At 36.8% G+C, this 288,358-nt stretch overlaps 1 protein-coding gene across 5 annotated transcripts; it reads left to right on the forward strand.

The window, feature by feature from the left end:
* The first annotated feature begins 98,036 nt into the window (after positions 1 to 98,036).
* On the forward strand, positions 98,037 to 220,842 carry LOC129237001 (proton channel OtopLc). Of its 5 annotated transcripts, none has more exons than XM_054871351.1 (11): positions 98,037 to 98,691; positions 104,784 to 104,917; positions 109,462 to 109,512; positions 179,607 to 179,791; positions 182,052 to 182,197; positions 188,793 to 188,846; positions 201,732 to 201,843; positions 202,091 to 202,251; positions 212,159 to 213,630; positions 213,691 to 214,039; positions 219,263 to 220,842. In XM_054871351.1, exons 1-11 carry the CDS (start codon positions 98,560 to 98,562, stop codon positions 219,401 to 219,403), a joined length of 2,937 nt encoding a protein of 978 aa, XP_054727326.1. In that variant the 5' UTR covers positions 98,037 to 98,559; the 3' UTR covers positions 219,404 to 220,842. The 5 variants fall into 5 exon arrangements, with proteins under 5 accessions (XP_054727326.1, XP_054727324.1, XP_054727325.1 ...); XM_054871349.1 differs by lacking the exon at positions 109,462 to 109,512 and adding an exon at positions 169,073 to 169,180; XM_054871350.1 differs by lacking the exons at positions 109,462 to 109,512; positions 188,793 to 188,846 and adding an exon at positions 169,073 to 169,180.
* The last annotated feature ends 67,516 nt before the right edge of the window (positions 220,843 to 288,358 follow it).

Genomic DNA, 288,358 nt, shown 5'->3' on the forward strand with positions numbered 1-288,358 from the left:
GACGCATGATAAATGTGTGTAATATACAACTAATAGCGCACTATTATTGTTAATTATCACTTTAAAAAACCGGTTTGACATCGAAACAACGACATTTCGAAACTCCGAAAGTGGGATTCAAGACCATTCTTACAAAACGACGCTACGTACCTCCTTTACCATCTGAAACTAAATTCTTCCAGCGTATATTCGATGTGTTATCGATCGGAACTCCACATATTCTTGATCGGATTTACGTCCGGGTGATGATCACTTTAATACTTGAATCTGCTTCTCCCGAAGTCAACGCCAGGTGCCGTGTGACGCAAGTATGACAGCTTTACCTTGCTGAAATATAACATCAGGTCATCGATAAAGTTAATCAAGAGCCTTTCCTACAAATTTATTATTTATCTGAGTTCCTACGTTCGGAAACTTTGCATAATAATGAAAACAATAGGGATCAACGAGATTGATTATTTTTATAAAGGTGAAACTAAAATTTCCGAAAAAAATTAAAATTTTTTTTCAGAGTATTTAAAACTTTCGAATTTTTTTTATAACTACAGACGATTTAAACCTTTTTAGGGCAATTTGGATGATTAAAAATTGGATAATTAATTTTGTGCCACCTGGTATCTGAGTACTTTAAATTTTCGAAATTTTTTTTTATATGCAACGATTTAAACATTTTTAAGTCAATTAGGTTGATTAATAATTAGATGATTAATGTAAAATTTTCGAAATTTCCTTATTGATGCAGACGATTTAAAATTTTTTAGATCTGACTATTTTAAACTTTCCAAATTTTTTTATATATGCAGACGATTTACAATTATTTAAATCAATTTGGATAATTAATTTTGCGCCACCTAGTATCTGAGTATGTAAAAATTTCGAAATTTTTTATATGTGTAGACGATTTAAACATTTTAAAGTAAATTTGGTTGATTAAAAATTGGATGATTAATTTTGCGCCACCTTGTATCTGAGTTCTAAAATTTTTGAAACTTTTTATATATGTAGACGATTTAAATATTTTTAAGTCAATATGGTTGATAAAAAATTCGGTTATTAATTTTGCCCCACCTTGTATCTGAGAATTTTAAATTTTCGAACTTTCCTTATTCACACAAAGGATTTAAAAATTTTTAAATTTGACTATTTTAAATTTTCCAAATTTTTTTATATATGCAATCAATTTGGATGATTAATTTTGCGCCACCTTTTATCCGAGTATTTTAAATTTTAGACATTTTTTTATATGTAGACGATTTAAACATTTCTAAGTCAATTTGGTTGATTAAAAAATGGATGATTAATTTTGCTCCATTTTGTAACTGAGTATTTTAAATTTTCCAATTTTTTTTTATATTATATATGCAGATGATTTGAAAAATTTTAAATCAATTTGGATGATTAAACATTGCATGATTAACTTTACGCCACCTTGTATCTGAGTATTTTAAACTTTCGAAATTTTTTATATATGCAGACGATTTAAAATTTTATAAATCAGTTTCAAGCTTTTCCGACTTGCAAAGCTCCAGTCAGATTACAATAACGACGCGGTTTGGTGTGATAAAAATTGCCTTCACCTAAATTTTAGGAAATGCTTTCAGATATCGGTTTCAAAGTCTAGTCAGTTATTTGCTATCTCATATTTAAAAATGAACGGAATGGAATCTCGTCATTATGAACGAAGTTTCTGTACCGACTGTAATTTTTGATTCCATATTCCTATTTCTGAATCACTTAATTTATTTAATTTCTGACTCATATTCTATGCTTGCCTTTATTCGACACTTTGGTTGAGACTTTATTGATCCATATACGCTAAAGTTACTATTTACCTCACTTGTGCGAACTTAGTAGGATTATGGTGTCTTTATATGGGGGCCGCATCACCTCTGTCATATTATTAGACCTGAATGAATTCAAAAACATTTTCTACGTTTCGTTCACAGATCACTTAACTTTTTTTGATCCGATTCCTTTGTATGTTACAAGATCCGTCTTAATAAATTTAAAGTAACTAAAAACTAGCAGAATTATTCTTTTAATCTCCTCTATCTCTGGTAACATCAGTGATGTAATACACTCAAGGATGATGGATTATATGGTTTGACCGTTTGAAGCAAAATTCTGAGAGTAACTGAGAGAACCCCACACAATCGGGGATTCGGCAGCATAATTCTGCCCGCTGATTTCACACGTATTCTTACACTCGTTGAATCAGTCTTCTTACAAAGGGCAATGAAGTTTTTTGCGCTTAAGCCTCCAGAACGGCCAGTTTTTGGTGTGACAGTCCGTTTGCTATACTCGAGAAAACCAGTTTCTTCAAATTTTTTCACCAAGCTTTGAATGCTCGAAACATTCGGACGATTAGTTCCACCAAAAAAATTATTTATTTTGCGAATGTTTTTCCTAAAGATTGCTCATTTTTATAACATCTTTCGATAACTTTACTGCGTTGTTCTATCCTGTGAATTTGTACATCTGTCTACTTTACAAATGGCAAAGATTACATATGAAAGGAGCGACAAGGAATTATTCACTACTCACATCTAGTCGTCACTTTTGAAGAACTTTTGCTAGCGAAAAATGCTTTTTTTAAAGAACTTATACTAGCTAAAAATCCGTTTTTGTTTTTTGTCTGTAGGAAGTCATGTATTTCTACATCTATTAATAATAAATAGAGAAATAAATGAATACTATTCGAGCTCTATATGGAATAGTGCATTAATCTCTTTTATGCACTCCATCACTTAAAATGCTTTAATTTTTAATACAACTTCGTTCTCCTTTTCATACTTTTATGCACCAGAGCATAGTTGAAAATCCTCTCCTATTTCATAGCAGGCATTTGCCTCAGGGACTAGCAGCTGGCCAGTAGAAGGGAAAAACGATAAAAAAAGTGCTCGCCCCTTATGAAAGACACTTTTTAATTACATTTAAGCGTCATGAAAAATAAAAGTTAACTCCCCTTAGACAGTATTTGTCAATTACAGGGATTCATTGAATTAAATTTAACTGCAATCATTGACAAATTAAAAAATACACATTTACACGCATTTACATACTTCCATATGCATAGAAACATAGTTCCATAAGCTGAGGTGAAAGTGGCGCTCTAAAGGACTGCACACTTTGGAATCACTTGAACCAGCAATTAGTGTGACTGGAGCAGGCGACTTGCAGTGAGGATGTGCATATGTATGTATATGAGTACACACAAACACACTTACACATGCAATCTATAGTACATATATAGCAATTTCATAATAATATTTCATTTACCCAACAACAATAAAAACCAACACTGCATCAGCAGAAGTCATCATCATCATGCATAAGTAAATAAAATGGCATACAACACCACAGCTATGCAGAAGAAATAGTGCTAAAGTAGTACAGCACAGTCAAGCAAAAATATTTGCTAAGAACTTTGGTGCAAAAAATGTAAAATATCTGAAAGCTTTCACTAGCTAAATTATGCTTTCACGACAGCAGTATTTTGTGGTGCTGTGCTTGGCTGCAGTTGTCTGTTGGCACACATTACGACTACCCATTCGTATTGATGTCACTTGCAATTGCGCCATGGGTCACAGTGGCAACTGTGTTTTTGTGGTGAAAATAAAATTCATATAGCAGTTACTCGTACGAACACGAAGGAAGGAAGGAAGGAAGAGAGTAGGGAAGAAAAAATGAATTAAATTGAAGTTGTGCGGCATGTTTGTGACGTTTTATTTTAGGCTCCCTAAGGAAGCGTTTAGGATGTGCCAAATGGTGACAGGCAACGGAAGATTGAGAAGTGCAGTGAAGAAGCGAGCGCAAAATAGAGTACACTGTGTGTGTGTGTGTGCAGTTGCTGTATGTACATACAATACATACACATTTGCCATATTGTGCCATTTGGTGGCGCACCAGAGTTAGTCAAGCCTAGCAGCAAATCCAATTATCAAGTCGCCAGCAATGGTGAAAGCAGCCACAGGACGAAATATAAGCGCTGTAGGTTTATTAGTAATTGTACACTCATACGGTGGGGGATCTAAAAAAATCACTCTGAGTGGTGGTCTGTATTTAGTTAGATTTGGTTTGTGTGTGCTTAGAAAAGATTTTATTTCCACTAGACTGAAATACGACAGGCTGTCTTCGCAAAATTTTATTTTATTAAATTTATTTATGTATTAAATTTTTGACATTTTTTTCAAACATTGTAAAAACACAGATCGTGGAAGTTAATGGTATCGGGACCATTTCCCTCTGTCATGGCTGAGATTTTGGAGTGGTCACTGGCTGACTCAGTCGCTGGACTGGCAGCTGCGGCTACAGAGTCAACTCTAACAAAACGGAGCTGGTGCTATTTACCTGAAACAATAAATCTCCATACTTTAGACTTCCCAAATTAAACAACTATCGTTCTACTGCTTTCATCGAAAGTTAGGAATCTTGGAGTGTTACTTGGCTCCAAACTCCATTGGTAACTACACAATGAAAATCGAGTAAAGAAAGCCAGTATAGCTTTCTACTCTTGCAAATCTACGTTCGGAAAAAAATGGGGACTCAAGCAAGCCACAGGTTGTGCTTCGTACTACGTAGCCGTACTGCCAATTTTAATGAATGCCTGGTAGGGTGAGAAGCTCTTCGGAAGGGCAATAATATCACTAAACTGGCAACTGGCGAGAGTGTAAAGGACTGCATGTATTGACATTACTGTAGCACATAGAACTTGCCGCAGCCTGCCCTGAATATCGTCTTGCACTTACTACCTATCGACTTTTACGCTATTTGCATCGCTACTCAAAGTGCAATAAGGTAAAGGAGGTTGGCCTCTGGAGGCGAGGCAGTCTCTCAAGGGAAATGGTAGCATTTTTGGGCAGTTAACACTGTATTTCTCTGAACTTCGTACAAATCGCTCTATCCGCAAACTAGAGTTTGAGGGTCGTGATAGGGCAATTTTTCCAAGTTGGCAGGATTGGAACGAGGAAAAAATCTGCACCGAAGCTGGTACCCTTGTCTTCACTGACGGCTCAAAATTGTAATCGGCAGCCAGAGCAGCGGTTTTCTCTAAATCAGCCAATTCTTATATTTCCTTAATCTTGCCGAATACTGCTAGTAGTTTTTAGGTAGAAGTCTTTGTGAGCCTACAGGCATGCAAAATGCTTAGGTAACGTGGGAGCGAGGAAGATATTAACCTTTTTCTCGATAGTCAAGATGCCATGGTGCACATCCACACTAGTCAACTCATGAAAGGAGGAGATCAGATCTCTTGCGTGTGCAGGTAACACTTCTCTGATCTGGGTTCAAGCGGTTTCTATAGCTTTGTTTAAGTGATTATAACTTCCCTATTTTCAATCCCATTTTTCCAGAAGTGACTTATTTTCTTGTTAAAAGGCCATACTTTGAAATAATTTTTTGTCAAATACCACAGGTACAAATAAAGTAAGCAATGTGCAACTTTTCCTTGACGTAGTTAATGGTCAGTAAACAATCAGCCTACGAAAAAATCTGCCACCTTCAATCCCTTTGATATGCTGTTCCAGTTACAAGTATAAGTAAAAGGCGGCGCAAAATTAATCATCCAATTTCCAAAAAAAAATTTTATTTATAAAGTTTAATTTTTATTAATAACTCTTTTACTAAATTAAAGAATTAAAGAATTAATCATGCAATTTACAATTTTTTTCGTTTTAATTTTTTAATAATTATATATATATTTTTAAAATTATAAATTTAAATTTATAACAACAAAAAAAAATAATTTTTTAATATTTTTTTTTTTAAATAACTTTTTTATTAAATAAGAAAAGTATTAAATTTTTTTACTTTTAAATTTTTATTTTTTTAAAAACGTTTTTACTACAAAAAATTATTAACAAATTAATTCCTCAATTAAAATTTTTTTATTTTTATTTTTTTAATTTAAGTTTTTTAATAACTTTTTTACAAAATAAAATAAGGATTTAAGGAACTAGTCATCCAATTTACATTTTTTTTCATTTTAATTTTTTTAATAACTTTTTTTCTAAATAAAACCAAAATTATAAATAAATCATATAATTATAAAAAACTTGTTCAAAAAAAGTTATTTTTAAATTTAAATTTTGTTTTATTTATTAAAATTTTTTTTTTTTTTATTTTGAAATTTTAATTTTTTTAATAACTTTTTTACTAAATAAAAAATTAAATTATTAAACTTATTTTATTTTTAATTTTTTTTTTAAAATTATTTAAAAATTATTCATTCAATTTAAACTTTTTTTTTAATTTTAATTTTATTTTTAATAACTGTTTTATTAAATAAAAAAAAAAAATAACTTTGAGTGATGAAAATCTTTATTTTGATTTGCATAATGTTTGTATACTCCAGCAGTCTACTTCACAAGTGTCAAATATGACTGACGTACGACACCATTTGCAAAAATTATAAATTTTCTGTTCACGTGACTAATTTTGCGCCACCTTATGTATAACATAAAATATCCATACAAGCCGCCATCATGTGGCAGCCTTCCATTGGAAACACATGCCCTCGCGTATTTGCTGCAAGCGATTTCTTGTGGCACGTCGTTTACTTGTTAGCTTCATTTATTAAAACGCTCCAACATTTTTTCCCCCATTCAAACACTTAGACTGCATATTCCTTCGTGTGCACATTCAGTTATTCCTTGATTTGTGCGCTCCTCCATTCATTCATTGCTCGCAACTGCAGTTTATTCTCCTCCTTTCCTGTGATTCGGTGTTTTTTATTTTTTCCCCCTTTTTATTTCTGATTATTTTTCCCTTCTTGTTTTTGTTTTTTATAGCAATATTTCTAGCTTTTTGTTATGTGTTTCTAGATAATAGTTTTCCCACCATCCGGTGCCTGACGAAAGATGCTTGTTGTCTCGTGTTGATGACTGCCAGCTATCAACAGGATAACTACGGCAATGCATGTCACTTTCTAGTATTTGATGAATGCACTCATGTCCATGCTAGGGGATTGTGTGTCCTTTTGGTGTGCATTCGCTTGCTGCGTCGTCTGGCTTGTAAGCGTGAAAACAATTTCTTCTTGCTTCTTAAAGAATTCGTCCTAGTTTTCCTTTGATTTGCACACTTCTGGCTTTTTTATCAATTTTTGTTTTTTTATTTTTTTTAATTTTCTTTACCTTGCACATTCGTCTTCGGCAGGGTGCATTGTAAAATGATTATTGCTTTTAAATCCTTATTATTTATTCCGTTTCATGTTCTTCCACGGCTCTGCGTATTAATTTCTGTCGGTTGTAAATAAGAAAATGATTTATGTGCTCGTCAGATTGCATGCAGCAGTGATGTGTAGCTGCTCGATGTTGCAGCAATTTGTTTGGCTTACCGCACTTAAGCCTCCTCAGCGAGTAGTAGGATAAGAATATTGCGAAGAAAACAAGAGAAAATTCTTGAGTAACTTCAGTTTATCCCTAAAATAAATTACCTTTTACGCGAAAAAAAAAAAAATAATTTCTTAGTCTCACTTACTTTCTAACAATCCTTTAAATCCCGAAATTCGGGGGCAGGGTGGAAAGTTTCCGTCTTGATCCAGAAGTCTAGTGTCAACTGTATGTTTGATTTTTTATTGGCATTCCATTACAACCTTCTTGGCTAGATTGCATGGCAAAATTCAGATCGATTCGAATACGTTTGATAAGTTATTAGCGAAAATGCCTCCGGACATACGTGAAATTGAAGAAATCCGGTCATAACATACTTTGACTTAAAATTTTATTTCAAAACAAAGCAGAAATGGTTTGTACACTGAAGTAGACTTCCACATCATATTAAATAGTCAAATGCAACAGGTTTTCAAATAAAACAAAAAAACCTAATGAGGGAGTCCCGTATGCTTGAGGTTATAATGGTAGACTTTATTGAAAAAATGATGAAATGCTATTAAAATGAGTATTTTGAGGACGTTGACTCTACTAACTTACTATAATGCATTAGATATCCGTTATGAGAAATATAATAGTCTTGATGGAAATCACAATAAAAAAATAATAATAATAAATTTAAAAAATTAATAACTTTTTATCAGAGTCAAACTTCCATGTTTTGAAATAATATTTAAAAAGACATTTAAGAGAGTTTTTCTTCATCAAATTTGTAAAAAATATGCGAAATGAAAAATTTCAAAAAAACAGTTTTCTTTATTAGGCGCAAATCTTTTATTTAGTAGGTAAATAAATTTAAAAAGATAATTTTTTATCATTCCGGAAACTTTTATATTGAAAACAAATTTTAATTAAAAAAAATGCATATCTTTTATCAGACTGGAGAAATATCAAAGAACGGGTTTATTAGATAGCTCGGAAAATTTAGTGTTGAAAAATTAAATGAAAAAATCCAAAACAAAATTTTTTTCTTCGTTAGATCAGAAACTTCGATCTTGAAAAGTGAAGTGAGAATAGGAAAAAATGTATATCACCTTCGAAAAAATTCCAAAAATATGGGTTTCTTTATCAGCCACGAGACATTTATATTAATAGTTAAATGAAAAACAGCCAAATCATCCAAACAACTTTAACCGGGCAGAAACTCAAAAGTGGGAAAATAAAATGCGAAAATATAAAAAATTGTCAGTTTATAAACTTTCATATTGAAATATAAAAAAAATTCTTTTATCAAACAAAAAAACTTTTGATTGGAAAAAATCAAATTTTTTAATTAAAAAAACTGGGGTTTTTATTAGCCTGGAAAAATTCTAAAACAAAGGTTTCTTTATCAGACCTGAAACATTTTTATTGAAAAATTTAATGAAAAATATCCAAAACAAACATTTTTTTCTTTATCAAGTCGGAAACTCAAATGTTGGAAAAAAAATTAAAAATCAAAAAAAGAAATGTTTTCTTTATCAGGTTGAAAACGTTTATTTTGGAAAGTAAAATAAAAAAATCTTAAAAAAAATGTTTTTTTCCAATGTTTAAATAAAAGAAAGAAATTAAAAAAAACTATCAAGTTGGAGCCCTTATTATATTAAAAAATAATGAAGAAAAAAATCCAAAGAATTTTCTTTTTATTTTATCACATTCAAAACTTTTATATTGAAAAAAAGTAACAATAAAAAATAAATGTATTTCCTTCTTCAAGAAAACTTCCTAAAACAGAAAAGATATTCTTTATCAGACTAGACTAACTTACATATATTGAAAAGCAGAAAAAAAAAATCCGAAGAAAAACTTTCTATCAGGTTGAAAACTTTTATAATGAAAAATCAAATTAAAACCACTCCGAAAAAAAATTTTCGATATCACATTGAAAACTTGTATTTGGAGGAACAAAATGAAAGAAAAGTAATTGTTTTCCTTGATCAGGCTGCACATTTTTATATTGAAAAAAAAAAAAACATAAATGTGTCTCCTTTATTAGGCTGGAAAACTTTAAGAACAACTTTATTTATTAGGCTAGAAATATATGAAATTAAAAAACAAAATTAATCAGGCTGACAATTCCACATTAAAAATTTAAATGAAAACAATTCCAAAAGCGTTTTTTTCTATATCAAATTGGAAACTTTTATTTTGAAGCATAAAAACAAAAGAAAAAATGTGTCAGTTTGAAAAAATTAAGTTAAATTATTCCAAAAAGCATTTTTTTCTGTTCAAATCAGAGACTTTTATTTTGAAGCACAAAAATAAAAGAAAAAAAATTAAAAACGAAAGAAAAAAATCTTTTTGTTTATCAGGTTGCAAATTTTTATCTAGAAAAAAAATATGTCGCCTTTATTATAGTCTCGGAGCTGGTAAGCATTTTTGAGCAGGTATTTGAGGCACAATGAAAATCATCTAGAATACTGTTTTATGTTATCTAAATACAGAAACACAGACCTGGCTAAGGGGTAGCGGGGCTAAACCAACCCTTTAACTAAAAAAAATATATTTTGTATGCAAAAAATGTTTTTGAGGCACTTTGAAAATTTAATATGTTAAAATTGAATGTTTGAAAAAAAAATAAGCCAGATTATTTGGTTGGGTCTGAAACTTTGCCAGGTGATTGCACAATAAGTTTTTAAAAAGTGAAAAAATGTTTTAGAGGCACGTTGAAATTTTTACCACATATTATTTATAATAAAAAAAAAAAATATTGTCGAAAAGACAGAGTGCTCTGATGGGACTTTCTACCTACCAGGTGTTCAGCTAGGAAACTTCAAAATAAAATTTTCTTCTTTAAGCTAGAAACTTTTATAAAGTGAAAAATTAAAAAAAGAATCAAATTTATCAGGTTGATAACTTTTATATAAAAATACATTTTGAAAAAGATCCCAAAAAGCAGTTTTTCGTATCAAATTGAAAACTTTTATTTTGAAGCGCAAAAATTATAGAAAAAAATTAACAAAACCAAAAAGAACATTTCTTTATCAGGTTGGACATCTCCAACAAATCCACGTATTTGTTCGTTTTTATTTGTTCCTAATTTGATCTTGCTCTGCTTTTCGTTTATCGCTCAATAATCTCCCTTTTTCTAACAGAATTTGAATAAATTTCCATGCAAAAATTTTTTATACATACCTAACTGTATTATTTGCTCAATGATTCGACATTTTTCCACTCCTACTAAAATGTTTTTATTATTATTTAATTTTTTTTTTATTTTCTACTTATTTCTTATTATTGCATTATTTGGGTGTTTTCTGTTCGTGTGTGTGCAAAAGCTGTACACTTTTCGATTACGCCCAAACAGCAAACAGCGCTTCGTTGCCTTCGTTTTATATCCTTAGCTCATTTTACTAGGTGTATTATTGCCCTGAGATTCTTTACTAAGAGTATTTCACCTTCTTGCCACCCACAAACCGGCACACAAATTCTAAATAACTATTTTGCGTGCACAGTTCCTTCAACTATTTTGGCACTATAAGGATTCCCAGCCTTTATTTACTTACATATCTATTTAAGGTATTTGGTAAACCTGCATTTTTACGTCGAATCTTCGCTTGCAATTTTAGGCGGTCATTGACTGTCTGTCACACATTTTGTTTGTGTGCATTTTTTCCTTCAGCCAGTACGAGTATGTGTGTACGTCTATACATAACTTTGCAGGCTATGAAGTGAATTTTATTTAAGGTCACTGTAGAACCACTTATTGAATAATAATCTCCCCACATTATGGTTGGGCATGAACTTGAAATTTTTATGCGGGCGTTTTGTGATTGCATAATATTGAGGAAATAAGGAAAAAAGGAAGTAAGATGGAAGAAAAGACTTGTTCGATGTGAACTCAGCAATAACTTTTGAAATTCCATGGAGAACGAAAATCAGCAAATTCTTAAAAATACTGGGTAGTAAAATCGTTGTACTGAATCGAATTATGTTATATACCAATTTGTATCTTCAAAATGAGATCTTACTCGCTTAAAAGTATGCAGATTTCAATCAGAGTACTTTCAAAGAAATTTAGTTTTCCGAATCAAGTCGGTTGGATTTGGATTGCCTTTAAAATTGGTTGGGAGAACAAATCCGATTTTCTTGTCACTTATATATATTTGGGCAAAATAGATATTTCAAGCCGTAATGATAAATCTCCAAATAATAATAGATATGTCTACCTATTAAATTTAAGGTCAAAAGGATAGTCTCGCTACTCCTCTTCAAGGCTCCCAGACTACTCAAGAAATATGGCTTTATTAACATAATTGGCCCAGAAATGTGATACATGAAAATAGCCTAAGAAATACTTTATATTTTCTTCTGTCGCTTGATAGAAGACGCTTGTAAGACCCTTTATAGTCATTCGTTGTCTTTATAAATCTTAGTTCACAATCTGTAGTACCTAAACCTAACGTAACTTTTCCAATATGGGTGTGAGAAACCATTTTTCCATTTCTATTTCTATCCTGTTGAGAAAGATCTCAGCTCTTTTTGCACCAATGAACCTCATTAGCTATTTTGTAATTTCCCGTATCCTACCGATGGTCTCTTCATATTTTTTTCCGATCTCTTTGAATGACTCAGAAGTCGCTAAAATTGTCTATTCTCAACAGTGTCCAAGTAACATACAGACATAGTGACATAGTGATATTGCTGGGATCTGCGAAGCCGACGACCTGGCCAGACAAGGGACCTGTGAGGCAGTGTACCTGCAAAAGGAGAGGATCGGGATCCCCTTGACAACCTGCGCTCTACTCCTGGAAGCATGAGCTTTGCACCAACTCAGCGAGCGCTGGGCAAGTACACGAACGTGCAAGGTCGCGAAGTCCTTCTGGCCACGTTTGGATTGGAGGCGTTCGGGGGATATTCTGAGGATGACAAAATCTCATCTTTCAAATTTCGTGGGCATCCTCACGGGGCACTGTCCTCGAGGTACACATGCCGTGAGACTCGGAATTATTTCGAGTCCTTTTTGCGTCAGCTGTATGGAGAATGAGGTGAAATCATCTCAGCACCTGCTCCTTAGCTGCCTAGCTCTCGCGGTACTAAGATTCAAGCATCTTGGCTGTCACTTCTTTTCGGCGCCTGCTAATATAGCAGGTCTTGATATCAAAAATCTGATGAACTTCATCAGCAGCATAAAGAGGCTAACACAAGCGCAAATTAGTCACCGTTCATGGTCTACACACCTCTTTTTTGCGGGTTTTGCAGCCCATTTTTCTTTGAAAATGGTGATGCGAACCCCATTTCGGTCAATGGTGAGCGCTACAGAGGCATCATAAGCGATTTTTTGTGATCGGAAGTTTAAGACATGGCCTTTGGTGGTCTTTGGTTTCAGCAGAGTGGTAAGCTATCTTACGCATTCTATGCTACCATCAATTTTTTTTGGCGCCAAGCTCGGTAATCGTGCCATCTCGGAGTTGCGATTTGAAGCGGTTCGACTTTTTTTGGGGGTGTTGCGAATACCCGTTACGACTATTAACGAAGGTCCATGAAGGTGACGGACTATTAACCAGTCAGTCGCTAAAGGTGAACATCGAGCAAGCCATTTGAGAGATAGAATCAGAAACCGTCATCAAGTTCAGTCGAGGTAGTCACTTGAATGAAATCGTGTTCCATAAAAAATGACTCAATGAGTACGACCACGAATACAAAGAAATTAAGATCGATGAAAAAAGCTGACAAAAATGTATATTCTTTATTAGGCTGGAAAACTTAAGCAAAAAAAACCGTTCTTATCAGGCTAGAAGCACAAAAAAAAATTTAAATTGCGAAATAAATAGAAAAAAATCGAAAACAATTTTGTTTTTACCGAGTCGGAAACTTTAATGTTGAAAAAACAAAGGGAAAAAATAAAATAAAAAAAAAAAAACAAAAAAAAATCAATAAAAAAAAGTTCTTTTATCAGGTAGGAAAATGTTTATATTGAACAAATAAATTGAAAAAAAAAAAAATGTATATCTTTATCAGGCTTGAGAAATTCCCAAAAAAGGGTTTCCTTTATAAGATCGGAAACTTTTATATTGAAAAAAAAATCAGAAATTCAAATAAAATGAAATGTGTATTTTTTATGAGGCTATTGAAGAATACATAAAAGATATAAGCAATATTTCATTTTTCCTAAGAGTTGTTAATTCATGAGAGGCGTTGAAATTGGTCCAGCATAGACTTCGCACATAAAAAACGTTACTATAAAACTTACCTCCAATTTTTCTAAACAAGTCAGAGCTGCTGGTTTTGCGATACAAGAAATCTGAAAAATAGTAAGAATAATGCATAAAACTTTTTCTAATAAATCTTTACTTATTTTTTTAGTTTTACAAAATTTATATAAGATAAATGTAATTATATAAATTGTATAAAAACGCAGCACAATAGCTTAGAGCCATGTAAAGGATGAACGCATTCTGGAATGAACTTCGCCTACTTCTAGCTTAACCTGAGTTGAGCCGTTTCGCGATCCACAGTTCTTTTCCAGGTTGCCCTTGGCCTGACAGGCGCTCGCCCTCTCGCTGTGAGTGGGTTCCATTTCATTGTCTTCTTCGCTATGTTACCGTCTTCCTTGCGTAAAGTCTGATCAATCGACTTCCATTTCTGTCTTCTAATCCAAATGTCTAGCAGCTCCAGGTTTCCTTTGCCAACATAAAAAAATAAAAAACTTTGCTAACATTCAAAGAGGATAATTACTAACAGCACCAAAGGAAATTACTATGTAATTAAGAAAATAAAGCTTAGGCATAAACCTATGGAAGACTTCCAGCCGTAGTGAACCGCAAGCGTATTTCGCTTCTGATTTTTTACATACACGAGGGGACCGATAAAAGGTCGGTAAATCGATGGTATTTTTAATTTTTTTTACTTTTTTGAAATAATTGCTGCAATCTCAATAGAAATTCTGCCACAGATGCAGCAGGAAATTTGTCACTTAATACTTTACGGTTTCGTCGCATGTGCATATTTTTAATGAGTTCCAAACTGCACATTACACAGACAATCCATCTCTTCAGACTATTTGTGAATGGTATCAAAGATAACTTCTGTGGAGGGCAAGAATCGAGAAGAACCGACGAAATCGCTGACCGACGAGACAAATGTGGCCCTGGTGAAGCGAAAAATTGACGGAGACCCAGGAATAACACAGAAAATGATAAGTAGTGAATTGGAGTTCAAGGCTATGATAGTATTGCGAATGTTGCATGATCACTTGAAATAAAAGAAGAAATTTGCTCGACGGGTTCCACAAATTTTGAATCAGGGCCAAAATTAAGTTAGAGTAAGTTTTGCTTAATATTTTTTAAGGAAATTCGAAAACAGCGAATCTCCCAATGTCATCATAATAGGTGAGGAAGCTTTGTTGGCTTTAATATGATCATACTAGGTGACGAAGCTTGGTTTTTTTAAGTATGGCCCTGAAACTAAATAGCAGTCCATGGTATGGAGGTCGAAAGGATCAAAGACGCTTGAAAAATCCAGGCCGCAAATGTCAGCAACAAAAGTGATGATCTCGTTTTACTTCACCGGAGCAAAAATAGTTGGTGCTATTCCTCTAGATTCTTCTCAGACAGGAACTGACAAATGCTGTACTGAAAACTGCTTACCACAAGTGTTCCAAAATGTACTTGAAAATAGGAAAAACGAGGAATTGCGTCGCTACTTCTTACACCACGAGAATGCGCCAAGCTCGCACTGCTGCCAGCTCACACTGCTGAAATTATACGGTTCATTCCGGTTTTTGGCATTGAAGAAATTCATATATCGCCATATTCTCCGTATCTGGTGCTGTGTAATTTCTGGTTATTTCGAAGAATTAAGAAAAATTTGGTAGGAAGTCTACCCGACCTTCGAAGAAGTCTGAGTAGATCTTGTGGTGCCAAAGAGCCAAGGTGGTCGCTTCTTAACTCATCAGTACAAAAGACCTCAGGCCTGATTCGAGCTAAGGCCAGGCAGATGCACAGAAAGTCCGCCATCTTATCCTCCTCTCCACACGCTGGGCATAGTGCACTGCCCATAGAAAGTGGAACGTTATCAGTCCAGCCAGTTGCCTACATTCCCTTCTGATTAATGACAGGAGAATCAGTTTTGTTCATCTTCAGCCTCTCTCAGCCTGCCAAGCTCGCTTGTGGGTTGAAGTAACCCGTTTGCTAATCGTGGCTTTGATGGCTGCAAAAGGGAGTGGCAGAACGGACTGCGGGTCAAACAAGTTAACCTAAGACCGCAACCTAGCTAAAGAGTGAGAGGTCTCGCTGATCTTAAGAAGCAGCAAAATCGCGATTTCGAGAACTGTTTTCACTAGTGGAATTACAGATTAAAGAAAATGCATTGAAATTAATGGTGATTATGTGGAAACATAAAAGAAAATGAAAAAATATGTCCGTCCCTTTTTCCAATTCTATTTACCGAACTTTTGTTAGTCCCCCCATACACATAATACAAACACACCTATGTAGAGTAGAAAAGCTGACACTTTGTTTCTCAATGCGCTTCCGATACGACGCAACAAACGTGACATTTCCACTGCTGTGACGCAAACACTCACATGGACACATCAGTTCGCCCGTATGTTTGTAGGTTTCTATGCTGCCGATTTCAATGGGCATTTGACACCAGATACCCATGCAATTCATGCGTAGTTTCCAGCAGTTACATGGATTGGTAATTGTCAGAAATACTATTATGAAAAACCAACCGTGGAGCAGCCACACATGCAAGCTTTGCGAGCAGAAGAACGGCAGACTACTCGTATAAAGGTAGACAGGCGACGAAGGCAGACAACCTGACAAACAAACTTATCAATGCAGCCAAACGACAAACGACAACAAAAGATGTGCGAACAACAAAATATTGTAGACATAATTCATAAATGAAATGAATGGCAAAGCTGAGAAAGTGTGTTGCAAAGTAGCTGGAGCCACGAACTAACATACATACAGGCACACATACATATGTACATGCATACGTACGCAAAGCAGTGGCATAAAGCACCTTTGTATAAGAAAGAAAAAAGAAAAAAATGTGTAAAAAATTAGATACGTCTGAGCACAACAAAATAAGCGCAGAGGAGGGCAACAAAGCGCTAAACTGCACGTAGCAATCGATTTTGTGTGAGCGCAAAACAGCAGCAAAAAATAGAAAATAAAAGAGATGTCTCTTAGCAAAAGAAAAATTGGAAATAAAGGCAAATGCAGCGTTTGTTAAAGAAAAAGCGTAATTCAAGAGAATATTGAAGAAATGGAAAAACTGCTTATAAATTCAACCACAATTGAAGGTAATTTTCGTCTTGCGAATACTTAAAACCCGTTAACACAAAGTTGTTTACCATTCGAGTATTTGCTAGGGCAATGGGTTGCACGATGGCAGCGGCACAGGTTGGCTGAAAAGTAGGGACATGAAAAAGAGAAAATGATTGTAATTATACTGTTTGTGACAGGAAAAAAAGGAACCGCGATTATTCATGAAGTATAAAAGATATATATTTAAAATATTTTTACACAAAACTAAGAGTCGCAATGACTCAATAAGCCGTGTAGTCTCCATTGTTGACCGGTATAGCCTGGCCTCTTCTCGGCATGCTTTGAACCAGCTTTTCTGCGTAGCTCGTCGACAAAGAGGATCAGATTTTGCGAACTTGACGCACGAGTTGCTTTAAATCAAGGTTTTCATAGTTCCCCACACATTTTCAATGAGGTTGGCGTCTGGGGACTGGGAAGGCCAGTCCATTACTGTGATGCCATTTTCTTGTTTCCTGGCCTTTCAGAGTGTTTTTCTGAGAGTAGTTTTGATGATGTGGGACAGTAGGAATGTTCGCCTCCTTCAGTCGTCGTTCGATGGTGTAGATACTCACATCTATTCCCTTTTTAGCAAGAACTGATTGTGCTTGGCGTAGTCGCAAAGAAGAGTCCCTCTTAAAATGTTGGACGATAACTTTATGCTGCTTTTTTGTCGACATTCGCTTCAAGCCGCGTTCGGAAAAGTCAGTAACATTTTTGTACACTTTTTATCGCTGATTCCACATCAAAACAAACTTTTTTATTTTTTTCAACTACTTTTGCAGTCACGGCGTAAGATAATTTCGACCCTTTCGAATGCGTGCATAAAAATACCGCCTCGAAAAGTTTCGCCTACTTCTGCACTCATTTTTGTTCAGTTGCGTTTACGGGAAAGTTTCGAACGGCACTAACCTGAGTTAGCACTGGCGTCGTAGCCCTTGAGTTGGACTATTATGCAGCAAAAAGCAGAACGAAATATATTTTGAAGTTTTAAGAAAAACACCCATTCTTTTCTTCAGACTGTATAAAATATGGTCCGAAAGGGCACGGACCTAAGACATAAATGGCACTAGTTTTATTACATTCACCTCTTCTTTAATCAGTACTAACCTTAAAACGACAGCTACTAAAATTTCACGATATTCTACTTATTAGTTCGTGAGTTATTGTGCTAAAAGTGACGCTACTTTTGTTATTTTCAAAGCAATGGATCAAAAATAATTTCGTATTTTAATTTTACACTGCTTGAAAAGTGTTATGAGGAACCCGCTCCATCAGAAATAACAATAAAGTGGTTTGCTGACTTCAAGCGTGGTCGTGGTCGTAAAGGCACCGAGGATGCACAACGCAGTGGACGTTAAAATGAGGCGGTAACACCAGAAAATATAAAAAAATCCACAAAATTCTTTTAAATGATTGAAAAGTGAAGTTTCGTGAGTAAGCTGGCATCAAAAAGATATCAAAAGAACGTTTTGGCTTTATATTGCATGAGCATTGACTATGAGAAAGCTCTGTGCAAAGTGGGTGTCGCGTTTGCTCACTGTTGGCCAAAACCCAGAAAGTGTTGATGATTCTGAGCCCAATTGCAGAAGCTGTGGAGACCTTTCAGAGAGAAATAATGTCTCTGTAAATGTCCGGGCTTGGCTACTAGACGAGTAAGATCACTGGGTGTTCCTTTCCTCGACGGCATGCGGCAACCAAAATCCCATCAATCTTCTCCATCACAGCAGCTGCTCTCTGTTTGACTGTAGATATTTGCTCATTGGAGGTTTCAAAATAGTATCAAAACGGCTACTTGGTGAGTGCCCGACTGATACTTCAACCATTTCACCCACCTATAAATATTGACACCTCTACAGGTCAATGCTCGTAGTCATCTTTTCCAATACTTTTCAACCAATCTGTAAATGGGGGTATCTGGTCGGTGGTACTTGCAACAGCAACATTTATATGGCTTTATTGACACAATTTTGTGCTGCCGCAAAATGCAAATGGAGATAAAATTAAAAGTAAAAGGAAAAAAAGGTGACATGAAAATGTGCTAATTGCGATAGTTATATGAAATGGCAATGACATTTTTCAAATTAAATTAAGAAAATTAATGTATCAAAGTGCCCCAATACTTCTATCACCTGATTATGTTTAAGTAAGTGAAGAAAGGGCACTTACGAATAACTGCTACCACAACAACAACATCGAGTTTTAGTTCCAGATGTAGAGCACTTTCGATGGGGATTTGAAGAATTGCACCTCACCTTTAACATGGCAGCAATTGAAGTAAAATTTTCTAAATTGTATAAATTTTTATAATAAATATAACTTTGCTTATATATTTGCATAAACTCACAATAGTCAATATTAAATTCAAATCGAAATCAATTACATTCAAACCGCCCAATGCGTCTGGACAACAGCCATCAAGACCGCAGTTTATCGCCCATTTTCGTCTTGGAAAACTTGCCGTGTTCACACCCACAAATACTGTGTTCGTATTGGATTTGGCACTGCCTTAGTGGCGTATAACAAAAATGTAAATTGTATAATAAATTTAAGCGAATGCAAGTTTTTATTTGATTGCTTTCAATGATAATATTTGCTTCGCTTGAGAGTTTCATTCACTTACAATCCGCCAATTAAGGCGATTTTATTGAAAACGGGCTACCCACTGCAGAACTGTGCAGCTATGCAAATTACAATGTTAGGGAAAGCTGCATTTTTTATTATTCAATATTGCGGTACAATAACAAAATATGCACAACAGTGGGCAGGTTAAGGTAACCAACCACCAGTGATGGCATGGAAAAGGAAACAATGAGAGATTAATTGCAAAGAGGCGATGCAAGAAATTTTGAATATTTAAAAGCATAAAAGTTATGCCCACAAAATACGAAAATGTTGGCCTTAATGATTGTTTGACGATTGTAAGTAAAATAAGTTAAAGCGTGAAAGACGTACTAAAGAGAAAAATTGGAATTTTCTTTCTTTATTGTGAAACGATTGTTGACAACACGGAAAGACATGGAAAGCTATGAAAAGCCTCGTACTTTTGTATATACCACCGTCACCATTTTTCTGTGGCACTTAAGACTGAACATATATTTTGAGTGGCGCCTAGAAATTTCAGAACACTTAAATAATTTATAAAATTTCTAACACTTTTAAATTTCACGTAGTAATTTTTTTTTATCTATTAAAAATTTAGTTGCAAATCAAATAAAAAAATAAAATAACAAATTTATAAGGGAAATTAGTAGGTGCCGAAAAATTAATCATCCAATTTTGTTTCTGAATTCTTTCTTTACTACATATTATAAAAAAAAATTATTTTGAGCAATGGAAAAAGCAAGAATTTTAATTAAAAAAAAAAACAAAAAACAAACAATTTTTTTTTCAGGTTTTCTGGTCTATTTCATTTAAGTCTCATATTCATATTCGAACAGTGTTCAAATTTTTGACAAAAATCAGAAGCATTTTTTCTTACATTAAAATTTTTTTTTTCGAAAAAAATTAAGCAAGCTGTTTTAAGTTAATAATTTTGAGTAAGTAATTAAATTTTAAACATTTTTTTAATTTTTTTTTTCTGAAAAATAAATTTTTTTTTTGAAAAAATCAAAGGCTTAGGTTTTTGTTTATCATTATTGAAATGAAAGTAAATATTTACCTCAGCTTGTTTCAAAATTTTTTGGGGAACAGTGTTCAAATTTTTGCAAAACGTAAAAACAAGTTTCCTAAATTAAATTTTTTCTCCAAAACAAATTTTTTCGCTAAATTAAAAACAAACAATTTTTGAAGGTTATTTTTTTTTTAAACATAAAAATGTTTGAAAACGAAATGCTTTTTTTTAAATAAAGTTTTTTCTTTTTGATAAATTAAAGGTTCAGGTTTTTTTCACTAAAGTCTCATATCCATTATCGAAATGAGGATAAAAATTTAATGCTTTTCAAAATTGGCGAACAGTGTTCAAATTTATGACACAAATCAGAAACTTTTTTTCTTACATTAAAATTTTGTTTTTCGAAAAAAATTAAGTTAGCGTTTTTAAGTTAATAATTTTGAGTAAATAAAATTTTGAAAATTTTTTAATTTTTGTTTTTTTTCTAAATAAATTTTGTTTTTGAAAAACATGCTCTTATTCATTATTGAAATAAAAATAAAAATTTACCTCAGCTTTTTTCAAAATTCTTTGGCGAACAGTGTTAAAATTTTTGCAAAAAGTAAAAAAAGTTTCCTAAGTTAAAATTTTTTTTCAAAAACAAATTTTTTTACTAAATTAAAAACAAACAATATTTCAAAACTAAAATTTTTTTGAAAACATAAAAGGTTTTTTTGTTTAAAAATAAAGTTTTTTTTGACAATTTAAAGATTCAGATTGTTTACACTAAAGACCCATATTTATTATCGAAATGAGGATACAAATTTGCTTTAGTGCTTTTCACAATTGGCGAATAGTGTTCAAATTTATGACAAAAACCAGAAGCTTTTTTTCCTACATTAAAATTTTTTTAGAAAAAGTTTTAGTTAATTTTTTTACTCTACTCCTTCAGCTGTTTTCAAAATTCTTTGGCGAAAAATGTTAAAATTTTTTACAAAAAGTAAAAAAAAACGAAACTTTACTAAATTAAAAAATTTTTTCGAAAACTACATTTTTTTTGCTAAATTAAAAACGAACAATTTTTGGAAATTAAAAATTTTTTTTCTCTCTTTTGGTCTTAACGCTCAAAATCAGTATCAAAATGAAAAGAAAAATTAGCAGCACCTTTTTCTCATTTTTATGGCAAAAAGAAAAAAAAATCTTTCTTTTAATTAAAAGTAAATCGGTTGTTTTGAAAATTCATAATATTTTTTTATTTGATCTAAACTCTCAAAATTATTTTCGGAATGAAAATAAAAAAATTCTTTAAACAGTGTTCAAATTTATGTCCAAAAATCAAAAAGTTTTGATAGTTAAAGTCAAAATTTTTACTTAATAAGAACCAAAAATGTTTTTATGTAATGGAAATCAGCATAATGTTTTTTATTGAACAATTTAATGTCTTTTTTTTAATTAAAATTTTTTTTGAAAAATTAAAATTTTTTTTGAAAAATTAAATTTTTGTTTTTGAAAAATTAATGGTTCAGGGTTTTGTTTCTTTAAACGCTCATAACAATTATCGAAGTGAAGAAAATTTGATTCAGCTATTTTCTCAATTTTATGGCAAACAGTGTTCAAATTTATAACAAAAAACTTTTTTTCTTATTAAAAACAAAATTAAATAGTTTTTTTTTCTTTGAGAAAAATGAACTATTCGCGTGTTTTGTTCAAATTTAAGACAACAAAAAATTTTTTTTGGCAAATTAATTTTTTTTTTAATTAAAAAATTTTTAATTTTTTTTAAGTTAATGATTTTGAGTAATGAAAATCTTCAGAATTTGTTTTTTTCTCATTTGTTTTTGAAAACCAAGTTTGAAATTTATGAAAAAAACCGTTTACTTAAATTAAAAACAAAAAACAATTTTTGCAAAAGTTTAAGTTAACTTTTTTAAGTTAATGATTTTGAGAAATGGAAGTCTTTTTTTTCTGAAAAATAAATTTATATATTTTTTTTTTGAAAAATCCAAGTTTTAGGTTTTCGTTTCTTTAAACGCTGATAATCATTATCGAAATGAAAAAAATAATTTCCCTTAGCGTTATCCACAATTTCTTTGGCAAACGTTGTTGAAATTTATGAGAAAAAAAAAAGAAGACATTTTTTTTTCTAAATAAAATTTTTTTTCGAAAACTTGTTTTGTTTTTTCAAGCAAATAGTTTTTGAATATAAAATTTTTTTTTTAACCTAAAGGCTCATATTTTTTGATCTTCAAGGGCATACTCATTATGGAAATGTATTTATTTTCCTAAATTAAACAAAATTTAATTTTCAAAGAAAACTTAATTTTCAAAAAATAAAATTGAAGAATATTTAATTATTAAAATACATTTTTTTTTTAATTAAGGGTTTGCGTATTTCGCTCTAAAAGCTCATAATCAATCACAAATCTCATGTGGCAAACAGTGTTCAAATTTATGAGAAAAAGGATGTTTCATAAATAAAGAAAAAAATTTTGTTTATCAAAATTTTAATGTTTTTTTGAAAGAAAAAATAAAGACTCATGTTTTTTGCTTTAAGCGCTCATAATCATTAAATCAAAATTTTATTCAAACAGTGTTCAAATCTATGTCCAGAAGGCACAAAGTTTTTCCCTAAACAAAAAAAAATTCTGAAAGTTAAAATTTCTTTTTTGTAACTAGAGGTTCAGGTTCAGGTTAGTTTAAAATGTTCCGTTTTTTATTAGCTTAGGTCACAAAAAATGTAACGACCGGCACTAGCGTTACCTCAGTGTACCAAATGGTGATTGCACGCTTCGGTTCACGCTTCTCAACATAGCCCAGGCCGTTGTTCAAATCCAGTTGGATCTGAGAAAAATAGAGTTAATGAAAATTGGAGCTCTCGAGTCCGTGCCGTCGTGCGAAGCCACACTTCAACATTGGGTTTCACATATAATGACGTACATGGACCTTTCAACTAGAAAGGAAATTTTGTTATTACCTCACACACAGTTTGTTTTATTCCATTTCAACACCCACCCTTATGGGGAAACCCCTTTTTATGTGACACTTCCGTTTTATTTATTAAGTTTTATATTTATGTAGAGTTTCCACGGCAGAAGCAAGAATTGTTTTTAAAAGGTGTGTGAGGCCTAGAAATTACTTAATTAGCTTTAATTGTTAAAACATTATTCACTAAATCATTCACCCATACACACACACACAATATCGGTACACACCCAAATAGCCATTCCACTTAAATGAGCAGCCATATGTTGCAAGTATGCGGGCATTAAATTTCGCCAAAGCATTGAACGCGCCATTAAGTGCAATGTCCTTTTAATAAATTTACCGCACACCCATACACATGCACTTACACATGCATATGTGCGTTTGTTCGATTCACCACCCACAACAACCCACACCTTAGCCACCAAGCGGGGCCCAACGGCGCTATACAAACCTACTAACTAACTAACTAACGGTTAACATAATTGTTGACTAGCCTCCTCCGATAAAGCACTCGCAAACTGAAATATGTAACCAACAATTTTCAACGGCACTCCACTCCATGAACGTAAAACGGAACTGGACAAACATAAAGTTGCACTTTTAGTATTATGTTGCACGCAACAAATGCATAAAGGCATTCGCTACAAATAAAGTTTCCAATTAATAAATAAAAAATGAAAAAAAAAAAAAATCCAAAGCAAAAAGTAGAGAGGAATGGGGCTGAGCGAAGATCTATCAGTGTAGGTGGGTGGCGTCATTTGCCACATTTTTTTTTTACCTAGAATTGAGTTGGTTTTGCGCTATTTCGCTGGGGTAGTGAAAATTTGTGTGCATGCGTGTGTGTGGCATGCGCTATGTTATAGCGTCGATCGAACTGGACATTTCCGCGTTTGCCGCGAATTTCCAGACAGCTTAAGTGCGACTTTTTTAAGGACAGTGGATTTGGTTCCGTACACCCACATTTCATATCACCTACAGACAACTACATATGTGCGCACGTGTGTTGAATGCGGCTTGACCGGAACTTTTCTATGGGTTGGGCGATTACCGTGGGCTGTGTGTGGCCTCTCTATGAGCCGCGGCGGCAGCCAATGCATTATTGACGCGTCATTAATGTGTGTGCCTCAAGCCAACGCATATCCGGCTGACCCAAACACAAAACTATTCTGCTTAATTTCAGGTGGTGGGTAACTATTAGTTGTCACATTTTGCGGCAACCTTCTTTGCACCACCCGCTTATTGCAAACAAATTTCTAATGTCCGCCTGTCATTATGTGTTGGTTGCAAAGCTTACCATACAAATTTAGTGCGGTGTTCAATGGCGAAAAGGCAGAAAATTATTGCCATATGCCACAAATGGCAAAATGTATGGAAAAAAGCTGAAATTTAAATAAATTATTGGCCAGCCGCCACCACAAGTATTTTGTAAATATTATGTGCAAATAATATGAATATAAATGTTGCATGCAATATTTAAAAAAACCACAACAATTTGTTGTGTGTTGCTTTCATATTCTGGCGGTATTCACATATTTATGCAAAAAAAAAGAGCTGCAACTTTCGAGAATTTTAGATTTAAGTACATCTGAGAATCGCTGTGATATTTTTTGCTTGGAGATAAAATTGTAAATGGAGTCTACAACAGTTAATTATCACCTTGTAACACAAGTTTTGGAGGGTGAAAAATTTTCTTTGAAGGACGAGCCGTTGCACTGTGGTAATCCTCCCTATATCGACGTCTTAAAAATGATTTCTTTGAAAATAGGTTTTCCCGAATTTCTTGATGAAGATCAATAGTTAATTGAATAGGTAATTTAATTTCGTTATTAATTTTTTTGTTTATAAGTAAAGAAGTAAAATAAGTTCCGTTTCATTTAGGTGGGTCCCCCTATGCTTGCCGGCTTTCTATGCTGCGTGTTTTATTTGGGCCCAGAAAGTTAGTCTTGTGTCGTCCAGTCTTATGCTTAGGTGCATTTAAAACCTCTTTTGTGGGTAGTGTATTTGAGTAAGTTAGCATGCTAGCTTCTAACGGGATATGCTTCTTGGTTAGAAATATTAACTCAATTTTCTCTGTGGCTAATTTGTGGACAGGTGAATCTAGTCACGTTTGTGTCCGTATCATGACTTGGTTAAGTTTTCTACGGGCTCTTTCAGTGTTTCGTGCGCCGCAATGACTGCGGCTATATCGTCTGCTTATCCGATTAGAAAGTTACTATCGGGAATTTCTATATTGAATATCTCATCATAGCTGATCTTCCACAAGTCGGAAACCAGAATTGATCCTTATGCCGTTCCTGGTGTTACGTCTACACATGGAGAAGCCTCTGTGGTTTGACAGTCGAGTTTGCGGTCTCGCAACTAATTCCTCTTTATGCGCTGTAGGTATGCCGGAATTTTGAACCTTAGCTCAAAGACAGCTAATATGCCCGCCCATCTTAAGCATTTGAAAGCGTTCCTGACATCTAAAGTGGCAAGGGGGACCGCACTTGTGGATTGGATTTCGCCCTGTTGCGCTGCCCTGCGCTGTTTATAACAGTTTTGATCGCCCCTATTGTAGATTTTCGGCGTCTAAAGGCGTGCTGTCTTGCTAATAGTTCTCCGGCCTTATATATGGCTGTGACCAGTTGAAATTTTACATAGATGTCAGTAAGAGTATTCTATTGCTCAAATTGGTGAGGTCACATACAGTCAAATTTCTATATCTCACCACCATTACTACACAAAGAAGAAACGCCATAAAGAGAAAATATTATTCGCTTTACAAATTCATAAGTACTTCCCAGAATACACTGAAACAGAAAAAAAAAAAAATTAAACAAATACATAATTCGGGTTTCCTGCCAAATAATTCGACTTAGAGAAGCATGTGCATGCACCAATTCTTATTCGAATTAGAGAAGCTCGAGTTATGGGACTAAAATTGAGCCTATATTGCTTTTTAAAAGCTATTGATTCAATTCAGTTCCAGTTATGGAAAATTCGAATTTAAGAAGTTCGAGTTGTGGACTTTTAATTGTATTTTAAATTTAAAATTCCAAATTGCCTACTGGCTTTTTTGTTCGTAGTAGGAATGCACCTATTGTCTAGTACCATCCGCGAAAAAGTGGTGCAATATTCGTAGACGCTTACATATTCTCGTACATACACATATATACATACACATGCATGCAATAGGATGGCCCAAAATATATCCTTTTTTAATTTCTCTTCGCAAGTGCAAAAACAATTTATGAAAAAATTATGTTTTTAACAAAATCTTTTTTTTTAATTACTAGTTTTTTAATAATTTTTCTTCTGTTGTAAATAATTTTTTTTTTAATTTTTCGGGTTTCATCAGACGGCACGAAATTTGTGTATAGATTTTTTTAATTAAACAATCTGTTTTGTTTTCATTCTCATTTTTGAGAGTTTTATCAAAAGGCATTATATTTTAATAAAAAAAAATTTAAGTCAAATTTATTTTTATCATTTTTGGATTTCTCGGCTAAATTGGCCCTTTTTATATATATATTTTTAATATAATATAAAATATAATTTTTATACATAATTCTTATTTTTGGGGGTTTTATTAAAAGGCACAAAATTTTAATAAAAAATTTTTTTTAAGCAAAGTTCTTTTGTTTGTTAAATTTTTTTTTAATTTTTCGGGTTTCAGCAGAAGTCAAGAAATTTTTGTATTTTATACATTTTTTAATTAAACGATTTTTTTTTGTTTTTCTAAGAGTTTTATCAAAAAGCATTAAATTTTAATAAAAAAACTTTTTAAGTCAATTTTTTTTTCTTTTTTTGATTTTTCGGCTAAATTGGCCCTTTTTATATATATTTTTTAATATAATATAAAATATAATTTTTATGCATAATTTTGTTTTACAAAATTTTATTAAAAAAAAAATTTTTAAGCTTCGTTTTTTTTGTTTTTGAGTTTTTATTGAATTTTTCGGGGTTTCATCACAAGGCGCGAAATTTGTGTTTCTCGTCTAAGTGGGTCCATTTTAAATATAGTTTTTCATTAAAGAATTTTTGTTTTCTTTATAAAAAAATTTTTTTTTTTCATTTTCGTTTTTTTTCACATTTTAATAAATGATTTATGATAAAATTATAATAAAAAAAAATTTTAGCCAAATATTTATGAGAAATTTTTTTTTTAATTTTTCCAAGTGAGTCTGTTTTTGTTTCTTTAGTTGATAAAAGCTTTTACTTTCTGTTAACAAAAACTTTTACTTTTTGTTAATAAAAATTTTACTCACTTACTTTTAATAAAAAACTTATTTTTTTAACTACAAACATATTTTTTTGAAATTTGTAGATGCTTTATCACAAGGATCGAGATTTTCGTTTCTTCTCCTGGGACCTTTTTTCTTAACTAACCAAATTTTTTCTTAATTTTTTATTTTCTATTAAATATTATTTTTTTTTTATTTTTTGGAAATTTCAAGATAACTACAAAATTTAGTTAAATTTTTTTTTTTATAAAACATAGATACTCATTCTTTGGATGCTCTTGAAGAGAAATTAGAAGATGACATTTTTTTAACATTTTATGCCAATTCGACAAAGAAATTAATTTTCTCCTATGCAAATTCAATTTTCAAAGCATTGATGCCACGGTTAAATAATAAATTAAAAATATATATATGTCGGTGACACAGTTTTTTGGCCACAGAACAAAATCAGAATGGTAGCATTTTGAAAAAAAAAAAAAAAAAAATTCTTTTTTCTGTGCCATCCTAATTTACATACAAACCCGTTGGTATGTATGTGTCAACATGCTTACGCCTTATACGCGTTCTAGCGGCAATAAAAAGTTGTTGAAGTCATGGTAACCACCTGTGGCAAGCACAACCGGAAACCCTCTGCCACTTTCCCCTCCCCTCTCTAGACGCCATTATGCAAAATATGGCATTGGTCACAAGTACAATACTTTTTGTTGTTGTAGCTGCTCTATAAGTTCATAGCGGTTGTTTACACTGATGTTTATTATGTTTTGAAACTTCCTCTACAACTCCTCATACTCGACACCCACAGGCATACAAATATTTTACTACTTTCCCAACCCGTTGACTACCCCTACCGCTGCGTCCAAAGGAATAGTCAGAGAAACGTGCCGCAAATATATTTTCTTTATAACCAGGTTGCATGCATTAGGCCACCGCTCGTGGCATACCCACAACTACATATGCAAATAAGCTTTAATCCAGCTGCGAGCATATGCCTGTATGTGTGTGTGTGTACGCATGTAAATACTTACATGTCAATGGCCGCGCGTGCACCTTTTAGTCGCGTTGACTGACAGCTCCACACAGTTGACTCCTGACGTACGCAGTAGAAAGTTAGTGCAGCTTTAAGTGAATGTGTTGTTGGTGCTGTTGGAAAAATCATCGTATCTGCTGTTAGGCACTGTTGGTAATTGCATAGCCGGTGTTGTTGCAACGACATTTTACTTTGTTTTCATTGCAACGGCGAAGTTTTGTGTTTTTCCAACCCTAAGTGCCATCGCGGCAGCCTTCAAGTTCAAGTCCTTTTATAATGCATTTGCCTGCTGCTTGAAATGTTCATGTTGCATATCCCATTCTGAAGTTTACGGAGTGTGGCATGCCTACCACTGCAGTAGGAATACGATTTAATGGGTGTGCGCTTGGTGTGGGCGTGGGAGTTGCGAAAGCTGCTAAAGTAACTGTGTAGTGGTGGAGCATTTTATGAAAGATTTGTGCTTCTGCTTGAGTTGTGAGCCTTAAAATTTACATATTAAATGGAAATGTTGATAAAATATGCAGAAAAAAGCCTCTTTCTTAAAGCCTAACTAAGAATTTTTTATTATTTTTGTAAGTTCGCTTGTGAGTGTCACTTGGGGGGGCACGGAACTTACTTCAAGCGAATGACATTAAAAAGCAGAAATCGATTTTTTAGCAGTGAACAACAATCGGCAGATATGTGAAAAAAAGATTCGAGCTGTACGAAACAGTTTTCAATAGAAGGAGGCATAAAAAATTCCTTCACTTTTAGTAAAATTTTCAAAGACTTACGAAGCGATGTAACTAAGTCTTCGATGTAACTAAATTATGTGTCTGTGCCACTGCATTGGAAATTGTAAAAAATCTGGGACCAGATCTACCAAATTTAACAGGCTGGGGGAGAGTAAGCATACCTATTACAGAAGAGACACCCTTTTATCTATTTTTTTTTTTAATTTTCTATTTCTCAATATTTTAAAAACTGGCCAAAGGAGTAGTAAGCACATGAGATACGCTCTGGTAAGCCAATTGTTGAAATCGTTGTTGAATTCATCTAAATCTGGTAGTCGGACCGGTCTGTGTGTATATAATCCATTAACCAGAAATTGAAGATTAGGTCGAAAACCATTAGGTACTTCTTCTTCTTTCTGAGCATGACAGTCACACTGCTTCCATCATCATTTGGTACCACCCTTCTAAAACTACTTGAGAAGATTTTCCTCGTTCGGAGTTCTTCTATGTTGGTCTCTCAAATGTCTTTATGTTGAAAATACTCTTATTAATAGAGCCTGCATTGAATTTAATATAATCTCGTTGCTGAGATTAATTTTTCGTTCGCCTATTGAACTTTTTGGATATTTATTATACCTAAATATTGTAGTTTCATTGTACTTCCTTTTTTAATGCCTATTATCCATAAAATATGTTTACTCAGCCAATAAGAATCTGTTATATTCATTGGCTTAATAAATAAGTAAATAAATAAAAAATTAAATAAATAAACAAATAATAATAAATTAATAATAATAGGAACGAAGAGATTAGTCTCGAAGAACTAATATTTCGGAAATAATCACAAGCAAGCTGGATAGCAGAAGTGGAGGAAAAGTACCCTAGTATCCCAATACTCGGTTTCTCAGCCGTAACACCTGAAGTGGTTGCGAAAGCTGGTCGAAGGCTCCACAATTGGAAAACTCCGGGCTGTGACAACTTACATGCTTACTGGTTCAAAAAGCTCACATGTAAACACGACAAACTTACAGTCCTCTTCACCAAGATAATAACCGGCGAAAAAAATTTGCCAAATTAGGCAACGCTTGGTATAACATATATGATTCCAAAATGTGATGAAACCAGCGAATCACCTATCTGTCAGTTATTTACAAAATACTCACGTCGTGCATAACTAACATCTTTTATGAGCATATCGAGACACATAGTCAGATTGCAGAGGAGCAGAAGGGATATATACATGCATCACAAGGTTGCATGGAGCAATTGATTATATTTAGATCAAGTTGTTCTTGGGCAATATAAAAAGAATAACAGAAACCTTTATGCAGCTTATATTGACTGGATGAAAGCATTCGATTCGGTTCCACACTCTTGGTTATGAAGTACTTCGTATTTACGACTTCAATCCCAATATCATACTCTTTCTAGAAAAAATTATGCAACGCTGGAGGACACGAAAAAAAATGATATCTGGCTCTGAAAGCTATCAATACGCAACTGAAATAAACATTCGAAATGGCATCTTTCAAGGTGACTCGTTGAGTCCACTCCAAAAATTGTCGCACTTACGACTTACCAACAGGTCGATATTAGCCGAAACGGAGGGTACCATTTTCGCCATACAAGATGGTGTGATTCCAACAAGAAATTACATTAAATATGTCATGGTTAATGGTTAATGGTTGTAAAGGGTTAAGGTATGGCCCTTTAGCACTGCGACCATATTGGTCTATTGTGCACCCTATGCTGTCTATTGACTGTTAAGTATGCTTATGAATTGTACCAGCTCCTTCTGAGGGAGTGACTGAAGGTCTTCATCTGTAAGCATGGACTTGTTTAAAAACCGTTTCCTTCTATGCGTCAACCCCGGACATTCGATAATGAGATGTTCTATAGACTCCTCATCTTCGCAGCAAAATCTGTAGGTGCTGGTGTTAGTTATGCCTAATTTATGTAAGTGTTTGTTGCAGGTGAAGTGACCCGTGAGGGCGCCTGTGAGAGTGCGAATGCTCTGTTTGTTTAACATAAGGGCCATGTTAGATCTTTTAGCGTTGAAACTTAGGAACTTTTTGGAGTGTGTAAGACCCTCTACGTTGTTCCAATGCTGATTTAATAGAGTATTGGCCCAGTATTTTACTTTTTGTTTCAGGTTGTTTTTGTTGAATCCGAACATAGGACTAGGTCCGATGAAGTTTTCATCTGCCCCTTTTTTGGCTTGAAAGTCTGTCTTTTCGTTGCCGTCATATCCCTCATGTCCCGGTACCCAAATTAATGACACATTGTTTTTGGATGTCAGGTTATTGAGTGCCTTGTGACATTCTAAGAGGATTTTTGAGTTGAAGGTATAGCTATCTAAAGCTTTTAGAACTGATTGGCTGTCCGAGAGTATTTTGATCTTTACTCTCTTGTGGTTTCTACGTTGCATGATGTTTGCTGCTTCCATTATTGCGTATAGTTCCGCTGGTAAGATAGTTGTGTCCCTGGTGAGAGTGTATGATTTGTGGATTCTGGGCCCCATTACTCCTGCTCCTACACCGTAAGGTGTTTTTGATCCATCAGTATACCATTTTTGTGAATCATCATTCATCCATTTCGGGTTTGTTTTCCCCTCGATCCTCTCCGGAAAGGTAACTGTGTATCCTTTTGTGAAACAGAGGGTTGGGTCAATGTGGTCTGAAACTTGAGCCATGCTTATGGTGTTTTTGATTTTATTTAGGATATTTAGGTGACCAGTGAGGTTGCCCAATTTGAAATTTTCTTTCATGTGTAGCATGAGTGCTTGCGTAGCTGCTTCCTCTTGGATTGCTATATGAAGTGGTGGGAGATTAAGGAGTGCTTCCATGCCAGCTGTTGGGATAGTTCTCATAGCCCCTGTGATGCATAGGCAAGCAAGCCTTTGTATTTTTCTTTGCATTAAGTCTGTTAGTGTCCTTTCATGGTTGCCTTTTATTATAACAGATATGTCATCTGCATAACCAATGGTTATAAATCCCTTATTGTTTAGGTGCTGCACCAAGTCATCATCTAGTAAGGACCATAGCAGTGGAGAAAGAACTCCTCCTCCATCCCTTTACTGTTGTGACATTAAGTTCATCTTGGCCTAACGAGGCTTTAATAATCCTCTGATTAAGCATTTGGCTTATCCGATGTGTTAATATTGGGTTTGCACCTCTTTTCTCGAGTGCTGTTTCCATGGATTTGTAATTTGCGTTGTCGAAGGCTTCCTCTATGTCCATAAAGGAATGCGAGATCCAAATGTCGCTGCAGACAGATGTTGAGATGCAATACACTGGCAAACTCTATGTACGTGGAGCGACACAATGACATCGCGAAAATAATCAATATAAAACTGAGCAGTCAATGCAAAATACTGTACTTCAGATACACCCCAGAACCTGTTCCAGAAGACTCCAATTACCTTTTGTATTATGACCGAACAGTTTTAACGAATGCAACAAGAGACCACAAGAGCCCAGACATTTTCCCGATCGATAAATATCAAACGACTGGTTATATATATTAGTTGATATTGCTGTTCATCTAAACAAAAACATGCAAAAACATATGCAGAAAAAATATCAATTAGGGATTGATCTCAAACGCCAGTGGAAGCTAAGGAAGGTGTACATACTACCAATTATCCTCTCAGCCCACGTGCATAAAAACTTAACAGACAACGTGATAACTCTTCAACTCCAAGAATCTTTAATTTTCGGCCTGCAGAAAGCAGCTTTACTCAATTCTTGACATATAGTGCCAAACAGCAGAAGTGATCAGAAGGAGTTTTGTCTTCCACCAAGACCGATCATTCAGGTCGCAGACATCCGAAAGCTTGGATGAGACACAAAAATGTATAGAGTATTTTCTTGATGTATTTATATAACTTGCAATAGGGATATCTGTCAATCAGATATTATTTCTATATAGTAAAACCTGGCAATTTACCATGCAAAGGCAACAATGGAGAAGTTCGGCCTAAAATTTTGCCAGGAATACTACATTTATTATAGGGATAATTTTTGCACCAACCAAACCAAGGTGCTATTGCCAAACATTTGAATTATCCCACAGTTTCCCACAATTTCTGTACCAAACGGCTGATTGTTGACTCAGACGGCCGGTTATGTTGACTAAAAACTCTCGCAATGCGCGAAATGAACTTCTTGCAGAATGACCATTTTTATAAAATGTTAGGTTGGGGGAAAAAATAAACCTACTAATTTTCTGGGTAGTTGGCTGTAGTGATCGATATCTCGAAAAGTATCGATCAAACAGGTTAAAGTTTATGCTCGTTGTCAAGGTGACATTTCAAACTAGAAAAATGTTTTGCTCTTCTTTTCCTTTTTTTGTTGCATTCAATTGTGAGTTACAGGGTGTTAACAATGGAAGTCAACAAAGAGAAAATTCCGTACGTTTCGCAGTTTTTCTTTGATAAAGGCGAAAATGCAAGCCAGGCTGCTGAAATTGTGAATGGTGCGTGTGGTGCAATTAAGTGTAATGTTAGTTTTGTCGATTCCACTTAGGTATTTTTATGATGGCATGTTAAATATGCACCTCGCACGTGCAGGCCCGCCATCAAAAGTGTTGATAAAATCAGAGGAATAATCGAAGTTGACCGGCAGTTAGTAGTTGTAGCATCGCCCGTAGATCGGCCGTAAAATAGTTTTAACCCATTTGCGCAAAAATAATGGATTTCTTTTGCTATGAGAATTTTATTAGAAATTTTGGAAAAATTTCGAGTATGCACATAATTAAAAAAACCAATTTAATGTGGCTTAAAATTTGCATTGATTTCAGCGACAGTGATTTTATACTTTTATGGAGACCTAGTACAACTTGTAGGTATAGTAAAACTAAGAAAAATGGTATAGGAGAAATTTCCAATACACCCCCAAAATCTCATTTTATGGCCATAAAACCGTTTTTCAGTAGGTTGATGTGAAGAATCTCTCCTAACTTCGCCAATTTCCATCCGATTTCGAATTTGTTTTTTTAGTTCGAAAGAACAAAAACAAGCCTTTTTGACAGTGTGTTGACAATTTTTCTGAAATGACAACTGACGAGACTGTAGACGGAAGCATTTGGAATTTTTTTATTTTTTCTCTATTTTTTCAACTTTGACATAATTTTTGCGATATTATCCGATATTGAGGATTTTTTTTAGTACACTACTGTTATAGTAAATTTAATTTTGCGTGAATGAGTTATATTTGACTGTAATTGAATTAAAATTAAAACAGTTGTGTGAGTTTTAAGATTTTATATATATTTTTTTTTCTAATTTGGTATGTAGGTATAGCTTACGCTAAATGGGAATAAGGACGTGTTTTGATGCGTTATTATAGATACGTAATATTTATTGGAGTATATATGTATGTATACATAAGAGTACACTGTACTGCATACAACAGAACTGGTTAGAACTTACGAAAATATCTGACATATTATAGCACTTTTTTTTCAATAGAAATATGAAAAAGCTCCCAAGTGTACCAAAGTTCACACTGTACATTGATTAACAAAAGAAGTTTGTTATTATAATTTAACCTTATTAAATCGTTAAAGTTTTATTGTCTGTTTCATTGAAATTCAAGAGATATAAATCAAAACGTTGCCAGAAAAGACGAATTTCTCAATATTCTCGGATGATGTGGCATCATCAGCCTTATCATAAACCAGATGATTGTTATTTTTATAAAACGGACGTGAACGGTCATCATTATAAAACTCGAAAGCACATAAAGTATGCTGATGTTGTAACTTTTAAGAACCCCGTAGTCTTGGACGATATGATTGACTCAACTGCAGGTCATGAACTGAAGGAAGTTCAACTCGTTGCTGATGATGATCAAACTGATAACAATAAACCCGATGATGAAGAGTACTTTCCGTCTGGTTCTAAGTCTTCAGAACGACACATTGTATCAAATTCAGATTTTCAGGATCTTTCTCGTGATTTACTTCTATTGGGAAGACAATCTGAAACGCTCGCTTCTCGATTTAAACAATGGAATTTAGTTGATGACGACTTCAGATGAATGATGATGATCGAATTTCTTACAGAGAAGTATTCAAAACTGATGAAGAGAATGACAAATGTACCGTACCATACTAAACTCCAAAGGGCCGTTTCCAATGCATTTTTAAGTTAGGAACAAGTTCCGTTGTGTACTGCACCGTACCATACCGTACAATGCTGCACTGCACAATACTCCAATAAATATTATGTGTTTATAAAGACACTTGTTATCATTTTCAAGCTTTGATGCCTACATACCAAATTAGTAAAAAAAAAAAAATAAAATCTTAAAACTCACACAACTCTATTAATTTTAATTCAATTACAGTCAAATATAGCTCATTCGACGCAAAATTAAATTTACTATAACAGTAGTGTACTAAAAAAAATCCTCAATATCGGATAATATCGCAAAAATTATGTCAAAGTTGAAAAAATAGAGAAAAAATAAAAAAATTCCAAATGCTTCCGTCTACAGTCTCGTCAGTTGTCATTTCAGAAAAATTGTCAACACACTGTCAAAAAGGCTTGTTTTTGTTCTTTCGAACTAAAAAAACAAATTCGAAATCGGATGGAAATTGGCGAAGTTAGGAGAGATTCTTCACATCAACCTACTGAAAAACGGTTTTATGGCCATAAAATGAGATTTTGGGGGTGTATTGGAAATTTCTCCTATACCATTTTGTTTAGTTTTTCTATAGCCATAGTGTTTTTGATAATTCTTTTTTTGTTAGCATTTCTTCCACTTCTTCCTCGAAATTTCAGAGTTGCTTTTTCTGCTTTAAAAGAGGATTTTCTTGTCTTCATTTCATATCTTTTGTATGAAATTGCAAACTCGGAATTGTAGGCAAAAAATCCCGAAACTTTCGGGATCCCGAATATACCGAAATGTCGGAATACTGGGATTGGCATCCATAAGACGAAAATTTCTTGATTCCGAAAATATCTCAATATCGGGATCCCGGGATTGACATCACTAATACGTACATATGTAAGTATGTGCGTGTGAGCATTTAACGTGCGTCAAGATTATTTTTGCATATCTTTTACGTTTACCGCAAATCACGAAGATCGTAAAACAAAAACACTTCTGATAATGAGTAGTTTAATGAGGACTCTTGAAATTACATAAATTAAATTCACGCCTGATCGCTTCGACAAAGACAAATGGCAAGACAAGCATTTAATTAATTTTCCACGATTTTCGACGCAGCGCAGCACGTACGCGTTTCCCATGAATATCAAATTAAAGAGTTTGCCCCGCATTTGCCCATTTCCGTGCCTATTTGTCTACTTTGCCTATTTTGCTTGTGGTCAGCGAAAAAAAAATGTTTTAAATTACCGAAATAAAATTCAATTCGAATGTTTGTGGCGTTTGTTGTTGATAGCTTGGCAATAAAGAATATGCAACAATATGGAACAACAATTACAAGAAGAAAAACAAAAACAAATACAGCAAAAATAATCAATTTAAAAATATTACCCTACTTTGCCGTGCTGGGCCGAGCGCAGCAAGCAATTAACGTTGGCAAGCAATTAGGTCAGTTGCCAATAGATTAGCATCCGCATAATGAAGTGCGCGAACTACATGGCGCACACACACACATATACACACATGCGATTAATTTTGCACAGTTACAACAAATAGCAGACACAAAAGCCGAGAATGCGAGTGCCAGCCGGCACTTGGAAGAATGGAAATAATGTTAAGGTAGAGAAGAAAAATCAAGTACAGAGGTGAGCACGCATACATGCACGTACTTACATATGTACAATATACGAGCATGTGTCAGAGCCGAGACCCCATTGACAGTGAAATTGCGGGAGAAAGGGTGAACGCGTGTGAATAATTAAATTAGCAAAGTAGAAAACTAGCAAATCTGTGTGAACTTAAAATGTAATGGAAATTGAAAGGTAACACTGAAATCATCACAAACACTACTCATGCCTTTCCCCGTACTCACTCCCCACTGCGCAGACCTCAAAGACCAAGTTGACGCGTGGTCAGCTGAGGTGATATAATCTTTTTCAAAAAGTGATCTAATATTATTGGATCACCGTTAAAATATGCAACAACGTTAAGTTATACATAAGCGAAACTCCGTAAGTCGAACAGAAATGGACAATGGGAAAATGGTTTATCCATAAAAGTTGGCGCACGTAAAGCTACGCGCATGCGCAAATACGACAAGTTGTAGAATGGCTGCAAAGCGTCTGAAAATGTTTTACTGCCGAGATAAGCATTTTTTTCGCACAAATGAACTACGCCAGTCGGCGCGAACTTAAACATTCAATTAGTCAAGTTGCGGTGGTCAAACATGGATTATTATTATTTTTTTTTGTTTTTAATCCAAAAAAGGAATATAGAAAAATAATGTAGAAGAGTGCGGCATGTAAATACGTATGTATGTAGTTAGAATTAATTTGTATACCCTTGGCATGAAAGGGCAAATACAGTGAAGCTCTATCAGGTGCCTCCCGCTTTGAAGGGACATTTTTTAACAACATTATACAAAATTTATGTGGAAGATAAGTGCGAAATGAAACAAAATATTTTACGATATTTTTATGTTGAAAATTCTACAAAAAATTATATGTAAAAAATTAAAACAAAATCTAACTTTAAATTTTATTTAACTGGCGTACCTTTTTGTTTCTTAATAATTTATGTTACGTAAAATAAAGTAAAATGTATTACAAAAAATGGGATGTAAAGAAAAAAATAAAAAATATATTAATTATTTCCATTTTTAATACTAAATTATTTTTATTTAAGCATTTTTTTAATATTAAGATATTTTTATTAAATAATTTTGTTGTATATACAAGAAAAAAATTATAGTAAAGTCTTTTTATTAAATAATTTAAATATTTAATTACTTATTTTTATTTATGCTTTAAGATTATACGGAGTGAATAAAAAATAATCACCCTATCGGAAGAATACATCAATCATATTTGACACTTGTGAAATAGTCAGCTCAGTGCCCAAACAGACAAGCAACGGAGCGAGTAAAGGTCAAAATAAAGATTTCCATCCAGCAAGATCAGTTTGTTTATTTATAAGTAGTAAAAAAATTATTCAAAAATCAAATTGGGTGATTATTTTGCGCCACCCTGTATGTTTCTCTAAAGCTATATTATATTGAGTGCCATGCGATACAACTGGAGTTTTTTTAACATTATTTGTTACTTAGGATAAAATAAAAAGCGCCTGCTTACACCAAAAAATGCTCAATGACAAAAAATTAATTAAAAATGTATACAAAATAAAAATAATAATTTTTTTACGCAAGCCATGATAAATTAAATAAAAAAAAAACAGCAGCTTTTTTATTTTATTAAAAATAAGAAATATATAATTTTCCACCAAAATTCACATTGATAAAATAAAAAAGATTAATTAATTAGAAAGTAAAAAAATGTTGGAAACTAATAAAAAAATTAAAAATGAAAGAATTGGAATAAAAAATAAAATTAAACTAAAACAAAAATAAAAAATTAAATATTAGAAAAGCATTATCTCTTTTATAATTCATAATTCATATAATTTATAAATATTCATTGTGCTTCACACTCTTTACACAAAGTTTAATTGACGCAAGGGACTAATGCGTGATAAAAAAAAAAAAAAATAAACCTTAACATTTAAAACTTTTTTAAATTGCAAATTTTTTTCAAAGTAGCCGTTCAACATCTATGACTTCCTTTATGATTTAACAAAACTACTTCCACGCAAAATACACTTTCAAGAGCTGATGCTTAGCAGAAACTGAAATCGCGAACTGGCAAACTAATTATTGTAAGATAATTTTTATAATTGCTTTTTAAAAAATTAAGTTTTTTAGCTAATTTTTTTCTCGAATGCACCAAATTATATTGGGATATCTATGAACGATTTTACTTAGCGCATACTCGGCACACAGCCTTGCCGTTGGGATATACAACTTTTGCTTCACCTGCATTAGACTCTGTTGCTTATCTTCGTATGTTCATATTTGCAACCCTTGCCCAATTTAGTTACTCGCCAAAACTCGTACAGAAAAGCCATAAAATTTAAATAACCACTGGAAATTCAAAGCATTATTTACGAATTGTACGAATGCACGTTTGTGTGTTTGCATGTGTTAGTACTCGCCAAGGCAAGTGATTCTTAGCTTCCTCTAATGAATATCACCGCTTTACGTATATTATATAATAATGATGTTGTTACCAGATTTGCAATGCTTATTTTTTGTTTTGCCTACCTTATTAGCATTCCGAAAAACAAAACAAACAAAAAAAAGCAAAGCAGTCAACTGCCAACTAACGCAAAATAGCGAAATTCACTCTACTGCCCATAAAGTGGCCGTTAGGAACCGGTTTCTTAGGTCATACAATGCAAATACTTCTGGCTACAAAATCAACTATTTATCATTAATTCTGGTATTTCAATGCGTATCCAGCAGAAGAATGGTATTGAATTAGTGAAATGAGGTGCTAAGCTTTTGAGCCTATTGATTATTGTTTAATTTATTCAAAATACGAAGAGATTGACTGGCTGGCACTTGCGATTTGACGTCATTATTAAATGAGTTATTGGTCATTGGTGCCATGAAAACATATGCACGTACATATGTATGTACATAACTACATATCTACCCTTACTTGGGCATAGTCAATTTTTATCAGCGCTTGGATCTATTAAAACGGCATACGGTATACAAATTAATATGTAATTAATAATGATTATAATCAGGCGATTCTTATTAAAAATTTATTTCTGTATTTGTTCATTAAATGTTTGATGAATTCTGATGAGCTGAAGTGCTTAAGTCATATATAATTGTTTAAAGATGTGGAAAAAAATCTTCGATATGTAAATATAAAAATATATTTAAGCATCACGGCATACCTGTGAAGCAGCCGAGTGTGTCGAAATATGGAAATATGTGTGGACTCGATATATACTCGATATATACAGGGTGGCTGATAAATTTTGATACTATTGACATATGTACATATTTGAAATTTGGAACCGCAAGGTGGCGCAAAATTAATCACCCTATAGGAAAATTTATAATTTTTGCATATGACGTCATACTTCAATCGTACTTGACACTTTTTTGACAACTACACAGCAGCAGTAAACAAACATACAAGATTCTTTCCATTTTAATTCAACCGGGCTATTCGGCAATCGGCCCTTCGATTTCGATGTAACTCAAATATGTTGCTCTTTGGTCAAAATAATGAGACACGTATTTTTTTGTTTTTCGGCTCAAAATCGATTTTTTTTCATTGTATAATATAAGAATTGTTTTTTTTAATACTCATAACTTAGTCAAAAGTGAACCGATTTTAATGATTCTGGGTTCAAAATGATCGTTATTACTTGCACGAGCAACTTTATGTACAAACAATAGCAAAAAAGTAGTCCAAAATTTTGTATTTTGCAAAAAAAAAAAAGGTATTATATTTTTAAAGATGCCCAATCGACACGCATAAGGTAGCATTAGGAAGGCCTCCTCTGTGTTGGAAAGATCAGGTGGAGAAGGACTCGGCTTCACTTAGTGTTTCCAACTGACACCGGTTAGCAAGAGAAAAAATCTTTTTCCAAATACTCCAAGGGACGCCTCATCGGATATTGCCATCGTCCAAGTTTCTGCGACATACGTTGCGACGGGCATGATGAAAGCCGTGAAGAGTCTTAGTTTTGCTCGTCGAGAGAGGACTTAACTACACAATTGACTGCTTAGTCGAAAGTAGCACTTGTTGGCAAGAGAAATTGTCAAGGCTGACCTTGTTATCGGTGTTAGTGTTGTTTCCTAAATAAACAAAGACTGTTACAACCTTGAAATCAAAACTGTCAACAGTGACGTGAGCGCCGATGCGCAAGTGCGCCGACTGTTTGTTTGATGACAGGAGATACTTCGTTTTGTCCTCGTTCACCACCAAACCCATTCGCTTTGCCTCTTTATGCAATTCGGAGAAGGCAGAAGTAACAGCGCGGTTTTTAAGGCCGATGATGTCAATATCAGGAATTATACGCTCTTATAAAATATTGTGCCTGAGCGATTAAGTTCTGCGGCTCATACGATGCTCTCCAACATCAGGTTAAAGAAGTCACACGAAAGCGAGTCACCCTGTCTGAAACCTCGTTTGGTATCAAACGGCTTGGAAAGGGCCTTCCCAAATCTGATGGCGCTGCTGGTATTGAGCAACGTCATCTTGCATAGCCGTTTTAGTTTTGCGGGGATACCAAATTCAGGCATTGCGGCATACAGGCGTGTACGACAGTACGAAGAATGCAGCTTTGAAATCGACGAAAAGATGGTGTGTGCCGATTCTTCTTTCGTGGGTCTTTTCAAAGACTTGGCGTATTGCGAATATCTGGTCGATTGTGGGTTTTCCAAGTTTAAAGTCACACTGATAAGGTCCAATAAGTTGGTTGACGGTGGGCTTCAGCCTTTCACACAATACGCACGCTAGAACCTTATAGGCCATACTTAGAAGACTAATCCCACGATAATTGTCACAGATTCCAGGATAACCCTTCTTATGGATTGAGCAGAGCACAATTAAATTCTGATCGGTAGGCATGTTATTTTTAAATAGCTCGGCCGGCAGTCCGTCGGCGGCCGAAGGCCTTGTTGTTCGTTAGCCGCGTTATCGCTATTCTCACCTCGTCATGTTCGGGTAGCGGAACGACAATTCCGTAGTCAACGATTGGGGTATCGGGATCTTCACATTCTCTGTGACATGCGCAGTTGCCACTATTTAACAAGTTCGAGAAGTGTTCCCTCCATAATTTAAGTATGCTCTGGATGTCAGTCCCCAGTTCGTCTACTTTGTTCTTACACGAAAATTGCTGCTGCAGAAATAAGCAATGTTTACGGAGAGGATACCGTGAGTGTAAATTCATCGTATGGAATAGTTCACAGGCACCTGGTTCAGTTGGGAAAGATTTCAAAGCTGGGAAAATGGGTTCCGCATAGACTTTCAGTCGCCAAACTTCAGCAGAGAGTGAATGTGTGTTCTCAGCTGCTGCAACGGCTTGAAAATGAAAGTTTTTTGAACCGTATCGTTACTGGTGATGAAAAATGGGTCCTTTAGAATAATCCTGTTCGCAAACGCCAATGGTAAGATATAGATGAAATACCAGAACCGACCCCTGGAGATGGCCTTCACCCCGAGAAGATTCCCCTGTCTGTTTGATGGGATATGGCCGGTATTGTTTATTATGAACTTCTGGAACCAAACCAGACGGTAACTGCTGATTATTATTCCTGAATGAGGCACTTAACAAAAATGGACCGTCTTTAGTGAATAGACGCAAAGTTTTGTTTCACCACGACAACGCAAGACCTCTTACCGCAAGGCAAACATTAGGCAAGCTGAACGAGCTCGGATGGAAGCTAATGCCGCAACCACCATACTCTCCGGATATTGCACCTTGTGATTATCACCTTTTCCGTGGACTTTAATCCCATATGAGTAACAAGAACTACTCCTCAAAAGAAGCTATAAAAAGGGATATCGAAGCGTATTTTAACTCCAGGGACAACAAATTTTTTGAGCAGGAATTAAAATTTTGCCAAAACGTTGGGAAGACATTGTAAATAATGAAGGAAAATATATTATTGATTAATAAATACTTTAAACATCTTTTTTATTAATTTTAAAACCACCAACCGCACGAACTTATGGACTGACCTGATCGCCTCACTTATGTGCAAGTGAATGAAAAGCAGAATTGAGGGTTGGGTGATTCATTTTCAAAACATGATAACGGAGTCAAACTTATGTACTTTTTGACAAAAACAAAATATTTTCATGAAGTCGATATACTCATATTTCTCAACGGATTATAATTTCTCCGCTTTTCAACTGTTTTCTATATTTTATAACTAGTTTTTGTATATGGTTCTGTTAAAAAAAATATATGTATAACATTTTATCATTATTTCTCTTTTAGTATGTCTTATTGATAATTAAATAAAAAAATAAAATAAAATACATTTTTTAAACACTTCTTAATTCACGCAGTAAAGGGTTAAACAACAGAAATAAGTCCAAACATTGTCCGATCATGTGACTCTCTATGTCGATTTGCAATAAGAATCTGTGACGCACCCAAAAAAAAAAGTTCTGACGCAAACTTTTAAATTTCTCTCTCTCTTAGCTTCACAGTCTGTGGCTTCATCAACAATCCTCCCCCAATTCTGCTCTCTTTTGTCTCATTTCTCCAATTACGAATGTTTATCGTTTTTAAGTCTTCTACCAGCAGCCATTATCGGGACCTTGGGAATTTTTTTGTGTTGCGCAGTGTCATATAAACAATTTTGTATGACCTCTAACTCACTTGCGAGTATTACAGGCTAAAAGATTTTTGTGCGTAAAATACTTTTTGGTGTTAATTACAAAAAATTAGAAAAACCCGGCGGCAAGGAAGATGTCAGTAAATATAATTAACACATAAAATTTTAAATTTATGTTTCCTATTAAAAAGAAAAAAAATCACTATAATCCAATCTCTTTTTTTTATTGTGATATTTTTGTTTTGCAAATTAATGAGCAAAAATGCGGGCCACAAAAAATTACCCACATTTAATGATAATTTTATTATTTTGTAGGAAAGCAGCATAAAAAGCATTTAATTGTAAGCCAAAAACGCCGACAAGTTTATTAAAAAAATAATAAACAATTTTAGAACAAGCAGCAGATACGCATATGAACGCATGTAAAGATCTACACACATGTGTTTGTATGTGTGTATAAATGTATGTACATATGTACGTATGTATGCGTGCAGGTTCGTATATTAGGCACATTTAATAACATCAAAGAGAGAAGAGGGCAATAAAGAACAGGTGGTAAATGGCAGCTATCTGGCTAAAAAAAAAACAAAAAACTCACCTCCAAGCACTTCAAGCGGAAATCTGTGTACCTATTGTGAAAATCTACTCGTTTATGGAGAAAAATTGAATTTAAACTTGAACTTAACACCGATACGTTTTTTTATTACATTTTTCCTTCTTTGTTTGTTGTCTTTGCTATGCCTTTTTGAATTATTTAGTCAAGCGCTAGTAGGGGAAACGCAGAGTGGGAAATAGTCGTAAAGAGAGCAAGAGTAAAAACAGAGAGGGGAATCGTGCAAGCACCAGCGAGTGCATCTGCGAAAGGTGGAAAGAGGTGAAAAATCGGTTAAAGTTGGCGCAGTTTAATGTGATTAACGCATAGCTGGCGCAACAACAAAAATAAGGCGAGTAAGAACAACAATAAAACAACACTGAAAACTTTGCGGTTTTTTATAGTAATTACTTATCGCGCTCGCTACTCATTACATGGTATCCGACTGTTCTGCCGCGTCGCTGCTCACTTCACCTCATGGAGAGGAAAATCCATTCACCGGAAAAATTGTGTATGCAAATGTGTTGTGTTTGGTTGCTAACGATGCTTTGAGGTGACCAGCTAAAATGAGCACATTAATTGCAGCATGTAACAGTGGATGTTGTTGGTGCCACACACACATACACAAACGTTTATACTGCGGATAGTAATGAGCAACACATAATTTAAATGAACAGTAATAGCAACAGCAACAACAACAAAAATACAAAAAATAACAATTAAACTAACAACAACAAAATTTTCCTACTTATAGAACTACAGAAATTCCTTTAGGAACAGTAGCATAAGCGGCATTGTTGTACTCGCGCATATGCCCATGTAAAAGTGGTGGCGGCAATGTCAGTGGTGGCACAAACAGTGCTTGCAACATGTGAATCGCATACATACACATATATACCCACATATGTATGCACTTGCGCCTGTCTAAATGATTTATAATTTGGTGCTATCACCCCAACTTAGCTGGCTATGACCCAAATGTACGTAGATGCGTTTGTTTTAGATGCGAGCGGCGTGCGCAACGCGTTGTTGCATGCGTCTGTTATTGTTGTTTTTATTATTCTGATAAACTCGAAAGTTTAGCTAAGCACTTGGCTAATTTAGGTTCCTCTCTTTTGTACTTAAACCAAAAAATATTGTAAGACAATAAGGGCATTTGTCCATCCGCCTGCCCAACCATCTGCTTTCGCATGGCGAAGAGTGCGAGAGCTCCGGCTGAAGTCTGTACTTCTTATACATAGATCTAAGAAGGCTAATTGAATTTTTCCACTTACTCAAGAGCAGTTAGCATTTACAATGATAATTATTTATATATATTTTCCCGTTGTTCCTAGCTGGAACAAAGGGTTAGATTAGGTTAGGTTAAATGGCTGCCATAGCTTAGGGCACACTTGGACAAATATTCAAAAAATTCGTTCGTTGTGATGCCATGCAGATCAGAGGAGAAAGGAGACGGGAAGGAAGAAGGAGCCTTGGGATTAGAGACGATGATGACCATGCATTTTACGATGATTCCACCTCGTCCTCAAGACAACTTCTACAGAACGGACTTGAAGCAATCCCAAGTCTCACCGCATGAACACCTAACGGACAATGTCCGGTAAGGATACCCAACTTCGAGAGCTGGGACTTTGTTAACCTTAGAAGTTTCCTCGAGCGTCCCGATCTACCAGTGGCCAGAAGGATCTCGCGACTTTGCACGTTTGCGCAAAAGCCCAGCGCTCGCTGAGTTGACTCGAGGCCCATCTTTCCAAGAGCCGACCATAGGTTCTTAAGGAAGGCTCAGTCCTCTCATTTTGGGATGAAACCGTCTGCAAAGATACCTGTCTAACCAGTTCATCAACCCAGCACTTTCCTTTTATGCCGCTGTGACCGGGAAACCAAATGAGCCTGATGTCAAAGTATTCGGATATAATAGAGAGAGAAGCCAGATATTCCCCGACCAATCTCGAACGCACAAACAACGAGCTCAAGGCCCCAATTGCCGCTTAGCTATCGGAGTAAATATTTACTTCCTTAACGGTAATTACCGAGGTAAGCAACCCATCCGCTGCTGCCTTAATTACGGATACCTCCGCTTGGAAAACACTACAGTGGTCCGGAAGCCTGAATTTGAACTTCCGCTCCTTACAGAATACTCAAGAATGCTAGAGTAACTTAAGTCTAGCTTATGGCCCTTACACCTTAGTCTTATTGCGGTGCGTGCAGCTGTAGTTTTACCTATAATGTCTACGGGTGCCACATTCAGCATAGCGTTAAGCGCTAGGGTAGGAGTGGTACGGAGCGCCCCACTAATTTCAATGAGGGCAGACCTTTGTACCCTCACCAGATTCTTAACTAATACCATCCTTTTTAGCCAGTTCCACCAGACAAGGACTCCGTATAGCAAGATTGGTTTTATAATCGTGTTATAAAGACAAAAAGTGACTTTAGGCGAGAGGCACGATCTTTTGCTGATAGCGCTCCTGCAACCATACAAGGCGACTGTTGCCTTACTAATTCTCTCCTCAATGTATGGCTTCCACGTAAAATCTCTGTCAAGGATAAGTATTAGGTACTTCAGCTTTTCAGAGAGCACCAACATAGGGCCTTAACAAACAAATTATAATTTGATTTATTTAAAGCTAGAAATTTCTACACGAATAGCCTGCTTTCTGCGCTTCTGCATTCACCTATGCCAAGGAGCCAAGGAGGTCGCTTCTTAACACATCAGTGCCTGGTTAGAGCGAAGTCCCGATGCAAGACGCACAGAAAGTGGTCCGCCGTCTTATCCTCCTCTCCACATGCTGGACAGACTGCACTGTTTGAGATGCCTACGTCTTCCATGAACTTCGCTTATAGAAAGTGGCCCGTCATCAGCCCAATCAGCTTCCCACAGTCTCTTCTGCTTCATGACAGGAGGATCTGCGGCAGTTGGGCGAACATGACAGGTAACATCAGTTTTGTCCATTTGCAGCCTTTCTCAACCTGTCAAGCTCGCTTGTGTCTTAGAGTCCGTTTGCCAACCGTGACTTTGATGGTTGCAGAAGGGAGTGGCAGAATGGGCTCCGGGCCAAAGAAGTTGTCCATCCTAGGTGAAGAGTTAGAGATTTCGTTACCCGCGCTACCCACGTCTCTGGGATCCATGTTAGCATCAGGATATTATGTATATATTATATATTATTCAGCCATGATTTGCAGGACTCAACTACCCTTGAAGTGGTTGGAGGGCAGGTTAAGGCCATGCGCGAGTTTTTGCTATAGTGTTTTTATTCATTTCTGTTTTCATAATCGTCCGCGCTGCTCGACGTGGGGGACTAAGTTTTTAAGGGGGGAAAGGGAAGACATCCGAATGCTAAGCTACTAGCTAATAATTTTATTGTCAACTTTCGGCGAAGAAATAAAACAAATCCATTTTACAACGTTTTCAAAAAAGTCTCCCGTTATTGGTGGCATTTTTTGCGTTTTTTTTAAAGAAATATTTCAATGTCTAGACGTAGGCGTGTTTAGCACCTCTTAAGTGATTGCTCCGTTCGCAGAGGTTTAATAATAAAATAAATACTCAAATAAATAAAGCACCACGGCCACCTACGATGTTACCTGAGTTGGGAAGAGTTGAAGATATGGTAATATATTTTTGGAACTCTGTGTCAACTATACCTGATTTATTTATGAGCAAATATATTGAAGCAGTGAATATAAAAAGTTCAGTACCAGCAAAAAGTTTACTTCACTTTCAAAATAAAAAAACAGCACAAAAATATGGTTGCGGGCGTCAATCAATGGGCACACAGGAAGAGCGACGGTCCAGCGATGCGCAAGATCACCAAATCTACACAGATTACATCCAATCTTATATCGTACCTACATACATATGGATATATGCATAACAGCAATATGAGAAATTGTAGGCATAAATATTTATGAGTTCTTAATGCGCACAATATGTGAAAAGACAATGCAACTGTGGCCGACAGCCACCCGGAAGCCCGAGAGGGCGATGGTAAAGAAGGCAAGCAGCTGAAAATCGTAGGCTGTGGGCTGATTGGCAGGAAATACGCTGCTGTTAATTTTGTAACATATGTGTGAGTGTGTGTGTATGTAAGTGGGTATGTAGGTATGTAAATATTAATGTATGTATGTAAATATGTATGCTTGTATGTATATATGTGTGCTTGTATGTATTAATTTCTTGTTGCATGAGAAGATAAATAACAGCGTTAGAAGGCATGCAAATGAGGGCAATTACACCTACAATGGGCTTCTTAAGAAAGAAATGGGCAAAGAAAAAAACAAAAAATGCATCATAAAGAACAAGCAACAAGAACAGCTAGACGAATGTAAAGTAGCTACTGGCCTGTTTAATGGGCGGCTAATTCCCCTCTGTCGTGGCTCCGTCGAGTCGAGCATAAAAGCTACGCTACTGATTGCTGCCAATTGCCGAATGAAATGAATTGCTTTGAGTGCCGAGCAGCTTCTTAAGTTTCCGCTAAGATGCCGCTCTGCTGCGCATTCAAACATAAACACAAATAATCTTAGATATTGTGATAAATTACCGCTGTGGGATTTCTTTTGTTTATATCGCACGTCAATCGAGTGGCCGAAGCGTGCAACATGTTGCTCGAAAGTACTGTCACAGCGAAAATATTTATATAGCGCCAGAAGTGTTACGAAATACATTCATTTCATATACAGGGTGGTCGATTAGGTGTATGGAATTTTATTTAATTTAATTTGGTTGTGAATAAAGGCTACGTGAATATTTTTTATTATAGTTTTTTGTTTTTTTTTTTGTTTTTGAAAGAGTAAATTTTGCTATTAAACATTACACACTATTTAAATCCAATTATTGGGTTGGGGAATAAGTTCACAGCGTTTTTATGTTTTCTTTTATTTCACAACGATTTGTTTGCAGCTTGGCAAATGGCAAGAATTCATACGATACAACTATTTCTGCTCTAAAAAAACTATGTTAATTGTATTTTTAAGTTATTTAATTTTTCATTAGTTTTGAGGCTTAGAAATGGAATACTCGGAGGGCAAAAATCAATATTTTCGACACCTGCGCTTCTTTGCTTTTCATCGAGGTCAAAAAGCTACTGAAGCAGCCCGGGACATCTGCTACGTGTATGGAGAAGTGATCATAGGTGAATCTGCAGCACGGAAATGGTTTGCAAAGTTCAAAAATGGAGAATGGCAACTTTGATGTCGATGACACGTCCCGCAGCAGGCCTTTTGAATTTGATGAAGAACGTCTCAAATCAAGGAAGGAGAAGGAGAATGGCAGCCAAACCAGTCGTGAATTGGCGCAAAACATGAACTGCGATCATATAACGATTCTCAATCACCTTTATTCAATGGGATTTATCGAAAAACTAGGAGCCTTGGGGTCTAGGTGATTCACGAGCTCAACAAAACAAACAAAGAAAGTCGCCTTCAAATTGCTTCTCAGCATCTCGCCCGCCATCGAGCAATACGTGGTCATAAACAGCGTTTTTTTCTACCTAATCGTCTCGGCAGATTTGAAATGGGGCCTATACATCAATATAAAGCAAAGAAAAGATTGAGTGGCTCTAGGAGATACGCCAAAGCCGCGATTCAAATCGGATGTTCATCCAAAGAAGATCATGATAAGTGTTTGGCGGGACTGGGAGGGCACGGTGCACTGCAAAATGCTCGAAAAGAATGCAATGATCCTCAAGGAGCTCTACATTGCCCAGTTATACCGCGTGAATGAGGCTGTTCGACTGAAAAAACCTGATCGACAGGGTTAAGTCTTACTCCCGCACGACAACGCACTTCAAGAGCTCAAATGGGAGGTCCTTCAGCATGCGCTGCATTCTCCGGACCTTCACCGACCGATTACCTTCCTTTCTTCTTCCTCTCAAACATTATGAATGGCGACACCTTCGATAACAAAGAGGCGCTTAAAGACGGGCTTTGTTTTGCGGAACGGCATCAACAAATTTATCGAGAGGTGGGAAAAGATACTAAACAGCAAATATATGTTTGGTTAGCTGATTGATATAATTATCGCTTTTTTGGTTAAATAAAATAAATCTTCTGTAAAAACGCTACGAATTTATTCCCCAACCTAATACTTCCACGGATGGCTTTACAGTAAGATCATTATTTTGAAAAGAAACTCCAAGAGTGTACCCAGCACGCGTACACAGATGACTCGAAGACATCAAAAGTCATAGACACTGGAATTTACGGCTCTGTGCCAATGGGTAGTTTTTCAAGCAACTTGCACACGGAGACGTATGCCATCTATCTAGGTATGTACAGATATAAACTTAGACAGAAATTTTCGGAATGAGTGAATTGCCATTTTGAGCGACAATCAGGGGGTGCTCAAGGCACTACCATCCTATGAGGTTAAACCCTGTCCTTGAGTAGTCCTTGAGTGTATCGAGAAGTTGAATCTGTTAGGAACGTACAATCGCATCCAGCTAATTCGGGTTCCAGAGCACTGGAGCATCACTGGGAACGCAGTAGCGGACGCATTGGCGAGAGAGATTGCGGTCTCTCCATAATAAGACCCGAGCTTTTCTTTGCCATGTGGCTACACACCATTAAGGAGAAACTTAAGAGTGAGGAGCTAGGGCTAAGGGAGGTTTGCCGACACCAAACTATGGGGCTAGGCCAGGCAAAATCCTTACTGGAAGGCTACAATAAAAAGTGGTTTAGAAAACTCATAACCCTCCCCAAGGATAAACTCAGAATGCTCATGGGCATTCTGACAGGCCAATGCAGACTGCACATGATAGGGATTTGGTTTACGGACTCTTGTCACTTCTGCGATCAATCTCAGGAGACTCAAATGCACCTTCTACTGAAATGCAGCGCGACATCGCGGACAAGATTGCGGCATCTTAGCCAATTGCAGCCAGAAAAGAGGCACTCCAATCGCTCAATCCAACCCAGCTCCATCCTGAGTTTAATAAGTGAACTGGGTCTGGATGAGGTACTGTAAGGAGTAGAGGGCACAAAAGACCATGAGGAAAATGTGTAAGTCAACAAACCAAACAGGAAAGGAAGGAAGAAGGGGCTCTTGATTAGTACGTACGTGTTAACTGCTTCAATCTACTGATGAATTTCACCAGCTGTGAGATATTTAAATCCGTAATATCTACAGGTGTAGAAAATTATGCAAGCCCAGATGCCTAAATCTTTGCCCGATGAGAGCAGGTTTTCGGAGAAGAAGATGTGGAGATGATTCCACCTCATCTTCCGGTTCTTTCAGAAATTACTATAACCCACCCCAAGGCTCACCACATGGACACCTAATGGACAATGTCCGGTAAGGATACCTCCCAATTTCGAGAGCTGCGGCTTTGATAGCTTTAGAAGTTCGCTCGATCAACCCGGATCTATCCGTGGCCAGAAGGATCTCGCTACTTTGCAAGTTTGCCCACTAGCCCAGGGCTTGCTGAGTTGACGTGGGGCCCATCTTTCCAGGAGTAGATTACAGGTTCTCAAGAGAACCCCAACCCTCCCGTTTTGCAATGAAACCCTCTCCAGCGTCCTCTGTGTGACCAGCCCATCAGCCCAGCAATTTCTTTTTATGGTGCTGTTAGAGAGGACCCAAATGAGTCTAATATCGAAGTATTCGGCTGCAATCGCGAGAGAAGTCTGGCATTCCCCGACTTAATTCGAATGCGCAAACAATGAACCCATGGCTTAGTTGCCGCTTGGCTGTCGGAGGAGATATTTACGTCCTTTACAGTAATTACAGAAGTAAGCAACCGTGAAATCTCTAACTCTAAAATAAATTTCTAACAGCTCACAAATGTTATCTTAGCTGCCACTGTGGCAAATAATATAAAATAAATCTATAATTCAAATCGAGAACGCTAGACAGACCACCACCCTGTATAAATGGAATTTGTAAATTTAGTAAATCCAAAGGTTTTTGTTTTTTGATTGACTTTCTGCTGCAGCTGTTGTTTTTTTACTTTCGTTTTTGTTTTCCTTATTGATCGATTTACGCAGTTTCCGCAAAGCTTAGAAATAATTTGTAAGCCACGTGGCCACCCTATTTGGGCGCCAGTCGCCCGCCAGCTGGGTTGGGTTGACCGCATTTGGTTTCGTTTGTTTTGTTACCTTGACGAAATACCTTAATTAGCTTAGATGTTCGACGTGCCTTGAAAGGCTTGCGCATTTTACTTACCACCAATGCAAACTTCTTAGTGCACACACCGACACCTCAACGGAATAATATACGAGTGTGTTTGTGTGAATACATATCGAGTAACACATTGGTTTGGTAGCAGCAGAGAAGACCGAAATAACGTAAAATTTGTTATGTTTCTAGGTTTCTGCTATGTTTGATTTTGGTGGATGTCGCTTTTATAACTGGAGGTGCGGAGAGTCACACGTAGACCTGAAGACTTTAAGGAATGCCACGTGAGCCATATCTAATTTCAATTCCGCATGTGAAAGGACTTTTTTGAAATGTTGGAGACTCTGAATGGCTACTGACTCCAAATTCGCTAGGTATTTAAAGTTATACTTACTAATATATAGATATCAGAGTGAGTCAATGATAGAGATGGTGTTAGTAATCTCCTCTCTTCTGACAAAAAATAATTTTTAAGGAAGCCTATTCGCTTGCCATCCGTCTCCATATGAGAGTATCCGGCGATGGTACCCACTACGGCACAAATAGGGATATTAAGAACAATTAGGGGAGATTAGTTGTAATTTAGATATTTTTTCATCAAAACCTTAGTGGAGTGTTTTTTCTCACTCATCTGCTGCTTGTCTATAGAGTAAAAGCTAATATCAGGTCAGTCCATAAGTTCGTGCGTTTTTTAAAGGTGGTTTTAAAATTAATAAAAAGGATGTTTAAAGTACTTCTTAATCAATAATATATTTTCCCTCATTATTTACAATGTCTTCCCAACGTAAATGACCCATTTTTCATCACCAGTAACGATACGGTTAAAAAAACTTTCATTTTCAAGCCGTTGCAGTATCTGAGAACACACATTCACTCTCTGCTGAATGTTGGGGACGGAAAGTCTATGCGGAACCTATTTTCCCAGCTTTGAAACCTTTCCCAATTGAACCAGGTGCCTGTGACCTCTTCCATGCGATGAATTTAACCTCTGAGCTTTCATATCGACTGTCAAATTTGGCTCAGCTTCCACGAGTTCGAGCAAGGCGTCGGAGTTAAAGACTTCAGGACGACCAGCGCGCGGGGCATCCTCCACGTCGCAGTTACCACTTCGGAATTTTAGAAACCACTTTTGCGCAGTCCTTACACTCATGGTATCCTCTCCATGAAAAGTGTTTATTTCTGCAGCAGCAGTTGTTGTGTTTTTACCACTTTTATAAAAAAAATACAAAATATGCCTCTTATACACGTTCGAAGATTCCATTTTAAATTTTAACAGCACGTGCCTCTATCCGCGATTAAAATCACTTGTTGAATGCACAATACATCAAAGAAAATATAAAAAGTTCCGTTATATTCCGCGAATAATTTTTTGTATGCAAAAATCGTACAAAAGTGAAATTATGGGTAAAATACGCACGAACTTATGGACTGACCTGATATATTCCAGAGCCACAAGATTCTGAATAACTCTTTTATTTAACTTACCCTGATGGTGGCTTTTGAAATAAGCGTTTGCTTTAAATCACTTACATACTTCCTCTTAAATTCCAAGTGCCAACACTAAAATAAATATACAAAAATCTCTTTGCTGTGGTCGATACAGCATTCAAAGAACTCTGAACTTCAAACTTTTCAAACACTTTGTATACATAGACACACATAACTGTGCATGTACGTATGTAGTCATGTGTACATGAATGAAGGAGTCTCTGGTGAACTTGGGAGCTTATTGACAGCCAGAATTCCCGTATATGGGTTGAACGCACTTCGATTGTTTGTTTTCAAGTAAATTCCAAGGGTGTAAGAAATATTTATTTGCTATCATTTAAGTTTATTTTGAAAGTGATGCAAGTCCATTTACGTGTTTTCGAGAATTAAACTTATATAAATTGATTGAATAAATTACTTGAATTGCATAGGTTCGAATCTCCGTGCATGAAACTCAAAAATGAAGAAAAAGTTGTTTCTAATAGCGGCAGCCCTCGGTAGGCTATGGCAAACTTCCGAGTGTATTTCTGCCATGAAAAAGCTGCTCATAAAAAATATTTGCCGTTCGGAGTCGGCTTAAAACTGTGGGTCCTTCTATTTATAGAACAATTTCAATACGCGCACTACCAGTAGGAGGAGGAGCTCTGCCAAACACCTAACAGAAGTGTACATGCCACTTATTAATCTATTTTTTTTTTATAATAATAAAATAGCATTGTTTATCCTCTTCATAAACAAACTTACACTAGTCTCCTAATTGTTGCTGTCCTAGTCCTCTATTGTGTCCAATCTTGGAATTTTTACTTTTCTTGAGTATTGCTTCGAGTCTTTTTCGTCTGGGTTTCAGTAGAGACTGCTCAAAATAATTCGATAAAGTATCTCACAAATTATTTATTGGAAGTGGAAGGCTAGCCTAGCTTGGCTTTCATTCGAGTTTCCTATGATAGTTAGACTCATACCTGTGTAAGAGATGAAGGAAGAGATCCAGTCCCTGCTTTAAGGGTTCCACAAGAAAATTAGTAACTTTTTTAAACAAAATTTCGAAATTTCTTGTTTAAGCGGATGATTTCAAAGTTTTCTATGTAGTTAAAAGCACTTCCGGAGCAAGTAGTTTTCAAGTTGATAATATAATATTAAGCTTCATATGTGGTGCCTAAAGGCAAATATTTTTAGGTAACATACTTGAAGGTTTTCTATTCCATTTATTTTCTAACAATTGGCAGCCGTCTTGATCAACAAATTCCTCGTACAACTGCCAAATGACACTCTTAGCCAACTGACTTCAGTTCTCTTTATTTTTTTTAATTTTTTTGTTAGGTTGCCACATCTGTAACCAACATTCCTCTCAAAATTGTATTTCCATTGCTTGACATTTGTAAAAGTTTGAATAAATCTAACTCTGCACGTGTTTTAAATTTTCTACAGTTTTAAAAATGGATGTGAATTTGCAGTAACGAGTTTATATAAAATTTTGCATCAAAAATGAAAAGCCTTAGAAATGTGGGGAACCTGTTTCGGTAATGATATTCGTAAGAAAGCAGCCATTCACGAGTGGCATGAACGCTTCAGAAGACCTAGTGATCTCATCGAGAGTGCTGAAGGTAGTGAGCTGGTAGAGAACTTGAGCATTGCTTATGGAGCTGTTCAGGGTAATGTAGTTAATGATTTGGGTCTCCGCCGTTTTGCTGAAAAGTTAGTCCCAAAGGACTTGAATTTTATGTAAAAAAGACTTGATTTCCAAGGCTGAATCCGACATCAATTGTAGTCCACACACCAACCCGATTCACAATTTTTGGAAACTGGTGAATAAGCGGATGGAGAGAAGTAGCGTAAGATATGTTGATGACCTCTCCAATAGACCTCAAGCGGCCTGGCAATCAATTCCATTGATAATTTATGCCAAGATCCACATCGCTGATGAGGATTAATCACTGGGTGAATAGTGCCATAGCCCAAGGCAAGACCACCTATTCCTAGCTTCTGCTTGTTCGGCAGACCTTATTTGTGAATAAATACCTATTCAAAGCTACCCTTCATATCTGAAGACCGTATCACTAGCCGCCACCTGTGACCTGTTCATTAGCCTGTAGCTCGGCTTCCGCCGGACTCCACAATTCCGCGATCCCAAACAAGATGATGTGGAGCAGTAATAAAAAACCATGAATTTTATCCAAAGTATTGGTTTAACATTGTTTTCAATTTATTTTCAAAAAGTCGCCTTTGTTTTGCCAGGGAATTTTTTAAGTTATTATACAAAATTTAATTATTTCCTTCTAAAGGATGGTTAAATTTCAAGGGCCGATGTTGAATGTGAACCACACCTAAACGTCAACGACACCGTTGGACATCTTTCTTTCGGGTTATTTGAAAGAAAAGGTGTACGTCGATAAGCCAGCAACAATTCGAGAGTTAAAGGGTGAGATAATTCGGCACATCAACGGCATAGAACCTCAATTATGCCTCAGCGTCATTGAAAATTTGGACCATCGGATGGAGGTGTGCCGCCGAGGCCGCGACGGCTATTTAGCTGATATTTTATTCCATACATAATTGAACCATACCAATATTATCATAATGAAGAGAAATTATAATAATTTCTTAAAAAAAATTTATTTTATTTAAAATCAACACCGGCCCTTGAAACTTAACCACCCTTTAGGATGAGGTTAATTCATTTGGAAACATTAAATAACGGCAAAATAATTAATATTAATACACTCATCGGACTAGAAGAATTTTACTTTCATTCAATATTCTAAAAAAATTAAATTAAAAAAAGTAGGTATTTAATTATTTTATAAGAAGGTAATAGCTGCATATGAAAATATGACCGAAACAATTTTTTCAATGCATACTAACCTCGGTAGAAAGTATGATGTTTTGATCCCAGATAGAGATCAATGGTTAAGTCCAGAGAACCTATTAACGCGATATCGGCACACTTTCTACATACAACGACGGATCCAAAACCAGTGATGATAGCGGATCTGGATGGTATTTAGACGAAGACACTAAGTACTCCTATGCCACAGGGCAGATGGCTACGGTATTCCATACGGGAGTCTATGCCATTTTGAACGTGGCATATTGGCTAATTGAGAAAATGTGGCGGGGCAACAGTACTGCAATTTGTAGTGACAGTCAAGCTGCACTGTAAGTCCTTGCTAACCCACGCTGCTCTTCGAAGTTAGGCGGTAAATGTAAGACAAAACTGAACAGTGTTGCAAAACACAACAAAGTTAGTCTTATTTGGGTGACTGGCCATTTTGATATTACAGGGAACGAGTTGACTGATTAACTGGCTAATGAAGGCTCTGCAAGTATGCCACTAGTCCCTGAACCCTTTCTAGGTGTCAATTCTGTCAATTCAATCGATTCAACTATGGATTGACGACTTCATGAGGTCTACACATAGAAGGCGTTAGTCTTGGTTGAACTCGTGCAGAGTAGCCAAGTGATTTGTGAAAGAACCAAGCAGCTAAAACTCAGCAGAAAGGATCTGAGAGTACGTACTGGTGGGTGTAATCTAAGCGCACTACGCCTGTGGTCAGCATATGACTGCCATGGGGGTCGTCGACATCCCGATATGCCTATCCTGTCTTGAGGATGACGACGCTGCAGAGCATTTTCTTGGTAGCTGTCCGGCGTTTTCCAGAAACAGACTTAGAATTGGGTTGCGATATGGATAAAGTTCTTACTCGTCCTCATCCGGATCTCGTAAGTTTCATCAATGAATCCAAGAGATTTGTGGAAGAGTGACCTCAAACATTTTATCCTTCCTATCTCTACTCTTTCTACTGAAATCTATCCCCAGAAATCTAATCTAATCTTATCTAAGGCAATTAATCTTTACACATTTTTCCGAGTTGACTTAAAATATTTCTGGGTTTAAACTGAACTTAGAGAGACATATTTTTGTGGCACATTTTACTCGTTAAATCGCGCTGTTATGAACACTTTCTGCACTTTACGGCAAGAGGGACTAAAATACCTATCAATTGAGGCGTTAGAGGGTTAAAATGTTCTACAAAAATGTTCCCAAGGTTTTCTATATAAAAATACTGAACGTCTTATTTATCTAAAATGTTAGTTTTTACCATAATTACCATAATAATGTGCGAAATGGTATAAACTTTAAGGATCCCTGAAAAAATTTACACGTAAACTTTCAAATCACCGATGGATGTAAAGGGTGGTTAAGTTTCAAGGGCCGATGTTGATTTTGAATAAAAAACAATTTTTTTAGGAAATTATTGTCATTTCTCTTTACTATGATAAAACTGGTATAGCTCAATTACGCATGGAACAAAATAGTGGCCAAATGGCCGCCGCGGCCTCGGCGGCACACCTCCATCCGATGGACCAAATTTTCGATGACGCTGAGGCATAATTGAGGTTCTATGCCGTTAATGCGCCGAATTATCTCATCCTTTAGCTCTGGAATGGTTACTGGCTTATCGACGTACACCTTTTCTTTCAAATAACCCCAAAGAACGAAGTCCAACGGTGTCGTTGACGTTTGGGTGTGGTTCGAATTCAACATCGGCCCTGAAATTTAACCACTCTTTACATATGCATGATTTTTTCCCCCCGCTCCACCAGAATCCATTGCTGGAACCTTGTTATTTTGAAAAAAAATTGATTTTGTTGAACAGTGTAATTGACAAAACTCCTCGCATTCCACTAAATACTGTAAGCTGCATGTTTTTGAGTAAAAACCGTACACAAAATTCTTACTGAATTATGTTATATCTAAATTTTTTTAAACGGACCTAGGTTAGGTTAGGTTAGCCTGGTTGGCAATTTGGTCCCTAGCGATACCAGATGGAAATCGACCTCTATGAATACCTGAAGTAGACATCATGTAGGATGTCAGCATTTTAGTCGCGTTTTTAATAATGCCCGACAAGCGCACAGAAGGTGTTCTAAAATTTCCTCAACATCCTCTCCGCATTTCCTGCATTTGCCCGTGTTAGCAATCCCTATCTTGTACGCATGTGCAGCCAATAGATTATGGCTTGTCAGCATACCTATTATAGTTCTACAGTCCTTGCGTGAGAGCGTAAGTACGAATGGAGTCAGTTTTTTGTCGTTAGTTCTACACATGACTTTTGCTGTTTTGCATGTGGTCAAGTTAGTCCACCTAGCTTCCACTTGCCTTTTCATGTGGTCGTCCATTTCGTTGTATATTGTGTTAAGCGGTTTTGGTATGTCGTTCTCTTGTTCAAATGGTAGTCTCACAGCCCTTTTTGCTATCTCATCTACTATTTCGTTCCCCATAATGCCTTTGTGACCAGGTACCCAGTAGATGTGTAGCCTATTGTTTCCAGCTAGCCTTTCTATGGCCTCCCTGCTCCGTCGCACATTTTTGGACTTAATACAACATGAGCTTATTGCTTTTATTGCTGCTTGACTGTCCACGTATATATAATATTAATTGTTGAGTTCTTTCTTGTTCTAGAGTAGGCTAGCTCCGCGGCCTTCCCCACAGCAACAACTTCCGCTTGGAAAATACTGCTGTGGTCTGGTAGCTTGATAGGCTGCCTTATTCCTAGTTTTGAGCAGTAAATTTTTGAGCAGTTAAACGGACCTAAGTAACTTTTAAAATAAACTTCCGCTTAACTTCAAAATCAATAGAAAAAAATTCGCTTTTACACCTGACAAGCGAATACCTACAAAGGCAATGCATTTCGTAGTATCATCAATATTTACACAGATTTATAAGCATCCCTCTGTATATGTAAGTTTGTATTAAATGAATACATTTGCCCTTATACACATGCAGGCATTTTAACATTTAGTCAATATTTGAGCCTCCACTTTTTTAAATTTCCTTGTTCTACACCCCCAACGATTGCTTTGAACTTTTGCCAAAATTTCGCCTGACTCAGCGAGACCTAGAAACACCGAAAGAGTCGATTTATGCGTACGCACGCCAGGCTACTTTTAAATTAAAACCGTGAAATTCTATACATACATACATACAGGCATTCACACATTTACATAGGCATGTAACCGCAAGTGTGCACGAGCAAGTTTGTTAGCATTGAACATTAAACTCTGTGCTCTGTTAGCAGATGCTTTATTTATAAACAAAGATAGCAACAATTTGTGTCTATGAGTCAAGTGTGCTGCCTTACCAAAGCATTACAATGCTACATTACAGAGGTGCACATATGTACATACTTGTATGTATGCATGTATAGATTCTCCCATTTTTTCAATTTCCATACGCGTGTTGTTACATGAGTGCGTGTGACCTGTATGTGCTTCTGCGGTTGCTTGAGATGCCAGTTGTTGTGAGATGTGCCTGCATTGGACTCGGTGCGTTGTGTGATTTGTACGTCAACACTCAATTAATTTGGGAAATTCATTACATGAGGCGAGAGTAGAGAGCGATGCCGGCGGTATACGAGTGCAAATGGCACAAGCAGAGGCAGAGGCTGAGGTTGAGGCCAGTGGACTGGCACACGTACACTAGAAACAAAAATAAGTGTTTGTTTTTGTAATTACTGGGCAAGGGAATTTTCTCAAGCCACAATAAATGCCTCTGCTTTGATAAAATTGACGAAAGGTGAGCTCTCTGTATATGACATATTTACATATGTATGCTAGGAAATTTCATATGCTATATATGCACATATGTTCATATATAGTGGTAGGTGGCAAAAAGAAGTCGTCACCGAAAGCGCCAACAATAAAATTAATTGTGGTGAAAATTGATTTTCTTAAAACAGTTTCGATCTCAGATTTATAAATTGGCAAATTTTTTTTTAAGTGAGCTCTTCTTCATTAAATTGGCGAGTTTTGGAATACAAAAAATTAACATTCTCACTCTAACCTATCAGTGAGCTGCTTGACATTAAGTCAACTACAGTGGCTATAAATCAGTAAACTTTGAATACCTCATGAAATTTGCATACGCGCTGAATAATTAAATTGACTTTGTGTGCCTTGTAATAAATTTTAATTATTAAAAAGCGGAAGAGCTGTAGACTGAAGTGCATTGAAGTTTTCCTAACTTAGTCTCGGGTTACACTAAATTATTTGGAAAAAAAAACTTTATACCTGATATATTTTATGCCACATTTTCCTGCTTGGAAGGTTTGACTTTGTTATGAATATTTTTTCAATTTTTTTTTAATTTGCTCAAAGTTTGAAATTTGGATTTATATGCTTTTTGTAGTCGAATGAAGTATACTTCCTTAAAAAAAATACTAAAATTAAATAAAAAAAAGTAAATTGTCGAAAATTTTCAATAAGAACCTGCACGAGACATGCGAGTTAAAACCATGGGAATTGTTGAAAATTTAGGCTAAATAAGGCTGACCTCGAGCTACAGAGAATTCAGTACTTTTCACTTTAACTAAAACTTTGCTCTCACTCAGTTAAAATGTGGCTCACAGTGCTTTTGCAGCGCCATAAACATTTAACAGCCGGCGTTAACAGAAGGCTGTAAATTTACATGAATTGCGATCGAACAAAATGAAACAGCCAGGGTAGTTGACATTTCAAATGGTGTTAGTGGAAGTTTTGAAAAATGTAGTTGTTTCTCCAAGTTGGCGCAAAATTAATCATCCTATGGAAAGATTTATAATTTTCGAAAATGACGTCGTACGCCAATCAAATTTGAGACTTGGGCACCAGAAAGTAAAGCCAAGCAATTAAGCGTAAAGTAGAGGTCAAAAAAGTTTCCATTACAAAAAATATGTTTTTTATTTACTATAAAAGTTATTCCTAAACAAATTTGTATGATTAATTTTGCGCAACCTTGTAAAGGGTTTTCCAAGAAGAGGTGTTATTTTTGATATTCAAAGAAAAATGCTATTTTTTAATACAAATGATCGGATGTTTATTTCATTATAAAGAGGAAGGCATGCCGTTAATAGTGGAAAATACCATCAGGCAAATGATCACCACGACTACGCTTACAGGAAAATTTTCCATAACCTTTTCATGAAATTTTCCATAACCGAATTGCAAAGTGGCTGCTGCTATGTCCTCGATAGCCTCACGAATTCCATCTTTGAGGTCTTGAACCGACCCTGGGCTGTTGGCGTAGACCTTCTCTTTCACGTGGGTCCAAAGAAAAAAGTCACAAAGTGTTAAATCACAAGATCTCGCTGGCCAATTGTGATCACCTCTTCGTGGCTTTTGTGCACGTAGCGCCGTCTTGTTGAAAATAAACGTTGCCCAGATCAATACCATCCAATTCCGGCCAAAAATAATCGTTAATCATCTACGGATAGCGCAATTCATTCTCCAATAACACCTGTTAGTGGAAAACCCTTTACATATAGACAATTAGTTAAATTAAAATTTGAAAAAGAAAAGCCAATAAGCACCGAGAGATTGATAACTCCTAAAACACTTATGCTAAACATTCCCATTGTATTTAAGGCTCTGGAAAGTAAAAGGGCAGATCGTCAAGGAGGAAAGGAGAGAAGTGAGAGATAGAAAAAGATAGAATAGAATGGAGGCAGAGGATGAGATAGCTAGACATACGAGAATTTTCCAGTTTCTTTGATAAATCTGAAAATGTCCCACAGTTTGAGAGAATGAATTTGACTTATTGCCATGGCATCGGAACCCAAAATTCGTAGCCAATTATTGACTCTAGCAAAGGCAAGACACTCACAGAGAAAATTCTAAAGGCTATCCGCCTTCTTTAATCAATGTTGGTCACATGCTGACCCCATGGGTTGTGTGCTGTTAAAGTAGCGACCATCAACCGAGCGTCTTTTCTCCAAGTTTTGGCACAAAGTGCGACAGTTTTCTGTTCGGGCACTTTGCAGTTCTGCAGCCTTCTAAAGCGGGCCATCACTCTTTATGTGAATTGCATACTTAATGGCTGATCAAATTCATGATCCCTGTAGAACTGATTCTGATTATTGGCTCTGGTCCCTGTGGGGTAATCGCTGATTGGGCAATTCAACGCCAATTTTATTTCTTATAGTTACCAAACTTTGCAGACAGCCTAAATAATACATAAAAACTTGCATTCTTCTCTTTTTGTGTATTTCTCTCTTCCTAGTTTACATAGAAATATCATTCGACTAATTAACCTTCCGGTACTTGTTTTCGTGTTATTCCACCTATTTGCTTTAGGTCAATTGTTTGTTGTTGTTGTTGTTGTTGTCAAACAAACCTAACATTTCAATTTACTGCTTTTATTGTCTGTCGGTTCGTTATTCACATAGTTGCTGTATGTTTGCTGGTAATTTTGTGTGCATAAAATGATTTGTTAAAACCGCTCGGTAGCTCCAATTAATTCTTTTGTTTTTTCACTTTGTCATGTGTTTAATTGGAGTTGCTGAACGGGGCTCAGTGACAAAGGAAATTCAACAAGTTTATTGCCATGAAAATAGGCATTGAATTGTTGGTGAAAAATAAAAAAATAAAATGAGATTATAAATACAAAAAAAAAGTGTATGTGTAAAATAAGTTAAGTAATTTTATTGAGTGGAAGTGATGTCACTCAATTTTCGAACTAAATTTAACCCAATAGTTTTTTTTACATCAAATTTTCAATCAGTGAACTACAGCAGAAAAGGTCCTAGAACCTGTACACTCAATCGATTAAAGGTCTTTTTTTTGGTGTGCGTGAGGAGGGTTCAAAACGCCTTCGCACTTACAGCAACCGTTGTCAACTGCGTCGAATAGTGTAACCACTAAAACAATTCTTCCTCGTCTTCTGGAGGTACTCCCTTCCCGGAACTACCTGGCATTACTTCGACAAGGCCCAGAACGATGTCCATTAAATGGACCAATACTATTCACCCACGTCTGGGTCCACCATATTTGTAGCCAACTTCATGTTTTAGGCTCGTCTTCCAGTGTGTCTGTGCCGTCATACCAGTGGTATGTGTGGCATGCTCTCAAGTTCCTCTCACATGGGCGTATGGATGTTATACGCTATCGAGGTTACTTTTGCATCTGCAACAAAGGAGATGTGGCGGTAATATTATATCGTCTTATGCCGTCGTGAGCACATGATTCGATCGTCTGTGATTTGCCGTCAGTTCGTAGACAGTCCACCTCCTATCGAGGGCTGAATTGTTTTTCTCTGCGTTTTGCACTGAACACCCGCCCGTTGCAGGTGCAGCATTATCCTCTTTGCAAAACTTTTAACTACGTTCCAACAGGTATGTGATGTACCCATGTCATTGATTAAGCCGTCTGGTCTCAGCTGTTCTCCCAATACTAACTCAAGCGTTCGGCGTTCTTCGTTGAAACGATCACAGTAGAGGAACAAGTGCTTCGGGCTTCCTATTGCATTGTCGCAGCTTGGGCAGAACGAAGTGTGCGCCATGTGAAAACGATGGTGGTACTCCAAGAAACATCTGTGACCGCTCAACATTTCGATTAAATAGTGGTCTACGTCTCCATGGCTTCTAGTCACCCATTGGCTGATTTTGGGGATAAGTCTATAGGTCCAACGTCCGTTAACAAGGCAAGTCCCATCTGCCTTTCCACTTTTCTAACGAATGCAGACGTTCTGCAGCTTTCGCTTCAGTTGTCGGTTTTACTCCTTGTCTGTCATGAAGTTGTCCCATTTCCATGGATTAAAGGTTCTTATATGGTACCTTCGCACAACTTCAGTAAACTTAAGGCTCATTATTAGGCCGGGTCGATTTGTGGGGAGGCAAACAAATCGCCCATTGCTCTGTGAAAATCATATTCTAGGGATCAAAATAAGAAACTTTGCCGAAGGAACCATATCTCTAAAACGAATTCTGATGTCCCCCAATTTGGGTCGAACTTTTTCTTCTTCTTCTTAATTGGCGCTATAACCGCTTACGCGATTTTGGCCGAGTTTAACAAAGCGCGCCAGTCGTTTCTTTCTCGTGCTAACCGGCGCCAGTTGGACACACCAAGTGAAGCCAAGTCCTTCTCCACCTGATCTTTCCAACGCAGTGGAGGCCGCCCTCTTCCTCTGCTACCACCAGCTGGTACCGCATCGAATACTTTCAAAGCCGGAGCGTTTGTATCCATTCGGACGACATGACCCAGCCAACGTAGCCGCTGGATCTTTATTCGCTGCGCTATGTCTATGTCGTCGTAAAGCTCATACAGCTCATCGTTCCATCGTCTGCGATATTCGCCGTTGCCAACGTGCAAAGGACCAAAAATCTTACGCAGAATCTTTCTCTCGAACACTCCAAGCGTCGCTTCATCGGATGTTGTCATCGTCCAAGCTTCTGCGCCATACGTTAGGACGGGCATGATGAGAGTCTTGTAGAGTGTTAGTTTTGTTCGTTGAGAGAGGGCTTTACTGCTCAGTTGCCTACTTAGTCCAAAGTAGCACTTGTTGGCAAGAGAGATTCTACGTTGGATTTCAAGGCTGACATTGTTATCGGTGTTAATGCTGGTTCCTAAATACACGAAGTCCTTTACAACCTCGAAATTATAACTGTCTACAGTGACGTGGGTTCCGATACGCGAGTGCGTCGACTGTTTGTTTGAAGACAGGAGGTACTTCGTTTTGTCCTCGTTCACCACCAGACCCATTCGCTTTGCCTCTTTATCCAGTTTGGAGAAGGCAGAACTAACAGCGCGGTTGTTAAGGCCAATGATGTCAATATCATCGGCATACGCCAACAATTGTACGCTCTTATAAAATATTGTGCCTGAGCGATTAAGTTCTGCGGCTCGTACAATGCTCTCCAACATCAGGTTAAAGAAGTCACACGACAGCGAGTCACCCTGTCTGAAACCTCGTTTGGTATCAAACGGCTCGGAGAGGTCCTTCCCAATTCTGACGGCGCTGCTGGTGTTGAGCAACGTCATCTTACATAGCCGTATTAGTTTTGCGGGGATACCAAATTCAGACATCGCGGCATACAGGTAACTCCTTTCCGTACTGTCGAATGCAGCTTTGAAATCGACGAAAAGGTGGTGTGTGTCGATTCTCCTTTCCTGGGTCTTTTCCAAGATTTGGCGTATTGAGAATATTTGGTCGATGGTAGACTTTCCAGGTCTGAAGCCACACTGATAAGGTCCAATCAGTTGGTTGACGGTGGGATTCAGCCTTTCACACAATACGCTCGCTAGAACCTTATAGGCGATATTTAGAAGACTAATCCCGCGGTAATTGGCACAAATTGCAGGATCGCCCTTCTTATGGATTGGGCAGAGCACACTTAAATTCCAATCGGCAGGCATGCTTTCATCCGACCATATTTTGCATAGGAGCTGATGCATGCACCTTACCAGCTCCTCGCCGCCATGTTTGAATAGCTCAGCCGGCAGTCCGTCGGCGCCCGCGGCTTTGTTGTTCTTTAGCCGCGTTATCGCTATTCTCACCTCGTCATGATCGGGTAGCGGAACGACAATTCCGTCGTCAACGATTGGGGTATCGGGATCTTCACTTTCTCTGTGACATGCGCAGCTGTCACTGTTTAATAGGTTCGAGAAGTGTTCCCTCCATAATCTAAGATTGCTCTGTACGTCAGTCACCAGTTCGCCGTCTTTGTTCTTACAGGAAAACGCCCCGGTCTTGAAACCTTCTGTAAGCCGCCGAACTTTCTGGTAGAATTTTCGGGCGTTGTTCCTGTTGGCCAGCATCTCAAGCTCTTCGCACTCACGTATTTCGGCCTCTCGTTTCTTCTTTCGGATAATACGTCTCTCTTCCTTTTTCAGCTCTCTGTAGCGATCCCACATGGCTCGCGTTGCGCCCGATCGCAGCGTGGCTCTATAGGCGGCATCCTTTCTTTCTGCGGCAGCATGACATTCCTCGTCGTACCAGTTGTTTTTTCGGGCTCGCCGGAATCCGATTTCTTCTTCGGCGGCGGTACGTAGAGAACGAGAAATGTTGCTCCATTGCTCATGGATGCCGGTTTGTTGGGCAGTACTCTCTGAGAGCAGGAGTGAGAGTCGAGTGGCGAATCTTCTGGCTGTCTGTTGTGATTGCAGCTTTTCGATGCCGAACATTCTTTGCGTAGGTAGATGCACGTTTTTTGCTGCACAGAGGCGTATGCGCAGTTTGGCTGCAACAAGGTAGTGATCCGAGTCAATGTTGGGTCCTCGGATCGTACGTACATCTAATACACTAGAAGCGTGTCTTCCATCTATCACAACATGATCGATCTGGTTTCGTGTTTTTCGATCAGGAGACAGCCAGGTGGCTTGGTGAATCTTCTTATGCTGGAATCTGGTGCTGCAGACTACCATGTTTCGGGCCCCGGCGAAGTCGATCAGCCTCTGTCCGTTACCGGATGTTTCGTTGTGCAGGCTGAATTTTCCGACTGTTGGACCAAAAATTCCCTCCTTACCCACCCTGGCGTTGAAGTCGCCAAGCACGATTTTTATGTCGTGGCGGGGGCAGCGCTCATAGGAACGTTCCAGGCGCTCATAGAAGGAATCTTTGGTCGCATCGTCCTTCTCTTCCGTCGGGGCGTGGGCGCAAATTAGCGATATGTTGAAAAATCAGGCTTTGATGCGGATTGTTGCGAGACGCTCGTCCACCGGAGTGAACGACAGTACTTGGCGACGAAGTCTCTCTCCCACAACAAATCCGACACCGAATTTGCGCTCCTTTACATGGCAGCTGTAGTAGACGTCGCAAGGTCCTATGGTTTTCTTTCCTTGCCCCGTCCATCGCATCTCTTGGATGGCAGTGATGTCAGCCTTTACTCTCACGAGGACATCAACCAGCCGGGCAGAGGCACTTTCGCCATTAAGGGACCGGACATTCCAGGTGCATGCCCTCAAATCGTATTCCTTAGTTCGTTTGCAGGGGTCTTCATCAGTATAGGGAGGTCTCATCCGAGGCTTTTTTAAAGTTTTCATTGGGGGGGATTTTTAAGTGGCGGGTCCCAAGCCCAGCGCACAACCAGCTATGCTGGGATGCTTCGCCTTCTCACTTTAGCTCACTCCCGAACGGGTGTTCGGAAGCTACCCAGAGGATACGTGGGCTAATCCCGGCCGTTGTGAGCTGCTTGAACCATATGCAGAAGAATCGTCCTGGCCATTCCCAAGTGAATGGCGATCAGTAACTTTCCCCACTTGCGTGGACTTCTACACATGGAACCATCCTCCGAACTTTTTAGTTTCTTTTTTTATGTAAAGGCCAAAAATGGTGATATTTTGAAATAATTGTATGAGGAACCCCCCAGGGGAGTTCCAGGGGATGTGCCACTGGCATGGGTGGATCGGCCGTCCAAAGTTAGTGCGGGTCGGTCATTCATTTGGACTCGACTGGAGCACTCTAAATGGGTCAAAGTGGGATTTTTCGTTCGTTTTCAATAACAAATTTGCATGATTAATTTTGCGCCACTTTGTAAAATGTGCAAATGGTTGCAGTACCAATCTGGCCGTACCCAAGTAGCCTTAAAGCGCCGTTTTGATACCACTATGAGTTCTGTAATAGGCAGATATCTACAGCTGTCTTGATTATCAGAAAAAATATTAATATCTCGTCTTTCTCACCTTTCCTAAGCATATCGTAAAGCGACCTCTGACGCATATGCAACTCCACTAGCCGTTCGAGACTTTTCAGCATGAAAGAGGTCATACTGATAGGTCCAAAGCTTTTGGGACTGGTGTAGTCATCTCTCCCAACCTTAGAGATGAAAGCGAACCTCTCCATCCTCCACGTGCGTGGGATATAAGCCAGTGCCAGGCATGCAGTGAAGATTTTCTCACTGACTCTATAGTATACCTTCCTTCAGCATGGCAGGATAAATGACATCTGGTCCGGAGGGCTTGTACCCGCCGAAAGACTCGACGGTAAATCGAATGGCGGCTTTATTTACCACATATCTGGCAACGTACCAGTTATGTCGAGAAGGCGTAGCAGCTCTAACAGCAGCCTCTCCCGTTAAGAGCTGTTGCCGGCCAATGCTTATCTGATTACCTGGAAAGTGATAGTCCATTAGCAAGCTGAGTGTCTCACTTTGGGAGTCATCCAATTTCCTAAGTGACCCCAGCTTTGCTTTTTGATCCCTTTTCAGTATCCTAACCAATTTCGCCGTGTCACTCAGGGATTCAATACCGCCGCAAAATTCCCTAAAAGGTGCGCTTTTTGATTCACGAGTTAGCTTCTTGTTGTTTCTCTGAACATGACAGTATCGCTCCCAGTCCTCAGCAAAGTTAGTCTTGAAGGCCCGGTTTAGAAGTTTTATCGACTCACGCCTCAATGTTTGGAGCTCTCGGTTCCACCACGGAACGGGAGTCCGATCAAGGGGCATCTCGGCGGCGCGCGGAATTTTCAATGCTTCGGCTGACGGTCTTATTCGAGCTATAAATGCAGTTGACCATCATTATTATATTTTCATATGTGTCCAAAATTATGTAAACAAATTTAATAAAGTAGTTTTACTTTTTAATTTATTTTACAAGTTCGCCTGTTCAGCTGACGTATTTTCCCCCCTCTACGGCGCAGCTGACTATTTTTCTTTTATTCTACTAAATGTCAACAATACACAAAAAAAATTTCTGCCGGTATTAAAATAGTTGTTAAAAATCTTTTTTCAACACGTTTCACAGCATCCCACGCACGTACCCACCGCTACTGGGTCAGCTGGTCCGTCATCCATAGGATAGCGTCTGCCTTCAGTATTAAAATCAGTCGGCATGAAATGAATGGTCCCTGGCCCCCGGACTATAACCCGATAACAATCGCTTCGTTGCTTGTGATAGTTCATCTTACTGGTGACTTCGTTCCAATAAAGCGATGGCTTCAGGCAATAGGCTATCAGCTTGGCAACCAGAAAGGCTTCACCACTAATTTTGACACCAGAATTTTGGCACTGGGATCAATATAATTGAAAAAAGAAAAATTAAGTTCCACGAGCGCTTCTCTTAGCTTCCTACTATCAGCCCTCGATAAATGATGAATGATTGTACACCTCAAAATATTTATTCTGCTTACTAACTTTTTACATTTAGACACTGTAAATAAATAATGTAGGGCTTTATTGTTTTTCAAAATATTATCGTCTGATTGACACTTGACACTGTAAACCAGACAGCTGCTGCATACAAACAGACGAGAAATGAAGCGCGTAAAGGTCAAACTAAAAAACAAATAAAGAAGAAAGAAAAGGAATCGCTCAAAATCATTTTTTTTATTAGGAGGTTGAATTAGTTTTAAAGGTGACACACAGATAGCGCTATTTATCACTTTATCGCGTTGGCAATACTGAATATATTCTCATGACAAAGCCTCATCCCTAGGCTTTGTTTATCAGTATCTGTCATTTCGCTGAAGTATAAACAACGCAGTGTTTTCGTGCTCCGAGTATGTCAACTTTCGTGCCGTCGAAACGCAATTTGCGGGAAGCTTTGCTTTTCTGCTTCAATTTGAAAAAAAAATACAGCCCAAGCCCGTGAATTGCTGCAGGAGGCCTACCCAGACCATACTCCGTCGATTTCAACATGTGAGTACTGGTTTCGACGATTCAAAAGTGGTGATTTTCACACCGAAGACAAGGAGCGTCTTGGCCAGCCCAAAAAGTTCGAGGACGCGGAATTGGGGGAATTGGTAAACGAGGACTCGTGCCAAACCCAAGAAGAGCTTGCTGAATCATTGGGCGTTGATAAATCAACCGCTTGCAAGCGTCTAAAAGCGATGGGAATGATCCAAAAGCAAGGACATTGGGTCATGTACGAGTTGAAGTTGCGCGACGTCGAACGGCGATTTTTTACGTGCGAATTGCTGATCGAGCGACAAAATCGGAAGGGTTTTTGCATCGGGTGGTGACTGGCGACGAAAAATGGATCCACTACGATAACCCAAAATGCAAAAAATCATGGGGTTTGCCCGGCCACGCATCAACGTCGACGGCCAAGCAGAATATTCACGGCAAGAAAATCATGCTCTGCATTTGGTGGGATCAGGTCGGCGTCGTATATTTTGAGCTGCTCCAACCGGGCGAAACAATCACGGGGCATCGTTACCGACTGCAATTGATGCGTTTAAGCCGGGCATTGAAAGAAAAACGGCCGGAAACGGTAAAAAGGCACGACAAGGTTATTTTGCAACATGACAACGCTCGGCCGCATGTTGCTCAACCTGTAAAAAAATACCTTGGAACGCTTGGCTGGGAAGTGTTACCCCACCCGCCGTATAGTCCAGACATAGCTCCCTCCGATTATCATTTGTTCCGGCATATGAGTCTCGATTTGGCGGACCAGCGGTTCTCCTCGTACGAGACTACCAAAATATGGGTTGAGTCATGGATAGCCAAGCAGCGGCCAGAATTTTGGAGAAACGGCATCCGGAAATTGCCCGAAAGATGGGCGAAAGTTGTAGCTAGCGATGGCCAATACTTCGAATAAAATATTTTGTACCGTTTTTTCACAATAAAGCCCCAAATCTTCGAAAAAAACCTTTAAAACTAATTCAACCTCCCAATATTTAGTAAAAAAGATATTCAGAAATAAATTTGGATGATTAATTTTGCCCTCTCTTGTACCTCAAAATCATTTTTTTATTTAGTAAACAAGTTATTAAAAAATAAATTTGCATGATTAATTTGTCGCCCCTTTGTATCTTTATTTGTTTCATTGTGATTTGGTTTTAATTTGTTTTCATACATTTTTTATTTTGTTTTTGTCTTAATTTAAATTTTTTTCTAGAACGTTAAGCGCATTTTATATAAAACTCCACAGAAACAAAAGTTCTGTTTGCACACCCCCCCTGAGAGGAGGCATAAGAGTCAATTTATAGATGAAAAAATTAATACACAAATTTGTTGCTGTAATACAGATTGAATCTGGCATTCCTAATGATAGTTATTAAGCAAAATATTTCGATACCCAAACCTGATAGTGTGAGTATTCAGCAACATCACGTGCACTTATGTCTGTATGTATGCATGGACGTCTGTATGTGCGCGTATATGTGTGTATGCGTGTATATCGTATTAATTTAATCTGGTAGAATATAAAGTCCCGACAGTTGTAAAATATATATATATATATATATATATAACAAAATATTTGCGGAACAAAAAAAAAAAAAAATGTAAAAACAATTTAAAAAAATTAGAGAGAGAAAAAAGAAATAAAAAACTTTCATAACGTAATATGACATCAACGATTTCATGCAATAATAAAACATTTAAGGCACAAACCGAAACGAGCGAAATTCAACGATGTAGAACCAAAACGTCATCTCTGCTCGAATGCAAACAAATATCAAAAGTACTGTGGGACCTCGTATACGCGAATTGCAGTCAAATTAGTTGCTTAGCAGTCGAGTAAACCTTTGTATTCGCAATCAGATGTCCATAAGGGCTTCGCTTTTTCAAAGGCCGTTATACCTTTCAAAGAGCCCTCTTTCTAGTCTACTGCTTTCGAAAAACTTTCAGCCGTTTGTGACTACAATTCCGAAGTTGGCCTAGTAATCTCTGGGCAGTTGATAGAAATAACCATCTGCCATGCAGAGACATAAAATTGTAGGTTCCTCCGTTTATGGAAATATATTCCGATGCCGACCACAAATAGGAAGAGACTCGGCCAAACACCCAATAAATGTTGGAAAGGCTATTTATATATATTTAAGGACCATCTTGGCCATCAACTAAGAAATGGTACAAAGTTAAATACTGCGTTAAAATTTATTTATTATCAAATTGAATGGCCAAAAGTTTCGTTTGCGTATGGCGAGAAAATCGTCTTCGGTGATGAGGCTCGTGGTTTAGCGGCTTCATAAATAAGCAAAGTTACCAAACTTGGAGCAGCGCGAATATCCGTGATGATGAAGATCAGATCTATCTACACTCCAAAAAACTCACTGTTTTGTGCAAATTTCGATATGGCGGCAACATTGGCCTTTATTTCTTGCAATTGAGATTCATTGATGCGATGATGTCATCCCGAAAAGGGAAAACTAGGATGTACTAAATATACTCAGGCCGCGGCACCCAGTTACTCGAAATTGTATTTCACATTTAAGGTCCTCGAATGGATATAAAAAAAAAACAAAAAAAAATATTGTATTTCAAAGCTCGAGCGCTCTTAAGAGGGCAGCCTCATGTAGAAGCCACAAAAACTCGATGTTTTGTTTTTTCGATAATCTGAAAATATAGTATCTTAAGAATATACTGCGAAATTTTCATGCGAAAATTCTTAATATTATAGCTTCTACAGCCCACTAACTAGGTAGAGATTGGTCCGCACGCTCCTGTATCTTAAGCTTTAAGCCCAATTACCTCGAAATGACTTTTTAAAAACTGCTCGTGATGTAACTCAAAAAGTTATCGACCGATTTCTTTGAAGTTTGGGGAGGCCTTTCTGTACATTACTATCGGAAGGATAAACCTAACATTTCAGATATTCCGCGTTCATTAATTACTTTTTGGGGGTTAAAAATGTCAATAAAAAAAATTCTGACTTTTTTTAAAGGCTTATTTTATAATTAATTTTATTCTTGTTTTTTAATTTTATAGGTCCATCCTTTCCGTTAATATGTTATCAAAAAAAAACCAATTTCATTTTTTTGTTTCAGATCGATAGATTAAGAGTAATAAATAAATAGAGCAGTTTGGGACCTCGCGCCGTAGGCAGCCGACAAGAAATGATCCTGAGCCGCCATTTTGGGGGAAAAAATGAAAACATTTTTTTTATACTCTCGAAAGGTTAAATAAAGTTGTGTTAAAGCTCCAAAATAATATAAATATTTTGTCACAAATATGTTCAAAAATTACCGATTTTGAGGCTCTCCCTTTAAGGGGGAAAAAAGTATTTGTGGTTAATTTTATTTCATTAGTTAAAAGAAGCTCTTACTTTTACCTTGATACCAAAATAAAATGTTTTTTGCTGTCAACAAAGCTGCCCAAATGCGACTTTTCTTGATACCAACATAAATTTAAAAAATTTTTTTTTTAATTTTTGTCATTTCAAAAAAATGGCCTAAATTTTACATTTTCAAATGTGACTTTTTACTTGTTACCAAAATTTAATTTAATTTTATTTTTATAAATTCTCTAGGTTGAAAAAAAGCGGTGGTCCAAACGCGACTCTTTCCTTGATACCAAAAATAAATTAAAATTTTTTTTTTTATAAATTCTCTCGGCTTATTTAATTGTTATAAATTTTCTGAGTTCAAGAAAGCCACCTATTAAATGTGACTTTTTTCTTGATACCAACTTACATAAATAATTTTTATTTTTTATTTTAATAAATTCTTTCAGTTCAAAAGCGCCAAGCCAAAAATCAAATTTTTTTTTTTATAAATTCTCTCAGTTGAAAAACGCGGCCCAACTATGGATTTTCCTTAATACCAAAATTAAATGTTAAAGTTTATTTTTTATTGTTATAAATTTTCTCAGTTCAACAAAGCGGCCCAAATGTGAATTTTTGCTTGATAGCAAAATTAAGTTTGTTTTTAATATTATTTTTTATTTTTATAAATACCTTTGAGTTCAAAAAAGCCACTACATGTGACTTTTCACTTGATACCAAAATTAAATTAAACAATTTTTATTTTTATTTTTAGAAATTCTCTCAGTTTAATAAAGTGGCCCAAATCTGACAATTTTTATCAAAATTTACTTTTATACCAAAATTAATTTTTATTAAAGTTTTGTTTTATTTTTATAAATTTTCTCAAATCAAAAAAGGCCAAATGTGACTTTTCCCTCGAAATGGTATAAGTTTCGTTTTGAACTTTTTACATTGAAACTGATTTACGTTTTGATGCGCATCGGTTTACATATATACATATATCTTTGTATGTAGATAAGTAGGTATGTACGTGGATATATAAGTATTCTGTATAGGACTGTAGGTTTTTGCTTGGATTATTTTGCCGCATTAATTGACATTATTGATGTATTGAAAACAAACAAACAAACAAGCAAAACGTGCACCTATCAGCGAAATGAGCGAATCGCGCTAAAAAAAGACAAGCAACAACAATAGGCGCATGACATCAGCTGGAAAACGCGCCTGGCGTAAACGAGTGCTACGAGTATAAACAGTTAACAAATCAAGCGTTGCAAGCATTCCAAAACGTCAATGGGAAGCAAAAAAAGTGCTTAATGCTCTGGCGAATTTTAATGGCAAATAAATGTCATGGAATCATACACGAGTACAGGCACACACACAGAAAGCGAAAAAACCAGATTCCATGAATATGCTTAGATATTTTAATAACTTAATAAGTAGCATCTGGAATACGTATACGCCCCGCCTCCAGGCGTCTGCCTAATTTGAGAACAAACAAAATTGAGCTATTCTATTTTTCCAAAGTATTTAAAAGCACATTTCATTCAAAAAATGCCTCATATATTGAAATGCAAGTATTTCATGCACACTTCCGTTGCTCTCCTTGGCCACACCTGATGGCGCACATCCACCGTCTCACCTCGCCATTCATTCCTTGCCGCTTTGTTGTTGACTTTTGTGTTCACTTTAATATCATTAACAGCACTGAAAGTGTTCATAACTCGTAAAATTGTTTTATCACCAGCCAGCTGATGGCTGCAAAAACAGCAGCAGACAAGCAAGCCCACAGTAAAGAAAGCAAAAACAAAAAGCCATAAATGCAAAGAGTTATTAGCTGCTGGCGTTGTCGCATAAGTGTTCTAGATATATGTAGCTATTTACAGCAGCATCCAACAACACTGTGTGACTGCATGACAACGAAATGCAGTAGCTGTTCAACAAATTAAGAACGATAAGAAAATATTAGAAATAAACATAAATATCTAAAAAACGAAACTGGGTCTACTAACTAAAAAGCATTGGCTGTATGTTCAAATATAATAAAAAAGTTCTTTCTTTCTAAAGAGTTTTCTCTTTTCAATAGAGTTTCTTCTCCGACAGCGTGTGAATGTAAAAGTTATTGAGCAAAACTTTCATATCAATGTGAAACTATAAACTTTATCACCAATGCTCAACGAACTCTAAAGTTTCCAACAATGGGATTAAGTTCTTCTTTGTATATAAAACGCAACAGGTATGTTCCGTAATAAAACAAAAAATCGTTAACTTTTCGCCAGGACAACCATAACCTGGTTATGACGTGGAAACCAAAGCTCAATCATCTCAATGGACGCTGCCGCACGAACCAAGACCGAAAAAAGCGCGCCAAGTTCGGCCGAATGTAAAAGTTTTGCTTACGGTTTTCTTCGATGCAGGGGCGTTGTGCATCAGGAGGTCTTGCCACAGGGTAAAACGGTCAATAAGGAATATTACCTGCAAGTTATGCGCAATTTGCGAGAAGCAATCCACCAGAAACGCCCGTTTTTGTGGAAGAACAAAATTTGGCTCTTGCATTACGATAACGCCCCTGCTCACACATGGTTGCTGGTGCGCGACTTTTTGGCCAAAAACAACACACTAATGATGCCACAGCCACCGTATTCCCCAGATTTGGCCCCCTGTGACCTTTTATTGTTCCCGAAACTGAAGAGGCCCATGAAAGGACGACATCGAAGGAGAAGCTGAACAAGATAAAAAAATGATTTTTTGAAGTGCTTCGAAAATTGGAAAAAACGTTGGCACAAGTGCATAATATCTCATGGGGATTACTTTGAAGGAGACAATATAGATATTAATGAATAAATAAATGATTTGAAAAAAAAAACACAAAATTCGCGATACTTTTTGAATGCACCTCATATGGTGTCCACAACAGCTATGGCTATCGCCCGTACTAGAATCATATTATTATTTCAATTATTTGTCAAATTCAAAACCGCACCATTTTGTCAATTTTTTTTTTTTTATTCTAGTATGGGACATAGCCATACTCATTGATCATTTTTTTTGGTTTTTGTGTTTCAGATAAATAAAAGAGCCAAAATGGACAGTACCGTCCAGGTCCAATTTGTTGAGAATGTCAACTTTAGCGCCATTTTTAAAACTAATAAAACTAAAAAACATTTTTGTATGTAAAATAAGTTAAATAAGAAGTCTACAAAATTTAAATATCGATTTTAATTTTTTCTCTTTTTGGAAAAAAAAATTCTTGAAAATACCCTAAATTTTCGAGCTTAGACCACCGGGACTTCTTAAGCATCAGGTAAAAGCTAGCTAATGGCCTTATATAGCAACCCAGAGTGCCATACTTTGTCAAAAGCTTTAGCTACGTCGAGGCATATGTACATGCGCACTTTTTTTTATTCAAGTTATAATTATTTTATGAGCCACGCTATGAACCTGCTGGATTGTGGAATGATTTCGTCAAATCCAAATTGGTCTTCATGGTTGTCATAATAGGATTTACGCGGTTGAATAAAGGAGTGTTATTCCCATAAAATATCAATGGTTTCGTTGCTTGTGCGGCACCTAGCGCCGTCTTGTTGAAAATAAACGTTGTCCATATCAATACCATCCAATTCCGGCCATAAAAAATCCTTAATCATAGCTCGATGGCGCAATCCATTCGCCGTAACTTTGCTCCAGCTTCATTCTTGAAAAAGTAAGGTTCAATGGCTCCGCCGGACCATAAACCGCACCAAACAGTCACACGTTGAGGATAGAGAGGCTTTTCAACAATAAGTATTGGATTTTCTGAGCCCCAGATCCGACAATTTTGCTTGTTGACAATCGGTCCAAATGGCCCTCATCACTCAAAATGATTTTCCGATGGAATTCCGGATCATTTTCATGCATTTCAACGACCCAATCAGCAAAGACACGAATTTGTTGATAATCGGCCGGCTTGTGTTAACTGGACTTTATAAGCCTTAAGACCCAACTCTTTATGCAAAACACGGTGTAATGACGTTTGTGGAATGCCTAATTCCAAAGAACGACGAGGAATGGAAAAATCAGGGTTATCTTTAACACTTTCGGCTACAACAGCAATATTTTTGATTTTCGGCTGTTCTTGAGCGACGTGCACGGGTTTTATTCTTCCCATCCCTAACTTGTCCCAATAGCTCGAATTTTTTCACCAACTTCTGTATTGCGTTCCAACAAGGTGCTTCACGATGACCCAAAAATGTTCGAGTTTTACGAACCGTCTCTGCCAAATGTTCACCATTGTTATAGCGAATTTTAATCATTACAATGCGTTGCTTAAGCGTGTAGCGTTCCATTTTTATTAATGGAGTAGTTTCTACTTGTCAAATATCAAAAAATCACAGCTTCAAAAGTGACATCTACCGAAATAGGGGGCTATTCAAAACCACACCTGTTGTTGGAGAGCCCTTTAGTAGCAGTAAGCTGATTGGTTGATATGATGTAGGTAGTGTAGCGTTTTTGTTTGGTTCTCGGATCGCTATAATTTCAGCTACTTTCCGGATACCAGAGAAATATTTTTAAGGCTTATAGTAATGTTTAAAATATTTCTTAGATAAATTATTGCCTTGTCAGGCATATGCTTTATAATTGCTCCCGCAATTTGATCGTATCCAGGCGATTTATTGTTCTTTAGAGTTTTTATTATTTATTTTATATCGGTAAATGTAATTTTTTTAATTTGATTCTAATCCTCGTATCAGTGAAATTTATGTCGTTAGTATATTTTCAAATGTATCTTTGAAATGTAGAGGTAACACGAATCGCAAATCTCCGTAGGCTATCAAACATGGCTAATCGCTTCACAGTGATATCCGAAAAAAGTAAATTTTGTGGCATAGTGTTGTAGTATGTATGTGCGCATGTATGTACGAGTACTTATAAATATTTTATGTGAAGTCTCAGCAAAAAAGTAGAAATATGTTTCAGATTAACGCAGGTGAATAGCTTTGCTCTTCGTATAGGCTTTAGCTCTTTTTAAGCAAATTTCACAGCAGGTAATGACCAATTGTATAAAATAAAAAAAAAACTATTAAATTTAATATGGAGAATTACGAATTCGCCTCGAAAATATGAATTAATTTTTACATTAAAAAGCACAACTCAGATGGAAAACTATTATGAATATTTGCCACAGAAATACTCGCATGTGGAAAGCAATTTCAATTACCGATAAACGCCGCAGTATGGCACATCAATTAAAAAAGTCAACATAAAAATAAATTGATAACAATGTAGTGAAAATGAGGCTTTGAGAATAGCAGAAGGACGCCTGAGTAAAAATAGGGATGGCATGAAGGACATTTGTTGAACATGAAGAGGAAAGCTGCAGCCTACGTTTGAGTACAGAGAATAGTGGGACAGCGCACAACAGCATATTTATGTAGCTCAAGTCCAACGGCATATTTTTCGAAATTAGAACACTTAACCGTGTAAACAAAACAAGCGCAGTCGAGAGAAAAAAGCGCATCCACACAATTGCTGGAAAAATGCAGCAGCCTTGCACTCAACCAGATGAGCGCACACAAAGCGTGAGCAAAGCAAATACACGCACACACCCACACACACACACACACGCTTTGGAGGAGATAAACAAACGAACTGATGCAAGATATGCAACTAAGTCAACTGTCAGAATATTATAGCCTACATACAACAACAAATTGCACAACTAGAGCAGTTTCTTGAACTTGCTAAATGGGCACACACAAACACTCACACACACGCACGCCGCATGCTTACTAGCGCACGAGCAAATAAAAGAGGATAAAGGATGCCATTGCAAGGGTGTTGCTGCAGCTGAGGCAAGCAAAAGCGTGCAAACTAAAGCCAGAGGGGACATGTTGGCACAAAAAAAAAGGTACGTGGAAGTATAGACAAGAATACGGAACATTTTCAAAGCTGCACTGCCCAATTTTGCGGATGCAGCAAAAAGTTTTGACATCGCACCGCACTGCAGATAAAATCAAATGTTCAGCGAATGAGTTGGGCAAACTATTAGCGAGAAAACGGTGCTATTTGTGCTTTTTGAAATGGCAAAGGACTTAAGTTTGATTCTTTCACTTGGGGTCCATTCGAATGTCAAAAGTTTCTGCGCAAACAAGTGGGAGACTAATTTCAAAAAATGTATGGAGTTCGTATTTGTAACTGGAATAGGGGAAACAATCGTTTTTTTTTTTCAAATACTTGCTGAAGTTGTTCAGCAACAAAGTGAATGTCAAAAGCGAACATTAAAAGAACAAAATAAAAAAAAATAATAATTTTAAGTTTTACATAAAAAAATATTTTTTATCTTAATTTTTTTCGGTAAATAATCCATGAGAAAGGGGAGAATAAAAAAAATTTGATACTTTATTTTGTTTTTTGAGGCTAGAGTCTATGGGAGAAGAAAATTTAAAACCAATTAAAAAAAATTATTAAAAAAAATTTAAAAAAAGGATTAAAAAAAAAATTATTATATATTTAATTCGGAAAACCGGGAAAATAATAAAATAAAATTTTTTTTTTTCATATTTTCAACAATTATAGAAATCTGTTAGTGTGCATGAGAAAAGAAAATAAAAAAATTAAACTTTAGCAAGCTTAGTTCGGGTATAACTTCATGAGAAAGAAAAAATAAAAAAGCATTTAAAAATTTGTTATTTTTGATTGTTTCGTGGTCAGTGAATGTTCAAATGTAGTTTTCAGTAAAAATGTATGAGATAGTGTAAAAACAAAAATATGTAAAAATTAAAAAAAAAATATTTTTATGCTTTTGTTTTCAGGATTAGCTTCCTTGAGAAAATACTACAAAACTAAAACTGTTTCGCGATTTACTTCGGAGTAAAAATTGATGAAAAAATAAATAAAATTTTTAAAAATATATAAATTTAAAAAAACTTGTCTTCACTTCTGTTTCGGGATTAACGTCAATGAGAAAAACTAAAAAACAAAAAATTTTATGTCTAGTTTGGGGTAAAAATCTATGAAAGAAAAAATATATATACAAAAGCATAAAAATAAAAAAAAATATAAAAATTTGCAAATTAAACAAAAAAACATTTCTTCATGTTTGCGTCGAGATTAGCATCCATGAGAAAAAACAGAAGTAAAAATAAAATAACAAAAATAAAAATAAAATAAAATAAAATAACATAAAAAATAAAGAGTTGGTATGTTTAGTTGGGAGTAGAAATCCTTGGGAAAGGAAAAAATAATAAAAAAAATAAGTAAATAAGAAAAAATAAATAAAAAAATAAATTGAATTAGCAGTAAGAATCCTCTAGATAGAAGAAAAAGTTAGGAATTAATAAAAAAAAGTTGTTTTCATGTTGAGTTCGGAGTAAAAATCAATGAGGAAATAAAAAAATTGGAAAAATATGAAAATTAAAAAAATATCTGTTTATTCATGCGTGTTTCGGGATTAGCGTCAATAAAAAAATAAAATAACAAATCAAATTTTTATTACCTAATTCGGATTCAAAACCCATGCGAAATTAAAAAATTATGAAAAAATAAAAAAAGAAAAATTAAAATGAAATATAAAAATTAAATTATGGAAATTAAGTTAGAAAAAAACCAAAGGAACCAGAAAAAAATAAAAATAATATAAAAATTTAAAAACAAAAAAAACATGAAGCTTATAAAATATAAAAATAAAAAAAAAATGGATTTTATGTTAAGTTGGGAGCAAAAACAAAAAAAAAAATTATAACAAAAATTTTCTGCTTGTTTGTTTTGGTATTAGGGTTCATGAGAATAGAAAATAGAAAAAAGGAGCATGTGTAGTTCGAGCCTAAAATCCATGAGACAGAAAAAGAAATAAAAAATATAAAAATAAAAAAAAAACTTTTTTTATACATGTTTCGGGATTAGCATTTATGAGAAAATAAAATAAAAACAAAAATATAATTACTTAAAAATATAAAATAAAGACTTTGTAGATTCAGTTGGGAGTAAGAATCCACGGAAAAGAAAAAAAAAATTAAAACAAAAATTTTGGTTTTTTTTTGTTTTTGTGTTACTGTCTATGAGAAAAATTGTACATCGAAAAATTAGTTCGAAGAGTAAATCCATATTAAAGTAAAAAAAATATAAATTAGAAAAAAATGTTTGTTTCGCGAATAGCGTCTATTAGAAAAAAACAAAACAACGAAATATTAAAAAATTAGTTAAGAATAAAAAACTTCGATGGAGCGAAAACAAATAAGAATTAAAAAAAATATTTTTCAAGCTTAATTTGGAATAAAAATCAATGAGAAAGAAAAAATTATAATAAAAAAATGTTTTTATTTATTGATTTGACAGAGTAACAACTAATTAATAACTTAACTTATAATATTACACCACTAGCTACGAGGGCCTTCGGCTAACAAAAAACTGAAAAAAAAATGTTTTTTGAAGGTCAAAAGCGAACATTAAAAAAAAAATTTTTTTTTTATCAAAAAATTCAAAACCAAAAATGTTCATGTTTAGTTCGGGGTAAAAATCATTGAGAAAGAAAAAATTATAATAAAAAATAAAAAAAAACTAAATTCCTTCGTGTTTTTTCGAGATAAACGTCTATGAGATTTTGATCAAGCTCCCCAGGGCACATCAAGGCAAAAAAAGTAGCAAAATTATGAACGTCAAATTTAGCTCAGCAGTTTGCAATTCATGATGCAGAGCAGGTTTCTACATATTTTGTCCCTCTGTCAGTGTAATTCTAAACATTTGTTTTAATTTTTGTGAATTATGTACAAATATGTAAACTTTGATTTATATGGTATTGACAACAATCAACTACAATATATTTAAAAAAAATGAAATGTATTTATAAAATTTCATTAAAATCAAAACGCAAAAGAAATAAAAATTCAAAATATTTAAAAACTGTTTAAAACTATTCAAAATAAGTTGTACTTATAATTTTGACTATGACTGTACGAGTACATATATGGAAAAATATGCCTTTAGATCACAGAAAGTGTATTTCCATTTCATACAACAACAAAATTTTTATTCTTACAATGCAAAGAACTTCTCCATGACGTCCAATAAGGCCAGCCCGATATTCATAAATTTTTCACATTCACAAAAAAAAATCTTAAAGTCACCCAAACGCTTTTATTGTAATACGATTTCAACGCCATTTCATATCACAAGAATTTTTAATTTCCATTTTTGCTTGCCACAAATATTTACGAACCCACCCAAATCTGTTTACAACAAAAACAGCAGCTAATAGCTCATGCAAATAACAATAAAGAATACAAAAGTAATTGCCACAGATGTAAGCTGTGCAGTTGCATGCATTTGCAATTGGTTTGTGTTCGTGCCACAATACACAAAATTAGAAGAAATGCATGCACGCTCACACACACACACACAGAAGCGCACTCAAAAATAAGTTGGCCCATTTTCTATTTATTGATGTTATGGCTTTGTTGTTGCAATTTTCTTATTGATTACGCACAGACAAATTGCAGGCCCAACAACATCAACAGCTACAATCACAAATGTGCGGCAAATAAACAAACGGATGAGCCCGTCAATAGCAATCGCTGAAGGCGAGGCGAATGCGCGCACATTTCTGGAGTGCATCCACGTGAAATTGGGTCAAACGAATATGTACATATGTATATGTGTACAGATGTGTGTGTGTGTATCTACTTTGTATGGCACCAAAACATTGTTCACTAATAATACTACGGCATGCAAAAATAAGCAGAAGCGTCCCATCGAGCAGCGTAGATTTGTAGTGCGTAGCGAAAGCGCCATTCCAATTACTAACCAACTAATACCACCGCGGTGCCGCGCAGCTAGCCGATCTAGAAGCTCACTTTGTATATGCAGATGTAGAATAATATTTTTTTGGCAACTTGCCTAGAAAATTCACAGATGTTGCACATACCGAAATTCCACTAAGCTTAGTGGAATTAAGCTGACAGCCGCTTTGCCACTAAATCTAATGAGAATGAAGAGTATCTGGTTTTGATTGCCTGCTGGAGATCATCATCTGCATCTTAGAGATACGATGATACATTTATTGAGTTAAAAGTAATTTATAAAAAAAATTTTGGCCAAGAAAATCATTGCAATATATTTTGAATGTCAATTGCGTTAGAAATTTATTGAATGTATTTACAGTTGAAGGTTTTTCACGCATTCAGGCCTCTATATTTAAGTGGAGAACAGTAAAGAGATTATTTTAAATATGACTCGATTTTTTTTTTAATAACTGGTCAAAATTAAAACTCCTAGTAGTAAAATTCGGAGGATGGTTCCATATGTTGAAATCGACGCAAGTGCGGAAAATCACTGATTGCCATTCACTGGGGAGTTGCCAGAACGATGCATCTACATATGGTCCAATCAGCTCACAACTTCCGCTTAGCACAAGTATCCTCTGGTTAGCTTCCGAACACCCGTTCGAGAGCGAGCTAATGTGAGAAGGCGATGGATCAGGATAGCTGGTTATGCGCTGCATTTGGCACCCGCCTCGTAAAAGTACCACGTAGTGAAAACACGAACAAAGCCTCGGATGACAACTTCCTATACTGACGATGGGCTCTGCAAACGAACTAAGAACTACGATTTCAGGACACGCACCTGGAATGTGCGGTCCCTTAATGGCGCGCTTTAGTGCTATTTGAGGAGTGCCAGACCGGCACTTCAACCATTTCACCTAATGGAGAAGGTGCCTCTGCTCGGCTGGTTCATGTCCTCGTGAGAGTAAAGGCTGACATAACTGCCATTCAAGAATTGCTATGGGCGAGGCTAAGCAAGAAAAACATAAGACCTTACGACGTCTACTACAGCTACCATATAAAGGAGCGCAAATTCGAGTTGTGGGATTTATTGTGGGAGAGAGACTTCGTTGACTCCGGTGGACGAGCGTCCCGCAACAATCTGCATCAATGCAAGATTTTTCAACACCTCGTTCATTTGCGCCCACGCCCGGATGGAAGAGAAGCACCATGTGACCAAAAATTCCTTCTATGAGCGCTCGGAACGTCCCTGTGAGCACTGACCCCGCTACGACACAAAAATCGTGGTTGGCGGCTTCAATGCCAGGGTGGGCAAGCAAGAAATTTTTGGTCACACAGTCGGAAAATTCACCCTGCACAATGAAACATCCGTTAACGGACAGAGGTTGATCGACTTCGCCGGGGCTCGAAACATGGTAGTATGCAGCATCAGATTCCAGCATAAAAAGATACACCAAGCTACCTGGCTGTCCCCTGATCGGAAAACGAGAAACCAGATTGATCATGTTGTGATAGATAGAAGTCACGCCTCCAGTGTTTTAGATGTACGTACGATCCGAGGACATAACATCGACTCGGATCGTTACCTCGTTGCAGCCAAACTGCGCACACGCCTCTGTGGAGCACAAAACGCACATCTAACTACGCAAAGAATGCTCGACATCAAAAAGCTTCAATCACAACAGACAGCCAGAAGATTCGTCACTCGACTCTCACTCCTGTCTCAGAGAGTACTGTCCAACAAACCATTACGCACGAGCAATAGATCAACATTTCTCGTTCTCTACGTACCGCCGCCGAAGAAGAAATCAGATTCCGGTGAGCCCAAAAAAACATTTGGTACGACGATGAATGTCATGCTGCCGTAGAAAGAAAAGATGCTGCCTATAGAGCCAAGCTGCGATCGGGTGCAATGCGAGTCATGTGGGATCGCTACCAGAAGCTGAAAAAGAAGGGAGACGTATTATCAAAAGGAAGAAACAAGAGGCCGAAATACGTGAGTGCGAGGAGCTACAAATGCTTGCAAATAGAACCAACGCCCGAAAATTCTACCAGAAAGTTCGGCGGCTTACAGAAGTTTTCAAGAGTGGGGCTCTTTCCTATAAGAACAAAGACGGCGATTCGGTGACTGACATGCAGAGTGTGCTTAAATTATGGAGGGAACACTTCTCGAGCTTGCTAAATTGTAGCAACTGCGCATGTCACAAAGAATGGGAAGATCCCGATACCTCAATCGTTGACGACGGAATTGTCGTTCCGCTACCCGACCATGACGAGGTGGGAATAGCGATAGCCCGCCTAAAGAGCAAAGCCGCGGGAGCAGACGGACTGCCAGCTGAGCTATTCAAATATGGCGACGAGGAGCTGGTAAGGTGCATGTATCAGCTTCTAGGCCTAATATGGTCGGATGAAAGCATGCCTGTCAAGCATAATTTTCTATAAAAGTGTACAATTGCTGGCGTTCGCCGATGATATTAACATCATTGGCCTGAACAACCCCGCTGTTAGTTCTGCCTTTCCCAAACTGGATAAAGAAGCAAAGTGAATTGGTCTGGTGGGGAACAAGCACAAAACGAAGTCCCTCCTGTCATCAAACAAATAGTCGGTGCACTGCCATATCGGCACCCACGTCACTGTTGACAGTTATAATTTTGAAGTTGTAAGAGATTTTGTTTATCTAGGAACCAGCATTAACACCGATTACAATGTAAGCCTGGAAATCCAGCGAAAAATCTCTCTTGCCAACAAGTGCTACTTTAGATTAAGAAGGCAATTGTATAATAAAGTCCTTTTTCGGAGACCAAAACTAGCACTCTACAAGGCTCTCATCAAGTCCATCGTAACGTCTGGTGCAGAGACGTGGACGATGACAATATCCGATGAAGCGACGCTTGGAGTGTTTGAGAGAAAGATTCTGCGCAAGATTTTTGGACCTTTACACCATCTTTGTACGTTAGCGACCGCGAATATCACAGACGATGGGAAAATGAGATCTATGACCTTTACGAAGACATAGACATAGTGCATCGAATAAAGATCCGGCTTCGTTGGCTGGGTAATGTCGTCGGAATGAACACAAACGCTTCCGTTCTGAAAGTATTCGATGCGGTACCAGATAATGGTAGCAGAGGAAGAGGAAGATCGGATGGAGAAGAAATTAAGGTCACTTGGTGTTTTCAATTGGCTCCGGTTAGTACGAGAAAGAAACGACTGACTTACTTTGTTAAACTCAGCTACGGCTATCAGGCCAATGAAGCAGAAGAAGGTTGGGCAGTCGCTTAACATTAACACAATGCTTTAAAAGTGTGGAAATTTACTTAAAAAAAAGATTTGTTTGCGAAGTTCATAGTTTCCTGGCGGCACCATAGGTCCTAATTTCTTCCGAAGTGAGAAAAAAGCTGCGGGTGCGGTGAATGGCGAGCGCTATCGAACAGTGCATTTTTATTTATAAAAATTGGATTTCCTCCATAAAAGGGGGACCTACAGTTTCAAGCCACCTCCGAACGGCATTAGTTCTTTTAAGAGAACTTTTGTCAAGGTAGAAATGCACTCTGAGGTTTGCCATTGCTTGTCGATGGGCGACCGCTATTAGAAGAAGCTTTTTCTATACTTATGTGTATACACTTAAATTTGCAAGTATGTTTTTTAAAATTCAATGATTTACTCATATTGCCCAACCTTATAAGAAACCCTTTCCAATTGTTTGGCCAGACATTGCAGCTTGCCTCATATGCCTCATACTCGCATAATTGGTTATCTCCACTTAAAGTGTTTGGTGTTTTATGGTTTGTCTAATGCAAATACTATATTGACTATTTATTCACAGCTTTTATGCAGCTTCTTAATTGAACTCTGAGACAATTATTCTCAAAAACTAAAATAATGTATGGCGATCGCAATTTTTCCAATTCGAGTTGAGCGCAGCTTAAGGCAAATCAATTGGCTTGCTGTGTTACTATTCAATTGGCTATAATTGATGATGCGCTTTTCTTTGCTTTTATTGTTTTTATTGTTTTGTGTGAATTATACAAAGTACGCGACATGCAATTGATCATATTTGCTTTGTGGTTTGGTGTGGCGTTGCGCTAAATGGATTTATCACACGCAAGCAGCGTGTTTGAACAAATAGCAGCCCATATACAAGTACATGCATAAACATGAATGAGCATACACACACATACACACATTTGAGAGTGGAAGTAAAGAAAGTTAAATGAGAGCACGAGTGGTTATCGATATGTTTGTACTAGGGACGCAGATATTGGCGGAAATTGGTGATCACGAGATTTCGGGATGTTATTTATTTAATAACGGATTATGATTATAACTTCCTGAAATTCAGTAAAATTTCAATCCGTCTGTGGTTATTTTATGAAAATTAGAAATATTTTTAAAATAACCTGTTAGCGAATTTTCCAGAATGTTTTCTGAGAAAATTTATAAATTTATTGATCTAAAAATTTTTACACATATTATGTCATCTTTTAACTTTATTTTAAGACTTAGTATTAGTAAAAATATTTATTTGGAAATGAGCTACAGCTTGTCTTCGGGAGCTTCTCTCAAAAAGACGTTTTGCGGTGACTACTATATCTCTGAACTGGATACTCTGAAACGTTCTGCCGCTCCGGCCTTCTACTTTCAATCACTCTGAAACGCCTTTTCAAATTTGCGTGTAACTTCCAAAATATTCACCGGAACGATATTAAATTTTCTGTGTTTATTCTTAAATATACATATGTACATTAAGAAGATAAAATAAAAAAAACGATTTTTTTGAAAATTCTAACTATATATGTATAACCCCTTATTATATTTTTTAATTCTTATTTCATAAATTTACAGTTTGGATTATTTTCTATTATTTCTCTCTCCTTTAAGTTAAAAATACTAATACGGGAAGCTATAGGAAGATACCACTTTGCAAATAACAGTTATAAACATACATATAAATCGACCTCCTACTTATGGCGTACGTCTTAATCTTCTTTCGCAAAAAGATGGAGATTCACTCGGAGGCTAACCATTGCCTGCTGAGGGGTGTCCATTATTAGAAAAAACTTTTTCTTCATTTTGGTGTTTCATGAACAGACCTTCGAACCTACGCACTTTCGAATGATAGTCACGCACCAACCCTTTTGGATACGGCGGCTGCCATGCAAATATCAGTTGTACACTTTTTTTAATCATCAGTTGCAAACGAAATTCCGTTGGCAGCATGTGGTAGCACACGCACACTTAATCAATTTGTTTATGGTAAAAAATATCTACCCTTTATTAGACGTTTTTTTTTTCCTTGTTCACTTCTATCGGGAGCATAGAGCCTCGACAAGACTCAGTCTTGCGTTGGTTTCGTTAATCTGTTTTTTTTTTTTTGTTTTTTTTTGATTTCTGACAGGGTAGGTGATTAGCCTGCCTCTACCAGTCCTAAGTAGTGATAATGCCCACCTGTCGTTGCTTAGGAACAACGTTTTCTTACTGCTTGGAGCGCCATCTGTGTCTCACATTTTTCTGTCAGAAGGATCGCACAGATGGTTGAGGACTTCGCTACATTTCGTGTGTCTGTGCTATTACCACGGTTGCCCGCTTCCTCTTGCTAGCGCCACTGGTGCAATGTGCAACTGTGTGTTTTTCTTTGGCTTTTGTTTGTTTTAGCAGCCACAATGCAAATAATGCGCAGGCTATTGTGCGAGAGTAATGATCGATGTGGTATTCAAGAAAATAGGTAGACTAAAAATTAATCCCATAGAAGCTTAATCACCAAAAAAACGGAAGCCACGGAAACGTTGACAGCAAACCAGATCATCAGAAATCAAAACTAAACTGAATGCAATCGACAGAACGAACAACTGCAAAAAGCCCAATTCAACACTGAGCTCCGATTAAAAATGATGCAAGTTGATGATGATGATGCTAAAACAAGTTAGCAAAAAGCGCAAATATTTGCTGAACATTTTGAGAAAACCTTTGGTTCAAATGAAGGCTACGGTGTAATCGAAGCCACAAAAAGTATGCATGAATGCGATGTTCAAATTACTCCAGCTACACCAAAAAAAGTTGGTACAACAATCAATAAATTTTATGTTAAAAAAGCTTCCGTGAGCTTGAAATATAAGCGCATATACTGGAAATTCGCAGAAGTTATCATGATACCCAAGCCTGGAAAATCCCCTAATGAAGTCACCTCATTTTATATACTCCATTCTTGGTTCACTCGAGCTTTGTGAGACGGTGCCGAGTCCTATGAAAACGTCCATGGTCTGCCACCGAAATGTTTGTCTGTCCACGGCTTCAAAGCAACCTCCACAATACTTTCCCGATAATATTTCGCATTTACCTTGACGACAGGCTCAAAAGAATGATTGGAGAGCGCCCATCTGCGGTTACAGCGGCCCAAACCATTACCGAGTGCTGCCTCCTGGTGGTCAATCGATGACTCAAATTTTCGTATGAGCGGTCGGTCAAATAAACCCTTTCGTTTTGAGAATTTGCGAATTGCTCAATGTGAAAAATTTTGTCGGTAGAAAACACAATTTTCGTAAATTGACCGCTTTCGGCCAAGCGAACAACACCTTCACTCTCTCAAGTCAGAATTGTTGCTGCTTTGGTGTGAGATCATACGCCTTTTGGATCTTGTAAGGCCTGACTTTGAGATCATATTTCAGTATGCGGCGAATGCTACGGTCAGATATTTTCAGTTCTTTCGCCATTTGTTTGGCACATAGTTGGGGATTTCGCTCAAGTCGCTTCTTCACTCTGTGAACCAATTTACGTGCCGTTGCGGTCTTTTGATGACCACCTCCATGACGTTTCGCGATGCTACCAATGCGATAATGGTGCGATAAACAGAAACTTTATTTACTTCAAGGTGCTCGAGCTCACGAACAATTGCTGGTTTTGATTTTCCATCCAAATATAATGCAAACCCACTGTTACGTTTGAAATTCATTACATATTTTCTTTTTTCGCGTTTACTCTCGGCAAAATGCTTCAAAAATGCTTTTGTAAACAATACTCTGGAGTGTCATTTAGTCAACTAGCAGGCAGCTGATGTATTGTTCGTGAGCATCAGCTGCGTGAGCGGTCTGAAGTTGGCTGCACTTTGAGTGCCGTACCCTCGACAATCCCATACCGTCAATGAAGCCACATACTTAGGTATTACACTTGACGCAAAACTACGCTGAAAAGGGCACGTAAACAAAAAAGTTTCGAGCTCGATTTGAAGCTTCAAAAACAGCATTATCTAATTGGACGGCGGTCTAAATTATCAACTATAAGTAGAAGTAATATTATTTCCATACTAGTTTCAATATTATAAAACTTCTGTAAATTGTATAAGATGCGTTAATAAAATATAAAAACAAAAAAAAAAAGTTGCAAACTGATAATTAAAATGTCGAAAAAGTTGTCAATTTAATATGCCTTCCTAAGTAAATACATATTTTTATCCGAAGGATATACTGTTAACAGATATCGCCATGAATTTTTTACACAGCATAAAAGAAGAGCTTATGGTAATTTCTGCATACTTATCCAATATGTATCAGGTCAGTTCATGCGTTTTTTGAAGGTGGTTTTAAAATTAATAAAAAGGATGTTTAAAGTATTTATTAATCAATAATATATTTTCCTTCATTATAATGTTTACAATGTCTTCCCAAGGTTAAGGCAAATTTTTAATTCCCTGCTCAAAATATTTTTTGTCCTTCGAGCCAAAATACGCTTCGATATCTCTTTTTATAGCTTCTTTTGAGGAGTAGTTCTTGTTACTCATATGGGATTGAAGTCCACGGAAAAGGTGATAATTACAAGGTACAATATCCGGAGAGTATGGTGGATGCGGCATTAGCTCCCATCCGAGCTCGTTCAGCTTGCCTAATGTTTGCCTTGCGGTATGAGGTCTTGCGTTGTCGTGGTGAAACAAAACTTTGCGTCTATTCACTAAAGACGGTCGATTTTTGTTAAGTGCCTCATTCAGGTTTGAAAGCTGATGGGAATAATAATCAGCAGATATCGTCTGGTTTGGTTCCAGAAGTTCATAATAAACAATAAGGGCCATATCCCACCAAATAAACAGGAAAATCTTCTTGTGGTGAAGGCCATCTCTAGGGGTCGGTTCTGGTGTTTCATCTTTATCTAACCATTGTCGTTTCCGAACAGGATTATTGTAAAATACCCATTTTTCATCACCAGTAGCGATATGGTTCAAAACACTTTCATTTTCAAGCCGTTGCAGCAGCTGAAAACTCACATTCACTCTCTGCTGAAGGTTGGTGACGGAAAGTCTATGCGGAACCCATTTTCCCAACTTTGAAACCTTTTCCAACTGAACCAGGTGCCTGTGAACTGTTCCATGCGATAAATTTAATAAAATTTATCGACTGTCAAATTTGGCTCAGCTTCTACGAGTTCGACCAAGGCGTCGGAGTTAAAGACTTCAGGACGACCAGCACGCGGGGCATCCTCCACTTCGGAAATTTGAAAACCACTTTTGCGCAGTCCTTACAATCACGGTATCCTCTCCGTGAACAGTGTTTATTTCTGCAGCAGCACTTGTTGTGTTTTTACCACTTTTATAAAAAAAATACAAAATATGCCCCATATACGCGTTCGAAGATTCCATTTTACTTTTTAACAACACGTGCTTCTGTCCGCGATTAAAATCACTTGTTGAATGCACAATGTGTCAAAGAAAATATAAATTAGTCCGTTATTTTCCGCGAATAATTTTTTGTATGTAAAAATCGTACAAAAGTGAAATTATGGGTAAAATCCGCACGAACTTATGGACTGACCTGTTACACATATATATTTTTGTTTTGATCATGGCACTACTCTAGTTAATTAGCGATATGGTCTTGAATCGGTCATGTTTTATGAAAGCTTGTTTCATTTTTTGCACGTTAAAAGGGGAAAGTTGCGTACTTCGACTACCTTTTAAAAAGATTTTATTTCCAATATTTATTAAACTTTTAGTTGAAACAAACTAATAAATTTTCCTGAGACTTATATCAACTACTCGCTGCAGTTAAAATTTTTAAATATCATAGGTACACCCAAATCTGGGATGACGGGATTTGCATCCCTATTAATGTCTGTTTGAATGTATGAGATTATACTAAGGTCCGGAGATCTGAGGATTTCGGGACTAGGTTAGGTTATGTTGGTATGGTTGCCCAAGGAATGAGCACACTTGGACGAAGAAAAACCGATTCGTCCTTTGTGATACCATTATAAAGGAGGTGATGGGAAAGAGAAAGACCGATGAGATGCAGGGAGAGGGCCGGGAGAGGTGGTGCTGGGATGCTATATCAGCAGGCGTAGCAAAGAAGAAGATTTCGGGACTAACTAATAGCCAAACTTCCAATTATAAAGGGTGGTTAAGTTTCAAGGGCCGGTGTTGATTTTGAACAAAATACAATTTTTTTAGGAAATTATTGTAATTTCTCTTTATTATGATAAAATTGGTATGGCTCAATTACGTATAGCACAAAATATCGGCCAAATTTTCGATGACGCTGAGGCATAATTGAGCTTCTATGCTGTTAATGTGCCGAATGATCTCATCCTTTAGCTCTTGAATTGTTGCTGGCTTATCGACGTACACCTTTTCTTTCAAATAACCCCAAAGAAAGAAGACCAACGGTGTCGTTGACATTTAGGTGTGGTTCACATTCAACATCGGCCCTTGAAATTTAACCACCCTTTATAAATATCACCGATACACCCTAATTTTGAAATTTCGGGATTTCGGTATTTGCATACTAGGTTTTGCTTATTCGATAAAAATAATTGTTAACATGAATATCTCTTCTATGTATGAAATTACACTAAGATCCCGAAATTTCGGGATTTGCATATCGAGTTTTTGCCTATTCAATGGTAATCGTTTTAAACATTAGTATTCTCGTATTATTGCCTACATGAAATATTATACGTTATTGACATCCCGGGATGCCGCAATCCGACTTCCCCAGTTTGTGCTCATTAAATAGCAATAATTATAATTGTTCGACGTAAGTACGCCCATACAAACATACCTACAATATGTATGTGGCTGAGCATTTTTACCTAATCTATAATATTTATATATGCATTTATTTCTTAGACCTCTTGTTTGCATATACCGGCAGATGCGACTTAAAGTCATTTGTGGCAAGTCGAGAAAAGCCAGACTATACGACACACATCTACTTAGACCCACACACACACTTACATACATGCAAATGAATTATATATTTTATGGTACTCTTTTATAATAAAGCTGGTATCGTAACACCGTTCGACACATGCACATACATATGTACAATATGTATGTATGTATGTATGCCTGTAAAATAAGTTGCATTTGCTAAGTTCCATATGTCGGCTGTCATTTATTGGCTGGCTGATGGTCGTCGGCCGGTTGCTGTTCGCTTGAAAGACATCTGTTGGGCATTGTTCCACTGACTTAATTCTTATTGTATTGCATGTGACTTTTATTGCGTTGCGAGCAACAATAACAGCAAAAGCACTGACAACAACAATTGCCACTGTCTAGAACATGCAACACAAAAGTGCTTTATTTTTCACTCATTTCGTCTCATCTCTTTTTCATTTGCTTCCATTGCTTCAAATAATGTTTTTGTCATGAAAAATGGTATTTAGTTACCGTATGAATGGCAGCGGGTACGTTGCTCCCATTTTCCGTTGTCAAGCTGTTGCACAGAGATGTGCAACAGTGTTGCATGTTTAGTAGTTGCTAATGTGGAAGTGTTTAGTTTCTTAAGCTGGAAAACGAGTGGGAATTTTGTTGAAGAAATTAAAAAAATTCTAATACAAAGAAAAGTAGTTTGGGCTGTAGATCGAGTATGGAAAATTACAAACTTTAATTGGGAAAGGCCTTTAGCGGGTAAAGTAAGAAATTGCATGCCTCTAATCAGGTCTCAAAGTCTTTATTGAATTACTTTCTCTCTCTCATAAAATTTGGGACACCTCCTATACCTTTTACAGTCCCATGCAATTAGTCACTGGTCCATTGCATCTCGGCGCCAATCTTTTTTCAAGCAACCTCCTAAGGTTGCTGAAAGGGTCCTGGTGGTGTAGAGCTCGAAAATTTAGGGCATTTTCAGAAATTTTTTTACAATAAAAAAATTTAAAACGATATTTAAATTATTCAGGCTTTTTATTTAATTTCTTTTACAAACAAAAATGAAAAAAAAAAAAATTTATTTTAATAATTTTATAAATGGCGCTCAAGTTGACCCTCCCGAAAAATTGGACCTGGACGGTGTTGTCCATTTTGGCTTTTCTATTTACCAGAAACCCAAAAACCAAAAAAATTATTAATCAGTATGACTGAAACTTTGCCCTGCTACTAGAATAAGAAATAAATAAATTTTAACAAAATGGCGCAGTTTTGAATTTGAGACTCTAAAAATCGTTAAGTTTTTTAATAATATGATTCTAGTATTGAATAGTTTTTGTTTTTTGACAAAGTCGAAAGAAGTCGTTTCGAGAGAAACGAGTTTAAAGTTTGAGGAACAGGAGCGCACGGACCGCTCTCTACCTAGGTAATGGGCTGTAGAAGTTTTAATATTGGAAATTTCCGCCTGAAAACTTTACACTATATAATTATGATGATATACTTTCAAAATATCGAAAAAACAAACACTCGATTTTTTAACATTTCTAGACCACCGGGTCGCCTTAAGTCTCAGAAGTTCATTCAGGCTGAGCGAGCAAGGTACGTGAGTTGGCGCTCGCACGAGAACAAGTCCCATGATTAGGTTAATAAAATTACACGAAACTTGCAGAAGCTTAGTTCTGCCGCAACCTTGGACATAAAGGAACATTTTCGAGTCTCAGCAGATGTTAATCCTAGTGTTCCTGAGACAAAAGTCGGTTGTCTAAAGTTTTGTGCATGACTGAACCGAAATGTAATTCATGAATACTTTATGGCCTTTCTCGCCATCTTTTCGAGTAAGTTTTGCTCAAATGTTACTCCCAAGAATTTTAACTCCCTTTGTATTTTTTATCTCAATTCCAACTAAGTAAATTTGGTTAAGGACGCAAACACACTAACTATTAGCCAGTTTTAACCCTAACCCACACCTCAAGGCGGAGTGCTATCCCCTCTCCCCTGAGTGCTGGCAATACACTTCTTGGTAAGGAGCCTAGAGGAGAAAGGACAACATATCGTAGCCTATGCGGTTGAGGTTGCGATGTTAGTAAGAGGGAAATTTCTCAATACACTTTGTGAAATCATGCAAGATTTACTAAATATGGTTACTACAACTCGTCAGCGGCAAATAGGCTAAGCGTCAACCCTAATAAAACTGAACTCATCTTATTTACTACGAAACATGGAATTCCAGAAATAGTATTACCGAGAGTAAACGCGAAAAGAAGATCAGTAATGGATTTCAAACGTAATTGTGTGATTGCATTATATTTGACTGGAAAATCACAATAAGCGATTGTTCGTGAGCTTGAGTACCTTAAAATAAATAAAGTTTTTGTTTATCGCACCATTACTCGTTGCAATGATACTGGTAGCATCGGGAAACGTCATGGAGATCGTCAAAAGACTGCAACGTCAAGTGAAATGGTTCAAAAAGGGAAGAAGCGACTTGAGCGCAATTCCTGGCGAAGTTTCAATTAAAAGGCAAGAGAACTGCAATTATCCGATCATAGCATCTGCCGCATACTAAAAAATGATCTCAAAGTCTAGCCATACAAGGTTCAAAAGGCGCATGATCTCACACCAAAGCAGCAACAAGTCACACTTGAGAGAGCGAAGAAGGAGTTGCTTTGCTTCGCTTGGTCGAAAGCGGTCAACTTACGAACGTTTTGTTTTCTGACGAGAACATTTTTGAAATTGAGCAATTCGTAAACTCCCAACACGATAGGCTTTATTTGACCGACCGTTCATGTGAGAATTTGAGTCATCGATTGATCACCAGGAGGCCGCACTCACCACAGGTAATGGTTTGGGCCGCTGTAACCGCAGATGGGCGTTCTCCAATCGTTTTCATAGGCGTCATGGCGTCAAGATAAATACGAAATATTATCGGGAAAGTATTCTGGAGGTTGCTTTGAAGCCATGGGCAGACAATCATTTCGGTGACAGACCATGGACATTTCCACATGACTCGGCACTATCTCACAAAGCTCGAGTGAACCAAGATATTCAACTCTTGATATGCAATTGGATGAGATGCTGACACCTATGCCTATAGCCATTTGTATATTACTAATAGATATTGAAACCATCAATATGGTAAATACAATTTAGCAAAACCTCACTACATGCGAACTGAGCAAACAGGCATCACCGAAATGGAACAGCAGTCACTGAAAAAGCCTGCTGAGATTTAATAGAGGAGTTACAAGAAACGTGAGAGGTGTATTAGCTCGTTATTGTTGAATAGATAACCCCGCCAGTTGATTAGCACACCCATACTACAATTTTTGAAGAGGAAACAATCAGACATCTCCAATGGGAGTGTGAAGGTTCAGCCAGAAGGAGGCTGCGCACTCTTGGTACTGTATTCTTAGCTGATGTAGCGGATATGGCGCATCTTAAATTAACGAAACTTTGCTAGTTTATAAAAGTTGCAGGGTGGTTAAAAAATAATCGATAGTGCCAGGTCTAAGTGTGTCATTGCGACAGCCACCCTACCTACCCTACTTACCTAACCCTACTTGAATTCTATTATATAGAGTCCTTTCGAATGATAAACCTTTGCTGTCTAGTTCTAATCTCGAATGGTTCGAATTTCTGTGCATGAAACACCAAATGGTAGAAACAAGTTTTTCCTATTAGCGGTCGCGCCTCGACAGGGTGACAGCTATTTCTGCCATGAAAAGGCATTTATAAGGATGCTATTCGGAATCGTCTTAAAACTGTAGGTCCCTTTATTTAAGGAAAACATTACGACGCACGACACAAATAGAAGGAGGAGCTCGGCGAAACGCTCAAAAAGGGTGTTGACGAATATCGAATTCGCGCAGATCGATTTTCACTCAGTTTCATTATGCCACTAAAGGTTAACTTTCGAGAAGACCGCATAAAACACAAACTAAACTCTCTACCAACATCAAATTTCGACTGGAACGAAAGAAAATTATGCTCTTTCCATAACAATGTAATGCTTCCAGTTTCTAAGTTAAAACTGAATTCCAGGAACTTAATTGCCGCAACTCATAAATATAATATTAATTGGTTAATTTTTTTACAGTAAGCTCAAGTGCGCATGAGCACTAAAATTCCCTTGAAATATCTATTATTTTTTTTACAGCTAATCTGTAGCTATCATATACAAAATTGAATTAGCATACATACAAGGTGGCACAAAATTAATCACTCTATCGAAAAAATACGGCGGCCGCCGTAGCCGAATGTGATGTGTGCGTGATTACCATTCGGAATTCACAGAGAGATCGTTGGTTCGAATCTCGGTGAAAGCAAAATTAATAAAAAAAAACATTTTTCTCATAGCGGTCGCCCCTCGGCAGGCAATGGCAAACCTCCGAGTGTATTTCTGCCATGAAAAAGCTCTTCATAAAAATATCTGCCGTTCGGAGTCGGCTTGAAACTGTAGGTCCCTCCGTTTGTGGAACAACATCAACACGCACACCACTGATAGGAGGGGGAGCTCGGCCAAGCACCTAACAGAAGTGTATGCGCCAATTATTTATTTTATTTTTTTATCGAAAAATTTTTAATTATTGATTTTTAATTTGACACTTGCGAACTCGAGGGCTGCAGATAAGCAATGCAGTGCGTGAAGGTCAAAATAAAGATTTCCATCACTCAAAATGATTTTTTTATATTTAGTAAAAAAGTAGTTTCAAAACAAGACTAGATTATATATTTTGCGCCACCGTACATATAAAAATATTTTATCAATAACTTTTTTGTTTCTCTTTTTCGTTTCAGGTCATATGAAATAAAAAAAATCAAAAGAAGCAACTTGGAATTGTTTTAAACCATTGACTGATTTACTCTGCCAAAAGTTAAGTAAAAAATCTAAATATTAAATTCTTCAAAAAAAAAAAAAAAAACAAAAAAAAAACCAACAACAACAAAACTTTATAAGTAGTTAGCAGCAAATCAAATTTACAACAAAACCAAAATAATTTTCTAAACTTTTTACATACAAAAAATTGTGTGTGTTACATAACAATCACAAAATTCTCAAAACAAAACGCATTGAAAAACAATTAAAATAAAATAGAAACAAAAAAATCAAAAGCAGCAACAACAATAAAGGCCTTAAGAAAAGGAAAAATAAAAATAAAAACAAGAACAGCCAACTACTACAAATCAGTTCCAAATCATTTGGCGCAACTTTTTTAGCGACCAACGCAAATTTTTTCTCATTTACTTCTACATCATCGTTTTCGTCATTTCGTCACGCCTACAGCAGCATCACATAAACAAACGTTCCATCGCCGGCAAGCGTAGAAAGGAATGCAGCGTTGTCCCTACATACATGAAATGCGAGAACGTTTACTGAACGAACAGCCACGTGAGTCAGTACCGTTGGAGCAAATGGAGCGCGCAAATTTATTAGACAATCGACAATCGGCTGATTCGCATCAGGTCGGCACAGTGGTCAAGGTAGGGGCTATCTACCATACTCGTACCAAGGATATGCAACAACGGCACTCTGCAACTACCGTTATCACTATTTCTCGCTCTCTCTCAATGTGTTCTCATTTTCGATATGAATAATTTTGGATTTTCTTAAAATTTTTAATGCATATTTTTATATATATTATAATATAATAATTTTCTTGTTCCTGCCTTGTATAGTTTGAAATGTGCCACTTTGAATTGTTTGCGTTTTGGCTGATGCTCCTAGCGTTGATAAATATGAAGTTAATATTCTTTAAAAAAGAGTTCTACCGAAAAAATACCCACATCTCTGAACATAAGTAACATTGGAATATCCTTGCACGAGTATTGATTGCCCCGTTTAAGTATTTTTAATGATTTTATGAAAATTTTATTAAAAAAATTCAAAAAAAAAATTATGAAAAAAAATTAATTATTTGTATATTTATATTTTATGCAAATTCATCTCAACACGAATCATTGTAAATTTAATTTATTTTTTTTTTCTTTTGCCATCCGACAATAAGACACAATTTTGTATGCTTTCGGTAAATTGGAATTGGATGTATGTGAGAATATCATTGGTTGCTTCAAGTTTTCATGTATAATATTATATTTGCTTCAAAGCACAACAACAAAATCACACAACCAGTTACACCAAATACAAGGTGGCGCAAAATTAATCACCCCTCGGAAGAGTTACAATTTTTGCAAATCGCATCGTACGTCAATAATATTCGACACTTAGGAATCAGATAGCTGCAGTATACAAATATAAGACGTCTTCGATTCGACACATCTCTGCTCGCTTGAGGAAAAAATGTATGTGAAAACCACAACGAAGTTACCAAGCATGATTCACCGCTAGCGAATGTGGTTATACCTCATAAAACTTCTCTAACTCACTATTTTCAACGCTGCCTACTCTCTTTCGAGCGAGTTTCATTACGACGCCTTCACACAGAGAGACTTTTGCCGTTTCAGCAGTGCGAATGTCCTTTTGATGTTGCTCATCATGTTCACACACCTTGCATGTGTTAGTTTTTAGTCTAAAGTCAACAACAGCATTGAGAAGACTGACCCACAAACGGGTGTTAACAGAGCACGAGCATCACAGTTGAAGCAACAAATGTTTACCTGGATCAACGCAGTCTTACTAATATTCATTAAATGCTTCCAAACGAAGCTAAAAGAAAGTTGAAGCAGGGGATGATCCGAGTAAACACATGGCTAGAAGACCACGGATTAAAACTGGCTACAAAGAAAACAGAGCTAATCCTTTTAACCAACAGTGAGATGTCCTATTACAAGTGGATATGCAAGTACTCGGTGCCACTTTAGCGACAAAAAGACTGACCAAATATCTAGAAGGGCAACTAGACTCAAGACTAACTTACTGGACGCACATAAATCACGCAGCCGCAAGAGTTGCCAGAGTAAGCAGCATGTTAAGTACGCGCATGGCAAACCTTGGAGGTCCAACTCAGAGGAAGCGAAAACTTTTAATAGACACGGCGAACTCGATTCTGCTGTATATATACTATACATATATATATATAATTGGCGCTTAGACCCTTTTTGGGTGTTTGGAAAAAGAGCTCCTCCTCCTACTTGTGGTGTGCGTCTTGATTTTATTCCACAAATGGAGGGACCTAAAGTTGTAAGCCGTCTCCGAACAGCAGATATTTTTTATGAGGAGCTTTTTCACTCGGAGGTTTGCCATTGCCTGCCGAGGGGCGACTGCTATTAGAAAAAACTTTGTCTTCACTTTGGTCTTTCACAGAGATTCGAACCTACGTTCGCTCTGAATCCCGAATGGTAGTCTCGCAGCAACCCATTAGGCTACGGCGGCCGCTGTTATACGGATGCGAAATATGGCAGATTCAGATTCTCAGTATGGCTTCTACAGAACATTATCCGAAGCAGCGGTTATAAGTGATATCATTCCTATAGATCTTTTAAACCAAGAGCGCAAACCGAAATGGGAGGCAAAAGTCTGAGATATTCCAGGACCGTGTTTCTCCGACATTAGAATTCAAAGACACACATTTGAGGAAAACAAGATAGAACTCTGAGCAGTATGGGATATGGAAAACGATACTAATATCCGATTCAAAAAAGTGGGTAGAAAGAAAGTGAAGTTAATATTAGGCGAAGAAAAACGGAATGCCGTCGCAAATTTCGTTGAGGATATTATCCAAATAAAGAGGCGTGAAACGGAAACTTATGCAGAAGAGAATTAAGAATGTTTTTTTTTTCAAACCTGTGTTACTGGACGTACTGGAATCTACGTTCTACTGTGTTACGCCTTAGTGAATGTGTCCTCCTTAAGACGCCGTCTTTGACCTCTACCTCGAAGCAACGCAGAAGCCGACCCGAGTTTGAGCAAAAAAACCGAGAGAAAGCAGAGATGTTTTTAGTGGAAAATAAGTATAATTTTCTGCAGCCCTTTTCCAGTGCTACCAAAGTATGTTTGTATACCAGTTCCTTCATCTATTCGCCACTTGCTAAGGCTTGGCGAATCGAAGAGGCCTTGACAAGCAAAGAAGCGCGCAAAGTCGAAATAAAGATTTGCATCAATAAAAAACATTTTTCTTTTATTTAGTAGAAAAAATAATCAAAAACAAAATTGGATGATTAATTTTGCGCCACCTTATATGCATAGGCATTCATAACTTAGAGCTTAAAAGGGATACTATTTTTAACTAATCGTTTAAAGCATGATTTTGTTAAATTTTGGCATTTGACATTTGTTGGTTTTTTTTGTAAATATGACCAAGTTTTTTATTGCTATTATACGTGAAATATATTAGGTGAAGTAAAAAGTTCAGAACATTTTCCGCTAGAAAGCCAGCTTTTTTGAAAAGTTTGCGTTTGGTCAAGCGAATTCTGAGGTAAATGGAGAGAAAATTCATTACTTTCTTCGGTACCAGTACGACCAAGGGGGACAGTTGATGCAGCCAGTTAAAAAATCTTCTATTGTTTACCAATCCAGTAGAGTATCGAATGCACTAGCAAGGAAATAGTTCCAATAATTCTATGCTGGTAATATGGAGGTTGAAGATAAGGCTCACTCTGAAAGGCAAATTGTTGAAAACGACAATCAACTCATGGAAGTCGTGAAGCCGGCCCGGCATGCGGTTCGAAATGAGTCATTGAAATTTTTTAGTCTCCGTAGATACCTTTGCTGAGAACGAAGTCTTGATGAGTCTTTGGGCATTTTAAACTTCCTCATCCGCAAAAATTCATTCTGTTGTTCAGGAACTAAAGATCACTCAAAAGGAATTTAATATAAATTACGTTCTCTCAAACTGGGGGATATTTTCAGATTTGTAAAAGAATCTGGAAAATTCTCACTATAGGACTAGCCATCTCTGTCTCTGTCTCTATTCTATACTATCTCTTTCTCTCTGTCACTTCTCTCCTATCTTCCTTGACTATCAATCCTTTAACTTTCCAGATCTTCGAATACAATGAGCCAGTTAGGCTGAGTGTTTTGGGAGTTACCATTCTCTCGATGCTTCTTGGCTCGCCTTTTTCAAATTTCAATTTCAGTTTTCAAGTACTTGTAACCATTTTAATTTCATCGCCGAAATAAAGCGAAAAAACATTCAGCACTTTTTACTTCACCTAATATAATGTACAGTTTAACTCTACTAACATCGGAATTGCCTTATTCATGACACAATTCTTTAGAAACTCGGAAATCCAGTCAGATACGCTCGTTCAGCAGCATTCAGGATGAAGTGATAATTTGAAGGGCGAGGTTTAGGGCACTAAGCGAGGCTAGTTTTCTGGGTTGTAGCCCTTGGTCGGGAAAAACCCTAGTCCTTCCGATAAGTAGAACCGGCTGCCATGGGAACTCTCTCCTACTTCTATTCACGAAACATCTGACCCTAGCTACCGAAATTTAAGGCAATTAGTTGGCCGGCTCTGAATTTGGCAGTGCCCATCTGATCATATGAATGTAGGGACACGTAATGTATGAAGTTTCAGATCTGCCAAAGAACTGCTATTACGGGATAACTCCTGTCACGGGATGTCTCCTGATGTCCCCCTTATAACATCTACACAGCGAGGCTACTATGCTCCCAGTTAAGGAGCATAATATGATATTCAGGAAACAAACAAACGGCATTGATCGACAATCCTTTAGCTTCAGCCCAACTACCACACATCGCAGAGCTACAACTGCCTCGCAGCACCCTGTAGAGGAGAGCGAACCAAACTTCAATGCAAACAGAAGTTCTGAAAAGGAAATGGCGTTGACTTGGATACGTTCTTAGAAGAGAATCAAGTGGCACCACACGCACATGATAGGAATCCATACGGAAACCGATTAAGAGGTAGACCCTCAATTTCCTGGAGATAGCGTTTAGAATCGGAGATAAAAAAGCCAACAAAAGCTGGAGGGAGCTGAATAAAGTTGATTCTGATAGAGTCGAATAGAGGAGTATTGTTGTGGTGGTTTGCTCCCTCGGAACCATAGGGAATTAAACATACATATGTGTGTGTATAAATTTGAAACTATTCAGTAAGGCCGTGGTTCCATTGATAACTTACGGTCATTTCCCGTCTCCTGATTCACTGGTAAAGAGTCTCGTTTGTCCTTTCGAGAAATCCAGTTATACTTTTTCGTTAAGTGGGGGAAGGTTATCCAGCTGAGCTCAGGGTCGTGAAACTACTGAGTGAGCGCTGCTTTAGTTCTTCCTCTCTAAAACACACAACCAACACTTTTGATACTTCAAAACATTGAGAAAGCGGCAACTCGGGATCACAGCATTACCTGACTACAGGATTACGATATCATTGACATTCCTAATAAAAATCAGAGTACAAAAGCAGCTAATTCCGTTTTTATTCCATTAAGCTATCGTAAACGGCAACTGGTTGGTATGGCTGGGTGAGTGGCTGTTTGAATTAGTATTCGAACTCTTGCTAGCCACACTGATAATGAAAATTTGGTATTAGAATTCATTCAGGAAAGTTCTAAATTAGAGGAGATAGTTGGTGTTTGAGGTTTAGACTTTTTTCGAAATATTAACAAAACAAATTTTCCGAGCTAGGAGACTTCGTTAAAGTAATTTTAAATTAGAGAAATTAGTTGCACTTGGAGTTTAGACTTTTCAAAAAAAAAAAAATATTAAAAAAAAGTTTTTTTAACTTGTATTTTTGTAAAAAAATAGATAAAAAGAAAACAAATTTTAAAATAATTTCTAATAATTAAATATTAAAAAATTTATGGGCTGGGAAACTTTGCTAAAGTAATTCCAAATTAGCGACGTTAGTTGCATTTGGAGTTTTGAGTATTTTAAAAAAATTAAGAAAAGAAAACTATTTTTTTAGGGATGTAAGACTTCGTTAAAGTAATTCTAAATTAGCGAAGTTAGTTATATTTAAGGCTTAGACTTTTTTTTTCGAAATATTAAAAAAATATTTTTTATGGGGTAGAAGACTTCGGTAAAGTGGTTTAGGCAGCCTTCAATATGAAAATGTAAATTTTGAATTAACATAATATTTTGTGTATTTATAACTGCTTTTTAACACATTTACCTAAAAATTTTGTCATTTAAATTAAGTTTTACCCTTAGCACTCGAGCAATTCTGCAGTTCTAACGCATGCTTTCGATTCCAATGTAATTTGACTTGACTTCCTTGCAATTTGAAAATAAAACAAAAATTTATGTCTGTTTGTAAAAAAATGTTTTTAGATGAATTTCGTAAAAACACAAGTAAAAAAAAAAGTTTTATAACCTTCCGCCAAACTTAAAAAGAAATCTAAAATAAACCAACATAAATATTGTTTACATTTTTTTCAATTTCCATTCACCACTACCACAACGCAACCAACGCCAATACGAAATTGCTACACAACAACGCCATCCGCTACGCATACGACGGCATTGCAAATCCGAAATAATTTTATAAATACGCATCATGGCCAAACACATAAAATGTGCTATAAAATAATGGTTTAAAAATTAAACAAAAATATTTTATATTTTCTGTGAAAAATGTTTATAAATAAAATATGACAACAACAATGAAACTACAATTAAATATTTGCGCGGGAGCAGCTACACGCCGATGGCTATCACACGAGTCCAGCACATCAGCGAACGCCGCTAGTGCCACGCGATCTGGGCGAGGATTTCAATTTGGATTTTGACGAAGATTTTCCGATCGATGCGCGTCGGCCTAAAAATGCCAAGTAAGTTTATTTGTAAATGAAACCAATATTTTGTGAAACAAAAAAAGTATTGTGTTGTACCCATTTGCACAAAAATTTTCCAATTCAAATTCGTTTTGCTGTCACACAACCCAACCACAATCCAAGTCATTAAAAATTTTAGTTAAAAAAAAAATAATAAAAAATAAAAAATTTTAAAATTAAGTAATAAAAAAATAATAAAAAAATATTAAAAAAAGAATAAAAAAAATTAATTAAAATTTAAGTGTAAAAACGCTCTATATGTTTGAGTGCTTCTTATTTTGAGCTCTTGCATTTTTGCTTGCATATACTTTTTTTTTAATATTGTAATTTTTGTGTTCCATTGCTGCAGGCTTCAATGAAATATTTGAATTAGCGTTAAATTCAATGCTAAATTTGCTAAATTATTTTGTGGCTAAATTTTGTATTTAATTGGCTGTCGTTTGTATGCAATTTATTGCTGCTTATAAATTTTTATAAACCCTGCCCTGTTTTCATGTGTAAATATTAACCCTTTGTGTGCCACCCCACTAACACAAAAACGAAATCAAAAACCACAAATTGTACACTCTTATCTACATACAACTTGCTGCCGAAAATATATACATAAATGGCCTAGGAAGTCTAGACTTAAATTGCGTATCTTAACTTGACTTAATTTTTTTGCCAATTTCTTATAAGAAAAGCTGTGCAAGCCCATCGTCAAAACTAAAATGTAAACGCAAGAAACTAGAGAAGATATTAATTTCGTGTTTTTTATTACGGCTTTGCGTGAGTTCTGAGCGGTGAAATAATCAGGCTTGCCAGATGTCTGTTTTTATAATAGTTCGAAATAAAGAGTTCGTCAGTTCCAAAGGAAAGGGAAAGAGTGGATCGTGAGTTTTATTAAACATTGAAGCTTTTTAGTACTTGCCGTGCCAAATAACTGGGTTAAGCAAATTTGGATTTTCTTATTTTGAAAGCGAAATTGAAAATTTGAAATTGAAAAGAAACGCCGCGTTTTTAAGAAATTTTACCTCGAAAACTATTACAACAAAAAAGTATTTATAAAAAATATTATAAAAAAAATTTTTAATTTTTATATTATTTAAAAAAAAAAAAAAAGTTAAAAAAAAATTTTTTTTAAGTACACAATTTTTAATAATAAATATATTTTATATGGTATAATAAAATATATATTTCAGCAATAATTATTAGACATCAGGCCAGTATCATTACAGATTGTCCAAAACAAAAATATATAGACTTTTTAATCGGTAATTTTGTAAAAAAAATAGTGAAGAAGATAGGGTTAAATTTACATATTATTTAAAAAAAAATTTTAATTATTTTTTAATAATTTATATTACTTAAACAAAAAATTTTTATTTTGAGAGAAATCGTACTAGAATCATTACAGATTTTCCAAAAACAAATATTTTTTTTTAATTTGAAATTTTGTAAAAACATACTGAAAAAGAAGACGTTAAATTTTTAATTATTACAACAAAAAAGATTAAAAAGCTTATTTTTTAGTAATTTGTTTAGGCAATAATTTTTTATTGTTAAAAAATCTTGCTAGGATCATCAGAGATATTCAACATTAAAAAATATTTTCTAAAAATATGTGAACTTTTTCAAAAAATTTGTGAAATTTTCATGCAGGCGTTTTTGTTTTATTTCTGAGAAAAGAAATTATTGTGGATAATTAAATACACAATTTTATTTTTGGTTTTTGATATGCTTAAATCTGGCATCAGTAAAGACTCAGCACGTCACGTTTTCGTAATATTATATTCCAACTTACAAGTGCAAAAAATAAGATTTTTGACGATATTTAAGGTTATGGAACTTGTTTTTTAACCCTCCGTTAGAGAGATTTTTTTAAATCTTCGGTTGGACACCCACCCGAGTCAGGTCTTTTTGGGTCCTGTTTGAGGATCCCTTTTAGAAGGTTATATCCATAAAGCGATAGAAAATTAAATTTTAGGAAGTTGCCTGCAAGCTCAAGTCGTTAGCTATAATAGAAATGCGTTAAATTCACGTCCGAAGTGGAAAAAGTCTGGCCAAACCCGGGCGCTGTTTCTATTTAAAATTCCTTTGTTTATATGCAAAAAGTCTTTATATGCCTCTGAGAAACCGTCTGCTGAAATATAAAAGCTGATCCATATAAACTGACCCATAAAACACCCAAGGAACAGTAAGTAAGGATCCACTAAATTTGACTTACGATATCTATCCTTCCCTACGGAATTGTAGTCTGGTGGACGGTTCTCGACAAGACTACTATTAGAAACAGGCTTCAGAAGGTTCAACGTATGGCGCTTATATGTGTCAGCAGCGCTCTTAAAACCACACCCTCTGATGCTGTGAATGCTCCTTTCTTCTTACAGAGTGCAGACTGCCGCTCGGCTTATCGCAACTCATCAATGACGCGTTTTAGATGTTGGACACTCGGCCATTACACTCAGTCTGGGTCCAACCAATCTTGTTGCGTTTTGTTTGAATGAACCTTATTTTATAGGTTATTTAGTACTAGAATTCCAGCTAGACGTGAGTGGGTTTACAATATACCTGGTCTGAAAAACTTCTTCCTCTTCTTCTTGTTTGGCGTGATAACCGCTTGAGCGATTTTGGTCGAGTTTGATAAAGCGTGCCAGGCGTTTCTTTCCCGTGCACACCGGCGCCAGTTGGAAACACCAAGTGAAGCCAAGTCCTGATATTTCTAAGGCAGAGGAGGCCTTCCTCTTTTTCAACTACCACCAGCTAGTACCGCATCGAATACTTAGAGCCGCAGAGTTGGCAGGCGGGCCACATGACCTAGCCAACAAAGCCGCTGTCGCCAAAGGTCGAAGACGTCAACGGTCGGAAAAACTGCTTACAGTTACTTGCTGATGGCTCAAAGCTTTACGACAAAGTTCGCTTTGGTGTCTACTCTAAGAAGCCAAAAGTAGACGTTTCGGCTCGTTTTTCTAATCCCTAAATTCAGGCTGATATCCTAGCTATTAATGCGGTAGCTGAGAGGTTAGGCAAAAATGTGACTACTTTTAGAGATATTTATATTTACACCGATAGCCAAAGCGGCGATTAAATCTCTTGGTGGAGTTGTGACTAATTCCATCATTTCACGCAAATGCCAATCGTCTCTGAACGATATGGCGGTATATTTCCGCATGCATTTGGTATCCCTTAGTGGGGTTGGGACTAATTCCATCATTCCACGCAAATGCCGATCGATTTTTAACCGCATTCATTTGGTATGGATGCGAAGGCATAATGACATACCAGAGAACTGTAAGGTAGACAAATAGTGAGAGAGTTCACTACCACTCGCCTCTCTTTTGGTATTGGGGTTATGTGATAAGTACATCCCAATATGACTTCAGTCAACACGAATGGGTACAAACAGAATTTGGCCAAAATTGGACGCCATGCGCTCAAAGGCGCTATTTAATCGGCCAAGGAAAAAAATCTCTATGTTAGTTGCTATGATCACAGCACTGTCTCCTATGCCGACATACTCTCAAATTACACGCACCTCATTTTGACTACTGCAGAAGCTGAAATAATGAGTCGGAAAAAGAGTCTGAGTAAGATATTTTTTCTGTCACTGTCCCGCGTGGTATGCCACTAGGTTTTGATACTTCCGCTCGTCGTTATTCAATGATACTGATGGCCGTAGAGATATAAGTGCCAGCCAGATGAATTAGTTTGCACTTAAGACAAAATGGCTTCACGAGATAGTAGATAAAGTACTACTGAGGTGTCACAATGTATCGGCAACCATCTACTTTCCAACCTAAGATAACTCAAAGACAAAAAATTGTGGTTTACATATCAAATTCTGATTTTAAACGGAAAGAGTGCTGCCTCGAGATACTGTTACGATATTAAACGAGATGCCAGATCAAGCAGAAAACGTAAATGGTCTGGGAGGGCATACGCTCAGTTCAGAGCAGTACTTTTTTCTACAAGAGCTGAATCACTATGAGGTGACATCAGTAGCAGAAGTCACAATAGACTCTAAGATCGAGCTGCATATCTCTCTTTTGTATCTTAGCTTGAAAACAGTATATTTAACGCTGTTGCATAACCTCAAATAAAGCTAAAAGTAGTAATTTTTGCAGTATATCAAACATCGTCCGAGAATCTGATTAATGATCCAAAAATCTGGTTCATTATTCTAAAATTGTATCGCCGTATCTAATTTTCCAAGCAAATATTTTATTTGATAAGGCAACATCGACGAAGTCTTAAAAATTAAAAAAAAAAAAAATAGAACAAAAAAAAGGAAATTAAAGCAAAAAAATGGTTATTTTAAATGATTTGTGCCAGGTTAAGTTACGTCCAATTAAGTTAAGTCAAGTCTAGACTAACTGGGCTTTTACGCTTCAGATAAGTTTTTTAAATAAAATATATATCTTTTTTTCTTTTCCTTTACTGTCCGTGTGCGCTTTTTGTTGGCGTCAAATAAAAAAAAAACACAAACAAATTTTATATATAAACGAAATTGAATAAAAAAAAAAAAATCTCAAATAAAAACCATTCACTCACCAAACACACAGAAACCACTCCAGCAACGCTCTGGACCCTGTTTCGATTTCATCAGTGAAAAGGTTCGACTCCTCATTTTTCTACATTTCTTTCATTTCGTTGCTTTATTGCGTTTTTGTTGGTTTTGTAATTTAGTTTTTTTATTTAAATATTACTCATGGCTTATGTACTCTATGTATATTTGTATGTAAAGGAAATATATTTTTTTTTTGCAGAAAATGCCAATATTTTGTAGAATTAATTTGTGCACAGTTCTTTGGAATTCTAAAATTTAAAGAATCGCTGAAAAAAAAAACAAAAAAAAATTTTAACAGAAATCCCTACCCACTTAAGGATGTTAATTGGTTCATTTATTTGGTTTGATTCTTTGAATTAATTTTTTTTGTCACTCTTTTATTAATTCGGTATTGGCCAAGTGTTTTGCCTGGCTTTTGTTTTTACGCATGAAATTTTTTGCATTTCTGTTTATGCGTGTTGTTGTTCTTGTAGTTATATAAAAATTTAAGGGTTTTATAAAAATTTAACCATTAGGCCAAGGGTTTAGGTATAGCACATGAACGATTACTTTTGCACGCAACTGTTAAGATCTTATTTGTTATGAATACTGCACCAGTGCACTTTGGTTTCGGGGAAATTGGAGGTTAGGTGCAGTAAACACTTTGGATTTGCATAATTTACATAACTGTGTATGAGTAGGTACAAATATTTTAAAAATTAAAAATAAATATCTAACATTTAGAGAATAAATTAAGCCTTTGACTGGCATTGAAAATGTGCTAATTGACCACTGAGAACATGACAAGCACTGCATTTCCACCAACTTGAAAGAAAAGTTTGATATACAGAGTCGTCTTATCTCCCGGTGATTCCGAGGGTATCAGTCTGGTCTTGAGGGGAGCCTCAAATGTTTCGCCCAGTGGTAAGGGAGTTTGCTGCAGAGCTGAGTCCGAGTACTTCATTGCTTTATTACACTTCCAATCAAACAAAATCGTATAAATGTGGTAATAAGTAAAAAAGAAATTATGTAAAAAAAGTACTGATCCTTAATAAAACTCCTCGAACAAGTCTACATATTCAGAAAGTTGCCAGGCATATTTTTACTGGCAGCAGAGAACGTCTAAAACAGAGAAGGTGCATTTCTATACTAAAAATCGCGAGCAATATTTACGATTCTAAAAGACAACTGACTCGAATAGGAATGAAATTGGAGCTAATCGCTTTTTAGCATCTAGAGCTGCTGCTTTGCTGTTTTCGAGGGCCAAATTTTATTACCGAAGTTGCCCATTACTTCTTGTAACCGCAACTCTAACTCTCTCGCTAAGCAATGAATTCCTCTTTTTGAGAGACTTTTTTTATAATTCAACAATTTATTATTATAAATTTGGAGAATTTAGGGGCCTATTCAAAAGATGGTTAGTCCATTATTTTAAATAAAGCAGGGGGTTTCATTTTTTGGATATTTGTGAAGGGAGATCAAAAGAAACGAGTAAACAAATCTATAAAATTAACATTAGCAACGTAAACATAGTTTTCGAAATTTATGGAAAAGTGCAATATAGCTGGGGAAATTCAATATTAATTTTTTTTAGGCATTGTGTAAATATTAAATTGAAGAGAAAAATAGGTGGACATTTCTCAAAATCTTTTTTTTCTGAGTCATCATAATGTTTATTAAAAGAAGTAACTCATAATTGTAAACAATACCTTTTGAAGTAAAGAAAGTGGCAACGCCAAAAAATATTTTTCACTCAAAGCATTCCCTATCATAATTTGTGCGGTATCGTATTACTTATGATTAATTCATATCATGTCCGCGTTAAGAATTAGGTGGCAACACCATACATAAATAATTTTAACTAAGGTTTCGTTTTTTCTTTTTAACCCACAGTTTAAGCTCCAGTTAAATTTTGTTATTAATTTAAAATAATTTTTACAATTAGATGGCAACACCGTTTATAAATAAATCGAGAAAAAAACACTGTTTTTGGGTCTTCCCAATATTTGTCATTACTTAAAACTCATAATTTTAACCATCATTTTTGAACTCAAAATGTGCCAAGGCTATTAAAATTGTTTTTTATTAAAACGTTACCTATCATTATTTGCGTGATACAAACATCCTATCACTTATAAATAACTCATATAAACTTCGTCTTTAGGGTTAGGTGGTAACACGATACACAAATTATTTTGATTAGGTTAGGTTAGGTTATGGTGGTAGTCGGTCTGCACGACGAACTCACTTAGACACTTAGACCTTACAGGTCCATTGTGATACCACTGTGCTACACGGGAACCTCATTTACATTACTTCGTGGAACCATTTTGTGGCTCTTATGAAACGTAGTATTGATGCCAACCCCACGCCAGACAGTTCTGTAAGAGAATTAAAAAAGTATTTACCTAGACAACCTGCTCTGATTTTAGCTAGGGCTGGACAATTGCAAAGGAAGGGCTCAACTGTTTATTCCTCTTCCTCATCTCTACAACTTCTACAATATTCATGGGAGAATACTCCTAGTCTCAAATACTACCTGCCAAATAGCCAGTGACCGGTTAAACAAGCCACGACCTTCGAGATATTGTCTCTTGAGAGACTAAGCAATTCCTTTGTCCTTTTCTGGTTTATTTGCGGCCATAGTAGCCTAGCTGTTAGTCACGTATCTTCATTTCTCCATGACCTATTGACCTCTTGGATAATGTTGTTTTTTATTATTAGTTTACTCGTGGCCATGGGTATTCCCATGGTACTTTTATCACTGAGCAGTTGGAGAGCAGTACCTTTTCTGGCTAGCTCATCAGCTTTACAGTTTTCCTCAATATCTCTATGTCCCGGAACCCAAATAAGGCTGACCTTGAATACATCACTAATATCATTGAGAGCTGCCTGGCATGCCTGTGCAACCTTCGATCTTAGTAAAGCCGCATTCATTGATTTGATGGCCGCCTAGCTATCCGATAATGTATTTATAGTCGTTTTTGTTATTATTTTGATTAACACTTCGTACATTTTTTTGAATTCACATCTTAAGCTCCAGTTAAATTTTGTTATTAATTATAATTAATGATAATAATTGCTTGCAATTAGATGGTAACGCTGTTTATAAATTTATCAAGAAAAAACGTTTTTGTTTTGGGCACTTGTAATAATGATCATAAGTTACAATTCATAATTTTAAACAATTATTTTTTGAACTAAAAAAGTGGCAACGCTCTTCAAAAAATACGTTTTACTCAAAATATTCCCTATAATAATTTAAGTGATACCATCATCCTATTACTGATAATTACTTCATATAAATTCATATAAGTTCGAATAATTTTCGCCTTCAGAATTAGGTGGCAACGCCATACACAAATTATTTTAATTAAAGTTTCGTTCATTTTCTTGAATTCACATCTTAAGCTCTAGTTAAGTTTTGTTATTAATTGAATTTAATTTTTACAATTAGATGGCAACGCCGTTTATAAGTCAATCAAGAAATAACATTTTTTGGGCCTTCTTAATGTTTATCATAACTTACAATTCATAATTAAAAGAACTAAAAAAAGTGGCAACGCATAAACATTTAAACATATTTTTGAATTAAAACCTTGCCTATCATAATTTGCATTACCCCAAAATCCTATTACTTATAATTAACTCATACAAATTCATACACTTTTCACTTACAGAATGTTGCCACCTACACCATACACAAAATATTTTGTTTAAAGCTTCGTGTATTCTTTTAAACCTATATCTTAAGCACCAATTAATTTTTGTTTTTAATTAAATTAAATTTTTACAATTAGATGGCAATGCCATTTATAAATGAATCCCATCATTATATTGGCATTTCAGTCTGGAGTGGACTATTGCCTGCTCTACAATACGTATCCATTCTTCTCGACAACCCGCTTTCGCTCTATGTTGTAATGTTAATTCTCATCTTACGTGCGTCGTCTCCTACGTCTTGTAGTCATCGTCGCCTTAACCGGCGTCTCCTTGGGCCGAGTATTTTCCTAAGAAATTTTCTTTTAAATCGCATCAGTAAATTTACGGCATTAACTTTAAGGCTCCATGTTTCACAGCCTTAGATGAGAACCGGTCTAATTATAGTTTTGTATATTTGGAGTTTTTATTCCGTTGATTTCAATGAAGACTTCATAAGTTTGATATGGCCAAAGTATGCCCTGTTAGCTGCCTGAATGCGGTCTTGTATAGATAAAGACAGATCCTTATTTATACTGAGTACTATGCCTAAGTATTTAAACTTTTACTTGAGTTCAAAAACATAACTTCCGATTCTGATGTGACTATCAGGAAAGGATCGTGTCATGCACTTTGTCTTTTCTTCATTTATATTGAAGCCCGCAGGTCTTGTAGCTTGCACTAACCGCATGAAAACGTTCTGAAGAGCCTCCTCGCAAGAATCACAATGTCGTGAGCGTAAGCGCATATTTGTGTCGTTTTATAAAATATTGTGCCACTTGGAACTATTTCGTTTATTTGCTGAATGCAGTGTTAAACAAAAATGTTGCCAGTGAGGGTCACCTTGCCTCACCCCGCATTTCATTTCGAATTCGTCCGATATTTCGCCATTCATTATTACTTTAGCGTTTGAGTATATAAGGGTCACATTGATCAAATTTATGTATTTTTGTGGTAAACCCAGTACTTTTAGGTGATGGTTGATATATTTTCTGTTGAGTTCATCAAACGCCTGCTTAAAGTCTTAGTGTTAGTCAATTTTTCGAATATCTGCGGCATAATAAAGCATTGATCTGTTGTCGAGCGTACGAGTCTAAAGCCGCATTGATAATCTCCCGCAATCTCTTCTACATACACATTTAGATTCTCAAACAGTATGTTTGATGGAATTTTGTAGCTCATGTTTAGTTAGGATATTCCTCTAGAATTTATACAATTTAATTTGTCCTCTTTTTTATAAATTGGGACTGTTAAACCGAGTAGAAAATCATTAATTTTTTATCGGTTCCGCAAATTAAATTCGCATAGCTTTTATCAAAGCTAATCTATTAAAGATGGTATCCAAAAATGATAGAGTACACGATTGCGCCTTCCGAATTCGCCGTGTAGTAAGTGCCCATGAATAAAAAAGCAAAAGGAAAGGGAAATTAATTGTTTGTGAGAGGAAGAGTTGGCGAAAGCACTGGAATCATGCTTTCTTACCACGGCGTATTCCGCATAAAAAACTCTAACAAACTGAAATTGGAGGCTTTATATTAATTTGTGCTTTTACAATTCAGCAAATGGCACTTCGTTTTCATTAGTTTGATTAGTTTAAATCTTACAAATGACAATATTACCAAGCCATTCACTGAATCTTCATAAAAATGTTATTTTTCTCACTTTTGTCTATTTTGTTCTTGTTTTTTTTGCATTGCGAATGGAGCTGACGTCTGACTTGTCAAAATCGCGAAAAATAGAGTAACTGCTTTTTAATGGCGCCACCTTAGATACTCAATAATGTCTTGGGTGGCATCGGTAAATCAGCTGATTTGATTTCTTTTTTCTTTCGCCGCATCCACTTTCAGCACAGAATTAAACAAGGCAAATTCATTATTTGCTTTCTACTTTGCCAATATTTTGCCACGACAATCAACGTCTAAAATATTGTTGTTGGTCTAGTGCCACCACCTTTAATGCATGCGCCTTGGCTTAGGCTGAAAAAACTCGGAACGAATTATCTTTGATATTTTCAACAACTTTAATTATTTTTTCTTACAAAGCTTAGAACTGAAAATAATGAATAAAAATTAAAAAACAATTTATGCGGTTTTCTGGAGTATTTTTTCTGTAATTACTGCAAGCAAAACAGTTTTTTTTGCCTACATCTCAAACATTTATTTGGATATTTTCTTATTCAGCGTCAACAATTTAATACCAAAAATACTCGAAGTAATCTTTTCGTATAAGCCAGTGTTATCTATGAATTAAAATAATTTTTTTAAATAATTTTTTTACTAACATTTTTTTGTACTCCACGCACTGCATTGCTTGTTGGTTTTTATACTGCAGCTGTCTAGTTCACCAATGTGAAATATGATTGACGTACGGCGCCACTTGCAAGAATTATAAACCCTCCGATAAGGTGATTAATTTTGCGCTTTATTGAACATACATACAAGTATGAGTGTATGGCCTCAATCAAACATGTGACGGTTTTTACACATTAGCAGTGCATGCAGAAAGCATTCATGGTTTTCTTTGTGGGTATTTTGCCGCAAAATATTGCAGCCAATTCTCATACGATACGTTTGCTATGATGTTTGCGGATATTTAAGTGTTAGCGCATACTGTATTAATATACATACATATGTATGTATGTACTTATATGTGAAGAAGCCCAAATGATGCTTATATCACTAACTGTACTTGGTTCTTATTTTTGCTTTTCTTGTTTGCTTGCCAAATCGCGTCTAAGTCTGCTGATTAAATACATATTTATATACATATATATATGTGTAAATACATACATATGCACATGTGTGCTTGAATTTGTATGTCTGCGCTTACTCCTTTACGTAAGCATAAAAATCAACGGCGAAACTAGGCCAGACGGCAGGTTGTTGACTTGCTGCTAGCGATTGCCAAAGGATGCAGCACGTAGGATATGCAGCAAATCAAACATACACACACACACACACACATACATACACATATCACATATCAAGTAAATGGAGTCTCGTTCTTTGCAATTCTGTCGGTAATCTAATGTAAATATTTAATTTTCAGTGCCAAAACGTGCAACTCATTTGGACACAAAAATTGTCTTCTATTTTTATGCCGTTGCTGGCTGCCAAAAGCAGCTACACTTTACTTAAATTTAGTAGCCACGCCCACATGGAATGTCCGCAGCTTGCGCGTTAAATTGTATTTGTATTTACAAACTATTTAATACTTGGCCAGTGAATAGCTAAATACTGGCACACCTTCTATTCCATTCGACGTCCCCCCTCCCTATTTGATATTCCATCATTCAACAAAACGTGGCATCCCTTTGTTTGCACCACAGCTATTGTGGCAGCAACATTAAAACATTTCACGTTATTCATTCATCATTCATTCTGCATTTTTATTCACGCATTGACCAAAACAAAAGTTGCCACAAAGGCGTCCTTTTTCGTCCTTTGTTCATTGCTGTCCTGCGTCCTTTCTTGATATGCGATTTCTTTGCTTTTTTGCACTTCGCGTAGCTGCAGTCCCTCAAGTCTTTAGTGCGGACTAGGTTTATTTGTGCATCAATTACTATCACCATGATTGCAGCATGTGCCACACGTGCCACAAACACACCCTTCAGCACACATTCACAGTGTTGGTGTTGCTGTCAGTGGTGGGGTGAAAATGCGATAAATGGCAGCGACCAAAGATTAGCGGCACTATATAAATTTTCAGTATCGTCCGGATATATAGTGCATACATACATATATACATTCCTGTGTATGTGTAAATATGTGAAAGTATATGTGCGTGACGTGTTTGTTGCTTTGCAACAGCAAAACAATAGTAAATAAATTAGCGTAATTCGTTACACATCTCGTTTAGTATTCACTAATTTTTCTATTTTACGAAATCTTTGAGTCATCATACATTTTTTCCCAAACTCATAAATCTTTTCAGCGCAGCTAAGTGAAAAAAGTGGATTCTACTATACATAAATTTTAAAAATCCCTAAAATCAATTTTCATTTTGGCATTTTAGACATTGAAAAAAATGCATGAACATTTTTAGTTGCCTCCAGTTTCATGCCTTTATTTAATAAGGGACTTTAAAATAGCTGTGAGGCAATTCAATCGATGTTTTGCCCCAATTCCTCAGACTATACTCTTACCAACCCCACTCTACTTACACTGGAAAAATTTAATTAGAATTTTCTTAAATTGAGCTCCGAATATTCAGGAGCCGTAAATTGAAAAGCCATACGATATTTGAAGCACACGCCAATACGAGTATCAACTGGAGTGTCAGGATCTGTTTCTTTGCTACCTTTTCCGAAGTCGTATAGAGTCGCCTATTAACTACTGGAATCATTGCGCTAACAACAGTCACTGTATGGCGGATCTATTAGTGTAGAGAAGCTACACGCATAGTTGCCTATTTTCATGGTGAAAATGATTCAGAAAGTGTAACCAACATTAGACCGTTAACCGGCGGTCAGCGATATTGAAGGAAACAGCTGGTTTGCTGACGTAATCTGGGTTATGCCTATGGATGATAGATTTGCTAGGTTTTTTCTTTAACTATGGTGAAAAAGAAAACTGTGTCGGGTGCCATATCTGAAATTGAAATTTGAATAGGTCGAGCCAAGGAGCACCAAGAGATTTGGTGGCTCTTAAAACACTCAAGCTAAAAAGCCCATTGTATTTAAAGCTCTGGAAAGAGGGTACGTAGTCAAGGAGGATAGGAGAAAATTATCAGAGACAGAGATAGGAAAAAATAGAGATAGAGACAAAGGTAGACAGACCTGTAAGAATTTTCCAGATTCTTTGGCAAATCTGTAAACATCCTCTAGTTTTAGAGAACGAATATTACACATTCTCACGACATCGGAACCCAAAACTCATAGCCTTGCTCTAGCAAAGGCAGGACACTCACAGAGAAAATACTTAGTGGGTTTCTAAATGATTTCAATGGGTTCTAAATGATTTCAATGGTGATCATATGCTGACTCCATGGGTTGTGTCCTGTAACAATACCGACCATCAACCGAACGTCTTTGCTTCCAAGTTTTAGTAGAAAGTTTGACAGTTTTATGTTCGGACTTGTCAGAAAACACTTTGCAGTTCTGCAGCGTTCTAGACCGGAGCATCGTTCTTTATGTAAATTGTATAAATAATCGCCGATCCCATCCATGATTCCTGCGGAACTGATTCCGATTATTAGCTCTGCCCCTTGTGTGGGAACCGCTGATACCTGGTTGGCCCATTCTTCGGCACCACAACAGCAGAGAAAGAACACCCCTTGGGTACATCCTTTCTTGGTCCTGACGGTGATTAGTTCGTCACTGTTCCCACCAGCGGTTAACAGCCTTTCAGAGAGCGTGGAATTTATCCACTTCACATTGGTTTGACTAACTCCATGTTGTTCGGCAGAGGAACGTATTGAGCCTTTGAGTAGCCTTATCAAAAGCCCCCTCAATGCCCACAAACACGCCCATTGTGTACTCGTCAGCTTTCAGACCGGCTTCAATCTTGCTAACAAGATCGTGTAAGGCTGATTCACATGATTTTTCACTCTGGTAAGCGTGTTGATTTCTAGTAAGTGGCCTTCTCCTCCACTTCAATATGTTTCTCTACCGCTCGTTCTAGATTTTTCAAAACGAACGATGCCAAATTGATTGGTCTAAAACTAGGGAATAGTCATCTTTTCTTGGTTTTGGAATAAATACTACTCTTAGGCGTCGCCATTGGGATGGTATATAACCAAGTGCAAGACTGGTTTTAAAGATCCTTTTCAGAGCCTCAAAAAGCCTGTCTCCTCCTTTCTTAAGCATTGTTGGATACATTCCGTCAGGTCCAGGGGACTTAAAGTTTTCAAAGGAAGATAAGAAAAAGCTTATCGATTCTTTTGTCACTATCCAACTAAGAATATAGCAGCTGTACCTAGAGGCTGCCATGTCACTTGCGGGACTCAGCCAAATTCTGCACGATCATTTCACGTGTATTCACACTCCGTCCAAACAGTCATTTTTCAGAGGGCAACGAAGTTCTATTGGTTAATCTTTTTCGTACATCACTAACACAAGCTAAATTAAACATATCTCAAGTGACGCCAGACCATCAAGTGATTCTGTAAAATTCGCTCAGAGCCGAATAACGGACTTCTAAATAGCACACCTCTAAAAATCTTTGCACGGTGGGTTATGACAGCACTTCGTTTACGGCAGATAAAAACTAGACGTCGGTAAAAACTGAGATTGTGTTGGTGATATACGAAAAAAGTCAACTCAACTATTGTTCATGCTACTTCGATGCCGTCTGAACAACTAACTGATTGCATAAACGTAAGAATACGTGGGAAATGAGCGGGCATAATTCTGCTGCCGAATCTCTAGTGACGTGGCAATCTTACCTCGGATGAACAAACCTAGTAATCTATCATAATTCACCTATTTTCCCATTTTTGGTTGTTATTCATATTTTCACATGTTCACCTAAGAAAGGACAGAATACAAAATTACGCATATTGAAGTGGAAAAGTAAGCGCAAATTTCGGTGCTTCTTCCTGATTAGCGCTATAACCGCTTAAGCGATTTTGGCCGAGTTTAACAAAGCGCGCCAACCGTTTCTTTCTCGTGCTGATCGGCGCCAGTTGGACACAATAAGTGAGGCCAAGTCTTTCTCCACTTGATTTTTCCAACGCAGAGGAGGCCTTCCTCTTCCTCTGCTAGCACCAGCTTGTACCGCATCAAATACTTTCAGAGATGGAGCATTTGTATCCGTTCGGACGACATGACCCAGCCAGCGTAGCCGCTGCATCTTTATTCGCTGTGCTATGTCTATGTCGTCGTAAAGCTCATATAGCTCTTCGTTCCATCGCCTGCGATATTCGCCGTCGCCAACGTGCAAAGGTCCAAAAATCTTGCGCAGAATCTTTCTCTCAAACACTCCAAGCTTCGCTTCATCGGATATTTTCATCGTCCAAACTTCTGCACCATACGTTAGTACGGGCATGATGAGAGCCTTGTAAAGTGTTAGTTTTGTTCGTCGAGAGAGGACTTTACTACTCATTTGCCTACTTAGTCCGAAGTAGCACTTGTTGGCAAATGATTCTAAGTTGGATTTCAAGGCTGACATTATTATTCGTGTTAATACTCGTTCCTAAATAAACGAAGTCTTTTACTACCTCGAAATCATCTCCTTTTCGTACCGCCGAATGCAGTTTTCAAATAGACAAAAAGCTTGTGTGTGTCGATTCTCTTTCATGGATGTTTTCCAAGACTTGTCGTATTGACAGTCCGTCGGCTCCTACTGATTTTTTGTTCTTCAGCCGTGTTATTGCTATTCCCACCCCGAGTCAGGTAAAGGGATCTTCACATTCTCTGTGAAATACTATCACTGTTTAGCAGGTTCGAGAAGTGTTCCCTCCATAATTTAAGTACGGTCTGGATGACAGTCACCAGATCTTTGTTCTTACAGGAAAACGCTCAGGTTTTAGAACCTTCAGTTATCCTCCGAACTTTATGGTAGAATTTTCGGGCATTTTTCCTATTGCCAACATCTCAACTTCCTCGCACTCACGGATTTTGGCCTCTTTTTTCTTCTTGCGATAATAAGTATTTCTTCTTTTTCCGGTAGCGACCCCACATGGCTCGCGTTGCGCCCGATCGCAGCGTGACTCCCTAGACAGCATAATTTCTTTCTGCGATAGCACGACATTCCTCGTCGCACCAACTGTTTTTTCGGGTTCGCCGTAATCCAATTTCTTCTTAGGCGGCGGTACGTAAAGAACGAGAAATGTTGTTCCATTGCTCGTCATGCCGTATTGTTGGGCAGTACTCTCTGAGAGCAGCGGTGAGACTCGAGTGGGAATGGATTTCTGTTGCGATTGCAGCTTTCCGATGTTGAACATTTGGGTATTTAGATGTTTGTACATTTTTTGCTGCACAGAGGAGTGTGTGTAGTTTGGCTGCAATAAGGCGGTGATCCGAGTCGATGTTGGGTCCTCGGATCGCAAGTACATCTAAAACACTAGAAGGGCGTCTTCCATCTATGACAACATGATCGATCTGGTTTCCCGTTTTCCGATCTGGAGGCAGCCACGTAGCTTAGTGTGTTTACTTTATACTGGAATCTGGTGCTGCAGACTACCATGTTTCCAGTCCCAGCTCAGTCGATCAGCCACTGTCCTTTCCCGGATATTTCGTTGTGGAGGCTGAATTTTCCAACTGTGGGACCAAAACAAAAAAAACGAGGAAATGCATACAGGGTGTTAATGCTAAGACTGCTGGTTTGTTGTTTCCTTGTTATTTGATGGCTTGAATGTCGAATGGTCCTGCTTCTTTGTTGTTGCCTGGTTTGTTAGTTTACATTCTTATTCAAATTTTTACATTCAAAATATGAAATTGCAGGATAAAATACATGTAAATATTACTGTTGCTCTAGTGGCACCACCTGGTATAGATTCGTTCTGCTTTTACCCGCGTACAGTCTATCTAGATTTCTATTTTTTTAACCAAACATTCGGATCGACCACCTTAGGCTGACATTCGCCACCTGTCTTTGGTCAGTTCGAAATGGTGACCTCGGATACCGCAGCCTTTTTTAAGTGAGGTGAGGTATGTTCTGTGCAGCCATCTTCCGCTCACAGGCTTGAAAGCAAACTGGCTTTTTATAATAATAATAAAACCTGATAATTTGCGTCAATCGAGAATTAAGACCCATAAAACTCAGAAAACTCTACTCAACATTTACTTCGCATTTCATCTTCCATGTGCGCCTCTTCAGATTCCATTCAAGAATCTCTCAGTGTAATAATACACTCCTTCCAAGTATTTCTCTAGTTATTGACGCCGTCAGCAAGTTGGCTGTAGCAAACCACGGACAACTCAAGGGTGAGTGCGTGGCGTTGCGTTGCGTTTCGTTGCGTTGTTGGCAAAACAATCAATGTTTTCACTACTCACCCTGCAAAACTCCATTTCCATTGCCCACGTACGCGCATAGTAGAATTTACCGCTTGTTGCTGCTGTTGTTGCTACTGCCGTTCTGGTTGTTGCTTCTGCTTCTGCTAATGATGATGATGTTGGCGCTACTGTAAACACGCTCCACTTCTGCGCTTCTGTCATTGATTGTTTTTACTCTTCTTTATTCATAAAACTCAAATTTCGATTGCATCGCAAAATAAAATGAATATCCACCCTTAGCACGAAGAGACACTAATACTATAGCAAAAGTAAAGTCGCCAAAAGCCTAAAACAAAAAATAAAAATAAAATAAGATAAACAACATACCAGAAACAAAGTCAGTCAAACTCAATATATAAGTATAAGTTGGTATTGTTGGAGAATTGCGTATGCAGAGGCAGGGCAAAGCGAAGAGAAGTGGAGCGAGCGCAGCTCATTTCTGGCATTCCCTGCAGGTAAAATTTGAGTAGAGAAACAAATTTCTGTTTCGGAACTATTGGGTTGGGAACCAAGTAATTGGGGATTTCACTCATAGATGGATTCAGTTGAATTTTTAGGTTTGCAGACGTAGTACAAATGTAAAACACATTTTCTTATTTGATAGTTGGCAGTTCAGCTGTCAATCAGTAAAAAAAAGTTTTTTGATCGGTTGCGTAGTTTTCGTTTGGCGTTCGTTGAAAAATGGAAAATCCAAAGGAACATTTTCGTCATATTTTGCTCATAAAAGGTTATGTGCTGTTTATTGTGACGAAGCCTTAAACGAACGGCAGTGTCAAAATTGGTTTGCCAAATTTCGTTCTGGTGATTTTTCACTCAAAGTTCAAAAACGCTCTGGTCGACCAGTTGAAGATTATTCAGATGATTTTGAAACGTTCTCAGGGGTGAAGCAAGAGTGTCTATTATCTTTTTTACTTTACTTTTACCTTTACTTTTTGCGATACATTTAAATGATAGGCTGGGCATAGGTTGCTCTCACGGATTGACGAGTGGATCTGTCGAAAACACGGTGACGTTGATTTCTTCCTGACGCAGCTATTAAGCAGACACGGATGTTTCGAAAAATATCTGCATCGCCTGGACTTGGCCGGCAGTCCTTATTGCCCAGATTGCATGGACGAAGAATAGATAGACGGCCTTTTATTGCATCAGGGTTGCTAAGGAACGCGACGATTTAGCAAGCAGAACTGGTATGTTTCTTACGCCGAACAATCTGGTCCCACAAATGCTTGAGTCGGATGAAAAATAGAGGGCGGTACAAGCTTTTGCAAAATTAATTGTTGTAGACCTTCGCAACTCTGATTGGAGGCGAAGGAATGATGCGAGACGAATGCGGCAGCAACAACAACTGCCGTATTAATAAAATGCAGCAAGACGGACAGCAAAAAAATGTAACTGACGATTAAGCTCACGAAGGCCTCCAGACATAATTACCAAAACAGCATCCCAGTAGGATGAACCGTCGAACTTGAGGTCCTTTTTGTGACGTTAAAGTCTCACACTGACCAAGGCTAAAGGTAAAATAAATCACAGCTCGTTAAAAAAAGAAAATTATATGACTTGCATGAAGATTTGGGTGGTGGATCGAAAGTTGACGATCTGAATATTAGGCTGTCTTCTCTATGCCGATAATATTTTAGACAAGCATAACTTTTCATTAAGAAATGCGATATTTTTTTATATGATTGCTACCAGCATTTTGAAGAGGAGCTAGGAGGTTGCTTCTGAATTTGTATTTTCACTAAGTCTATTTTTTCTGTGTATGCACCAAATTTTCCATTTTTGTAAAATCGCTTATTTTTGTTAGTTTTTAGTTTCGTTTTTGCGGATGATCAGGTTAAAATGCCATTGGAAAAATTGTCCTATATTGATCAGGTATTTCTTGAAATACTGGCGTCTCGAAAGCATTTGAGTTTTATAAAAATTTACTTCACCGAATTTCTTGCCGTACCATGTAGCGACGTCTTTTATTAGCCAACCCTCCAGCGGCCGCGTGTTTCGTCCTTTATTTCGTGCTCTGGAGTTTTACTAACTCCTTCTTCCCTCCCTTCGTTCTTTAATGTTCACAACTTTTTCTGCTAAAACTCTAGTAAACCTATCGGAATCCCTTATCGTATAAACAGCTGGCCCTGATGCAGGGCGGTCGGCAGACCCAACTCTCCGAGATGTCGTTCGTTGCACCGAAGCTTACATCGGTAATTAGCCTTTAGCGTATTTGCCCACAATTCAGCTCCGTATAAGAGAACGGAGAGCATGATAGCCATTATTATTTCCGTTTCCTTTGTGTTGGTTCACCTATGTTTGCCATCAGTCTATTGAGTAGGGATACCATTTTAGCGGCTTTCTTTGCTGCAGCTTTCATTTGTGCCCAGATAGTTTGTCTTGGGTCCAGCCCTATGCCTAAGTACTTTGGAACCCTTTTGTGGTTAGCGTCTTTGACCAAGTTTGGGATGGGATATGCTTCTTTGCTAGACGTATTAGCTTCGGTTTGAAATGGTATGCTAAGTATACCAGATCCTATCTGTCGAATTGGGTACGAGTTTCGAACTAACAAAGAGAAAAAAATATGCTCCATCTGGCTTTTGGCATTTGACTTTGATGAAAATATATCCTCAAAAATCGAATAATCTGCCGAAACGGTTATGTCTATTAGCGGCATACAGGCTTTAACTATTCAGAGATGCTTCAAGAAGAAATGCTTCAGAGATGCTGTAAAGCCAGCCATGGAAGTCACTCGAATGAGACTGTACTCAATGTTTACTCTTTGTTACTTACTCTATAACTTCGCTCAATTTTAAATAACCTGTGCATTTTAAATACATAGTTGTAAAAAAATGATGCTTTCATCATCTTGGACGCTGTTTTCGAGACGTTAACTGAGCACTATTTTGCCATAAGAGATACATGAAATTTCACGCATGTTTCACGGCAATGCAATTCGTATGGATTTTGGCAGTCATTTCACGCGAAACGCAACATTTGTACTTTATATGGGAAAAGTATTAAAAGTGGACTTGTATTAATTTCCCAGATTGGATTTCCCTGCAGGGTTTGCAAGCAACTCTGCTACTACAACGCAACAAGGTGATGAGAGCAACAACAATAACAAAAATAATCACAACAGAATGACAATGTCACGCATTCATCCCCAAAGTGTGGCACGGTCATGTGTTGAGCGCCTCATCGTGTATGGATGTATGTGTATGTGTGTACATGTATTTGTAGTACGTACATTGACTACAGGCAAGTGCTACGTGGCATGCCACATATTAAAGATGCTTAGGTCAATTTATTTGCGTCGCATGATGTCGACTGGATTTTGAAATTGCCATTGCTATTGTTGTTGCTATTTTTTGTTGCCATTGTAAGAGGAAGAACAAATTTATAAGAGCACCTAATGAAGGTAACAACAAAGAAAATAAGTGACATTGCGCAGCAGCATGCAAACAGAGTGGCCACTTAAGCGGCTGTTGCAAAAACGGTGAACAAAAATATCGGAACAAAAACATGCATACATACATTCATTCATACATACATATACACACAAAAAAAAACTGAAAGTAAAAATAAAAGGAAGTTGGAGTAGAAGTCATTTGTTATTTGTAGCGGAAATTCCTACCAAAACAAGTCGAAAGAAATAAAGGTGGGCCACGAAAAAGGCTATGAAAATTCAAAAATAAACAAACCGTATTGATATACACAACATATATAGCTCTGCACAAATAGGTGTGTATGTGTACGAATGCGAAGCAAAAGCAAAAGCAAGAAGAGAGATGTGCAATACGATTGAAGGAATCGTGAATAAGGAAGTGCTCAGCGCCGTATTACGGGCTACTTCCTGTTTTCAGGTATTCACCACAGTCAAGCGAATTTAATACCCTGCAGGAATATTTATAGGCAACGCCCAGCTAAGGAATTTACGACCTTAACTATTTCATGTGATTTTTTCCATTTTTTATAAAACAAAAATTTTTTGGAATTTTAGTTAGAGACATTTAATTAATTCATAAGAATTTTTTTCGTGATGCGCAATAAAAATCGAATAGATATTTTCGAAAATTTGTTTCTTTCTCCTATCACTTTTTGAGGACATTCGCAATAAGTGTGTTAATGGATTTTTGGAAATTCTCAACTAGTAAGCAACGGCAGGCGTACATAAAGATAATAGAAGTAATAAACGAGGACAGTGAAACAGCTCAAGGCCTGATCTACCAAAACGCGCATGCCAGTAGTGCATCGAGTATTGGAAAAGTGAAGTAATTTTATTCGAGTTACAAAATAAGCATTTATACGTTATAAATAATTATAAATTAAAGCTCAACACACACATTGAGCTACAAATCCATTGAAGCTTCTCGAAAAGGCAAAAAGTTAGATTAGATAAGATTAGATTTGTGGGGGTTGAACAAATCCAAGCACTCAGTCAGGAGACCATTGTACCACATTCGGATAGAATTCAGAAGAAAGAATACAAATAGGAGAGATAATATGTGGGTTGTGAGACGGAAAAAAATAGTTTGAGATCACTCCTCCTTAAGAGATCCGAAAGAGAAAGAGTATGAACTTTATCCGTACTCAGTACATCGTAACCCAATATCCTAAGTCTGATTATGGAAAACTCCGAACAGCTGCAGAGAAAATGCTCTGTAGTGTCGTCATCCTCAAGACAGGATAGCATATCGGGCTGTCGACGACCCCCATGGCAATCATATGCCGACCACAGGCGTTGTGCTCTGTGATTACAACCACCAGTTAGCTCAGGTCCTTTCTGCTGAGTTTTAGGAGAAAGGTCGCTATTTTCCTGCTTGGTTCTTTCACAAAGCACTTGGCTACTCTGCACGACGTCATGAAGTCGTCAATCCATAGTTAAATTGATGCAGAATTGAAACCTAGAAAGAGTTCAAGGTCCTTCAGGTCAGATCCTTCATTAGCCAGTTATCAGCTAACTCGTTCCCTGTAATACCAAAATGTTCAGTCACCAAAAAAAGACAAACTTTGTTGTGTTTTGCAACACTTTACAATCTTGTCTTACATTCACCGACTAATTTCGAAAACCCACGCTGGGTTAGCAAGGGCTTTCGGTGCAGCTTCACTCTCACTACAAATTGTGGTCAGTGCTTTCTTCATTTCCCCAGACTCCGTTTAACTTTAGCCTGTACGCCGCCTTCATCGCTTCCTTTCGAACTTGTAGATCTAGAGAGGTCTGCAAACTTTCCTCAAAAGTGAAAAGCACTAGAAAACGCGGGACAACTAACAATTTTCGCGCGAAGAAAAAATCGCGTTAGCGTTAACGAAGGGAAAAATGAGAAATTGTGCCGTATTAAAGCTTTTAAAAGTATGCTGCCATAAGGAAAAAAAGTCGGGCATGAAATCTTACTGCGGATTGTTATTTTAAATGAACCTTTTTAATTTTTCCCGCTTATTAAACATTTTTTTCTGTCCTTGAAAATTCCCTACATTTACAAAATTTAAAAAAACCTGTCCTTCTTTTCCCTACAACCGCATTTTTCCACAAAAATCCCTGAATATAGGGAATTTCACCTACATTTACCATCACTGCGTCTGAGGCCATTTGTTACGGGTGCTTCACTTGATGTTAGTTTCCAAGACTGGAATGGTTAGTGGTTCGTTCACATAGACCGACGATTTCAAAAAGTTTCACAAAAATAGTTCGCATACATCAAATCAATTACCCTGGGTGCGATGATAAACTTTTCACCAAATATACGTATTTGACCGAGCTTGTCCTCGAATTTGTTTTCTAAAAATTGCCGTGCAACTGAAGGCACATAAAGACTTATGCCAACTCCGAGCGGCAAATGGTTTTCTTAGGAGAAGCTTTTTCGTGGTAGGATGAATACTCCTTTCGTGCTATGTAAAGTATTATTATTATTATTGTTGTAAATAGGTCCAAAATGTAAAGAATTTGATCTGGTTTTCACGAAAGGCTATATTGACGTAAATTATTTAGGTATGCTGTAAAATATTTTTGAGCCAACTTAAGTGTTTCGAAGCAGACCACAAGAATAAGCATGGAAACAATTTTACGAACTATTAATGGTTGAATAAAATGCATAAATATTCTTTAAAAACGGAAGTGATAACTTAGTTTAATCTGCTAAAATATTAATTTTATGCATTTGGTTTCCCTACAGGGTAGTTAAATTTATACCGAAAATTGTGTTGAAGAGCGAATTCGCCGCAAGTTTCACGTAAGATTCTCATTTGGGTTCGCTCAAATTCCTCAGAAAGTTATGCATAGTTTGCAAAATATTTTCATTTATGCGTGTGCTTGTGAGTTCGTACGATAGCATACGCAGTACGTCAGTATCTAAAGGTAGTAAGGCATAATTACATGCAGCATATCAAATGCGATGTTATGGCCACAAATCTCAGGAGCATATGGGTCTTTGTTGCTTTAAAGCGACCAACTTCTGCTTGCGGAACTCAAGTAGTAGTGAAGTTTTCCATGTGTTCGAAGACTTTTAAATTTGTGTGTTTGGAAAATTTGCCAACTTAAACGGTCTTAAATAATTTGTTGCTTTTTTTTGTAATACTTTTCTTATGAAAATACTGTTTATTCTCCTATAAAATTCATATAAATCAAAATTTCATCTTTGTGTAAATTTCAAAAGAATTTAACAATTTTTCCAAAAATTTCATCCTGTTTAATTTGAATTTTTAGAACGATTTCGGGTATGCAGTTTTACAGTTTATTAATTTTGGTCTAATAAAATGGAAGTTTCAAATGGTTAAAAAATCTTCCTGGTTTTTGCGAATTTTTTTTTGCTACCTGTCTTTTACATTTTCCCCATCTAACGAATGCAGAAATTTACATATGTAGGTAAATTTTTCGGAGTATTCATTCAATATTATTTATCAAAAATATTAAAATTACATAAGCAGCAATTAAGTTATCAAAACTGGTTAGTAGCTCCCTCTGCTACAACTAACGAATGATTTTTTAGCTATTATCTTTTTAAACAGTTGGTTTAAACAGCTGACGCACGTTTCGTATTTTGTTTAACTGTCAAACATCTTCAGTTTAATCCATAATTTAACCATGAATCGTCTTACAGACGAACAACGCTTGCAAATCATTGAATTTCATTATAAAAATGCGTGTTCTGTTAAGAAAGTTTATCGCGCGCTTCCTCCATTTTATGGTCAGTTTAATCGACCCACTGAAGCGGCTATTCGAGGTATTGTGACTAAATTTAGAACCAAATTTACATTATTGGACATCAAACCGCCAACACGCTTACGTCGGCCAGTGTTAATGATGACCATTAATTATCGATTCGTCGCCGTTTGCAGCAATTGGGCCTCTGTTACTCAACAACGTGGAAAATTTTGCGAAAGGATTTAGGTGTGAAGCCTTTCAAAATACAACTGGTGCAAGAATTGAAGCCGAACGACCTACCGCAACGCAGAATTTTCGGTGAATGGGCTCTTGGAAAGTTGGCCGAAGATCCACTTTTTTATCGAAAAATTGTGTTCAGCGAAGAAGCTCATTTTTGGATCAATGGGTACGTAAAAAATAAATACATGAAGATCAGCCAGAAGAATTGCAAGAGCTACCAATGTATCCAGAAAAGGTCACAGTTTGATGCGGTTAATGAGCTGGAGGTATCATTGGGCCGTACTTCTTCAAAGATGCTGCGAATCGTAACGTAACTGTGAATGGTGAGCTCTACCGTGAAATGATATACAACTTTATTTTGCCCAAAATGCAAGAGCTTGACTTGCATGACGGTGCCACATGCCACACAGCACGCCTAACAATGGACTTGTTGAGAGGCGAGTGCGGTGAACATTTTATTTCACGTTCGGGACCTGTCAATTGGCCACCCAGATCGTGCGATATAACGCCTTTAGATTATTTTTTGTGGGGCTGTGTTAAAGTTCATGTCTATTCAGACAATCCTGCCTCAATTAACGCATTGGAAGACAACATTAAAGCATTCGTAACTATGTGAAATACCGGCCGAAACATTGGAAAGAGTATGCCAAAATTCGACTAGGCGGATGGACCATTTGAAGCGCAGTCGCGGTCAACATTTGCATGAAATAATCTTCAAATATTAAATTATATGGACTGTACTATCAATTTAAATAAAAACTGCCTGCATTTTTCTGAATTTTACGTGTGTTTTTTTGAAAAACTTTCCTATGGCTCTTAAAAAATCACCCTTTATTTGATATGTTTTCAAGCTTTAGCTATCCAAGCAAGCAGGAGAGTGTAAGTGTAATAAAAATCTTAAAGCACAACAAAGCAACAGCCCTTGACAACATTGCTCCTGAACTTTTAAAAGCAGATTCTGCAATGGTCCGATAATTAGGGGCTTCTGGCCAACAGGATAACTTCCCGTAGAATTAAAGATGGATGCCATCATCAACCTACCTTAAAAAGGGCGATTTTTTTGTCCTTGTTCCCTCCTCTCAGGAGTATAGGGCCTCGACAAGACATTTGTCTTGCGTTGGTTGCGTTAATCTATTTGATTTCTGACAGGGTAGGTGATTAGCCTGCCTATAGCAGTCCCAAACTTAGGAACAACGCCCTCTTACTGCTTGGAGCGTCATCTGTGTTTTCCATTTGGTTTCCAGAAAGATCGCACAGATGGTTGAGGACTTCGCTAAAGTTGATATGTCTGTGCTATTACCGCGGCGACTTCACAGAGCGCAAACACTGGTGTGGCGTCAAGCTTTTGAATATGCTCAAGAAAATAATTGCTACGACTATCGAATGCCTTACAGTAAAAAATCAGAACGGACTAAGTAAGATTTCGCCCAGAGTGTTCATGTATTGATCACGGTAAAACTAATTAAGTTAATACCAGCATTATATAAGAATGCGACCTACCTTGCAAAAACTGAGGCGTCACTTAACGATTACAGCAAACGTCCGTCAGGTCTGTGTGCTATCGTCGCTACTATTAAGTATTGTCCTGGGCAGCGAAATGAACAACGTAACGCACAATATAAATGGAATAACATGGGGACTAAGCGGGGCGAACATTTGGACTATGCCAATGATATCTGCCTAATGACGTACACCTTCACTGACATGTTAAAAAAATTAGGGCGTGTGAAAGATACAGCGGAGAAGGTAAGCCTGAAGATAAACATCGGTAAAACCAAAGTAATACACCTTAATTCCCCCTACACACACAGATTCGAGATTGACGGCACTGAGCTTGAAGATGTTAGCTTCATTTGCTTTCTTGGAAGCATAATATCCTCAAATGGTGGCTCAAAAGAGGAATTACGAATCGCATAAAAAAGGCCAAGATGGCTTTCGGTCTGGTGCTTGTCTATAATCTCACGAAATACCGAGATAAAAATTTTCAATTCGCACATCAACTCAGCTTTACTGTACGGCGGCGAAACTTGGAACTTTGCAGTTACAGACATGTAATGCCCACAAGTCTTTGCAAATCGCTGTTTGCGCACAATAGTTCGCATTTTCTGGCTCAACGCCAAACCAAACAGCAGCCTGCGGACTAGCGCCAATCAGACTCCAATGCAAACGCAACCCTGAAAAAGAAATCGGGCAGACTTGGGCATCTCTTAGAAGAGAATTAAGTGGCACTACACGTACTGCAATTGATTGGAGTTCACAAGGAAACCGACGAAGCGATAGACCTTCGCTGACCAAACAGAAAACCAAAAACGAAGATGAGTTGAGGAAGGTTGCTTCTGATTGAGTAGAATTTTCGATTGTTGTGGCCCTTTGCTACCTCGCGAAATTATATATAAAAATAAAAATATAAAACCCTAATCCTCTCGGTTTGCGTTCAAAACCATTTCGAGGGCGGCTTGCCTAGCCAGCCCATCATCCCAGCAGTTACTCTCTATGCCACTGTGACTGGGAACCCAAATGGACCTAATATCAAACTATTTGGATGCAGTCGAGAGAGAAGTCAGGCATTCCTCGACTAATTTCGAATGCACTAACAAGAAGCCCAAGACCCTAATTGCCGCTTGGCTGTCGGAGTATGTATATCTTTGCATCCTTTACAATCTTTGTTTGGTTTTCGTCGAGACAACTCAGACACAATTAAGTTCATTGCACTACACTTGGATTCCCTTTTAATATTCTTTAAATCTACCCGATCTCCGAAGAAATCTGAGTAAATCCTGTGGTGCCAAAGAGCCGAGGTGGTCGCTTCTTAACACATCAGTGAGAAAGACCTCAAACTTTATTCGCGCGAAGGCGGGGCAGACGCACAGAAAGTGATCACTGCTTGAGATGCCTACCTTTCCATATGCTTCGCCAAGAGAAAGTGCCCCGTCATCAGTCCAACCAGCTGTCTGCAGTCTCTTCTGCTTAATGACAGGAGCATTTGCGACAGTCGGTCGGGCACGACAGATAACATCAGTTTAGTCCATCTGCAGCCTCTCTCAGCCTGCTAAGCTCGCTTTTGGGTTGAAGTAACCCGTTTGCTAATCGTGGCTTTGATGGCTGCAAAAGGGAGTGCCAAAAAAGTTGGTCTCAGAGCCCATCCTAGCTAAGGAGTCAGCGGTCTCGTTACCCAACTTTACAGTCTAAGTAGTATAACAATTCGCAATTTTTTTTTCGTAATTTACGGTGTTTTTTTTCTAACATTTTCACGAGCACTAGGGCAACCCTATTTTGAAAAACAACAGGACGACATCTTATTATACCAACCACAAAACACATTCGTATTATACTAACCAATTCATGCAACACTTCTCTATTGAAAATGCATTTCCGATGCAACGAACATTGCAACAAAAACAAAAGCATCGAAACTTGCAACGCGCGTCGCAAGAATACATAGAGAATAATGTCCTACTTTCCAGTGTAAAATAAAATCAACAATAACAAAAGCAATGCAATCAGAAATACACTCACAACAAACAGCAGTAGAAAAACAACAAACGATGAGAAGAAGAAAGACAAATCAACAATAAGCAACACAAAAACAAAGAAATTTCCCCTCAGTAAAAGCACAAAGTACAAGAAAAGGGACGACCAGCTACGGCAAGAAGTAGAATGAAATGTGTAACTAACGCAAGCGAGCATTTTCCGAATGGGGAAAGCGCTCACGCATACACATGCAGCAGGCGTACCATGTAGAGTAGGTAGAGGCTACAGGGAAAATGAGTAGGAAGGAAAATGAGTAGCAAGGAAAATGAGTAGCGAGGAAAATGTAGAAACAGAAATCCTTTACATTCCACATTTCACGAGTCGAATACTCAAATTCATGCACAGTGCGCCGAAGCGTGCCAAACATCAATGCAGAGCACACCGTATCCTGCCTGCCTTGCTGGACCAGTGGCTATTCACACACGCACACACACACGCGCGCACACCAACATGCACGTGCATTGCATTGATAGCACGAAAGATGCTCGCTCGCTATCTTAGTTGTAAGAGCGTGGCGAGCAGCAGTCGCTGCTGATTGTGGCATTTTATGTTGTTATTGGATGCTGAGTTGAAATTAATGCGAGATAGAGGCTGCTATGCTTGAGCCAGCGTTCGCGGCCGAGCAGCATCCGTGCTATTCGCTGGCACAGAGCATCAACGAAGTCAACGCAGCCATCCATGGCAGCCGAGCTAATACCAATTGCTGTGCTCGCACTCAGTTGTAGTTGGATAGGATATCGTCGCAGACGAATGTGATTGCCATTTACGGATTGTAAAAGTATGTGCATGGAAAAAAAAACATAGAAAAAATGCTCCCTTTGAAAAGTGCAAAATACATTTTTTGTGTATTTGATGTGTGAAAAATTTTAAGTTGCTCAGAAATTTTAAATGGAATTGATTTTCATATGCTTTCGTAGTTGATTTTTAGTAGTTTTCCACGGAAATATAAAAGTTTTAATAAAAAATAAAATTTACGAAAAAAAGTGCCCAAATAGCCCGTGAAAAACAGAGCAAAATTACTTTTTAGAAATGAATACTGAGTTGTTAGCAATTTTGCAGTGCTCGCCAAGTTTAATAAATGCAATATTTTTGATGAAAATAATGCTTTTTTAAAGAAAAAGTGGAAAAATGCAAAATTGAAAAAATTAAACAAATTCAAATAATAGCTTCAAACAAGAAACTGCGCTTCAAATGCCTCGCAAGCTCAAATTTTGTGTATACAATAGTGCGAATTTTTTACAAAAACAAAAAAAAATATTTTTTTCCACTTCATTTCAAAATATGTATTTCCGATCAGAATACTGTGAAAATCTCATACAACCAATCGCGCAGTATATAAAAAAATATACTTCACTTCTGCTAATTATACGGGAAAACTCACTTGAGACCTGCTGCCCCGATATATACACAAATAGAAGCCATTCATGCCTCAATGCATACACACAAACACACACACACACATTCATGAATACATAATTTACTATTTGCGCTCATGTAAAACATAAACTGTTAACGAGGAGCCAGCTTTTGAGACGAGCACCTCGCATAAGCTAGGCAGTGCTCTCAAAAGCGAAGAAACGAAAACACGAAATACAAAAAAAAAAAAAAAATATATAAAAACAAAAAAATAAAAAAAAAAATACAAAAAGAAAACACAAAAAAAAACATACAAAATACACAAAAAAAATACACCAAAAAAAAAGTACACAAAAAAAAAATAACAAAAAAAAAATATGCAAAACAGAAGCGCGCTCACACACACACTAAAGCACTCACTCGAGCATAAGATAATGTACCACACCCCCTCTTGCTCTTCTACGCCAAATGACACTATCATTTCTTATCGACCAGTAGAGTATTTTAATCAGCTTTTTAAGCTGCTTTACTTTGCTTACATATTTTGAGGCGATTAGCATAGCTGAGCTTTAGGCATAACTATTGTACGTTCAATTGTTCATTTTGAGTGCCTCAGCTTCTTCACTTGTGTATTACAGTTAGTCGAGGCTACCTATTCTCCTACCACAAATACATACTAAGAAACCTTAGCTCCGATTTTGATGAGTCGTACAATGAGAAAATGCGTGAGCGCTTGCGAGACGAGGCAACTCGGCCGTCAACAAAACCGTGCAAAGCAGGCAAGCAAGCGGCGGAGGCTTACTCGTGCGAAGATGTGCGAGTGTGCGAAAGTACGCTGATTTTTCAGAGAGACTGCGTGGCCTCGAGTCATCCCCGCCTAGACGCTTGCCCCACTTAGCTTTCTTTAGAGGCGAAAGACTTGTTTGGTGGACGTATGAACATATACATATCTACATGCATATGTAAGGGTATATTTATATATATATATATATGTATGCATGTACGTGTATATGTGTGTAAGTATGTTTATGTAAAAAGTAGGTGCCTTCAGCACCACCAGTTCAGCATCATTTTCCATCTGAGCCACCCAGTTAGCCAGTCGAGTGCTGCGTATGCAGTAGAGTTGCCAAATATACGCACTATCCCACTAACAATACCACCAGCGATTCTTATAGTTACGACGAGTAGCGTAAAAGAAATACAAAAAAAAAAAATAACTCAAATTATTTGCTTTTGCTTCAGGGAGGTCACTAGGTCGGCCCGGGATACCTCTCCTACGTACACATTGTGTTGTTGCTGCCGTGTCCGCCACGGCTTTTACACGTCGTTTGCTCAAGCTTAGCGTTAAGCATTGGGCAGCTCGTAACTTTGCTATTGCATTTGACACTCTCTCTTGTGGTTGTTGTTGTTCTAAAATGCATTATTTTTTTGTTATTGCAGGCACAGCCGAATGCCGAGTGCTTTCTATGCACTCGCGCCAACAACAAGCAGTTGTGCTGCTACTTATAGTAGCAGGAGGTAGCGCGTGAGGGTGCGAAAATTATGCCCCCTCCCCCTCCTTTTCTCTTCTTGCAATGCTGTGCATTGAGGTGTTTTTTTTTTATAGTTCGCTATTCCTTTCTGTGTATGGCTGCTGTGGCTACTACAACTTTATTAAGCGCCCCCTACCACTTCTTCTCATCTTCCCCTTCTACATTCTCTTTGCTGTCCATCCCCTCTGTGCTACTCAGGCGAGTGCGCGTAAACTCAATAGTCACTACAATCAGTTAATTCAGTTTATGGTGCCAAGCTTGGCCATTGTTTGCGCACGCTCTTGCCTCAGTTGTCCGTTGCCCGCTAGAAATCCACCAGCGCCTGCTATTTGGCTTTCTTTTTGCGCTGTTGTTTGTTTGTTAGTGATTTTAACTTTAATTGAAATCTCAAGTCTTTATAGTTTTGTTTACGTACGCTTTCAAGCAGCTGCCCAACTTTTTGTTTATGGGCGATTATTGTCGTTGCTTTTTTGTTTTCGCTTTTAATTCGCAAGTTTTTATGACTTTTATTGTGTTGGGTGCCGAATGGGTGTCGCCGTAATGAGGGACTGCTGTCAGTCAGCTCTGGATAGCTCCAACTGTCAACTAGTTAACAGTAATTTCTTTGTTAGATTCTGGTCAAAGGAATTTATTATACAACTTTTCATGTAAAATTCAACTGCACCAAACATTTTTTTTTTGTTTTTTTTTTTACTTTATCTAGGATGAAAAATGCGCATTTCATAGGTCTGAAAATAATAAGTTCGGGTAGAGAGGCCTTACGTACTCTCAGTGGGTACTGTAAGGGACATTATAGTATTCGTTATTATTTTAGGAAACTACTATCAGTAGAGTCAAGCGTTTCTCGTTTCTACGAGCTGGGCAATGAAACACAAGATCACATTCTCTACCCTCTCGCAACTCTCGCAAAACTAAGCCTCACTCACCTAAGCAGGCGATGTGACTCTAAATTTAGTGGTAATATGAAACAAAAAGCTCGAGAATGTTCTCTAATTCATTCTTCTTCTTCTTATTCTTCTTCTTGATTAGCGCGATAATAGCTTACCCCATTTTGGCCGAGATTAACAAAGCGCGCCAACGATGCCGGTGGATCTTTACTCGCTGCGTTATTTATATGGCATTGTAAAGCTCATACAGCTCATTGTTCCATCTCCTGCAATATTCGCCATCGCCAACATGCAAAGTTCCAAAAACCTTCCGTAGAACCTTTCCCTAAAACACTGCAAGGGATACCTCATCGGATATTGTTATCGTCCACCATTATATGCCCTACGCTAGGACGGGCATGATGAGAGCCTTATAAAGTATTAGTTTTGTTCGTTGAGAGAGGACTTTACTACTCAGTTGCCTACTCAGTTGCCTACTTAGTCCAAAGTAGCACTTGTTGGCAAGAGAGATTCTACGTTGGATTTCCACTGAGAATGTTGTCGGTGTTAATACAGGTTCTGAAATAAACCTTCGTTTACAACCTCGATATCATAACTGCCAACAGGGACGTGGGTGCCGATACGCGAGTGCGTCAACTGATGACAGGAGGTACTTCGTTTTGTCCTCGTTCACCACGAGACCCATTCGCTTTGCTTCTTCATCCACTTTGGAGAAGGCAGAACTAACAGCGCGGTTGTCATCGCCATACGCCAGCAATTGTACGCTCTTATAAAATATTGTGATTAACTTCTGCGGCTCGCACGATCTTTTCTAACATCAGGTTAAAGAAGTCACACGACAGCGAGTTACCCTGTCTGAAACCTCGTTTGATATCAAACGGCTCGGAGAGGTCCTTCCCAATTCTGACAGCGCTGATGGTATTGAGCAACGTCATCTTACATAGCCATATTAGTTTTGCGGGGATACCAGATTCAGACATCGCGGCATACAGATAACTCTTTTTCGTACAGTCGAATGCAGCTTTGACGTTGACGAAAAGATGTGGTGTGTCGATTTTCCTTTCAAGGGTATTTTCCAATATTTGGTGTATTCTGAATATTTGGTCGATGGTAGACTTTCCAGGTCTAAAGCCTCACTGATAAGGGCCAATCAGTTGGTTGATGCGGCGGATGCTAAGGTCAGATATTTTCAGTTCTTTCGTCGTTTGATTGGCACTTCGTCGGGGATTTCGCTCAAGTCGTTTTTGTATTTTTTGAACCATTTCACGTGACTTTGCAGTTTTTTGATGACCACCTCCATGACGTTTCGCGATGCTACCAGTATCATTGCAACGAGTAATGGTGCGATAAACGAAAACTTGTTGATTTTTCCAGCCAAAAATAATGCCATCAGACTTTTACTTCTGAAATTTATTACTGATTTTCTTTTTTCGTATTTACTCTTGGCAAAATGCTTTCGCGCGCTTGTAGAAAATATTCTGGACTGTCATTTAGCCGACTAACAGACAGTTGATGCCCGAAAATCAGCTTCGCGAGCGTTCTGAAGTTGGTTACACTTCGAGTACCCGACCCTGTATGCAAATAAGGTTTCATAAGAACGATGCAGCAGTGTGTCAAATGTTAGTATATTACTAGACATGACATGAAAAGTTCCGAATCTGGTAGAGAAAATATGGGATAACTTTTTTTTGATAATCTTTTTTTTTTTTTTCATTATATCATTACTCTCAATTCAACGAAATTCAGAAGCAATGCGCTGGGTCAATTTCACCAACATTTCACTACCCCTTTGGAACAAAAACAAAAAATAGGTCTCTACTTCTCATCTTTTCACAATATATTGGAGGTTGAATTAGTTTTAAAGGTGATACACAGATGGCGCTATTTATCACTTTATCGCGTTGGCAATACTGAATATATATTCATGACAAAGCCTCATCCCTAGGCTTTGTTTATCAGTATCTGTCATTTCGCTGAAATATAAACAACGCAGTGTTTTCGTGCTCCGAGTATGTCAACTTTCGTGCCGTCGAAACGCAATTTGCGGGAAGCTTTGCTTTTCTGCTTCAATTTGAAAAAAAATACAGCCCAAGCCCGTGAATTGCTGCAGGAGGCCTGCCCAGACCATACTCCGTCGATTTCAACATGTGAGTACTGGTTTCGACGATTCAAAAGTGGTGATTTTCACACCGAAGACAAGGAGCGTCTTGGCCAGCCCAAAAAGTTCGAGGACGCGGAATTGGAGGAATTGGTAAACGAGGACTCGTGCCAAACCCAAGAAGAGCTTGCTGAATCATTGGGCGTTGATAAATCAACCGTTTGCAAGCGTCTAAAAGCGATGTGAATGATCCAAAAGCAAGGACATTGGGTCCCGTACGAGTTGAAGCTGCGCGACGTCGAACGGCGATTTTTTACGTGCGAATTGCTGATCGAGCGACAAAATCGGAAGGGTTTTTTGCATCGGGTGGTGACTGGCGACGAAAAATGGATCCACTACGATAACCCAAAACGCAAAAAATCATGGGGTTTGCCCGGCCACGCATCAACGTCGACGGCCAAGCAGAATATTCACAGCAAGAAAATCATGCTCTGCATTTGGTGGGATCAGGTCGGCGTCGTATATTTTGAGCTGCTCCAACCGGGCGAAACAATCACGGGGGATCGTTACCGACTGCAATTGATGCGTTTAAGCCGGGCATTGAAAGAAAAACGGCTGGAAACAGTAAAAAGGCACGACAAGGTTATTTTGCAACATGACAACGCTCGGCCGCATGTTGCTCAACCTGTCAAAAAATACCTTGGAACGCTTGGCTGGGAAGTGTTACTCCACCCGCCGTATAGTCCAGACATAGCTCCCTCCGATTATCATTTGTTCCGGCATATGAGTCTCGATTTGGCGGACCAGCGGTTCTCCTCGTACGAGGCTACCAAAATATGGGTTGAGTCATGGATAGCCAAGCAGCGGCCAGAATTTTGGAGAAACGGCATCCGGAAATTGCCCGAAAGATGGGCGAAAGTTGTAGCTAGCGATGGCCAATACTTCGAATAAAATATTTTGTACCGTTTTTCACAATAAAGCCCCAAATCTTCGAAAAAAACCTTTAAAACTAATTCAACCTCCATATGAATATCAATATCTGAAGAAAAGGTGGAAGGCGAACCAATTCCTTGCGAAACTTCTTCAATTTGGACATGGCTTTCATTGATAGATTTACCGGTGCATTGTCATTGCATTTGTTTTGGTGAGAAAATGCGGTAACCAGCGCGGTTAGCTTTCTCATACCCAAATCTTCGTGTAAGATATTATTGATAATTTAAATAAATATGGCTATGATCTCTGAGGCGGCCGCCGTGGCCGAATGAGTTGGTGCGTGACTACCATTCGGAATTCAGAGAGAGAACGTCGGTTCAAATCTCGGTGAAAGATCAAAATTAAGAAAAAGTTTTTTCTAATAGCGTTCGCCCCTCAGCAGGCAATGGCAAACTTCGGAGTGCATTTCTGCCATGAAAAAGCACCTCATAAAAATATCTGCCGTTCGGAGTCGGCTTGAAACTGTACGTCCGTCCATTTGTGGAACAACATCAAGACGCACACCACAAATAGGAGAAGAAGCTCGGCCAAACACCGAAAGAGGGTGATCTCTGAAAGAGCATCCATTGCACCCAGCATCTTCGGTTTGGTCATGTTTGAAGTCCGTAATCTAGCGTTTGATGTTTGAAATGCACAAAGTTTGAAGCTTGTATTTGTATGGGTTTTGTAATAGAATGAGCTTTTAAAAAAAAAAAAAAATTAATAGCATTAAATAAGACACAAAGAATTTCTCAATATTTGTGAGCAAATCCTAGTGCTATGGGTATATTTCGCTTCTAAGATGTACCGATTGCCGCTCGAAGGTAGCATGAAACTATGAAATCCTCCGAAATATATGCAAAATTTTTTCGGAGGTTGTAAATAAACAAATACTAAACGCCGATTTTTTGCATCGGAACACAAGGCACTGGTAGACGCGCATTTCTATTAATTGCGAATAAACGCTTGCATTGACAGATTTTGTTGTCTTCAGCAACCCCCAATGAAATTTTCTGACAAATATTTTCGTAGAACATTTTACTACCCGAATATCCTATTTTGTAGGATTTCTTGAACTTTTTTTATAAAAGTGGTCAAATTGAGCCGGATAGAGGGAGGTTAGCGGGTTAAAGTGTTTCGCAAAAGTAATACTCATACAATTCTACTATAGAATATTCACAATAATATACCTATCAGAAAGTGGCTTATAACACTTTTTGCATGTCATTTAAAGGCTTCTTCGAACAAAATTTCGAAACTTTGACCTACCGTAAACAAAAGTTGAGACATATAGGGCTATAAGTTCTAAGTTTCTGTTCTACTCGTGATGTGCTTTCAGGACGATAGCAATCCAGATAAATGTTCCAAAAAATCTCCTTGAATGGTGCAATTATTCAATTAAGTCAATCATTTCTACAATTTTTTTGCTCTGCATTACTTCGCTTCCTTACAAAAAGAAAAAAAAGTTTCTTCTTTTCAAATATTTACAGGTAGCAGTCGCCAAAATTTAAGTAAATAAAGACTGATGAAAAGAACTCTGTGATTGTTGTCACAGAGCTAACAAATAAATAGTCAACCAACCACACCCTAAAATTAAGCTGCTTTGCGTTTGTATACCAACGACGAGTTTGAATACATTCAGCACAAAATTTCTCTATATTGTTTTTGTTACACAGCTACGTGCGTATTTACGTTAAAAGCAAAGTAGTACTAATGGCAAGCAAGTGCTTTTAAGTGGATAAAGAAAAACAAAAAAAAAAAAAAAGAAACAAAAAAAAGTGTGCGCAAAAACTCTTACAAATTTATTTATTTACTGTTAATTAATTAAATTGGCCAGAGAAGCATAAGCAAGCGCTGGATGACTTAATTTGTTTATATGCTTTTTAATTTTTAATTTTGTTTTCATTTTTCATTTTTGTTAAGAAAAATTAGGGAGAGTAGTGGAGTGTTCGTTTTAGAGTGGGACAAATTTGAGCTTTCATATTTGAGTTATACCAAATACTATAAGATTATTTGATCTAAACTCCTTTAACCAAGGTCACCGAAGCACCTTTTCATTTTTTTTTTGTTTATTTTTTTTTTTTATTTTTATTTTTTTGTTTTATTTTTTTCGTTTATGGGACTCCAATGGCAAAGTGATCTGTTTTGTTTTTGCATTCTCATTGAAGTTCGCGGAAAGTGATCAGTTGTTTTTAGCATTCCCATCCCCCAATCGCAAAAGCAAAAGACATGAAAATTCTTGTTTTACTATTGCTAACGTGTTTTATGAATTCGCTTTGATGGCAATCATACGCAAGAGTTGTTCGGAATATCGAAGAAATCAGTGGTACTCGTTCAAGCGATAAGTACCCTATGATCAGAAAGTATCGGGAATGCTTAAATAAAACAAAAAAGAGTTAAATTTCAGGCAAATTTATTTTATCTCCTTCAAAATATGACCCATCTGAAACAACACACATGTGCCAACGTTTAATCCAGTCCTCCATGTACCCCTTGTAGGCCGACGAAGGGATGGCCTTCAGCCCCTTCGTCGCATTCTTTTTGATCTCCTCTATCGACTGAAATCTCCTTCCACGAAGTGGTAACTTCAACTTGGGAAACAAAAAGAAGTCGCACGAGGACATATCAGCTGAATACGGTGCTTGCACAATGGTATGTACTTGGTGTTTGGTCAAATAATCCAGCACAATTTGGGCTCGGTGCGATAGCACGTTATCATCATGCAAAATCCAAGAATTGTTTGTCCACATTTTCGGCCGTATGCGATGTACAGCATCTTTCAAGCGCTTCAAAACCAAAAATAATATTCTTTACTGACTGTCTGGCCCGTTAGAAGGTACCCATGGTGCACTATGCCTTGGCAATCGAAGAAAATATGTAGTTAATTAAACATTGCGGTGCTTGCACAATATTTTATTAATTGGAAGAGTTGAGCAGTGAACGCAAAAATTTCAGTCAACCCTTACATTGAACACAAACCCCAGCTGATTTCTACCACAAAAATTTGGTAAACGCAAGGCGCCTTTCAATTTTGCATTTTTGCTATAAAAGGGAATTTTACTGTCTCCATTTCATATGCGTCGTAAGAAATTACGAATAAAAAAAAATTTACAGAATTTTCACAATATAAAAAATAGCGGGATTTCGTGATTGACGTTTCTACTTTGCATAGTCGCCGGCAAAACTACGGCTTTTTTTCAGCAGTTTCACAAACTCTTAGTAAAGTTGAGTGCTTCTCTCGAGCTTGTGACTGCTTAGATTTATTATATTTTTTTACTGTACCAACAACTGTACTCGTAAACCTGTATATGTTCATGAAATATAAAAAGTGATATCACATCTAATGCACAATTCAAGCAAAAGAGTATTGGTCACCGGGATTGGTTTTGGTAAGGTTAGGTTAGGTTGGACTTGGCTGACATTGTAGATCGCACATATTTAGCTAGTGTTTGTATAGAGAGTTGTTTGCTTTAGTATACAGTTGAGATAATTTCTGTAGGCTGCTAATTTTTTGATCTGCCACGCTTCTTAAGGTTGGTAATGATGCAGAATGTAAGCAGATTATTTGTGTTGTTTGCAGCGAGGTGGTTGTATACCAGCCGTGCTAGCTACAGGGAGATTTACGCCCTCTTAGTCTAATTTATCCACTTTCTCGTTTCCTTCACTTCCCTCGATGGCATTGGTAAAATTGGTACACACAAGTTTTTGGTAGTCTTCAGGTAAGGTAACTTCTTCAGAGACATTGCCAATTATTGTTTTACACTCTCTGAAGAGTGATGTAATCTTGCAAGCCATTTAAGGGGGCAGATACCTGTAAACGGCCATATTTTCCCTGATTTTCATTAAAATTATTTAAAACGAAGAAGTCAATATATTTTTTTCAAAATTGGCATACAGTTTATTTATACAATAAAATAATATAAAAAATTATAACATTTAAAATGGAGGATTTACACTCAATTCTTCCAGGAATTATGCAAAAATGGAAGAAACTCGCGGAATAAAATGCGAATTAAAACAAAAATGAATTTTGGGGCGATTTATCCAAATATCGGTCAATAACTTTTCGAATTATCGTGTACACCAATTCGAAAAATATAGTTTTGAGAAAAACGCGACTGAAGTCGGCAACGTAACTACTATACCTCTCCCAGCGCTCGAACGCAAAGAATAGAGTCGTCATGGTGACGATCTATAATATATGAAATACTTACATTTACGTTCTAAAAATGTGCTGTCATATTCTTAAAAGATTATATTAACATTTTATTAAAAAAAAAAAAAAAATCGAAATTTTACAGGTATCTGTCCCCTCAATTAAAATTTCTGGAGAAGCTTTTGAACTCTTCAAATTTTATTTTTACCTTACTACGGGGTTTTCGACCTGAGCCATAAGCCAATAAGCTGCCCTATAGAAGGACAGAATGTTAACCCTGGGCAAACCGGTATTTGAGAGTCTTGAGCAACTGTCTGGCTTAGACGTCAACAACCTAATAAGGTTCCTAAACCGCACAGACTAGATATAGTCTTGCTGTAAACAACTAGTAAGCAAGTTGGTAACGAGGATGTGGCAACAAATTGGTGCGGAAGCGCTAGTTGGATTCTGGAAGAATCACTACTTAAACAAACCAACCAACCTAGCCAAATTCAGTACTTATCATGTCTCCATAGCTTAGTACCTATATTAACCATAACCGCCCTTTTAGCCGAATTTTGAACAAAAAAAGGCCTCCAGAAAAAAGGAAAATTAAAAAGGGAATCCGAGTGCAGTACAATGGATTTAATTGTGTCTGAGTGCTGCACTTCCTAGTCTGTCCCGACAAAAAAAAACACCTCCAGACCACATAGCCCACCAAACAGTGGTAAACTTAGCATGCGAAGGCTTCTCCACATTCGCTCTTGGATTTTTAGCAGCCCATATGCGGCACTTTTGCTTGTTGAGGTATACAGAGAAATCAAAATGGGGTTTCGTCTGCGGTTTTTCAACAAGAACTTTGTTTTTCAACAGGGGCAAAGGCTTATATTATGGCAGTTTTGACATATAGTTTTTTCTGCTCTTCTGCAAAGCGAAGCTTAGGGAATTATTGCAATGAATTAATTTTCGCTCGAAATTCGCAATAAAATAATAAAATTCGCTATGAAAATGGTAAATCTGCAGAAGCTACTCTACGTACAATTCGTAATACTTTCGGTCAACATAATAGACCTTCTGAGAGCGCTATTAGGAATTTGGAGAACAAATTTGAGTGCACTGGGGTCGGCACTTAATGTGGCAACACCAACGCAAAGTCGACCCGGTCATTTAAGAGAATATAACTCACGGCTCGTTACAGTATTGAAAAAGATCCGCATTTGTCATTTCCTGAAGTTGTCAGCAATTCTGGCTATCAACAATGATCACATGGCAAATTTCGCGTAAAGTTTTGGCTTTCAAGCCTTCCAAGCTGCGAATGGTGCAACAATGCAACCATTCACTTCGCTGTAGATTCGCTCAATTCATTGAAGAATATCTTTTAGTTTGATCGCGTCCTTTCAATTTCCTAAATTAACTTTTTAGAATGATAAAGTTTTTTTTAACAGGCAGCCATGAGCTAGAATAAGAATATTTTCATGAGTTATCTGGGGTCTTTAAGGGGTTAAGGGTAGTCAGAGGCCCGAAAATGATGATTTTCAATAATTTTTTTTTGCTAGTCAAATGCTTTATTTTACAAAAATAAGAACAAGATTTCAAAAAAAAAAAATTAAAAAACAAAAACTAATAGCAAAATTAAAAAAAAATAAAAAAAAAATTAATAATTGTAAAAGTTATCACTATTTGTGTGGAATTATAGCAAAATTAAAAAAAAAAAATTTTTAAAAAGTAATAGGTCTATGAATAAGTTCGTGCGGTTTTTTTTCGAAATTTGAATTTCGGATCATTCCCATGGCTTTTAAACGTTTGGAAATGGTTGATTGATCAACTCCCAAAGTTTTTGCAACCTCTTCTTGCGTTTGAGCCGGATCTTGATCGAGCAATTCCTCCAATTCGGTATCCATGAACTTTGGCGGCGCGGCCAAAATCACCACTTTTAAAGCGTGCAAACCACTTCTGGCACGTTCGCTCAGCTAGAGCATGCTCACCATAAACTTCCACCAAGATACGATGACTTACGGCTGCTTTTTTCTTCATATTAAAATAATGAAGAAGAATTCCCCGCAAAAACACATTATTTGGCACGAAATTCGACATTTTCAAGTGTGGTAAAAATATTGTTGTTTACGCTTCAAATAAAAAACTTATACTGACGTTTGTGCCTTACGACAGTAGCTCTCCAATGAATGTTTGGAAATGTGGATCGATGGAATAATAATCAAGTTACGCCATCTGTTGTAAAACCGCACGAACTTATCCATAGACGAATAATTGTAAAAGTTATCACTATTTGTGTGGAGCCCGTTTCTCCAGAAGTCACTTGGGGTGATGATCAAAAGTCCTTGGAGATTCATCTAAATTCAATCGAACTAGAGAAATTAGTTTTATTTTTAGCTTTCTTTCAAAATTAACAATATGGCGTCCTCAGAAAATATTTTTCAGATTTTCGAGAAAAAAAAATTATTAAAAAGATCGAAATTTTTGAAAAAGAAAAAGCCTTCGATCAGGCATGAGCTTTTTATGTTTTTCAAAGCTGTATAAATTTTATTGAAATCTACCAAGCGGTTTTTAAGTTAAAGTGATCACCAGTTCAAAAAACCTAATTTTGAGAAAAATGCATTAAAAGATTTTGTGGCTTATCCAAAGCGCCCAGCGTCCTTTATTAATTGTTGAATAACTCGAAAAGTATTTGTCGGATTCAGTGCAAATTTTCACACAACATTTTTAAGATATTAGATCTTAAGAAAATGCGTAAAAATCCAATTTTTTGAAAATGCTGACTACCTTTAACCCCTCAAGTAGTCATTTTTCGAGCTCAAATATTCTCTGTGCTTCTGTGATAGCATCTTCCGATTCTTCGGTCAAAGGCTACACGTTTACAATCTATAACTTATCGATCGACTGGTACTGCCTGGTATCATTCGTTTATAGTTTTCTTATTCTCAGCACTCGCAGGAGTGATAATTTGTATTTTTTACTTCAATCCTTCCCTCTGTGCACGACGCACGTATGTGCAGGAAACTTGCCTGGACTCCATTTTGATATGACTTTTTTAGAGACGTTTATCCAGCAGGATGAGTGAATGCTAGTAAGTAAAGACAAAGTTCCCTGCCCACTGCATATCGACCGAAGTGCGTAGTCGAAGGGAGTAATAGAAAATATTAGAAAAATGCTTAACTCTACAAATGGTAAATCTGCTACATCAAATTGGTTTAGAGGATATAAAACATGGTCGTTGACTGGGCACTCACCTATTTATTTTGCTATCGAAGCACCTCTCAACCAACTACTCATTTACTACGTAATCTGATTTAATGAAGAACACAAATTTAAATCCTTTGTAATTACAAATATTTTTCTTCCATATCCCACATTTAACTGGTTAACCAACACAATATCCCTTAGAATCAACGAAGCGCACAAATTTTATTTAGCGATTTAACCCATTTGCTATGCAAATGAAATTTGTACACAATTTGAATATAAATGATGGAAGACGCAAGCAAAGTGATAGGATATACAAAAAGAAAAAAACACAACAATACATACAACAAGTACATACAATGCCCAATAAGGCCCCAACAAGCCATGCGAGCCTACAAGGAGCCATTGTGCCTGATGGTCTAGGGAGCAAAGCGCAACACCCCAGAGTATACCAGCAAGAAAATATGCAAATAGCTTAAAAGTCTGGCACAGTTTCGCTTGAAAGCGAGGCGTAAAAGCAAAAGCAGCACACAAAGCAGAGTACAAAGGACGTTCGCAAGGACTAAGCGAAACAACACTCACAAAGCAAATAGGTGGGGAAAAAATAGTAAAGCAAAGTAATATGGAATACACATAAGAATATGATTTGGCAGAATGATGAGCAAATAATGATGAGCGGGTATTCTTGAGGTAGTACACATAATTGCCTGCATGATTGTGGAATAGTAAAGTGGAGTAGAGTAGAGTTGAGTGCCAGAATCTGAAGTGTGTGAGAAACTGAGAATAGGAGAAGCTGAAGGGGAAAGAAGCTTTATTGTCGTTGTAGCAGGAAACTGGCACCTCGCTCGACTACTTACACATACATAAGTATGTGCTTACGAGCGCATGTGTGTGTGTGTATTTGAGCAAATAAGTGTGCTCATTCATACGACAAGTGCGCAAGAGAGTACTTGCTCGGGCATAAAGCTTTTCCTATTTATTCACAACCAGGTTCCACAATAGATGCCATCCATGCTTACTCCTGAAAAATATGTTGTTTCTTCTCTGTAAACAACTTGCTATTTAAGCGTTATTGGTTCCACACACTAAATAGGTTCCACAATACACATCAGTTCCACACTGCACATCCTTGCTCGCGCTTCCAAAAAAAGTTCTACATCGGCTGTGGCAGTCGCTCTCGATTTATTCACGACCAGTTCCACACGGCACATAGGTTCCACAATGGATGTCCTTCATGCTTACTCCTATAAAATTATGCCGTCTCGTCTCTAAAAACCACTTGCTATTTAATCATAATGAGTTGCACACACTATGATAAATAGGTTCCACAATCCACATAAGTTCCACACTTCACATCCTTGCGCACGCTTCCAAAAAAAGTTCTGCATCGGCTGTGGCAGTCGCTTTAGATTTATTTACGACCAGTTCCACACGACACATAGGTTCCACAATGGATTACTTCTGAAAAAATAAGCTGTTTCTTCTCTGAAAACAACTTGATATCTAATCACAATGAGTTCCATACTCTATACAGTTTCCACACCGTATGAGTTCCACACTCTAAGGGTACCCCAATTTACATCCTTGCCTACTTCTGAAAAAATATGATGTCTCTTCTCTGAAAAGAAGTCGCTGTGGCATTAACTCCCCATTTATTCACAATAAGTTCCACTCCACATACACAATTTGCACATCGGCACATCGGCACATCGTTACGAGAGCGCACGCATTTGAAGCACAGTTTCAGCAAATATTTCTGCTGTCTTTGTATAGACGCAAAATTTCAACTTCTTCGCCCATTTTCCTCTCGCAGTTTTAATGTGACAGTGACAACGAAATACGCTAACGTCCAATTGTGGAAACAATAAGAAACAAATTCAGAAAATTTAAGTAAAAAATAAGTAAAATTGCAAATTTATCAATTAAAAATTTTGAAATAAAAAACAAAACAAAAAGTTACATAAATATTTAAAATGTAAATCAGTGTCAAATTATTATTCTGCTCAAATAAGCAACAGCTAAATGTTTTTGAATATATCATAAAAATTCAGTCAAGCAAATTCAGCACGCAAAACAACAAAAACAAAAAACAAAGTGATTTGAGATTTTTGCAAACTTGTGCGTGAGTGTGTAGTGAAATTTGTTAGTAATGGGTGGCGGTGAAGTTAAAGTCGCTACCGTTGATGTTGAGAGCGGCGATAATATGGCCACACTTCCGGTGTCGCGCTCCCACACGACCGGCAGCAATGATAGCGCCGAGAAGAATAATGCTGCCAATAAGGAAATGGAATTAAAGAACGTGATGCCGCAACCATTGCAAAGGTTAATATCCATTTTATTATTTTTTGGAAGTAATTATTACGCAGAGAAATGATGAATTGAGAAAATTATAGCATTTAAGACAGAAGAACGAAAAAGGTCTCAAACTAACAGTGTAATGGTATACAATTTCTGAAAACCTTTTCACAAGTAAATACTTCGAAAAGTATGTCTAAATTTATGACTAAAATAAAAAAAATCTATGCAAGTTATTTGTTTTTTTTTAGCTTTCAGTCATGAAATTAGGCAACAGTGCCTAACGGAGGTGGGCTAATAAGTGTTTTAACCCTCTGTTGGGCACCCGAGTATGGCCAGACTAGCTTTTTCGACTTTGTACGTGAATTAAACACATTTCTATTATAGCTAACGTCTTGAGCTTCCAAATAGCTTCCTAAAATTTAATTTTCTATCAATTTATGGATATAACCTTTTAAAAAAGATCCTCGAAGTGGACGAAAAAAGGCCAGACCCGGGTGCCCAAATAAAAGTTTTGAAAAAGGTGTCTAACGGAGGTTTAACCTAACTGTTAAACCAAGTCACGTTGTTTTGTGTTAGCTGTTAGAATTTGAGCTATAATCAATCCTCTGTGAATAACCGTGCCAAATATCTTGGCGATAATTTCTTTGGAGACCTAGGAAATTATTTGCAAAATGTTGCTATGGCCTTCCGAGGGACGACCACTATTACAAAAAAAATTGCTCTTTATTTTGATCTTTCACCGAGATTCGTTCTCTCTGAATTCCGAATGGTAGACACGCTCGAACTCATTCAGCTACGGCGGCCGTTAGTTACCTTCTTAAAAAGATCTAAGTGGCTTAAGCAGGTTAATTAGGGGATGAAAATGAAATTTAGGTATCACAATGGGTTTACTTAAAACTTGCACTTTGTTAGACTAAAATTCAATGGGCTATAAAACTGTTTGCCCAGGAAAATTCTCAAAATTTTAGATACATTTTTGATGCAAGTTGGAACATTTTTTTACAATATGGTTTTGTTTTTTTAGTTTAAGGGGTAACACCACTGTAGAAATTTCAAAAAATTGATTTCTTTTTTATAAGCTTAAAAAATTCTTTGAACCTTTTAAAATACAGAACAAAAAGTTTTATACGTTACCGAAGTTTATTTCATAACTATTTTAAGCTTTTAACCAAGCGTTAGTGACTGCTACCTAACGATTTCTCCAAATTTCCAAACTTTAAACGCGTTTTTCTCAAAACACGTTTTCTGAAATTGGCACGCAGCATAACTCAAACAATTTTAAATATTTTTAATCAGGTTTTTCACTACGTCTGTATAATAACCTTCTTAAGAGAAGAGCGTAGGGGATTTTCGATAGATTAATTTAAACGATTGTTATAATTATTTAAGTGCCGTTTTTTTAGTCCAAAATAGAGTTTTTTCCTTCAAATGCTTGCTAATTCCACAAAAATAAATATTTTTTAAATCCCCTACGTGTTTCTCTAGCTATTCTTATCTAGATTAAGAAAAAAATGTTTCTTTGTTCCAGATTAAAATTTGCACCCTCTGTGCTGCGTGCCGCGGAGCTCCTTCAAGAGAAACCACATTACAAAAATGTCTCCTATGCCGCCATTTTGTAAAATTTTTATATCAAACTTTGTAGTTTTGTATTTTAGTATATAAGTACAATAATAACTTCCCAAATCAGAGTGATTGTTTTCCCTTTCCTTCTATACAAAAAAATTCTTTAAAAATCGTGTTTATTTTACGCGTGTACAGTGGTGTTACCCCTTAAATTGTATTTACATCAAGCAAAAATTGTGGTGTGTTTATTATTTGGCAAAGGTATATATGAAAAGAAATCTCAGTAGTGCATAGTAGAAATATTTTTTTAAAGGAAGCAAACCCTTTTCTAGTGTTCTAAAAAATGCAATTGGTTGCACAGTTAGCAGATCTGTTCATTCGCAACGTAAATGGCTATGAAAGAAATAATAAAAAGTGTTGCATATCTTAAGGGGAACTGGGGAACAATTATTTTAGGTCCTGCTCTTTTTATTTCTGTTCACGTTCTTTTCATGCAGATTTTGTCTGAGAAGATCTCTAGTGAAATTTTCCGGGGAATAATTTTGTAGAACATTTTAACACTCTAACGACCTTAAAAACGTGTTGTTTTTATGGCTACTCAAAAAAAGTTTCAAAACGACCCTAATTTGAGGGAGTTAAGGGGGGAGCCTGGTTTATGAGGCCTAAAAATTGCATCTCTTTGCAATTTTTTTTTCAAGGAAAAAATTAATTTAGTACTGCAAAGTTTTTTCTATCTTAAAAAGTATAAAAAATTTTTGTACTGGTTAAAATAAGTTGAAAAAAATGTTTAACATAGAAATTTGTAGAGCGCTGCAACGCTGGAGTTTCCAACCGGCGTACAAGATACAGCTGGTAATTATTATCTAAAGCAAAAAATTCAAATGGATTTCTAATTATCATGATTTTTTATTCTAGATGAACTAAGAAAACTGAGAGAAATTCCAAAATTTCAACTTTTTGGAGATTTTAAAGAAAAAAATGCCTTTCTATAAAAAAAAATTCACTTTAACTTGGTATAAAAATCTTGAAATTTTTTTTTATCTATTTTGTTAGTTCAAATAGAAGAGAATTTAATACAGAAGGGAACAAGCTATGATTCATTTCAAAAGGTTCATTAGTTTTTTTCATTCATGTACGCCAATTCAAAGAAATCATAAAAATGAAAAGTCGAGAAAAGAAGATAAAGTTTGTACTATAGCTGTCCGGTCACAGCGTAACTACCTAACGCTCGGCTACCTTTGACTTTGTATCTACGGAAATATTGAGAATTAGGCTCTGTAACTGTGTGTGAATATTCTGAAATATATTAGGAATCGCTTAAAACGAAAAAAAAAATTGATTTTTTTGACCTTATAAACCAGCCTCCCCCCTTAATTGGTTAAAATATTCTACAAAGAGATTTTTCGTGAAATTCTACTCTACATTCGAAAACTAGTTAGGCAGAAAAAGTACAAAAAAAGTAGAGTGTTGCATATCTTAAAGGGAACTGTTGAACTATTTCCTATTTCAGTTTCTGTAGACTTTCACGTTCTTTTCATGCACATTTTGTCTGAGAAGACCCCTAGTTAAATTTTCTGAGAAATAATTTTTTAAAACATTTTAACCCTCTAGCGACCTTACAAATACATCGTTTTTCAAACTTTTCAAAAAGATAGTCAAAACGACGCTGTTTTGAGTAAAATAGTGGGTTAAAATATTTTACAAAAAGATTCTTCATGAAATTCTATTATACACGTCCAAGCTCGGTGTTTCACACAGAGAAGTATTTTAACCAGTTTTCACATTTTTCGTAAGAGCTCATTACATGGTATGAGGTATGGCTCAGGTACATTATTTAAAAATTATTTAAGCTTAGAAAAATATTTACCTGAGAATGCTAAAATCTTTGGGAACAAACAAGGGGGCGCAAAATTAATCACCCTATCGGAAGATTTATAATTTTTGCCAATGGGGTTGTAGGCCAATCATGTTTGACACTTGTGAACATCTGCGTATACAAGCAGACAAGCTATGACGCGCGTAAGGGTCAAAATAAAGAGTTTCATCACTCAAAATCAATTGTTTTATTTAGTCAAAAGGTTACTCAGAAACCAAATTGAATGTTTAACTTTGCTGTTGAACTGTGTTATTTTTTCTGGTGGAAATGTAAAACTGCATGCCTATTCAGGAAACCATGGAGCACTTGGAATGAGACACTGACAACCTGATTTTACTGCGAAAAGTGCATGAAAATTGGATCTCCAGGTGACTCCCTGTACGCACAAGTCACGACAGGCACATGCTCGATGTCATGTTTCAACGGTCAAATAAAGCCAGTTTCAGCGATATTTAGGGGGCAGATACCTGTAAACGGTCAAATTTTCCCTGATTTTCATTAAAATGATTTAAAATGAAGAAGTCAATATATTTTTTTCCAAATGTGCCTACAGTTTATCTGTACATTAAAATAATATGCAAATTTTATTTTATTTTATCATTTAAAATGGCGGATGCAGGAAGATTGCAGCGGGGCTTCTCAGTATGCGGGCATTGCAACATCGACGTCAGTTACCTGAATACAAAAAACCAAAAAATTTTTATTTTTAATGTCATAAATTTTGATTTTAAACAAAAGTGGAAAAAAATTTCGCGGAATAAAATGCTTCAAAAGAAAACAAAAACGATTTTGGGGCGAATTTTCCTACTATTTTTGTTTCGAAATAATTATTTTTTCGAAAAATATCATAAAAAATATATATCGGCCAATAACGTTTCGAGTTATCGTGCACCCCAATTCGAAAAATATAGTTTGAATGTAATGTAACTAAACCTCTCCCAGCGCTCGAACGCAAAGAATAGAGTCGTCACGGCTGACGATCTATAATGCAGGAAATACTTCAATTTACGTTCTAAAAATTTTTTTTTACATATTCTTAAAGGATTATATAATATTAGGTTATGTTAGGTTATGGTGGTAGTCGGTCCGTACTTAGACCTTATAGGTCCGTTGTGATACCACTGTGCGACATGGGAACCTTGTTTATTTACTTTCATGAAACCATTTTGAGGCTCTTATGAAGCGCAGGATTGCTCTTATCCCCGCTCCACATAGTTCTGTAAGAGAATTGAAAAAGTGTTTACCTAGACAACCTGCTCTGATTTTAGCTAAGGCTGGACAATTGCAAAGGAAGTCTAGTCTCAAGAAATGCTTTCCAAATAGCCAGTGGCCAGTGACACAAGCCACGACCTTCGAGGATTATATTAACATTTTATGAAAAAAAAAAATCTTTTTTTTCGAAATTTTACAGGTATCTCTTCCCTTAAAACATTTTTCTGTTATTCATTTCCATTCAAGTTTCTCTGTCTCTATCAAAAAGATGCAGCTGTTTTACCCCATCGGGAATTAGCGGGGGAGACTTGTGCCGAAACAAGTGTTATCACAATGGACCTCTAGGCAGCCAACGCAATCCAACCTAACCCAATCTTCTCTGCCTTTCAAAAAAAAACAAACACCCTTTACATGCATACAAAATCTTATTAAAAATTCCAGCAGAAACACCATAAAAATGTGTTGTACAAACAGTTTAAATTCTTTGCTCTCATAACCCCCACCCCGCCTTGGCCAACCCCTCTGCTAACAAATATTTTATAACGTTATTTAACACGTTTTCGCTTGGTCTACTTTGATTTGCTCTCGGGTGGGCATTTCATAAGCGAGCCACTGCTATTTCTCCCCATCCACATTGTCACTGCGCTGAAATTCCTCTCGCGCATAAATCCTGTGCTCCTTGTTCCTTTAACTGTGTCTTCTTTTTATGCCACTTCTGTTTGTGCAAGCACACAGCCACACCCACCCACTTACGCGCGGCCGTTCAGTCAATCACTCAGCCTGCATATCCTGGCTCCCGGCTGTTGATTGCTGGTGATTGCTGTAACTGTGCGCCATAATGCGACAATGTGCAACTTGATGCTGCAAGTAATTCATCAATTTTGTTACATTCTTTATTTTACTGCTGCCTGTGACAATTCTTTTCTATCCCCACATGGACCTCTTCTCTTCTGCTATCCGCCCATAGCCTGCAGCGCAATCGTGTTGGATTTACACGTCGCTCTTGCAGGATTGTCTTTTTCATATATGAATACATACTTTTTGCTATTGTTATTGTTGTTGGCGCAGATACTACATATAGGGTTCATGTTCGCAGTCATGATTTTCTTGTAAATCCAGCGTTGACAAGTTGTTCATGACTGAGTGGGAAAATTGCTTGAGTGGGGAAATTGTTAGTTAACTTTGTTTGTGTTTACTCATATGTAGATGTATGTGAATACATACATACATACATGCACTTATATAATATATTGGAGTGCATGTATTTGCATGTCATTAAAACTTTAAACATTTGTTCCAAATTTCCGTGATACAACTTTGAGACAGTGATACAAATTCCTATGTAGTCAGATGCGAGGGTTGCCTTTATATTTTGCGCCTTTGCAACACTATGTGTAATGATGAGCTATAATTTGATATTCTTATGGAAAATTTTCATATTTTTAAGCATAAACTTGCATACAAAGTTTTCACTTACGCGCATTATTTGCTCTTTTTTCAGTGAGTTGAAAAACTCAGCTCGCAAAAAAGATGAAATGAACTCGTAAAAATTTGCATGCGATGATTTACGATTTTCGACAGATATTATCGAGACGGGGGTGCATTGATCAACTTGGTTGGACTTTTGGCATTGAAGAACCTCACATAGCTACTATGACGAGCTGGTATGACGAGCTTCAATGTAGCAACCGATCGATTGCAGGACGAGTTTCGTGAAGGCCCTTCAAAAACTGTTCTTGTGACAGAAACAATCGGTGCTGTGCGTGAATTGATAACGCAAGAGCGTGATGTCACATATCGTGAAATAAAAGAATCTTTTGGGCATTAGCCAGCCAATATACATTCAATATAGCTTTAGGTCTTCTGATGGGGTACAGCATCATTTGATAAATGCCCCCGAGAGGACTCGTGTCGATTAAAGGATGCAAATGTTGAAGAAATTCAGTCAGGGTGAATTTAAACACGTCTATGAAATCGTGAGACATAGATGACACTCCAAGCAGTAAGAAGGCAACGACAGGTGGGCATTCCCACTTTTTAGGACTGATAGCGGCAGGCTAATCACCGTCAGAAATCAAAATAGATTAACGAAACCAACGCAAGACTGAATCTTGTCGAGGCCCTATGCTCCCGAGAGGAGTGAACAAGGACAAAAAAAAAAAATTAAATCGTAATAAGTGATGAATCTTGGATCTATGCATATGAGCCGGAAACAACACACCAATCGACAGTAAGGCTTTGCCAAGGCGAGCTTGAGCTAACAAAAGTTATGCGGGGAAGCAGCTGCTCAAAGCAAATTGTCGCTTGTTTTTTCACATAAAGTGGAAAATCTAGTCATGTCGCACTTGTACCACTAGAGAAACTTAAAACAGTCAATTCTGAGTGGGATACAGCCATTTGTTTGCCAGAAGTTTTTGGAGAAATAAGGAAAATCAACCGCCGATTATTCTTCTTCCAAGCCAATGCGAGCTCTCACGCATCGGCTAACACTAGAGAGTTTTGGGGCACTCATAAGATCGAGTTAATGGTTCACTCGCCTTACAGCTCTAATTTGGACTCACTGATTTCTTTTTGTACCCGAAAGCCTAAAAAAGCCTTGTTTGGGAGGTATTCACTTCTGAGCGGCAAAAGTGGTTTGAAAATTGCCTCAAGCGTTTTGACTTCTAAGAAGAATATTTTGAAAACCAATAAAGTAATTTTATTATTATTTAACTATTTTTGCATTATGGGTCACAATATATAAAAGGCAACCCGCGACTATCAATAGCACATGAATATTGTGACCAGTTTTTACTGGTTTTCAGTTTTTTTTTCATGAATGCTCATTATTTTTGTTATAAAGGTGCATTTTCTAACAAAAACCACATAAATTCAAATTTCTGGTTTTAAACAAAAATGAGAAAAGTTGCACAAACTTTTCCTCTTAAATTCACCATTTTAAATTAGAATGTATGGAAAAATTTTGGTATGCAGATTTTTATTCTACAGGGTCCTACACTCGAAGCGTAACCAATTAAAGAGACCATAAATTTAGTTTGGAAAATTACTTTTAATCAATTCAAAGAAAAAAATATGTGAAAATAATACAAAATTAAGAATCAATTTACTTTTGCTCGATATGGTCACCTTTTACCTTGACTATGGCCTTAAGACGGTCCAGATACGAGTCGCAAGCTGCCCGAATGTGACTCGCAGATATTTGGGACCACTCGCGGACAATGGATTTTTTCAGAGCCTCGAGACTTGTGAATCTTTTAATTCGGACCTTGCTCTCCAAAAAGGCCCAAAGAGAATAATCCGTCGTATTCGCGTCTGGTGAATTTGAGAGGCATTGTGTGGACATTATGAAGTTCGGAACGTTGTTTTTTAACCATTCTTGGTTCACTCGCGTTTTGTGAGACGGTGCCGAGTCCTGTTGAAACGTCCATGGTCTGGCACCGAAATGTTTCTCTGGCCACAGCTCGAAAGCAACTTCCAGAATACTTTCCCGATAATATTTATATTTTACCTTGATGCCAGGCTCGATGAAAACGATTGGAGACTATTGTGGCGGATGCTGCCACTTGGTGGCCAATCGATGACTCAAATTCTCGTATGAGCGGTCGGTCAAATAAACCCTATCGTGTTGCGAGTTTACGATAGGGTTTTTCGTCAGAAAACACAATGTTCGGAAGTTGACTGCTTTCGGCTAAGCAAAGTAACTCCTTTGCTCTCTCAAATCTGACTTGTTGCTGCTTTGGTGTGAGATCGCGCGCCCTTTGGATCTAGTAAGGCTTGATTTGAGATCAATTTTCAGTATGCGGCGGATGCTACGGTCAGATATTTTCAGTTCTTTTGCCTTTTGATTGGCACGTCGTCAAGGATTTCGCTCAAGTCGCTTCTGGATTTTTTGAACCATTTCACGTGACCTTGCAGTCTTTTGATGACCATCTCCATGACGTTTCGCGATGCTACCAGTGCGATAATGGTGCGATAAACAAAAACTTTATTTACTTTAAGGTGATCGAACTCACGAACAATCGCTGATTGTGATTTTCCAGCCAAATATAATGCAATCACACTTTTACGTTTGAAATCCATTACTGATTTCCTTTTTTCGGTTTTACTCTCGGCAAAATATTTCCGCCCGTTTGTAAATAATACTCTGGACTGTCATTTAGCCTACTAATAGGACTTTTCAGCGGCTTCAAACTTGCACTTTATAATACAAAAATTTAATAAATCATAAAACTCGTTACATCAAATATTTTGCAGATTTTAATTCTAATTTAAAACCATGGAATTATGATGCAAAGTTTGTGAAATTCTTTAATTTTTGTACAAAGTTGAAATTTTGATTCACATAGTTTTTACTTTTTGTAAAAAAAATAAGAAATATTCATTATAAAAAAACCCAAAAAAAAAAACATAAAATGGCACGAGCCGCATGTTTTGCTGGTGGGTTATCCTGAACTTAAATCATATCAATTCGCAAATTTAACGAATAGCAAAAACTTATAATTGTTGACTAGCAAGTCGAAAAACTAAAGTTGGGGTAACAAAATTTGGATTTTTGACTATCATTCGAATCTCCTTGCATGCGTCACAAAAATGAAGGAAAAGTTTTTACCTAACAGCGGTCGTCCCTCGGCAAGCAATGGCAAGCCTCCGCGTGTATTTATGCCATGAAAAAGCTCCTCATAAAAATATCTGGCATTTGGAGTCGGCTTGAAACTGCAGATCCCTCCATTTGTGAAGCAACGTCAAGACGTACCCCACAAATACGACGAGGAGCTCGGCTAAATACCTAACAGACGAAGAAGGATTAGCATATATCCTTTATTTATTTTTATTTTTATTTGAAACCTGCACTTTGTTATACTCAGGTATGTTAAACCCGGTATTTCGCACTGATAAATATTCCATCCAAGGTAAGGAAAACATTTTTGAAAAGCGCTGAGGTACAATACATAAATTTAAAATTTAATTAGGCCATAAATATTTTATCAGGGAATCCAATAAGCTTTAGGGATTTTTCTATATGGGGCTAGTACTTTCATTCTCCGCCGGTCTCATTCCATTCTCACACAATAACCCCAAAATTGTTGTCAGTCTATCTGAAAGTTAATCTAAAGCAGTCAAATCGCATTAACGAAGTGGCATGTGATTCCACTTACACAAAAAGTTCACCAAATCGTTACTTCTTCGGAACGGAATGGTGTTTCAACAATGACCTGTGATAATCATCTTGAAAGAAACCTTGTTTTTAAAAATAATTTTCAACAATTAACAAATTTTCTGCGGCGTGACTCTAAGTACAATGAATTTCCTTACCAAACTAAACTCATAACAGTCGCTACCAGTTAAATCAGCTGCCACAGAAAGTAATATTAAGAACTTAAAGTTCACCGCCTCCAAAAGAAACACCCTTTATAAAAAGTGAAGCATACGAAAAAACGTATGCATGTATGTGTTTTGCAAAGGGTTGTGTGGCTAGTGGCATGTACGAGTATGCAATGGTGTGCGAGTGGGCGAACGGTGTGTATCAGTTGCAACTTTCTACATTTCAGGTGACTACTAATGAACTGTGTCAGAAAATATGGCATCTACTTATGCATGAGCAAGAGGAAAAAACTTCATCCTTTTTCACATATACATACATACGTTCCAAAAGCGAATGAGGCGCATTTCATTAAAATACAAAACTTAGATACTTGCTTGCATTTTACATTTACATAAAACGAGTTGAAGACAACTAAGGGCGTTGCTGCATGCGACTGAGCTCAAAGCCAGATTAATTCCTTACATTAAAAAACAAAAAACTTTTATTTAAGCTGTTTTTGATACGAGAGAATGCCGAAAACCAGCCAAATAAAGAATGATGGTTAAAATTGACATTTGAAAAAGGCGAGCCAAGAACCACCGAGAGAATGGGAATCTTAGAACCTACAGGCTAAAAAGTCTATTGTATTCAAAGCTGTGGGAAGTAAAAAAGTAGATAGTCAAGGAGGAAAGGAGAGATGACAGGGAGAAAGAGATAGAATAGAATAGAGACAAAGACAGAGATGACAGGGAGAAAGAGATAGAATATAATAGAATAGAGACAAAGACAGAGATGACAGGGAGAAAGAGATAGAATATAATAGAATAGAGACAAAGACAGAGACAGAGACAAAGACAGAGACGGAGACCGAAACAGAGACAGAGACAGAGACAGAGACAGAGACAGAGACAGAGACAGAGACAGAGACAGAGACAGAGACAGAGACAGAGACAAAGACAAAGACAAAGACAAAGACAAAGACAAAGACAAAGACAAAGACAAAGACAAAGACAAAGACAAAGAGAAAGACAAAGACAAAGACAAAGACAAAGACAAAGACAAAGACAAAGACAAAGACAAAGACAAAGACAAAGACAAAGACAAAGACAAAGACAAAGACAAAGACAAAGACAAAGACAAAGACAAAGACAAAGACAAAGACAAAGACAAAGACAAAGACAAAGACAAAGACAAAGACAAAGACAAAGACAAAGACAAAGACAAAGACAAAGACAAAGACAAAGACAAAGACAAAGACAAAGACAAAGACAAAGACAAAGACAAAGACAAAGACAAAGACAAAGACAAAGACATAGACAAAGACAAAGACAAAGACAAAGACAAAGACAAAGACAAAGACAAAGACAAAGACAAAGACAAAGACAAAGACAAAGACAAAGACAAAGACAAAGACAAAGACAAAGACAAAGACAAAGACAAAGACAAAGACAAAGACAAAGACAAAGACAAAGACAAAGACAAAGACAAAGACAAAGACAAAGACAAAGACAAAGACAAAGACAAAGACAAAGACAAAGACAAAGACAAAGACAAAGACAAAGACAAAGACAAAGACGGAGACAAAGACAAAGACAAAGACAAAGACGGAGACAGAGACAGAGACAGAGAAAAATGGCAAATCTGAAAATATCCTCCAGTTTGAGAGGACGAATTTTACGTTTTGGCACCTTAACCCAAAATTTGTAGGCTTGCTCTAGCAAATGCGACACACTCGCGGGGAAAATGCTCAGTGCTATCCGGCTCCTCTAAGCAAGACAGACCCATCGCGTCCTCAATGATTTGTGGGTTGTGTTCTGCAATAAAACCGACCATCCGTCTTTTCTTCCAAGTTTTAGAAGAAAATTCGACAGGTTTTTGTTCGGGCTTGTCACAAAACACTTTACTGTTCTGCAGCATTTTAGACTGGACCATCGCTCTTTATGTAAATTGCACACAAATGATGGTTAATCAGCAAAAGGCGAATCTGGGAGCTCCATTATAAAAAACAATTACACGAAAATTTTCATAATTCAATTCCATTCTTTGATTATGATGAGTATTCCAAGTAGTTTTAAGCAGCAAAAGTAAGACTAGTATGACAAAATGTTCTGAGCTCTATCATCATAAAAAATATAAAATTTTATGAGCACAAAGTCAGAGTTGATAAACTCACAGTGCAGTTTTCCATATCTCAAAAGTTAATCAGCAAATCTCGTAACTAGAAAGCACATGGCTCTTAGCCAAAAAGGACCTAAAAATCCCCTTAAGTTACTCTAATAATTATCGGCGAATGGGTGTCCATAGCCGATTTGATTCATGCGACAGATGCTACACTCGAAACCCACTGTGAACATCGAACCACTTATGATGGAATTTTATTTCGAAGAAAAAAGCCAATAATAACTCCTTGAAGCTATTTCTTATACAAAAAAGCTTCATATCCTATCTATCCTATATATCCTATCTAAGGCAACTTCAAATAAAAAATAAATCAATTTCTCCGCTGAGACCCATTTTTGGTTCAGTAGGTGTGTGAAAAAATGTCTCAATGTGCAAAACTGCCCTTATGTGAACGTACAAAATCCACAAGTCTTCAACAAAACATCAATTCATAGCCACAAAGACTGATTTTTTGATGTAATTAATGACTTGACAGCATCAGCGAAACTTACTTAATTCGAAATAAGAAAAAATACACGACTACCATCAATTGGTTCTCGATCTAGAACTATATTAACTGACTTTGCATGTCCAGAACTGGACAACATTGGCATATCCCAGCTGTAGTTACAAAAAAAAAACAGCGCAGCATGCCATACAAGCGACGCAACGCTTGAAGTTGCGAAGAAGAAATTTTGTAAGTGGATCATCTCATAGCGAGCGCTCATCAACTGGCTGTCGCGATCATGCGACTTGACGCCTCTCTAATATTTCTTCAGGGAATGCATACATTTTTTTATCTACACTAGGTCAACTGCTCTGAACGAGTTCGAAGCCAACATTCGAGATATTATGACTGGAGAGACGCCAAACATATTGGACCGAGTCAACAAAAAATGGAGCACTGCCAACGAATGCAAAGCGGCTTGAGGCTTGGGTTATGCGTGACTGTCATTCGGAGGCACGGCCACGAATCATTAATTCATACAAAAAGTTGTTTATAATAGCAGTCGCTCCTCAGCAGGCAATGGCAAAGCTCCGAGTATACTTCCGGTATAAAAAAAAAAAAAAATAAATAAATAATTGGCGCGTACACTTCTGTTAGTTGTTAGTTTCTCCTCCAAAAATGGAGAAACCTACAGTTTTAAGCCGACTACAAACGGCAAATGGATTTTTTATGAGGCTCTTTTTTGTGGCGTATTTCTGCTGGAAGTGTGTTATGCCTGCCGAAGGGCTATCGCGTTAGAAAACACTTTTTCTTCATTTTGGTGTTTCATGCACGGAGATTCCAACTTACATACTCCGAATGCTAGTCCCGCACCTACCCCTTCGGCTACGGCGGCTGGCATGAAAAGCCTTCTCATAAAAAAACCATCTGTCGTTCGGAGGCGGCCTAAAACTGAATACTGAAACTGATTTCTCCGTTTGTGGAAGACGCGTAAAACTATAGGTCCCTCCACTTGTTGAAAACAGCAAAAGCACATATAAGAGGATGAGCTCGGCCAAACAGAATAAAATTGGGAAAAGCTCTTAACTTCCATTCGCCTAGTGGTAGCTTGAAACTGTGCTTTTGTATCTGGTTTAAGTACTTTAAAGCTTCCGACATCGATAAAATATTTTCCAAGTAGTTAGTAAAAAAAAAGTGTTAGTGGGGCGGGCTAAAGTTAGTAAGCGAACTCTGGTGGCGCCATTCCATCTTATTCGGCTTAAAGGTACCTAGAGACTAAATGGTAGAAACAGCTGAGTGGGACTTCCATCGAAAGGTTAGTTTCAGAAAACGACTTCCCGTGAAAATTAAGTTTCGAAACACGATTTCTTCTAAGAAAGGTTTCAAAGGGGCTCACCCTGTCTATTTTTCATTTCAAAGCCTAACTTACTTCAATAGTTGGCCCCCACTTGCCACGGAGCATCGTGGTCTGCCTTGGTGTATCATTTAGTTGGATGTCAGATGCACTTACACTCTTTATTAGGAGTTGGCCGAGCTTCTACTCCATCTCAATGCTGTCCTACAAGCGGAGAGACTTAAGTTTTATGGCGCATATATGTCGTTTTTTATGAGGCGTTTTTTGATCACAGTAGTACATTAAGAGACTTGCTTCCGCCCGCCGAGGGACCACCGCTGTTAGATAAATCGGATAAGCGCGTCATAGTAATTGATGTACCTCATTTCCGTGTTAGGAGCTACACACATAACGACATATTTACCCACATACACACCTAAGTTTTGCATTTCATTGGCTACCGGCAAGCGCATCCCAGGAGATGAGCTCCACACGAACTTTAGCGCGGTGGGTGTAGGGCATTCGCGCTTTAAGCTGCATAAACTCGCTGATATTTTGTGCAGTCAAACATGGAGCACTTGCCTTAATGCACCAGCTGAGGTAGAGCAGAGGAAAATGAGAAGTGTAGCAAAAGTCCACCTGCTGCCCGTACAGCCAACCTCTCTACTGCCGCCTGCATTGGGGCTGAGAGCTTTGGAAGTGTTTGGCTCTGAACGTTTCCGGGGAGCTGAAATGCCGTATGGGCATAATAACACCACCGCTACAGAATTGGGTCGCTCCTCTTGTGCATATTTTAACCTGCCTCAACAATCTGTGCTCACAAATACAAATACACAGGCACATTTACACCGACACAGGCTTTCAGTTTTCATGCCGATGTTGATGATGATAATGGCTGAATAGTTGTGCAAGTAGGGGGGTAGTATATAAAGTCGTATAGTAGGCGGTGTAAATATTTGTTGCTTTTAACATTACAATACTCAGTCAAGTTGTTTTCCATTTTACTGCAATGCACTTAAAATTGTGCGCGCTTCCAAAATGCTTATGAAAAAGAAATAAAATCCTCGAAGTACATCAGTCTGTTTTGTATGACTGCTGTTTCACATGTACGCGCACAAATACATGCACACATAAATACAAAAAATTCCTACATGAATACATGAAAATCCTTATGTTGGCTTTGTGGAATAAAGCAGTGATTCATATGAATTCATATATGTATGTGAATGTGTATGTGTGTGTAAATTTATACATCTGTCTCTGTATTTTTATCCCTGCGCATCTGTATGCGTCTTTTGATTTATTTGCTCTTCTGATTTGAAAGAAAAAAATAAAAGAAAAAAAAACAAATCTCTCTAAATTTTCCGAACAAAAATAGGAAATTATGACTTTTTATATTTAATTTTATTAAAGAATTCAGATTAGCCCTTACACTACAAACAAATTCATACATTAATGCCCTGTCTTGGTAATCAGTGACTTCAACGGCAAGCATGTCATCGAACAGGTTGACAAGAGTAACTCTTGTTTCCCACGACAGTCGGCTCAACGTTACCGGACTGACCCAGATTTATATCCGACCAAGGACTATCATACATGTATGGGAAATGCTTATGGTGCTACAACAAGAACAACCAGAGTAACTCAACAAAGCCCATTATTTAAGCTGATAACTAAATTTAGTCCTGGAGAGAACCCACGAACGACAAATTGACACGCACCACCTTTTTGTCGATTACAAAGCTACTTTCGATAGCACAAACAGGAACTGCCTTTACACTGCTATGCTTAATTTTGTTATCCCCATAAAACTTATACGGCTGTGCAATATGACGTTGAGTGCTACGGCAAGCTCAATCGGGATCGGACTGGACCTCTCCGAACCGTCCGATATCATGTCGCGGATCCTCCTGTCCTTAAGAAAAAGGGACTGTAGGCAGCTGGTTGAACTGATGACGGGCCATTTTCTATGGGCGAAGCACATGGAAAAGGTAGGCATCTTTGACAGTGCACTCTGCCCAGCATGTAGAGAAGAAGACGAGACGGCGGACCACTTTCTGTGCGTCTGCTCGCTCTCCGCTCGCATCAAGCTTGAGCTCTTTGGCACTGAAGTGTTAAGAAGCGACCACTTTGGCTCCTTGGCACCATAAGATCTACTCAGATTTCTTCAGAGGTCGGGTAGATTTAAAGAAAATTTAAATGGGCACGCCACTACAGTACAATGGACTTAATGTTGTCTGAGTGCTGTACTTGCTAATTGTTCAGACAAAAAAAAAGAAGAAGACAAAAAGAAAAAAGTACCGCCGGCAACCTCATATCTTGGACAACACGTCACTGTTGGCAACTGCGAGTTCAAAGTGGTCAAGGACTTCATTTATCAGCCAGAACGTCAGCAGTCTAGACATTAAACGAAGGGTAACTCTTGCAAACAGGTGTTACTTTGAGCTCAGCAGGCAGCTGAGAAGTAGAGTCCTCTCTCGAAAAACGCAATTCACGCTTCATGAAAGCCTAATCATCGCCGTCTTTGTATACGGTGAAGAAGCTTGGGCGATGACAACAACTGATGAGAGAGCACTAGGAGTGTTCGAGAGAAAAATGCTCCAAAAAATCTGTAGTCCAGTTCGCATAGGCGAGACTGAGTTCCGTATCCGATGGAACAGCGAACTGTATGAGCTATACCGAGAAGTGGACATAGTGAAGAGCATTAAAATGCAGCGGCTGCGCTGACTTAGCCATATCTCGAGGATGAGCGAAAGTGTTCCGGCACGGCACTCCTTGGAGGGGGAACCCACAGGTGGACGACGAGGAAGAGGAAGGCCTGATCTACGTTGGACCAAGTGAGGCATAACAGCACTCGGTGTCACCAACTGGCGCTTAAAAGCAGTGGGACGAGCTAGATGGCGCAGTGTTTTAGATTTTTCCAAAACCGACATACGTTTGTAGTGCCATCTAAGCAAGTAAGTAAGTAAGTACAGTGATGTGTATGCCGAGTCGCGATCCTGTTGAGAGTTCGTTCGATCCTTGCTTATATTTTTTTTGAGATGCTCTCATCTACATTCACACCTATTTGTTCTGTTATTCAGTTTAGGAGAAGGCAGAAGTAAAGGTCATTTAAACAGGTCGCTCTTGATGCTCGAAAAAGTCAAGAATGGCTTGTCCCCAGATCTGAACTAAAAGGCAGATCTCATAGAACCCTACGAGCTCTGGAAGTTTTTGGCGTATAAGCAACCTTTTGCATACCGAGCGGTAGGTAATGCTACTCTTTGCTGTAGCAAAAGAGTATAGAATAAGTACGGCCTGACTGGCCGGTCTTGATGGAACGCAAAAACCTTCCTATCTCCCTCTAGCCGCTTCCTGACGGTCGCCTGTCTTAGTTTGGCTAGTTGTTCCTCTTCTTCTTCTTCAAATTTATTTAGGACTGTATCCTGTTCGAGAACTACATTAGATTAACAATACAAGTTATACATTATTTACATGTGTATAGGGTGATAAATTTAGAGGTATCGGATTTTAAAATGAAATAAAGCAAAGGAAACTCAAATTGAGTGAGGAATTTTTATTATTTTTGTGTAAAACCATTCATGACATTTATTTTTTTAAAGATTATTCATTTCAAATGTTGGCAGCAACTGCGCCGTAAACCATCCGTAAGCACCAATTTTAAGTGACTCGCTGGAGGACGTCGGTTGGTATCTCATGAATGACATCCAATGCCTCCATCGCAGCTGGTTTACCCTCAAAGCAGTTAGACTTTGTAAGCCCCCACAAATAAAAGTCCAAAGGTGTGATATCACACGATCTTGGTGGCCAATTCACTGATCTAAGACGAGAGATAAATTGCTCACCGAAACGACGACGCACTAACTCCGTTGTTTCACAGGCGGTATGGCAAGTAACACAGTCTTATTAGAACTGAATATTGTGGAGATCACTGGCTTCAATTTCTGGTGTCAAGAAGTCGTTTATCATGACGCGATTCACTGCTATATTGGTGTAAGCCTCGTCTTTGAAGAAATATGAACCGATGATTCCCATAGGCCGCACCGAATTGTTGTTTTCAATGGATGCAGTGGTTGTTCTTGAATGAATTCGAGTTTCGGGTTGCTCTTTATCCTAAATACAGCAATTTTGACGTAGGCATAAATCTAAAAACAGGCCTCATAGCTGAACAAAATTCGGGTCCCTAAATGTGGATCTTTGGCGAGTTTTTCAAGAGCCCAATGATTTAAATTATGACGCTTTGAAAGATCGGGCGGCTTTAAACCTTGAATTAACTGTATTTTACACGCTTTCAACCAAGATCTTTGCGTAAAATCGCCCAAATAGTGCCATAAGTTGCTGGAATCGGCGCCGAATCGATTATTTCGGGTCTTCGGCAAAACTCTGACTTCCAGCCAGCTTCGGGCAGTACATGGCCTAATCGGTCGAGTAAGACCCACTAATGTAAGGTTATTCTCAATTTAGTCATTGGTTTGCCGAATAAGGCGTTCGATAGGACAATTTTTACAGAGCGTCGACAATCGTAATTCAATTGTACGATTTGCAAACTTTGTTGATGAGTAAATCTTTCCATGATGAAGTATCAATGAATACTGAAAAAAAATTATGTATTTACTTTGACATTTAAATGGTAGTCTGAATTCCGTATGGTAGACACGCCCCAACCCAATCGGTTACGGCGCTCTATTACTTTTAGACCGACGAAATCCTTAAAAACTACCAAAGTTAAGTAGGAGAGTATATTGAATTGGCAGAGTTTCGTTATAGGTGCATGACCATTTTCCTCGCAATCCCGAACCAATCCCGAACTGATCCGAATGCCTAATTGTTGAGAACGTCGAGATATCCATGTTGAAGATTTTTCAGCAATACTTTGCGCTACAGCAGCAATTTTCTCAACAGAATGTCTAGTTTTTGGTCTGCCAGTTCTTTTTTCATCCCCAACAGAACCAGTTTCTTGACGTTATTTCACCAATCTTGGAATTCTGGACACGTTCGGATGATTATTTCTACCAAAAAAAACACGAATTTTTTTAAAGTGCGACAAATTTCATGATAAATTTAAGTAATTGTAACGCGATTTCTTTTGTGTAAAATTGTACATCTGTCTATTTGACAAATGCTAAGGGAGATATAAAATAGATACCGTCAAAGAATTATTCACTACTGAATAGGTGTTACTTTTGAAAGACAAATTAATTTGCTTACTTATTTTAATATTTTTTTATTTTTATTTTTTTTTTTAAATCTGCTAAATCTTGCTTGTGTGCTTAAAAAGCTTATTTTTTTCTCTTTACTTAAAATTTGCGTATGCATAAAGCCATGCTAGCCATCTTACGTACGCTTCCAAATATCAATCCCTTCTTAATTTCATCTGCATTAGTATTGCCAAGCTACTCGTATTTGTACAAATATATAAAATTCCTTGCTTTTAATTACTTTTTTAATATTGTAATGGAAAACGAACAATACTCCACACATACATAAATACACCTACAAATATATCAAGTTGTTCCCTTTAAAGCCGCGTGTAAATTCAGTTAATTCCAGTTGTGCTCCCACAATTTACCCCATCCATCTGTACTCTTCCCTAAATGAGAAACACGTGTACCTGTGCTTTGTAATCCTTGCCAGAGTATTTCGTTTTGTGTGCAGCACAAACTCCAAATTGAGTACAAAGCTTGACATTTGAAATTTATTTAATTCTGGGTAAATTGTTATTGTTCTAGGGTTTGCTATTCAATAAAGCCAAATCCAAACCGAAGTTTTCTACCGGCAAGAATCACCGTGCACGGCACTTATCAAACTAACATAATAACCGGACCAATTGAGCTATGGTAATTAACAAAACAATATAACAAAAGAGGTTTTCATTAAAAAAAAAACATACACACACACGCACTCACATTTCGTGGTAAGAAGAGAATAAGAATTTTTCAATTATGAAACAAAAAAAAATGGAAAATGTCACCAATAATGATTGAAGAGGGGGAAGCTGTATGGTTACTAAGAAAGGAAGTTAATTTTGAATTTAAACTAAAGGATTACAATAGGCAAAAAAAAAAAACAAAAAAAAAAAGAAAAAAGGGAAGCAACAAATCGATGAAAAGTGCAGATTTAAATATGCTTATAAATGATATGTAATGAAAGGTTTGCTAGAATATAACAATTTTTTTTTTAAATTTGACCTCCGAAATTTAAAATACAAATTTTAAGTTTTTAAAAACTGGCATCTGATTTTTAATCAGTCAGTGAGGTTAGAAAAGGGGCTCTGTTGTTTCGCGACTAAACTGATATTAAACTCAGTTCCAGGGACTGGAAAAACACACTTTGTTTTTTGGGATGGTGCTCTTTGAGGCTTTGGAGTATAAAAGACGCGTAAAACATTGGAATTTTCAAAAGAATATAAGATATTAGGATGGGCAAAAAAAATTTTTTTCTTAATGTTACTCCTAAAACTTTTTCTATAACCAAATAATTGAGACACTTATTTCTACTTTTTTTTTATATAAAATTTACACGTACCCTCGTCGCTTTGCAAATTACCACTAAATTTTAATTGGCACTTTTCCATAAATTTGGTGCATAATGTTTCCAGATCGGCAGTTTTTAATCCCTTCTTTTAATTTGTATTAACAAATATCTATAAACTTTTACCCCATTCTTTATTTAAAAGAAACATTTCTGGATTTGTTTTATTTTTGGAGTAATTTTTTGATATTTGTGAAGAGAAATTAGAAGAGGAGATTCAAAAATATAATTATGTTAACATTTTATACCAAATATACGGAAAATTGTATTTTACCCAGAGAAAATCATTGGTGATTTTCAAAGCTTGCCGCCAATAAATATTAAATAAAGAGAAGATTGCGAGCCTTGGAACAACATTTTTTGCCTCTTTAGATGTGTAAGCATAGATTTTGTCGTTTTGCTTATTAAAAATCTTTGTAAGAGTGAAAATTTTGTCATTTCATCTCTAATTAGTCTTGACATGGATTTGGTCGATACATTCATTTCCCTGGATATGATTTTCTGCTTTCTAAGTGGATTTCTGTGAATTCTTTCTCGAACGGCTTTTATGGCTGCACTGGTTCGACCCACGCTTGAGACATTAAGGAAAACTGTTTGGTAATCAAACATTCTCGAAATACTAAGTTCTTTCAGTAATTCGTAAATCTCACTCACACTCGTGGCCACTCTTTTGTTATGGAGACACTGCAATGCGATTTTCTTTACCTCCCCACTTCATTGTTAACAAGCGAAAATTGCCACGAAACTGAGTATAATTTATGAGCAAACAATGCACACATACAAAAGCTAAAATAACGGAACTTTTTTCTGCGAATTTATTATCGATGTATGTATTGTAAAATTTGTCACAGAATTTATGGCAATACTAAGTATATAGGTATGTACAGGTATAATTGGCGCTTACACATTTTAATGCGTGCCTGGCCGAGCTCCTCCTCCTATTTGTGGTGTACGTGTTGATGCTGTCTCACAAATGCAGAGACCTATAGTTCTATGCTGCTTCCATATGGCGGATAGTTTTATATGAGGAGCTTTTTCATGGCAGAAATACACTCAGAGACTTCATATTGCTTGCCAAGGGGCGACAGCTGTTAGAAAAAACTTTTTTACAATTATAAGTTTACTAAATATGAAGTGTCGCTTATAACACTGAGCATATCATCTCAGCGCTTACCTTATCTACGCCCGCTCTCGGATATAGTTCTTTAACTTTGAACTGTTTTTGCAACTAACTAAAAAAAATTGGATTTATTAATGGAGACGAAAAACTGTATTCCCAAACGTAAATTTTTAACCAATAAATACCTAAAAAATTTAAAGAAATTTAAATTGCGCGTGATAAAAAAACTGTAATTTGAACTTTCTTTTGTATAAAAAAATACTTTCCTAATCCTGCGACAATTCAGTTGATTATTTTGTAAAGAATTCGTTTTTCAGTTATTTATGAAAAAAAATTCATGTGTTGAAAGTTGGTATTTTTCTAGTTCAACTGATTAGTATATTCTATCGAAATCCATCATAACAAATAACCAGTAGAGATAGTTATAAAAATGTAAATTTCTTTTGACCATTGTGCCCAAAATGGATCTCATTACTATTTACTTACGACGTCCTCCTTTTAATTGCTATCACACTCATTTTCCTCAAATGACAGGGAGTTACAATGTTGCCCATACGCCCCATCTACCATATATGGAAATTCTTTGCATATGCTGGTGTTTGCAGTAGACTAAGTTGAAAAATATTTGCAAAAGTGCAGCCCTGCTTAAATCCACCTGTTAAAATGCCACCCCTGTTAAATCTTATGTCCAGGGGATCTCGTCAGCATAGAAAATTTTATTTTTGTTTTTATCCTTCTAAAAACCGAGCCACTCGGTTCTTTTCTTTAAGACCCCCCTCTTCAATAAGTTACCAGTTAAAGCAACAAAAGTTGCCCTATAGGCAAATGCAAAAGTGTATTGACTTCCATGAGGAATATTTTGGAAAGATTAGATTAGATTAGATTAGATTAGATTAGATTAGATTAGATTAGATTAGATTAGATTAGATTAGATTAGATTAGATTAGATTAGATTAGATTAGATTAGATTAGATTAGATTAGATTAGATTAGATTAGATTAGATTAGATTAGATTAGATTAGATTAGATTAGATTAGATTAGATTAGATTAGATTAGATTAGATTAGATTAGATTAGATTAGATTAGATTAGATTAGATTAGATTAGATTAGATTAGATTAGATTAGATTAGATTAGATTAGATTAGATTAGATTAGATTAGATTAGATTAGATTAGATTAGATTAGATTAGATTAGATTAGATTAGATTAGATTAGATTTGTGGGGGGTTGGACAAGTCCAAGCACTCAGTCAGGAGACAATTGTACTACACCCGGATAGATTTCAGTAGAAAGAATAGAGAGATAGGAAAGATAAAATGTGGGTGGTAAGACAGAAAAATTATTTTGAGGTCACTCCTCCACAAATCTCTTGGATTCATTGATGAATCTTAAGAGATCCGGAAGCAGAAGAGTATGAACTTTATCCATACTCAGTATATCGCAACCCAATATCCTAGGAGTGATTCTGGAAAAAGCAGGACAGCTACAGAGAAAATGCTCTGCAGTGTCGCCATTATCAAGACAAGGTAGGCCTATCGGGCTGTCTATGCCCCCATGGTAGCCATATGCTGACCACAGACGTTGTGCCTTGTGATTACACCCACCAGTACTCTCAAGTCCTTTCTCCTGAGTTATAGGTGAAAGGTCGCTATTTTCCTGTTTGGTTGTTTCACAAATCACTTGGCTACTCTGCACGAATTCAACCCAGACCAACGTCCTCTATGGGTAGACCTCATGAAGTCGTCAAGCCATAGTTGAATCGATGCAGAATTGACACCTGGAAAGAGTTCAGGGCCTAGTGGCATATTTGCATAGCCTTCATTAGCTAACTCGCTCGCTGTAATACCACAATGTGCAGGCACCCAAATAAGACTAATTTTATTGTGTTTTGCAACACTGCCCAGTTTTGTTTTACATTCACCTCGTATGGATATGGTGTAATAAAACTTTTCTAGCTGTAGAGGTATATTCGCTATTCACTAATCAACCTTCGTCGGGCGAGCTGAGCTCAAGCGAATCGAAGATGCCTAATAAGAATAAGTATCATTTCTTTCTTTAATTGATTAACTGTTTGTTTATTTCTGTCACTGCTTACTCAGCTTTGATTTCATTAGTCTGCTAGTCCAGTCTTGCAGTTTGCTTTGTTTTAATAATTTTTCAGAAGTACTGTCGTCTGCAAAAAATGGATAAAAGGATGTGATAAAAACACGGAAAGCAAGAAACTTGGACGATAGATGTGACAAAAATGTTGAATACTCGTTTTTATTATAATTATTGTTACTAGTGTTGTGTTTATTATTCGAATATCCTAAAAATAACTCTTTTTTAACAAATAAGCGCCAACTCTAACTACGGGTACGTCATCTCTATATGAAAAAACTAGCTCTCTTCCGAAAATTCTACAGAGCATTAGCCAGTACTTTGGGCGTTATAATAGCTAAATATTTCACCTTGTACGATAACTTTAAGTTCATCAGTGGTCTTCGACTTGACATAAACTTTACTTTTTAAGGATCATTCAACAACTTTGAAACAAAACCGAAAATATTTTCCTGGAACCAAACCATGGGTATATCAACTTGAAAATCCGGCTGTAAATACCGAAGATATGACGAAAAAAAGAATGCATCCGCTACGTACGACAAAAAAAATCTAAATTCGTTTTGAATTGAAAAACTTCCTGAGAGTAAGTTTAATGATTTTTAGCGAGCTTTAATATACTGGTATTAGGGTAATAGAAACTGAGTATTTGGTTGGTAAGTACTAAAGTGGTGCACAAATGACTTGCTTATTACCAAGCAACAAGTCACACATTGCATGTGACACTGTTTGTGAAGACAAAAAGCAATGTAGGCACACAACTTGAACAGCAACGAAGAAAAACTGTCTTCAACAAGCAATACTCCTTCGGCTCTATCGACAGTGCACGAATTGCACGACGCTGCTTATATGCTTGCATGGCAATGGTAGAAAAACATTCTCATACAAGCTTTGCCGAAAGACATCAAGTACAATGTGTGAATTGGTGTCATATGTATGTATGTACGTAGTGTATATTAGCGGCAAAGTGTAAGTTACATTCAAATATTAATCAGAATTTAATTTTTATTCTACAAAACCATCATACCAAACATTAACTGCCTATTTGCTTTTAAAATATCAGGAATTCATGTAAGTAAATAATCCACATTTGACACAATTCACTTGTTTGAATTGAATTGTTTTTCATTGCCTTTCAGTGTCATTGCTTTTCTTGCTATCTTGCCGAAATATGTGTGTTGTGATAATGCTGAGAGAGAAACAAGTCATACAAAAGCATGATTTGGTTTTCTCTCTAGCTGCTATTGCCTGTTACTGTTAGTTGAGAACAAAACACTGCATTGTTGTGTGAATTTAGCAAATGACTTGAAAGCACATATATGTCGACTTGTGCACCACTTTAGTAAGTACTATAAGGAGCAATGAACCATGAAACAAACAAAGTAGTAATCACCAAACAAAAAAGCATTGATGTAACTTACTTAAGATCCGACTGCAAATTCCGAAGATATAAAAAAAAAATGTAAAAAGCCGTCCCCTACGATCGGCCTAATTGGGCTATTTGTAGCTAAGTATGATCACTTGCCTACATAGCTACATTTACATACATATATAGGTATATATTTATGTGATATAAAGCATCCAAAAATTAAACAAACACTGAAGAGGCGCGTGAGCCACAAAATTTCGTGATTTTTATTATTTTCTTTTAATTTTTCTGCTATTTTGAATGAACCATTTTTCATTTAATATTTATGTGGCCGAAGTCGGCACGTGTGTGGCGTGTGTTTTGTCTACTTTCCGGTTGAGCTCATAATACGTGACTAATACTTAGCAGTAGAGCAATAAATTCAAATTAATTTAATTAAATTTCTGCATGTGCAAATTTTCAAAGTATTTTCCAAAGATGTGCCTCTTTCGGCAAATGCTTTTTGCAAAAACTCAAATCAAGTGCATAATTGAAATGTGACACAAAAAATCGCAATGGAAATGTTTGCGAAAAAGCGTATACTGCGTGCTATACAGCATGAAATCATAAACTTAAAAAGAAATCATAAACTTTAGAATGATGAAAAAAAAAATTATGCTTATTAGGATGCTTATAGCGCTGCCAAAGACTATAACCGACCATGTAGTACCAAGAAAACTTGAACTTAGTGAGTTTTATTGCAGAAGTATAAAAGCAATTAAGTTGAAAAGCAATTAAGTTCAAGTGCATGTTTTATTCGGCCGTGAAAACTTTGCTCATCTACTCAAAAGTGGGCCTGCTGTAAGAGTAACCGCAGCAAATAAAAAAAAATATAAAAAAATACAAAAAGGACAACCAGCGCAAGAAAACCTATAGTTGCTGCCATGTTTTTAGGATGAGTTTAAAAGTTAGTTACTAACTATTGCAATATTTTCCAAAACACTTTGAAGGTAAAGCAAGACAAGTACTTTCTTGGACTCAGAATAGCAAAAGATCTACTGCACCCTTGTCATGGATTCAGAGTATTTCTCTGAGCCCACTTTCTTCAATAAATTATTTATTGAGTTTCGTTTCCTCATTTGGCAAAATATGCTTACCCAGGTGTTTTCCCGCTTATGCATGAGTGCTTGGCACGACAGCACCTCATTTTTGTTGGTTTCATCTCCCTTCCTTCAAAACCTGCAAGTTCAATTGGTATATATCCCCAGGTTAGAAAGATGATGATTTAATTTATCCCCGCAAAACTTATACGGCTATGTAAAATGACGTTGAGCGCTACTGTAAACTCCTCTAGGATCAGAAAGGACCTTACCGAGCCGTTGAATACCTAGCGAGGTTTCAGACAAAGCTATTTTTTTAGTCTCCTACTGGAAAAAAATATTCGTGCTGCATGAATTATTAGGTTAAGGCTACCAATCATTAATATTGATTGCTATGAATCCGATTAACTGTCCCGGTATGATCTTTTTTGTTCTCCCTCTACTTTCTGAATAAGAGAGGAGAAGTTACCCTTTTCTAGGCGACAAGATGGCTCTGGGTCTATGAAAGGGGGGAGGGAGAATTGCCTATTTTTTATATCAATTATCTGTTACTTAGTTCCCAGTAATTCCTATGTACCCTTGAACTCATCAAGTCCGCTTCTGATTGTTGTGAACTAAGATTTTCAGAACCAGATTTGATGTGACTTGGAGGTGAGAACATTTATTGCTGCCTGGCTATTAGCGCGGAATGCTATACTTCTGTTGTTATAGTTGCGTTCACAGTTAAAGTAAGCGAATTTTTTCTATTGCGTTCACTTCGCCTTAAAAAATACTTATATAAGGTACTGGAGTTTGCGAGTATCATTTCGTCGTCCGCAGTACTCTGTCCCTGCACTTTTCTCAGTCAAGTACCCGTTCATGTATCATGTCATAATGTTCTGATTTATCTTGTGGGTTTTAGATAACCCCTTCCAAGTATTTTTATTACGCACTTCATTCTTGAGACGTTTGACAAAACGGAGCATGGATGGCATTATATCCCATGGCATTGAGATCTCAGGGGATAGTTCAACAAGAATATCAAATTTCCTACAATTTTGATGAGCACTTGGGTCAATAGTAACTTTATTTGTTCTTAAAATAGTCACCCTAGCTTCGGATTGGACATGAATTCGAAGAAGTGTGAGTTCTAGAAGAACGTGCATTGATTTAACGGCATTCGAGGTAAGTTTTTTAAACTATAATAATACACAGGGTGGTCTTTATCAATCCAAATAGTTGAACATTTTTGATAATGCGCGCCAATAGTTTCTTTTTCGTGTTAACCGGGGCCAGTTGGGCACACCAAGTGAAGCCAAGTCTTTCTCCGCCTGATCATTTAAATGCAGAGGAGGCCTTACTCTTTCTCTACTACCTCCAGCTGGTACCGCATCGAATATTTTGCGAGTCGGAGCGTTTTTATACATTTGGATGGCATGACCCAGCCAACGTAGCCGCTGGATCTTTATTCGCTGCGCTATGTCTATGTCGTCGAAAAGCTCATAAAGCTCATTGTTCCATCGCCTGCGATACTCGCCATCGCCAACGTACAAAGGTGGCGCAAAGGTCCAAAAATCTTCCCCAGAATCTTTCCCTCAAACACTCGTCTGCTAAGCCAAATTCATCCACCTTATTTCTGGCGCAGCATCTCACACTTAGCGAAGTGGGCATCAAAGCTGCTTTAGAGATGAGAGCGATTAGCTTGGCTGCGGGCTCAGCTGCTTTAGTTATAATGAAGATCTCAGCTTGCTGCAAGAGTTTACACGACTGCTCAAGAGGAAGTAATGCACAGAATAGAGCAGCTTCTACCTCTTCAGTCTTTTCGTCCGTTTCAGCGTAGATTAGCCCGTAAAACGTTGTACCCTCGTTGATGTGACGGTAGAACCGAAATGTTCTCATTCACTCATCTTATTGAATTATTTTCTGTTTTGAAATCGGTAGTCATATACATCGCATTATACATCACTCAAACAAGATTAAGTCCATCGCACTCGGCTTCCCTTTTTAATTTGCTTAAAGTCTACCCGGCGTCCGAAGAAGTATGAGTAGATCTTGTGGTGCCAAGGAGCCGTGGTGGTCGCTTCTAACTTCGAGCATAGGCTGGGCAGACAAACCGAAAGTGGTCCGTCGTCTCATCCTCGTCTTCACGTGCGGTAGGCAGAGTGCACTGTTTGAGATGCCTACCTTCTCCTAATAACAAGAGGATCTGCGACAGTCGGTCGGACATGAATGATAACATCAGTTTTGTCTATCTTCAGCCACCGTCAGCCTGCCAAGCTCGCTTGTGGGTTGATGTAACCCGTTTGCTAACCGTCACTTTTATGGCTGCAAAAGGGCGGGACAGAACGGGCTCCGGACCAAAGAAGCTGAGGCCTACTTCGTTGGCTAAAGAGTCAGAGGTCTCGTTACCGTGTATCCCGGGACCTATGTTGGCATCAGGATATTATGTCTACCGACATAGTCCAGCCTGGATTTACAGTACTCAAATACCCCTGAAGTTGTTAAAGGGCTGACTAAGGCCATGAGCGCAGCTTTGCTTTCCACAACAAAGTTCATTCCTTCTTGAATAGTTGTTGCTCTTAGTAAAAACGCTGATTTATCCGTTGAGTTCTCTAATGTTCAACTATGGCCATCAGGCACAAGTTCAATATGCTTCCAGTGCTGCTGTGTGAGTAGTTATACACAGACCGGCGAGGCTGGGTTCACTCTCAACATCCTACCATATAAGGATGCCTTTTCATCTACCGTCATCCATCAAACAAAGATGTGATAGTGCAAACTAGGCCTTATCTCAGTCATCCATATCGATTGTGACGGTCAGTGGGCTAAACCTCTTTCCTTTTTGAGTGTTTTCTTGCAGGTGTATAAGGCATTTGAGTATTTTCTAAGCCTCTTCCCTACACTCAGCTTCCATGTGAAAGGGGTTTCTGCTTTACTTTACTTTTATGTCCAACGAATTATGAAAAACTTAAATTACACAACTCTTCATCTATCAGAATTGCTCATCCACATTATTGTCTTTGCGACCGCACGGAGTAATTTTATTATAATATTTAGGCGACCAAATTGATGTTTATTGCAATGGAAAAAGGGGTTAAAAATCTTAATAGTAGTTCATCCACAAATATAATTATTTATACTGCACTTATAACCAATTTTACATGCCCGCTTCAAAATCCAATATGAATTCGTTGGGCAAGATGGAAATCATAGTAATTCTTTTATGAAAAAAAAGTTTCAAAAATAATTTTAAATTTCAATTATTTTAAAGTTCGTGAAATTGAAATTCTTTTAAAGATTTGAAGCAAAAAACTTAATTACTAGAGAAAAAAAACAATTATAAATTTCTAAAAAATTGTAAAAAAAATGCTTTAGTTCAAAAAACAAATTAAGGAATAGTGAAGAAGAGTTTGGACTCATCCAAATTGGTGGCTGAGTTTGCACTCAATCCTGCCCACCAATTTATGAAAATCGTAAAAATCAAAAATAGAGAAACGCACATCAAATTTAACCAGACACTCTAACACTTGCTTGACTACTCGCAACGCTCAAGATTGTACCTTCCGAGGCAACGTAAAAATAAGCAATAAAAAAATCATTTATTTGTACCCCCAAAGCAGGATGCGTCTCAAGATTTTATAATCGCATAAAGTACTATAAGTAAATATAAGTTTCTGTAATTCAACAGTCACAAATTAATATTTAATGAACAAATTTTTAGAAAAACCAAAAATTATTTTAAGAATCCACGTTAGAAAGTAATAATGCACTTTCGTACCGAGCCACAGAATTTCGGTTGGTATTTAATTTTTGCTCATTTATTGCATGCAGGGAGTCCGCATAGTCGAGAAATGTTTTGTAAATACATTCACATATTTTTGTATGCAATTTTAATAGTGAAACATTGGATTATTTTGGGTTTGTGCACAATTACTAACACAGCGATTATTGGATTTTGCTCTTAGATTTTCTTGAAATTATTAGTCAAAAAAAAAAAAGTATGAATTTATTAAAAAATGTTTTCTAATATAAATATTTTATTTCCATTTCCATGCTGTTTCGTCATGCGTTTGCCTTGTACAGGACATCGTTGTTCATCGTCACCAGTTTGGTGTACGCCATCATTTTGATTGTTGTTTGCATTGCCTATGTGATTAGCGATGTGACAACCCACCGTCTGCCAGTGCTCTACTACGAAACGTTCTTTACGTATTTGTATGGCGTCAGCATACTCTTCCTATTGTATGTATTTTGCTTCCTGTTGCAGGGTAAGTTGACAAAAGTTTAACAAAAAATATTATTTTGTAGAAATATATAACCTTATAAGGGAGGGACTACTGCTCGCTTTCGATATATAATGAGAGTGAAAATTTTAAGTAATGATATTAATTTATTAGAATGAATTTACAAAGAAAATAGTGTTAAATTTTTTTTTTAATTTGTAAATTTTTTAGTTAGTGGTTTTAAATTTGATGCAACTGAATACTATTGATTATTCGTTTCAGTATTTCGTCTTATTATTTTATGTTCTGGCTAAGTTTTCCAAATTAAAACAAAAGTAACTAGGAATGTTGTGCTAATTTTTTATTTAAATACATACTGAATATTATAAGAAAAATTAGAATAAAAAAAATAATAATAAAAAAAAATAATACAGAAATTAATAAAAGGAATTTTAAAAAAATGTACAAACTGATACTGATTGAATGAATTAGAGAAATAATAATTATTTGAAATTACTTTTAAATTTCCAAAAAAATTGTTTTAATTTTAATATTTGTGCTATGAAAAAAAATTATAAAGCAATTAGTAGAATGAATTTGAAAAAATTGTGTGTGAAAATGCAATTCAATTTTCAAAAGAAAAAAAATTATTTATTATTATTATTCCATTTTATTTTTAATGTTCTAATTAAGTTAAAAACTAAGAACAAAAGTAATTAAAAAATTTATGACCAATTTTTATTTGAATTCTGAATATTTAAGAAAAACATAGTTTTAATATTATATTTCGCCAGAAAAAATAAAAATTTAGTAGAATGAATTTCAAAAAAAAATTGTGTGTGATTACAATTAAATTTGTAAAACAAAAAAAAATTATTAAAACAAAAGTGGTATTTAATAATGGTATTTAAATTTATGATTCACTTTTATTTGAATTATGAATTTATAAAAAAAAATAGTTGTAATATTTGCGCTAGAAAAAAAAATGTCCAAAGAAATTAGTAAAATAAATTTCAACAAGTTTTAAATGTTGATAGAATTTTCTTGAATTAGAAAAAATGGTGTTAAAGTAAATTGAAAAAAAAAATTCAATTTTATTTATTTAATATAATTTTAGGGTAATGAGTCTGAATAAAGCTAGTGTTAAATGTGAATAAAGCATTTATTTTTTTATTTTCATATTTTATAATTTAATAGTATTGTGTAGTTAATCATAATATATTTATAAAACAGAAACTGTTAAAATTATGTTAATAAAATCGTTTTTTTTTAATTTTTTTATCAATTTAAATTTCATCAGAAGAATATTATTTTTTTTATTAATACAATAATAACACTAATATTAGTACTAATTTTCACCATTTCCTTTTCTAGTTAAACTTTTAAAATTAGCAAAAAAAAAATGCTTAGATATTTATTACGATATTAACTTATTTGCATTCGGAATATTAAAAAAATATTAATATTTTTTTCAATTTAAAAATTTTAATATTTTCACATGCAAAAATTATATTAATATTAGTAGAATGAGTTCGGCAAAATGTTTGAATATTGAAATTAGTAGAATCGGTCTAAAATTTTTTTAAATTAATATTATTGCAGCGAGTTTGAAAAATAAAATCTCTGACTGTAGGTAAATACATTTATTTATTTTCTTTATTTGATAAAAATTGGTACTATTTTAAATTTAAGTAAATAACAATTTAATCTTAAAATTTTCTACTCTGGTTAAATTATTAAAAAAAATTAGGAATTTATTAAGCATAAAAAAATTAAAAGGAAAATAGAAATATATATTTATACAATAATTAAAAAAATTTTAATACTTTTGCTTACAAATATTAATAATATTAGTAGAATTAATCTGAAATTTTTTTAATTTCCAAAGAAAAATACACAAACTACCCATAAATGGTACCAATAGATCAGCGTTAGTACTCCGAGTAGCGCCACTGCCAGTGTTACGTTTTGGTCACAGAAAGTTATGCCATGAGACCTAAGACTGGATTAGCATCTCTTCAGAGAATGTTAGAATTTTAGTCGACAAGAGCAGAGCCACTTTTTTGGCTACTGCTCTATCGTTTATTAGGTTTTCTATTTGTGATTTAATTTAGTGGTAATTTAAATCTAATTACATCTCTGATTTTATAATGCAATTTTTTTTATATCTATAAGAATTGAGGATTGTAAAACTATTAAATATTTTCAATATTTTTTTTTTTTTTATTGACACTTTCAATATTTTATTACATATATAGTGCCTTATTAATTAAATTTCTTCTTCCTACCGTTTCTCATCCCACAGAGAGTTCCTGCTGTAATGGCAACAGTAAACCGAAACCACCACCTAAGGAGAAAAAATCAAAGAAGAAAGTACCAGATCCAACCGATTCGAAGGATGCGAAGGGTTCCAAGGATTCTGGCAAGGGCGGCAAACCGAGTCCATACCAGGTGCGTTCCACATAGATTCACACTTTCATGTGCAGTGAGAATAAAATTATATGCAATTCCCTACTGCAACCTTGCAAATTAGAATGGGGTTCTCTGTTTACGAAAAGTTAGACTAGTAATTTCTGTTTCCCAATTTCACATTCCCATATACACGCACACGCACACACCCATCCGCTTCAACAACCTTCAGTCACCCTCCCTCTCTCTCTGAGTTAGAAATTCCCCACACAAGCACGCCTTTCTGAATTTTTAATGCTTAAATGTTTGTCAAGTGCAGTTGAAGCTATAAAATTTATGCATTTCAAAATTCTTCTGAGGGTTTCGTAGGTACTTAATTGTGTGTTAATTGGCTGTAATTACTTTAACTATTGTTCATTACTAAATCTATTAGAGCTTATGTTGTGCTACTTAATTTGTATTTGGGGGCCAAGGGTAAATTTGTGAAAAAAAATAAAAATAGAAAATAAAAATCTTTAATGTTATTTACCTTCATGTTTTTGTATGTCCCGCTATCTCTTTCTAATTATTAATTTCTTGGTTTTCTGGGTTATCACCAAATTATGCTTTGCAATTTTGACTTTATTTGTAGCAGGTTAGCGTTATGTTTTTTATTGAAAAAATTTAAATGCACTTGCGGGCAAAATTTACGTAGCGCAAAATGTATGTAATATATGAAACAGCAAGAAAGATTTTATTAAAAATATATATAAAAAAATAAAGGGTGGTTAAATTTCAAGGGCCGATGTTGATTGTGAACCACACCTAAACGTCAACGACACCGTTGGACTTCTTTCTTTGGGGTTATTTGAAAGAAAAGGTATACGTCGATAAGCCAGCAACAATTCAAGAGCTAAAGGATGAGATAATTCGGCACATTAACCGCATAGAACCTGAATTATGCCACAGCGTCATCGAAAATTTGGACCATCGGATGGAGGTGTGCCGCCGAGGCCATGGTGGTCATTTGGCAGATATTTTGTTCCATACGTAATTGAGCCATACCGATAATATCATAATAAAGAGAAATGACAATAATTTCCTAAAACAATTGTATTTGATTCAAAATCAACACCGGCCCTTGAAACTTAACCACCCTTTATTATAATAATATTGCAAGAATAGTCTTAAAAAACAATGATGTATAAGAATTGCAAATAAGAACCACTTCTTCTTCTTCTTCTTCTTAATTGGCGCTATAACCGCTTACGCGATTTTGGCCGAGTTTGACAAAGCGCGCCAACCGTTTCTTTCTCGTGCTAACCGGCGCCAGTTGGACACACCAAGTGAGGCAAAGTCCTTCTCCACCTGATCTTTCCAACGCAGAGGAGGCCGCCCTCTTCCTCTGCTACCACCAGCTGGTACCGCATCGAATACTTTCAAAGCCGGAGCGTTTGTATACATTCGGACGACATGACCCAGCCAACGTAGCCGCTGGATCTTTATTCGCTGCGCTATGTCTATGTCGTCGTAAAGCTCATACAGCTCATCGTTCCATCGCCTGCGATTTTCGCCGTTGCCAACGTGCAAAGGTCCAAAAAATCTTACACAGAATCTTTCTCTCGAACACTCCAAGCGTCGCTTCATCGGATGTTGTCATCGTCCAAGCTTCTGCGCCATACGTTAGGACGGGCATGATGAGAGTCTTGTAGAGTGTTAGTTTTGTTCGTCGAGAGAGGACTTTACTGCTCAGTTGCCTACTTAGTCCAAAGTAGCACTTGTTGGCAAGAGAGATTCTACGTTGGATTTCAAGGCTGACATTGTTATCGGTGTTAATGCTGGTTCCTAAATAGACGAAGTCTTTTACAACCTCGAAATTATAACTGTCTACAGTGACGTGGGTGCCGATACGAGAGTGCGCCGACTGTTTGTTTGAAGACAGGAGGTACTTCGTTTTGTCCTCGTTCACCACCAGACTCATTCGCTTTGCCTCTTTATCCAGTTTGGAGAAGGCAGAACTAACAGCGCGGTTGTTATGGCCGATGATGTCAATATCATCGGCATACGCCAGCAGTTGTACGCTCCTATAAAAAATTGTGCCTGAGCGATTAAGTGCGGCTCGTACGATGCTCTCCAACATCAGGTTAAAGAAGTCACACGACAGCGAGTCAGCCTGTCTGAAACCTCGTTTGGTATCAAACGGCTTGGAGAGGTCCTTCTCAATTTTGACGGCGCTGCTGGTGTTGAGCAATGTCATCTTACATAGCCGTATTAGTTTTGCGGGGATACCAAATTCAGACATCGCGGCATACAGGTAACTCCTTTCCGTACTGTCGAATGCAGCTTTGAAGTCGACGAAAAGATGGTGTGTGTCGATTCTCCTTCCATGGCTCTTTTCCAAGATTTGGCGTATTGAGAATATTTGGTCGATGGTAGACTTTCCAGCTCTGAAGCCACACTAATAAGGTCCAATCAGTTGGTTGACGGTGGGCTTCAGCCCTTCACACAATACGCTCTGCTCAGATCTGGCCCCCTGTGACTTTTTCTTGTTCCCGAAACTGAAGAGGCCCATGAAAGGATGACACTACGCAACGATTGACGATATAAAGACGGCATCGAAGGAGGAGCTGAACAAGTTAAAAAAAAATGATTTTTAGAGAAAACATTGGCACAAGTGCATAATTCTCATGGGGATTACTTTGAAGCGGACCAAATACATATTAATGAATAAATAAATAATTTTTGAAAAAACACAAAATTCGCGATACTTTTTGAACATACCTCGTATTTTTTTTATTCCTTCATAATATATCCTTTTTGATGACATTATTAAGAAGATCTAAGCAACTATTATAATTAAAACATATCTCTCGGAACACAAAAACACAAAAAAAAAGCAAAAACAAAAGCAAAGAAGTGCGAGGAATATAGGCTCATAAGTCTCATGAATCACTCACTAAAAGTTTTTTTTTTAATTACACACAATAGAGTTTATAAAAAATGTGAACAAGCCATGGGCCCTACGCAATTTGGTTTTAGAAATGGCACGTGAACTCCTGAAGCGCTGTTTTGTGTTCATGTTCTTGTCCAAAGTTGCAAAGATGTGCAAAAGGATGTATTCGTGTGTTTTCTAGACTATGAAAAAGCATTCGACACAGTGCAACATGACAAACTCTTTGACATCCTAGCATCACTCGCTATTGACACTAAAGAGTTACGATGCTTAAGAAACCTTTATTGGAACCAGATTGCCGTAATTAATATTGACAATGGAAAATCACAGAAAATCTCCATTATGTATATTATCACCTCTATTTCTCAACATCTCTGCTGAGAAAATCATCCAAGCAGCTCTCTGGGATTCACATGTAGGCATACAAGTTAATGAGTTCGTTATAAGTAAGATTAGATACGCCGACGACACCACACTTTTAGCAGATAACTTGAACGATTTGCAAATGTTATTAAATAAAGTTGTTCATCACAGCGAAAATTACGATCTTAAAATGAACATTAATACAACGAAATTCATGCATATCAGTAGGAGTCATGCAGGAGCAGGTTCAAAATTTTAAAAAAGAAAAAGTTTCGAATCTCAAATACCTTGAATGCTGGTTGAATGAAAATTGGCACACATGAGCCGAAATAAAAACCAGAATAGAAGTGGCTAGATCTACATTTTGCAAATTTAAAAAGATCTTAAGCTGCCATGACTTGGATATGAATATGTTTGTACCCTGATTATCTGGTTTTTTAAAAAGTTTATTTTATGGCTTGCTGCACGTACATTTATTTCAAGTTGACGATGTTTTGAAAATGCACGTATCATAAAACAAATACCATCAGCATAATGTAGATTACTAAATTTCTGAATTAGTCTCCTGGTCAGTCTCTCTAGATCTTCTGTGTATGTGTACATATGAAGACGCTATCCAGAACTATTTTGAACAAGTGCGGCGATACGACGCAGCCTTGTTGAACGAACTCCATAATGCGTCCCTAAAGATGGTATCAAATGCAGACTCAAAGTCAACGAAGAGCATGTAAAGTAGCGATCTCCTTTCATTTGATTGCTCTATAATTATGCGTAAGGCAACAATGCGATCTACGCAGGATCGACTTGGCCTAGAGCCATATTGTTCTTTACGCAAGAGCGAGCGATATCCTTTTTTTTTAAATGAATGTCAAAACCTGTTTTAGTGTACGTGCAAATTATTTGTTTATTTGTTTTTCAAAGATTACGCCCTCTTTTCAGTCGCCAGCGATGGTGGCGTCTGACACCATACTTAGGAGTTCAGCTGGGATATCATCCGGCTTAGGACATTTATTATTTTTTGAGATCTTTTCGAAAGATGCCGGGTCTGTGGAGATACTCCTATTAAGGTTTTCTTCGATAACATCGTTATCAGCGTCGCCCTTCAAAAACTCCTCCCACCGGGTAAGTTGGTCTTCATCTGCTGTTGAAATACTGCCATAATTTGCCTTAAGGGGAACGTTGGGCGGATTGTTCGGAATTTTTTTTAATGATTAATTAGAAAATACTAACCAATAACCAAGTGACCGTTCAGTTCTATGAAACCAACTTACTCTGGTCTGATACAAATGCTGCTCAATCTAAAACGGGCTAAGCACTTGGTTACATGGTTAGGACTGGAACTATCCGTTCGATTACAAGACTACTGCAGCGCTTATCAGGCAGAAGTTCTAGATATGAAAGAAGTGTTTTTTTAGCAATTTAATGGTTCCTTAAATATATTTTCGGATAACCAGGTGGCCATTAAATCAATGAATGCGACTGCACTACGATCAAGGGTTCCACGGAAATGCCGGGCAGCCGTAAATGATATTAGTGTCATATTCAAGGTCAGCCTTATTTGGGTTCCGCGACACAGAGATATTGAGGGAAACTGTAGAGCTGATGAGCTAGCCATAAAAGATACTGCTCTTCAACTGTTCTGTGTTAAAAGTACCATTGGAATACCTTTGGCCACGCGTAAATTAATAATAAAAAACAACATTACCCAGGAGGCCAATAAGTCATGGGAAGAAGAAGATACATGCATAACAGACAGGCTACTATGACCGCAATTAAACAAGAAAAGGACAAGGGAATTGCTTAGGTTCTCAAGAGATGGCTATTTGGAAGGCATTCCTTGAGACTAGGAGTACTCTTCCATGAATATTGTAGAAGCTGTAGAGATGAGGAGGAGGAAGAAACAGTTGAGTACTTCCTTTGCAAGTGCCCAGCTTTAGCAAGTTTTCTAGGTAGACCCTTTTTCAATTCTCTTTCGGAACTGTCCAGCGTGGGGATTTGACCAATCCTACGCTTCATAAGAGCCACACAACGATTTAATACTTGTAAATGAAGTTTCCGTGTTGCACAGTGGTATCATAACGGACCTGTAAGATCTATGTGAGTTGGTTGTAGAGACCGACTACCACCATAACATAACCTAACCTAACCTAAAACGAACAGGTGAACTATTTGCTATTTTAGTTTCTGCATACTTTCAAGTTTTGTTTATGCAGATTTTGTCTGAGAAGACCCCTAGTGAAATTTTCCGGGGAATAATTTTGCGCTCTAGATACTTTAAAAATGCATCGTTTTTTACACTTCTCAAAAATAGTTTTACATCAACCCTAATTTGAGGGAGTTAATGGGTTAAAATATTCTAAAAAAATATTTTTCGTGAAACTTACTGTACAAAATACATTTTAGACAGCATATGAGCCACTTAGACAGTATTGTCTATGTCTTAATTTTGAAAATAAAATGCCCTGCAAGTGTATTTAGAAATATTCTCTTTATCTTAGTTAGTTCTTCATTATTTGACTATGTGCACAGCGTTTATTAATTGTTTTTTTTTTTTCTAATAAGCAGCTTTAACTTATTGGTTTTTTTCTTCCTTTTATACATGTAAAAGGAAATATTAAATTAAATAATTATTTTTCATTTTTTCACCACCACCTTTCATCATCATCATCCACACAACATTATCATATCTGCCTGCTACCGCCAAACACAAACACAAACCCAAAACTAAAACCAACTATACAAAAAATAAAACAAAAATAATAAATGAAACTGAATCGCTCACCAACACAAATGCAAATGATTGCTGTCAATTAAATCGCTCAAACTAAAACAACAAATGCTTGTCGGCGAAAAAAATAATCCGAAAACAAAATGCGACCTAAATGTTGTGCATCCTGGCAATCCTTTATGCACTCGAAAACCCTGTGTATAAAATGCTTTACAAAACTGGCAAAATGAATAATAAAATCCATGTATTTTCAAAAATGAAACAACCGAAAAAAAACTATGCAACACCAAATACTGCGCCGCTCTTCAATGCTATGAATGCCTCTCAAATTCTGTGCTACAAACTACTAAACTACCAAATACTGCCCTGACATTTCTATGCACTACAACGGCTACTACTACTACTACACGCACACGCCCACAAACTGGTTACCAACGCGCTGAAAATATCTGTATGTGTTTGTGCCTCTATTGCAATATTTGCTCCGCGCCCATAAACGCACACACACACTTACAAATACTCACATGCGGGTAATGGTGTGTGTCCTTTGCATTATCCTGCTTAAAATAAAAACAAATAATACGCATTTAATTCGTTAATCCGTTCGTCGGCAGGAGCGATATCCGGTTAAGAAACGTGATCTGGTACGCCAGTCCTTGTCGTTACAGGTATGCTTAACAACAACAGTACAAAAACAACAATACTAAAAGCAAATAACATTTAACATCTACAGAAATTCTAACAATTACATACTTACATGCATACATATGTACATGTGTATGTGTGCGCACCTGCATCCATACATGAATTAAGTGAATCTCTTTGTGGAATGACATCGTCACGCTTTCTGTGGTTTTATTTTATTATTATAACTGTATTCATATTTTTTCTTCTCGCTGACTCTTCTCTAACATTTATGTGCCTAACAATTTCTCAATCTGCATTTCGACGTATCTAACTGGCTTTTATTTGAGTGTGCTTTGCTTCTGTCTGTGCCTCTCTCACTCTCCCTATCTCTTTCTACCTCTCTGTATCGCTGTCTCTCTCTTCTCTAAACGATCGCACTACTTAACTCTTGCGCATTTTTCAAGCATCATGAATATGTAACCAGGCTTTCTCTGGTGTCTCGAGAACTTTAAATTTTCAAGCATTTGCATGAAAACGTACTTTTTTATAAATACAAACTTATGGCACCATATAAACCATACCCCTCGATTAAAAAGGTTATACTAGATGATATTTATCAGTCGACACTCCCGCCAGGGCCGAAGAGGTGGCCCACAAACTACCTGAGCGGTTGTCACTCGTCAGTGATTTTTCGAGACCAAACATCCAAACAGAGGAAAATAAAGCAAGGAGCTCCGCAGGGTGTTGTCTTTTCACACTTGCTGTTCAACTTCTACATCTCGAAGCTCCCCCAACCACCAGAGAGAGTCTCCCTGGTCTCATACGCTGACGACTGCACGATATTGCCGTCGGGCAATGACATCGTGGACCTATGCTCCAAAGTGAACAACTATCTCACCGACCTTTCTCGCTTTTTCACTGCGCGGAATCTTTAAATTCCCCCACTAAGTCCACGGCGACCGTCCTTACCACCTGGACAAAGGGGTTCAAACTGCCCCTCAAGGTAAAAGTCGATGTCACATCAATTCCGACGGTAAACAATCCCAAAATTTTGGATGTAACCTTCGACAGTTTGCTCTCCTTCTCAGCGCACACAACCGCAATTGTCACTAAAGTCCAAAATCGCAACAAGGTCCTCAAATCGCTTGCCGGCAGCACTTGTGGCAAAGACAAAGAATTGTTGATATCGACATTTAAGGCAATTGACCAGCCGGTTCTAAACTATGCTGCGTCTGTCTGGTCGCCTGGAACTAGTGACACGCAGTGGATAAAGCTATATGTAGCTGCCAAAATACCGCCATTCGGACAGCGACCGGTTGCCTCCTGATGCCCCCTATTCAACGTCTTCACAATAAGGCACAAATTCTCCCTGTAACGGAGCACAACAAACTGCTCAGCAAGCAGTTCTTGCTAGGGTGCTACCGCAGGTTTCACCCTTGCAGACACCTGCTTGAGCCAGAGCCGCCCGGTGTCGGGAGACACCTTTTAAACTATGCCGAGAAGATCCAGGACAAAACTGTCAGATATCTACTGGACCAGACAGTGTTTAGACAGTCAATAAACGGCATTTACCGGGAGACCGTCACATCCTTTTTAAGCTCACTTCCTGTGAATGCCGTAACCGAAGTCCAACCACCACCTAGAGCAGATTAAAAGCTTCAACTTCCCCGTGAGACACCCGTAACACGGGCACAATTACTTTCTGGATACTGTAGCAGGTTAAACTCCTACTTAGCCAGAAGTGATTCCGGCATGTGAAGATACTCCGCACGACACTAACCACCTCTTCACAAGCCCCCTCAAACCAAAACGTTTGATCTAGCTCTCGAATCATTTTTGGAAATTTGTGCAACCTGCAACTCACTAACGTCAACGTTTGATGCAGCTCTCGAAGTATTTTTGGAACTTTATTTTCGGTATAGCCATCAGAGCCGTTTTCAACTTTTCCATTACTTCCTTTCCGCCTGTTAAAACGGCAGAGTAGTTTCCTCAGAAATAAATCGCAGGGAGCCACTTCAAGTGAATTCGATGGCTGTTGGTTGGTATTTGTTTTGTTCTGGTTCAAAAATTCACGGATAATGAAGGCACTGGGCGAGGGTGCGTTATTATGGTGCAAACTTGTTTTCCCACAAATCATTTCGTTTTTTGAGGAACTGCTTCACGTAAACGTTTCATAACACCCAATTAATAGTCCTTATTAACTACCTGAGCCAGTCTGGGCTTCTACCAAAAATTCCTGGTCTACAATACCCTTGTAATCCATAAAAACCGTGAGCATTGCTTTCGTTTTTGACTGAAAACGACGTGGTTTTTTTTATCTTGTCCCACTAGCCTATTGCCTGGATTGTGTGTCGTATACATAAACCCACATCCCGTATCCAGTAATAATGCTTTGGTTGAATGTTGGGTCCGATTCAGCATTGGAAATCATGTCTTTGACGTTGTCAACGCGGTCTCTTATCTGCAAGAAATTTAGGTCCTTTCGGAACAACTTTGAAGTAACACTGCGCAAACCCAAATCATTAACTACAATGTCCTGAATGGATTCATAAGCAATGTTGAAGTCCTCTGGCAGCTCTCTGATGGTTAATTTGCGATTATTGATCAACTTCTCTTCCACTTTCTTGATGTTTTCATCAGTTTTCGATGTCCACGGCTTGCCAATACGTTTGTCATTCTCGTTGGACTCGCGATCTCATCTGAAGCGTTGATGCCACTCGTTAACGGCTTAACGTCTTCCTAAGAATATCATTACCGAAACATCAAGCATTTATAGGTTTTCGCACCCTTGAACTCATTTTTAACGCAAAATTCAATACAAACTCGTTGTGTCTAACTCAAATCCATTTTTAAAACTGTAAAAAATCGAAAACACGCGCAGGGGTAGATTTACCCGAGACAGCGTAACTTTTACAAATATCAAGCAATGGCGATACAATTTTGGCAGGAATGTTAATCATAGATGTGAGAATCTAACATAAACTCGGCACTCAAATCACTTGATTAAAAGCGTCACCTGGAGGTTGTTCCGGGAACTTTTTGATCGAAGTGTTATGTTAAGACTGAAATCTTTCACTATAACCCAAAACAGTGTTTGATCCTTAAGCTTCCCCCACTTTCTTTTTTACTGCACTTTGCGTTGAAGGCCTTAAGGCCACTCCCTTAGTATTCAAGGGGACCCGGTGGTCTAGAAATTTCACAAAATCGATACTTTTGTTTTTTTGATATATCAAAAGTATATATGTATATGTAATATCTTGGGAATATACTGTTAAATTTTCAGGCAGAAATTCCCCGTATTATAGCTTCTATAGCCCATTTACTAGGTAGAGAGTGGTCCGCGTGCTCCTGTAGGTACTTCAAACTTTAAACTCATTCATCTCGAAACATCTTTTTCGGCCTGGTGTTGTCAAAAAAAACATAACCTATTAAACCGAATAGTCTGAAATTTCAATATGTGGTTCATGGCTATCGCCCGTACTAGAATAATATTATTATTTCAATTATTTCGTATTTTTTTATTAAAAAACTAAAAAAAACTCTGATTTTTAGAGTTTCAAATTCAAAATCGCGCATTTTTTCAATTTTTTTTGTTTGTTTATTCTAGTGTGGGACATGATAGCTACAGTCATACTGATTACTATTTTTTTTTGTTTTTGTGTTTCAGATAAATAGAAGAGTCAAAATGCACCACACCGTCCAGGTCCAATTTTTCGGGAGGGCCAATTTCAGTGCAATTTTTTAAATTATTAAAATAAAAAAATTTTTTTTTCATTCTTGTATGTAAAAAAAGTTAAAAAAAAGCTTAAACAATTTAAATATCGTTTTTCATTTTTTATTGTCAAAAAATTCCTGAAAATACCCTAAACTTTTGAGCTCTAGACCCCCGGGGTCTCTCAAGTGTAAGAATTGTAATTAGTTTTAGTAATTTTTTTTTATTTTTTTTTTGCTGATATTTTTTGATGCCACCAAATTCAGAAAGTCATAAGAGTTTCTTCTTTCTAATATAATGCCATGCTTTTAGACTAGTCCGTCACTAAGTTGCAATGAATGCTTGCAATTTCCTCATTATTACTTTTACTGCTTGGTTGTTGGTCTGCAGGTGTAACAAATTTTTAATTTTTTTTCTAATCCCTCTAACCCTCTTCTGCTTTCTACTAATTTATCTAACTAATTAAAAAATTTAAAAACGTTTTCACTAAAGATGTAAAAATATTTGGATTCTCAAATTGTGTTTTGTAATCTGTCTTATGTGACTTAGGAAATGAAAGCAAATAAAAATATTCTGGCCTGTTCTGCACTTCGCCTCAATTTGAAAAGTAAAACGATGCAAATTCCGTTTACGTTTCGTTGCGTTGTTTCCAGTCCCGAGTGAAATAGAAAAGTGTGAAATCGTTTTCATTCATTTAAATTCAATATTTTGCTGGTTCCAGTAATGCTTTCAAATAAAAGGAAAATTTATAAATCAGAAATTTTCATAAAAGACATAATTCTACAACTCCAACGTATTTTTTTTCTAAATATTTATAATTCCAATAAAATTGCGTTTAAAAGTTACCAACCTAAAATTATTTATATGTTTTGAATATTATTCCTGATTTCTGTTAATATGAAATACTGCGCTTGCGCTGCAACGGAATCTAGAAAATATCGTTTTCTTTCTTTTCTTATCCATACAATTTTCGAATACAATTTTCGATTATGGAACAGTTTTAATAACTGACTGGGCCCAAATAAAGCACCCAGTAAACAAAGCCGTTAAGATGGGATTCCTACTCAGAAAACTGATGGCAAACTTAGGGGGCCCAACCCAAGGGAAACGGGATATAATGATGGATACCACGATCTCCTTTCTCTTATACGGAACTGAACTGTGGGCAAATGCGCTTAACATAAATCACCGATGCAAGCTCTTCGGTACAACGAACGGCAGCCCTGAGAGTTATGTCCACCTACCGCACAGTATCAGGGCCAGCCAGTTCAGGTAATAAGCAGTCACGAGCTTTTGAAAGGAAAAAGTTATGTACATTAAAGAAAGAGGGAATAGAAGAAGGAGTTCGAAAACCTGCAGCGCGCGATAAAAGGGATGAAACGCTAAGGCTATGGAAGAACGCTGGAAAAACGAAACACGCGGTAAATGGACGGCTTGACTCATAAAAGTCGTCGCCACATGGACCGCAGAAGCTTCGACAAGATGGACATAGGCACATGGACATATACCTTTGTAATGAAAAAGATGGAACGCCACTCTGTAGTAATGCGATCCGCAATAAAAAAAAGCTCGAATTTCTAGTCTGAAACCAGATTTTGAATAAGTGTTTGTAGTTCAGCCAGCTTACTGTGTGACTTGTGAAGAATTTTCTTTTTTCGCATTCCGGTAGTTTTTTATCTATCTTTTTTTTTGCGCCCAATATGGATACAAAGTGAATAATGATTAAATTAATGGCTTTATTCTTTTTCAAAATAGTATCCTTGAAAGTCAACGCACGTCTTCATTCGCTTCCAAGTTCCTAGTTTCAAATCACTTTTCCTCCAAAACGAGTTGGTTAAAAGCTTCAACAGCCTCTTCTTCTTCTTTATTGGCGCGATAACCGTTTACGCGATTTTGGCGGAGTTTACCAAAGAGCGCCAGTCGTTTCAGTTGCAAACACCTTGGACACCAAGCTAAGTCCTTCTCCACCTGATCTTTCCAACGCCGAGTAGGTCTTTCTTTTTCCTCTGCTATCACCAGCTGGTACCGCATCGAATACTTTCAGAGCTGGAACGTTTGTGTCCATTCGGACGACATGACCCAGACAACCTAGCTGCTGTAGGTCCGTTATCTATTTAATTCGGTCTTTTGAGTGAACAAAAGCTCTCTGGTGTGAGCCGATTCGTGAGAACGCGCATTGGTTTATTGATTCGTCTTCGGTGGATATATTTCTTATTTGAAATTAATAACATAACACTTTTCATATATAAAGTTGCGCAAAATTGATCGTCGAATTTTGTTTTGAAATAAACTTTTCACTACAAACAAAAAAAATGATTTTGAGTGACGGATATCTTTATTTTGACCTTTCGCGCTCCAATGCTTATATGTTTGTATACTGCAACTGCCTAGTTCACAGGTGCCATATATGTGTGACGTTTTACGCTATCTTCGAAAATTGTAAATCCTCCCTTAGGGTGATTAATTTTGCGCCACCTTGTATTTCACATTTCACCCTTCCCTTTTTAGAGTTTGCTGAGCCTTTGAAGGATGAAAAATATTATCTTTGATTTATGCCGTTATGCCCCACTTTATTCTGCAGTTTGCATTTTTGCAAAACTTCAAACTGCTGCAGCAAAAACTAATTCACGATCAAACATTTTAATGGCCATAAACTTTTGTGAGTTGCTAAAACTCCTTTATCCAATAATAAAGACTTCAAAACTAACTCAATGAGATTCATAAGTTTTACGAATTCTTCATTGAAAAAGTTTTCTTCATCCCAGGTCTGTTTCACAAATCTTTTCTCTGCATGTTAGAATAAAACTAAAAATAAAACTAAAACTAAAAAAAACTTTCTGTCACAATCACATTTTGCGGTGTTTGTGCTTGTGGCAAAGTTGCATAGAGAAGCCGCGAAAATTTTGAAATTTATCACATTTATTGCAAAATAGACAAAGTTGTGGCCGTCACTGGCTGTAAGTGGCAAGACGCTGTTGCGTTGAGTGCGAGCTGATGGGCTGAGGTGCCAGTAGCAACGCAACAGCAGTCCAAAAGCAACAGAAACAACAGCCACCCGAGTAGATAATGCACCAGTTAAGTCAGGCATTCAGCTAGTGAGTCAGTCAGTCTCTCAGCCTTTCAGCCTCTAAGTCTCTCAGTTAGTCACTTATGACTGTCAGTCGCATTAAAACTCACTGCTGTCAGTGGCAGCAGTTCTGGATGTGTGAATTTAAGTGTATATGCGTGCGTGTGTATTCACTTGCGACATACACACACACTTCATACGCCACAACACCACAAAGTTTGCGTAAGTTTGCACAACTTTGCTCTATCGCCTGTTCGTCTGTCGACTCTAATGACTCTGGCTCCAATGCTTTGCTTATGAATGTCTCATTGTTGCGCCCATTTATGGGCCACATTGCATTTAGTATTAATTACAAGTCAGCATCAAATTGCCATAATTGTGAGGGCTATGATGTGATGTGATTGTTGCAGCAACGGAGTGCAAAATTACCAAGACAAATTGCAACAAAATGCGTTGAGTGAAAATGAAAAATTGTGGAAAAGTTGTAAAGAAAAGTGATTCAAGTGAATTTACAGGTGGGGTTTAGGGAAGATTTAATGATAAAAAATCAAGGATTTGAGGTTAATGGAAATGTCAAATTTAAAAGCCGAAAATTTTAGACAGAAGTAGTTTGGAAAGCAGCGCAGTTGGATCACTTAATTTCTTAACTTGAAACTAAGTTTGGCTATGTATGAGATATGACTCCTCTAGGGATAAATTTGATGAGTTGAGTAAAGAAATCGACCAGACGTTAGATGACCTCAATAAGACGCTTTTTTGCGGAAGATAACACTGGGAGTTTCGCCATTGTCTGACGACCGCAGGAAACCTCTTTCCATATAATTTGATGTTTTCATATACAGTTAGCTCCGAACTCACCGGATTTGTTTTTTTTTTTTTTTGTTGTGGATGAGGTAGAGTTCAAACTGTCTTCGCTCTTACAGCCACCCTCGTCTACTGCGTCGAGTGGTGTGGCCACTACAACAATCCCTCCACTCCTTCTAAGAAGACACCCTTTCTGCATGACTTTAGGAGGCTGCAGATCAGCATCGATAAAAGACCAATTCTATTCATCAACGTCTATTTGCAGCCAGCTTTCATGCTATAGGCTCGTCTTCTTGTGTCTCTATCTATGCAGCTTCTCTTTGTTGCACTGCGTCGGGTTCTATCTTTTTCCCCGTACTACGTCTTCGATGTATCTCTTTATCACGTTCCAGTATTTTTCTGATTATGTTGCTCGCCGCAATTTCGCTGCTTTCAACAATGCTTCCTCTGAGCATCTCACTCCGCGAGCCATCTGTCACAACTAAAAAACGTGTGTTCAGCGTCATCGTTCGGCGCTTCGCAGATATGCACTTGGGATCGCTTACCTTACCCATGCGATAAAGGTATCTTTGGAAGTATCCGTGGCCCGAGAGGAACTGAGTTAAGGAAGTAATTCTCTTCCCCGAAGCTACTTTGTACTTATCGGATGCCAAGCTGATGCGTGCTGATATCTACTCCGCTGATATCTCCTCAGCCGTGGGTGCAAAGTGTGGGAGCCAAGGTGTTTAGACTTACGAAAACTAAACAGGAATGGAGGAAATATTTCACCTCATCACTATCCATGCAGATACTGGGAAAGGAATTACACAGACAGTGTGCGGTTAAGATTTATAAAACTAAGAATTAGTGTGACTTTCTTAATCTCACAAGTTTCTTTGTGCGAGTCTGATCCACTAGTAGTTAGAACCTGATGCCCTCGCCCCACCATTGCTAAATGGACTCGAAACCCATCTGTTCCAAGATCAGTTTACTAAGTGAAGCAGCCTATCCTCTCTTCGCACCTATCCAATAGCAGTTTGCGGGTAATTGAAGGAGTTCCTACACTACCTTTGCGTGAAGAGAGCTCTTCTACCTTGTTCTAGCTAGCCAGCTTTCCAGTTTTGCAGTTTTGTCTGAAGCTTGATAATGAAATATTCAGCTGCGACCGAAAGTGAAGTCAGACATTCTCATTTCATTATCATAATCAATTAACCTAGAGCCTCGACAGCGCTGATTTTCTATCAGAATAATTGAACAACGACTGATTGGACGAGTGTAAGAATACATGGGAAATGATTGGCCAAAATTCTGTTACAGAGTCTCCGGTGACGTGGCAGTTGATGTTACTCTCGTCTTTTGGCTTCGAATGGCCAAACCTGGTAATCTATCACCTTTAGCAACAACGCATACGAACGCAGTCATATGAATTGTATTTTGAATTGCTCTCTCATCCATCACACTTTCCGAATTAAGCAGCCTGTATCTTTCTTACCTCAAAAAATAAAACACAAAGTGCAAGTGTCGAATGAAGGGATCGCCAGTGAGCCATCGGATGAAGTTTGAGAGACGTTCAGTTCAGTTAAGCTAAGTCTATACTAATAGTCTTTAGAAAAAATTTCAATTTTTTTTGTTTTTATTCTACAGGAGGTATATTGGAGTGATACTTGATTCCAAACTCCTTTAGAAGCTAGACATTGGTAGGGTAAAGAAGGCCAGTATAGCTTTCTGTTTCTCCAAATCTATGTTCGGCCAAAAATTGTGACTCAAGCCACAGGTAGTTCTTTGGATGTACTTATACAAAGTAGTGGTTCTGCCACTTTTAACGCTTGGTTTGGTGGGAAGCTCTCTGGAAGGGCAATAATATTACTAAACTTGGGTGGGTGCAAAGAACTGCATGTATTGGCTTCACCAGAGGAAGTAAAACGTGTTGCCTGAATGTCGTTTTGCCCTTACTTACGTTATTTCCATCGCCGTTCAAAGTGCCATCACGTTAAAGGAGGTTGACCTCTGGAGGAAATTTCCCACTGACCTCTGGGTCAATTTATTTATTTCCTTAAAATTACCGAATTCTGTGGGTGTTTTGCAGGCAGAAGATTTTGCGATCCTGCAGGCATGCAAAATGGTTAGGGAAAGAAAGAGCGAGGGATATACTATATTAACGTTTTATCCGATAGTCAAGCCGCGATGAAGGCTCTGTCAACGCTATGGTCTCTCTCCTGTAAAGAGAAGATCAAATATCGTGGCTATGCAGGTAACATTTTTCTCATCTGGATTTCAGGACATAGAAACATAGGGGAAAATCAGATTGCTGATGAGCTTGCCAGGAAAAGAACTGAATTGGTCTCAGAGATCTCCTGCCCAGTCATTGGTGTAGCCCTGACCGTTGTTAAAAGGGAAAGAAATAAGTTGTGTATTATTTCTCAGGAAAGCGCAGGAAAGATGGAACTACATTTCTTCATGTGCCATTTCGAAAACCCTTAGCCCCAGTACAATAGATAGAGGACTCCGAAAGTCGTGGGGACTGAATTTCCAAACTCGTGGCTGTGTTTACCGGACAACCGCTAAGTATTACATCGTGGGGGGAAGGGCGAATTAGTCGCCGGTCCTTCTTCGTAATCTTTCGAGGGTCCTTAGTTTTTTCATAGTCTCTGCTATGACATTGTGGCATAGATTGGACGAATGTATCTAGATCGTAGTTTCCTCCAAATATGCGCCGAAGCTTCGATCTGGAGCCATAAAAACGCTTACATTCGAAGAATACGTGGTGAACGTCTGCTATCGCGTTTACCCAACAGTAATCGCAAGTGGCGTCCGATTCATGTTTGAACCGATGGAAGTATGCTTTGAAGCATCCATGCCCGGTTAAAAATTGCGTCAGATAAAAATCCACTTCTCCGTGTTTTCTTTCAATCCAACTTCGCAAGTCTGGAATGCAGCGATGTATCCAGCAGCCCTTCCGTGTATTATTCCATTTTCGCTGCCAAGTTTGGGTACTAGTTTCCCGTGCTACGATGCGTTGTGTTTCACTGTCAGCCAATACTGCAGCTTCGTTTGCCAGTATCTCTATTGGATACATTCCAGCGATAATCAGCGCTGCTTCTTCTGAAACCGTTTTAAAGGCGGAACAGACTCAAAACGCACATAAGCGATACTCTGCCTTTATACCGCGGAAGTAGGAAGGATGTTGCGTAACCATGTGCCAAACAAGAGCACCATATAATATTTGGTTCTTATCCACGCCTGCTAGAAGGCGGCATCGCCGTTGTTTTGGCCCGCGGGCGTTTAGCATTATTTGCGATAAGGCTGCTACAGTTACTGATGCTTTTTTGGTCGCATACTCCAGGTGAGTTTTAAAAGATAGCCTCCTGTCTATCAATATTCCCAGATATTTAACTTCTGGTACTGTCGTGATGCTGTGATTGCCAACTTGTATAGTTGCCACTTCTACTTTTTTCTGGCTCGATATGAGAACGGACTCCGTTTTTTGCTCAGCGAGTTGAAGGCCATTTTGCACCAGCCATGAATTAACGGACGCTATGGTCCGATTTGCTTTTTCGCAAATGTCGCTCAGTCTCTTCGTTGTAGTAACTACTGCGATATCGTTCGCAAATCCGATAATGTTGGCACCACTGGGTATATTGAGGTGCAAAACACCATCGTACATGATGTTCCAGAGCAGTGGTCCAAGGACTGAACCGTGCTCATTTGTCTTTCGAATAGCAAGGTTTACCATATAACCCCCCTTTGCAAAAGCTGTGTGAACCTTTCAGAGAAGGAGATTTTTGAGCATTTCTCGGTAAATGTTCGGGCTGGGCAGCCCAATGATTAAGGTCACTGGGTTCTCCTTTCTACTATACGATAGACTGGGCAATGCGCCAACTAAAATCCCATCAATTTTTCCATTATATCAACAGCTCTGGCTGGCTGTAGATATATGCCTGGGGGAGGTCTCAAAATGGTATTAAAACGACGCTTAAGTGCTACTTGGGGAGCACCACAGTGGTACTTCAACCATATCATCTGCCTCCCTACCTATAGGAGCATATTTTTGATCAGTTTGATATTTCTGATTATGAATAATTTATACATATTTCTACTCTTAATACCTTAGAATTATTAAACGTCCCGCTTTAGTCGCAGAAAATCCTCAGACAATTATATCCACCTAGACCAAAGTTGTCGGTCTTTAGATCCACTTCGAGTTAAAATTTCAAAATGAAAAATCTAATCAAAAATAGGCTAAACAAGGTGATATTTACTCCTGGATGTTTTTTATACCTTAACTTTGGAGAATACCCATCATCAGCAGAGTCTTATGGCGATTACACCGTACAACACAAAACAAACAAAAAACAGCAAAAAAAAGCAATAATTAGTAGAGAGAAAAACAAAAAATATGTGTTTCGCCGATTTCAAAGTTTAGTACGTCTGAATATTTTTGGAAAATATTAAAGTTTTCACCCTTTTGCACATTCCTATGGTAAATTGGTACAGGAAACTGTGTGACCCATGCATTTTAGATATATGATGTGTTCAGCAATTCTTTGTAAAAAATAACGGGTAACAGTTTTGTGGAACATTTTAACCCTCTAACTCTTCAATAGATGGATCTTTTTTGGCTCTTTTTCGGAAAAGGGCCAAAAATACACAAAACCGACGGATATAGCGGGTTAAAATGTACCACAAAAATGTTCGGTGTAAAATTCAGCTCTAAGTCTCTCAATGTATTAAAGCTCCAAATTCAACTTAAATGTGAGAAATAAGTCAAAACGTACCTCATATGTATTTCATGTAGTTTAACAACTTTTAGCACTGTAGCTTTTGTATGTATGTATGTATGTTATGTAGTACCTCGCATATATGTGTTAATGTATATATGTATGTATGTCTTACAAACCAAATACACTGTAGAAATCACTGAACCCACATTACACTATGCTACACACTGCTAGAAAAACTCTTAACGCATCACCCTGCAACAAGTAGATACCAAATACTTCCTGAAACCTGCAACAAATTAAATTCATCCACATTTTACTAATATACTAACAAATGTCATTTAGTTCGTCTGCAAAAGGAATCACTAAGTTTTAACATAACTGGCGCAAAATTAATCACCCTAGCAGAAGATTTATAATTTTTGAGACTTGTGAACTAAACAGCTGCAATATATAAAAAGACAAGCAACGTTCCTTAAAATAAAGACTTCCATCACTCAAACTATTTTTTTTTGTTTAACGAAAGATTTATTCAAAAACAAATTTGGATGATTAATTTTGCGCCATCCGCAAATATGCAAATATTGTAACTTTTAAATCGAAAGATGTTTAATTTTATGAATTTTTAAAAAATAATCACTCACAGGATTCACAAGCTGAGGCTGAGGTCGCCGTAACCACGAAGAATGTACGAAAACGTAAGACAACCCACAGCGATCCCACACATGGCAGCTTCTTCTTGCGTGTGGGCGCCATTGGTAAGTTCAGAGCAAAAATGAAAGGCTGAAAAAGAAAATGAGAAAAAAAGTAATTAACACTTTAGAGATTTAAAAAAAAAATTAACTGATCTAAATAATTGAATTTGCGCAGAAAAATAAGACCTTTAATGCTGAATATTTCTTTTTTTGTTTTAAATTTCATTAGAAATTATTTGTTTATGCTCTCATTATTTCGCCACATATTAACAAACACGCATACATCGTTTTTCGCTTTCTCATTTTCTAGCTTTTGGCTTGGGCGCCATGATCTATATTGGACTGGAGTTTGGCTCTTTCTTTGAGATCCCCTTCGATTCGCCCTGCCATCACATTTTGATCGGCGTAAATCCATTGCTGCAGATGGTATTCACCTTTATGCAGATGTATTTCATTTTCATGAATGCCAGAGTAAGTAAACGAAAAATATATTAATCCTCTTTGCAGGAAAATGGTTAAAGCCGAGATAGCCGAAGAAAAAACAGATTTGTTAACAAAGGTGATAAGCAAACTTTAGAAAATTTTGGTATACTATGTAAGAGGAAATTACGGGTGGTTTTTGAAATACCAAAGAAATAAAATATAGATTGACTTCTCGACCAAACGAGCAGACGGCTATTCTGGCAGAAGTTATTTTCTCATTCTTATGAGCATCACTAATGAAATTCTTAAGCACAGGAAGGCAGCATATTTGGCTAAACCCGATTTTAAAAATCTCAACTCCCTTATGCTACGCTCACCATCAAAAAATCTTTTGAGATTTGGTCTTGGTACGGGACTTTGACGGTTACTTTGGTAAGTGATTCGCTGCTTGGAAGCTTGCCGCAATATTTTAGAGCCTATTGATTGCCTTCAGCCGTGAGATAACTCGTATCGTCCATTACATAAATGAAGGAAGAATTTTAAGCAAAAATATCTGGGGAAAGCGCACATACAGTCTGTGTCAGAAGAAAATAACTGTTTTTTTTTCTTGTAGCTTCAAAATATTCTTCGTTCTGCCGTTTGCTGCATGATAGTCCCACTCAAGGCGTACGACGCTAGTGCTAACTCAGGTTAGTGTCGCTCGAAACTTTCCCGTAAACGCAATCAAACCAAAATGAGTGAGAAGTACGCAAAGCGTTTTGAGGCGGTATTTTTATGCACGCAATCGAAATGTCCGAAATTATTTTACGGCTGGAAAAGTAATTAAAAAATCAAAAACCTTTGCTGTGATATGGAATCAACGGTATAAGGTGTATAAAAATGTTGCTGGCTTTTCCGAGCGTATCTTGAAGCGAGTGACGACAAAAAAGCAAGATAAAGTGATCGTCCAACTTTTTAAGCGAAACCCTTCTTTGTGACTACGCCAAGCACGATCAGTTCTTGCTAAAAAGGGAATTAATGTGAGTATCAACACAGTCGAACGTCAACTGAAGGAAGCGAACATCATCAAAACCACTGCTCTCAGAAAAACACATTCAGAAACAGCGAAACAAAAAAATTATGTCACAGTATTGAATTAGCCTTCCCAGTCCCCAGACGCCCACCCCATTGAAAATGTGTGGGGAATTATGAAAACGCATCTTGCCGGAAGGCCAGTCCACGATTTAAAGCAACTCGTGCGTCAAGTTCGCAAAATCTAGTCCTGTTCGTCGACGAGCTACGCAGAAAAGCTGGTTCAAAGCATGCCGAGAAGATGCCAGGCTATACTGGACAACGATGATGACTACACTGCTTATTGAGCTATTGCGACTCGTAGTTTTGTGCATACTTTCATGTAAAAAAAAAATTTTAATATTTATATATCTTTTATACTTCGTGGATAATCGCGGTTCCTTTTTTCTGACACAGACTGTAGTTATGGTTAGCAAGTACTGACTGGCTTTCAGAAACTGATCGTACCATTTTCCATTTTCATAATACTTTGATCAAAAGTTCCCAGAATATGTTCAGAAAATTTAAAATACAAATTTATTCGCTAAAAAAGGTTATTATCGCCTTCAAAGTGATCCCCATCAACTGCAACGCACTTATGCTAGCTTTGGATTTAGCTCTCGAAACATTTATGGAACTCTATTTTTGCATTACTTCTTTCCAATGTTAAAACGCGGCTGCTAAAGTTAAATTCTCAAGATATCATTTAGCCACTGTTAAGAAATTGATAGGCACTCGCTGCCGAATGCGATCCATGCATTGGATGTTTAAAGATACGCTGAATATCACGATCACTTGTACTTGTCCTCCTGTACTTTGTGATAGTCATGCCTGCCTGACTTGTCATAGATCACCTTTTTTTTGTTTTGGTGTATGAGGTAGGGTTCAAAACGCCTTCGCACTTACAGAGACCGTTGCACTATGGGCTGGCATCAAGGAAAAGCGGCCATAAATCGAAATCAAAACATTTTTTCGTGAAACTTGGTATATAAATGTTTTTGGGGTCGCTGATGTCGAATCTGAAATCAGATTTTAGAAATTCAATATGGCGGATCCAATATGGCGACCGAAAATTTAAAAAATCCATATTTTTATACAAATATTTGCATACATGGGTTTTCGAGGTCGCTGATTTCGAATCTGGACTCAGGATTTAAAAATTCAATATGGCGGATCCAATATGGCGACCGAAATTTTAAAAAATCAATTTTTTTATACAAATATTTGCATACAGGGGTTTTCGAGGTCGCTGATTTCGAATCTGGACTCAGAATTTAAAAATTCAATATGGCGGATCCAATATGGCGGCCGAAATTAAAAAAAATCAATTTTTTATACAAATATTTGCATAAAGGGGTTTTCGAGGTTGCTGATTTCGAATCTGGACTCAGAATTTGAAAAATCTTTATACCAAGCGCCTAAGTTGAAAATTCCAGCACTTTCATAAGCCTGTTATTAGCCTGCAAAGTTTGGTGAACATTTGCAGTTTCCAGAGCCTACCACGAGGAGGTTACAGGTTTAGAAGACTCCACTTTTATTTTTTTTTTATTTTTTTTAATTTTTTTTTTATTTTTTTTTAATTTTTCTTTATTTTTTAAATTTTTTTTTACGGTTTTTTGGTTTTTTTTTATTAAAACGATTTTTTTTTAAGATTTTTTTATTTTATATTTTTCTTAATTTGAAAATTAAAGATATTTTAGGAAAATAAAATTGATTTCAACTGAAAATATTTTTTTTTGCTTTTTTAAGATTTTTTTTTTTTAATTTTTTTATATTTTTATATTTTTTTTATGATTTACTTTTTTTTTATCTCTTTTGAGGAGTGGCCGTTACTCGTCACTTTGCGGAACCTCTGGTAATGCGAGTAATGCAATTACTGCAGATGGAAGAGGCAATTTTTTTCGTTTTTGTAGTCGTGAACTCAAGCTATGAGACGCTATTAGTGGATCTGAGGAATCCATAGAACGCAAGAACATATCTTGCATTGTAGCTTCTCGACTACATTTCCGACTGTGCCGCTCACGGTAACACTTATAATTTTTATTGCGGGCTTCAGAAGCTTCTTCTGCAAACATTCCTACAGGTAAAATACTATTTTCTATAATCGCAGAGCCGTGAATTAATATTTTATGAACCGTCGCAGGCATAAAATACCAATTGTAGTTCGCAACATAAATTCTTGCAGTCTGATGGCACAGTATATTGAATTTATTAGGATCTATCGGCAGATGGCAGGATAAAGCCATTAATATTATTGAAAAGTTGGTTACTAATTCTGTATTCAACTCTAAACAATTTGCAAAGACTTCTGAATTTTGAAAAGCCCGACGAGCTGAATTGCCATCATTACTGTTTCCGCAACCTCTATCCTTGGGCATGTCCACTTTCAATCCCAATTTCTTCCACAAAATATCTTGTATTTCTGCTTTTCTGCGCGAATATTCTTTTTTATCAACTTCGTTTGAGACTCTCCACTTTCTTATATTTTTCCTGTATGAAATATTTAAACAGCATTCCAAAATTTTAATCCAAGCGTGCAATGGACTTATGCCATGCTGCAGGCAGCCAGTAATTGGTAAGAAAACATCTGTCGCAATATTGGAAAGATCATTGAATTGTTTTGGTGTCGCGTGGCAAATTGGACATGACTGTGATGATGTTGTGTCAGTAAGTGCATTTAAAACTTTACCATCTATTAGAGTCATATGCAAAGAAAAATGTAAACGTATACGAAAATGTTGTACCTCAATTTCCAAGCACTCGAGCTTATTAATTTGTTCGTCCATTATTTGCTTTTGTGATTTAATAATTTCAGTAGTTTCTTTTATCCATTTAAGTGAAATTGGGCGACAAAATTTTTCAGATTGAGAAATAGCGTTGTTCCACAAAATGGTCCCATTTGACGTTACTAATCTTAAAGGAATGCATGTACAAGCAAGTAAATTTGTATCAACTTTTTCTACACTTGATTCAGAATAAGGTTGTTTGAATGATGGAAATCCACTGGTTCCATCAAACCCCCAAGAAAAAATAAAAACAGCTTCAATGTCGCAAAAATTAGACTTCTGTGCATATAAAAGTACTACTTCTTGCTGCAACTCGGCAATTCTTCTGGCAGTATGATTTAAAAGCGCTTGAAGATCGCACTTAGCTTCATTCTCATTTATTTGAATGAATTCTTTTAGAGGTCTACATTGCTCTTTAGCTTCCTTTAATCGATCGTAAGGAGGCCAAACATCAGCTCCGCTTAATTTTGTTGCTAACCTTATATTTGTATAAACTGATTTTGAAAGCCCATTATCGATCAAAAAAGCCAGAGCTTCTTCAGGAGATTTCACAATAAGTGAAAGCGTGGCTTTACTGGATTGCTTTATTTTCACGCAATACTCTGGGTTTTCTATGATTTTCTTCAAAACCGAACTTAATTCGCACTCCTGAGACTTTATTGCAGCTTGTCGTGCCGCCAATAATATTTTTAGAGGATCGTTTTCACATTGCTGGCTTATTTTTGCAATTGCCCGCCGCTTCGATCGATCTGACATTTTTTCAAATTCAACACATGGGCGACCACGTTTCAAGGAAGAAGAATCGGAACTAGACTTTATTCTTAATTCTGGAATGAGAAACTGTGAATTAATCCATTCGACATTTTTCTCTGTAAATGATTTATTATTTTTTTTGGTTTTTTTGTATTTAACCTTTCTTTTAGAAATAAGAGACGCAACCATCTTAACTAAACGCTTAAGATCCTCAGAATGTACCTTATTTTCTTCAATTAGTAATTTATTTAAAATATATTTTACACCGCTTCCTTTTTCAGCATCATTGGCATCTAAAATTTCCTTCTTCGTGAATGTCGCCATTATAATGAAACAGCTTTGATTAAATTGCATTTAACAATGAGCCGACCAACTAAGTTTCGAATTTTCTGAAATTTATTTTTGATTTAATGCCTACTATGTTGTTAGAAGCAAAATTCTAGACATTTAAAAAAACCTTCCCCCAATCAGAATTACGTTCTCCCAACGATTTTTTTAATTTATCATGGCTACTTTGTTACTTTTGTAATGTAAACAAAAAAACATTTCTATTGGCTGTGTAAGGATTTTTTAAAAATATTTTTAATATATCAAAAATGACTCAAATCTGTCAATTCAGTAAAACGTTATGGGCATTTGAACATAGACACAGTACAAAAGCTGTTCAGAGCGCACATACGTTTTTACCGTTATCTCTGAAAATACTAAAAAGCGCACATTTGCGCATTAATAGGTAATAATAGATACTTCAAAGAATATTTTCATATTGAAATTTTGTTAATATCATGGAGTGCCAAAAGTTGCCAGCATTCGACGGCTAAAACTTTTTGGTAAAAAACAACATTTTAAGATTTTTTTCCACCTTTCTTGATGCCAGCCCATAGTGCGTTGTCTACTGCGTCGTGTGGTGTGGCCACTAAAACGACCCCTTCTCTCCTTCTGAGGAGACACCCTTCCCGGAACTGCTTTCTATATTGCTTCGAGAGGGCCCAGAACGGCATCCATAAAAGACCAATTATATTCACCAACGTCTGGGTCCGCCATATTTATAGCCAGCTTTCATACTATAGGCTCGTCTTCTTGTGTCTCTGTCTGTGCGGCTTCGCTTTGTTGCATTGTGTCGAAGTCAATCTTTTTTTTCGTAGTACGTTCTCGATGTACTTCTTTACCGCGTTCAAGCTGTCCTCGCGTTCGAGCAGTTTGCTGATTGTGTTGCTCGGTGCGATGTCGCCAATCTGCTCCCTCAGAGCATTTCTTTCCGCGAGCCATCTGTAAAAACTAAACGTGTGAGTGTCATAGATCACCTTAGCCATCCCCAAGATACCAGAACTGGATAAGGCTACTTCCAACGATACTGGACTAACGAAATTAAGCAAAAATTGTATCAAACAATTTTGCCTATTTTCCACGTACACTCAGTATTAAAAAGTTTTTAAGAACTTATTTCCCTATCTGCTTATATCTTCGAAAATCCACCAGTAGTTTAGGTCAGCCTGTCTATCGATGACGTCTGTCTAGCGAAAATGTCAATCTGAGTAATATTTCCTATTGAACTCGTCAAGAAAGAAACTTTAATGGGCTTATGAGTATAGCAAACTTCCCAGTTATAACTTCTTCTCCATGTCTTTTAAAAGAAATGCGGCGCTGACGATAGTCCGAAATTAAGAAACTTCAGATTACGGCAGTACTAACAGTCCACTTCCTATCTCTTAGCGCTCACCATCACTTTAAGAAAGAATATTGTCTTTAACTTACTAGCGCCTGTACCAGCCAGCTTTTTTCACCTAGTACAAAGCTGAAAGGTCTGGCGCAGCCTGGCACTCCTTAAGTAGCATTACAGCCCCATTTTGATATCCTTTGGAGATCTCCAAAGAGCAGATATCTGCAGCCAACCAGAGCTGTTGATATAATGAAGAAGATTAATGGGATTTGGGTTGGCGCACTGACTCAGGGTGTCGAAAAAGGAGAACCCAGTGATCTCAATCGTCTGGCTGCCGAGTTCGGACATTTTCAGAGAAATCGCTCAGCAGTCTCCTTCTCTGAAAGATCCCCAAATAGCACACCAATAAATGGAGCTCCCTTCATCTGCTCTGCGCTTGTCTGAGAAAGAAGTTTTGCAATTCTCCTTTAACAACAAGTAAATGCCGATGACCGGGCGGGAGATCTCTGAGACCGATTTAGTTGACCGCTTCCTGACAAACTAATCAGCAGTTTCATTTTCCTTTACGTTCCTTATGTCCTGGAACCTAGATCAGCGAAATATTACACCCAAGAGATTTTATCTCGTACTTACAGGAATTGACCAGTTCGGATCTGCACCATGGTGTCTTCAGAGCCTTGATCGTTGGTTGACTATCGGAAAAATATGTTAATATCTCCCAGGCTCCCACGTCCCCCAAGCAAGGATTGCAACGACTTCTGCCTGAAAAACAGGAGCAGTATTCGGCAGTTTAAAGAAATAGATAAATTACCTTTTTTAGAAAAAACTTTTGCTCCAAAAGATGGTACATACAAGAAAAATAATTTCTTCTGATATGTCACTAAAGGAACCAACGATTTGAGATTCCTGCACCGTCTTGTGCAAAAAAGGAAAAATTAGCGACTTTCCTCGTACGCTTCTCATAAGGAAGGTAATGAACTTTGCGAGTTAATATTCAGGTTGTCACGACAATACGATGAGTCCATAAAGCAAAGACGCCCATCCTCATCATCTCTTTTGCTCAATTTCAAGCCCCAATTTTTACCATTCTTGAATGTCTACTAATGTAATAAACAAGACCGATGTGCGAAAAAGGCTATCAGCATACTAAGTAGTGATATGGATTTGGATAGTTTAAAACAAAATTTAGAGTTTTGATACCTTACGAGTTGAAGCTAATCTATATACCTTTTCCTTTTTGTATTGCTCATATACAACTTAATCAAAAGCTTTTATATTTTAATAGTAGAAGTGCTACACTTCCTCGGTCCATAATTCTGATGTTAATAGTTTAGAAGTTCACAGTTATTATATTTTGAGGAAGAAAATGAAGAAGAAAGCCTCTCTAATTGAAAGAGAAGTCAATGTTGGGTAGAAAGAAATACGATCGTGGGGGCCATTGATGGGGATGATTGAAACTTAAAAATGTTTCAGTTGAGTCAACAGAAAAAAGTGAACTTATTTAAAGTAATAAATTTGAATTGCCTTCGTGCAAAAATAAAGTTAATATAAAAAATATTAAGTTCGAATTGTCTTCGAATAAAAATAAAACCAAAATTAAAAATAATAAATTCGAATTGTTTTCGAACAAAAATGAAATTAAAATAAAAAAAATAAATTTGAATTGCCTTCGTACAAAAACAAAATTAATATAAAAAAATAAAAAATTTGAATTGTCTTCTTATAAAAATAAAATTAAAATAAATATTTATAATAAATTTGAATTGTCTTCATACAAATATTTATGCCCGTAGCTTCACAATTTGAAGACCTCACAAAAATTAGAAAATATGCTGGAATTTGAACTGAATTTTGAAATATATCTCGGGCTTTAAGAAGAGTTAATGAGTTCTTATTTAAGCTCTAACTTTTTTCGGAAGATATTTTTTAAATTTTTAAAATTTGATGATCGAAATGGGAAATTCCGCAAACTTAGCTTTAACCATTTTTTCTATACATATTAAGGGGTTATATACCTTGTAAGCCCGAAAAATTGGACGATTGTCATAATTTTTTTTAAATATGTTTTAGGACTTTTATTCAAATGAGGCAAATATCATACGGAAGGGTAACTCTCGAAGAATACATTTTGGTGTTTCTATTTTAAAAAATGTTATTATTTGTTGTTGATATCGCCCCTCCCCCGAAACGCCACTTTTTAGAAGAGGTTTGCGGTGATTAATTCCAGCGAACTATGCAAATATTTATAAAAAGTGAACCGTTCAGATTCACGAGGTTGTAACTTCGAATAATTGAAAAAAAGTTTAGGCAAGTCGATCAAATAGTTTTTGATAAATAATGATCACCGCGATGGTAATTTTCAAAAAACACGACCTTGAGAGAATCGCGTCTAAAGTTTTGCGTGCACTTCTCGTTCCAAGAAAGGTCGCGCGCTTCCACGGTCTGTAACTTTCGTTTTAGTGCTCCGATCTTTATGATTTTTTGAACTTATATTTTTAAGTTGATATACTTTTAGAATATGACATAAAAAAGTTTTAGGTCCAACACAAGGTATATATCCCCTTAAGAAACTAAGCGTGCCTTCTTTCCTTCAATAATATTTTTTAATTTAACAAATAATATTTTTTTTATTTTATGTGTACAAAAAGCCATTTGGGTGCTTTTTGACTCCAACAGATACTTGTAACTGCCAACTGCTTATATGGCTTTGAAATTATGATATACAATTTATCAAATTTTTTTATCGATTCATTCATACTATTTTTACTTAATTCATAATTTGATCTTCCATGCTGCAAAGCTTTTCAAAAATTCGTGACTGGTGTTTTTCCTTTTTTTATACCTCATTGTATATATTTTTTTGTTTTAATATTTTTTTATTTTTTATTTTACTATTTTTTTGTTTTAATATTTTTTGTTTAATTTTTATTTTTTGTTTTAATATTTTTTTTTATTTTTTATTTTAATACTTTTTTGTTTTAATATTTTTTTTTAATTTTTATTTTTTGTTTTAATATTTTTTTATTTTTATTTTAATATTTTTTTTTTATTTTTTATTTTAGTATTTTTTTATTTTTTATTTCAATATTTTCTTGTTTTAATATTTTTTTTTTAATTTTTATTTTTTGTTTTAATATTTTTTAATTTTTATTTTAATATTTTTAATTTTATATTTTGTTTTTAATTTTTATTTTTTGTTTTAATATTTTATTTTATTTTATTATTATTTTTTTTATATCGAATATTCGATTAATTTTCTCCGCTATTCGTATTTTATTAGCTAATTTTTTTAGCTCTTAATATCATTTTTAGTTCGTTTAGCTTTCTTGCCAATCTTGCCCTTAAATTTGACATTTTTATTGCATGCGAGAAATTTTTTCAAAATTTTCCAAGTAGCTTTTAATTAAAATTTTCACGCATAAAATCCTTTTCATATGCAGACTAGGCCACCATATCAGGTACAGTATTTCCACTTTTTATGCTACATTGCCATCTAGGTATTTAAAAATTTTAATTTTATTTGTTTATTTTAATATTATGTATTTATTTTTTTTTTTTCAAAATTTAATTTTATTTTTTTTTATTCAGAAATTTATTTTTCGTCTTTCTTTTAAACCGAATGGCTTTTTGAAATATTCATTTTCTACATTTAATTTACTCTAGCGCGCAAACTGCCCTTTAACAAAGTCCTCCTTAACAATTCCAGCTCAACATCCACCGCTTCAAGGTGATCGCCCGCTTTGGCCTCATGCACGTTGTCGCCACAAATATTTGCGTTTGGATACGTACGCTCGTCAAGGAGTCACTACTCGAAATCACACTCTATCATCAACGTCGTGAACCCGATCCCGATGACTCGTCCATTGCCAAGTCCATACGTCAGCATGCATTGCGTCATGCTGGTACAGTTCTGCGCACACACGCCGGCCCCAATGAAGAATTTGAGGTACTGGACGGCGAGGATTTGCTTCCCGCCAATGCCTACAAAACTGACAATGTGATCTCGAAATTGGTGCGCAAAACTGTTGATGGCATTTCCAAGTCGCTGGGCATGGGCGCTGCTGCCGGTACGAATGCCAATGCAGCGCTCACCACGCTGCTTACATCTACCGCTAGACCTGCCACCATCACCACCACCACCACCACTACCCCACGTCCCTATTTCACTACACCATCATATCAGTGGCAAAGTACTACTATGGCACGCAAGTTGAAGAAGTTTATCACGAGCACTACAGCTGCCACGTCCACCACCACGTTGGGCACCACGCCTACCACAACACCAACATCGACTACAATGCTGGCGAGCAGCCCTTTTACCACAACCACTACCACAACAACCACGACCACTGAGTCACCCTTCAGACATCACTTTGAGCATTCGGCATTTACGACTGGTGCCCCAAGCGTTGCCACCGATTATCTTATGTCCACACACGGCGCTGTTGCCGATTTGCCATCATCCACCTCAGAGACTATGTCTTCGAGCATTGGTTCGGGCATTGCCTCGTTCTTTAGTAATTTAGTCTCGTCAACGCCTAGTACCACCGTCACCACAACCACACCCTCCACTACCACTGAAAATGCTTTGAATGTCATGACTAATTTGCTTGGACCCGGCATGAATAATTTCCAAACATACTCGGGCATCTCACATCCGGAATCAACTGGTGTTGTGAGTTTTGAAAATCTTGAGAGCCTCGATAACATCTATCCCGCCGCATTATCCTCCAACATTGGCACTTTGAACTCAACCGCTTGTGGACGTGTCGATATTATGGGCACTATTGTCTACGACTCGGCACCCTTCCTGTATCCCTTCATTATCGAGTACTCACTGATCGGCGCTGTTGTATTGTATGTTATGTGGAAGCATATCGGTCGTTATCCGGGTCGTATGAACGATGAGGATTTGGAGCATCGTTTGGAAGTGATGTTGTCACGTCGTGCTGTGGCAATGGCACATCAGGCTCGTTCGGGTCGTGTCGATTGCGTGGGCTCGTCAAAGGGGTTGTTCTTTGGTCTGTTGTTGTTGGTAGGTGCATTGATCTGCCTGATACTCTTCTTCGTCTTGGTGCGTCATCAGCAGTTCTCGCTGCTAGCAATTTACCTAGCCGACGCAAGTCACTGCATACTCATGGCATTCGCTGTGCTCGCCATCATCATCGGCTTTATAAGGTAAGAATGAAATGGTTTTCTTAAAAAAACGCTAACAATTTCTTCTACTCCCATCCGCAGAGTTAAAAATCTTAAATTCCGTTGCGAAGAGCAATCCAATCTCAATGACATTCTACTACGCATCTCCGCTTTTGGTCTTTTCACCTATTCGGTGTTTGGCGTCATAGCCGGCAGTTTGAAGGCGCTCGAGAGCGAACCGAATCTTCTAGTCATGACCACAAGCGCCGTAGCGGTATTCCAGGTGATCTTACAATTGCTCTTCATAGCCGATGTTTCGCGTCGTCGCGTTCACTTGCCCGAGCATGACCGCAGCAAACCGGGCCGTCAGATTGTCACATTCCTATTGATCTGTAATGTGGCTATGTTTGCTATTTACACATTTGAAGCTCAAAAAGTATTCGCCAATCCTGTAAGTAGATATGTACGTGAGCGATATATGAAGATATGTTTTACCAAAAGAAAAAAAAAACAGTTTTACGAAATTCAAAAACAAAACGCATAAGTATGTGAGAGTTGATATTTGAAGGACATTGCGATATCCTTTGTGCCTTATGGTTTTGAAAAGTATGTGAATTCAGAGTTGTTGCATGAGTTTTTGCCTGTTTTTGTTTCAAGTAGCGAAGTACTATTTGATTTTAATATTTAAACATATTGTTGTTGTAAAAATTAAACGATTCATGATCATTTTAATTTTTTGGTTCCGAAGTTATGATTCCAAACATCTATCGAAGTTTCTCTGAACTGCAATTGGCTTCACTTCCCAATAGAATTAAAATTCCTGCTATGCATTTAGAAATTATCGATGGAAATTTGAAAATCAAGCTTTGGATAGGCATGTGAGGGACTGAGATATTAGATATTATTCTCAGAGATGATGTTTAGGTAGGTAGGTGAAATGATTGAAGTACCACTCGAGCCCTCCCCAAGTATCACTAAACCGCCGTTTTGATACCATTTCGAGACCTCCGCCAGGCAGATATCTACAGCCAGCCAAAGCTGTTGATGTAACGAAGAAAGCTGATGGGATTTAAGTTAGAGCACTACCCAATGCTGTCGAAGAAAAGATCACCCAGTGACCTTAATCGTATAGCTGCCAAACCCGGACATTTCCAGAGAAATCGCTCTACAGTCTCCTCCTCTGAAAGGTCCCCACAGCTTCTGCAATGGAGGTAAATGGTAACCCTAGTTTTTCCGCATGTGTGCCGATCGTCCAATGATCGTTAAAGTTTAGGAATTGAATGACATGGAGTCCCCAGAACTTTCTGAGTACTCCGTCTAATGTACTTGGGCAAGAGGACTTGCGAAATAGCACATAAATAAATGGAGCTCCATCATTTCTGCGCTTTCCTAAAAAATAAGTTGTGCAATTCCCTTTTAACAACTGCCATGGGGATGCCGACGACCGAGTACGGGGTATCTGAGACCCAGTCAGTTCCTTTCCTGGCAAGCTTATCAGCAATTTAATTTCTCTCTATGGTCCTATGTCATGGACCGCAGATCAGTGAAATGTTACCTGCACACCCAAGAGATTCGATCTCCTTCTCTGAAAACCACTATCAGTATTCGGCAATTTTAAAGAAATAGACAAATTGGCCTCGCTTCGAATCCCGATTCCATCTTGGAGGGAAGAGAGGGGTGACAGCTTCTGTGCAGATTTTCCCTTCGTTCCAATCCTGCCTACTTTGAAAAATTGCCCTGGCACAACCCTCAAACTCCAATTTGCGGATAGAGAGATCTGCACGAAGTTCAGAGAAATTCGGTGTTAACTGCCCAAAAATGCTTCCATCTTCCCTGAGAGATGTCTCAAGAGGTCAACCTCCTTTAACCTGATTGTACTTTGATCAGTGGTGGAAATAACATTAAAGTTGATGGGAAGTAAGTGCCAAACGACACTCAGGGCAGCACTGGGACAAGTTCTACACGCTCCGGTGATGCTAATGTATGCAGTCTTTTGCAACCTCTCCAGTTTAGTGATATTATAGCCCTGCCGAAGGGCTTCTCACCAAACCAGGCATCCATACGTTAAAGCTGGCAGAATCACTACGTAGTAAATCTAAAACACGACCTTGACAGGACCACATGATTATGTATAGTCGCATAAATTTTTTAAATAAGGCCCAAAGAAAAATGAACATCCTGGTACTTAAGACTCTGTCAGTAGATCCAGCATGTTAGTTCGTACTTCCCCAATGGGAAAATTAACTTCTACTGAGCTGAAAAATGGTGCTGAAGTTCGTAGGTAGTCTTGGTTTCATGTTAGTGGATCTTTCAGAACTGTCAATAGTTGCCAGATAAATTACGTCAGATAGGATGTAACGCTGCAGCAAAAAAAGGGGTATGAACTTTTATTTGAATTTAGCTTAGTTTAATCTTAGAGAGTTTAAGTTTAGAGAATTAGGCAAAACATCTTAAATAATTTGGGGTTTCCTCAAGATACATGTCGTTAGCGAATGTCCAAAAGCTTCCACATAAAATATTAGACACTCTCGCCATTTCGAAAATACACGAGAAACCTTAAGGTTCCTCAAGAGACGAGTGAATGCTATATAACTTAAGGTCGTTGTATATCTGCTATAAAGGTATACTTGTATATATCCACTTTGAGATCTCCACAAAGCGTATTCTCACTCAGTATTACTCTAATAAGAAAGCATGGTGGTGTTGTCTGAGTGATACATCCCAGACCCAATTAGCACAAAATTTGCCATTTTGATATACCACTTGTACAATGACTGATTTTTATTAGTCGAACCATCTGGATTTGACTATGAATCTGCCAATGTCGTCTGTTTTCTTTTCTGCAATTTCTTTCAAGTTAATCATCGAGAATTCACCCGGAATTCTTTCTCGTAGAGCACCCAGACTTGAGCGCTCACACAGATAGTGAAAGACTGTTTCATGGGTTTTTTTGTTGATAGCAGCTTCTACATCTATCGTTGTACAGCTATCCCATCTTCCTGGCATGGTCTTCCAAACCTCACTGACTGATTATTGTTGACGTAATTCTGAATATGTCGGCATTAAAGGACATAAACGTCGTTTTTTTTAAGATCTCTGTGCAGATTTGAAAATTATTGTTAGAGAATTTCTGCGCTAAGTAACGTCATTTAGATGTTCTGCTGCATTTGGTTTTTCTCACACCGAGGAGCCCTTAGCCTTCCTTTGCTATCACCAAGTCGTGACACTTCCAATACTGTGAAGCCACTTGACTATGTTTTAAAGGCCTTGCAGCAAATACCTGATATTTGATGTTGCTAATAGGCAAAGTTCCATAAATGTTCCGCACAATCTTTCTCTCGAACACTCCAAAGGTTTTTTATGGGGCAGTGCCATTCTCCATACATCAGCGCCTTACAACAGGTGTGGCACTAGCCGGATTAGAGGATTGTCTGGTTCAAAGTACTAAGCATTTTATCGCAAGAGTTAACTCCATTCCCTTGACATTTCGATCGACATTAATCCCAAGTAGCGAGTTCTAAGTAAAGCCATTTACTAGTTCGTAATTATATCTGGTAAAAGATTCAAAAAAGCGCACCTACCTGTTCTTCAAAAGTATTTCTTTTTCTTCGGGACATTTTATGGTGTATTCAAGATAACGCAGGGTTCAAATAGGAGTCTGTTAGAATGAACCAAAATAATGCTACTCTCAAAGGGGTTGGGTTGAGCAGACGCTTTTTAAAATACAACTATAATAAACTTCTTTTTTAACGAAACTGTGTAAATTCTTGAACTCATATACGACCCTTTTAGGGGTGTAAAACATGCTAGTCTAGTTAGTTCTAAATGTAGAAATCATTGAAGCCATTTTTCAGCAAATTCGTGTTGGAATTATTTACATATAATTATTTATAATTCATAGATATTTAATTTAAAAATATTATTTATAGATAGAGTAACATCTTACCGAAATACTAAATACCTACTAGAGATGTCAATACTGATATTTCGGGAGGTCGATTTCCCCGAATTTTCCCCGTGATTTTTATTGAATTTAAGAAATTGAGATCTCGAGATGCTGCGAGTATAGATATAGATATCCCAGCGTTTCGGGACCCTGTGTTGTATTTTGTTTTTTATTGATTTTAAGAAATTCATATTCCGAAATGAGTCCCGATATGCCAGAATTATATTAAAAATACCTCGATAATTCGGGCCCGTGTGTTGATTTTCATGTTTTATTGAATTTACAAAAATGTATTTCCGAAATGAGTCCCGAACGGCCGGGCGATGTTTCGGACCCAAGTTGAAATTAAAACATTTATACCCCAAGAAGTCGGAACTACGTATATATTAAATAAATCTTGTCCTCTTGGCACCCCGTCTTGTTTTTTGTTTTATTGAATTTAAAAAATTTATATTCCGAAATGGCTCTCGGGATGCCGAGGCTATATTAAAAATATTACAACATTTCGTTATCACTTCTTGTTTTTTGTTTGTTATTGAATTTAAAAAAATTATATCCTGGAATGGATCCCGAGAAATATCTCTCCGTTTCGGAAACTCGTATTGTTTTTGGTTTGAATTTTGAGTTGCCGGAGCTATATTAAAAATATCCCCACGTTTCGGGACCAAGTGATTTCTTATGGCTTTAAAAAAATTATGTATAACCCGAAATGAATCCCAACATGCTGGGATTATATTCAAAATAACGCCACGTTTCGGGACCCCGTCTTCTTTTTCGTTTTTTATTAAATTCAAGAAATTTTTATCCCGAAATGAGTTCCGAGATACCAGGATCATATTAAAAATATCATGACTTTTAGGTGACGTGGTGTCTTGTTTTTTTTATTGAATTTAAGAAATTTTAATACCGGAATAAGTTGTCGGGATTATGTTACAAATATAAGAAAATTTCGGGAGAAAGTGATTTTTGTTGAGTTTAAAAAAATGTATATCTTCAAATGAGTCCCGATCTTTCGGAGTTCCATGTTTTTTCTGTTTTTTATTGAATTTCAAAAAATGTATGTATACCCCGAAATAAGTCCCGAGATGCCGGAAATATACAATATTACAAATATCCCGACATTTCAGGAACACGTATTGTTTTTTTTTTTTTGTTTTGTTTTTATTGTTTTTAATATTCCGGCACTATATTAAAATTTTCCCGACGTTTCAGGAACTTGTCTTGCTTTTTCATTTTTTATTGAATTTAAGCAATTTTAATACTGAAATGAGTACCGACATTCCGAGACTATACTTTTTAAATCCCGAAATTTCGGGACCACGTGTTTTTTTATTCATTTGAAAAATATATATCCCGGAATGAATCCCGAACTTCCAGGATATTTCTAATTTACAACCCAGAATGAGTCCCGAGATGCCGGCCCTATATTAATATCAACCCAAAATTTTGGGGTCATTAGTTACCGCTGTACCTATTGCCATCCCTAGTACACACACATACATACATATCTCAGTGTAATAAAATATTATCTTTGCATATTTCTTTTTCAAATCCAGTTTCTTACCACGTTTTCACTTCTCATATCTTCATGTATTGCGTACTTTTTGCACTCTTGATGTTACGTAGAATTAGAGCATTGATCGTTTTGAAAATTTCATTAAAATCTATATTTTTCTCTCTACTTTCTCCATCTTCAATGCGGTTTTTCTCCGTTTGTGTGGTGCACAGGTTCAACTTGACTTTTACGGCTTTGTGCCATGGTCAATAATTCAACGCGTCACACTGCCACTCTGCATTTTCCACCGCTTCCACAGCGCCGTAACACTCGCCGAAATCTGGAAGACAACGTATAAGGCACGCCTCGAATAAGGAGACACGACGACGCTCCAGCTGAAATTGTACTGCATAAGCAAATAGAGAATGGATTATGTAGAGTGCCCAAAGAGTATTTAAAGCGAATAGCAAAGAAACTGCCAAACTGCAAAAAAGGTACCAAAAAACAAAACAAAAGGAAGAAAAGGAAGCAAGCGGAGAAAAGAAAGAAATTGGGAAAACAAGTGACGACGAAAAAATGAATGTCTAAAGAAACAGATGAATTACACAGCATAATTTAACACTGAAGCAGCGTAAAAGAAAATTAATAATTTAAATTTATTAAAAAGTGACAAATTCAATTGTGTGAGAAGGATAAAATACATAGAAGGTAAAAAATAATTGCACGAATAACCCTGAAAAAAAAACAAAACAAAAAAAAAACAAATCTATAAGGTAGGGAGGGCTAAGGATGTTGTGAAGTCAAACATATTGAACCACTAAGCTGTTACTCGCATACAACATACACATTATCACCCACACCGACATACACACACACACGCCACATATTCAAACAACCGAAAATAGACACTGGCTTATGCCATGTTATGCTATGCCATGCTATACTACATACATAAACAAACATACCTACACTCAGCAAAGTAATAGTAAGGACAAGTAAAAGTAAAAGCATCCAAAGCAAAATGGCAAGCAAACGATTAAGGCGAATCAAATTATGTATTGTAGCCGCATCTGCGCATCTGAATTAGAGCAGACAAAAAAGTTGTATATTTAAGTCTAATGTTAAGATTTTACTTATTAATTATTACAAATAAAAAATGGAAAATGCAAAAAGGAACATAACAATTATTAATTATGAACTACTTACATAGTTAAGCGAGTACAATTTTTAGATTTCCACGAGTGTGTAAAACTAATTTTTAAAAAGTCACCGAAATATTTTTATTTATTATTCTTAACCAACCACAAACCGGATGGAAAACAATTTGAAAAAGCAAACAATAAAAATAAAAATGATTTACATAGAATTTCGTTATGAAGTGGGGAGTAAAAAACAACTACAAAAAATTAATTAATAATTTGAATGTTTCTCCTCTGTGGTAGGCTGCCATTAATTGGGTAGCAGTTGCGATAACTTTTTTTTTGGTTTTTGCTAAGTCATATTTTTAAAATAAGCTGTAGTGCTTGCTAGCAGCCACGCCCATAAGAGTGCAAAAACTCATTTGTATGGCCGCAAAGCGACAATTTATTAGTACTTAAATAGTAATGATTTCATATTTGCAATTTTCAAATTAAAGTAAGCGAAGGATGGGGGAAAAATGAGTTGATGGCGGCGGAGATTTACGAACGATATGTAATTTTTTGTGTGTATATTTTTTTATTTTTCTGTTTTTTTATTTGGTCTTCCTTTAGTTTTAGTTTATTGATATTTAATTTTGTGTATCTGTCGAATATTTTTGGAGTTTCCTTTATTTAAAAAATGAAGCATAAAAGATTTCTAAAAGAATTTATTTAATTTTTTACTGAACTTTATTTCAAAATTGTTAAGATTTTCTTCCAGTTTTATGCGCCTTTACTATTTCTATTTCCGTTTTTATTTAAATAAATGTTTGATCTTTATTGTTAAAATAAAATCAAAATTCTTTCACAATATTTCAAAATTTTTTTAATATTTTATTTAAATTTATTTTAAAACTGTTAACATTTTATTACAGTTTTTACTCCTTTTTATTTTTCGCTTTCTAATGCAATATAAAATTGTTATTTAATTGTATGTCAAGTTAAAAATATTTTTGGGAACATTCTTTTGTAATTTGAATAAATAAATATATAATAAATATTTCAATAAATTATTTCAATAAAAACATATTTAAAAATTATTTTTTAATATACTTTTTTCTTTGTTGCTTTTATAGTATCTTTTTATTTCCTTTACACTTAAAAAAGAAATACATAATTTTAGTATTTAAAATACAATTTTTTAAAATATATTTTTTTGTAATATTGAAAAAAATATTTTAAAATATTATGCTTTGTTCTAATTTTCCTATTGGTTTCTTATTTATTTGTATATTTTTTTTTGTGTTTTTGCCATTTCTCAATTTGATAACGGCCTATACCTATGAAATGAGACTTTCAATTTGATAACGGTCTATACCTATGAAATGAGACTTTGTTTTCAATTTCGTTTATTATCGTTTATTAACAAAGAATGGTTACAAATTTAATCTTCAAAATAATAGGCATCACTGGCGACACATTTTTCCCATCTCTCAGGAAATTTGTGGGTGCCGCGCCAAAGAAATATGCCGTCTTTGGCCGCAAACCAATCATCGAGCCATTTTTTGGCTTCTTCGTGAGAATTGAAGCGCTCTCGGAAAGTGTGTGGCCCATCGATGCAAACAAATGATAATCGGAAGGCGCCAAGTCTGGTGAGTAAGCCGCATGCACCAGCGGTTCCCAATCGTACGTCTCCACCAATTCCCGGGTCGCTCTTGTTCGATGTGGCGGTGCATTGACATCAAGAAAAATTACTTTATGACACCAATTGGCATATTCTCGGCGTTTTCGGTGTATAGCGTTGTTCAAATCGGCCATTTGTCATTGGGAGCGTGCACCGTCAACTGCTTAACCTGGTTTTAATAGGTCGTACCAAATCATACCACGCTGATCCCAGAAAACACACAGCATTGCCTTGCGGCCGAAACAATTTGGTTTGGCCGTTGTTTTTGACTTGTGGGCAGGTGGAACATACGATCGTTTACGCTTGGGATTGGAGAAATACACCCATTTTTCATCACCCGTAACGATTCGATGCAAAAAATACGCCCTTTTGAACCGGGAGAGTAGCATTTCACAAGTGGGTTTTCGACTTTTAAAATCATGGCCATGTCTTTCAAACGTTTAGAAATGGTTTTTTGGGTCACTCCCAACTGCTCTACCATCATTTTTTGCTTTTGACGATCATATTCATCCAACAATGCTTGCAATTCGGCGTCTTCAAACTTTTTCGGTGGCCGGCCACGGTCCTCGCTCTCCACGCTAAGATCACCACTTCGGAATTTTTCAAACTACCTGAAGCACTGTGCTCTACTTAGAGCATACCCACCATAAGCTTCTGTAAGCATATGATGAGCTTGAGAAGCGTTTTTCTTCAATTGATAACAGAAAATCAACGAGGTCCGCAAATCGTAGTTTGAAGGCACGAAATTCGATATTTTTAAGAGCGACAAAAATGCATTGTTGTATGAAACGTAACAAACAATGAACTGAATATTGTTGACGACGACAGACCAAAAAAACAAGACATTTGGGAAGGTTTAAAAATACTCCTAGCGACATCTATGGACTAATAACTAGAAGTCTCATTTCATAGGTATATACCTGCATTTTTGTAAATTTTTATTTTACTTTTTGCCTCTATTTTGTAAAAAAATATTTTATGATTACATTTTAATTATTATTTTCTTTAATTTTTTTAATAATTTTTTTCGTATTTTATATTTAAGTTTGTTTTTGTATTATTTTATATTTAATTTTGTTTTTGTAGTATTTTAAAAAAATTTTGTATCAAATTGAAAAGAGGCTAAAAAACCAATTGAATAAAAAAAAAGCAACGGAAAAAGAAAATTTCGCTTTAAAAAAATATAAATTATTTAAAAAAAATAAAGAAAAGTTTTAAAATATTTCCTTTTCATTCGAATTTTTCGATTCGAGACTTCTTATTTTATTATCTGTATCTCTGTCTCTATCCTTTCCGATACCTTTCTCTGATACTTTTCTCCTTCCCTCCTTGACTACAAATCTACCCCCTTTCCAGAGCTTTAAATAGAATGGCCTTTTTAGCCTGAGTGTTTTAGGAGCCACCAAATCTCCTGGTGCTCCTTGGCTCGACCTTTTCAAATTTCATTTTTCTTATTTTATTTGTTTTTTGTTTGATTTAATCCTATAAGTTTTAAATTTATATTTCAATTTTTATAGATTTCTGATTCCTATGAAAGGAAATATGTCCTTAATTGTATTGGGGAAAATAAAATTCATTGTTATAATATTTCTTTTATTTTTTATTATAAATTTTTTTAATAATATATTTTTTTTAATTATATTTTTTTTTATTTCTATTGTTTTTTATTTAATTATGTTTTGTTATATTTCAGTTTGAAATACTTCATTCTTGAATATTTAAATAGTTATATTTTTTAGGGCTCTAATATTTCTAAAAAATCAGTGTGCAATAATTTTATTTTCTGATTATTGTTTTTACTATTATATAAAATAAATAAAATAAAATATTACTTTCATATTTTACTTTTGTTAATGTTTAAAAATATTAGTTTGTTCGACTTTTTTATTTTTTTTTTATGGTTTTCTTTTTTAGTATTTTAAACTAAATTTTTTTTGTAATATTCCAAAATATTTTTTCTTCTCTATTCTACAATAGTTTTTTATTGGTTTCTGCTTTCTTAATTTTTTCTATGTTTTAACCTTTTAAGTTTTAAATTTGTGTTTTAATTTTTATCGATTTCTGATTTCTATGACAAGAAGTATGCTTTTTATTGCATTAATAAATGAAATGAAAATTAAATTAAATTTACTGTTATTATATATATTAAAAAATTTTGCAGTTCTGTACTCTGTTTTATAGTATTTTTGTTTTTTTTTACTTTTTATTTTTGTTATAATATTTAATTAATTAATTTTCAGAGCCTTCACTACAATTTAATTCCTTTGAAATTCTCTCCCTTCTTTGATTTTAGGTTTTATTAATTTTCTCATGCCAAAAAAATAATTTTCCAGTTCTTTTATGAGAAAAACAAAAATCATTGCCCATGTATATTTTGTGAAAAAAATGCAATCGAATATTTATTTTATGTTACAATTTAATGCGTAAAGATCTATAAATCTAACTCCCGAGTAAGAGAAAACCAGTGAATATATACTAATATTAAGTAAATTAAACTAAAGTTATATACACCCATATTAATATTAAACATAAAGAAATACAAAAACAAAAGCAAAAAAAAAATTCATAAAAAATTGTTGTTTATTTATTTTCTATGCAGTTGTTGGTAAACGATATTCTTCATATCTAATACAACTAAGAAATTAAAGGAAAAAGTTAAGCAAATATATATACATACATAGAAATACTGAATGGGCTTGGAGTATAAATTTTACTATACATATATATAAGCGTGTTATCAGCAGTATTTTGAAACATAAAAGGGTAAGAAATAATATTAAAAATAATATTAAAAATTATTCATTAAATTTGATGATATTTGTATCCACATGGAAATACATATATACGAGTACATTAAACAGGAAGCACAGCATTTTAGTAACGATTTTGACAGAGCAGTTCGAAAGAGTATCACAGATTATACTACATAATTTATTAGAACATGGACGACGATAAGAGAAGGGAAGGTGTATCAATTGCGTATCATCACTAACATGAGCACATTAATCATCAAGAGTAACAGTGATAATTTTTTCTCAGTGTGTACAGCACACAGCTTGAGAAACTGGGAGAGATTTTGCACCTATTATATGGAGATGAATGCTCTTTAGAAAAATTGAACGGCATCTCTCTACAATTCAATGATTAAGGGTGTCAAGACAGAGAGAGAGAGAGAGAGAGAGAGAGGGAGAGAGAGAGAGAAAGGGAGAGAGAGAGAGAAAGGGAAAGAGAGAGAGAGAGAAAGAGAGGTTTTCATCTCTCACTGGCTTACCTATATAAAATCCCTAAATAACACTTATTCCAGGCCAGCTGTTCTGCAACTTCATTTGCCCAGCATTTTTTCTCTCTACTTCATTATGAACTGGGGCCCCCGTGCGCTGGGGCGTGTTCTGTTTAAAAATCGCTGGTAGATATCAGCGCTATTATAGGTAGGTAGGTGGCTGTCGCAATGACACACTTAGAGCTTTCGTAAGTCCATTGAGATAGCACTGGCATTTATACTTACCCTATGGGATCCTTTTCAAACCATCCGCTAGCTTTAATAAACTAGCAAAGCTTCATTAGCTTTAGATGCGCTATGTCCGCTACATCAGTAAAAAAATGCCGTATCAAGAGTGCGGAGCCTCCTTGTAGCTAAGCTTTCACACTCACATAAAAGATATCAGACTGTTTCCTCTTCTTTTGTATTAGACAGCTTTTACAGGAGTCTAAGTACAGGAGTCCTCAGCTTCTAGAATGACTGCCTATTAAACAATGACCAGTCAATACCCCTAACATTTTTTTATAGCTTCTCTGTCAACAGTCTAGCACAAATTAAATGTTCAGAGCTCTAGTTGAAGCTCCACAGAAGATCCCTTATAGCCTTGCTTTCACTCAACATGAATATGTCTTTTCATGAAAGTTCACTTTTGGGCAGCTAAACAGCTCAAGTGAAAACTAGGCACTCTGCGTTTCCACGACAGTCGGTTTTACGTAACCGGAACGACCCGAATTTATATCCGGCTAAGGAGTGTCGCTTCAGCAGCATCCTCCGTATGTGTATGGGGAATATTTATGCTACTACAACTAGACACTCTGCATCGATATGAGGAAGAGGTAGATAGATGGCCAATGTCTGCCAAATATTGATGCTGAGATAAAATCTGCTGAGTAATTCAACTCTTACTGTCCATTTTGCGCTGTTCATTTCAAGACCAATTCTTGCTTCTTTTAGTGAGCTGTAAGAGTTTGTAATTTACAGACACTCAACACATCCCAGATCTTCAAAATGCAATACTGGTGTACATACCTTTCGACGACTTTTGACGTCTTAGTTCACAATGAGAATTTTTTTTTTATTCAAAGAGTAATGCGAATGCCCTTCACATCTAATCAAAGTGCTTATTTTGAGGCACTCGCAACATTCCGACAATTCTCTTACGAGCACCTGCAATTCACTGTTCTGACCTGTTCTGTGGCTGACTATTGAACTATCTTAACCAGAGGTTATTACTGATGCAGATTCTCATGAGCCTCTGATAGCATAAACTGTTTGGTTGATATTCGTTTCCTTCAACCAATTTACATTTTGAGAAACGGTCCCAATCTTTTTAAGCAGGGATGGTAATTATGCAGGCTTCTCATAAGCCTCTCATAGCATAAACTGTTTGGTTGAAATTTGTTTCTTGATACTGAATAGAGAGATTTTTAAAACTGCTTGGTCTTGGAGCTGCTTGCTCCTAGACAATCAAACTATTTACGTTTTGCGGAAGTGGTCCCAGTTTGTTTCGCTTCAGGCAGAGTTGTGGTTTCAACTTATATTCGGTACTGTGGAAAGGATAAATAACGCCATATGCGAGGAGTCTGTCCGAATAAGTTGAGTCAACATAATTCCGCACGGTTCAACTAACTAAAAAATAAGAAAACAGGATCACCTCGTGAACATTGTGACAATTCGAAAGAAACGGTCGGCCTTGAGCTTGCTAACAGCTCCCGAAGGCTACAATGGTTTGCCTGTGTCATAAGAAGGTATTCTTCTTCTTAATTGGCGCGATAACCGCTTACGCGATTTTGGTTGAGTTTAACAAAGCGCGCCAGTCCTTCTTTCTCGTGCTAACTTCTCTGAAGCTTGTTGGATACACCAAGTGAAGTCAAGTTCCTCTCCACCTGATCTTTCCAACGCCGAGGAGGTCTTCCTTTTCCTCTGCTACCACCAGCTGATACCGCATCGAATACTTTCAGAGCCGGAGGGTTTGTATCGACGATTCTGTCGGACGACATGACGCAGTCTACGAAGCCGCTGGATCCTTATTCGCTGCACTATGTCGAATAAAGATAAGAACATGAAGAACCCCTGAATTACAACGAATACGAAGTTTTTAGCTAAGAAATGCAAATTATTAGTACTTGGGAGGTGTATTGTACCCCTAGTGTGTGTGAGTGATTCCACTGAAAGGTAAAGTATTATATGAAAATCTGTTGTCTCTATAGAGATCGTTTTCTTGAAAAATACGAAAAGAGGCTTCTGATATGAGAAATTCACGATTGACTTAGACATTTTCTGAAGCTCAACTCTTTAGGAATCGGGGATAATCCGAAGGAAAAAGCAAGTCTCCTTTGAAGGCGAAAGTTTCTTTAACAGAAGGATGCTTTGCAGAGCTTGAAATATGTGGGGTTTCTTAGCAGTTTTTAATGATCTTTTTCCTAGATCGATTATTCTGAACTACAAAGTATTCAGATCTGGCGATATTTTCAAAGTATATGAGTCAATTTTATATGCATAACGCATTGAATTTTGTTAAATTGATGCCTCAACAGCGATCACACATTGATACGAATTTTTCTTTTTCACTCCACTCGGGAGCAAAGGACCTCAACAAACCTTGCGTTGGTTTCGTTAATCTATTTGATTTCTGTCAGGTTAGGTGATTAGCCTGCCGAATTTTTCTTACAATCCAAATATTTTAGGGTCATATTTACCGCTTCAGCTGAAGGCTTGTTCAGGGTTATTTTTGCCCGTAAAAATCGTAAACTAATTGATCTGGGAATACGAAAAAATGTAGGTAATCTTTTCTCATGCCTCTACTTTCTAATAAATAATAATAAAAATATGGTACTTGACCATCTCATTTGTGCAATGACGTGCAGGAGAGGTATTAAATGTATATCAGCAAAACTAATGATGTTGGTCCTACCAAATCACCTAACTGGTCCATGAATCTATAGGTTTTGAGCAGCCTCTTCATACATATATATATATACATATATTAGGATTCATGGTTCCTAGTTGGCGGTTTAACTTTTCGATCAACGAGGAAGAAATTCCTACGCCTTGCAAACCCGGTGATAAAGCCGACAACTCTGTACCCAGATCCGGATGCAGACGGTAGTCCTCTGCTCATCATAAACGTATGCCCTTTCATAGCCTCAAGTAATAACTTCTATATTCTAAGATAACTTAAAAACGCACTCCAAGGATTCGCTCCAAAATACCAACTCTTCCAGTCTCTACCACCTTTTCGTAGGTGATCTCGAGCATGAGCGACACCTACCAGAATACCCAAATCACAGGCGTTGCTATACATCTACACATGAATGCCATTATCATCACCATCATCATCAAGAACATCAGCACCATCACCATCACCTCCACCAACAACAACAACATCACATCACTGCAAACTCGCAGAATGCATAAAAAGTAAGCAGGAAAAGCGGAAGCGGAAGCTGAAGCAAAGCAAGCAAAAATGCGAAAACAAACATACAAGCATACATACATGGTAAACAACAACAACAACAATAAACTGTGATCAATTGACATTTATTTTATGTTTTTTTGGCAACGTTGGAAATGCAAACACAAGAAGACAAAGCAGCAAAAACGAAAACAAAAACAAATACAAAAACATGAGAGAATTGGAAATTATTAGAGGAAGCGAGAAGCAGAAAAAAGTCAAGTATATTAAATTTGATCCAGAGTTTTGTAGTAATTATGAACATTTTTTATATAAAAACGCGCATTTGAAAAAAATTCAATGGCGTAATAGAAACAAAAGAAACATGAAATGGTAAATAAATTAAACAAAAGAAGAAACCAAAATCTAATCTAATACAAAGCAAAGCACGAAAGTGCGAGTAAAATTAATGAATGAAAACCAAAAACCTAAGAAATGTAAAAAATTAAAGTAATCAACTTTTTTAAATGTCCATTTTGAATATTAGTAGTGAACTTTAAATGATAAAAAAAAACTTATAAAGCAGAAAACAAACAAACAAAGCAAAATACAAAAAACGAACGAACAACAGCAGCATTACAAATACAAATAAAGCAGCGAAAGAAGAGAAGAAAAAAATCAGACGAGCAGGAAATTTGTTGCATTTTGACGTAAACAGAAACCACACGAAATTCGGTACAGGAAAAAAACTTGAAAAAAACATAACAAAAATGAGTAAAGAATACGTGCAAGTACATATGTAATATATGTACATGTTCTATAAAAAAAAAATCTATATAAAAACCTGTTTACATGTAATTTTTGGAAAGAAAATAAAAGAAATCCCCAAAAAACAGGGAGAAAAACACAGCCCGAAAACATTCTAAAAAACATACAGAAGGCATTTAAACCAAAACAAAAACAAAACCAAATTATTGGCAACACACAAGCAATACACACACATACATGCTTACCAAATTACAACAGCAACAACAACAAAACAATGTATGTAAATGTACACCAACAACCCACCAATTTCTAAGTATTACATACACACGAACATTCTTTTGAAATCAATTATATATATACTTATAGATGTGTATGTGCAAGAAAGAGAACAACAACAAGAAAAACAAAATTACGCTAATCGTTGCATTTTTCGTTGTATGAAAACCAAACCAATAAACATTCATTCAATTCATGCCGAATTTTTTTTCAATGTGTGGAGAAATTTCTCACTGTCATCAGCAGATGGGCAAATAGTTTTTAGAAAACTGCATTAAATATTTAAAAAATCGCGCTTCATGTAATTCATAAAATTACAAAAAAATTAAAAAACAAAAAAACAACAACAAATAAGAAAATTAAATATGTATGTAAGCATAAGTGTGTGTCTCTGTCTACCTTAGGATCATCTCCGTGGCGCACAACCTTTGGCGCGCAGAGAAATTTCAAGTTGCTGCTATCTAAGTTTTATATGTAGAAAGTTCGATCGCTTGAATCGATGTTCATATATAGCACATACATACATACATACATATTCAGCATCCCGTGCATTTCACTTTACATAAGCATTATTTTTTATGTATGTATGTATGTGTAAACATGCATATGTATGTATGTACGTATGTGCATAGTCATCTTCACACCCAACACTACTCCACTTCCGACATCAATAAACACTTAAGAACACTGCCGTTTATGTATACACACGTATACATATATACATTTATATATATTTACATAATACATAAAAATCACATAAATACGTCAGCAGCCAGTGGCAAATGATCCGCATTATCAATAGGAAAAAACAAAAGGCTCACAAGAGTCTGCATGCAAGTAAATTCACATCTCCGTAGTAGAAAGCGCGCTTGCATAAAAATAATTTAATTAAAATTTGTCTATTTCTTAGCCTGTTTATGAATTAAAAAAGTTTTGAAAAAATTTCGAGATTACTAAAAATATTCAGATGATTTCAGAAACTATTCCAGAAAATATGAAAAAATGTCGGTATTATTTCAAAAGTTCTACTTATTCGTGCACGAATCCAAAAAACTGCACCAGAACATTATAAAAAATATCGGGTTAGTGCGGAAATTCAAATCAAAGCAAAATTTTAATCCCTTAAATCTTCTTATCAGTATATGAATTCAAAACCGATTCCAAACTATTTTAAAATAATTTGGGATTACTTCCAAAATTTAAATATAAGCGAAATTTTGATCTAATGATGCTGCCTTTTAGTGCCAAAGTAGCTTTAAAAAATTAATAAAAACACTCGAAAAAGTTTGGAGACTATTGCGAATATTTAAATCAAAATAAAGTTTTTTTCCTATAAATCTTCTTTTTGGTATACGTTTCCAAAAACTATTCAACATTTTAAAATATTTGGCGATTACTGAAAAAAATTCAAATAAATTGGAAAACCGGCTTAGGAAACTATTCAAAAAGCATCTGCTAAATTTTCGGGAATATTGCGAAAATTGAAATGAAAGCGAAATTTCGATCTGATAAGTTCAACTATTTAAATACAAATGCAAAATTTTGGGATTGCTGAAAAAAGTTCTGAAAGAAAATTTCAAAAAAATTTCGTAATTATTGCGAAAATTCAAATAAAAGAGAGGGATGATTTCCCTTTTGATTTGTTTCCCTTTTAGATTTGTGATTGATATTCAAGAATTTTTGACAGAATTTCGGGATTATTCCAAAAACTTAATTGAAAACGAAGTGACAAATCTACTTATTAATGATTAGTCCCAAAAATTATTCAAATTCAAATGAAAATATTTCCGGATTACTAAAAAATAAATTCAGATGAATTCAAAAACTACTCAAAATAATCTGAGAAAATTTAAAAAATTTTCGTATTAATTCAAAAATTTAAATCTACGCAAAACTTTGATCTGCCATTTCAACCAACGAGTGGACGATCCCAAAAACTATTCAAATACGTAGCAAAATATTTCGCGACTGCTGAAAAAATTCTAATAAATTCAGAAATTCTTAAACAACATTTGAAAATATGTCTGGATTATTATGAAAACTCAATTAGGAGCGCAGTTTTTATTTGACAAATTTGCTTACTGGTAATTGATCCCAAAAATTATTAAAATACATACAAAAACATTTCGGGATTACTGAACAAAATTCAATTGATTTCAGAAACCATTCAAGAACGTTTAAAAAAAAATTCGGGATTATTGCGAAAGTTCAAATAAAAGGGAAGTGTGATTTCAGAACATATTCAAGAACTTTTGAAAAAATTCTACCTATTGTTCATTGATCCAAAAACTATTCAAATACAATGAAAGTATTTAGGGATTACTGAAAAAACTTAAACGATTCCAAAAACTACTCAACCACAATTGCAAAAAATCGGGATTAATGAAAATATTTAACTAAATTTTTTTTTAAATTTTTTATCACTTAAATGATTTCAGGAACGATACAAGAACATTTGAAAATATTTCGGAATTATTGCGGAAACTCAGGTTTAAGGGAAGATTCTATCTTTAACGGGTAGGTTAAGTTAGGTTAGGTTGAAGTGGTTGCCCATTGTGAGACACATTGAGGCTCATAGCCCATTGTGGTGACGCATGGAGAACTTATCCATATCTCTCCTAAAATAAGTCAGTACTTTTAAAAAAAATGTATAATATCCTTAATTCCGACGGAGCTAAGATTTTCCAATTCATTAAAAGATTGTCTAGCTAAAGGCGAGTCTACGTCTGGATAGAGCAGAACAGTAACACAGAAGGTGCGGGATCGTCTCTTCCGCTTCCACGTCTAGACAACTTCTGCAGAAATCATGCGTTTCCACACCCATTCTCTTTTTTCGTTTTTGTGCACAAAAGAAGAGTTCACGCGAATCCCCTTTGCCTTTAAACGAGTAGTCGCGCGAATTTCCTACGCCACGCCTTTGCCTCAGCAAGTTTCCTATACTCTGTGCCATTTTAGGTAGAAATTAGCAGTAAAGGTTTTGAGTTTTGAGTTGATTTAGAATTATTCGCCTTTGCGACTCCAAGTTAGATGCACGCACATGAAACTGAGGCACTGAATTTTAATAGAGGCTGGAATGCACTTTATTTAAAAAATATTCAAATCTCGATTTGCAAATCTTTCAAGCTATAAACTGGGCCACAGCACACCAATTTTTGCTGAAACAGCGAGAGTCGTGCTCAAAGTAATTTCAAATTATGTGAAGTAATTTCAAATTAAGTAATTTTAAAAAAATTTTAAAGTATTCATATTCAATTTATAAGAACCTTAAAACACGTAATTTTTTTTTATTTTTTTGATTGTTTCTAATTCAGTCCACGCAAGTTTCCCTTCAAGTTCAAAACAAACGCCAATAATTTCTGCTAACACTGGCAATTAGTTGGTAGTAATATTCAAAATAAGTGTATCACGCAAAACGCTATTTGTATGTAGAAAAACTCAAATTCCAAAAACAAAAAAAAGTTAAGGCATCTGTGTAGCATAAATGTAAAAAAGGCATATAGGTACATATACATATAACCATAGAGTTAAAGGAAATTGAAAAAATACTAAGAAAAACAATATGCCGCACACAACGATGCATGAAATTTAATAAGCAGAGCGTAAAAAGTTCGAAATACCAGCATTTTCAATTCATTATTCATAAGTACTCATCTATGTAGAGAATTTTAATTGAAGCATACTTCAAGGCTGAGACATGTAAGATGTAGGTACTGAGAGAAGGTAAATATGGCTGAAATGAGAAAGCAAATATGGCAAAAAAAATAAATGAGATAAAAATGAAGTAAAGTAGAAAGAAAGAAATGTTAAGCGAAGTGCATAACAGTAAATGAGAAAATTAAAAGCTTTCAACCGCTTGTAGGAGACTTTGAATGCTGCTTCAAGCCATTGTTTCCTTCCACGTACGCAAAGAAACAGTGTGCAAGCGGGAGATTATAAAGGGTGGTTAAGTTTCAAGGGCCGGTGCTGATTTTGTATAAAATACAATTTTTTTAGAAAATTATTGTAATTTTTTTTATTATGATAATACTGGTACCACTCAATTACGTATGGAACAAAATATCGGCCAAATAGCCGCCACGGCCTCGGCGGCACACCTCCATCCGATGGTCCAAATTCTCGATGACGCTGAGGCATAATTGAGGTTCTATGCCGTTAATGTGCCGAATTATCTCATCCTTTAACTCTTGAATTGTTGCTGGCTTATCGACGTACATCTTTCTTTCAAATAACACCAAAGAAAGATGCCCAAGTAACTGCCTGACCGGCCTCAATTTGAAAAAAAAAAATACTTCCCAATGATGCCGCCGGCCTTTAAACCACACCATACAGTCACTCTTTGTGGGTGCATTGGTTTTTCGGCAATTACTCTTGGATTATCATTCGCCCAAATGCGGCAATTCTGCTTATTGACGAATCCACTGAGGTGAAAATGTGTCTCATCAGTGAAGATGATTTTCTTCGAAAGTGCGCGATATGCATTTTGATTTGAAGGCGCGTTTTCATAATAATGCGTTGCTCGATTGTCTATCTTTCCATGGTTCAAATTGAGTTAGTCTGAAATTGAAAAATATCAAGAGAAATGCACAAAAAAACTTGACATTTAGGTGTGGGTCACATTCAACATCGGCCCTTAAAATTTAACCACCCTTTATATATACAAGTATATATATACAATATATGTACAAGTAGATGAGTATATACTTATATGTATGTATGTACAGCACTTCACTTCACTTCACTACAAATTTTACTGGGTATAAGAAGATTAGAGAAGCGAAAGAATTAGAGGGAAAGAGAAAAATACCAAACCAAATAATTAATAAAATTCAACCAACTCAAAATGAAATCAGTCATAAAGCAACAACCAAAAAGTAAAATAAAAACAAAAAGTACATAATATATATATATGAAAAAAAAAAATTAAAAAATTGTAACCAATTTCTTAAATAGCGAAAATTTTGCACGATTTGTGAAAAAAAATGTACATTTCAGAAATATTTGAAAATCCAAAGAAATATTAGTGCGAATACATATTTACATGTGTAACGATATACATACATGCATATATAACAAATATTAACAAGAAAAAATAAATAAACAAAAATAAAATAAAAATAAATAAATAAAAATAAATAAATAAAAATAAAACGAAATAATAAAAAAAGGGAAAAAGTAAATAGCACCAAAAGAAGCAAAGTAGCGCAAAAGATATGAACGAAGAAAAACGCAAATGGCTCAAGGAGAACGATATCCTGTTGATATAAACGAAACTGCAAGCAAAGCAAATATAAAGAAAATGTAAAGCGAAAGCGAGAGCAAAACACAAAATAGTAAATTAAATAATTCAAGTATTACAAAATAGTTCAACTCGATTCTATATATACAAAATACACATAAGTATATATACATACATACATGTATATGTATGTATGTGTGCAATACAAGTACTAAGTGAATATACTGCATACAAATATGTGTGTATGTATATGTTTAATGATGGCAAAGTATGAAATGATATTGTATTTGTAGTGTAGCTAAAAAGAGAAAAGCGCTGCTTCAAGCAACACACACACGCGCATATACAAAGGTGCCCACTCACAGAGAAACACACCCACACTACCGAACACATCTCAGTGCAGAGTTGACACTGCGAGTGGGGTAATTGCTAGAGACGATCTCACATGACGCAGAACTAAGAACTCGCTCTCACTCACCCACACACCCACTCACAGATTCGCTCAAGAGCGAGCGAGAACAACAAAACAGACTTGAAACATCTTAGGAACCGAACAAACTTAATTACAGCTAGACAAACCATTACGATATACTCCACATACACCACACGTACACGAATACATACACACATACAAACAAACAAAAGTGAAGCATTGAAGAGTAATTTTAAATTCGAATAAAATAAAATTAATAAATTTAAAATACAACTTTGTTCGTTTGTTTATTACTACGGATGGTTTGTTTTTTGAAGTGAAACTTCTTAAGCGTCGATGGACGAGCGAGAATGGAGAGTAAAATTTCAAGGTCATGTAACGTTTTGGGCATTTTCGTTCCGCGAGAGAGAAAAAAGATATAACGTAGAGGAAAAGTGAAACTTCTTAGGCGTCGATGGACAAGCGAGTATGGCGAGTAAAGTTTCAAGGCCATGCAACGTTTTGAGCATTTTCGTTCCGCTAGAGAGAAAAAAGATATAACGTAGAGGAAAAGGGGAGAGAGAGCTATACTTTATATGTTTTATAGCAATTTACCATCATAAATCCATCCATTTTCTGTCGATTATTTGCTGTTGACCGCCTGATATTTGGCAGTTTACATTTTGTATTATTTTATTACGGTCATCAGTCACAACGTTCTGTTTCAATATCGGCCTCTGCACGCGGGTCGTATCGTCAGTGGCTTATCCGCACACAATGCAACTATCTATCGTAAAAGTACGAGTTGTCTATATGTCGAGCGATGAAGGGGAATTTATTTGTAAATTTTGTCTATTTGTATTCTCTGCAAATGTTGTGAATTTATTTATATACATATTCTTTCTCTCTCTCTCTCCCATTCTCTCTCGGGTCTCTCCCTCTTTCTTTGTCTGCCTTGAAAGTTTCACTTCTGTTATGTGTACTACACTACACGCCGTTTTTTTTGGGGAAGGAAAGAAGAACGGCTCCCTTTTTCGAGCAAATGCCTTTTACGAAAACTGTTTGCGAATTTTCATTTTTTAATTTATGAAATTAATATCATAGTTTGATATTCATAAAGTTGTCCTGCTACGTTTACGAAGTTATTTTCCTATTTTTATAAAGTTATTCAACAATGGGAAAAAATTAAAGCTGTTTTTCGCTCAGTCGGTGACAACTCCATCGGCAGACTTGCGAAAAGGTTTCAGCCCTGAATGTCCAATAAAAGCTGGATTCTCATTTCGTAGCGCGTCGAACTTAAGGCACAACAAATAGTAGCAAAAACCGTTGAGAAACGCAAAGAGCTGGTTGCTCAACGTAGATCGAAGCAGAAAGCGACAGAAAAAAAGAGTGTGGAACGACAAACGAAATAGAGTTGTTAATATGGCTTGTGACATAGTAGCATCTTGAAGCAGATCTGCCCTTCCTACTCTGTTATTCGCACTGACCTCTCCATCCGCAAACTGTGCTTTGAGGGTTGTGCTAGGGCTATCTTTCCGAGCAGGCAAGATTGGAAAGAGCAGAGAGTCGGTACGGTTATAGATACCTCTGTTTGCACTGACGGATCCAAAATGGAGTCTGGAGTCGGAGAGGGGGTTTACTCTAAATCAGCCAGCATTTCGGTCTCCTTTAAACTGCGGCAAAGGAGCAGTATTTTCAAGCAGAGGTCTTCGCGATCCTGCAAGCATGCAGAATGCTTCGGGATCGCTGTTGGGAGGGAGACATTAATATTTTTTCCTATAGTCAAGCTGCGATCAAGCGTCGGTGTCCTCTTGGCCATCGTTAAAGGGAAACTACACAATTTCTTTCTAGAAAAAACGCAAGACAGATGGAGGTCTCTCTCTTCGTGTGCTATTTCGAAAACACTATGGCCTCAATACGATAGAAACAGAATGCTTAAGGTGATGGGCATCCCCTGCCATTAAATTTCCAAACTCATGGCGGTGTTCACTGGTCGCTGGGTGATCGGTACTCATGCGGAGAAGCTTGGAATTCTGTACAACCCCTATTGCAGAAGCTGTGGGGATCCTGCAGACAAAGAGACTGTGGAACACTTTCTCTGCAAATGTTCGGCTCTGGCGGCTAGGCGCTTGAGATTCCTTAGCGTGCCCTTTGGGGATGACTTGAAGAAATTCTCCAGCCTAGATCCCTTTTCTCTCCTCCACTACATGAACAGCACTGGCTGTAGACGGTTTATTTTTCTCTTAATCTTTTCACAGGTCCACATTATGGTATCAAAACGGCACGTAAGTGCTACTTGAAGTGTACCTGAGGTACTCTTGCCATCTTACCTACCTACCTACCATGGCTTGTGAAGCCGAGGAGCTCGTCCTTCGTGACGATAGCAGTACAGTGCATAAAATCACTAAACAACTGATTAACTGAAACCTCGCAGTTGAATATCCTGTGCGAAGACGGGATAGTCGTATGTTGCTTACAAAGGAAGACCAACTTGCAAGATGGAAGGGACACTTTGCGTCGGTGTTAAACCATATCTTGGTCCACGATGCCTCCATATTTACTTGCACGGTTTAGTTTCGCTTAACAACATCACTCAAAAAAGAGCCGTTGCTCCCCGTGTCAGCGAGTTAAAAGCCACTATCAAATCATTACCGAACAAACAAATCAGCAGGGATTGATGGCATTTCTGCTGAATTCTTCACAGCGCACGCCGATTTTGCTGGAGATTTGTCTCAACATCTCTCATCAGCAAAGTTTTCCGACTGAATGGTATTTTTATTATCAAAATACCAAAAAAAGGTGATCTGAGAGATTGTGATAATTGACGAGATATTCTCGTGCTGCACGTGGTATCTAAGATTGTGACAAAAGTCATCCTGGATCGACTAAGGGATCACTTCTATTCCACAATCGACTGTGCCCAAGCTGGTTTCCGAGCAGGACCCTTTTGTACTGATCATATAAAAGTTGTTAGAATTATCATAGAAAAATGCCCAAAGTTCAGAGCTGACGATAATTTCATCTTCATCGATTTTGAAAAAGATTTTGACAGCGTACAAAGAGACTGCCGGTAGGTTGCCCTGTGCGGTTGAGGCGTTCCCGAAAAAATCATTTCAATTATTAAAACAACTTATGATGGGTATGCTTTCGGAGCTATTCGAACTTCGAAGCGCAATTCGCCAGGGATGTATTCTATCGCCCCTGTTTATTCTATCTCTTAGTAAGGCGATGTCCTCGAAGCACCATCAAGCCTCGTCACAACTGCGGTCTTAAATGAACGATGAATAACACATTTCAACACATTGATTATGCTGACGATATGTGCCTCCTGGCACAACACCTAACCGAACTTTAGGAAATGGATTCCGCGCTTCATAGGGAAGCTAGGCATACCCGCCTTAAAATAAATTTTGACAAGGCAAAGATGATGGTCCAACAAATAAGATGGGTGGGTGTGTGGAAATTGCAGGTAATCCTATCGAAACAGTGGAGCAATTTACTTCCCTCGACAGCAAAGTTGTCCCGGACGGTGACACGCATGTAGGCATACGCGCCCGTATCGAAAAAGCCAGAGGGAGATTCGGGATGTTGTACTCTGTAGGGTGAAACATCAACTTGAGTTTCAGTTTAAAGGTTAGGCTCTTCAAGTCGATTGTACTGTCGGTGCAGGTGTACAGTAGCTCTACCTGGAAAATCAGCACCGCTATAACCAATCGCTTACAAATTTTTGTCAATCGCTGTCTAAGAATTATATTCCGAATTTTCTGGCCAAAAATAATGCCAAAAAAGGAATTTTTCGAAAAAGCAAGCATGGAGATGCTAGACATTTAAATTTGGAAGAAGACGCTTCCACTTCTTGCTGACTCTTCACGCAAGAAAGACGGTAACATAGCGAAGAAGGCAATGAAGTGGAACGCACTCGTAGCGAGAGAAAGAGTGACTGGCAGACCAAGGGAAACCTGGCAAAGAACTGTGGATCGCGAGGCGGCTCAACTCGGGTTAAGCTGGAAGTAGATGAAGGCACTTTCCAGTAACCGGACGAGATGGTGAGTAGGTGTTGTTGGTGCCCCATGCCCCGCTAGGGATTCAAGGAAACATTGATGATGTTTCTTTTCCGAATTACTAGCGCGTTAATCACTAGTCACTCCCTAAAGAGAAGACACCTCAGTAGACTGGGATACCGCATTCAAACGGGCGCAATACACGAGGACGTATGGTGGCGTTTCACTAGAGCTGTGTTTAGCATTGGCAATTAATGAAACAAAACAATAAAAAAATTTGAGGGGTGTGATTTTAAAAATTAAACAAAATAGAATTTTGCCCAAAAATGTTTAACCAATACATAAAATTTTTTTTTAAAATGTTTTTTTTTCTTAAGGTTTTAAAGGATGTTTCCTGGTAAAAAATTAAAAAAACCAAAAACAATTTTTAAAATGTTACAAAGAACCGAAAATATTTCACTTTAAACAACTCCATACCAAAATTGTCACCATTTAATAAATATCAATTTTTTTTCGGTTGACTTTTTATTATACTCAATCCTACAAATAAGACAATAAGCCACTAAAGTCCAAAATCGCAACAAGGTCCTCAAATCGCTGGTCGGCAGCACTTGGGACAAAGACAAAGAAATGTTGCTATCGACATTTAAGGCAATAGGTCGGCCGGTTTTAAACCAGTGATTCGCAGTGGACGAAGCTACAGACTTGTCAAAACGGTGCCATTAGGACTGCGATAGGATGTCTTCTGATGTCCCCACTTCAACATCTACACTACGAGGTCCATAGCTTCCTGTAAAGTGCATCATAAACTACTCAGCAAACAGTTTCTCCTTGGGTGCTACCGCAGGTCTCATCTGCTTGAGCCTGAGGCGCCTCAAAGGAAAGTCAGGAGGCACCTCCTCAATTACGCGGACGAGATCCAGGACAAAACGAACAGACATCTACTGGACCAGTCAGTGTTTAGAAAGAAAATAAACGACATTCATCGGGAGACTCTAACCACCACACCACAATTCATACAAAAATTTATTTCATGTAAGTCACCCTGTTAAATTGCCTGTGGCGCCATCTGTGTCAAGTGATTTGCATCTAAGAAGCCCCCACAATAAAAGTTTTAACTGTTCTGAATCTCCCTGTTTTCGTGCGACATCTAGCGTTCGCTAGTCAAATAACAACTGGTAAGTTTCTGAGTAGCTTAACTCGCTACTAGTGACATGGGGTATGCCAGGTACTGCGCAGAAGTTTTAAATTTTTCAAGTAAGTTTAAATTCGCAGTATCCATATAACTAACGCTTACACTCCAAAAGCTTATGAATCACCAGATGGAAGCACGATGCTAAATTTCAAGGCGGGCGGCGGTGACTGCAATGACGAAAAAAAAATTCATAATATTCATTCTCGGGATTTCTTTATTAGAAATTTGTGCGAGACAAAACCATTGCAATGTGGTTTGAACTTGAAAAGATAAAGTCGGTAGGCTAAAAAGGAAGGGAGAAACCAAGTAAAATCTCAGCTCGCCAAAACATTCTTGATGTGGCTAAACATCAAAAAATCTCGGCCACTGTGGTCTCAACGTCGTATCCCTTTTCTTCTGACATATGAGACCTGCTTATCCACAATACAGAGAACACTTCACTCACGAAGTTCGGCCAGTCTCCAGACGTATGCAGTACACGCAGCAACTGGCGACCCCTTTACACAGAGGTTTTCAATAACAAAAATAAAGGGTCTTTCAAAGTGACACCTAGATACCAGTTGTGAATAATTCGGAGCTACCTTCCTTCATATCATCTGTGACATTTGTCAAGTAGACAGATGTGCAATTTTATTTACTTATAGGGAAAAGTTGGATGAAAAATTTCATGAAACTGGCTCTGTCGAGCATAGAGAAAGGACTGGCAGACCAAAAATTACCCGTTCTGTTGCGAAGATTGCTGCTGTACCGCAAAATGTTGCTGAAAAACCTTCAACATCGATATCTCGTCGTCCTCAACAATGAGACATTCATGAATCGTCTGTTTGACGGACGTGGGGTTACCTGTAAACGTGTCCATGGTGGACATTTAAATGATGGCATTTTTCAAATTTAATTGTTCAGAGCTGTATTTTGAATAAGAATAGTGAAACTTGAAAGAATTAAAATTTTTTAGATGTTTTTTTTTAGAATGTGTTTTATTTTAAAACAACATCTAGGCGCGCCTTTTGAAAGACCCTTTATAACTAAAAATTGTACTTTACAACCGTAGCGGAATCACTCTTCACCACAACAGCCTTTCCCTACGCTTATTAAGACATAGTAAAAAACACAAACAGCTCACCATATAATGTGCAGTGATTCTTTGGTTTCACTTAAAGCCATTTTAAGCATGAACGTGGCCGATCCATCAATAAGCCAGATCAGGGATACGCCCAATTAAAAACAAGTTTCTTTGCATATCGAGCCATGCATAGTGTAAGGTGATACCCTAGCGGACGCGGTAGCCAATCATTCAACACGATCACCTTTGAAATACTTTGTATGGAAATTATATCTGTATTTCGATACAAAAACAAATGAATTTTCTGCGAAAAATTTGTGATTCTGGCCAAATCGTGGGGTTATAGTTACATTTATGGGAATGGGGAATGAAGAGGTTCGATTTTACATATCTTAGTCGAAATTGAAAAAAAAAGAAAAAATATTTGTTGATCTTTTTCAGCTATCGACTCCCCGATTATTGCAATATTTTTCAGATGAAACTGAAGGCAATCAACAAAACGGTGACGCTGGTACAATGCCTTTAGAATCTATCTACATTTTCACTAATAGCCAGGCGGTGATAAAATCCATCACAAAGTAGTCGAAATCTCTTAACGACCTGGCTGAGTCATTTCGCCTAAATATGACATACGTTCCTGGCCATTGTAACATTGAGGGTAACTGCAGCTGCGATGAACTATCGAGACTTAGCACCAAGTTTACTGACGAGTACACAGAATATAACACCAAGGCATACCCATACCAGCCCGCATCAAGTATTTGCTGAAATGTAGCAACTAATTTTGCAACAATGATGGTGCTGCCTACGAACTGACGACAAATCACAGGCGCCTGAGCCAAGTGCTTATGACCGTGTCAGAACACGACAGGTCTGGAAATACTTACGAGTTGCATAGCCAGGGGCTATATATCAAGATCATGAAGAGCCGTGAGGGTTGGCTTTATACCCAAGTCAGGAAAGAGCTCGCATACCTCCCCTAAGGACTTCAGGCCAACCAGTCTCTCACCTTTCTTGCTAAAAGCCCTTGAGAGACTGATTGACTCACACATAGGAAGCGAAATTATATGGCTATAAAATACCATTGTAAAGATGATTTGGTATATGGAGTCATGGTCTGGTGGAACTGACTAGAGAGGACGACATTGGTGAAAAAGCTGGAAAGAGTTCAGAGGTCGACACTCGTTGGAATCAGTGGGGCACTTCGAACGACTCGTACTCTGGCGGTCAATGCAATGTTGAATTCGGTACCCGTAGACATCGCAGGCAGAATTGTCGCTGCATGTACCGTAATCAAACTGAGGGGTTCGGGCTATAGGCTCAACTTGACTTATGGACATTTAAGCATTCTTAGAAACTTTGAGTTCATCCCCCTATCAATGTATCACTATACACCCTCGCTTAGTTCAATTGGAACTTTCTCCACTCATATTCCATCAAAGACTGAGTGGACGGGGGGCTCCACTAGGGGGCAGGGTCTGGTGAACTTGTTCACGTATAGATCGAAGTTGGCAGGAAAGGTTAGCGGGTTTTTTGCGAGGAGTTCCCCATCAGACTCAAATTCAGGTTACCGGACCACTGCAGTGTGGTCTGCTTCTGGAAAGATGGGTTCGCTGAGTTGGCGCGAGTTGGATGAGTACGCAATCCTTCTGGCACCGTGTTGATCGGGAGCGCTCGGGCGAGCTTCCGAGGTTGACAAAATTTCAGCTCTCGAATTTCGTGGGTGTCCTTACAGGACACTATGCGCGAGGAATGCGTACTGTCAGTCTTGGAATTACCTCGAGTCCTTTTTGCGTTGAATGTATGGAGGATGAGGTGGAATCATCTCAGCACCTTCTCCTTAGCTGCGCTGCTCTGGCGGGGTTAAGATCTGATATATGTAGCTGGCGTTGACATTAAAAATCTGATGAATATCATCAGCAGCACAAAGCGGTTGGCGCAAAAACGCAGCACAGTCATCGTTCATAATCCATACACTCTAAACTCATCTTCCTAACCCTCTCATCACCACCTCTTCCCACCCCGCTGTTTTCATCCCATCGGTTTTCTCTTTCACCTTACCTCCTTCGCAATGGTATCGCAAAGGACGAATCCGTTTATCTTAGTTCAAGTGTGACCATTCTATGGGCAACCATTCCAACCTAGTCTAACCTTACGACATCTTATGAAGTGGAAGCAATGGATACTATCGATAGCGTATAACCTCTTTACGCCCATGTGAGAGGAACCTGGACGCTGGTACCTTTTGTGTCAATAGACATAAACACTGCTCCACCTTGATGAAATATTACCATGGTCCTAGGGTGGAATTAAACCGAAAAGGAGGATTGTTGCAGTGTAAGTGGGGGCATGCTCCACATCCCATTGGTGCGACGGCAACTTTGATGATGCTTCTGACATTTTCATTTTAATCTCCTTAAAAAAAGGAAAAAGGCATACCTATACAGACTTGTAAGCTTCTTATTTTTGAGGAAATTGTAAGAGCAGCGTATGAAAGATGACGTAATGAAATCACCTCCAGGATCACCTCCACGACCACTGTGGCCAACTCTCAATGCTCAACGTACAGACTCTCTGCTAAGCCAAAATAAGCATAGTCTTAGCACAGTGATTTCTGTTATAATGGGGCACTGCAGATACGACAAGCGGATGGGCGTACTCGTACAAACACTTCAATTCTGGAGAAGTTGTCTAGATGAGGAAGAGGAAGACACGATCTCGCACCTTCTGCGCCATTGTCCTGCTCTATTCTTTGCTATTCTTGGTAGACAATTTTTAATCAATTGGAAGATCTCACTACTATGGAAATCAGGGATCTTCTAATATTTTTGAAAAAAGTAAACACTGGAGAGATAAGCGCAAGTTTCTCACGCGGCAACACAATGGGCTATAAGTCTGAGTGTGTCCCACATTGGACAAACGCTGCAATCTAATCGAACCTAAATACCAGAAAAGTAATTTTTTTTTTATAAAGCGGACATGACTAAACACCATATGCCACATTTTTGCCCTGGGTGCCATGAATTGAAGTAAAAAGGGCAAATGCAATGATGAGCAAACCGGCAAAGTGTTAAGCACATATGTACATATGTTGTATTAGTCCAGTCAAAAGAGGATTTAACTTCGTAATTTTAGGAGTATGTGAGTTTATGGTTTTATTATGTAAAGCCCTTCACTGTGAACTTAAGTTTGAGTTTTCGGGGTCGGGGGTTGTGTCCCGCGGCCGCCATCTTGGAAATAAGGGTGCAACTGGTTTTTTGCGATTATCTCGTGAATTTCGAAAGTTACGAAAATTTTGTTAAAACCTTTTTTTTAGATAATAATATTATCTACAACTTTCATTCAAAACGTTTTATTGTAAAATTAATAATAAAAAAGTTATAAACAAAATTACGCGAAAAATTAAGGGATGCATTGTTTTAAAGCGTAATAACTTTTTTTTTATTGATTTTATGGAAAATATACATTAGAGCTTTTTTATAGAGCATTCTTTTGTGAACATTTTTGTCTAAAAGTTTTTTCCGCTATCTTTATTTAGTCGTATGATTTTGAGCTGCTAAGCGGAGCAACCAATACATTAGCGAAGCGCGTACATGATTACACAGGCCGACAAAATTTAACCAACATTCAGACCCAGAAACCAGACTATATATTTCCAAAGGTTTATGATGCGCTAAATCCAAATCTGGCCTCAGAATTGCTCTATCAGCTGTGGTTTTCGAGATATCCTAACCTAAAAGTGCAAAAAACACCATTTTTGCCCATATTTGAGGTTATGTAGCCTTGCAGATGTTTTCTTTCACCAAAATTAAAGGATGGTATCTTTAAATACAAGCCTTCTTTTTTCAAATGGCGTTTTGTTTGCTCAAATATCATTTTTTTCGCAGAGATATCGCATTTTGAAATTTTCATGTTTCGAAATTTTCCTACACCTGAAAATCGATTAAGATAACATAGACATGATATATTCGATTACTAATTTTCTTGAATTGAGTCTTATTTTTCTTAAAATTTTGTCTCACACCATAAGTGTCCTGACTCACCACATCCCTACACTATCTAACCTTTGGGTACCGAGTCACACACAGCCCTAACCCCTAGAAACCACCCCTATCATACCGCGAGCAGGCTTTCCCACAAACTCCAAATTTACATACTATTAATCCATATATTTCAGGCCCTCAAACCCAAGAAAATTAGTAAGCGACTATATCATGTCTATGTTATCTTAATCGATTTTCAGGTGTAGGAAACATGAAAATTTCAAAATGCGATATCTCTGCGAAAAAAAATGATATTTGAGCAAACAAAACGCCATTTGAAAAAAGAAGGATTGTATTTAAAGATACCATCCTTTAATTTTGGTGAAAGAAAACATCTGCAAGGCTACATAACCTCAAATATGGCAAAAATGGTGTTTTTTGCACTTTTAGGTTAGGATATCTCGAAAACCAGAGCTGATAGAGCAATTCTGAGGCCAGATTTGGATTTAGCGCATCATAAACCTTTGGAAATATATAGTCTGGTTTCTGGGTCTGAATGTTGGTTAAATTTTGTCGGCCTGTGTAATCATGTACGCGCTTCGCTAATGTATTGGTTGCTCCGCTTAGCAGCTCAAAATCATACGACTAAATAAAGATAGCGGAAAAAACTTTTAGACAAAAATGTTCACAAAAGAATGCTCTATAAAAAAGCTCTAATGTATATTTTCCATAAAATCAATAAAAAAAAGTTATTACGCTTTAAAACAATGCATCCCTTAATTTTTCGCGTAATTTTGTTTATAACTTTTTTATTATTAATTTATCATTATCTATGGATAAGTTCGTGCGGTTTTACAACAGATGGCGTAACTTGATTATTATTCCATCGATCCACATTTCCAAACATTCATTGGAGAGCTACTGTCGTAAGGCACAAACGTCAGTATAAGTTTTTTATTTGAAGCGTAAACAACAATATTTTTACCACACTTGAAAATGTCGAATTTCGTGCCAAATAATGTGTTTTTGCGGGGAATTCTTCTTCATTATTTTAATATGAAGAAAAAAGCAGCCGAAAGTCATCGTATCTTGGTGGAAGTTTATGGTGAGCATGCTCTAGCTGAGCGAACGTGCCAGAAGTGGTTTGCACGCTTTAAAAGTGGTGATTTTGGCCGCGCCGCCAAAGTTCATGGATACCGAATTGGAGGAATTGCTCGATCAAGATCCGGCTCAAACGCAAGAAGAGGTTGCAAAAACTTTGGGAGTTGATCAATCAACCATTTCCAAACGTTTAAAAGCCATGGGAATGATCCGAAATTCAAATTTCGAAAAAAACCGCACGAACTTATTCATAGACCTATTACAATAAAACGTTTTGAATGAAAGTTGTAGATAATATTATTATCTAAAAAAAAGGTTTTTACAAAATTTTCGTAACTTTCGAAATTCACGAGATAATCGCAAAAAACCAGTTGCACCCTTATTTCCAAGATGGCGGCCGCGGGACACAACCCCCGACCCCGAAAACTCAAATTTAAGTTCACAGTGATGGGTTTTACATAATAAAACCATAAACTCGCATACTCCTAAAATTACGAAGTTGGCTATTTTTTTCGTCTCTTTTGACTGGACTATATGTACTCATATGTGCTCGTATGCATGCACTGCTTTTAGTTATATCCTGCATAACAATTCATGAATATTCATTCACATTGGAAATCGATTCAAGGCAAATAAATATTATTCAAAGTTTAAGTTTTTCAAGAACAAAAAACAATAGCAAGACCGTTATTTGAGCACTGCATTTAGCGGTTATTGGATAACAGTAATAAAAACTTAATTAACACAAGCCAAGGTACTGCATCTATAGTATAGGTATAAAAATTCGTGCTATAAATATATGCATGTGGATAAATGTGCACGTATATGTGAGTGTGTGTGTGTGCTTTGCAGGCGCAAATTTGCACGAACGAATGCAGATTTCACAATTCCCCAGCCAATAATGAAATCCAATGAACAGCAAACAAGCAAATGAAATGATATCTTTTCTGCTCTAATGGTAACAATTAAGCCAGTTCGTTTTTTTGTTGTTGTTGTTTTTGTTGTATGTTTTGAGCATGTAAATGCACGCATACATGGGCAAAACTCAGCTCAAGTGGTTCTAAGCCATGCGACGCGACCTTCTAAAAGCTACGGTCTACTTATAAGCCACAACAAAATAACAACAAAAAGTAAAATAAGGCAGACAATGTAAGCAAAATGAAATGCAATGGAACCGCTCATCGCCACACAATAGCAATAACAAAACAAGCGAATTTGTGTAAGCAAGCAACCGAATTACAATTTAAAATTGGCCAGAATATTTCCAATAGCTGCACGCACACACATACATATACACATATAAAACTGAGTAGGAAATCTCATAAAATGCGCGTGCAACTCCAATTGTTGGCCAACTGCCACGTGTTGTTGTTGTTGTGTTTGTTGTGCCCCACATGCTGAAGTGCATTGGTTTGATAGGTACATTTGTACGCACCAAATTTGTGTGCGTTTATTTGCCAGCTCAATTACAACCAAATTTTATCGCTATTACCATCCAAAAGCAAAAAACAACAACACTTGACTATGATCACAATTTATTTATTGATTGTAGTGATTGGACTTTGATTGCTGATTGCATTAAGATTATAAGTTTACGCCTATTTAATAGCAATAATATCGCTGAGCTGAGTTAAAAAACAGAAAAAAAAGCGAAATAAAAAATAGTAAAAAATACAAACGGCGGCGTTGATTGACATTTTTGAAAGGTGTCGCTAATAAGGCACAGTGTTGAGGGTTTGCTCAAATGCAGCTCAGCTAACTCAAATTCGATGGAAAAAAGTTAAGAGAAAGAAAAGCACCAGACAGGTGGGAAAAATAAGGAAGAAAGCAACTTGGAATTAGAGAATGACGACCAACAGTGGCTAATCTACGTTCGTAATTGGCCGCTTGAAGGGGTTATATACTTTTTTTTTTAATTTCAGACGTTTATTAACAAAAAATGGTTACAAATTTAATCTTAAAAAAAAAAAATAGCCATCGCTAGCGACACATTTTTCCCCTCTCTCAGGCAATTTGTGAATGCCGGCCCAAAAAAATTAGCCGTCTTTGGCCGCAAACCAATCATCGAGCCATTGTTTGGCTTCTTCGTGAGAATTGAAGCGCTGCTCGGAAAGTGCGTGGCCCATCGATGCGAACAAGTGATAATCGGAAGGCGCCAAGTCTGGTGAGGAAGCTGCATGCACCAGCGGTTCCCAATCGTACGTCTCCACCAATTCCTGGGCCGCTCTTGTTCGATGTGGCGGTGCATTGTCATCAAGACAAATTACTATGTGACGCCGATCGGCATATTCTGGGCGTTTTCGGTGTATAGCGCTGTTCAAATCGGCCAATTGTCGTTGGTAACGTGCACCGCCAACTGTTTCACCTGGTTTTAATAGCTCGTCCCAAATCATACCACGCTAATCCCAAAAAACACACAGCATTGCCTTGCGGCCGAAGCGATTTGGTTTGGCCGTTGTTTTTGACTTGTGGCCGGGCGGACCATACGATCGTTTATGCTTGGGATTGAAGAAATACACCTATTTTCCATCACCCGTAATGATTTGATGCAAAAAAGACTTTCTTTTGAACCGGGAGAGCAGGATTTCACAAGTGGTTTTTCGGTTCATCAACGATGTCCGCAAATCGTAGTTTGAAGGCACGAAATTCGACATTTTTAAGAGCATTATTGTATCAAGCAACATCTATGCTCTAATCGCTGAAAGTCTTATTTCATAAGTATATACCTTCATTTCATAGGTATATACCTTCGGCTGAAAAATCAAAAAAGCGTTCGGCGGTGAACAAAATATCTCCGGTTTGGATTATCTGAAATCGTAAAACCAATTAGATTATTTTTGTGGATAGATAAAGCTAGGTACTAATAGAAGGAATAGCCAAAATTTTAATTTTTGATAAAATAATAGGAAAAAAAATCGAATTTTCTACAAAAATTTTCGCGAAAAATTGCCTAAAAAAATAGAAAAAATCATCAGAATTCTTAAAAAAAAAAATAATTGGCGCGTACACTTCTGTTAGGTGTTTGGCCGAGCTCCTCCTCCTATTTGTGGTGTGCGTCTTGATGTTGTTCCACAAATGGAGGGACCTACAGTTTCAAGCCGACTCCGAACGGCAGATATTTTTATGAGGAGCTTTTTCATGGCAGAAATACACTCGGAGGTTTGCCATTGCCTGCCGAGGGGCGACCGCTATTAGAAAAATGTTTTTATTAATTTTGCTTTCACCGAGATTCGAACCAACGACCTCTCTGTGAATTCCGAATGGTAATCACGCACGAACCCATTCGGCTACGGCGGCCGCCAAATATACTTTGAACATAAGCAAACTATTAAGGAAGTAATTTCCAGATACAAAAAATCAAAGCATCAGAATTCTTATTCCTTCGATTAATACCTGGAGAATATATCTGATAAGGTGGGGTTAAAATTTCAAGGCGATCGGTTTTGCCATTTTTGAGAAATCGTGTCTACCGATTTCGAAAACACGGTTTTGAGAACAACGCGTTTAAAGTTTGAAAAACACTTTACATAGGGTAAAAATTATCTGAAACGCCTTTTCAAATTTGCGCGTAACTTCGAAAATATTCACCGGAAATATAATAAATTTTCCCTGTGCGTTCTTGAATATATGTACATTAAGAAAATAAAATAAAACAAAATCGATTTTTTGAAAATTCTATATTAACTGTACATATATAACCTGAATCTACTGTCGAACTTCACCAAATGTGTGATATGTAAACCCGCACTATCCGCAGGTGTAGCGAAAAAGTGAGAGTCCAGGTGTCTAAATCTTTACCTGATGAGAGCAGGGCAGCTGAGTAGAAGGTACTGATTCCACCTCGCCCTCCAGCCGACTTCTGCACAAAGGACTTAAAGCAATCCCAAGCCTCACCGCATAAACACCTAACGGACAATGCCCCATAAGGATACCTACTAAATTTGAGAGCAGTGGTTTTTTGTGCTTTGTTTGTCGGGACTGACTAGCAAGTTCAGCACTCAGACACATTAAGTCCAATGTACTCGGGTCCCTTTTTTAATTTTCTTTAAATCTATCCGACCTCCGAAGAAATCTAAGTAGATCTTGTGTTGCCAAGGAGCCATGGTGGTCGCTTCTGAACTCATCAGTGCCAAAGACCTCGACCCAGACTCGAACGAAGGCTGGGCAGAGGCACAGAATGTTGGTCGGCCGTCTAATCCACCTCTCCACATGCTGGTCAGAGAGTGCACTATCTGAGACGCCTACTTTTTCCAAGCTCGTTTGTGGGTTAAGGTGTCCCATTTGCTAACCGTGGCTTCGATGATTGCAGAAGGGAGTGATAGAACGGGCAACGGGTCAAAGAAGTTGGCCTCAGATCGCATCTTAGCTAAACAGTCAGAGATCTCGTTACCCGCGATACCCACGTGTCCCACGACCCATGTTTTTTATCCTTGTTCACTCTTCTCGGAAGCATAGGGCCTCGACAAGACTTGTCTTACTTTGGTTTCGTCAGGTTGATTAGGTGATTGGCCTGCCCCAGTCTTAAGTGGTGGAAATGCCCACCTGTCATTGCTTAGGAACAGCGTCTTCTTACTGCTTGGAGCGCCATCTGTGTTTCAAGTTTTTCTGCCAGAAGGATCGCACAGATGGTTGAGGACTCCGCTAAATTTTGGTGTGTCTGCGCTATTACAACGTTTGCCCGCTTCCTCTTGCTGGCGCCACTGATGTACTGTTTAACTGTTTGTTGTTTGCTTGTTTTAGCAGCCACGCGCTAACTATTGTGTGGTAATAAGGATGGAAAGGATACGTTTTTGGGTTTGATGATTGAGATTTTTTTAAATTTGTTTCTTTTTTTGTTTTTTAGAAACAGGGAATGTAGGTAAATTTGGGAAAATGCGAGGACAGTGCCATCCCAGGCTTGTGCACTTACGCTAGACTACCGAGGTCGTTCCCAGAACCCATTTTAGCATCAGGATATTATGTCTACCGACATAGTTCAGCCTGGATTTACAGTACTCAACTACCCTTGAAGTGGTTGGAGGTCTGTCTAAGGTCATGAGCGTAGCTTGGCTGTCGCTGCCTCTCCATCTGCTTTCCACAACAAAGTTCATTGCTTTTTGAATAGCATACACCTCCGCTTGAAAGACTGATGAGTACCTACATTCCAAGAGCAAATGTAGTTGCCGGTGTAAATGTAGAGCCGGAACCATGCCTGGTCCTGAAGCCATCTGTGAAAATGGGAAAACAGCCGGGTTCATTTTCAGAGTTTGGCCACCATTGAGCCTCACACAGCGCCACACTGTATCTCTTGTCAAGCACGACTCTGGATGGCTTGAAGTCAAGGGGCATTGTGAGGATCATTGGATCGAAGTCCACGCCCTCTCTGTTGTACAATGCCGCACAGAGACCGCACCAATTCCCATTGTAATTCAACCTATCAATTCAGGCCTTCAAGGTCTCTCCTTGGATGAAAACATCAAGTGGTGATAGACCAACGGCTATGTAAGCCTTAGAAGTTCCTCCGAGCACCCACGATCTACCCTTTGGCAGAAGGATCCGGCGACTTTTGCGTTTGCGCACTAATCCAGCGCGTGCTATTTCGAAAATCCTATGGTCCTAGTACAATAGACGGAATAATCAGAAAGACCTGAGGGCTCAGCACTATTCAATTTTCAAACTCGTAGCTGTATTTACCGGTCATTGGACGATGGGCCCACACGCGGAAAAGCTAGGTATACCATTTAATCCCCATTGCAGTAGCCCTTCAAAGAAGGAGACTGTTGAGTACTTTCTCTTTAAATGACCGGGTGTGACAGCTAGGCGATTATGGTCACTAGGTGCTCCTTTCTTCGCAAGTCTGAGATAGTGCGCCAAACTAAATCCCATCAATCTTCTCCACTACATCAAAAGCTCTGGTTAGCTGCAGATATCTGCCTATTCGAGGTCTCAAAATGGTATCAACACGGCGCTTTAGTGCTACTTGGAGAGTGCCAGTGTGGTGCTTCAACCATTTCACGTACCTGCTTAATAAATTCCAAAAATATAAAACATTTTTTTATTTACACAAATGTCAAGTAATGTCTATAAAATTTGGGTAGAAATGTTAATCACAGATGTGACAACCGAGCAAATATAATAGAACTCAAATCAGCTGGCTTAGAGCGTCAGCTGGCGGTTGTTCCGCGAACTTTTTGATCAGGATGGTATTTAGTTCAATATGTTTTCGTTTTTTTCTCTTTCACACTTCGCCTTTTTCTCTTTTACTTTTAAACCTTTCAACGTTTACGCAGGCATTCTTGCGAGTGCTTTTTTATAAACTAAAAAAAATGCTTATTGCTTGCTATGAAACTTGCTCACCCAGCCATGCCCAGTGCTTTGCATAAAAACTGTTATGTTGTGCTAACCCCAGCTTTAACCTCCAATTTTACGAGAACTGCAGCACTGTGCATGATATCTGCAAGTATTTACTTGTAAACACAGTAATGAGTGTCATGTTAAGTCTGATGGGTGACGACTGAAGTTTGTTATCTCTGTGGATTTATTCAGTTACGCCGTAGCAAAGGCGTATTTTCTGCTGATTTACTCCGTTAAAAAAAATTACAGGTCGTGAGGAGCTACATAAGAACCTCCATCATTTAATAGTAGACGTTTGGGAAAAAGAATCCATATCATCTGATTGACTAGGCTGCATAATCTTTCCAATACACAAGAAAAGAGTTAAGTTAGTATGCGATAACTGCGAGGGGTGCCTTGTATATGTCGGGATTTGGCAACCCTGGTGTTGCAATCTGGCAACTGACATTTCTTGTATCGCAAAGTTTGACTTTTTTGGCTTTTACGTACTCAGAACGTTTTGAAATACCAGCGCTATTTGTGTTGTTTACAGTAACTTAAAAGATTCATCTCGGTCCAAAAATGGAATTAAAATTAAAAATGGATTAACTCAGCAACATTGCATGGATGAACTTAATTCATTTTTTGGCGCTGAAGCTCCATCAAGGACCAGTGTTTATCGATGGTATGGTGAATTCAATCGTGGTCGTAGTTCACTCCAAGACGAATTTCGTGAAGGTCGTCCAAAATCAGTTGTTGTTCCGAAAACCATTGATGCTGTGCGCGAACTGATATTGTCATGTGACCTATCGTGAGATTGAGACAATATTACGCATTAGTGGGACCAGCATACATTCAATATTGCATAAACATTTGACTGTCAAAAAAATTTGTTCGCGTTGGATCCCACACAATTTGTCAATAGCTCAAAAAAAGGCTCGTGTCGATTGGTCGAAGGAAATGCTCAAAAAATACGATCGCGGGGCTTCGAAACACGTCTATGACATCGTGATAGGTGATGAATCATGGATTTACGCGTATGAGCCCGAAAGTAAACAGCAGTCGACTGTATGGGTGTTTCAAGATGACCCAAATCCAACAAAAAATGTTCGCGCACGAAGCACTTTCAAGCAAATGGTCGCCTGTTTTTTCGGAAAAACTGGACATGTCGCAACCGTACCACTAGAACAACGCAGAACAGTAAATTCTGAGTGGTACACAACCATTTGTTTGCCAGTTGTCTTCCAAGAAATTAGGAAAACCAATCACCAAAGACGGATCACTCTTCACCAGGACAATGCGAGCTCTCACACATCGGCTCAAACAACTGCATTTTTGAACACCCAAAACATCGAATTAATGGGTCATCCGCCGTATAGTCCTGACTTGGCACCGAATCACTTCTTTTTATTCCCGTACGTAAAAAACAAACTGAGAGGTCAACGTTTTTCGACACCCGAAGAAGCGGTTGCGGCATTCAGAATGCATGTTTTGGAGGTACCTCATTCAAAGTGGCAAAAGTGCTTCGACAAATGGTTCAAACGCATTCAAAAGTGCATAGATATTCATGGAGAATATTTTGAAAAACAATAAAGTGATTTTCGATTATTAAAATTTGTTTTTGTTCTCTAATCCCGACATATAAAAGGCACCCCTCGTATAGTGGCATATCACTATTAAACACGGCTTACAAGCTTTTTACAAATGTTTTCTATGAACGAATTAACGAATACACAGAAATCATTACTGATGACTATCAATGTGGTTTTCGTAGAGGAAAATCAACAATCGACCAACGCTTTGTTCTTTCCGTTTTTTACTGATTTGATTGTTGCCACAATTCTGCTTTTGATGGAGGGCCTTTATTAACATTATTTAAATGCGTATGTATCCCGAGCGCATTGTCCTTTAAAGTGTTGCGCTTGAAAGCTGATTTTGTTCGTTTGTTAGCTTATTATTTATTACGGCGGGACAGGTTACTATTAAACGGCCTATTGGCTAATGTTCTCGTAATGTTGTCAAGCTGTTTTTTATTACCAAGCGCTGCCGTACCTACAGCAGCTTCTGCGAGATTGTTACGCCATGGTCGTTTCCCCTTTCTAAACGATTTTTTAACGATTCTTACAAAGTTGTTTGTATTGGATATGAAATGTCTCGTTTCGTTGATTCAACAATAGTTGCTTGACATTCTGATGCTGTGAGGTATAGAATGGCATAGAATTATGGATGATCAACATCCACGAACTCAGACCATTTAAGGCCAAGAGGAAGGACTTAAAGGCAGAGAGATTAGGATTCATTACCCTTCAACAAACTTTCAAGCCTTTTGTTGAACCTTAGCAACCTGTCTAGGGAAAGAGGATACAGCTCGTCCATTTTCAACACAACCGACCCAAAAATATGCCACCCAAGTCTGGCGTTAATAGGGTAGCAGTCGGGAAAATGCTCTGTACTATCTGCATCTTTAAGGCAAGATGTACGCACCGGATTAAAGCTGATGCCTAAGCTGACCATTTGTCGTCTCCATGAATTGTGCTGCCTAAGAGTGTGCCCTATCAGTGCTCATAGGTCACTTCTCCTCTGCCTGGGAAGGAATTTTATCTATAACGCAGTTAAGTTTTTTCAGCAAATACTTGGTTGTTTTTCACGAGTCAGTAAATTTATTACTAATAGCCTTCTTGTACCGACTGTTCCCGCTGTAATAATAATCATAATAATAATTGGCGCTTACACCCTTTGTTGGGTGTTTGTTGAGCTCCTCCTTTCATTTGTGGTGTGCGTCTTGATGTTTTTCCACAAATTAACCACCCGACGATTTGCTTAATAGCAGTACCGGGACGGGATCTGTACACTGACGGTAGGTTTAGTTCGGGTTAAAGTCCCACACTGATTCGATAACGGCTTTCGAAGTTTCTTCCTCGTAAAAAACAATAGTTTTATGCCGCCGCCGAACAGCAGAGGGGTTGTTTATGAGAGACTTTTTCATGAAAAAAGTAGGCTCGGAGGCGGGCGAGGGCCAAACGCTATTAGAAACAACCTTTTCTGCTTTCCACTTTACTTGGCCCTAAAATTGGCTTCGGTCCAGTTGGACACTCCAAGGCACCGCAGTTCATCAGTCAAGTTGGGTTAGTTAATATGGATAAGGAAAATAATAGAAAAAACGATAGCGGGAAGAAAGATGTTTGTAAACAACAAATGAAAATAAGTCTCTACAATGATGTCAGCTGAAAAACAGAACCTGCTGAAATCACTGAAAGCCTTTCAACTCTTTTGGACGAACTTTTTGTTGATCGAGATTATCAGGACTTTGCGTATCTTTCTTTACTACACATAGGCCTATAATGTCATTATTTTCTCGAAATTAATGCCTTTACAGATCAAGTTGATAAATTTATACTTAGAGCCCAGTCAATCAATTTTCAAGCGTGACTTCAGTGGTCTTGCGCTGGTGAAAAGTTAGTTGTTAGTTCTACGTATGCGAAGTACGTATTTAGAAGTTCAAATTTAAGGTTGGTGAGGAGTTTATGTGAAAATAAATCACTTTAACGTCAATCGCCGTCTAAAACGTGGAACTGATGAAATGCCCGATCTGAGTAATAATTTTTTTTTAATAGTTTCACTTTCTTTACTTTATTTGAAACTAATGCATGCATTTTTAAATCTTCCCACTTGCTGGCATCTTCCTTGTATTTCAGTGTGCCGGGAGCACCTTAATAAAAGCTAAAGCACTGAGACGTGGATGCCCATTTATCATCTGCATCTTCATCACCATCATCAAGTAGCGATTACAGCTCAGCGTGAGCTTTAGCTTCGCCCACAATCCGCTTCCAATTTGCATGGTTCATAGCAATAGACTTCCAACTCCGAACTCGTAGCTTCTTCGTGTCGGCTTTGACTTGCTACGGCTATGGACGGCTTAACCTTGAAAGTCCTCGATACCGGGTCGTTAGAATGTTTTTGGTTGAAATTGAAATTTGAAAAGTCGAGCCAAGAAGCACCAAGAGATTTGGTAACTTCCAAAAAACACTCAGGCAAGAAAGACCCATTGTAGTTAAAGTTCTGGAAAGTAAACGGGTAGATGGTCAAGGAGGAAAGGAGAGAAGTAACAGAAGGAAAAATATAAGATATAACAGAGAAATAGACCAGTGAGATTTTTTCAGATTGAAATGAAAATGAAGATGAAAATATCCTCCAGAGTTTGTTGTTACAAAAGACTATTGAGAGCGGCTGTCCTTCATGTGCATAGGTAGGTAGGTAGGTGAAATGGTAGAAGTGCCAGTCTGGTACTCAAGTAGCACTAAAGCGCAGATACCATTGGGAGGCCTCCAACAGGCCCAGAGCTGTTGATGTAATGGGGAAGATTGATGGGATTTAGGTTGGCGCACTGCCCCAGGTTGTCGAAGAAAAGAGTACCCAGTGACCTTAATAGTCTAGCTGCCAAAGTCGGCCATTTAAAGGGAAAAGTGCTCAACAGTCTCCTTCTCTGAATGGGCCCCACAGCTTTTGCAATGGAGCTTAAATGGTAAACCTAGCTTTTCCGCGTCTGCGCCGATCGTCCAATGACCGGTAAACACAGCTACGAGTTTGGAAATTGAATGACGAGGAGTCCAAGACTTTCTTAGTCCTTCGTATATTGTACTGGGACCAAAGGGTGTTCGAAGTAGCACATGAAGAAATGGGATAACCGGGTAGGATGTCACTGAGATCAATTCAGTTCCTTTCCTGGCAAGCTCACCAGCAATTTCATTTACCCTCTATGTTCCTATGCCCTGGAACCCATAGCAGAGAAATGTTACCTGCAGACCCAAGAGATATGATCTTCGCCTTACAGGAGTTTACTTGTTTCGTTCTGCACCATGGCGTCGTCAGAGCCGTGATCGCGGCTTGACTGTCGGAGAAAATGTTAATATCTTCCTCGCTCCCGCGTTCCCTAAGCATTTTGTATGCCTGCAGGGTCGCAAAGACTTCTGTTGGAAAAAACACTAGCAGTATTCGACAGTTTAAAGGAGATAGATAAATTGGCTGATTTAGAGAAAACCCATACTCCGACTCCTGATTCCATCTTGGAACCGTCAGTGAAGACAGAGGAGCAAGCTTCGGTGCAGATTTCCCCCTCCATCCAATCCTGCCTATTTGGAAAGATTGCCCTAGCACCACCCTCAAACTTTAGTTTAGTTCAGAGAAATACAGTGCTAACTGCCCAAAAATTCTAGTGTGTCCTAATCAACGAAGCCTTCGGGATTTAATGTGTTTAACGACATCTTCTACCCTTAGCAACTCAGCGTTGCAGCGTTTTCGGTACGTCTCATCGTAGTAGCGTATGGAGCCAAACACCCTTCGGAGCATTTTTCGCTCGAACAGTCTTAAGCTTCTTTGCTTTGTCTTAAGCGTCTTTGCTTTGTCCAGCACTTGCAGCCGTACGACAGCACCGCCCGAATTATTACTGGGAGAGGCGGAGTTTACATTTACAGTCTGTGTGAGAAAAATAATCGCGATTATTCATGAAGTATAAAAGATGTATATTCAAACATTTTTTACATGAAAGTATGTACAAAACTACGTGTCGCAATTACTCAATAAGCCGTGCAGTATTCATCGTTGTCAAGTATAGCCTGGCATCTTCTTCATGCTTTGAACCAGTTTTTCTGCGTTGCTCGTCGACAAACAGGTTTAGATTTTGCGAACTTGACGCACAAGTTGCTTTTAATCATGGACTAGCCTTCCGGCAAGTTGCGTTTTCCCAGTTCCTCACATATTTTCAATGGGGTTAGCGTCTGTTGGACTGGCCAGTACTGTGACACCATTTTCTTGTTTTGTTGTTTCTCAATGTGTTTTTCTGAGAGCAGTGGTTTTCGCCTCATTCAGTCGACGTTCGATGGTGTTGATACTCTCATCTATTCCCTTTTTAGCAAGAACTGATCGTGCTTGGCGTAGTCATAAAGAAGGGTCCCGCTGAAAAAGTTAGACGATCACTTTATACTGCTTTTTTGTCGTCTGTCGCTTCAAGTCACGCTCGGAAAAGTCATCAACATTTTTATACACCTTATACCGCTGATTCCATATCACAACAAAGTTTTTTGATTTTTTAATTACTTTTCCAGCCGTAAGATAATTTCGGCCCTTTCGATTACGTGCATGAAAATACCGCCTCAAAACGCTTCGCGTACTTCTCACTCATTTTTGTTTGGCTGCGCTTACGGGAAAGTTTCAAACGACAGTAACCTGAGTTAGAACTGGCGTCGTAACCCTTGAGTGGAACTATTATGCAGTGAAAAGCAGAACGAAATATATCTTCAAGTTACTGTGCGTGCTAGCAGTCGTGACTATTGTTGCTATTTTGTTTTAACACTCCCCAAATATTTGAAGTGCTGACTAGATGCCCTTTACTATTCATCTCTCACATTTTGTATGACTCGAAATTTCGTGTCCAACTCTTGACTAAAATTTCTAAATGCCTTCAGCAGTCAAATTCCTAGTTTGAAATTCCCATATCCAAATTTAAGATCTCGCCTTAAAAAATCAAATCGCTGATTGATAAATTTCATGCTGTAATTAGAAAATTCCCTCTAGTATTTTATGTATGTGAGGCAACTAATTTTATTTCAAATTTTCGAAATTCCCAGTCGTACTTTCAAACGTAAATGGTTTGCTATGCAATTTTCCAAATTTTTAAATTAATTCAAAAGAAGTTACAAAATAATTGAAATACCGAAATTTACGATCTCTCCTTAAAAAAATCAAAACACTGATTGAGAAATTTCAAGTTGTCATACAGCGTTAAAGTACTTCCATTCGTTCTCCTTTTTCAATTTAGTTTATTTTAAGAGCATTTTTTCTAATGGAAACCCGGCTATGTCCTTTTGTAAAACAAAGAATGTGTACGACTCGATAAACTAAGATAAAAGAAAAAAGATTAAGAAAAAAGGCCAAGCCACCAATTTACAGCTGAATGTTGCAATTACAATTTTTGGTACAAGTGTGACTGTACCTTAAACCGAGCGCGATTAAACAAACCACATTTTACATGGGCAAGAAAATGCGGAATGAAAGACCAAATTGTGCCTGCATCTGATTTTCATTAAGTCCAGCTCTACAAGTAAAATCGATTAATTGCGCGCATTTTACAATTTATTTTACTTGAACTATTTTGTTTTATTTTTTGTACTTTTTTTGAAAAACAAATGCATGTAAAATTTGCTTTAGTATTGCCTTTTATGGCGGATGTTGTGTCTGGATTGTAATTCAATGTGAGTAGGTAGTGTTTTCGAATTTACAGATAATGAGTTGCCTTTTTGCGCGTACGCACAATTTAACATTTTTTCGTATGCTGCTAATTGAGCTCGGTGGCATGAGGCTTCGCCGAGATTTATTGTTAAATTCTTAAAGGAAATTTTCAGTAACAATTCTCATTAAATAATTTAAGATGAGAGTGGAAATCTATAAACGAACCGGATTTCTCTCAGCCCAATAAATTTTTTTTGATCAGAAACTAGTCCTAATTTTTCTAGTGCAAGGTGGCGCAAAATTAATCATCCAATTTTTTATATTATCTATTATTTTTAACAGCTGCGAAAGCAGCCGCCATAGCCGAATGGGTTCGTGCGTGACTACTGTTTGGACTACTACTTGGATTCGCATCTCCGGGAATGAAACAGCTGAATGATAGAAAGTTCTTTTCTAATGAAAGTTCTTTTCTATCATAATAGCAGTCACCCCTTGGCACACAATGGTGAACCTCCGAGTTTATTTCTGCCAGGAAAAAGCTCCTCATAAAAACTATTTGCTGTTTAGAGTCGGCATAGAACTGTAGGTCCCTTCACTTGTGGAATAACATCAAGACGCACGCCACAAATAGGAGGAGGAGCTCGGCTAAATACCCAAAGAGTCGTCATAGAAGTGTAGGCCTCTCCATTCACACCTTACATTCCAGGCAAAGCTTTGACAAATCTCTATTTGGAAGTGCACGTGTTAATTATAAGAAATTAGTTCAAAAGTACTTCCTTTATTTGTCTTTATTTCCGTCTCCGGTCTAATCATTTGGGATTTAATAATAGCAGAAGTTTTTTCTAACAGCAGCCGCCCCTCAGCCGACAATGGCAAACCTCCGAGTATATTTCTGTCATGAAGAAGCTCCTCATGAAAAATCATCTGCCGTTCGTAGTTGGCTTAAAACTGTAGGCCGTTCCATTTGTGGAACAACATCAAGACGCACACCAGAAATATGAGGAGGGGCCAATAAATCGTGTAAGTCCCCTTAAAGCCCGCAATTATCACCTCTATTAGTGCCTTTTGAAGTCCATTCTGGTTTTTAAGCCTATGATCGATTTAAGAGTATAGTTGGCTGATTATGAGTATCTCTCACGGAAGTTAACAGCCCCAGAAAGTCCATGCGATTTAACTCTTTCCGTCTCGGTGGTTAGCGTTGCTAACCACCTATTTTTTATTTTTTTTACGACCGTTGGGGACATTTATGTTTTTAATTTTGCACGAATATTGATTTTTGCTTCCTTTTAAGTGAAGAGGACGCTAATAGCTAGAAATACACCCACCACGTGTTGAGAAAATTTAAAGTAAAAATCCGTGGCCGCGCGTTTTTGTGAAAGCCAGAAGTAAAAATTCATAATAAATTCAATAACGCAATTTATGGTTTGATTTTGTGCAAATTTAGTTCTTGTGGTGTGTTTGATACACAGTGGTTGCTTTCTCGCTTAAATTTCGATTATTTTACGAATATTTCTTATAATCAGTGGTGGTTAGCAACAGTAACCACCGTGACATAAGTGACTAACTAAACTAACCAATACGCAACACAAGAAGGTAAACCTTTTTCTCCTACCAGTTCTTCTGAAATACAAACTTTCTTGGCCATAAATATGGTGATAGGTATAAAAAGCTACCGACAAAGATTACTGGTCTTCTGCTCCTGATTTACGTGACTCCTACATTTCCTCTTGTATGCCCCTAAATCGCTTCAGCTGGCTTCTTGGATGCTTGCATCTGAATGACAATAATCTCATGCCTGCTAGAAAGCATCTAGACTATGATAAGTTATATAAAGTCCGTCCTATGCTTGAAATTCTTCGCCGCAACTTCAGAAATAATTATAAACCATCCGCTGCACTGTGGTTTCTACCATATGTCAATAATATGAAAATGAAGGTTTTTGGATTCCTAAATTAAAGCTTGTATGTTACAAACAGATCCCTAAATATGACAAATATATAACTAAAACAACCTATGAACTTTAAATTCATTACTTTGTTAATCCTTGAAGTGCACAAATCCCGAGTACTTTAATTTCGCGCAAACAAAAGTGACTGCAACCCTAATGTTGCATAGTGAATTTCTCGGAACTGGTTCGGTGATAACTTTTTTTGAAGATGGATTCTGAGAATCAAGGTAAGTTTACATATTTTGCACAATTAAAATCCCTTTGAACTTTACCGCCCTTTGTCAATGAGCTTAAAAACAAAGTACCGTTATTTTCCTAGAAATACAAGTAAACTTAAATTTCTCGTAAACTTTTAGTAATGATGCAATCCGATGCAATCATACAGACTATATTAAGTTGAAAGAATACATATTCAAGTTTTAAATGTCATATGAGCGATCTACGTTTAACCACGACTGTGCATTTAGGAGCTGGTGTAGCATGTTCACGTCATGGCGGAGCACCGGCGACTACGGCGTAGTCCTGTGTAATTTCTGTTTTAAAATTTATATTATTTGTTCCAGTTGATGTAACGACATGCAAAATATCAAGAATGGTGATATTTAATACGTGGCTATCAACAAGTGAGTCACTTGAAACTGAAAGAGTGCGTAAAGTGCAGCAACATATAATCGGCAATGAATTACACGATAAACAACAACTAAATCTTAGTGAAGTCGAACATCGCATTAAATGTGTATGTAAAAGCTTGCTGCATATGTGGCGTAAATGTGGCAATTCAAAAACACGACTTATTACTAAATATGCAGAGTATTTGAATACCGATGAAGAGTTTGAATCATCATTACCGTCGTTAAGTGAAACAAATATGCCGTCCGGGAGTGGAGTACGCGGCAGACCGAGGAAATCATTTTCTGAGAGTTCTGATAGAACAAAAAAGCGGCGGATAGCAGAATTGAGAGAAATAGATGAGTCACTAAGCGAGTCCCTTAGAGAAAATTCTAAAAATTTTATTGTTCCATCTATAAATATAAATGAATGTTTGTCATTGTTTACCGAAGCAAAACTAACTAAACATCAATATTTATTAATAAAAGAGTTTATAAACATAAAGTTATCTGCGAAAGTACTTCCAACGTACCAAGACCTTCTTTCGGCAAAAAAAAAATGTTATCCAGCAGACGTTATTGTTACCGATAATTTAGCTGAAGTGAAAATACAAAGTCTTTTAGATCACACCGCGTCGCGCATAATCGAATATTCGGAAAGTAGGGACCCAACAGACTTAGGGAATATTAATAATTTGCGTCTTATAGGAAAATGGGGATTTGATGGTAGCACGGGACATTCAGAATACAAGCAAATTTTTGTCGATTCAGATACTATCGATGCTAGTTTGCTTGTTACTTCTTATGTGCCTTTGAAATTAGTTGACATGGTTACGGAAGACATTGTGTGGAAAAATCCCCGTCCATCCTCAACTAGGTATTGTCGGCCAATTAGATTTCAATTTAAAAAAGAAACGTCAACTATATCTAAAGAAGAAGAGACTTATGTTAAAAACCAAATAAATAATTTACAACCTACTAATATAATTGTCGCAGGCAAATCAATTTCAATAAAACACGAACTTCAGCTAACTATGGTTGATGGTAAGGTGTGCAATGCGTTAACTGACACCGCGTCAGTTAGCTGTTTCCTGTGCGGGGCTACGCCTAAGCAGATGAACAATATCGATGCGTGTTTAAAGAAGCCAGTAATTGATGAGAGTAGATTTCAGTTCGGACCATCCACGTTACATGCGTGGATTAGGTTTTTCGAGTTTTTCTTGCACGTTTCATTTAGGTTAGGGGTTAAAAAATGGCACATGCGAACAGAGGAGGAAAAAAAGTCTTTCTCTGAGCGTAAAAAGTATATCCAAATGCAATTCCGCGAAAAATTAGGGTTAATAGTCGACCAGCCGCGCAGTGGGGGTAGTGGGACGTCAAATGATGGTAATACGGCGCGTAGATTTTTCTCTAATTCTGAAATTTCAGCAGATATAATTGGAATAGACAAAACAATCATTGATAGGTGTAGGATTATTCTAATAACGTTAGCATCGGGACATAAAATAAATACATCTAAATTCCACAGCTTTTCTGTAGAGACCGCGAGACAGATTGTAGCCGCCTTTCCTTGGTACAATCTTTCGGCAACTGTGCATAAAATCCTTATTCACGGTGCATCCGTTATTGATTATGCACTTTTACCTATAGGAGATTTATCTGAGAAGGCGGCGGAAGCTAAAAATAAAGACATAAAAAATTTTAGGCTAAATCATACAAGAAAAATATCGCGAATCGCTTCGAACACAGATTTACTAAATCGGTTACTTCTCAGTTCCGATCCGTTAATTACTGGCTTACGTAAACTACCAAAAACGAAAAAGGCATCGTTGCCACAAGAGGTCTTGGATTTGATTTGTTTAAGTTAGATGTTCATTTATGTTTTGTTTCTTTTAGTGTAAGAATGTATTTTTAAAATGTTCGAATACAGGTTACGTTATCTGTTATAAAGGTGCTGTATTTTTAGAGATTGTTATAATATATATTTTTTTATTTCATTTCAAAATGTTTATCACCGTTATGCACAGCTATTTCATGTTGTATAATGTTGATATTCAAAAATAAATAAATCTAATTGTAACAATTTTTTTCATTATATTATAGTATTTTGTCTATGCTATTTCTATAAACCTGTATGTGTTAGTCATGTAAATCATATTTTTTTTCATTCTAATAAACATTTTTAATCATAAAAAGCCATTTTCACTATAATCTTGGCGATATTTGGGTTGCTAGGATTTTTGTCATGTATCCCCATACTACGCGAACCACTGTGCGCTGTAAAGAAATAAATTGATAAATTCGATCAATTAAAAGCGTGTTACTCCATCGACGGAAAATCCCAAAAGTGGTGGCACCGAATTTTTTTTCATTTCTTGGATTGCTGCGATATCAATAGCTATATAGCTAACAAAGAGCTTCAAATTAACAGACCTCATTTGGATAAGATGACATTGAAGGACTTTCGCCGCTCAATTTATCGGGGGCTGTTAGCAGCTTGCTACGTAAACAAGCGAGCTCGAGGAAATTCCGCAATCAGCAATGGTTCAAGACCAAGATCTCCTGTACCAGTTGCTATAAAACGGTATAAGCCTAGCGTGCCTGCTGAAATCCGCCATGAGAGTAATCGACACCAACCGCTTAGAGGCACACCTAGAAGATGCGCCTTTTGCAGTACCAAAAGCGTCCCTGTCCGCACAGTATGGCAATACAGAACATGCCACGTCCGACTTTGCTTCCGAAAAGGAAAGACATGTTTTTCAGATTTTCACAAGAAATAATTATTTGTAAATTTATTACCAAATTTTGTATTGTCTTTTTTCTAAAAATAAATAAAAAAGTGAAGTAATTGAGTGCATTAATTTTAATAAATTTTTGTACCCTTCAGTCATGGTGGTTACTGGTGGTGACCACCTCGTTTCTCAAAAACCTAACGATAAATATTTTTTTTTTTTGCATTCGTGTGTTACTTGTATTCCATATTCACGAATTAACAACAAAAAATAAATTTTTTATGTCGCAGTAAAGAGCGTGACGGAAAGAGTTAACCCCGCTAGGCTTTCTCTTGTGAAGTTTTCAGTAGTCGTAGGCTTAAGCCAACAAGCCACAATCGACCAATGCAAGAGAATCCAGTTCATTGCTCAAACCCTCAGCCAGTTATATGAATTGAAAATTGGACACCTCTCGGATCGGTGTCATGGAGTGAAGCCGTGGTGGACTTTTGAACTTAGGTAAGTAAGATTGTTACTGGACGGGGTTGGGCATTTTGCACTACCATTAAATTGCACTACCACTAATTTTTTAGCGGTAGTTAAAGTAAGGGTTTCATTATCACTAAATCCTCAGTTTTTCAGTGTTCCAACTATCCACTTATTGCATTTATTATTACTGCGCTATGCCCAAATCTAATGCTGGAATATGGCACTAGAGCTCGCATTAGAAAATTTACATAGCTGGGCCAGAGTTTACTCAAAGATAGATTTTATTTTTTGCCTTAAGAGATTTTCCATGGAACTTTTTCCTTTTAACAAAAGCCATCTAAAACTCATCAATCTTCCCACTCTTGCTGATCGTCTAAAAATGCTTGGAATAATATTTAGAGTAAATTTGCTCATTAAACAGGGTCGATTTATAGTCCATTTTGTTCAGCCAAAAGTTGACCTTAATGTTCCCTCTCGAACATCAATGCCCTTTAGAGCTCTTTATTTGAGATATCCAAAAGAAATTATGAACTAAATGAATATATAAGTCCTTAAGCCCAGGTTTTAACTTCCACTCCAGCACTTTTGATATATCGCACTTTAGCTTTTCACCTCATAGAAAACTATACTAAACTTATATTGACTAAACGATAAGGGGGTATGCTTCTACATTTTTATTCAGCTGATGAACTGTTTTTTATAGCTGAGCAGTTTTACAACTCAACGCTTCAACGCTTAGCTAACTTCTGCCTTTCTTGGACTGGCGCCAAAACGGAAATGAGCCGCACGTATTGGGACGGCGTCGCTGGTTTGGTGTGAGGAGGAAAATCGTTGATTTTATTACTATTATACATATATACCTATGCATGGGTTTTTCAATAAAAAAATGAGAATGACGTTAATACCTCACATTGGCTAGGTTAGGTTAAAATGGTTGCCCAAATAGTGGGCACACTTGGACGAAGAATTCAAATTCATGCTTTGTGATGCCATTGCAAAGGAAGTACGGTGGAAGAAGCTAATAGGACGAAAGGAGAGAGAAGTATGGAGGGGGCTGGTGGGAAAGATGGGGGTTGAGTATTTGTGGATTACAAACGATGACTGAGTTACGTCCTAGCTCCGCGAGAGCTAGCCAGCTAAGAAAAGGGTACTGAGATGATTCCACCTTATTCTCCATGCAGCTGACGCAAAGAGGACTCGAACTAATTCCAAACCTCACATCTTGAATACCTCGCGTACCTGTGAGAACACCCACGAAATTCGAGAGCTGAGATTTTGTCAACCTTGAATCTCTCCGATTCACACATGGCCAGAAGGGCTTCGCGCCTCGATAATTGTAATGGTTGTACGCGTTAGACTAGGGCTATTGTGCGCCTTTAATTACTTAATTATAATTATCATATTTAGTATACCGATGAATCAAACAAGCTCCTTAGGAGGAAGCAATTGTAGGTCTTCCTCCTCTAGTAGGTACGACTCCAGGATTCTGTGTCTCCTGTGGCCTAATGCCTTACAGTTGGTGATTATGAGTTCCATAGACTCCTTTTCATCGCAGCAGAACCTGCATGACCTTGTACTAGATAATCCTATTGTGTGACATGTAAGTGCTCCATAAAGTAATCTAAGGCCCTTTTTATCTAGTGTTAGATCAGATTTTGCTCCGTTGGCATTCAAGTTCAAAAACATTTTGGAGTGATTAAGGCCGCTTGTGCCGTTCCAGCCTTCTTTGATTTTAGTTCGGATTCATTTTTTGGTTTTCTGTTTTATATTATTTTTGTTAAAGCCGAAAAATCGTCCAATAAATAGCCCTTTTGCCCCTTTTTTGGCATAAAAGTCTGCCTTCTCGTTTCCTTCGTGTCCCTCATTTCCTTGTACCCACATCAGTGAGACCTGATTATGAGTGAACCAATTGACTGTCGGAAAGTATTTGAATTTTTACTTTCTCGAACCCTCTTTTGTATATGATTTCCACTGTTTCCATTATGGCGAAGAGCTCCGCATGGAAAATTGTAGTATCTATACTTAGTGTTAGGGATTTGTGTGCTTTAGGCCTATTCCTGCTCCTACTCCTTGGAGCGTTTTGGAATCTACTAAGGAAGCCTATGCCAAATGAGGCTTGCGTGAAAGCGGCTTACGGCTACTACAACACGTCTGTGCTTTAAATTGTCTTCCACTTGGTTACTTGTATTCCATCGTCTTTCTTTTCATTTTGCTTTTGATTCTGGCATACCGATAAACGAAGTGCACGGAAGAGCTAGTACTCTCTGGTCATTACCAGTTCTGCTTTCACTCTTGTCGAACAGCGCTGTTTGGTCAAAAAAAATTCTATTCGATGTTCTTTTGAATTACATAGTTTACACAATTACTTAACATTAAATCTCTTGAAACATTTTATTCATGTCTCTTACTCGTAAGGACATACACTGCCCATTTTTTTGTGCACCTAAACCACTGCTGTCATCGGTCCTTCCCACTAATACCGACATTATACAATGTTGGCAAGAAGTGAGGTACAAAATGTCAGTAGAATCTTCTGCTGCCAGTTCTGGTCAGAAGTTAAGCTTCACAGTTGTAGCAGATACTGTAGCTCATCAGACTGAGTCCCTTTATTCCAAGGCTTCGATTCCAATAGTTTCCCACACAAGAGTTGTACAAAAGATTAAACATCTACATGATCGATACTACACTCTTCGTAAATCTTATTCAAGGGACAAAGACACACCTGAGAAACAAAAGAAGTACAATGATTTTATTGAACAATCTTCAAGTACATTATTTGACATTTCGTCCTGCAAGTGCGAGATGACACTCAATTGCTTTTGTCAAAGAAGCTTTGACAAGTGTATTTGTCCCAGGCCGGTAACTATCAACTGCACATGCCCTAAAGATAGAAAGATACCGCCATTAGAAATCAAATTTCTATATGCTCAAAGATATCTCGGACAAGGAAAGATTGGGACAGTAGATACCAAAGAAACTCAAAAGCTTACATTAAAATTGCAGAGAAAAGCTCGTCACTTAAGTCAGACCAACTTACCTGGACCTTCTTGTAGTAGTATTGATTCTGAAACAGAGATAACTCCTGAAGTTGACAATGATAAGAATGATCCCGATTTTCAGACCCCACGCTCTATTTCCTCTCAGTCAGCAAGTTCAAAAAATGCACAGATGCGCTTATCACTTCCAGCAACGGCCTTAACAAGTGATCATTTTGGAGTATCTGATAGAGCAGCAGCAGCTATTGTGTCTAGTGCATTTAAAGACGTTGGTCTTATAACGGACAAAGATACTTCTTTTGTTGTTGATCGAAGCAAAATGAGAAGAGAAAAAGAAAAATGTAGACTAAAACTTATCGAATCGGGGAATGCAATAGAGCAATTAAACGATCCGATGTGTGTGTATTTTGATGGCAGGATGGATGACACTTTAGTTTTAGTTGAAAAAGGAAACAAACGTTATCAATCTATAAAAAAAGAAGAGCACATTTCAGTAATAGCAGAACCAGGCTCAAAGTACCTTAGTACCTACTTCAAAAAGTGGAAAGGGCACAGCATACAGCATTGTAAATTATTTTGAAGAAAATGGTATAAATAAATCTAATGTTGTAGTGATTGGATGTGATGGTACGTCAACAAATACTTGGTGGAAGAATGGTGCAATAAAATTCATTGAAACGCGTTTAAAAATACCAGTACAATGGGCTATCTGTCTCCTCCATTTTAATGAATTACCTCTGAGGCATCTAGTTGAAATACTTGATGGTAAAACAACAGGTCCTCAGTCTTTCAGTGGGCTTCTTGGCAAACAGCTGGCTAAATGTGAATCTTTGTCCATCGTTGCTTTTCAGAGGATCGAATGCTCTCTTCCACGAACGCTTGACGCAATAAGCTTAAGTAAAGATCAGAAATACTTACATGACATTGCCATTGCTATTTTTGCTCCCCAGATCTAGCAAATCGAGATCCGGGACCAGTATCACACTCTCGGTGGTTGACAATTGCAAACAGGTTCCTACGATTATACATTTCTTTGCAGGAGCCATCTAAAAATCTCATTCAAATTGTAAAATACATTTTGACTGTATACGCACCTCTATGGTTCGAAATCAAAACAAATTCGTCAATAGTTGACGGACCTAAACATATTTTAGAATGTATTAAAAAATGTAGAATCTTATCTTCAGAAGTCTAGGCAGTAGTTCATAAGGTTATTCAAACAAATTCCTTTTTTGCCCATCCAGAAAGCATTCTTCTCTCGATGGTGGTAGATGACAGAGAGCATGTCCGCGATCTTGGATTGAGGCGAGTTCTGAAAATAAAAGAAATCCCTTCAAAAGACAAAAATATTAGAAACTTTTTGGTTCCTAAACTGAACTTTGGAGCAAATGAATATTTTGAGTTAATTAATTGGTCTGAAATGAAACTTACCTGCCCTCCAATTTTAGACAGCCTTTCTTCTGAAGATATCTTGCAATTAATTTCTGATAAAGAAAAACCTAAATTAACCATAGATTTAACAAATATTCCATGCCATACGCAAGCTGTGGAGCGTTGCGTAAAACTAGTAACTCAAGCGTCCTCAAAAGTGTATGGGAACGAGAGACGTGATGGGTTTATAAGAGCAGCACTCACTTCTCGTACAGTTATGCCTCAATTTGACACTAAAGCAGACTTTGCCACTCCCGAATAAATAATTTTTCATCTTTGGTTGGTTGGTTGGGAAGGGAGTGGGTGGAACTCGTCGTACAGTCACCTTCACGCGGTGAGTTCTGAGTCGTCCAAAAAGGGCGGGCCAAGAGCTGTACAAAACTTCTTTAAGATAGTGTGGTCAGTGGGCGCGCTAAGAGGGGAATAATTTATTCTACTTATATACTCAAGAAGACTTATACAAAAATTAAAATAGAGAAACTAACCACCCGCAATTACGTAAATTTATACAAAAAATGACATTTTCCACTTCTTTTCAGGGGCTGTAGGGGCTTTGATAGAGCGGTAGACGTTTTTCTTTTCAAACTATACCTGATGTTGTAATAGTCTACAAAAAATGAACTTTATCTAACATCATTTCCACCTCTTACAATTTTTCGAATATTTGTTCAATTTATTATAAAATTTGTAAATTTTAAATGCAATGCGCGAACGGAAGATATTAACCGATTTGAAATTTCTTTTTTTTCCTGAATTTGTATTGATATGTAGCAACTTTTCCCTGCTATTACGATATTATTTGAAAAAATTTACGTATTTCACTCCGGTCTATTATATACTTGCCCAGAGCACGCTGAGTTGACGCTGTTTTATTTAATTCCAACATCGATATGTCCCATTGAAAAACCTCTTATTCGACGCCTAACCTGCATTATTTTCCATTTAGTTCCGGTGCATGGGGTAAACCTATTTCAATTTTTGTTTAAATTCCAACTCTGTTAAAAAACTTAAAAAAAGCTCTGTAAAAAACTTTCTCAGTAATACTCAAAAATAAAATAAAGTAAATTTAATAATAATTTTATTTATTTCATTAATATTTTAATGATAAAATAATATTAATTACATGATAATTGAGTGATTACTTTTCTATTTAAAAAAATGGAAATTAAATTATATTTATTAAAATTTCTTTCAAGAGCCTTTCGCTTCATACTTTTTTTGGTATTTAGGTTGCATTTTGCTTATACACAACCGGAAATTATTATACCTTGACAACTTTTGACTATTTACTGATTTAGTTTTTAGGCTCAATTATTTTTCTTTATAAAAATATAGTTCATTCTACAAGGTGCCACAAAATTAATCATCCATCTATCATAACCATTTTGTTTTTGAATAACTTTTTTATAAAAAAAAAACAGATTGTGATTGATTTGCTTGCCTGTTTGTGCAGCTTTTTACTTCACTATGGTCAAATAAGTTTGACGTGCGATGCCATTTGTAAAAATTAGAAATCTTCCTATAGGATGACTATTTGTGCGCCACCTTGTATAACAAAGACCTTCAAAATTTAAGTTTGAAATTTTTTGCAGTAATTATTTTTATCGACGAATTTTAGGAAAAATTAAAAATTTTTTAATCAGAATTAAAAAAAAATTGGGTACGCAGTTTTATAGCTCAAAAAAATTTAAATGTAAAACATTGCAAAAGGCGCCTTCGATTCGCTACTTCTCTGCTCGCAATCTCTGGGCTCTCCTCACTTGACGAAAGATTTTCATGTGGAAGCAACAAGAAAGTTATCAAGGTATAGCCGTACTACCTCATAAAACTGTTATTACTTACTTCAATGCTCTCAACTCTCTTTGAAGAGAGTTCCCTTAGACCGCGTTCATACAGAGAGATTTTTGTTGCTTCAACATCGCGATATCTCTTTTGGTTTTGCCCGTCGTGTTCACACACTTAGCAAGTTAGTTAGTTTTTAGTCCATAACAGCAATGCAAATAACGAAAACACAAAAGGTGCTGACAGAGCAGGAACATCCCAAGTAACGAGTTGAAGCAAAAAAAAGTTTCTCTGTATGAACGCCATCTTACTAATACTCATTAAGTGTTTCCAGACTTAATAAATTTGAATAAAATAATTTCAATTTTTGCAGCTCCCTTCCAGTGCTACCCATATATGTATATTTATGTTGCTTCATCTATTCACCACTTGCTAACGCTTGGCGAATCGAAGAGGCCTACAACAAAAGTTTGAAGTCCCTCAAAATTGTTGCTGATTTCTGATCATTTTTTCACCGTCAGGAGAAAAACTAATAAAAAATCGAGTAAAATTTTAAAATTTTTCGATTAAAAATTTGCACTTTGTTAATGGCCTAATTAGTAAAACTTAATGGATTATGAAACTACCCCAAATTTGCTTAAAATATTCTAATTAAATATTTTGAAATTTGAAGAAAATTTTTAAAATTTTTTTTAATCTGTTACAAATTTGAATCTTGGATTATTGTGGTTTTTGCTATAGAATAAATAATATTTTTAAAAAAAGTTTATAGACATTTAAAGACCCTCAAAATTGTCGCTGATTTTTGATCATTTTTTCTTCTGAATGTAACAAATGCGTCAAAGTTTTGTTTTATGTGGAGAAAATAGACAACAGTGTCAGGACAAGTGTCGATGTAAATTAAATTTTTGGATTTCAAATTTGCACTTTGTTAATGGCCTAATTAGTAAAACTTAATGGACTATGAAACTACCTCAAATTTGCTTAAAATATTCTAATTAAATATTTTGAAATTTGAGGAAAATTTTTAGATTTTTTTTTTAACCTGTTACAAAGTTTGAATCTTGGATTATTGTGGTTTTTGCTATAGAATAAATAATATTTTTAAAAAAAGTTTATAGAGATTTGAATACCCTCAAAATTGTCGCTGAGTTTTGATCATTTTTTCTTCTGAAGGGGTAGCGCATTTTCTGCATATAACAAGTGAGCGAAAGTTTTGTTTTATGTGGGGAAAATAGGCAACAGCGTCAGGAGAAAAACTGATAAAAAATCAAGGATAATTTTCAGCGATTTCAAATTTGTACTTTGTTAATGGACTAATTACTAAAACTTAATGGACTATAAAACGACTCTAAATATTTTAAAATTTGTTTAAATTTGGTACAAAGTTTGAATCGTGGATTATTGTGGTTGTTGCTATAGAGGGAAATACAGTTTTACAAAAAATTTATAGATATTAAAAAATAAATAAATAAATAGTCGAAACTTGTCAATTTGTGGTAGGTAGGTAGGTAGATGAAATGGTTGGAAGTACCATTGATACCATTTTGAGGCGCTATTTATTCTTAACGAGCCCAGAGTGCGGCAGCACTTTTCGAAATATCGAGAGTCCTAACGCAAAAGCCTTTCATGTACAAATATAAGAAAATGTTGCCTGGCACTTTCTAAACCACAATCATCTAAAATCCCGAACAGACACCAGTACATTTTTTTCTGCAAGTTTTTTTCACAACAATTTTAAAAACGTAAATTTTACACCCAATTATTTTAAAATAGTTTGCACATTATTGTGAGGCTTGTCAATCAACGAAATATGGATAAGACTTCATATTTGGGATTCAATGCACGAAAAGCGGTTGAGCTGGAATTTTTTGTAAAATCAAAATTTCACAAATACTGCCGGCACTTTATTGAATGAGAGATTATTATGTATTTATTCATTTTTCGCAATGACTTCATTATCGTGCATTTGTATAATTTGCTTTTTAATTGGAGTCATGCAGTTTGACGTACTTGAACTAATATCTGCGAGTTTGTTTTTCCATTCGCACGAGCGCTACCTGCAGTCTGCGCTTTGGCCACAAAAGTAAAAGTTGGATACACAAGAAGTTACCCACAAATATCTTTCTTAATTTTTTCATATTCATATTAAATAAGTATAGCACTGACTTTGCAAAAAACAAAAAAATAAAAAAAAAAAAAAATATATAAATAAAAAATTGCCAATAATAAAGGGCAGAAATCATGATTGTCATTGAACTTTAGAGAAAGAGTAGAGTGCGCAAGAATTTGCATAACAAAAGCTGGAATTGGATTTCGATTTCGAACAGCAGGTGCTTTAATTTATCTCCAAACAAAAAGGCTTGATTGTACACGCTTATCATAGTGGCAATGGGAATATGTAAAATGAAGGCCCTTTGTTGGAATCTTCCGTAGCGAACTTATTAAATTTTTAGTAGGGGATAGAGCGCTGCGCCTTTGGGATCAATGGTGTTCGCTATAAAGATTTAGGGAATTTCAATTAATGGAACTTTAGTATGAAGTCTTGGTCTCTTCTCTCTAAGTCTCTGGTATTCATCGACCCATCCATTATTAGATGGTCACCTAGGATTCTTTCGCATTTGGGCATCGGTGCAGGCAGTGTTGGGAACGTTTTACTTTAATTGTAAGGAAAATTAAAAATTAACTCAGCTCAATTGATTAACATTTAAAAATTTAATTAAAAACCGGCAATTAAAATAAATACATACTGTACTGCAAAAAATCATGTACTCATTTTGGAAAATTTCTGGACAAGTATTTTGAGCAAATTTTGTTTGATAACTACGTGGGTTGTAAATTTTTTCATTTAAGGGGTTAGGGATAGTCAGAATTTAAAGAAAATTTTAGAGTATGTGTAGGGTCGATATGTGAAGGTTTATTAAACTAAGGGTTAGTTGCTTTTGATCATTCGAAGCGAACAGTTGTGTGTCTTATTTGTGATTCTCGAAAATGTCAAAACGTCGTTGTATAGATCGTTAAGGCAGTAAGAGTGGACGATGTTCACGTCCTAGAAGGAAGAAACCTCCTCAGAGGGCAGATCAGATGGAGAGTGAAACAAAATACACTAGTTAGGCTGCAGCACAATTACATGAGGTTTCATTCGAGCCAGCGTTCTCATACTGTATTTTACAGTTCACTGCGGTTTTTATAGCTATTTCGGAGTGTGTGGACTGGCGTACATGTGCTGGCAATGTTAAATTTTTTGTCCGCGTGGACTTGATTTCGAATTAAATATTTTTAGTACAGCGTGTGACGCTAATATCAAGAGTATTTTTTCATCGCCTTTGATAAACACTGCATACGACATAAATCGACGCTTCACATTAGCTTTCCGACTGTTAGGAAAAGTATTGAAGGCAATGCAGCTTTTTTGTGGTGTCATGGATTTAACATCATGTATCGCACAAACAAGCTTTGGTTCAATTATGAAAAATATTGAAGAAGCTTCAGCAACCGTTGCTAAAGCATCTATAAAAGTTGCTGGCAATCAAGATAATTTTTAATTATTATATTTAAGGATGGAATTATTGTATCCGGAGATGGCACTTGGAAGAGAGGGTTTTCATCGTTTGGAAAATGGAAACAGATAGTGCTGCGGAAATGTTTTGGAGATCATTAGAAAACTATCGAGTTAAATATGAATATTACATAGGTGATGGTCATGATGGAAAGAATAATGAGATGGCGCCTATCGTGGTCCCGTTACTTTGCGCTCAGCGAATTTGACAACTAGTTACGTGATTTTAGCTCCAGTATGGCCAGATTACCATTTTCGTAACTTAATTTAGCATTTTTTTTTGTCTCGGAGTTTTAGTTCTTTCTTCATGACATTTTATTTAGCTTTACTTTTTTTTAACATCTGGTGGCATTGCCCGCGAGTGCAGGTGTTGTTGGTGTTCTTCTGCTTTCGGCAGTCAAATCTCTCTCTCGCTACTGCAGTGCTGCCTAGCTTTGGATATAAAAACGCATTAAAATGCCCATTCAAAGAAAATAACCTAACAAATTTTTATTGAATCACTTAAAGAACTTTATATGCGTGACAAATTGTCTTTAAAATGTGCGTTTTTTTAAATAAATTTGTCATGCTTATGTACAATTTAATTTATGAGGTTTTTTTGTTAAGCGAGACTCTTTTGTTAAGGGAACGACTTTTTTGCTATATTTAAAGTTATGTAACTAGATAAGGTACTCTTTTTGTAAAAATGTCAGTATGGTTTCTTTAGTATTTTCTGGTATTTTCTTGTTTATTTTTACAATGAATATAACTCTTAATGTCCTATGTCTCACTAAGGATTGATGACCGGAAGAAACGATTACACCTCTATGGTTTTAATTCGCATTCAATATATTCAAAGGCTTTTTAAAATGTGTAAAAAGGAAAGAAAAGTTGAGAGAGGGGCATTTAATATTTTTGCATAACCTTAAATGGAGCAAAAAATTAAATTTGCACTTTTAAATTATCAAATTTTATAAGAGTAAAAAAATTTTCATTAGCACTAAAATCTTCTCAGAGTGACCTTTTATAACATTCTTTCTTTAATAATACAGTTTTTTTTTAACTTACAGTTTCGGTAGCTTTAAATTAAACGCAAAAAGAAACAAACACGAAACTTCAAAATTTTCGCATTTTCGGTATAAAAAAGCACTAAATTTATTGCGAAGAGCAAATGGTTGGCAATACTGCACAACTCAGCAAACGTGACGTCACGTACGCTCTGATGGGCGCAATCTTGTTTCAATCATTCTTGGGTGACGGTGATACAAAAACGTTTTCTAGTATCGCGAATGTTCAGCTGTATCAAGGCCTCGAAGTAAAGAAGAAAGAATGCGTGGGTCATGTCCAAAAACGTATGGGTAAGCGCTTTCGCCAAATCGTCAATGACAGTAAAAAACCGACGTCAATCACGAAAGAAGAGAAACCAACGACTACGAAGGAAAATTCAAATACATCGAATCAAATTAAACGAGTTAGTTTGGATAGAAATGGAAAATTAACAGCCAAACTAATAGGTGAGCTAACTATTTATTACGGTTGGGAATGAGAAATAATATTGACTTACTGCAAAATACGAAAAATGCCAAATGGGCGCATTCAGCTATAAATCACTAACGGACGAAAAACCTCAGTATTTTCATTGTCGAACTGGAGAAGAAACTACTTTTTTTTTAAATGCCGTAAATAGAAAAATTTTTCGAAATTCAAAATTCGGCTCAACAGACTATAACTACAACTTTATTTTACAAGATTTTTTTTACTTTTTGCAGATACATCAACATTTCAAGGAGAAATGAAGCAGACCGTGGAGCACCTTTTATTTCATTGTACTTTGGGTCACGTGATTTTTTATATACTAATTTTTGTAAAGAAAAATTTAAATACATTTTTTTATAAAGTTTAAGTACTAATAAACAATGTATTGTACTATTTATATTTATTTCTATTGTTATCCCTTCTAAAAACAGTTTTGTTTTTAGCGCATTTTTGGCGTTGCTGGACGTATGTAACGCCTTAAAACTGCACCTCAATCACCGGATCTGAAACCAATTGAACATGTCTGGGACCTCTTAGAAAAAGTCAGCTAATGAAACCAAGGTATTGGTGAAAAGTATACATCGACGTTTAGAAGCAGTTATTAAAGCTAAAGGCGGCCCAACAAAGTACTGAATATTAGTTTTTTCTATTATCTTTTAATAAAATATTCTTTATAGGTTATGCACGAATAATATTTTTGTATAAAATTGGGTCTTACTTAGTTATAAGCTTAAGTTATCTTATTCCGGAAATGAATTTGGAAGTTTTTGCTTCGTAAATATTGAATAAAAATGTTATTTTTTACGACTATTTCTGTCAAAAAATATCGGAAATTGTTTATTTAAAAAGCGTGCGTTACACATATGTCTAATTTTTTTTTTTTTTTTGCTGGAATGGTACAACTGCCCTTATAGCCTCGCAGAGTTTGCGCATGATCAGACAATTAGCTTGTTTTGGCATTTAATTACATATATCAGTTTCACTATGAATAAAAATATTGAACAAAGAATTTTTCTTAAATTTTGTATTTTGAACAGGATTTCGTGTGCTGAATCATTGAAAATGTTGCAAAAAGCCTATGGCGAGTGTACTTTATCAAAACACGGGCCTACAAATGGTCGTGAGGGTCGTGGACAAGTCGTGGAAGATTTGCTTCGATCTGGTCGCCTATCAACGTTTTTAACGAATGAAAACGTCGACCAAGTCAAGGAAGTGGTACTGGAAAACCATCATATAAGTTTAAGGGAGGTAGTTCGTGATCTTAGCGTGTCCCACCAATCAATTCGAAACATTTTACACCATCAATTGGGCATGAGACGCGTGGCTGCTCGACTCGTTCCAAGAGAGTTCAATTTCTTGCAAAAAATTCATCGGAAGAAGGTGGCTGAAGACGTGCTTGAAGCTAGGCAAGTGAATTCGGACTCAACTTTTATTCAGCGCATCATAACAGGTGATGAGTCGTGGGTATATGAGTTTGACATGCAAAATAGTCAAAAGACGGCTGAATGGCGCTATCCACATGAGTCGAAACCACGTCAAAGTCGGTCAAAAGTGAAAGTCATGCTACTCGTTTTCTTTGATTCTCATGGAGTTGTGCACTCGGTGCACTCTTGCGACTTTTTCTCTTTTCCCAAAACTTAAATTTCCACTCCGCGGAGAGGAGAATTCGCTGGAGAAGCTGAAGAAGATCTCTTCAAATGCGCTTAAAAGGTGATTTGATGACTGGACTAATCGTTGGCATGCTTCGAATGGAGCCTATTTTGAAGGTGACAAAATAAAGTTTGATAATTAAACAATTATTTTGTCAAAATTACTCTGAGCTGCTGGTTCGGTTTGAACGAACGGGGTGGAAGCTTTCAATGCTTCCTGCAAACTTCCTGCTTGCTCTTGAGACACGAGTTACTGCCGGCACGTCTGGCAAAAACACATTCAGCAACCATAATCGCTGTGGGAAGTAAGTAGTTTTAATAACTATGTATGTATGTATGTATGTATGTATGTATGTATGTATGTATGTATTTATGTATTGTTGATGTTACCTCAGAGGCCTTGGCTCATGACCCGCCCACTACCAGAGTTTGCCCAAACAATTCAATTCATGACAAAGCTTCAATAAATATTTGCCATTATTATTTGGTTAATCAACGAGCCGCTCGTAAAAAAATGATTAATAGGAAAATTATGTGAGTATTGTGATCGACATTTACCGCAAACACAAGTGAACAAATTTAAGTGCACGAAGAGGGAGGGGAAACAACAATACGTAGAGTAAACGGCACGAAAAGGGAATGGAGTGAGTTGGCGAAAATTTATGTGCAAATTTTTGTGTGTAGATATGAGTTTTTACACTTGCGTGCGCTGGGTATAAGTATATTTGTGTGTATGTATTTATAGTTATGGCAATTTTTTGCTATAATACAAAATGAAGAAAAAATTAAAAAAAAAAATGTTAAAAAATAGATATAAAAAAAATTTAAAAAAAAATTAAAAAAAAAAAATATAAAAAAAATCCAAAACGCATTCATTCATTTGCGCACTCACGACAATGAAATGCCAAATTATAGTCCATGAAATAAGATTGTTGTTGTTTCTTATTGCAATTTTTGCTTTCCAATACAAGTGTGGCTTAATTACTTAAAGCTTTAACTGTAGCAAAAATTTCCTCAAAGAAGCCAAAGAGCTGAAGCATATAAAAGTAAGCACACACACACACACACACACACACATACATACATACATACATACATATATATGTATTAAGGACTGAAAATGGGATTGTGCTCAATTAATTAGCGATTAGTGCGCAGTTCATATTTGCTAACGCCATTACACACACACACATATATGTATATATATATACACACATGCGCCTAATCACTTGGCAATGCCGCTGTCTCATAGTCTTTAGCCTATTTAAGCGATCGGAAGGCGTTGATGCAACATGCATACTTTTCAATGCAACACTTGGTTACCAAGCATATTGCGTTACAGTTACTTCTATGCAACTACACACATACACACATACATACATGCATGCGCACATATTTGCTGCTCTTGACACAATCCGTCATTGCTTGGAGTTATTGATTGCCACTACTTTACTACGCGCAATTTTTTCAATTCTTATTTTTTGTTGTTCTTGCCTTATGCGTTGGCATTTGCAAATTATGAAAAAAGCCAGCGTTTGTACAAATACATAATTATAATTGTAGACAGTAATGCTGCCAATACTAGGTAGTGCATTTTTTTCTCTTTTTCTGATTTTTTTCTATTTTTTTTATTTATGTTTTTTTTCTTAATTGCAACAAAGACCGAATCGTGGCCAAAGCAAAATAAACAAGTAAAATTACTGTATTATTATTTTTTCTTTTCGTTTTCGTTTTTGCCTTTGTCTATTTCTGATCCTGTATCTCTTCATTGGTGCATGGATTTTATACAATTTTTTGCCATATTAGCCGATTTCAGTTGCTTGAAGAAATACCGGGTGAATGTGGCTTGCCATCGATTGAACATCCGCGACCGACTGAACGCCATCTCTGCAGTGGTGGCAATAGGGAAAGATCTGCTTATTGTTGTCACACTGCTTTGGTCAACTATTTCTGTCATTTGTTTTATATTTTCTTTATTTGTTTCCTCATGATTTTGGTCTCCTTGACGTGGGGATAAGGTTTGTGTGGTAGTTTAACCGCCCCAAGTGGGCATTGGCTGGCTGTTCGTAGGGTGTTATTCGACAACGTTTCCACTGAATGGTTTGCAGTCAGCCAACCAGCCAAAATTCTAGTCCGCCACCGTCGACACGTCGAGTAGCGTGGACAATAATGAAAATGTATTAAAAGAAACAAAAAAACCCAGCCACGAATAACCAAAATATAGTCAAATTAAGAGCCAATCCTTCGGGAAGGTCATAAATGCGAGCTGTGTGAAGGCTGTGGCTAAGCCAAGGCCTAGCACCGACTCCGTCCCTTCAGGGACCACCTCACGTCTTCAGAATGGCAGCGAGACGCCTTACTGGCCACCAGATCGACAATCATTTCATCAAGTTGGAGCTGAGTTTAAATCTATAGACATAACCAGGTGCCTGCATCTAGGTTTCTCTCTTGTGGATGTATGGAGATTTTTGGCTGCTTTGTTATTGACTGCTGCTAGATGTTGCTTAAAGCTCAATCTCGTGTCGATCATGCCTCCTTTGTCATATCTCGTGACGGAATCGAACCACATGATTCAGCTAGTAGTAATTTTGATGCTAGACTATCTGACACTATCACTGTAGTGCGGGCTAAAGCTTTCATCATCGAACACCGGGAGAAGGCCAAAATAGACACCGCGGAAGCGAAACGCTAACGACCGAGTGAAGGGGCGTCGGCTGTAGTTAAAAGTTCAAAGCTGTCCGCAACCCGGATGGCCAATATTGTAGCAAAAAAAATCTTTTGCGGAAATAACAAAATAATGTTATATTGTGGCGGAGATTGACCGCAGTTCTCATGATGGTGCGATCCTGCAAGCAAACTGGGAGCTGGTAAACAGAAGTCTTTGGAAAAGATATCCCGAAAGAAAATTCCGAACCCACATCCAGTTGCTTGGATGCGGGGTGGCTTCAGTCCCATGTCAAATTAGTAAAGTAGGTCCACGGACTTATTTACTCTGGTCGTTTAGGAAAACATCCCCAGCCGGCCAATAAGAAATCACTCTCCCCGCTCGCTAGCCAGAAGTGGAAGACCAAAATTGATTTCTAAGCATTCACACTCTAAGTTTATAGGCAGGATATAGCCGGCAAGGGTACTCCAGTTGTAAATGAAAGCCCTCAAAATGACGAAAAGGCATCCGATCCCGGTATGGTAAACGGGTAAGGGTTGCCTAGTCTAACATATTAATGTGTATTTTTGGATATAATTTACCGACTCGCTTACTATCATCACAGCAGTGGAGTGCTGTAGAGGGATAATATGGTTTACCTCATACTTATATGACACACGATTCGGAGGAGCCATCTACCTCACTAGTTACAAGAGGTGCGATATAAGAAGCGTCGAGACGTGGTATTCAATTAGTACTGGGAGTAGAGGCTAATGCACATCATCTCGTCCTGTAGTGTCAACGAAAAATCTTTAAAGACTTGAGAGTGTCCGAAGACAACTGATATAGTAATGCTGAGAAGGAAATGTAGAAATAAATTTAATAAATCGAGGAGGTACAACTCTTGGGACGGATATAAAGACTGCAAAGACGTATTTAAATAAGCCGCAAGAGCAGAAAAAACAACGTCTTGGAGAGCCTTCTGTGAAAAGTCAGAAAGCTGATCAGCTGAGATCCGCAGACTCCGGAAAGTTTTATCAATGAGCCCCAATAACCCTAGTTATCTGATGAAATATGATGGCAATTGGAGAAATATAGTACAATGAATAAACACTAGAATAGCTAGAATACAGACACTTTTTCCGGGTTGTCTTTGTAACGAAGGCAGCAGAACTCGTGTTATACTTCACAGTGGGAATTGCCCAATAGAATTTGTAATGGAGGATAACATAAAATTCGACATTGGCAACTTACAACCCTATAAATCAACGGGGGGAGATGGAATTATCCCAGCCAATTTGCAACATAGACATGATTGCACCTAGACTCGCGTATGTTTTTGAGGCAGCGATCCAGTTTAATCATATCCCCAAGAAAGGTACTAAAATGGTAAAAGTGGTATTTATTCCCAAAGGAGAAAAAACCATATTTAAGAAAGCGAAGGATTTCACGCAGAGCTTTAGTCGTTGAATGACACGATTGACAAGTCGCTTCAGGGTGTTTTCAGTAACAATATCCGGAAGAAATTACAACATCACTCACGGAGATGAGAGTAACTTGAGTAATTGAACGGACATAAGTATAGAATAAGGCGGAAATTGAATCAAGAAATTCCAAGTCAGGGTGTCAGGCTACACTTTGTAGAGCAGTCGGTGACTAGGCATAAATCCGGAAAAAACTGATTTAATACTTTTTAGCAGGAGACATGAGAAACCTGTTTTTAACCAAATATCACTAGCGGGTAAGCCTCTAAAGTAACTGGTCGTAGTTGGACATGAACGCAGGATCACACTTTTTAAAGGCTGGAATGAGCATACAAGGGAGCTGTGTGTGATCTCAAATATTTCATGCATACAAATAGTCATGGTAACACATACACGTACTCCCCGTTTCTCGCTTGCCATGGTTTTCAATTTAACGATTTTGATGTGCTTGATTTTTCTTACGCTGTCAATCAATCAAATGTTTGTTTGTTTAGCGTCAAAGAGGCGCAGATTCGGATGTCAATTGTTTTCATGCTCATTAAACGTGACAGGTGTGTATACATATGTACGTACGTACACAAACGGATGCGTTAGGGTGAGTCGCTTATGTGTGGGGAAAAAGGAAAACATATTTGATCATTAATTATGAATTCCTATGCAAGATCGGTGTCTGAGTGCAAAAATCTGCACCGTTATTTCTATCATGTAGTTTTCGTGTTAGCGCCAAGTAAAGGTTTTGTGTTAAAGAAAAAAAAGATATAGGGAAGTGGGAATTATAATGGGTTGATTTTCCAATAACAGGTGTTACAGGTAAATGAATTGCGCTATCCAGAGATGATTAACGTTTTGTATGGCCGGAATTGGATGGTATTGATCTGGACAACGTTTATTTTCAACAAGACGGCGCTACGTACCACACAAGCAACAAAATCATTGATCTTTTACGGGAAAAGTTGCAGGACCGTGCTATCTCTCGAAAAGGTGATCACAATTGGCCAACGAGATCTTGTGATTTAACACCTTGTGACTTGTTTCTTTGGGGCCACGTGAAAGAGCAGGTCTACGCCAACAGCTCAGGGTCGATTCAAGACCTCAAAGATGGAATTCGTGAGGCTATCGAGGACATAGGGCAGCCACTTTGCTATTCGGTCAAAATAACAGCTCTTATTAATAAACTTGCAGCAATGTCTTATAAATATATATAATTTCCTAAGACTCCTCCGCCAGGGGTCTTAGGAAATCCTTTCAGGGTTTTGCAGTTTGAAAACCTGGTCAGTTATTGAGGGACCGAGTGGAAACCACACTGATACTCTTCTAGTGCATTCTGAGGCCGTTTGCCAGCAAACTCGAGAATAATTAGTAGCAGATGCTGAGTAGTAGCAGATGCTTTTTTGTAGATTGGTAGTAACAATCCTACTAGCCATGCGTCAGGAACATCTTCTTCTCTCCATAGTCGTAGTATCAACTTAAGTATCACTGCTACTCCATCCTCGTTCAGAGCTCTAAACAGTTCAGCGGCAATGCCATCTTCACCAGGTGCTTCATTGTTTTTCATATAGTTAATAATCTTTAGTGTTCATTTAGAGTTTGCTCTGGATCACAGATATCACCTCGAATATAATTTTTCATATCTCCATGGTCCTCTATTGTTATAGGGGCAAACAGCTCATGAAAATATTCTCGCCAACGCTCCATTATGATGATTATCCTCAGTAATCACCTCACAAACTTTATTTCTATGATAGAAAAATGTATCCTTGGTTGGAAACTTTGTGTTGGCTGTTTTAGTTTCCTGTAGAATATTCTGCTGTTGTTAATGCTGGGCCCAGCATATAACTGTTTTATTTGGTCCTTAATCGAATATCTTTCCTTCTTACGACAGAGTTTGGTCGCCCTTTTTCTTTCTTCAGAGTAGGTTTTTGGATTATCCCTAGTGAAAAGGCCAACCTTTCTCTGGCATGATATTTAGCCGCAATTGCTTGTTTGCACTCGGCAATCAAACCAGTCTGCATTCTTTTCAGATCCCCTCCACGGCTGCGATGATCGCATCTTGAATTTTAGTCCGTTTGTCCTTTACGTTGCTAGTACTCCCAATTGAAACTGCTGGGGATTTTCTTTGCTAAAGCGTCATCATTAAGAATTACTGTGTTCCATTTGGGTATTTTGAAACCTTTACTTTTCATTGCTTTAGTAATTTTGTTCCCGAAAATAGCTTTTACGAGGTAATGATCACTGTCCACGCTTGCGCTGCGACATGCATACACATCAATGATCGTCGGCTTTTGACGCTTCACCACTATGAAATGGCCAATTTTATTTGTTGCAGCTGTGTCTGGTATAACCCAGTTTACTTTATGGATGTTTTTATGAGGAAATTGCGTGCTTCTAATAAAGACGTTCATACCACTAGCAAACTGACATTAGCGTTTTCCATTTTGTGATGAATCGAGAATTTTCCGGCTACTTGGCTATAGAAATCTTCTTTGCTTACGCGAGCATTAAAATCACTGATCAAGATGAGTGTGTCATAAGAATTAATTTTGCTACAAGCTCATTTTAGCTCAGTATAGAAAGTATCTTTGGTTGCTTCATCCGAGTCTTCCATGGTGCATAAACTGATATTGGCGTAATGTTGTTAAACTTGCCTTAGAGTCTTAGGGCGCAGTTGCGATCACTATTAGGTGTGAATCCCAATACCGAGTCGAACGTTTTTTTCGATACCATGAATCCAGTTCCACGTAAGCCGCTTTTATTTGGTGTGCCACTATAGTAAAAATGAAAGGTTTCTTTTCTAATATCTCCATAGTCCTTCCATCTCTCCATATCTCTATTGTCCTTCCATCTGAGTTCAATGTGATACATATTTTTCCATTTGTAGAGCTTAGTCTAAGCTGTTATTAAAAAAAAAAATACATTTGATAAAAACTTTTTTTCTAAAATGATGAAAAAAATATTTTTTATAAAAAAAGTTATTATATTAACAAAAAATTTTTTTTATTTAAACTTTTTAGAATGTTTTATTAAAACTTTTTACAATTTTTTTTATTAAAACTTTTTTTTACTAAAATGTATTTAACCACCAATAGAAAAGCTGTATCAGTCAATTTTTTTATTAAAACTTTTTTTACTAAAATTTTAATAAAAAAAAATAATAAAAAATATTTTTTTTTTAATTTAAAATTTTAGTAAAAAAAATTATTTTTTTAATTTAAAATTCATTTTTTTTTTTTAATTTTGTAGAATAAAATGTGCTTGTTATTAAAACTTTTTAGAATTTTTTTTGTTAAAACTTTTTTTTACTAAAAATTATTTTTTTAATTTAAAATTCATTTTTTTTTCTTAATTTTGTAGAATAAAATATGCTTGTTATTAAAACTTTTTAGAATTTTTTTTATTAAAACTTTTTTTGACTAAAATGAATTTAACCACTAATAGAAAAGCTGTATCAATTTTTTTATTGAAGCTTTTTTTTACCAAAATGTATTTAACCACCATTAGAAAAGCTGTGTCAGTCAATTTTTTTATTAAAACTTTTTTTACTAAAAATTATTTTTTAATTTAAAATTCTTTTTTTTTCTTAATTTTGTAGAATAAAATATGCTTGCTATTAAAACTTTTTAGAATTTTTTTTATTAAAACTTTTTTTTACTAAAATGAATTTAACTACTAATAAAAAAGCTGTATTAGTCAATTTTTTTATTAAAACTTTTTTTACTAATATAAAATTTTATTTTGTATTTTATTTAAATATTTTCAATTTTTTATAATTTAAAATTTTAATAAAAAAAATCATTTTTGTTTAATTTAAAATTCATATTTTTTTTATTTTTTCTTAATTTTGTAGAATAAAATATGCTTGTAAAAAAAAAATTTTCAGAAAAAAAATTGTTTATTAAAACTTTGTAGAATTTTTTTTATTAAAACTTTTTTTTTAACTTTTTTTACTAAGGTTAGGTCAGGTTGACCTGGCTGGCTGAAAGCCGTTACATAGACGTATTGGTCCTTAGTGATACCATATGTAACTTGACCCTTTTTTTCCTTAAAATTTAGTAAAAAAGTTTTACTTAAAATTTTAGTACAAAAAAATTAATAAAATTAATCTAAAAAGTTTAATAAGCAATTTTTTTCTGAAATATGTTTTTTTACAAGCATATTTTATCCAAGAAAATTAAAAAAAATGTGTTTTTAAAATGTTAAAAAGAGCCAGAGGTATTCCACTTCAAAAACTCTACGCCTCAATATTCGTCATTCCATAAACCTATATCAAAATTATTAAAAAAAATTTCAAATTGTTTTTTAATCTACAATTTTTGATAAGAATTGTCGACAATATCTAAAATTCTTGGATCAAGCTTTTCAATTAGTGCGCGGACTGTTACACCAAAAATAAAGTAAGAATTATTTACTGGTTTGTAAATTGCCAACATATTTTCCCTACTTTAATATGAGAATAAATAATTTTTGAGTCCACCTTAATACACTCTTTTCTATAATAAATATAAACCATGCGTTTCCCCATTACGTCAACTCCTTTTCGGTCAGCCTTGCCTCCTTGCCATTGAACTTGACTTTGAAGTGTGTGTGAAAGTCAGCAACTGGTTTTCTTTTTATAAAAATGTAATTGGCATTTTTTACGTAATTTGATTATAAAGTTGCGCAATACAGCAGCATTTTTTCGCCGCTCCTCCGCCAACCATCAATTCATGCTAATCAACTACCAGGCTTCCTGTTGAGTAATCAACAAATATGCGAGTAACATTTCGCCGACCTTTCTTTGTCTTTGTTTTTTTTAGTTTTTTTTTTTGCTTCCTCAGCTGTAGTTGGTAGCATAAGCTTGTCGCAATCACTTTTAAGTGACTAAACAAATGCCAAATATAATATATGAATGTGTTTGAGTGTGAATATATGCATACACATACACACATATGGATGTTGCAAGTTGCATGCAAACTGCGAATGGCGTGCTGCACGCAGCTTCTAATGTCGGTTGATAGCTTTTCTGCTAATAACTTTTACAAAATCATCAGTTATTAATCACCAAAGGATGCAGTTCCATTTATGGCGAATTATGGAAAGACATGTTTCCTTACGGCTGTATGTTGTGCAATATCGAAGTGGCTGTAAACTCTTCACTCCTCGTTGCATTATAGGCTTCAATGGGCAATAAAGCTAATTTTCTGCTTAGCCTGAAGCGAAACCGGCTAAATTATGTCGCTTGCATTGCCAACGACGTTCATAAAAAATAATCACCGTTTTTCTTTATTTTTCTGCAATTGAGTGACGTGCTCCGTTGTGCGTTGATTGGTTATAGTTTCTTAAATGAATAAAATAATATCGCATGTCAATTAGTTTTCAAGAATAAATAATTTTCTTGCATCAGGAGGTATTACTCAAGAACTAATGAGCCGATTTTTATATTTGCTGCTTAATTGGAAAGTTTATTGCCTGTCTACAGTTGATTTGTGCGTAACGCCCATTTTAGCAGAG

Source organism: Anastrepha obliqua, chromosome 2 (genome assembly GCF_027943255.1).
Source record: "Anastrepha obliqua isolate idAnaObli1 chromosome 2, idAnaObli1_1.0, whole genome shotgun sequence".
NCBI lineage: Eukaryota > Metazoa > Arthropoda > Insecta > Diptera > Tephritidae > Anastrepha > Anastrepha obliqua.

Bases quoted from the DNA above. Each gene is read 5' to 3' on its own strand.
- LOC129237001 (XM_054871349.1), top strand. From the start codon at position 98,560: ATGCAGCGTTGTCCCTACATACATGAAATGCGAGAACGTTTACTGAAC. The intron at 98,692-104,783 runs GTCGGCACAGTG...GCGCGGGAGCAG, and splicing joins AATCGGCTGATTCGCATCAG to CTACACGCCGATGGCTATCA. The intron at 213,631-213,690 runs GTAAGAATGAAA...TCCCATCCGCAG, and splicing joins ATCATCATCGGCTTTATAAG to AGTTAAAAATCTTAAATTCC.